The sequence below is a fragment of the Nelumbo lutea genome, chromosome 1 (genome assembly GCF_056320005.1).
Source record: "Nelumbo lutea isolate HS-2025 chromosome 1, American lotus-T2T, whole genome shotgun sequence".
Lineage (NCBI taxonomy): Eukaryota > Viridiplantae > Streptophyta > Magnoliopsida > Proteales > Nelumbonaceae > Nelumbo > Nelumbo lutea.
The window spans coordinates 207,502,360-207,790,717 of NC_142684.1; the positions used below are offsets into that span (position 1 = coordinate 207,502,360).

At 38.9% G+C, this 288,358-nt stretch overlaps 8 protein-coding genes, 1 long non-coding RNA gene, 1 other non-coding gene and 2 pseudogenes across 15 annotated transcripts; 5 read left to right on the forward strand and 7 right to left on the reverse strand.

The window, feature by feature from the left end:
- Window positions 1–1,110: 1,110 nt before the first annotated feature.
- Window positions 1,111–4,222, reverse strand: LOC148880640 (uncharacterized). Its single transcript, XM_088962615.1, has one exon. It carries the CDS (start codon window positions 3,891–3,893, stop codon window positions 1,206–1,208), a length of 2,688 nt encoding a protein of 895 aa, XP_088818741.1. The 5' UTR covers window positions 3,894–4,222; the 3' UTR covers window positions 1,111–1,205.
- Window positions 4,223–11,563: 7,341 nt separating this feature from the next.
- LOC148880641 (heat shock 70 kDa protein-like) lies at window positions 11,564–21,083 on the forward strand (annotated as a pseudogene).
- Window positions 21,084–23,696: 2,613 nt separating this feature from the next.
- On the forward strand, window positions 23,697–27,993 carry LOC148880642 (Putative membrane lipoprotein). Of its 2 annotated transcripts, none has more exons than XM_088962618.1 (3): window positions 23,697–23,976; window positions 24,074–24,201; window positions 27,644–27,993. In XM_088962618.1, exons 1-2 carry the CDS (start codon window positions 23,909–23,911, stop codon window positions 24,174–24,176), a joined length of 171 nt encoding a protein of 56 aa, XP_088818744.1. In that variant the 5' UTR covers window positions 23,697–23,908; the 3' UTR covers window positions 24,177–24,201; window positions 27,644–27,993. The 2 variants fall into 2 exon arrangements, with proteins under 2 accessions (XP_088818744.1, XP_088818743.1); XM_088962617.1 differs by lacking the exon at window positions 27,644–27,993 and adding an exon at window positions 24,437–24,723 and having other exon boundaries at window positions 23,725–23,976.
- Window positions 27,994–28,292: 299 nt separating this feature from the next.
- CT-BMY (chloroplast beta-amylase) lies at window positions 28,293–31,744 on the reverse strand. Its single transcript, XM_088962616.1, has 4 exons — window positions 30,826–31,744; window positions 30,333–30,543; window positions 29,508–29,618; window positions 28,293–29,294 (listed from the first exon to the last, which is right to left on the reverse strand). Exons 1-4 carry the CDS (start codon window positions 31,356–31,358, stop codon window positions 28,443–28,445), a joined length of 1,707 nt encoding a protein of 568 aa, XP_088818742.1. The 5' UTR covers window positions 31,359–31,744; the 3' UTR covers window positions 28,293–28,442.
- A 13,773-nt stretch (window positions 31,745–45,517) lies between these two features.
- On the reverse strand, window positions 45,518–46,209 carry LOC148880644 (uncharacterized). Its single transcript, XR_016104618.1, has 2 exons — window positions 46,141–46,209; window positions 45,518–46,043 (listed from the first exon to the last, which is right to left on the reverse strand). It is a non-coding gene; the product is annotated as an uncharacterized LOC148880644 (long non-coding RNA).
- A 699-nt stretch (window positions 46,210–46,908) lies between these two features.
- Window positions 46,909–55,820, reverse strand: LOC148880645 (poly(U)-specific endoribonuclease-B protein). Its single transcript, XM_088962619.1, has 8 exons — window positions 55,359–55,820; window positions 55,200–55,280; window positions 55,057–55,128; window positions 54,718–54,792; window positions 54,561–54,629; window positions 52,687–53,295; window positions 51,534–51,605; window positions 46,909–47,332 (listed from the first exon to the last, which is right to left on the reverse strand). Exons 1-8 carry the CDS (start codon window positions 55,467–55,469, stop codon window positions 47,096–47,098), a joined length of 1,326 nt encoding a protein of 441 aa, XP_088818745.1. The 5' UTR covers window positions 55,470–55,820; the 3' UTR covers window positions 46,909–47,095.
- Window positions 55,821–67,666: 11,846 nt separating this feature from the next.
- Window positions 67,667–239,986, reverse strand: LOC148880646 (pleckstrin homology (PH) domain-containing protein). Of its 4 annotated transcripts, XM_088962620.1 has the most exons (65): window positions 239,576–239,986; window positions 237,550–237,653; window positions 232,181–232,315; window positions 232,043–232,093; window positions 230,645–230,739; window positions 230,457–230,574; window positions 228,924–229,025; window positions 228,638–228,826; window positions 228,393–228,553; window positions 209,994–210,164; window positions 209,344–209,436; window positions 208,924–209,248; window positions 208,691–208,795; window positions 208,517–208,612; window positions 208,356–208,423; window positions 207,673–207,793; window positions 207,385–207,588; window positions 207,089–207,292; window positions 206,886–206,995; window positions 203,400–203,496; window positions 203,217–203,315; window positions 197,463–197,627; window positions 197,192–197,266; window positions 196,616–197,095; window positions 196,186–196,533; window positions 195,975–196,106; window positions 195,499–195,612; window positions 195,235–195,419; window positions 195,032–195,140; window positions 187,458–187,601; window positions 187,029–187,316; window positions 167,187–167,312; window positions 161,261–161,917; window positions 160,977–161,168; window positions 153,671–153,774; window positions 136,664–136,953; window positions 136,485–136,569; window positions 136,093–136,392; window positions 135,344–135,706; window positions 134,760–135,246; window positions 133,647–133,813; window positions 131,598–131,757; window positions 131,139–131,408; window positions 130,558–130,752; window positions 129,319–129,361; window positions 121,600–121,724; window positions 120,939–121,451; window positions 111,252–112,013; window positions 111,077–111,150; window positions 110,642–110,990; window positions 110,435–110,533; window positions 110,208–110,363; window positions 108,373–108,554; window positions 107,755–108,264; window positions 101,327–101,504; window positions 101,086–101,222; window positions 100,660–100,786; window positions 99,466–99,687; window positions 99,021–99,380; window positions 80,580–80,738; window positions 80,187–80,471; window positions 79,899–80,111; window positions 79,749–79,801; window positions 72,007–72,115; window positions 67,667–68,166 (listed from the first exon to the last, which is right to left on the reverse strand). In XM_088962620.1, the coding sequence occupies exons 1-65, from the start codon at window positions 239,670–239,672 to the stop codon at window positions 67,834–67,836; spliced, it is 13,170 nt and encodes a 4,389-aa protein (XP_088818746.1). In that variant the 5' UTR covers window positions 239,673–239,986; the 3' UTR covers window positions 67,667–67,833. The 4 variants fall into 4 exon arrangements, 3 of the variants coding, with proteins under 3 accessions (XP_088818746.1, XP_088818747.1, XP_088818748.1); XR_016104620.1 differs by lacking the exon at window positions 101,086–101,222; XM_088962621.1 differs by lacking the exon at window positions 167,187–167,312.
- A 10,081-nt stretch (window positions 239,987–250,067) lies between these two features.
- LOC148880647 (zinc finger BED domain-containing protein DAYSLEEPER-like) lies at window positions 250,068–251,753 on the forward strand. The gene is made up of 2 exons (XM_088976774.1): window positions 250,068–250,151; window positions 251,307–251,753. The coding sequence occupies exons 1-2, from the start codon at window positions 250,068–250,070 to the stop codon at window positions 251,751–251,753; spliced, it is 531 nt and encodes a 176-aa protein (XP_088832900.1).
- A 3,158-nt stretch (window positions 251,754–254,911) lies between these two features.
- LOC148880648 (uncharacterized) lies at window positions 254,912–257,385 on the forward strand. Of its 2 annotated transcripts, none has more exons than XM_088962624.1 (3): window positions 254,912–255,879; window positions 255,964–256,061; window positions 257,183–257,385. In XM_088962624.1, exons 1-3 carry the CDS (start codon window positions 255,229–255,231, stop codon window positions 257,214–257,216), a joined length of 783 nt encoding a protein of 260 aa, XP_088818750.1. In that variant the 5' UTR covers window positions 254,912–255,228; the 3' UTR covers window positions 257,217–257,385. The 2 variants fall into 2 exon arrangements, with proteins under 2 accessions (XP_088818750.1, XP_088818749.1); XM_088962623.1 differs by having other exon boundaries at window positions 257,193–257,385.
- Window positions 257,386–262,111: 4,726 nt separating this feature from the next.
- On the reverse strand, window positions 262,112–264,233 carry LOC148880649 (acyltransferase GLAUCE-like; annotated as a pseudogene).
- A 634-nt stretch (window positions 264,234–264,867) lies between these two features.
- On the forward strand, window positions 264,868–264,974 carry LOC148880650 (small nucleolar RNA R71). The gene has a single exon (XR_016106352.1). It is a non-coding gene; the product is annotated as a small nucleolar RNA R71 (small nucleolar RNA).
- A 20,854-nt stretch (window positions 264,975–285,828) lies between these two features.
- On the reverse strand, window positions 285,829–287,113 carry LOC148880651 (FCS-Like Zinc finger 3-like). Its single transcript, XM_088962625.1, has 2 exons — window positions 286,386–287,113; window positions 285,829–286,280 (listed from the first exon to the last, which is right to left on the reverse strand). Exons 1-2 carry the CDS (start codon window positions 286,664–286,666, stop codon window positions 286,100–286,102), a joined length of 462 nt encoding a protein of 153 aa, XP_088818751.1. The 5' UTR covers window positions 286,667–287,113; the 3' UTR covers window positions 285,829–286,099.
- Window positions 287,114–288,358: the final 1,245 nt, after the last annotated feature.

Consider the following 288,358-nt stretch of genomic DNA (forward strand, 5'->3'; position numbering starts at 1 on the left):
AGCTGACTCAAACATGCCAAAGACTTGTTCTTCACTGGTTTTTCTTATTTATGTACAACAACCAACCCAACTGACCCCCTAACATGTGGCCCCACCAATGGGCACATAAAACAAACATATTGAAATGCATCATAGCATCATGACTTGATTTTCTTTCAAGCTATATGAACTGACTAACTCTCTCGCTAACAGATTGATGGTTGGAGGAATTGCACCCCTCCAAACATGAGGTATTTAATTCCATCTTGATCAATATCATCAACATTGCAGAGTTCCAACAACAAGAACTTTTAGAAGCCACATTGAACCCTTGATACTTAGTACTCTTCTCCACTTAAACATAATGACGCATCACTTTCCAATCAAGATATAAAATTTTAACTGTGAGCTTACAATGCCTAAGCCATGGAAACCCACAGAGAAATGAGGTTAGAACAAAAAACATCAACTATACTTCATTAACTCGTACAGGAAAAGGAAACCTATTGTTTCATGAAATAATCCAGTAAACTGTGTGGGAGCCTAAAAGGGAAAAAAAGGAACCCAAGGAATTGTATCCCAACCTAGCAATATAGACAATTCTGTAGCTTGACAAAAAGCACACATTTCACATAGGAAGCAAATATGCCAACCAACTTAGCCATGGACGTCCAATACATTTTACTAAACTGGGCATCTCTCAATGATAAATTTGTCTGTCAACCCCTTTTGGACACCACAAACATCTTTAACAAAGAAATCCTTAGGATCTGTGACATCCAATTACCTTTAGAAATAGTGAACTAATTCAGTCAGAAAATTGTTCTTTGTTACAAACTTCATCCCTGATATTCCACAGGATGCAAATTTGCATGCATTAATCAGTTTCAGTAACTAAGTGATAATTGTGTTGTCCAATAATAGCACAGGAAAGAGCAAACCAATTTTGGGATGATCACCTGTGCTCAAAATATTTCCAATGGGCCCTGGTAATCCCGAGCAAGTTGAGGTCTATTTCTGTACAGATATTTATATGTAATATATACAAGTCCAGAAAGAGGCTGATTCCTGGCACCTCTTATGAATTTTCAGATGAAATTCGTTTCTTTGTGAGCAGATATCAGATCAACATTAGATTAAGCTTATTTTCCATTTCCATTGATAATATTACCCAACTTGAGTACATTCTTCTTCTTCTTTTACCCCTTCTGGATGAGGGTGGGGAACTAAGAGCGAACCAATCTGGGACAAGAAAGCACAGACTGGGAGGGCAGCAGTTGGTCAAATATTTCCAGTGAGAACTGATGCTCCTCATCAAATTGGGGTCTATTTCGACATAGATAATCATATGTAATGTACATGAGAAAATCTAGAAAAAGACTACTCCCTGATGTCTCTTCTGTATTTTCCGAACCATCCTGCATGTCATGGGCCTGTTTTAGTATCTTACATGTAACATCATCAAAATTAAAGGATACTTGACTCAATTTCTGCCCCCATATCAATGCTCTCCCAGGAAGCCCTTGCTTGCAGAAGTGGGAAAGCAATAAATTAACAGTGACAACATTTGGAACAAATCCCATCTTAAGCAATTTTGTAGTTAAGATCAAAGCATGATCTAGTACATCATTGCAAACACCATTCATCAGGGTGTTGTATGTAACTGTGTTAGGAATAATACCCACAGAAACAAGCTCATCCAATAACATCACAGCACGACTCATCTTATAACTACTACAAAAGCCATGAATACGAATGTTGTAGGTTGTAATATCAGGGTCCCATCCACTGGCACACATCTTATTCACAAAGTCCTCTGCATTAACCATGTCAAAAACCTTGCAATACCCACTGATCAAAGTATTATAAGTAACAATATCTGGTGTCAACCCATCCCTGAACATCTCCATAAAAACATTGTTTGCTGCCTTCATCCTGCCTACTTTGCAAAACCCATTAATAACCATATTGGTAGTGAATATATCAGGGACAAGTCCTCTTTGCCTCATTTCTTTCTCCAACTTTAATGCTTCACTCAACTCCCCACGGTTACAAAACCCGCCTATCAAAGAGTTATACGTTAGGTTGTTTGGCACAAATCCTCTACTTTTCATTTCTACAAAGGCCTGACAGGCCTCATCCATATAACCAGCTTTAGAAAGCCCATCTATGAAGGCTGAGAATGCAACAGAATCAGGGGATATCCCTCTTCTTTCCATCTTCTCCCATAAAATCTGGGCCTCTGTAGTATCACCTAGACTAAAATAACTATCTAGGAGGATTGTGTAAGCAATCCTATTGGTGGGAAAACCATTCTCTACCATTTTCTCAAGAAGCTCTTTTGCCTCTTGCAGCCTACCATTCTTGCACAAACCCATAAGCAGAAGATTACATGTGGAAGATGAGGGGGTCAGACCAAACTCCAACATAACCTGATAGGATTCAAAGGCTTTATGTTCCTGCCCTGCTTTACTATAACCTGCAACGATGGAGTTGAATGCAACTACACTTGGACGTATACCCTTCTCAAGCATATCTAGGAGGTGTTTCATGGCATCATCCAACCGACCAGCCCAACATAGACATGCAATTGAAATATCTGACCATGAATGGTATCGGAGAGATTCTGACATCAGTACATCACCTAACAACCTGTCCCCATCCTCCTCTTTGCTGAACTTGTAGTGCCCAGCAACCAAGATGTTAAATGTTGCACCATCAGGAGCTAAGCCTTTCTCTTTCATTTCTTCATAAAGCAATTTAGCGTGGCCAATCTCTTTGGCCTTCACATACCCATCAATGAGGATGTTGTATGTTCTGGTGTTTGGAAGGATACCTAGATCTTGGATTGCATCAAAGTTTATCCTTGCTTCCTCCATTTTTCCATCCTTACACAAAGCACCAATGACTGTATTGAAAGTAACAATGTTTGGATTGACACCCATTCCTATCATAAAATGAACCCATGCAAGAGCATCTGAAGATCGACCATTTGTACAACAACCATTAATCACAATGTTATATGTAAAAACATCAGGTTCACATTGGAATTTATGCATCACATGCAATAGACTCTCCCCAATTTGAAGATTCCCTCTTCTACAAAAGCCAAGAACCATAACATTGAAAGTAAAATTAGAAGGACAAGGTCCTTTCCTGACCAAATCCCTGAACAACTTCCAAACATTATCATAATCACCTCTCCGAAGCAACAGCTTTAAAAGAATATCTATAGCAGACAGACTGGGAATCAATCCTCTTTCCCGCATTCCGCCCAAAATTTCCAATGCATTCGAAACCATACCAACATTCAAAAAAGCCCTCATAAGCGAATCAAGAACTGAGAAATCTGATTCGTAAGAACAATGAGTTCTCCACATAAAATCGATCAAATCCCTACTACGATGAGCTCCAATTCTAGCAAGTACACAAGAAAGAACATCTTGCGCTAGGTATCTGAGGTTTTTCGCCGCAAGAAGATGGGCAACAAGACAACAAGATTGAACCGAGCTCTCTGAATCGTTTCGAAACACAAATTTAAAGAAGGCAAGAGCGGATGGGCGATTGCCCAAAAACTGCATGATCTTGACAAGAAAGGAAGCGCAAAAGACTAGAGAAAAACCCTGGAGGTAGAACCCTTCCCCATGTTTGATCATTTTTGACAACCCAACAATGATTTGTCGCCTCTCATTTGAATTAACAACATTGGGAGAACTTGAATCCCTAAAAGGCGAGAACTGATCGAGAAAATCGAAGCTGGTAGAGGTAGACGAAAAGGAGCAGTTTCTTGTTTGGGAAGAAACTAAAGTTGTCGGAGGTCCTCCAAATCTAAACAATGTAAGGGTTTTTGAGAAGTTGGGGGAGACGTCACATACCTTCACAAAGAGGTACGCACGGCGCACCGTAGCAGACATCCGGAGTGGAGAACTGGCTGTTGTACGTCATATTCCGACTGGAGTAGATTGAGTTTCTGCTACAGAGGTCGCCGGCGTTGGCGCCCCTCTTAACAGGCACCACTTGCGCATTGGAGAAGGGTTCCGAAATCCCAAGAACAAAATCGCCAAAATCTATCTCATTGGCGGGAGCGGTTCGACGGTCTGGTTCAGAAAGAGGCTGAAGCCTACAGCCCCTTCAAACGACGGTCTCTTTCGGGGGCTGAACCGTAGACTCAGCTAAACTGGTTCAGCTGCTTTGAAGTCCTCGGTCGGATTAAGCCATTCAAGGAACTGAAGCAGACAGATCCCTATTTGGACTCTCTGGATTTGAAACTGCCTCCTAAAAGTAAGCCCATTGCAAAGGGTCTAAAGTCTAAACATAAATCTGTAATAATTGTGGTGAGAGGGCAATGCAAATTGATGCAAAATTATGGCAGTGCAAATGATTTGAATGTAAATTTGACCTATTTTACCTTATTTTGTTTTACTATTAGATATGTATGTGCATTTTCATGCAGCATTTCTAAGATAAAACTATTTATAATTTATGGACAGTTTCTCAATAGTTATAAATAGGCAGTTTCTAAAATCTATTTATACTACTTTTAAAAAATAAGAATGGCCTCAAGAATATTTCTGGAATTTTCTAAGGACAAAATTTACCCTCTATTTAAATTTGTTGATAAAAAATGAGGGCATATAGGGTAATCGGTTCTTGATATTAAATGAGTTGAAAAGAGGTATTTTAAAGATATTCAATGCATTCACAGTTCTCTCTCACTAAATCCAACATTTAAGTTATTAACTTGCATTCATGTTCATTGAATCATATATTTAAGTCATTTTTATTTCTTCTCATCATCAAGTTCTATTAATTAAATCCAAACTTAATAAATTAATAATTCCAATAAAATAAAAGCTTATACTTTTAAAATCTACCTAGCAAACATAGTGTTTTCATCTAAGTGGTGGTAATAAATTAAAGCATTTTGGGTAAATGGGTTAATCCATGTAGCCATGATTAAATAATAAAACTAAAACATACATAAAATGAAAAAATAGAAATTAAAAAAAATTGGGAACATTTTTAACATACATATTAAACAATAATAAGTATGATAAATAAGAAATGTTTTTATTAATGATGAAAATAGAATGTAAAATTTAAAATCAATTGGAAATAAAAATATTTTTCTATTCACTCTCATTAAATCCTATATTTAAGATATATTTTTCTCATAATTAAATTCTTGTAATTAAATCCACAATATTAATTTTAATAGTATAAAAATAAATATTTTAAAAATTAGTTTGAAAACAAAATAATTTTCTTCTCTCCCAGTGGTGGGCAAGCAATTCGACCATTTGGGGTCAAATGGATTAATAAATAATGTCATAATGTCATAATAAAAATTTAAATAAATAATTATGAAATGTAAGAAGTATTTTTATTAATGATGAAAATGGAATGCCAAATTCAAAATCCACTTAGAAATTAAATAATGCCATAGTCAAATAATAAAATTTTTAATATTAGAAAATACAAAGAATAACAAAAATTAAAAAAAAAAAAGATAGAGAAAATTTTGACACATACCTAATGTTATATATTTATAAAAATAAAATATTGGGTACATATTTAATACTATACATTCATTATATTGAACAAAAATAAGTTTTATACATAAGAAATAATTTTATCAATGATTGTAATACACAATTTAATGACAACATAGAAATCAAACAATTTTTATCTTTAGATGGTGGGTTAATAGTTTGAATAAAATGATACCATAGACAAACACAAATTAAGTGTGATAAGTAAAAAATATTTTATATAATATAAGTAAAATATATAATTTAAAACAGAAATTATAGTCAAAGTTGGTTGTACATTTTAAATTAGGTTGCAAGTTGGTTCAGAAACCAACAAAACTCTGGCAACTGGCTCTACATTTCAAATTATAAAAACCCCTACCATGTCATCGGAGTCTTATGTGACTGTTGCCAACATGGGATTCTTTTTTTCATGTTGGACATAGCAAAAGACCAATATTGAAAATAGGATTTCAGTTTTCTCCCACTCCCTCTATCTCTCGATCTCCCTCCCTTCTCTCTCACTCTCACAGTTATCTCTCGATTTCCTGCTCCCTCTATCTCTCCCACTCTTTCAGCTTTGGACTATAGCCAAATCAAAACTCTCTCTCTCTCTCTATTGTTATCCCTCAATCTTTTTCATTCTTGTCCCTCACTCTCCCTCTTGGTCAATATCTCCTTCTCCCTCAATCTATATCGTTCTCTAGTTGGTGTAAATTTCATATGTAATAATTTTTGAACCATACCAAGTTGGTCTCATGTTTTTTTATACGATCTGATTAATACCTCATAAGTGTGTAAGTAAATAAAAAATGAGAGAGGGAGTAGGAGAGAAATCGAGGGAGAACGATAGAAATTAAGGGAGAAGGAGAAAGAGAGAGATTGAGGGAGAACAATAGGTAGAGAGAGAGAGAATGAGAGAAATTGAAATAAAGAACATAAATACAAAAACCAAAAACCATTTTTATTTATTTTCAAATCACATGGTCGTTGAGCAAATAAAGATGACTGTGAGTGTGAGAGAGTGTGAGGGAGGTTGAGAGAGAGAGAGAGAGAGAGAGAGAGAAACTAAAAACTCTTTTTTTTTTCTAATCAACCAACATTAAGGGGCAATTTCAGTATAAGCTTTTTGTTGTGTTCAATATAGATTAAGAGTTTCATGCTGGCAATAGCCACATAACCCTTCGATTACATGGCGAGGGCTTTTATAATTTGAAATGTAGAGCTAGTTGTTAGAGTTTTGTTGGTTTATAAACCAACTTGTAGCCTGCTTTTAAATGTATAGCTGGCTCTAACTATAATTTTCCCTAATTTAAAACTAGTCCAAAAGCAATGCTATTTTCTTATATAAATGGTAGGTCAATTATCAAACTTTTCAAATAAACCCATGTTGTCATAATTGAAAAATAAATATTTAAGTTTATTTTTAATCGTATTGTTACTTTTGTTAATTTTCAATTTCTATCTTAACTATGATATATCTAAAATTCATGTAATTAATATGAAGAAAAATTTCTCACGTGCAATGCATGTGCTTAATTACTAGTGAGAGTAAAGAACATAAATGCCCTTTTATGCCAATTGTATGTTTAGAAAAGAGAGATAGAAAGCACCCAATGAAAATTCCAGAAAGAATGGGCATTCACTCTTTTATAAGTAGTATAGATTAAAGTACAAATGAAATAAATTAAGACATGAAGCAGAATAAAGTAAAACTTAAAACAAGATTAAACAAAAGTTTGCAATACAGATTTATGTACATTGATACAAAACTATGATAGTGCAAATGATTTTGATGTAAATTATGATTTATTTTTATTTCAAATTTTATTTTATTTTGTTTCATTACAATAAAACAAGACTTGAATTGTGTTGCTCACTAAGATTGATTTTTCTATAATATTATTAATTTGATATTGAAACATATGAGGGGGTGATTTTTCTATGAATGTTGGTCCTCTACTTTCTTATTTAGTACTAGATAATCACTCCCTAGTTATCATAAAAAAATAGGAGAGGTGATTTCATTATGGCTTAGGTAGTTAATCTAGAAGTGGATACCCCTGAAATAATTGAAGGAAGGAATTCACTTTGTGCTGGAATTAGGAATCTTGGCTATACTCTCGATGAAGATGTGCAAAAGATTGAGGATATCCTGTTGAAACTCCCGTGGTTCATTAGCAAATTCATCGCCGACTATAGGAGTCTCATGCAATAACTAACTCTCCTCAACATCTCATTCATTTACTATATAGGTAATGAAGCCTACACATATTGTAGCAAGAAATTCCTATATGTTATCTCAACCGTTTACTTGGCTAGTGATACCAAATTTTTTGATACTTGTACTATTGAATGATTATGGCAATGAAGCGCCTCCAATTTTCAAAGAGAGAGAGAAGTTGTTATTAATGTTTATCTTGAATATGGCCCAATTTTCAATGTTTTCAAAAACATTGAACATGGCCCAACTTTCAATTATGCTGTAGACCTTGGAGATATATGGGCAAAACTGAAAAGTTGCACTTAACCCTAGGGTTATTCACGATTCGGTTAATTGAACTGTGGGCCTTTTTTTGTAACCGAATTGGTACTACCAGTTTTTGGAAAGCTAGTAACCAAAACCAATCAGTTAATAGGTTGACCATTTCGGTTCGTTGGTTTTCGATTTTTTAGTTTTTATAATATGTACTATAAAATTATATATAAATATATAATAAAAAATTATAAATATATATAAATATTATATTTTAAATAATAAATAATGTCATATATTATAAATATATATTTATATATAATATATAAAAATATAAAAAATATATAATATAATATACATAAATATATATAAAATATATAGAAATATATGTATACTATTCGGTTCAGTTAATCGATTTTTTGGTTTGGTTTCAATCAGTTTTTTTGGTTGGTTCAATTTTTCAATTTTTTTTTTTTTGCTCACCCCTACTTAACCCCATACTAGATAATGATATGGCACTAATTTTTGAATTATGTTGCTTTTGATATGCTAGCCGATAGGATCCCCTAAATGTCAAATATTTGGGTATGTTTAAGTAATTTGGAACATTACTTTAGTGGGTGATCGTTGTGATAAGATTAACTACTTTGTTAGACAAAGAAAATATTCAAGTTTAAACTCCCTCTAATGGAAACCTAAAATTGTCAATAGTGGATTTCAACATGTTTTTGAAATAATTTTATAAAATGTATTTATATTTATAGTAAGCTATTTTATGAAAAAATATTTGTAAAAGTTTTAATCTTATGATCCATTTACATATAAAGTGTGAGATTACATTTAGTAGTCATGAAATAGGCCATTCCTTGTAAGTAGTTGATGAAGCACAAAATATGCCCACCAATAGATAAAGCACAGAATCTATTCACTCCCTCATGTCAGGTAAGGTGGCTCGGACTGGGTTCAATCTTCGGTAAGCCGAGCTGAGAGTTGCGAAAATGAAAGAGAGGTTAGAGTGCCTGGGTAAATTTTACCCAGGAGGACACTCCGATGCTTAAGTTTGTGGGTAGTTCTCCTAGAGAAATTGAAAGAGAGTGAGAGCTTATGTGCGTATACCTTTTAGAGTGTCCCTGGGTTCTTTTTATAGTTATTAGGTGTCCAGGTGTCATTGATCAACGTCTTTGAGTTTTCTGCGGAGTTGTTTCCATAGTTTAAGGGAGTGTTGGGCCGTTAGTTGCTAAATTCGTGCAGCAGTTACAAGTTGCCTGCTAGTCCCATGGCACGCGGTTCAGCGAGTTGTCCCTGTAGTTTCAATAACGGTACTAAACTGGATATGGCACGCGAGACGGTTTTGGGCGAGCTATCGTTGTCGGTGGGCCAAGCTTGCTTCAGCTTGGCCACACACCTGTTATAAACTGCCATGTGTTGAACTGGTGAGCTGTCTTATTGAGTTAGACGTTGTGTTGCTAACAGTGTCTACGTGTCCTCCATCAAGTGGGTTGACCAAAATGCCTCTCACCAATTGCCCCCCACTCTCGAGTCACTACCTAGTAGGCAAAGAGAGTAGAAGTTCCTGGGGCATTTTTGGTTCACCTTTTCAGTCGGTTCGGTTCAGCTCGCGATTGTTAGTTCTACTCAGTCGGTTCAACTCATCCGGTTTGGCGCAGTTGATGAGGTCTACTGCTACGGGACGACAAGATTTTTTAAGTTTCGAAAATGTGCACCATTTTTTCAAACTTCCGTGATTGGTGCGTTGACAGGTTCGGCGCACGTGTCTGCTTGCATTTGTCAACAACTTGTCAGGCGTAGGCACCACTCGATCGTGAGAGACATGCTCTTGTCACGTTGTTTCCAAATCTGGGCCGTTGACTCTTTTCCTGCGAACTTTAAATATGGGGGCCCTCGAGGTCCCCACCTTGTCACTATTCTTTGGATTTTTCTGAGGATAGGTGTGTGGTGAGAGTTTGGAGTTTCCTGTTGAGGCGAGCTCTGTTTTTCGTGGGTGAGTTACTTTTCTTCCTTTGCCAAGTTTGGCGGCTATCGTTCCGAGTCCCTCCTAGCGTTTTCCTGGTGAGTACTTCATTCTCGACATGTCTCACAGTTCCACTGAGAATAGAGTCCATTGTAGTGGGTCAGGGGAGGAGTCTAGCTCCTCAGATGAAGAGTCTTCCAAGGTTTTCTATGATGGGGGTGCTGATAGGAAAAAGGGAGGAGGTTGAGGCTGTGACAAGTTCATTTGGGGGGACCGAGTTGTCGAGAAATGAGATCATAGAACCGTGTCATAGGTATGAGATCCCAGACGAGTACCAGTGGATCATGCCTAATCCTGGTAGCTATCCTTGGGAGCATGGCCCAAAAGGGCCATGTGTCTACGAGGAGTCCTTAGCAGCTGGTCTTTGTTTTCTCCTTCATCCTTTCATTGTTGCAGTCTTGATGCGCTACCGGGTGTCTTTGGGCCAACTCGCCGCTAACGGGGTTAGGACATTGATTGGGTTGATTAGATTGTTCCATCATCGCGGCTTTCCTCTAAGCATTGAAGCCTTCTTGGCTTTGGTGCACATGAAGCAGGTTTCGGGTCCCTTTTGTTTCTATCTTCCCTTTCGTAGTGGGAAGAAGATTTTTAACTTCCCGAACAAGGTAAGGAATTAGAGGCAGCGATTCTTTTTCCTTGAGAAGGCAGGTGGCTGGGGCTGTAGTACTGCTTGGTTCAGCAGTCCTCAAAAGGTTCCTAAGTGCAAAGATGATAAGTTGCGGGCCGTTGTTCAGCAACTCATCCGAGAACATGTTAGAATTGAGGATTTTCTGGCCGAGCTGATGCTCGTGCAAGTGGGCCTGAGCCAGATAGGTGGGTCGGATGTCTGGCCACTTATTGCACATTCAATTCAAGTCACTTGTCAATTTATTTATTTCGTTTGATTTGGCAACTAATACTTTTTGCTTTTTCCAGGTATGGCGAGCTTAGCTTCCATGATGTCTACTGATGCTAAGCAGAGGTCTTCTTGCAAGAAGCGTCGAGTTGAGTGCAAGCTGTCAAGGGTTAGAGCTTCTTCTTTCGGGACTCCTCCTAATGTCGACCTGGAAGGGGAGGGGGATCCGATGTTGATAGAGCAACATTCTTCTGGCCTTCAGCCTACATGAGAGGCGGGCCCTTATCTCTTTGACGTCCCTCCTTTTGTTCCTTGTATTCCTGATGTGAAAGTGATTGATTGGTCAAGTGATGCCCGGGTGGCGCTTCAAATTGGTAGGGGTATTCTTCTTCCAGTGGACATGCAACAAATTGCTGAGATGGATCTCGTGGATACTAGGGCTCGGCTGACCCAATGCATTATACATGTGCCTTCTCTCTTTCCCCCTCTCCTCTCTTCTCCTTTTTTTTGGTGCCTTACTTCCGTTCTTTCTTTTTGTTGGCGGACTCTTATGTCTAGGCCTTGCTGGATTGTGCTTACTCTAGCCAGAAGGAGCGAGCTAACTTGCAAACCAATGTTGGTTTGCTTAATCCGAGGTGCAAAAGCTCAGGCTGGACTCGAAAGGGAAGCGTGTGGAGCATCAAAGTTTGCAGCACGAGCTGCCAGAAGCGATGTCGAAGTGTTCCCAGAAGGAGTGCCCAGGGGCTGAGCAGGCTAGGGCGGAGGCAATTGCTTCTTACTTGAAGTCCCCCACGTACGAGAACCAGTGAGCATTAGACAATATCCCTTCGATGAAAAGGGGTTTCAAGCTATGTCGTCACTATCTTAAGTCTCTTTTTCCCGATCTCGACGTCAGCTCTGTTACTTCTCGAAAGGTTCCGCTCAAGTTCATCACTTAGGTGGACAAGGAGCCACTGACCTCGTCCAAGGAAGAGGAAGACGAAGAAGAGGGGTTTGAAGGGGGAGATGGCGAGGAGGCTCAGGATGATGCTAGTGGTGAAGAGTAGCCAGCTTCTCAACTCGACCGAGGAATCTATGGTGGTCTTTGGTGTTTCTTCTCAGTTGTTTTGGGGGCTTTATGCTCCTATTAAGATCTTTGGGCCTGTGTGCCCTATATATTGTCCGAACTCATGAAACCATTTTTTTAGACGGTCATTTGGCCAGCCTCTTGTAGGGGGGAGTTCTGGTTCCCCTTTTTTCTCTCTTCAGTAAAGGACTTTTGTTTCTTCCCATCGTTCCATGCTTGTTTATTCTACATGACTTAGTTGTGTGGTGTTGTTGCGGGCTTACCTACTGTCGAGCGAGCTAATTTCTAGTGTTGGCGAGCTGTTCGAGTCCCTATTTTAGGCGTAATACCGACACATGTTGTCTATGTTCCATGCTCGGGGAACCATTTTCCCTTTAAATATCTCAAGTTCATATGCATTCCCATTGAAAATTTTAGAGACTTTATAGGGACCTTTCCAGTTTAGACCGAGTTTCCCTACTCCAAGCTTAGGCATCATGATTTTCCTGAGTACTAGGTTGCCAACTTTGAAATTACATTATCTAACTTTAGCATTATAGTATTGCGCAACACGCTATTGGTATGTTGCAGTCCGAATGTGAGCGAGTTCTCTGGTTTCTTCTAGTAGGTCGAGGTTAGCTCGTAGCTCTTCTTTGTTTGATTCTCTGGTGTATGCCTTAGATCGCAAGGTTGGAATTGTTAGACAGTTTTGTATGCCCTTAGCTTCAATCAAAATGATGTACTTTATGAGTTTATTGTAAATGAATAAAAGTGCATATTTGATTCATGTTCCCTTGGTATGTTTCTGTATAATACCCTTAAACTGGACACTTAATGAGACTCGTGTTAGTTTAGAATGTTCACAGCCAGTGGGTCGGTCTAGGGAGACCTATCCTGACAAGACTGACACTATGGTACCATCAAGTCGGTTGGGATGGCTTGTCTCAGCTATTAGGCACATATAGTGTGGGATTAATTGAAACTTTGAACTGGACCAGATTTCCAGTATTGTTCTGGACCTTGGAGATTGATGGGCAAAACTGGAAAGTTACACCCAACCCCTAGACTCGATTATGATACTGCACTAGGTGCCAGATTAGGCTGTCTTTGATATACCAATCAGTGAGATCCTTAGCGGGGGTCAAAACCTGGGTATGTTGGGACAGTTTGAGAATTCATCTGAGTGGGTGAACATAGTGATAGGATCAGCCCCTTTGTCGGACAAAGGTAATGATTGGGGATGCACTCTCACTGATGGAAACCAAGACTGTCGGCAGTCGATTTCAATCGTTGAGATTTGTTTTGCAAAATATATTTTATATGAGATATAAAAGTATATATATTATGGTTTCGAAATGTTTGCAAATAGGTTTTAATTCCCGGGATCCATACTTGAGAGAGTGCAACACCATTCCTTGCAGCCGAGGGAGAGGTCCTCTCTTGTCGGCAGTGTATGATCATTATGGGCTGAGAGGTTAAGTGTAAGGCCATTGAGGATAATACCTGATGGGCTAATCTTGCATCTGCCCACAGTCCCTGGGTGTTACAAGGTGGCTTGGCCCAGGGACCACTTAGGGTAAGTGTTTGGCCCATAGAGCCCATCTGATGGGTTTCAGGGGGTGCACTGTCCATAACAGTGTATTCGGCTAGGCCTTGTAATAAAGGCTGGGCTGAACCCATGTGGCTGATGTGTAGATCAATGTTTGGGTCCCACGCCATACAAGGAAGCCCAATTGGGCACCAGTTTGGAAGGCTTGATGAATACATAACCCTAAATGGGCCTTAAGCCCATTTTGAACTGGGCTAATTTGATTAGTCTTTAAGGGGCGAATTCTGAGATAAGATCAGATGATAGGATTGGGCCCACACCCTATCCACTCAGAGAGTCCAAGATGTAAATGAGATTTAGATTTGGAAACTTCCTAATTAGATTAGGAGCTGACTGATCTAATCTGCAGATAAGATAAGGTTTATCCCTTATCTTAAAGGGACTTCTAATCCAGATATGATTTGGGTTAGCAGCTCCTAATGGGATTAGGAGCTGATCCCTTTAAGTCTATAAAAGGAAGAAGGGGGCGGCAGCCTTTAGACACACAATCACCAGCAACAGTCTTGTCTTCAGAGTTGAGATCACAGAGGAGAGAATTCTGCACCCTGCAAATTCTCTCTAGCCGCCTCCTTCCTACAGCCGCCACCTATAGCAGTTCGATCGCCATTCCTTGGGAGAAATCAAGATTGGATCTTGATTCCAATCTTTTGGAGAAAAGATTGGTAGGAGTTGTATTCACAAGCCGTCCCGATGATTCTTGGGAAGAATCAGGTTCTTAGAAAAGGACACTCCTGATTCTGCTCCACCTTGCACTGCGCCATCTTCAATGGGAGTAGATTTTGGCTTCTACCTTGGGCGTGAACACCTCCATTGAGAGATTATTTCTCTGTATCAGGTAATGTCTCTCTCTCCTCCTTTTGGTTCAGATCTGGTTCAGTTTATGGTTTAAGAATGATCCTTGAAAATATGATTTTCTAAATAGGGAATTCGATTCCCAGTTGAAGGGAAAGAAAAAGTTTTTGAAATTCGCCCCCTTTATTCCGCAATCTTGGGCGTCCATATGATGGATTTCCTATCCCTTCAGGAATTTCTATTTCTGTCGGTATCAAAGCTTCGGTTCCATAGGTTAGATTGAATGGCGTTTCACTAGTTGTAGTTTTGGCAGTGGTCCTGTAGGCTCATAGCACGCTAGGTAGCTCGTCCACCCAAAATCCATTGGCTCAAGATAGCCGAGCTTTGAGTCCTCGTAATATTGCTCTATTGGTGACTTCAGCTTGCCCATTGACTTGGGATGTGCTACCAATGTGAATTTTTGCGTTATTCCCCTTTGACCGCATCAATTTTAAAATTTGATATCTTCAAACTGTTTTTCATTATCGGATACTAGTACTCTTGGTAAGCTAAATCTGCACACTATTCTTTGCCAGAAAAAATTTTGAACGTTGCGAGTTGTTATTGTTACTAAAGGTTCCGCTTCCACCCATTTGGTGAAGTAATCCACATCTACTACCAGAAACTTCTTCTGTCCTTTAGGTGGTGGAAAGGGTCCTAGTAAGTCTATGCCCCATTGCGCAAATGGCCACGGGTTGGTCAGGTATCTTAGGTCAGCAAAGGGCTGATGTAGGATGTTCACATGTCATTGACATTTATCACCGTTGGACCAGCTCAGTTGCATTTGCTTTTATGGTGAGCTAGTAGTATCCTTGTTGTAAGGCTTTCTAGGTGAGGGCCCTGCTTCCCATGTGTCCTCCGTAAAGGCCCTCATAGATCTTGTAAAGAACTTGGCTTTCTTCATCTCGCCTTAGGCATCATAAGTAGGGCAATGTGAAGGATCTCCTGTAGAGTAGCTCGCCTACTATCATTTAACAAGCTGCCTGTTGCTCTATCTGCCGAGTTGCAATTCTTTCTATTGGTAGCATTCTGTGTTTTAGGTAGTTGTAGATTGGGTCAATCCAGCTCGGCTCTACGTCTGCGATGCTGGTGATTTCCTTGCATGTCCTTTATATCGAAGGGCGAGGTAATTCTTCTATGTAGATAGTCTGTTTTGTCTAGTCAATCATGCTCGCAAGTTTATAAAGGGCATCGACCTCTGTGCTTTCTGATCTCGGAATTTGTTGGAGATACCAAGAGTCGAAACCGGGGAGTAGCTCTCCTACTTTGGTGAGGTATGCTGCCATGGAGTGTTCCCATTCTTCGTAATCTCCGTTTACCTAGTTTACGACAAGTTGCGAATCAGTACATATAATTATGTTTCTAGCTCCCACTTCTTTTGCCAGAGCTAAGCCTGCTAGTAGGGCCCCATATTTAGCCTCATTATTCGATGCTCAGAATTGAAACCGGAGTGTGTATTCTAGCTTTGTCTTGCAAGGTCCATATAGCATTAACCCAGCTTCACTTCTGCCCTGGTTAAACGAGATGTCCACATGAAGTATCCAGGGCTCCTCGTCCCAGCCTGCTATTTCGCGAGCTAGAGGAGGTGCCACACTGGATGAAGCTTCTGCTTCCTGCTCTGGCGATTCAGGTGATGACGAGCGGATGGTACACTCGGCAATAAAATCAGCTAGGACATGTGCTTTTATGGCAGCTCACAGTTCGAACCGGATATCATATGACCATTTAGCGAGCCTTCCTAAGACCTCAGGCTTTAGGACTTGCTTCATAGGTTGATCAGTTTGCACCACTATGGTGTGGGCTTGGAAATAGGGCCTTAACTTTCGTACGACTAATACCAATGCACTATGTTGGGGTATCTTGTCTCAGCAACATGGAGAACCTTGCTGACATAATGCACAGGTCATTGTACTTTGTTTACCTCCCTCACAAGGACTGAGCTTATCATCTCGTCACTTGTAAAGAGGTAGAGCTTAAGCTCGTCTCCTTTCTCTAGCTAATTCAAATCGCAATGGTTCCTTCAGGTGGATTCTTATTTGGAGTACTTTTTCAGGTTCGACTTTGGAGACATGTATTGTTGTCGTTTCTTCGATTGGACGAGCTCTTTCTTTCGTCTTCTTTGTTGGTGGCTCCAAGTTTATATCAACTGTCGCTTTGCCTTTGGCTTTTAATGAAGCCACATAACATTTTTGCGATTCTAATTGGTCGCTTTTTAACACTCCTACCCCCATATTTGTTGGAAATTTTAGTGCGAGGTGGTATGTTAAGACCACAACTTGCAGCACATATAGTATTGGTCATCCCAGGATTGCATTGTATGGTGACACGACAGCCACTACCAGAAAATCATGTTCAAAACGTATCGTATGGGGTGGCGAGCCTGCCTCAACAGGCAACTTGATTCTGCCAATTGGGCGAAATACCTTGCCATTGAATCCTACTAAGGGTACATCGACAAACTGTAGGTCGCCTTTGCTAAGTTCCATCCTGTTAAAAGCTTCTGCAAACAAAACATCTGCCGAGCTGCCTGAGTTCACCAAGATCCTCTTCACCTTGAAATCATTGATGAGTAGTTTCACCACAAGGGCATCATCATGGGGGTACTGGACCCCATGCATATCATCTTTTGTAAAATAAATGTCTTCCTCCTTTCGTGGGCACTTACATGACTAGTTGTCTTCTTGCTTCAATTCTCGCACTGCGTTCTTTCTGGGTGATGTGGTACAACCTGCTATTGTTGAGGCCCCAGCAATTACATGTATGGTCCCTCGGACCTACCTTTCTCGTGTTTACATACTCTGCATAGTTTGATCCTGCTACCTGGTGTCCTGAGGTGCCTCCTTATTGGTTCCTGCTTCGAGTTGTCATTCATCCTTGATGAAATGTTTCAAGTAACCTCATTTGATGAGGTCTTCTATCTCATTCTTTAAATTCCAACAATGCTCAGTGTCATGTCCGAAATCCTTGTGAAAATGGCAATATTTATTTGGGTTCTGGGTGTTGGGGTCTCCCCTCACCTTGGGAGGGCACTTTACATAATCATTGGACTAAATTTGCATTAGGATCTCCTTCCTTTTGGTGTTCAGCGGGGTAAGCACTCTCGTGTATGCCAGCAGCGTTGTTGTTCGTTGTGCTGCCCTCCTAACCGACGACCTGCTTTTTTGATGTGGCGAGCTACTACGTCTCCTCCTTGGGAACTTGCTCTTTCTGGGCAACCCGCTCCTTCGCCTGGTTCTGCTGGTGCTTACTTCTTCATCAGCTCGCTTCCTTTTGGTTGTCTTAGACTCTATGCCCATTCATTCTTCTGCTATAATGAAATCATTGGCTACTTTGAGGAATTTCTCCATGGTAGTTAGGGGATGCAATTCAATTTCCCACTTCAACTCTCGGTGTTTTACTCCTTTCTTGGCCGCAATGAGCTATACAAAGGGATCCAGGTCCGAAATTTGCAGTCGTTTCATGTTGAATCGTTGAATGTTGTCCCTAAGTGTCTGATTGGACTTTTGTACGATGTTGAATAGACATGTAGCTGCTTTCAAATGCCGCTTGCTAGTAACAAACTAATTGATCAAGAGTTTGGCGAACTTGTCCCAATTCTTTATAGACCCCGGGGCCAACCCTGAATACCATAGACATGCTTCTTCCTTCAAAGTGTTAGAAAACACAATGCACATAATGGTGTCATTCGCTCCATGGAGGAGCATAAGGGCCTCAAAGCTATTTGCATGTTCTATGAGGTCTATTTTTCCTTGGTAGGATTCAAGGGTGGGGGCCTAGATGTTTTTGGGTTGTGGTGCTTTAAGGATTTCGGGTGCCAAGGGAGTCTCGCGGGTCAAGCTATGTTGTTCTGAGAGGGAGACCAATTTACTAGTTGCAATGTTGCCTTCTCTAGGTGGTATCATACTTTTGGCCCGGATGAGCTGTACTTTCTTTCCCGCTCAATGTATCTGCCTTTTCTTCTTGATATACTTGATGGAACTAGCTACATTGGACCTGGCCGGTGCATCTGCTTGACTCTCTGGTGGGACTTGTTCATTTCGAACTGCCGCTTCTTCTTTATTTGTGACCTAAATTTGTCTTCACACTCGCTGAGGGGGTGGATTTTCACGATTGGAGTTATGACAAGGAGGTTGTTGGCTATTGCAAGGTTGACTTCCTCGCGGTATTTTCTGATTGTCCTGTTGAACCGGTTGATCTGGTACCACAGTATGTGGTTGTCGATACTACTACTACTGTTGGTGCTGTTGTTGCTATTGTTGCCCATAAATGAATACATATCTATTTTCCCACATTTGCATTTGTTCTATCATGTTGTGTACGCATCATACCAAATCATTAAGCTGTTGTACGTCCATAGCTACGGGAAGTGCCACTGAAGTTGGGGGTGGCATGTTCACATTGTTTTGAGCATTGACTGGTGGTAAGGAACGTTGATTTGGCCTATCGTGATGGTTGGCATTTGGCCGTTGACATTGTTGGCAAAAGGGTTGTCAGAAGATGCCATTGAAAGGTTTCTTTGAGGAAAATGAAAGAGATAAAGAAATGAATGAAAGGAAACATAGGCTTTTTGTTGCGTTTTTCATAGACGACGCTATTTGATGAAGCACAAAATTTGCCCACCAATAGATAAAGCATAGAATCTATTCACTCCCTCGTGTTTGGTGAGGTGGCTCGGACTGGGTTCAATCTTCGGTAAGCTGAGTTGAGGGTCCGAGCTGAGAGTTGCTGAAATGAAAGAGAGGTTAGAGTGTCTGGGTAAATTTTACCCAAGAGGACACTCTGATGCTTAAGTTAGTGGGTAGTTCACCTAGAGAAATTGAAAGAGAGTGAGAGCTTATGTGCACATACCTTTCAGAGTGTCCCTGGGTTCTTTTTATAGTTATTAGGTGTCCAGGTGTCATTGATCAACGTCTTTGAGTTTTCTATGGAGTTGTTTTCGCAATTTGAGGGAGTGTTGGGCCGTTAGTTGCTAAATTCGTGTAGTAGTTACAGGTCACCTACTGGTCAAGTGGCGTGCGGTTCAACGAGCTGTCCCTATAGTTTTGGTAACGGTACTAAACCGGATATGGTGCATGAGACGGTTTCGGGTGAGCTGTCGTTGTTGGTGGGCCGAGCTTGCTTCAGCTTGGCCACGCACTTGTTATAAATTGCCACGTGTTGAACTAGTGAGTTGTCTTGCTGAGTTGGACGCTGTGTTGCTGACAGTGTTCACGTGTCCTCCATCAAGTGGGTTGACCAAAATGCCCCTCATCAGTAGTGTTTGAATATTTTAGGTCGAGAGGTTAAGAGCAAAAGACTATTTAGGGCTAAAACCTAATGGGCTTATATCTTGTATTAATCCATTATATTTGGGCTTCATAGGACCATAGATTACTCATTCTTAAGTGTTGGGCTTGTACTAAGCCCAATTCAATTGGCTTAGGGATTAGTGGATGAATCCAACCCATGTGTTTTCATGCATGAGATGAACCCATATGGACTGATGTGAGAGCTTTGTGAGTCCCACACCATATAATATTCAGGCCTAATTGACTTGCAACTAAAGTAATTAATTAAGTAACCACTTATGTTAAGGGCCTAGTCCATTAACTAGTTAGACTGGTCATATTGTCGCTTAAGTTGTTATGTGTATATGGGTTGATATTAAAATTGACAATTCTATAAAAAATATAAGGGAAATTGTCCAAAATCCATTGAATTCTCTTAAACTCACCATAACTTTTCAAAACGTCCAGGAACCCCATGTCAATGAGTTTTATTTTGGGTTAATAGCAGATTTTTGCTCTTAATATCAATAAAAAATAATATTTTTATATAATAACTAAAATCGGATATCATTTTTAGAAAAATATCAAACAAGGGCAGTGCCACTATTGATCGTCTTCCTCTGCCTCTGTGTAAGTCCTCCTACGAGGCAGTTGCATACGGTGCTGCTGTGCAAGCTGCAATTCTGACCGGTGAAGGCGACCATAAGGTCCAAGACCTGCTACTACTGGATGTCACACCTCTCTGCGTTGGCATCGAGACTGTCGGAGGTGTCATGACTACTTTGATTCCAAGGAACACCACGATTTTGACCAAGAAAGAGCAGATTTTCTCAATCTATTCAGATAACCAGCCTGGTGTACTTATTCAGGTCTACGAAGCTGAGCGTACTCTAACCAAGGACAACGACTTCCTAGGCAAATCCGAGCTCACCAGCATTCCACCGGCACCGAGAGGAGTTCCACAAATCAACGTGTGCTTCGATATTGACACAATGGAATTTTGAATGTCTCGACTGAGGACAGGACTGCAGGGGTGAAGAACAAGATCACAATGACCAATGACAAGGGAAGGCTGAGCAAGGAGGAGATTGAGAAGATGGTGAATGATGCAGAGCGGTACAAGGCTGAAGACGAGCAAGTAAAGAAGAAGGTGGAGGCCAAGAATTCACTGGAGAATTATGCGCATAACATGAGGAATACAATGAAGGGTGAGAAGTTTTCTGGGAAATTGGATTCGATAGACAAGCAGAGGATTGAGAAGGCAATCGATGAGGCTCTTGAGTGGCTGGACAAGAATCCGTTGGCGGAGGTGGATGAGTTGGAAGACAAGCAGAAGGAATTGGAGGGTATATGCAATCCAATCATCGCCAAGAGGTATGGGTAGTGGTGCTGAAGACATGCTGGAAGGAGAGTATGGCCGGAAAAGCCAAGGTGGGTCTGGTGGAGGAGCAAGGCCAAAGATTGAGGAGGTAGATTGAAGCAAGATGGTTTGAGCAGGGCCAAAGATTCCGTCTTAACTTCAATCACTTCTTAAAACTCCTACTTTCTGTTCCTATCCCAGGAACAAAAAGTATGCAGACAATCGTGGTATACGGACCTCCCGCGTTGAATATACGACAAATATTTACAAAGAAGCCACCTGAGTAGAGAGGAGGAAGGCGAATAGTACTGATGCCCTAATTTGATATTTTTCAAAAAAAGTTATCTTATTCCGTTATTATATGAAAAATGTTATTTTGATTGATATTAAGGGCAAAAATACGCCCTTATCCAAAACTCACATCCTCTTGTTGGTTAATGTTTCTGAACATAAATGGCTATCTTAGCATAAATAACACTTTTCATAACCAATTTACCTTTGAATACTGAGTTAGGGGAAAATGAGCATTTAGGTTAGGGTTAGAAAGAAATTCTCTCTCTTTCTCTCGTTCGCTCAGATCTGGTCGCCACACCACCTTCTCTCGCTTAGATCTTGAAGGTAGTCACTGCATCACCCTCTGCCTCGCTCAAATCTTGCTGCTGCCATGATACTTTATCTCTTTTTCTTGAAGGTAGCTGCACCACCCTCTTCAGATCTCGTCGCTGCACCACCCTCTCTCTTGCTCAGATCTTGCTGCTGCCACACTACCCTCTTCAGATCTTGTTGCAACCATAGCACTTTCTCTCTCACTTAGATCTTGGAGATAGCCATTGCACCACCCCCTTCTCTCTCTCGTTTGAAGTTTGTTGCCACACATATTTATTGTTTGAAGATCTACTGATTTGAAGATTTGAAAGAAGACGATCATAAATTTCAAAGATTTTTGATGTTTTGAAACATTTGCAATGTGTTCTTTTGAATCTGGAATATAAATCCCCATCGAGGGTTCAACAAATTTATGTAAAAAAAAGTACTGTAATTGTTTATCTGATTGTTTGAAATATTTTTTGAAATTTTGTTGCAACAATCTTCGGATTCAATGTCTAATTTTTGTTTATTTTTTGAAAAATTGTATCATTTGATTAGTTTGCTTGTAATTTTTTATTTTTTTCTAAAATATATATTTTTATTTTTTTTCTTTTTTTAGTTGATATTTTTTAAAATTTTATCATTTTATGTATTTGTGTGTAGGTTTTTACCATCTTTTTGAAAATTTTATCACTTTCTTGTGTTTTTACAATTTTTTTACTTTTTTTTCTATAATATATAATTTTTTTATCATTTTATGTATATTTGCAATTTTTGTTTTTATCCAATCTTTATATTTTTCGAGTTTCTTTTGTATTTTTTGGTTTTGAATTTTCTTTTTTCTTTTTTGTATTTTTAGTGTTTTGTTATAATTTACAATGTTTTTTTTTTCTAATTTCTGTTTTTTACAATCTTTTATTTTCTACAATCTATAAATTTTCTGTATTTTTTGTTATTTATTTGCAATTTCTGTGTTTTTTATAATTTTAGGTGTTTTTCTACAATTTTTATTTTCTGATTTTGTTTTCAATTTATATAGTTTTTTATTTTTTATTTTTATAATTTCTGTGTTTTTATGTATTTTATATTTGAAAATATTTTTTGAACATTTTCCTTTTTTCATGTTTTTGTAGTTAAAATATTAAAACATATAGGTATATATTTTATATTTTTCTATGAAGGGTAGAATGGTAATGTGTTAACTCCCGTTAGTTTGTTTAGCGTCAAGTTAGTAACATGGTGAGTTTTGGATGTTTTGAAAAGTTGTGGTGAGTTTAAGAGAATTCATCAAAAGTGATGGTTGGTTTTAGACAATTTCCCAAAATACAATAGGAGAAATCTAGGAAGATTTTCTCTTGGGCTCAGTTTTGAAGAAGTACAAATACAAATATGTAGATACAAAATATGTAAGGTTTTGCACTCTACATATTTGTATTTGTACTCCTTCCAAACTGAGCCTTGGTTTTAGACATTTATGCATTGACAAATGACAGTCCAATGCATATTTACATTGATAATAAGATGTAGAAGTACATCAATAAAGAAGAAGTAAATTTGCATTCAAGTGGGCTTTTGATAAAAAAAAAGAGCATATGCTTTATTGGAATTCATGTTTGTATCCATTACAGTTAAAAGTCTGTTTGATGAAAAGGTAAATTTGTTAGTGCAAAACTAACCCAATTTTGCATTTTATATGAACCATTTTACACTCTACATATTTTCATTCACACTTATTTGCATCGTTTCCCAACACAGCCTTGAGGCTTTGCCCTTTTTCTTTTTATAGATCTTTAATTTACCCTTTTTCTTTTTTTATCAAAAGGATTTGGTTGTTAAGGGTAGAAGCATGAATACCAAAATTGGATCTAGCTTTTCTACATTTATCATCTTTGAGTGCAAAAATTTGATTGTATTCTTTTAATACAAAACTTTGCTCTCAAAACCATTTTGAATACCAAAATTGGATCTAGCTTTACTGTCAATTACAGTACACAATTGTATGTAACTATGTGCATAGAACTGAACCGGAGTGCAAATTCGCTTGGGTTCAGCAATTGCACTGCAGTTGATGCAAATATCTTCCATGTAAACGCTAAGGTCTGATACTGATTCAGTGCATGCGGCAGGATTAAGATACGAGCAGCGGTGTCAAATGTCGCGTCATTATGTGCTTATCTAACAATCAGCATTTAGCATTGTATTATATTAACCTGTGTACGGGATCATGACATCAGCACGTTTAAACCACCCGCCTTTCTCCACTCCATTGCCTTGTCAAGATCTGTTGCTCGCTCGCTGGTTGCTGCCACTAACGGTTCAAATTTCAGACTCTCGGTAATTTTTACGTCTCGTTTGATGGAGAAAACGTTCACTCTACTCCAAACGGTTGCTGCAGCCGGAGTGTTTTCTGCCGTTTCCTTCTGGTAAGCGTCCCTGATTCATATTGTGTTTTAGGGTTAGGGTTAAGGTTTTTGGTTTTTGTTGATTTGTTCCTCGTTCTCTTGTTTTCGAATTTTGCAGGTATGGGTTCATGTTCGGAAGGGAATCTGCCAGGAAAGAGCTTGGAGACTTGATTGAAGACCTCCGACGCAGAAATCTGAATACCAGTTCACCCCATGATTGATGACCAGCTTCTCTTGACGGTGCAGGTAATCTTCGGGAATGCATTTGAAATGGGTCGAGTCATATTGGTTCAATTAGTTTTCCCATAAAAATGAAGGTTTTCTTAGCTCGAAGGAACTCTATGGAAACCAGATTCAATAAAATCTATTTTATCGAGTTTTGTAATTAATTATAATTTTTAGGTCACGTTTCCAGAGTCTTGAATTTTACTGAGTTCTATGTATGCAGGTTCAGAAATTTTACTGAGTTCTATGTATGCAGGTTCAGAAGTACCCATAGGCAATGGACACACAAGGAATAGAGGATTCTCTTTGTTAATGCACTACAGCTTAGGATCCTTCTTGATGTAGTTTCTACTCTGAATCATTGTTACAAAATGATCTGAGCCAGGTCGAGGATTGTCAGAGTCAAGTAAATTTTATTTTTTGAGTTGTAACATAAGGAACAATTAGAGCTACCGTCCTAAGCCAAGTTTTATAAACAAGGTTTCTGAAACTTGTACTAAGAAATATTAACTGCAATTGAAATTGCATTTGCTTTGGTCTGTACTTTTTTCTTGGGAATTCTACTAATTGAATTCGAGCCCTTATATGCCTATTTGCCAGAATTGACCATGCTCATCATTCTAATTATCAAGACTTAGGCCTTCCTGGTCCAACCCAAAACTAGTGAACATTACCAAGCTTCCTTACCTCAAAATTCCAGCCCTTTTCTTTATCAGAGCTTGCTTTATCTTTGTTTAGCCTTAACATTGTGATCCTAGAAATTTACGTCTACATTTCCTACATCTCTGTGGTACCGAGTTTCTAGCTTATTCACCATGCTTACTTAAGTGGCTGGTCTTACGTGCCTAGAGGCTGAATAGCCAGATGGATGATGTGGCATTCTGTATAGTTGATATTGGATCACTATATGTTATTTGTAATTTGGATGACAAAGAAATAACAACTTGATAGAAAATATGGCCACATTGGATAGGATTGTCAATGGATCAGTTCCACCCGACTGATTATATTGGTTTTAGTTCTGTGATTTTGTCCCTATTAATAATTGATTTTATTTTTTGTTGGGAATTACATTTATTTTACTTGGTACAGCATCATTCCTAGGAAGTAGGAACATTAGTCGTATCCTTCTGCAATGACAGCATGATAATAACGTGAATACATGTGCTTCTATGTACATTTATTGTGATGCCATTTTAAAACTAATAAAAGATGAAGACTGAAGAAAAAAGTCAAGCTGAAAGAAATTCTATAGGTGTTGAGCATGTGGCAGTTTGGAAAAGATGGCGAGAATAGTCTTTATGACTTAATTGTAGAGCGGACCATGCTGAAGCAGAGCTTAAAGGAGTAAGGCTGATGTCTATAATGGAAGGCATCTTACTAGATTTTTCAAAATTTAACATCCAATGCAGCAAATATAAGCCACTATTGATTTAGTATTTCCATTTGTTTTTTTATGCAACCAAGGATGCCTGAAGCCTGATTAGATTATCATATAAAATTAATTGTGACATAAAGGATATTTATCAAAAAAAAATTGTGACATAAAGGATTCATATGAAAAGTTCTTATCCAATTTGCAATTATAGCTGTTTTGATGCAAAAAGAAGTCATAATTCATAAATTAAAGGATGTATTAAATACAAAGAATAAATGACATGCTAGATATTATTGCAAGAGTGATTATCTCTTCAAAGATTAATCCCTAGGAGTAGCTATCATCAAATAAGGATCAGGTCAGGCAATGAAAAGAAAACAATGTCAAGAATAAATATCATGTGCATTGCTCAATCATTCTCTGGACTGATCAGTGCACTAAATACCTTAATGTGAGTTTATTAATATCTAATTTTAGGTGTAGGAGTAGCTATCATCAAATAAGGATCAGGTCAGGCAATGAAAAGAAAACAATGTCAAGAATAAATATCATGTGCATTGCTCAATCATTCTCTGGACTGATCAGTGCACTAAATACCTTAATGTGAGTTTATTAATATCTAATTTTAGGTGCTACATTAGTAAATCTTCATTCAGACATTTAGAAGGATTTGGAACTTAATACATAGATTCTTTTTTGCCATCACTTCATATAGTCTCCTGTGATTTAATTGCAATTTTGTTAGTGAGGTTATTCTTTGACACTGCTCTGTTCATTTTAGATTCCAAAGGAATGTTCAAACTTTAGTTATTCTCCAACTAGCTTGGAATGTGGATTGGCATGATGATCCCTTCAATGAGGTGTCTCTTGTACAATATGATGTTGCTTTGAAATGGTCTTCATAATGATTGACTTTTGCTGCTTGAAATAGTTTGTAGCTCCCTTCTACTTGAACTTTGGGTTTATCATGCTCTCTTCTGTTTGCATGCTAATAAACCACTTCTGCCATCTCTGTTGCGATACCTGGAGTCCTGGATACCTGTACAAAGGTGCTGTATCATGTCTGGTACTTCAATTTTTGGTGTAAATTTTGTATGTGGTACCAAATCCAGACGTGTCCTTGCTGTATCCAGGTATCATAACATTTCTATTGATTATTCTCTCCCAATGCTTTTGTTCACATGGTGGAGATCATTTTTCCACTCATAAATCTTTATGCCAACTCTATATAAATCCTGTTTCTGCATCCCTCTCCAGAGCTTGAAATGATTATTCAAAATTTGTTTTATTTAGCTGTTTGGTAGTAGTTTTATACCAGACACCAACCTGATGCAACACTCCTTATCCGGAGTCGGGACTGTAGATGAAAAGAATTAACAAGGTAGTGTACATCATGAACAATGGTAATGGGGCTCCACCGAAGAAAATTTCTGGTTCATAGACATTCTCAAAGTTGGACCTCTGTTGTGGATGTGGACTCTGCTTACCTTCTACTTGACTGAGAAGAGAATTGCTTGTTATGTTGTTTATGTAATATAACCGAAGTTAAGAAGTGCTACAGTTTCCTTGACCTGATTTAGCCTTTATTGTGTTGATGTTTTGCACCCCTTGTTCATGAGATTGGTTTGAATGTGGTTCTGTATTCTGATTCATAATGATTAGATGTTTTTTCCTAGGAAATTTGACTCCATTAATAAATGCTTATATATTTTGCATATCTGCTGCCTTTTAACCCATTTCATATTTTCTTTGTCCCTCGTTTTAATCTAAAACATAGGTAGAACTGCACAAGAACCGATAATAATGAGTATTTCCTGTAATTATTTGTTTGAGAACTTCATCTAAACGATGGCATGAGCATCTCTTCACTGGTTCCTGGTTACATCAATTGAGAATTGTGAAGAGTGGACTTTTGGTATTACAGATTGTAATGACTATAGGTTTGAGGCTTAAAGGTTATTCATGTCAAGACTTGATGGGAACATCGATGATATACCTGAATCATCCATCACTAGTATGGTAGCACAGGGGAAGTTTCATGTTATCTTGGAACTCTGACGGTGGAAATTTCCTTTGCGTGAGCAGAATTCTAAATCTACCCTACCTTTAAACACTTGGCTGCATGGACGACATGGAGATGGGAATCAGAATCTGGTGCATTTCTGGGAACCTGACTGGGCAAGATGAAGAAGCAAGATTGATCCATCATTCTATTGAAAAGTATATTGTTAAAATAGTCTATAATTTGTTGAATATTAACATCATGAGCTTATTAAAGAAAATGACTATTTATAGGAAAAATGTCATTCATTGTGTATTTTGGAAAGAACGGCTGGATAACAGAAGTAGCAAACTCAAGCAATGACAATGTGGTCTGGCTGAGTGAATTGATATAGAACTCAAAGAAGAAACCTTTTTTAGGGGTATCATTAAAACGTGGGCTTGACTGCTATTCTAGGTTAATAATTACTCAATGTTGTTGGTCTTGGCTATTAGGGTTCTTAGGATGGGGTGGACTCCTGATTAAAACTTGCATCCTCACACTGTTAGTCTGAGATTTTACCTCATGTCAAGCAATAGAGATCGGATCTACTGGAAACAAGCTGGTACACCAATTCAGAGATTAATACATAAGTTTTTTTCCTTACATTCAATCAGACTCCAAATCCAAATCTCTGATTTGGTGTATCAGCAACTATTACACATCTAGACCCACAGAAACTTCAGAGCTTGATTGTATAAATGAAATTGATGGCACCAAATTACTCTTTCAGCTAAAAGCTACTCAGTTACACTAATAAATACAAATACTATCTCCTTTCATGGTTTGGAGAAGTAGATACATTTTTTTTTTTCTGTTGATTTTATGTATGTTCAATGTTAACTACAGTATATGTGTTCTTTTCTTCTTCATCTCTCTCTTCAGGTTGGCGCAAGTGCGTAACAGCCCAATTTGTGTACCGTCTGAGAACTCTGTGTTCCTTTTATTAATAAAACCCACATAAAGCTTTGTATGACCAGAATCATACTCTGAGTGTTTGTCATTCCGACCACCTTCCGACATGTTCTTCACAAATGCCACTAGATTTCGCCAATTTCCCTCTTCAAACAATCTCTTATTCATCCTCAGATGTGTGAACGCAGACAACCCGTTGCCTGCATCTGACCTACTCGTCGCTAACACTTGTGCAAATGCTTCCTCGTCGTACCTCTCCAACGCATTCTCACCGGCGAGCTCTGTCCCCGCTGTCTTGGATGCCATCTTGACTTGTCGGACTAATCCTTCAGGCGAGCAATTTGCATAGTCTGGCTGTTCCCAGTCCTTCATTTCCATGCACGTGAAGTTCAATACAACACCTCGCTTGGCCATCATTCGTGCAATTGGAAGGTAGCCATCTCGGTGCCGGGTGTTATAGTACCCGGCGGTTAATTCAGCTGCGTGAGACCTAGTTCTATAATGCCAGTGAATTCCGGCAACCTTGCTGGATAACTTAGCTCCGGTGCCCTTGAATATCCCTTCTGCCGCTGCTAGAACTCGATCACCGTGTTCAAACAGCATCCCCGAGTACCACTCTAAAAAAAACTGGCCGTACTCGGAGTTCCATGTTCCACCCCTTCGGAAGAATCCGGTTTCCTCCGGGAACTGGTTGTAGTGTCCGGCATCATGGGGCCCGCTTCTGCCCCATTCTTTCTTCCCAATTGCCTCAGCCGATGCTTCCAAGGATGCTCTCATGTACTGTAATTCACAAATTACAGAGATATAATTAATAGGGAAAACTAAACATGGGAATTGCCCCAACATTGCATTGGAGGCCCACTGATTGACTTTGTGGATGTTGGCTCTTTTGGGCCCGAATGCACGTGGCCCAATAGAAAAAATTCAATTAGTGGGCCCTGGGCTTCTATTTATAAGAAAATAATTTACACCCTATTTTTTGAATTTATTTACCTTGTCATAACACTGGAACTCTCCAATTCCAGGGTATCTCCAGGTGCCATTGGTTTGTGGATAGGATGGATATCTGAGTTCTCCACAAGGGCCCATTCCGACTTGGATATCCTGCAAATTATATAATTATAAGCAAGTTGCAAAAGCCAAAAAGTGAACGTCTTTTCCACATATTTGGGAGTGAAGATAGCCCATAAAGTGGATGGCCCACTTCTTGGATTTGGCCCATCTGGCCCAAATCATATGAATTTGACTACTGAATGAAACCACGTCATCATCATATTTTCGTGGCTCTCTTTACAGGTGATGTGGCGTGTTGACAACGGCATCAATTTCCTCTTAACCACCATCACTGTTATCAATTAATAATAATAATAACAACAAGCTAAACCAAACCAAAAGACCAAAACGAGGACCGATTCCCAGATTTACTGGTTCAAACTAACAATTTCAGTCCGGTTTGTATAACTATGATATGCATGTTGACCATATTCTACAGAGTTGTATCTCGTGTATAACAGTTTTTGAATCGAACACGATTAGCTATGAATTTTCTTTCACGAAACGCAATTGTGAGAGTTTAGGTATCCATGAGTGTCACATAAAATTGCTTATATACCATTTTCAGTATTTTTTTTTTATAAAAAATAAAATTCTGCTTAAAAATCTGCCTAGTATTGAGTTTATACAAAGGAATGTCTGAATTCATTATCTGTTCAAATTTTGAGAACTTATTCTGATATCGACTGAGTAATGTTTACTTTAGACCGGGCATTGTGCTCTTCTCATCTATATAGCATAGTAATATAGTTAACAGATGCTCACCACAATAACTCCTCCGAGATAATCTCTGAACGTTTCCCGGAAACTCCTCATATAGTCGGAGTAGACCTGGATGGGTGTTCTTCCCCGGAGCACCGGCAAGGAATCACAGCCCAATGAGATGTACTCTGGGTTTCTTCGGCCGGACCGGTCTGTGTAGACAATATCGGGATTCTTGCTGATTTCTTCAATCACCCATGGAGGTAGAGGTATGCTGAAAATTCAATGAAAAGAAGAAACAGGGAGAGAAACTATTTTAGATGGTTTCCATTAATCTTATGGAATAGAACCCACGAACTAAATGAAACTGAACCAGAAATTTGAGGGGGAAGTTCTCAAGGAATTTCTCTGTTTCTCTCTTATTTCCTGTCAACCCAAACACAGGATCATGTTCATGGCAGACAAATCAGAAAGCAGAACTAAAACCCAAAAGTACTGTCTACATCTATATCTAACTATCTATACATGGCAAACATTTCATTTGACCCTTGGATACCTGCAAGAGTCCCCAACATTCCCTCCACACTGATGAAAGGACATGACAACTTGAAGCTTCAAGCCATGCTTCTGAACCATCTGCACAAGCTCAGCATAAGGTCTCCAGTTGTAACTCAGAGGCCCATCTTTCTCCACCAATCCCCACCAAGCATCCACCATCACTCCTTCCACCCCAGCGCTCTTCAAGGCCATCAAGCTGGCATTCAGCGCTCGTGGCCGGTTCAGGCTGCCTCCTGGAGATACTGCGTCAAGGGGTAACATAACAAACACAGCAACTCTGTTACTCTTCTTGCTATGACCTCCTACCAATGCATGGAGCCTCTCCCACTTCTCGTCCTTTCTTCCATCACAGACTGAAGCCTTCTCGCGCGAGTGCTGCCCATCATGGCTCGAATTCCTTGCTCGGAGACGGCACGACGGCTTGAGATGATGAGCGAAAGAAACTGAGCTCGGGGAGTCGTCGACGGGCTTGAGGCTCTTGGTGTCGTTTAGATTGATGAAAGAAGGAGAAGATCGCAGCATCAAGGCCATGATTGGTGTTGTTTAATTGTAGATTTGTAGGAGAGAGATTGAATTGAAGAAGAGGAGATAATGAGAAATGAGAATGAATGGAGGTTGGGTAGATCTGAGTATTTATAGAGGAATATCAACATCTGAATTAGTGAATAAGACAAACATGGTGGGCTCAACTTAGCAGGGAAAAAGCGCTAAAAATCAAATGCAGTCAGCTTATATACCTTGTCAACTTTTCGCAGTCGCATAAGTAGCCTAGACTTTTTCCTTCTCTTATGTAATAATTCACGTTTTCTGTCAAAACCCAAACGCGTTTTCCCTTGGGTTTTACACTTTTTGCTTTGAAACATTATCACCTGGAATAAGGAAATTTTCTCAAGAAATAGTTTATTGTTTTCTTATGTAAGGACTAATTTGTCCCTAACATGGTTTTATATGAGTTTTCTTCAGGGTCTACCTTATCACCATTAGGCCCAGAAAAGTTTATTTATCAAAAAAAGAAAAAAGAAAAAAGAAAAAACCTAATTTTAGGGTGATTAATTTGGATATAAATATGATATTTAACATGTTTTTTTTTTTCCCTTTTTGCAAAAGATGACTAATTATTATCATGCTTGGTCAGCCTAAAGATTTTACCATTCCACCAAACAATTGCCCATTATCTTTAATTGAGGGCAATCTCATAAACATTATTATAAATATTTAGCACATGACACTATGAGGTTTTTAAAATTTTATAGACATATAATTATAGATTTACTAGATGGTTTATCATCATTATGATCATCCAAATCTTATTTTCCCAACCTATTTAATACCATAACCATTATTATCTTGTTATAGATGCCTATGACAAGATTATTATTAGATGCAAAGGTGAAGTCAAGTGTCTTGGTAGAGGATCCTTGGCCCTCCCAAAATTTGTTAAAACTATTATTTATATAGGTGGAGGCAGGGTCAGAAACGTAATTAAATGCATCCCTCCCCCAAATTCCCATTAAAATGTTAAGGATCTCTCTGTAACACTCCACTCCAACTCCTAAAATAAAAAAAAAAAAAAAAAATCTGTAATAGCCCCAGTTCTCTTCAAGCCCTACCTCATCTACTCCCTATTTCATTTTCTTGTTTAATTTATTCCTCCCCGTCTCAAAACAAAATTCCTCACTCCTCCACTGATTAGATTAGATGGGTGATGGCTGATGTACAAAAGCATATTGTTTTCCTTTTTTTTCGCTAGAAGTGGGCAAGCCAGCCCCACAAACGTAATCTCATTTGGTATCTATGTTCTCATGTGGACAATAATTAAAAGCTGAAGAAATAAAGCATGTATATGTACACGTTTGGTTTTGGATGGTTTAGGATAAGAAGAAAGACGGGGCTCTCTTCTTTGCATGAAAAAGCTTGTAGCTGTAAATGATTTCATGCTCCTCCTCTATATTCTCCATCTCTTCATGTCGTCTTTCGACCCTCCTGGATCTGTCCACATTTGATTTACCCAACAGTGTTTGATAGCAAGCTTTGGGCTCCAGCTGATTTGGATTTGCAGTTCTGTGGCCGGCTTCAAACACTACTACCTTGTGGATTAGTATGGAAAACCATGTGTTGTAGTTCATCATCACTTGAGACCTTTTGCAATTTTCCTAGTCACAATTTGCCCAATTCAGCAAGTTAGAGTCCTATACATGGTTTTCAAAACTGGATCGTACGGGACGGCCAGACCAAAAAAACAGGGAACCGGTTAAGCGACCGGTTCCGGTTTTTCTCAAAACCTGATTTTCCATAAAAACCATTGATTTTGGTCAGCAAACCACTGACCCGGGTGGTTAATTATTCGAACGGTTTTGACCGGTTTTTATTTTTTTATTCTTTTGTCAAAACAGGTTGACCGTTCGACTCGATAATCAGACCCCTGACCAGTTCGGTCTCCAAGTTGGTTTTAAAAACCATGGTCCTGTAGGATTAATAATTTAGGGTCCATTTTGCTTATAATTGGAATCGAAATTGGAATTGGAATGACTTATTCTCATAGTCTATTTGATTTAGATAAGAATCAAAATGAAAATTTGAATAAGTTTGGAATGGGATTTCATTTCTAGGGAGGGGGAGGGCATTCCACCAAGAATGGGAATGGGATAGAAAATTTCTATTCTTATTGACAAGGACAAAATGAACAATCATGCAGCAATTCTTGTTTATATATATATATGGACTGTTAATTGTAATGGGATAGGGATGAAGAAACAATTGGGGTGGGGACAGTGGTGGGGATGGGGAGTGGTTTCCTCCCTACCCGGTTGCCATTACTAGGGATCTTGACTTTGAGTTCAATTGGATATTGGATAGCTTGTGAGGAGTTCAGATCTGCGCCCCCACAACGTCCCACAGTACATCCCCATCCTGTATTGGGAACATCTCTTAATGATGACATCATCATCTTTAGTACTATCATCGGGAGATGTTCCCAATACACAGAAGGGATGTGTTGTGCGACGTTGTGGGGGCGCAGATCATCATCTTTAGTCCAATTGAACCGACCAGACCACGTTAACGTTCAAAGGGATGTTAATGTTGGCTTAATCGACGTGTCACTTTCTCATTCGCAGGTTCACACGTGCACAGAACGTGGCCTCCTGCTCGTCACGCTGTGTAAAACCCTATATAATTAATCCTGAGTGAACATGTGTTTAGCATACATGGGATCCACACTCGTGTATATGAAATATTGGCGTGTTCATGCACAACATAGAAAACAGTAGATCCTGAGTCATTTTGCACCCATATGACCAAATAATTTTTAATAATATATTGATCTCCAATTATGGTAAGTGGTCATTTCTTCATTTAATGGTAAAATCTCATGCTCGCAAGTGTGGGAATGTAATAAGTTTGAGTATGATGGTGGCCACTTACTGCTAAAAAAATTCCATCTAGAGGTTTAGTAATATGCATCCGTAGCGGTGTAAATGGATCGAATTTGAATTAGACAAGGAAATATCTGAATTCAAATCCAATTACAAAATCTGATATCCGATGAATATTGAAAATTAATATTTAAATTCGAAGTTGATTAAATATTTAAATATTCGATTCGATTAATTAATTATTTTAGATAATTAAAAAATATATAAAATAATTATTTTATTGATATAAAGTATATAAATATATAAATTATTTATATAACTTTGATATTATATATAATTTATATAAAATATTTTATATATTATATGTAAAAATTAAAAAATCAATCGAATTCAGATATTTATTGAATCGAATCAGGTTATATTCAAATTCGACCGATTAGATATTCGAATTATTCGAATTCGATTCGATTATGTTGAATATCGAATTCAAAATTGGATTTTTGAATACTGTTTACACCCCTATGCATTAGCAACCAATTACCTTAAGGGGGCACTTTTTTTTTTGATTTTGAGAGGGGGGAAGTTGGTCAATGAGATTTTGGTTCCTATTCACCAAGTATCCCATGTTCTTTTTTCATATTAATGTGGGGATCAAGGAAAGTTTATTACTTTATTTTCTTAGGTATCATTTACCTAGGTAAGTGATACCCATCTCCTATGTGGGTAAATAACTTTTCCACCCTAGAAAGTTTCCAATACTTGAATGGGACAAAAATCCCCTTTTAATAATGGATTTTTATGGTTAAAATGGTTATTTACTTTTTTTTACTTGGGAAATAAAAGAACATGGATAAATACAGGTAGTTGTATTTACCCAAGTAAATAACTTATAAAAAAAAGCAAACATGGCGTAAAAGTTGAAACTGGGAAGCAATTTAGTGCAGGTGGAAGAATGTAACATTGAGAATATGTTTGGTTTGAAAGAAAAATAAGAGAGAAATTAACAAAAAAAATCTAGGGAAAGTTCTTAACAAAGAGAATGTGATTTGTAGTAGTTAAAAGTGAGTCAATGATTCTTGTGATCTGATTTTTGATTTCCTTTGTTAGCATGTCATGTTTGTCGTGCATCAACCTTCAAACGAGGTTTTCGAACCATAGTTGACTCAAATAGTTGGACTGTTCAGCCCGAGAACCATCCAAGCAACTGGTTTCGTCTTACCCCAAACTTGGTCTTTGGCCAAAAATCATTGAAAAAGTCAACAACCTGTTGACCCGGCAATCAAACTGTTGACCCGTTGATCCATTCAACGGTTTTGATTGTTTTTTATTTTTTAATTTTTATTTGTCAGAATGGGCCATCCGTTCGAATCGGATGGTCAGACCATCAACCCCAAAACCAGTGGCCAAAATAGTTTCATTTCCAGATCGTTTTTTAAAACGTTGCTTTCAAGTAATAATCACAGTAAATGTAATCTCAAGTAGTCGGGGTTAGGACCAATGTTCATTATAATTAGATCACTTGAATCTTGAACTTACTTGGCCATGAATTGGGATTTATTCCTCACACCGATTTCAAAGCCACATCCCACTATGTATCAAAAACATCTCCCATAAATAATAAATACAAAGAAATATTCCCAATGTGTGAGCAGAACATGTTGTAAGGTCCGTGTGAGTAGCAGCAGATCCGGACTCCTTGGCCATAACGTGTACGGATGAATGAAAGTATTTGTCATGGGGCAATAAAAACTAAAAAGGATACGTTGGTCATGGTGGGTCATTAAAGAGCCAAAACTGTTGAATTGAATGATTTATTGTCTTATCTTTCAGCTTCAGCCATTAAAGAGCCAAAATAGCCCACAGCCTGCTTAAAAATAAGTTTTCACTAAAATACAAAAATAATAAATTTTCTAGTTCATCCACTTAATCAAACGGCAGTCCCTCTTATTAGCTGAGCAGGTTTTCTTTTTGTCGAGTCAAGGGTGCCTCCGATTTTAATGGGGAAAATGCAATCTTATTATCGGAAAAATTGGGAACCGGTTACGTTTTCCCCAAAAACCGGAATTTCCTCAAAATCGGTGATTTTGGTCAGTAAACTGTTGAATCAAATGATTAATCGTTCGAATGGTTTTGATCTTTTTTTTTTTTACTTTTTTATCGGAAAGGGCCAAGCGTTTGATTCGAACGATTGAACCGTTTGACCCAATAACTGGACCCTTGACCAATTCGGCCACCGAGCCGGTTTTAAAAGCCATGCTTCTAACACACTTAAGTCTATGAAACCTTTTAGTAAACATATAACATTTGAATCAACTTTATTAATAGATTTTAATATATATAATATATATATATATATATATATATATATTCAAATATTATGGAATAAAATTGGTGTAATGGATTTTCATTTGTATTAGATTTGAATTCAAATTCAGACGAATAGATACAACTTTCAGCTCTCTGTTTCTTATTTTTCTTTGAAACTTGCATTTACTGCATTTTTCTCTCTCCTCTCCAACATTGATTTATTTATTTTTTCTACTTTACTAATAGGGTCCGTGCAATGCACGGGAAAAGCCACTATCCAATAAGATGATGGAGGGAATTAAAATTAAAGAACAATCTAAGTAATGTTTTAGTTAAGAGAAATTGAATTAAGGGACCCATTTGTTTATCAGACAAAAAAAAGGTAGTTCAAAAACAAAGATTCAATTTCTCTGGTTGGGGGGGGGGGGGAGATGTGCTGTGGGATGTTGTGGGGCGCAGATTTGAACTCCCCATGAACTATATGGTTCCTTTTTACCCAATTTCTCTGGAATTAAATGATACCTCAAAATTTTCTCATTCCACATAAAATCCGACTTTGTTCTTGTTGAATTCAGATCTACCCACAAGAATTCTATCCACACCTATCCACATGACATTAGAGTTGTGCATTGGAAATATAACATGCAAATAAGAAATATATTCTCAAAGTAGTAGTGGGTATATCCGAACTCACTCTTGTTTCATTGCACCCAGATCCCCTAATTATTAGGCAAACATCTCTTTCTCACACTCACAGAGTCACACACAGAGAGAGGGATGGTGGGAATGGTACCTGTTTGTTCACTGATAGAGATAGAGATTAGCTTCTCTTTCATTCTGTTTGAGTGGAATAGTTAGGTCAGCCTCTGTCATTTGTGTAGGAAAAGCCCTGAATTGGGCATTGGATAGGACAAAAAATCTGAATTGCTGGTTATGTGTACCTGTCCAGCAACATGGTAGGAAAGACTCTTATTCAAATCTCGATATATGGAACTTGTGGCTTCTTGGCACCACACACATCACCTCACTGCATAGAAACCTAAGTTTCCACATAGAGCTTAAAAAGACAAACCGAATGAAATGTCTATTTAAATAAATTCCAAAAACAAAATTAGGTCTTAATACTCTATAACAAGGTTCAAAGTATATATTGGTGCACTCTTATATGTCAGAAGGGATGTATCAACGTTTTGAATCCTGTGCATGTATTTTTTTTAAGCTTTTCTTTAAAAATAGGTCAGGGGTTGGTATTAGGCATGCCTACTACTGAATAACCAAAATTGCAAAATGCCTTTATTTAGAGTATTGACCCCTGACTGATACGATACGATACAATATGTCCGATATTAATGAAAATATGAATCTTCTTTATCTACAAATAGGATGGGTTCATGACAAAACATCCAATTTTCAGAAAATGCTAGTAGCTTTGCTGTGTGTGTGGGCTTTTTTTTTCTTGCCATATTTGTAGTGTGAAAAATCCAATAGTTGCTGATATAGGGATACTTGGCGGGCCTTAGGTTGCGCCATTTGGTATCAGTCATATCAAATCCTGGCCGCACATCACCAACTGCTTCCAATCATTTCAAGGCAAGTTCAGCTATAAAAGGGGGTGTTCATCTTAAGGTAAAGACACTTAGCAACTTAGGTGGTGCTTGATAAATCTGAAATTTCAGATTTGAAAAGTTAAAAAAATATTTTTTTGTATCTGAAATCTGAAAAGAAGCATATGTGATTTTCTACTTTTTAGAGGCTCTGAGTCCATAAATTTGTTTGTGTTGGATCAACCCTTTATCATATGAAATTTATTGATTTTATTATTTTACCCCTAGAACATACTATTTGGAAATATTGAGTTCAATTTGCATTATCTCATAAAAAATAATTTTCAACCTCAAAATAATATTGAAACAATACAAGTAAAAAATAATAAATTAATAATTAATAATTAATAATTACTATTTAATAAATGACATGATTAAAATTAAAAAATAATTAATAACTATAAAAATATTAAAACAATTAATAATTTACATAAATAAAAATTAAAATAATTTTTAAAAATTAATGAAATAATTAAAAGTTACTAGTTAATAAAAATAAATAATAAATAATAAATAACACAAGTAAAATTAATAAAAAATAATTAATGTTTAACAAAAAATATTAAAATACTTAATAATTAGTAAAAATAATTAATAATTAATAATAATAATAACAATTATTATTATTATTATTCATTATTATTATTATTATTATTATTATTACTCACCGAATCGCCATTGTTGCAAGTTACAACGGTGGTGGCGGGAAGACAGGGAAGAGAGAGAGAGAGAGAGAGAACTGCTGCTGATTGCTCAGGTCGCAGAGAGGGTTCGAAGAGAGTTTGACGGTGGTGGAGCTTGTTTAGGTCGTAGAGACGGTTCAAATGACCTAATTTTTGAGTTATATAAGGGAAAAACCATGTCATTAAAATTTCTTTGAGGATACTAATGTATTTTACACACCTCTGAATTACATCTAAGCGCATTAAGGACCCGCCCCACTTCTTACCAATCAAGATTTGAAATTGGATTTAAGATCAAGTAATAAGAGGGCATACCAAACGAAGGTGGCGTTTGAAAAGCAACATTTTCATATTCAGACGTCTAAAAAGTGCAATCAAATGCCACATTACTCTCTTACATTCAGAATCCCAAGAGAATCATTCTTGGCTATTAAGGACTAAGCTTTGAGCCCTCATCTCTAGCCTAGTCCGATCCCTCTTAAGCACTCGACTAACTTGACCATCGGAGTCTCCGCCCCTGGGATAACATCTAGGGCCTCTGACGTGTACTGTTCTCCTATTTACTGGTCAGACCCGTCGACCTCAGACACCAGCGAAATTCCCTTATTACCCTTAGCCTCATATTTAGCAACAACAATTGGCATCATTTGTGGGAATGGTTTTAAAACTTCCCTTTAAGAAATAACTTACCTTAATTAATCAAGTTTCCAACATGGCCGATAAGCAAGACTACACAACCTAGACCAGAGGTTGGACGAGGTGGGGCATCTAACGGGGGTGGCTGCCCCGTCGGAAGCCAGGGGCAATATAGTGGACGATCCACCAATGCGCCACTAGGCCAATGCCCCATCGACCCAGGGAAAGCCAACCCCTCAACGTCCAACAACAGCAGCCGACAAGTCAACAAGCCCTTGTCAAAGACCTCTTGGATCCCAGTTGGAGAGGCGAACCAGTGGGGTCCTATGACAACTATAGGGACCATGATTGTCATCATCGCCACGTTGAGAGCAACCGGGATGATGGTGGGTGCTTTGGCCACTATAGTCCTCCTCTGAGGGCTGGAGGCTGACGCTATGCCTCTCCCCCCATTAGTATCTGATCTTCACAATCTCCTTAACAACCGTCGAGCTTGGAAGGCTCAGGATGTGCCGGCATCTGAGCACTCCGAGAATAGGGCCAACCCGTTCCACGTGAAAGAGAACCTAGACAAGGTCCAAACCCCCATTGATTGATGCCTTGATGACCTCTAAGCGCAGATAGGCACCATCCAATATAATATTCGACAAGTGAAGGAGGGCCGAGGTGATGCCTCCACCAATCATAACCCCTCATCCACTTGAATGGATGCCTTCACTGACTCCATCACCTCAGAGCCTTGGTTCTTGGGTGGTTGGTAGGATGGGTGTGGGCGTTGACTTTGATTTCGGAAGGTGTCTTGGCTGTCGGCATGGTAGGGTTTGAGTTGGCTTACGTGAAAGACAGGGTGTACCTTTAGCCAGGGGGTAATTTGAGCCTATAGGCTGAAGTTCCTACTTTGGCTATTATTTTGCAGGGTCCCTCATATTTTCTCACCAGCCTGGGCTGTACTCTTCGAAAGAACCTAAGGCAATGGGTATGGAGTTTTACTAAGGCCACCACCTCACTTCAAGGCTCACACTTTGGAGACCTACAATGGGAGCACATATCTAGATGAACATTTAGAAAGCTCCAAGGCACTCATGCTCCTTTACGGGTACTCTGACACCCTGATGTGCCAATCCTTCCAAGCCACCTTTAAGGGAGCAGCACATAGATGGTTCTCCATGCTCTTCCTTTGGTCCTCCAACTCCTAGGACCAATTTGCCGATCTCTTCTTTCCATGCATGTGGCCATCAACGACCTCCGGCCCGGACCCCTCAAATGGTCCATCTTCAAGACTCCACCCGAGAACAAGGTCGAGTTCTTGAAGAAGGCACACAAATACATTGCCGCCAAGGAGGCCAAGGCTAGCGAGCGCCTCCAAGAACCAGAGGCCGAGTCCAACCGAGGGACCACAGACAAGAAGAGGAAGGAAAGGAAAGGTCGCGACTACGGCCAGACCAACAAAGACAACAAGAAGAAGCCATCAGTCCCTTCCTAACAGATATATACCACTAAACTCTACCCGAACACATATACTCGTGCAAGTAAGGAAGGAGGAATACATGAAGTGGCCAACCAAATTGAAGAGAAACCCCAAAAGAGATAACCCCAAGAAGAATTGCAAGTACCGCCATGGCATCAGCCATGACACCGAGGATTGCCACAAACTCAAGAATGAGATTGAGTCCCTCATCTGCCGTGGGCACTTGAAGGAGTATGTTGAGGGCAATGCCGGCACCTTGTCCTTACAGCAACAACAATAGGTCGGTCCCCAAGCCTATCACCCCCTAGCTGGAGTCATTGATGTTATCGCTGGGTGCTTAGCCTCAGACGGAGCATCAACCTTGGATCGGAAGGCATATGCCAAACAATATAACATACAAAGCCTGGCGCCTAAAAGGCCGAGGCTGGAATACATCATCTCCTTCTTCGATGATGACCTGCAAGGGGGCTCATTTCCCCACAATGGCGCCAGGCAAACTAAGGCAATTGCTTCCCTTCCTTTTTGCTAAGGAAGAGGGTCTCGAGATCTCGGTGACAAGGGTCGGCCTCGACTTAACTGCCTTAATGAGAAAAGCCTTCGCGGGTAGCTAAGTAGAGAATCACGAGTTTCTTTGCAAAATATGCCTCTTTGGGGGAGGCATCAACGCCTTGCATAAAGGAAAAGAAAAAGAAAGAAAAGGGCACAAGTTTGACAAAAAAACTCAGTATATTCATTCAATATTCACTCAATCTTTACAAAAAGAGCCCTCAGATGGGGGAGGTTGAGCCCCTTACAAAAAATTAAGCCAAAACAAGAAGGAAAGAAGCAAAGCAAAAGAGATATCCCAAAAGGAGCCTCGGCCCTACGCGAGCATCTTTACTTAGCCTCAATGTCAACATGCTCGTCGGCTGCCTCTTGCTACGTAGGCTACCCTATCCCTTGGTTGGCCCCACCACATCAACCGCCTGCTAGCTCGGAAGATGAGGGCCTAGCTGGCTGACATCAAAGTTCGGGAAGAAAGCTAGTACTTGAGACCGAGTGTCTTCAACCCCCTCCAAGTAAGAAGAGGTGCTGAACTCAACCAGCTTCTCCTTACGGGCCTTCGAGGCCTCGTGCTCCTCCATGGCTTGGGCGGACACTTCTAGAAGCTTTTGTTCTGCCTCGTCCAATGAGGCCTTGACGGCCCTCAGTTGCTCCCTTTTAGTCGCCACCTCAGCCTTGGGCTTCTTACAATGCTCGTGCTCCCCACGATTCGTCTTGGCAGCGGCCTCTCGGTTGGCCCGCTCCTTGGCCAACTGACGCTTCAACTACTTCTCCTCCTACAACGTCCGAAGCTACTATAGCATCATCTCCATCTTGTCGTAAAGGCCAACAACGTAGAAAGACGTCTAAAGACATAAGGAATCTACGCTAGTTGAAAACTTCCAAGTAACAAAGGACTAGCACAAAGTAAGTGAAAATTCAGCCTTACCTTGGCCAACTTATTGAGCACCGTATCTCGAATAGACTGGAGGGAGACCTGGGTTCACAAGTATTAATCCCTAGTAGGAAGCATGCCGGTGATCAGGTCGCGGCCGACGCCTACATTGCTCAAGGAGTTGCCCTTTCTCACATTCTAGTTTGGGCAGAACACCTGACGCATCGCTAGCGGGATATAATCTCGCGACTTTGAATAATGGGGCCCCGACTATCGATATCCTCCTATAGCCCCCTCGGCTCAATGGTCCCTCACCACCACCTTCTTCGCCCTCAGATCTTGAGGGGCATCGGTCGGCTGCTTGGGTGTGGCCGCCTTCCTCTTCTCGGCCTCAATAGTTCCCTTTGCTCGACACAGTTCCTTCTCATTCTCACTCAGCCTCCTCGAAGGTCCCTCAACTGGGCCCTTCGTAGACTTGGCCATTGCTACATACAAGAGCCTCTCCTTCAAGTTGTCATTCATTGCTATCATCAAGAAAGATAATCAACATTAGAAGAAAGACAATGAAGGTTAAGCAAATGACACAACCAGCCGATACCAAGAGTGCCCATACCAAGGGGGGCAGGGTTGAGGCCAGCCCACACCAAGACTTCCTCGATTATTAAGGGCCCAAGGTGAATCGTTCCAATCAGCCGAATTCGATTCATCATGGTCGAATCCTCCTCACTGTTGTATAGTCTGATCCTCTTAGCTAATGAGTTCGGCGCCCCCCAATTAGACCGAAAGGACTATCCCTATCGACATTGAACGAAGAGAAACTTCTTCTATTTGTGAACGGACGATGGGTTGTCCACTACCCTACCCTGTCGGCCTTGGAAGACTTTCAGGGTCACGAACACACCTCGGAGGCGAGCCATCACCAACACAGCCACTATGGTCCTAACAATGCTCGAAACAAGCTAACTGAGGGAAATGTTGTAATAGTTGAGGATTTCAGGGATGAGAGGAGGCAAGGGAAAACAAAGGTTGAAGTGTAGTGCTCATACACATACACCTCCCCCTCGGCAAGCTGCCACAGCTGGTCACCTACGCAGTGGACTCTAACCCTATAGCCCCCTAGGATATGGTACATCTTGGATAGAACCCTCACTTGCTCTTTACCGAGCTCACTATCGAAGTCGGAGCGGGGATAACGCATCAATGTCACACCTCGGCATTCGGCCTCAGCTCGCTCCTTGAGTGTAGGCTCTTCAGCCTTCTCCAGCTCCACCACATCAGGAAGCACAGGGGCATTCCCTATGGCATCAACCCTCAGCCTTATGGAACTAGTACTTTCCTTGGGAGGGTTTATGTCCTGCTGGTCGTGCTCGGCTCCCTGAAGGATGGTCCTCTCCCTTAATACCCGGACACTGGATGCTCAAGAGGAGCTCTCGGAGTCACTACTGTTGCTCCCACTACTGGTTGAGGTGGAAGAGGAGTTGTTAGGGTCACTCCAATCAGGAAGTTCATAGCACTCATGCCCAGTGTTTGTGGGTGACATGTTGAAGACAAGAGTCCTTTACCTAGTTCTATGTGAGAGAAGAATGCTTAAGGAATCGGCTAATTGGTAGCCAAGGTCTCTGAGATCACAAGCAAAGACTCAAGGATCGAGTGAATGGTGAAAACTCGCTCGACTAGCGTTCCTATTTAAAGGAAAACGTATGACTCAGATCTCTTTGATCCAATGGTCACAGACTAGCTGATCTGATAGCCCGAACCAACTAGCTACACGTGGCATCGACCTTGGGAAGATGAAATGATGCCAAAGGAATGAACCGATTCACCTATCAGCTTTGGGTCAAGAGCGACCCAAACCGGAGACCCCTCCCCACCGTTTTGCGCATTTCCGTGACCAGTCAACACCAACACCCGTTTCGCGTACGAACTTGCACCGAATGACATTGACACCTGTATGGGGCATGACCGATGAACATGGACGTCCCACACTCGTGCCGACCAAGGCTGCATGTTCTTGGTCCATCACGATCCTCCACTGAGGCGGGGAGCGAACAGGAAAGCAGTTGCCACACAATGCCTCCACATAACTACATGGTACTCTCTTCGGCCGAAGTCGAGGTCTCCGCTCAACATGCCATCTGACGCCTCCGCACAACTACATGGTACTCTCTTCGGCCCAAGCCAAGGTCTCCACTTAACACACCATTCGACCTTGACTACTACGGCCTCGAGAGTGGGGGGCAAGTGATGTAGGGATACTTGGTGGCCTCGAATCATGCCACGTTGAATCGTCCTGATTAAATCCTAGCCACACATCAGCAAATGCTTACAACCACTCCAAGGCAAGATCATCTATAAAAGGGGGTGCTCATCTCAAGGTAAAGACACTCTCTTTCATTCAGAATCCCAAGACGATCATTCTTGGTTATTAAGGACTAAGCTCTGAGCTCTCGTCTCTAACCTAGTCTGACCCCTCTTAAGCACTCGACTAACTTGACCGCCGGAATCTCTACCCCTAGGATAACACCTGGTTATGTGTACTCTTCTCCTATTTACAAGTCGGACCCATCGGCCTTGGACACCGGCAAAATTCTCTTGTTGCCCTTGGCTTCATATTTGGCAGCAATAGTTGCAAAAACTTGTTTTTTACTACCATTCCTCAAGTTTCTAGCAGACTTGTTTACTAGTAGTATTCATTAATTTTTTAGTCTAATTTACACTCTCTCTCTCTCTCTCTCTCTAAAGTTTTCAAAACTAAAGCTGTAAGTAAAAGTTTGTAATACAATGCATGCATTGAGTTTGGCTTTAGTCAGCGCAAAGCCCGTTCAAATAGCCTTTATTGCCTTGCATTGAGAATGTCTCCGTACTTATGTGTTTTATTTCGTGGGAAAATATTTCCAATGCAAGGTTGCAAAAGGCTGTGGGAACGATGTAAAGATGGGTTTGCCTTGACAGAAGCCGATCTCGCATGCATCAGGGGAAAGAAAGACACATAAAAAAATTCCAATGATCAAACATGAATGCTATGTTCCAGACTCCTGTGTAGAAGTTAATTTTTTTCATTGGTTTTGTTCTTCTTCCACCTTATTGACGACGCAGACACAATTATGATTAGCCATTCAAACATGAATGCTATGTTCCAGACTCCTGTGTAGAATTTGTGGATTCTGTGGATAATGGGAATGAGTAGCCATTCAAATGCAGACACAATTATGATTCATAGAACTCAACGTGTCCCATACTGAAAATATCTTGGAACTGTCCATGATAGATTTTTATCATTTCCCTTTCTCATTAATGTCCCCGAAAGGGGCAACAATCGACGCAGGAATCTCGATTGATGCTTCTGTATCATCCTTTCCGCTGGTTCTTTTCATATTTCCACTGTTCAAACTTACCCAATTGACTTACCGTTGTGGAAGATCAACACCCCGCCTGCATGACCTACCTATATGAACATATTTGAGACCCTTACCTGGTTTTATGCAAAAGTTTTAAATATCACAACGTATCGGTGAGTACCAGTTTCGGTTTTTGAACACATATGGAAATGTCAAGCCAAATATAAGTACCCGTTTGGGAGGAATCTCAATTGATGCTTCTGTATCATCCTTTCCGCTGGTTCTTTTCATATTTCCACTGTTCAAACTTACCCAATTGACTTACCGATGTGGAAGATCAACACCCCACCTGCATGACCTACCTATATGAACATATTTGAGACCCTTACCTGGTTTTATGCAAAAGTTTTAAATATCACAACGTATCGGTGAGTACCAGTTTCGGTTTTTGAACACATATGGAAATGTCAAGCCAAATATAAGTACCCGTTTGGGAGGTGGCTTCTCACGACGCAAGAGTCAACAACCCTGGAAAGTCCGGCTCAAACCTGCAAGAGCCAATAACAGTGGTCTGTCTTCCAAGGAACTTGTTAGGGAATTAACATTTGCAAACCAATGACTACTATATTAAGTATCAGTTCCATTACCACATTGGTTAATTGAAACAGTCTAAAATAAAAATTTCCTTTATTTTCGTGTTTCCTTGTACCTCATCAACTACAGGGTAACGTTAGGCTCCTGGGAGATCAACCTGGTAAGTGCCAGAGTTGCTCCAATTCTTTGTTTAATGTCAACGATATCCGATTCTCAAGAACTGCTGCAACTTAACAACCCCCAAAATGCTTGGTGAGATGAAGTTTCTGAAATAGGTGGGGTTCTCAACCAGAAAAGATTAGTAGGTTTACTGATGTTTCATTTTGGGCAATATAACTGCAAATTTCATCTTAACATTTTTTTTATCTAAGCTGAAAATTCCATCTTACTGGAGTTTCTGTAATCACTGTGTAGCAGTCAGACTCTTGCTATGATTACTACACCACGTGGGAATGCTCCTAACCCAACACATAATCTATTTTAACCTAGCAGCATTGCCTATTTGGTAAAACATGATCAATATCAAATATGTATAACATGATCTATGCCTATTTGGTAAGACTTACCACCACAATAAGCAGCAATGCTTCATAAGAAACCAGCAGAATAACCTAGGAGGATTTTGAAATACAATGTACAGTTTAATCAAAACTTTTATCATTTATAATAAGTATCTATACCTTCATTAATTAAAAAAAAAGTGGTTACATCCTAAATACCATCGAAACTCGTATACTTATTGTACAGGCCCAAGACAATAAGTAGTCTTTAATTTATTATATATTCTAGTAATCTTTTTATTAAGAAGAACATAAAATAGAACTGAGAGTGGAACACTTAAAGATGTTCAACATTCAGCTATTGGAAACACAGATCCAATTTTGTCATTTCCATGGCGATAGCATTTGATATTAACAGGATAAGGGCCCAACTGAACGTGGTTATCCTCTCCACCTGCATAGAAACAGAGGGTATACAGGGCAATTTCAAACTCTGGGCTAACTCCAACCAGACTGCTTGAGACAGACTTGAGAACTCCGTTCCACTCAAACTGAATTGTAAGTAGCTGGGTTTCAGAATCTGGCTGCAAGTGTTCGTACAAGGAAAGTTATAAATCTGTGCTTGCACTTTGAATACAACCACATAATTTTAACCTTAATATGTTACAAACAAAAATATATTCTCAGTCTGACAGAGGGTGGAATTGAGCACAATTCAGATCATAATAGGAAACTAAGAGAAAATAAGAGAGAGTTTTGATTTCCTCTTGGTTTAGGTTTAGTAATTTTCTGAGGACTCTAATTAGATTTTTTTCATAGTAGGTTTCTGTCATTGATAGAATTAAGAGTCCATAGAAACCCATGATGGGGTTCATTGTAATTGACTACAAAGTCAACAATTATTAAATAAAGATCTCTTTCCCTAATTTTCTAGAAATTGGATGCTAGCCCAAAATTGGAAAGGAAAGCTTAAGATATCTGCAGTAGAGCCCACCAACCATATACAAGTAGATGTTTGTGCAGATGGTGGGAGTGGGGGGAGATGGAATCTTGACTTGTTATATGTTATCCACCTATGACATATTGTAGGTGAAAATACACCAATGGCATATTCTAGGTGAAAATATACCCTATTTGATGATGAAAGCCAATGGATTTATTGACTTTTTTTCTACATTAAAAGGATATTTTATGAATCTTCAAGGGGCTAGGAGCTGCATGGATTGAACTCATTTCATTTTAATCTTTTCTGGCATTCTTTTTTTCCAAATCCTAAAATAACCTCATTTTTTTATATTATCCCCACATTCCCCAAATTGGCTCCTTTTGGAATTAAAGGTAAAAAAACTTAAGTCTCTTGTGGGTTTTATTGGAAAAGGTCTCTGGTAGAGTAACTTATGTGTAGGCATTTATTTTGATTGGCAATCTACTTCTAAAGTAATTTAGTAATGTTAACCATTAAAATTGATTAATCTTTTTGTTGAACCTGTCTACACATGGTAAGAGAAACTGAAATAAATTATATCAGTCCACATGGAGAAATATCATATTTGGAAGAAAAGAAAGTTGTTGTTAATGATGTTAAGACTAGAATGTGTAGATTGATCTATCCACATTATGTCAATCCTTAAAATAATTCCCCACAAGGATATATAGTTTCTTAGCAGTGCCACAATAATTTGACATGTCTCTCAAACGGATACAATCAGACCAAACTTGAGATCCTATTATTTAGAACAGTAGGATATATAGGTTATCACCAACCTTTGGTAATCTCATTTTGGATAAAAGAAAGTGTATTGATATTGCTAGAATTAGTGTATATTACATATGCTTTATCTTATTACTATATCCCCTTGTAGCACTTAAGCCTATCAAGGTCAACTTTCTAATTTCTGTTATTATTAGTTGCTCATTAATAAAAGGTCTGTGTGAGGTGTGGATCTCATACTCTTTCCCAGTTCTTTCTTCCTTTTTTTATTTCATGCCTATTCATCTCTATCTTTCCTCTTCATAAACCCTTACAAGTTCACAACTTGGCATTAGAGCAAGTTATTGGGTACAACTATTGGACTGTTGATGTTTTTCTATTTCTTCAAACCTTTCGAAGAACAAATTTGACATCGCCATGCCTTAAGGTTTTCAAAGACTACATACATATCAGTTTTCATGAAAAATTCCCTGAGAAAATAGAAGAAATATCAGTTAATGTTCCTGGACTCGATCATCATAGACTGTCTTTGGAAGAGTTGTCTGAATTTTGATCCATAGCATATTTGTGAAGGTGCAGGAAGTGCTTGCATGCTGATTAGTGTAATATTGAATATTTTGGAAATTTTTTATTGTCCTTTTCTCTTCATATATTACCACCAGTCATAAGAAAAGCCTATTCTTTGACTGTTATGGAGGTACAAAGTGAAATGTATAGTTTCTAGGATGCTGTCAAAACTTTCAGAAGGTACACCAAAAAGCAAACCAGCAGTGGCCTTGTATTATTATAGCCCCTTGTAGCACTTAAAGCTACCAAGGGAAACCTTGTAATTTTTGTTATTAATCTCCTATTAATAAATGTATGTGTAAAGCATGCTAATTGATCCTTCTATTTTCATCTAGCCCAAAAAAAAGAGGAATTATGTGGAGGTGTACAAGAGCAACATTGGTTTGGACCATTTAAGAAGAAAGGAATCAAAGAATATTCTAAGAGGAGAAAAGCAGACAAGGAATCAAGGAGTGTGTAGGCAATACGTTGGTTAAAAAGCATGGACTCTTTCCACCAATTTTCACTTGATGATATTTGGAGGAACTGGTCTGTAGTGGAAAGTATCACTTCCAAAAAGGATAAAATGTACTTAGTATTGACCATTCTCTTGAATGATATTTGAAGCTGAATTTTGATGGGATCAGTCAAGGTAATCCAGGATTGTCTGGAATAGGACAGGTCTAGAGAAGCAAGGAGAGTAATTTTTTAGGATTATATTTTCAGGTCTGGTGGGAGTAGGAGATTCTATTAGGGCTGAATTGCTAGTTGCAATACAAGGAATCCAGATTGAAAATCAGCCAAGTTTGGAGAATCTATTGATTGAAGGAGATTCTAAGGTGGTAGTAGGGTGGTTGTCTTGTTGAAGAATCTGGAGTCTGTCATTTGGTGCTATAGGAATGAGATCAAGAAATTCAAGTGGCTAACGATGAATATGAACATGAGAATACAATGGGTGGAGATTGGAAAATGCAATGGCTAATTATCTAGCCAAGAAAGGGGCAAATAAGGATCAATTGTATTGGGCTCAGCTGTAACCTGTATCTTTAGTATTATGTATTTTACGGGAGAGGTCATACAGCTCGTGTCTCTCCATGGGATGCTTGTACTAGCTTGAATCTTTAAAGTTAATAAATTATTCATTTATCAGAAAAAGGAGTTTGTGAAGCATTGACCTCATATTCTTCCCCCAATTCTTTCCTTCTTCTTTATGCCAATTCATCTGTCTTTTCTTGATAAACACCAGCGAGTTTATGACTAATATTATTGAAGAAACCACAAAAAGATGATGCACAAGATGGACATCAGACCCAAAACATGAGTCTATCACAAGCAATGAGGACTCAGTTCACATGCTTTCCTTGTTAACACCCTACCTAATCAACTCATAACTAATGAAATTTAGTTCCCTAGAATTCATTTCAAAATAGGAAACAAATTCATAAGAATTCTAATCTAACTTATATTGAAAAATCCCCTTAAATTAAAAGAGAAGAGAATGATGCTTTTTCCTAGGCAAACAGGATACACAGCCCAGGGAAGTATCCTGTCCCCCAAACCCCAATCTCCCCTTCCGCCAAAAGATAAAAAAGAAAAAGAAAGATATAAAGAAAGAAGAAAAAAGAAAAGAAAATTTTGGATGAAGGAAACCCAGGTCTTTGCTACAACCAGCAGGATATTTTACCAGACGAGCCAGCTTAACACCTTTAGACATACTGAGTGGCAATCTTAAAGTGAAATTAAAAGGCCATGACTTGAGATACAGTAGGCTCTGCTTCACCGGGAAATTGTATTTCTCTTCACTAGTGAAGAGATGCAGCAGAGTAATTGTATTTCTCTCCTAATTACTCTGCTGCATCTCTTCACTATTGGTGCCCTATATTCATTTTTTCTAAAGCCTGTGAAATTTACAGAAAAATAACTCTTTCATGGATAAGTGGGCCGCTAGAGGGTTTCTTGAAAATTATTCTATACGTCTCCTCCCAAAAATCACACAAAACTGCGTGGGTCACTCCCCACCATAAGAAAAAGGAGCAAATGTGAAAGAAAATTGTAAACTAATGCCATCAGAATGAACATGATGAATCTTTTTCACAGGTAGAAGTTGATGCGGCCCAACTCTATGAGTGGAGCCACTGTATGAAGGATCTACCAAGTCTTTAAGGGGATCAGAAGCATGACATGAATAATATCAGAGGCTGTCAGAATCTCCATCAATCCATTTAGTGTTTGTACACAGACATGTTCTAGTCTTGTTCTGTGTGTGTGTCCACTTATATGAACATGATATCCACACCCTCAAATTCTAGATCTAACATTTGTGTTGGTCTGATTTTCACTTTGTTGTTTACTTCAAAATGAGATGAGAAAATGAAAAAAAAAAACGTTTCTAGAGTTCAAGCCAAAGTAAAAATGAAAAAAAAAAAAAAAAAACAAGGTATACAGTCAAGAATCATTGCAATTGAAATCCCTATCACCAAGTACCAACCATGATGAAGAGGGTTGATATGTATAGTTACATCACTTACAATTTGTCCATATCTTCCGGGAAAAATATAACCTTGATAATCAACACTTCCTTTTGCCTCTTCAAGGTAAAACTACAAAATGAAAATGAAGAGTTTGTTACTTCTATAATTCTATGAAGGATTAGCAAAGAAAAATGTCTTAGTCCAGGTAAAATGTTGTTAAAATCAAGGTATAAAAAAAAAGGAGTAATATAGTCTTATAATTAACTTTCTAGGTGATTGCAGAACCATCTATGTAAGAGGTCATGGGTTCAAATTCATGTATATCCATGTGCCATAACAACTCTCCATGTAGCATACTGGAGCTATAGGCAAACACAACCACACGATACCAGCTTCTGCTTGCTTGTGAGGTGAACACATCTGCCAGAGTCCCCTAATGGGCCTAACAGGGTTACACTTACTCCCATCATCAGTGCTATATCTCATGTAGACCTTATTACAATATTACAATGACAATTTTTAACTATTCACACTACTTCCATTAAGTTCATGATGAAAGTTTGTATACTTCCTGGTCCTTCTAATGCCTCTTGCTTCATCATTGAAATGAATGCAGTAACAATAGAAAGCTGAGATTGGACTTGGACCCTTTCAATCGTAGTTCCCAATCTCTGAATATGAGATTGATTAAAAGTTATTGGAGGCACCAACCTTAATCTATGTGTCTGTTAGTACCAACCTTAGATGTTACCTTTTGCAACTTGTAAAGTTAAGAATGATAAATACACTATTTTTTTTGGAAAGAAATGATAAATGCACTCTGATGAAGGAGAATGATGCTCAGAAACCTTTGCACAATAATAGCTGCCTATTTCACATTATAAATATGACAATACGATACAATAAAACATTTTGTTATTTTGTTTATTCATTAACTCATATTTCTGTCTTATATTTAAGTTATATCATAAAATACAGTTCTTAAGAGATACACCTACACATTTTATGCAGAAAATGGGCAAAAATGCATGCAGGTTAACTACAAGAACAGTTCAAGAAGGAGAGTAGGTAAATGGTGGGAAAAAATCCCATGCATTTAATTGTCACAGGTAAGCATTATCCAATGATTTCACTTGTCAGGCTATACTTGGGTGTAAGATCAAGGTGGACTTAAGAATGAAATATCGACAAACAGCATCAAGATACAGACCTGAATCCAGTTGTGGAAGCCAGAAACTTCTTGTTCCCCACGTTGCTTGATTTCCCCAACAAAAACATGTTCAAAAGCAGAGGAGCAACTAGATGTACCACCTCGGCCATAAAGGTCAAACCAGAGACCTATCAACACTCTTTTAAAATCTTGATAATCCTCAGACAGAATGCCTTTGGATGAAAGATACTTGTGAAGATATTTAATGGGTGCAGTTCTACTGATCTCTTCGATGAACGCAATCTGCTCCTGCCTCTCCTCAGAAGTAACAACTTCTTTACACCCTTCATTTGGGTTGTAATTATCTAAAAGAGAACAGAAACGAGAATAAGTGGGCTTCCTGAATACATCCTCACTTAGCCAGTAAAACAGGCTGCCTTGGGCCATATCTTCCTTTTGGTAAGCTTTCTTTCCTTCACCACAGTCAATCTGATAGTCCTTTCCAGGTACCAAACGATTTGAATCAAGTTCCCATAGCTTGTTGCAAGCTTGTGAAAGGTCAGCAAGCTCCTCTTCTGAAGGTTGTAGACGAGCACCACAATTGATGTCGTCAGAGTATATCTGCTCAGTTGGAGGCTTTTTATATCCATGCCATTGATCCTTTGCTACCTGTCAATGTTATGATGAAATACTGCTGCTTGAGAAAGAGAGATACATAAACAGAACCATCTAAAACTTGTTCCCACTGATGCATATTCCAAGTCTATATTTAACTGCGAATGCTCAAAGCTTAGAAACCTATATTGAACAACAGACCAGTATAGTGACCATCAAAAATTGGAAGCAAGTTAAAGTTACTTGGAAGGTTCAATAGGGATGGTGTATTTAGAATAGATTTTAATATTTTTGTAACTGAAATTTGCTTCCTAGGCTAGTTGGCTTATTGGTATCAATATTATGAGTCAATCTGGTCTAGGAACCCCGTTTGAATACAACTTTCTTCATCTTAACAAATGGTATGAGGCCAATATTTTTTTTTATTTTTTATCTTTTTGCAGTATCCTCATTCAGTCTAAAATCCTACTCTCAATCAAACTAAGCTACTTTATAGGAGTGCTGCATTAAACTGCACTATATAGGACAGATACTTCGAACATTAAGGCCATTGCCCGGTGTTAGTCGTGGTCATCCAGGGTCTTGGGAACAGTGGGCCGGATAAGGACCTATGGCATTTTCTTGCATGAAGTGGCCACTCTCAGACCCGAACCCACATTCTTACACTCACCAAACTGAGATTTTAGTCATTTTAGCATTATGCTGAGCAATAGTCCCTATATACTAAAAACATTCATATTTGACCATGTAGGAATGAGCTTTTCAGTTTCTCTCAAAATAGTGATGTAAAGAACCATCTATTGCATAAGACATCAATGAATATTAATTAAAATGAGTAAGTCTTCTATGCCACTCTTTTTTCTTCCTTTTCCTTTTTGCTGTTACAGGGAATTTTTGTGGCTTTGGGCCATAAATGACTTCAAAACAGAATCTATATTTTTATATTAATTTTCTGTAATGTTGGGAATGCTAAATTCAGATAATGTCTGGAAGATCTCTTTCCCCACAATTAAAATGATGAATTAGATATCTAAGAACTGTCATAAGAGAACTTATCTCCTCATTAGAATTCTATAAATGGAGGACCTCCATTTAGATATTGATATCCTTTGGATATTTTAATGATAACATCTAGTGGTTTCTTTTTCTTTTTCCTTTCTTGTTTTTAGATGACATGGTTGTGTTATTTCTAAGGAGATTGCAATGTACATTCTATTTCCATTATACTATACCATTTACTCATATTTTCCATTATACTATACCATTTACTATACTATACCTTAGATAGATAGAATTATAACAAGCAAAAGGAAGAAGACCTTATGAGGATGCTTTGGAGGCCTTTTATTGACAGATTCCCAACCATCATTGTTACCCTCATTCTCCGTCTGTAAAATATGATCCAAAACACTCAACATTTTCATGGATAGCTTTTAGATAAGTCATCGCAAATGAACAAAGTGAAATCAAATCAACCTTTCTATTCCATGGGCTATGGCTGTATCCATGTTCATCACCCTCTTTGTACATGTGATGGTCCTCGTAAACAACCTGCATTTGCAATATAGCCAAGCACTTGCTTAATTATGACAGAAGAGGTTACAGAAGATTAAAGAAGTTTGACTCAAATCCAATTCTCAACCGGTTGACACCCAACTTTCAAATTTCATAACTACTCATTAATTTTGTTTTTTTAGGCAAGTTCAAGCAAATTGGGTGTTAATTTTTGAGGTCGTGTGATGTAACTAAGAACACTTGAATCACTAATGAAAAAGAGAAGATCTCAGATCGATAAGTAAAGAAGAGAAAAATAACCTTTTGGGGTCGCCTAGAAGGCATCTCTTCAACGTTTTCCCATTTGTCTTCGTTGCTATCATCTCTTTCTTCCTGCAAAATCATTATCCAAATCGTTGATGTGTTTATACATTCATCAAAATTCACTAAAAGTCGAAACTAACCTTTCTGTTCCACCGGTTCCGGCTATAGTCGTTGGCATCCAAACTGCTCTCTTCGTCCTTATCGTTCTCTCCCGTCACCACCTGTATGTAAACTTTACACTCTCTTAGCACCCAGAACAAAGACAGAATAAAGGCAAATAGCACAAGAGTGGTACTCACCTGTGCCCAAGTGGATCGGGATCGCTCTTCTCGAAACTGAGAGTTCGTTTCCTCGTCGTTGTCGCCTTGGCCGAGGGCTACTTCGATCAAGCCCTTTATCAGACCATCCATCTCTTTCCTACCTCTGGATCACAGTAGAGATAGAGAGAGAGAGAGAGAGAGAGAGAGAGAGAGAGGGTTTAGTGGAGGTGGGGGAGTTGAAATGGAAAATAATAATTATTGAGCGCAGAAGTCGTTGAAATGGAAGTTGTGGATGGCGGGTAATGGCAATTTTGGTAATTTAATGAAAGTTGAGGGAGGTGGTTGGCCGACATATCCTAATATCTACACGGCACACGGGCGTGCAGGGTTAACGGAGTCTGGATCTGCTACTCACAGTGCACGCCTCACATATAGAGTGGGATGTGGCTGTGAGGTCGGTGTGAGGCGCACTATATGAGGAATAGATCTCAATTTGTGTTTACGAGCACGGATATATGCTTAGGAGGGTGTGTATATAACCAATTACAGGAACGGGATCTTTTTTTTTGCTTCATGGGGCTACACAACAGGGGTAGCCCATCCCCTTTCCCTTAACCCCCCCAACACTTGGTGGCAGCGGGATTTGATCCTAGGTCTCTACTCCGATAAGTCAGATAACCTACCAACTGAGCCACATTACAGGAACGGGATCTGCTCCTATACATGGTGCCTCACAAACAAATCTCCTGTGAATTACACCTCAACGTTACATGATCAAAGGCTGTTGAGCATGATTGGACAGGGCAGTTTTAGTTTTTTTTAAGAAATGTGAATATCCCACCAAGTAATTTGCAGAAGAGCTGTCAATCTACTCGGGAGGGTAACTGGTGAGGCCAAAAAAAAAAAAAAAAAGGAAAGGGAAGAAGAAGAAGAAGAAAAAAGAGGAGAAAAAATGTGACTGTATTCCCTTGTTGTAGTAGGATATAGGATCTCAAATTGTGCTTTTGAATTTTTGTCATTTATAATTTAGATTTATATCTATTGGGTTTTGGTCTATTGGATCATTTTATAGTTTTGTTATTAAGGAATTATTTGCAAGTAAGGTTGCAAGTCAGGCTGGGTTAGGTTGCATTGAGGCCAATCCTAACCCAACCCAACCTTCAAACCATCAACCGAACCCTAACCCTAACCTTAACTAAATTTCTTTTACCCTAGCCCAACCCAAAGTCAATTTCGGGTTGGGTTGGGCCCAACACAACATTCTTTTCATCTCTTAAAACCTAATAGAATTTCTCGAATTTAGATATTAACTCAATTTTCACTGCATATTTTAATCCTATGTTTCATTAGGATTTGTTTAGTGATGTGTTCTTTTTTTTTGTTATGTTGGCTACGTTTGGAAATGATGCAAATGGAGTGTAAATCCTAGTTTATGGTAAATTTGCACTCTGCTTCACTTTTGCCTGTGTTTGGCAACATTAAGCTTATGCATTGACAAATGACAGACCAATGCATATTTACATTGATAATAAGATGTAAAAGTACATCAATAAAAAAAGAAGCTTTTGATAAAAAAAAAAGCATATGCTTTATTAGAATTCATATTTGCATCCATTACAGCTAAAAGTTTGTTTGACAAGAAGGTAAATTTGTCAATGCAAAATTAACCCAATCTTGCAATTTATTTGAATCCTTTTACAATCTATATATTTGCTTTCACACTTAATTGCATCATTCCCAAACGGAACCTTTGGTACAAAATTCAAAAAAACAAGTGTTAGAAATGACTATAGCTTATTATGAGTTATGTCTTATGATGGGCAGCAAACAACATAGAGGAAATGAAGAATAAAATTTTCAAAAAAAAAAAAACTTAAAAATTAATGTTATTAAGGTTTTAGTCTTTCTAATTAGGATTAAGTGAAGTAATTATCTTAAAAGAAATACATAATACTATGTGGTGGGGGCTATACAAATATCATGCATCTAAACAAATCAATGAATATTATATATTATATATAACATATATTTATATATGACATGTACTATAGAGTTGGGTTCAGGTTGGCTAAGGGGTCAACCTTAATCCAACCCGAAGTAAAGTCGGGTTCCTGAATTTCAACCCTAACCCTAATCTGAACATCAATCTGATCCAACCCAATTCAACTTTTTCGGGTTGGGTTCAAACCAACCCGGCCCAAGTTGCAGCCTTACTTGTAAGAGGTAAATATTTTAGGGGCTTGTGAGAAGGGGACTGTTTTTTTAAGGGTCATTTGATTCTTTCTCTTTTGTTTGAGTTGTAGCTCAACCCCTGGGTTTTCAAGTATTAGGAACTGAGGTTTTGAGGAGTCAACCCATTTTGGCACCTTCCAATCCCTTTAACGCTGTGTATTCACGGGGGGAGGCCAACTTGCCAACTTGATGCCATTGCTATTGACTGTTTCATGAGGAATTTCACTTCAACTTTAAGTCTAAAATCCTGCTTGATATTTCTTTTGCTTATTGTTATACATTTGGAGTGTTGCATGTAATTTATTTTTTTATCCACATCAGCTACACTTACAAATGCATTAAATGGGTCATTCTCCATATGGTCTACTTTAATGTAGGGATATTGCGTTGTAAGGCATATATTTGCCGTTATAAAACGTTATTCAAGCTATGGATGCAAATAGGTCAGATAAGATCCTATTTGAAATCCGATAAGAAACAGATTTGGATAACTTCCTTATTCTAAAAATCTGAGGGAATGAGAAAAGCCAGTCCATTTAGTTATTGGATTGAAGTCAAATATACTCCGATCTTATCCATTAGTTATGAAATATTATATATACTATAATATATTATTATATTATATAAATAATATATTATTTATTGTTTTTATTGCAATTCAAATCCAATCGGATATCTGAGAAGATATTCAAATTTGAATCATAATCTTGGAAATTTGATGAATTCTTATTATATTTGGATTGGGTGGATTTAAGGATGACAACAATTGTAGGTTTAGGGAGGGTTTTGTATATTCTAGACCCGACCAGCCTCCCTAAACCTCTCAACCCATTCCAATCCCAAAACTTATAGTGGATTGGATTTTGAGAATCTAAACCCTTCACAACCCTACCCTCCTTACATTCAAGGGTAGGGGTGGGCTGGGTTTTTAAACCCACATCTAATTTCCTACTATTTCTTGTATTATATCAGCAATAAATACAAAAATAATACAAACAAATAACAAAATTTCTAGTAATTTTATTAAGACATGTAAAAAACACAAACTATCAATTATCCTTCATATACAATTCAAAATATTATTAAATTTAACACCTATTATATAAAATTTATATGCTTTCCAACAATGTGAGGGTTGGGGAGGGTCAGGTTTAGCCTAATACTATATGCTACCCGTATTCATACGGGTTATAGAATCTCAAAATCCATCTCCTAAAACCCATCCTTAGAACACTAAATCTGCCCCATTAGGGCGAATACCCATCAAATAGGATAAAAATTGCCATCCCTAGATGGATTCTTATTGAATCGGATTAGATATACCCTTTATCAAATTCAATCCGATCCATTTTCAACCCTAATCCAAGGCCTACAACAGAAGATGTTGACTGTTGATTCTTAGTTTAGATAACAAAACATGTTACAACACTCTTCCACAATCTTCCAACGTGATCTGACACCACTCATCTCACCATCAGACTCAGCCTAATCAATAAACATGTAGTATTAGATGATGTTAGAAGGGTGTTGGAATGTGTTTTGTTGACAGACGATATAGACTCCGTCACGACTATATAGTTGGAAATCAGGATTGAATTGATATTAGACGCTTCCATATTTGGGTTGGGTGAGGGTGAGGGTGGGGTTGTCTGTCAATGGGCACCTAAACTTTGACACCTGATTCAATGTCCCTCTTATTATTTCAGATTTAGATGCATCCGATTAATAATTAAATTTGATGCAAATTTATAATTAATAAATTAAAGGGTTTATGATTGTGGTTCAATTGGATTATTTCTCACTACCAAACCAAATTGGACTATTTCTTTTATACTTGTAAAACAAGAAAATAAAAAAAGACAAGAAAATTAAGAAAGAAATAAAAATTTTGGAAGAAACTTGGAAGCCTATTAGGCCCGAGAACTTTTTAATAGAACTACTAGTAGGGCCCATGTAATGCACGGAAAAAGCCGCTACCCAATATGATGATGAAGGGGATTAAAATTGAAGCAAAAGAGCAATTTAAGTATTGTTTTTGTTAAAAGAAATTGAAGCAAAAGGAGCCTTGTGACATTTTCAATTAGGTTGTGTTGGTTCAAGTCCAATCCAAGTATTATTTTTTGGTCAAATGAGCTTTGTTAATTTTTATTAATTAATCAAAATATAATTAAAAATAATCTAAATTTACCCAAATTATATTTAATTATGATTGTTATAATATTATTAAGTGAATTTTGTTAATGTAATATATGCTAAGGTTTTGTTACTTAATTTTGCTTTTTTATTAATGAATTTGTAAATTACTAATTATGATAAAAATTATTTGGTGCCTAACAAAAGAATAGAAAAGAGACTCACATCCATATACCATATGGATAATTGAGTATTGTATAATAAATTAAGTTGTTACATTTAATTAGTTAATTAGGTGATTAAATAATTTTGCTTTGCTTAAACAAAAATTAGTCTTCAAAACTTAATTCACATGCTTGGTATTGTTGAAGAAATACCAACCTAAATAATAATGGCTATTGCATTCAATACTTTTAGATATAGCAACAACAAACAAAAAAAAAAAAAAAGAGATTTTGATTGACAAAGACCTCATCTTTTCCCTTCACCACCACCATGCTTTGGACATTTTGAGTCTTGGTCATCAACTTAGCCTTCCTTTCATCCTTAATTTGTCTTCTTCACATGGTATAAAAACATATAAAAATAGTAGTATTTGGCATTCGTAATCAATAAAAATAAACATTATATGAAACAAAAATAAAATTTACCATCAAAGAAATCAATTTGACTTCTTGATGATGGCACAAAACTTAAGGTAGACAAAAACCTGTATGGAAAAAAAGCAAAAAAAAAAAAAACATCACTTAGCTAATATATTTAGGGTAAAATACAAAAACCTCCCCTATAGTTTAATTTTAGCAAAAACCTCCTTCAATTTTCAAAAGAATTGATAAAAACCACCCTTCTGTCAACAACCAAGATGAAAAATGTTAAATCAATGACAATTTTTTTTCAAAATACCTATTTTACCTCTTCGGCTGCGATGCATGGCACAACCATGAGTTCTCTATGCGGTAGCAATCCCTTCGTTTCTAGTTCCAGTTGGCTCAATCATTTCTCCGGTGAGATCCCAACATCACTTGGGAGATTGCCGGTGACGGTGAGCTTCGATCTGAAGCATAACAACCTCATAGGAGAAATCCCTCAGATTGGAACACAGACAATTGGGATTAAAAACATAAGAATCAATCAAAGAAACCATGACTAACCTCCTAAATAAACAAATTGATCAAAGAAACAATGGATTTGGGCGGCTAGAGAGTGAAACCCCACCATAACGGCATCGTATGCGCACTAGAAAAATGGTACCTCTCTGCCTTTTGCATCCTAACACACCTCGCAGATGACTAATAGTGAACTATTTGTCGGGATATGCTCTGCAGTGCTTCCGTGCTCTGTATACGGATGTGGGTTCATCTACGTATTCGTCGTAGACATAATGAACTTCTCTCTCATTTCTAGCAACTTCCATATCTGGTTCTCATAATCCACGTGCCCCAACCGTAGCATCTCTTGTCCCGCAGTCTGTAGACAAACACTTTGGCATTGCAGTTTGACTATAGAATGGCAATAACATGCTGGAATCCTGTTGGAGAATAAATTTCTTTGGTGGAGGTATTTTCTCATGCAGGAAATCAACCATAACAAAAATAGAGTCATTACCCCTAGTTGTTCTTGGCAACTCCAACACAAAATCCATAATAATATTAGTCCATGGTGCTTTTGGTATAGGTAAGGGAAGACACAAACTTGTATTTTGATGTTGCCCCTTAGATGTTTGGCACTTGTGACATCTATCAACATAATAAAATACATCCCTTTGTACCTTTGGCCAAAAGTACTTTTTGGAGACCATTTCAAGTGTCTTCTTGCGATCAAAATGTCCCTTGCAATGCAAATCAGCAATGAGTAATGCCCTCAAGGATCTTGATGGAATACATAACCTATTGCCCATGAATAAGTAACCATCATTCCACACAAACTGGGCTCGAATATCCTTGTCACTTACTATATAGCTTCTACAAATAAGACCAAAATAAGGGTCATCTTGGTATTGATCTTTGATGGAGTTGAATCCCAAAACATTAGTAGACATTGTTGGCACCAAGTGAACTCTCCTACTAAGAGCATCAACTACCCAATTTTGCTGTCCAACCTTATGCTTCAAAAAAAATTATGTTCTTGTAAAAAATCAACCCATTTAGCATGTCTTCCTTTTATCTTTTGTTGAGAGTTAAGGTGCTTCAATGCTTCATGGTTTGAATACAACACAAATTCCCATTAGATAAGATAATGCCTCCAAAACTTCAGCGCTTATACAATGGCATAAAACTCAATATCACACGTGGAATACATCCTTCTAGCATCATTGAGTTTCTCACTAAAGTAAGCAACTAGACAACCTTTTTGGCTAAGGACAACTCCAATCCCAACATGGGATGCATCACATTCAACTTCAAAGAGCTTGTTAAAATTAGGAAAAACTAATACCGGGGCCTTTATCATCCTCATCTTTAGCTCTTGAAAGCTTTTCTCAATTGTGGGGGTCCAAATAAACTCACCTCCTTTCAAGCATTAAGTTATGGGTAGCACAAATAGTGTTGAAATTCTTTATAAACCATTGATAAAAAGTCACTAGTCCATGGAAACTATGAACTTCAGTCAAGATCTTTGGTGTTGGCCACTCTTGAATAGCTTGAACTTTTTCTTGATCCACGTCAATTCCTTTGGCTAAAACAACATACCCCAAAACACCAATCGATTTGTCATAAAATTACACTTCTTCAAATTTATATATAATTGATTTTGTCTCAAGATTTCTAGGATGACTCTTAAGTGCCCTAAATGACTGTCATGATCTTTGTTGTGGATGGAGTTGTCATCAAAATAAACTACCACAAACTTCCCCATGAATAGCCTTAAAACTTGACTCATGAACCTCATAAAGGTGCTAAGAGCATTAGACAATCCAAACGGCATAACCAACCATTCATAAAGACCTTCCTTAATCTTGAATGCAGTTTTCCATTCATCTCCCTCCCGGATACGAATTTGATGGTATCCACTCTTCAGATCTATCTTTGAAAAGACTTGTGAATCAGCCAATGTGTCTAACATGCCATCAAGGCGGGGTATGGGAAACCTAAATTTAACTGTAATCTTGTTAATGGCACAACTGTCAACACACATACGCCAACTACCTTCTTTCTTTGGTGTGAGCAAAGCTAGTACAATACATGGGCTTAAGTTCTCATGGATCAGCCCCTTCAACAACTCCGTTACTTCTCTTTGGAGCTCCTCATGCTCCTTAGGACTCATTCTATAATGGGGTAGGTTAGGCAATGCTGCTCCCAACATTAAATCTATATGATATTGTACATCTCTTAGGCTGCGTTTGGAGACAATGCAAATAAGTGTAAATGCAAATATGTAGAGTGTAAAACGATTCATATAAATTGCAAAATTGGGTTAGTTTTGCACTAACAAATTTACCTTCTTACCAAACAGACTTTTAGTTGTAATGGATGCAAACATGAATTCCAATAAAGCATTTTTTTTTATCAAAAGGCCACTTTCCCATCCTCAACATGGCCTATATCATCTTGTTGTTCATCAATTTCCATCAACTAGATGTATTTGCCCTTCAATCCTTCTCTTAGGACATTCATTTGAACGATGTCCCAATTCCATACACCTGAAACATCTAAGAGTAGGCTGCCCTTGACTGCTCTTTGTTGCATTTGAAGTCCTTTGGATTGTAGGTTTTGGTTGATCATATGACCCCTACTAGCCCCAACACTTCAACCTATTGATGAAGGTGTACCTTGGACAACACTTAGCCTCCACCCTGAGGTTCAACCTTTAGAGCTAATTGATATGCATCCTTTACCTTACACGGGAAATGTAGGTTAATTTGATCTTATATTGGCAACCTCATACCATTGATATATCTACTAACTTTTTGTTGTTCAGTTTCTAACATATTACTCCAAAGAGTTAATATATTAAACTCTTTTGTGTACTCATTCACACTCTTTTCGTATTGCCTTAAATTCTACACCATTTGGTAAAGAGTTTGCTCATAGTCTGGTGGTAAGAATTGGGATTTCAGCTTCTCTTTCATTCTTCCCCAAGAACTAACATTTCTTTTCCCCTTCCTTTCTTTGTCCCTTTGGTAATTTTTCCATCAATCTAAGACTGTCCCATGCATCTTGGTTGTTACAAGCTTCACTCTTCTTTTTTCACTAATTTCTTTCCAATCAAAATAATTTTCAATACTGTTCAACCATTCTAGAAGCTCTTCAAATTCTAACTCACCATCAAACTGAAAAATATGAAGTAGAACACCATGACCCTAATTGGATTGTAAAGCTTGCACTATTCAGTCTTCCCATCGTTTGTTGTTATTCCTTCCATGCTGATCACCCTTTGGTTGGTCAATATCTTCACTTGATTCTTCATTAATAATGGCAGTGAGCTGTTTATCAATTCTAGGAGTTTGTCTTCTTCTTCCTAGCGCTAAATCGTTTACATTACCATCCCTAGCAGCATTTTGAGCTATAAGTTGAGCAAGATGTTCAATATGTTATTGAAATCCTCTTATAGCCTATTGGAAAACCTCTACAGTAACATGTTGTGGTATTCTACCACCCCTACCATGTCTACCCCTTGCAGCCATGATAATATAGAAAACACAAGGAGATGAACTTTGAAACAAACCCAAGGAAAGAACTTGTTCTAATACCACTTGATGTATACAGAAAGACAATTACATGCATTACCTCAAGTATATAACAGGAAGCAAAAGAAATACCAAGCTGAAAACAACAAAATAAGTTAAGATTTTTTAGGGATTTCAGACCTGAACTTGAAGTAAAACTCCTTCTGGAACAGTTCCACTACAGTTACAATGGCAACAGGTTAGCCTCCCGTGCAGACACTTAGCAGTGATGGAGGGATTGGAAGGTGCCAAGATGGGTTGATTCTTCAAACCCAAGCTCCTAATACTTGAAAACTGGGACTGAGCTACAATTCAAACAAGAGAGAAAGAACCAAAAAGACTCCCTTCTCTTTTATAAGACTCACTAGGTTGTTGGACAAATTAGTTAAAATATTTACACATAAGCCCTAGAATGTCTTCCCTCTCACCAACCATTCCTTAAGAACAAAATTAAGTTCAAATAAACTCCTAAAAGATAACTTTTGTTACAAAAAGATCCAAGAGACCAAAATAATGGAAAACACCCATGGTTCATTCACACTTTTTTTTTTTTTTAAGATAGAGAGAGATATGGGGTGGAAAACAGGTGTTAGAATTAAATAGTTTATTGTAAGATAAATTATGATATATTTTAGGAGGAAGTTTTAGGTGGGATAGGTAGTTATCCACTGACGAACAGTATCGTTCAACACAGGTGAGGAAGACCGACCTTGGGGTGAGTTCTTCGGTGATTGTTTCTATCCTGTTCACCCCAAGAACATGTTGATATTATGTAGTGAGTTTTCCAGTAACTCCTGGTTCTGGGTTGCCTAGTTTATCGTTTTTATAATTATCTTCTTCTGATTCACTTTCTTCTCTCGGCTGCTTCGTATTGTCGTCCGAGATCTTCTTGGACGATTGATCTCCATTAAATGTTGCCTTTTTGTCTCTGCCCATCAGCTCTTGTTTGGAAATGTTAAAGAGTTTTGATTGATTGCTTTGATTTCCAGATGATGTCAGAAAAATGACCAATCTAGTCGGTGTTTTTGATGTTATGAGGGTAAAAATTTCCCCTATTTTGGTTCATTTTGGATGGCGAAAAGGGTGATTCCTCGCTCGACCTTGCTGTAACGATATTGTTGGCTAGTGGTTTCTCGGTGTACATTCCTTTCCAGCGAGAACTCCATTATCAAAAATATCTGGTGGTTCTGGATTGAGCGGTAGGGAACGAGGGTTGATGACGTGGCTTAATGGGTGGGCTGGGTAGGGGAAGAAGAGTAAAGAGAGTGAATGGGAGAGCTTAGATGGATAGGAGAGAGAGAGTTCAACGAAAAATGAATAGTAGAGAGCATCTGACGTGGCCTTTTAACACTAATATATATAATGTGCAAGAAATGAGAGTTCTTATTATCCTCGATTGATAATTCAATTCGAAGAACATAAACATAAAGAAATCACAATGACTTAAAATTGAATTCTGTTGCTTTACCTTCACCTTGACTGCCAACATCCCCAAGTTTGCCTTAGATATAGAGAAATTAATAATTATAATACCATTATATGGTACATAGATGCACCATGTTTCAAAAAATCCATAGTATAGCAAAAATGATATATCTAAATAATGGATGAGTGGTAAAACTAGAAAAAGATATGGTCAGAAATGAAATTATATAAAGTAACCTAAGTGTAACCCTGATAGGAGATTAATAAGAGAAAGTGGATTGTGATGAGACAGGCATAGGAAACCATCTACAACACCTATTAGAAAAAGTGATCTATTACAAGGGGTTAAAAGAACTAAGGGAAAACTGAAATGATTTGGATGGAAATGATAAGAAATGATTTAATCACCCATAATTTGATTTTGATGATAGGTATGACATTCAACAAAATAACATGGCAAAAATGGGATTCATGTAGCTAACTCATACAGTTGAGACAAAGGCTTAGACAAAAAAGTTGATAATAATAAAAAGGATTTGGCAGAAATTCATCAATGTTGGCTTGTGATGGGCCAGTGAACTGTATCTACTCCTCACACAGGGCACCTCACACGCACATCCTACCATGCATTGGGAACATCTCCCATATTTATAAGTTACTAATCATGGGAGATGTTCCCAATGCATGGTGGATGTGCCTGTCAGGCACCCATTTGTGAGGAGCAGATCCCATTCCAACCATTGGGTAGGGATGCAGTCTCACATCAGGAACATATTCCTTGCAATTCGTGGGAGATATTTTCTATGTATGGCTGCAATGGATGATTGGAATGCTGTTGTGTGTCTTGGTGTATTCATCATTTCAGCCTATATGGATAAGGGAAAATCTATGAAGCAGTAAAGATATGGTATGGAAAGTGTTTTGACCAATCAAAACCCATCCATCAATTTTGATAAATAACACCATGTTCACTATCACGTTTATGATTCTGGTTTATTGGTCAGTTGTTTTTTTGGATACCATATCTTTTCCATATCATAGTGGAACCCGAAGATAACTTTGAGGAGTCTCTATCCCACCTCATCAGGTCAGGGAGGCTGGGATCCAATGGGGATGGGGAAAAATACCATCCTCACCCATGTGTAATTATTCTAGGATCAATTGACAACATTAAGCCACTGTTTATGTAATTTTAAATTATGAGAAGAGTATAGATTATCAATTGGGAATCCTCCTGAAATAAGTTAGCATTTTCTATGTGAAGATAAAAAGCTTTGGAAAGTCTAGGGCTCCTTCGCTAATTTCATTTAAAGATCTATCCTGACCAATAAAATAATAAAACTGGACGGACAAAGCAATTCGCACAAATGAAGATGTTAATTCACCCTTACTGCTATTTGATTAAAATATATTGATAATGGTCCAGATTATTTTTTGACGCCTGACAATGGTTCAGATGTTCACATTTAGATTGGTTGCAAGACATACACTGATCTAGTATTTTGACTTCTAAAACAATGTTGTTAGGAATGACTAATTGTAAAAGAATGCTGGTTTTTACATGCAGTACACACGCATCCATTGCCATTGATGCGTCACATATGGTCTAAGTCTAACCCAAAATTGGATGGCTGATAACCCTTGGATTTATGATTGCATTTTGTGAAACCTATTTGGCTTCTCGGTGTCATTTCTTCACTGAAATGATGGAAAAAACAAGGTTGTGTGGATAAGCTTTTGCTTTTGAGTTTTGGGCCATGGAAAACAAGAGTAAAAAAGTGTTAAGAATTTGGTAAGAGTTTGCTTTTAAAAGAACATCATAATCTGATGGCAAATTGGCAAAACACTTTTAACCCCTGAAGCACAAGACCTAAAGTTGGGACTCCTTCTGGGCTTTGAAAGCATAAATTCTGAAACTTATCAAAACACAACCTTAGATACTTCAACATAATCACAAATAGATAGACAAACCAAAAATAGTTCCATCTTGCGGAATTTTTTTTTTATGTATATAACATGGGAGATGGTCATTATAATTGTTCACACAATTTATTGAGCTTCTTATTCTTCGGATAATTGATGGTCATCAACAACTCTCATGGGTATCCAATCAGATTCTTCCTTTGGCTGTCGCAGAGCTATAAAATGTAGAGCTTCACTTTGGACCTGATAAGCATGACATGCCCATGGGTATGAATCTGGTGCCTCCCAGACCTTTAACTCTTCAAACACAGACTCCACAGCTAGAGTCCCTATTACACAGTATACAGAATTGGGTTGTGGCTCTGTGAAGCCTTCTACAGCAACACATCCTAGTGATACAAATCCTTCTGGTGCTCGTGGATACCAAATTGAGACGGGAGTTGTGTAGTCATCTAAGCAGTTCCTCCACACCTGCACAATGGAGAGAAGCATACTCTCTTTCAAAACAGGTAACTGTAATGACAGATCTCACCACACTTGAATAGTCTCTCACCAAATCATGCTTCTAATATCTAAATGATGCAATACATGTGAGATTACCACACCATCTGAAGTTTAGGAAGTGTCAGATGCCATTTAATATTTTGATGAAAGACATGGATCTTGATTTATAATTTCATGCTCACGCTAGGGTGTTCCCTACAGGAGTGGAATGGTAGAAGATGATTCATGTGGCGAACCCAATATGGTTGGGACAAGGCTTGGTTGAATTGAGTATGCATTGCTTGTTTCCAACTATTAGTTATATATATTTACATGAGCCTCTATTTACATTATCTGTTCTGGGCACATTCCTTTTACATGACATGCTTATGTGAGGTATGGAAACATTTAACAGTTGTTAGAATACATGTTATTCACATTCTTGTAATTTCACTTCACATTGATATAAATATTTCACCCCTTTGGGTTGACTGAATAATGATGTTAACATTCAACCTCTCTTCTTTATTCTTTTCTTATTCTGTACTTTCTCAAAGGATATTTGAACCAATATCAATGCATTGGAGATCTAAAAGACCATGGCCATCTCTCTTACTAGTTCTTGTTGATGCCAGCATGGCATCAGATGACATCAGCAAATGTTGTACATATGATGGAGGCTATGAAGGTGATGCAGATGCAGAATCAAGGAAAGAATTCATGGGGAAACAAACCAATTTTCCAATTCCTATGCCAATTTCAGAATTTTTGGGTTATAGGATATTGGTACTGTTTCAGTTATTTATTTATTTTCTAGTTGTCAGTGTCTTAAGAATTGGGTTTTAATACTTAGATTTTTATTACTATTTCGAAATTTCTATTTATGTTAACTTTCAGACTTACTATTTATAATAATTCTTGTATTACCATTTTTAGTAATTTCTGATGTCTTTAAATTAAGTTAGTTTTATTAGGACTAGGAAAGTATTATTAGAGTTGTTTAGGACTTGGTCCTTATAAGTGTCATTGTTGTTGTCAGAAACCTCTCTCTTTCTCTCTCTCTCTTTCTTTCTCTCTCTCCTAAGCAATCAGTCTTTTTGCTGTTTACCCTAAAGAGCTCACCTCTTTTTGATTCCTTACTCGTTATTTGGTGGACAGCAAACATTCTACTTGCTTTTTCATCTATATTCTTCATCTCTAATCACCCACAGCACCTCATTCACCACACAAAGCCCACCACCAAAATTTTAAGGAGAGAATCATACCATTAAGTGAGGATGATGATGCTCTAGTATATAACCTCTTTTTTTTGTGTGAAAGGAAAATTGCAAATCTAAATGTTTTTTGAGTGATGCCATGTTTGGTTGTAAGATCTTTTTGATTTGATCCATATGATATTTCTAAGCATATCAGAAGTGGTGGTACCTTTTTTTATGGTGCTATCACATGGTCCTGTTTTACTGCCAGCCTGCAATTTCTCCTCTTTTCAGACTGCCACGTTTTGCAACCTTTGTGGATGGGTTTTCAATGGTTGACAGTAAATTTATGAGGTCTATTGGGCTGTTTTTGGTTGTTGGGAGTGATAAGGACAGTTGAAAAGGTCTTTTATTTTCAGTTTAGAATTTTATGAAGATTACTGTGCAGCGTCTATTGACATAATGCCTTCTTTTTGAAGTGATAATGAATAAATAGTAGTTAACGGACTGGTTCCTTATCTATAAACAGTTAAAAATTGTGATAGTCCAAAAATGCTAATAACTACTCTGAAATTGAATGGGATCAATTTTCCAGAGTGGTCCTCAAGCAGCTACATTATATTAAAGTGTTGTGTTAAATACCCCCCAAAAAAATCAGCTACATACTTTGGGAGGAGTGGGGTAGGGGAAGTTTTCTAATATTAACTGTGTGATGTGTATTAGGCTATGTTTGGTTGTTGGAAGTGATTGGGAGAGTTGAAAGTGTCTTATTTTCAGTTTAGAGTGTTGAGAAGATTACTGGACAGCATCTATTTGGCATAATGTCTTCTCTTGGAACTGATAATGAGATCAAGATTAGTTCAGGGACTGGTTCTGTGTCTGTAATCAATCATGATAGTCCAAAAAACAAATAACTACAGTGAAATTGAATGGGATCATTCTGGAGTGGTCCCAATTAGGGGTGAGCAAATGGGTAGGTTCTACCCGGAACAGAATGGAACTGACCTTGAACCAGCCTTGAACCGATCCTACCTGATATGTTACAGGGTAGAAATCTTGGAACCAACCCTACCGGAACCAAATGGTTCTGAATTCTTGGAACTGACCCCCACCCAGGTCGGTTCCAGGGTCTAGGGGTTTACCCTACCCAAACCGACCTTGGTTGGCCTTGGTGGAACCGTCTTTTGGAACTGGACTTGCCTTGAAATAAACCACAAAAAAAATTTTAAGGATGTGAAGATTTGAGCCCAAGCACTCATGGTTACAAAATCCATGGTATCACTTGACCATCGGGTTACTTGAGTGATTTGATAATTTGTTTTCATTTTAATATTTGTATGTGTATAATAAATAATGTAAAAGGTAATGCTTACAAAATTAAAATTATAATGACAAATTTTCAACCATATATTAATATATTATGATAATCTACATATTAAATTACTTAGTTTAATCGGTAAAAGATAATATGAGTTTTAAACAATATAATATCATTATTGAAAATCAAGTTTTGAATGACATGTTTCATTTTTATTTCTTGAAGGGGGAGGTAAAGAAAGAACAGGTTCCATGGGTAGACCCTGGAACCGACCCTGGAATCACCAAGGCCAGAACCGGCCTTCACAAGGTAGGTTTCGGTTCCAAATTCTGCCATGAAACTAAACCGAACTGACCCATACTCACCCCTAGTCCCAATCAGATAAGTTCTACATTGAGGGTAGGGGAAGTTGGGCTACATTAATGGCTGGATAAAACAGACCAAAGTAGAAGATGCAGTAAATACAAGATGGGAGCAAGAAAATCTTGTAGTAATATTCTGGTTGGTCAGTTTCATGGAGCCCTAGATTAGCAGAAAGGTGATGGGAACTTATTCGAAAGACCAAAATACAGTTTGTATATATTATTTGAAGTGTGAGTCTTCAGTCTATGACTCTTTGTCCATGCATTTCTCTTATAAGCATTGTGGGAAGAAATTTATCATTATGAAATTGTGGGAGGACTGGTACTATTATCATATTCTAGTTGTTGTATGTGCTGTATACGTTGTATATGAGTCATACAATACAAACCATGCAAAACATGTGCATGGGAATTGCCCAAGAAGTTTTCTAGGTGTAAGGATCAGGAAAGTAACATAGATCTCCCAACCTTTACAGTTTACATCTTGTCCTGGAAAAATAATAAAAATAATATTGCTTTAGAAGGTTAAGTGAGGCCAGCAAAATATGAGAATAATAAGAAAAACAACATGAAATTGTGTACTAAAAGAATAAGTCTGGTCAGCACATTACAATGAACGTTACTTATTTTTATGATGGATATAATGAATGTCATTTATCTTTCACTGATTTTGCTGTATGGGTGCTGGAAGAAGAGAGAAGTTAGCTCACATTCCATTACTAGAGAAGAAAGCCGTAAATCCTAGATATTACTAACACACAATGAAAATGAATATTAGGCATAGTATATAGTCAAGAACATCGACTATTTCAGTATTATTTGATTTTTCTTTTATAATTGATTTTTCTTTTTTTTTTCATCACTAACCTCAACAACGCATAGGAAGAAATACTCCTAAGGCTCAAAACTATTGCTAGTAAATTACACATTTGACTGTGAGTTTAGGACTTACCAGATCAAATCCCATCGGAATAGAGAACAGACCATCAATGTTATGATAAACAGAAGCAACATTTGGAGGATGGGAGCCAAGACGGGCTATATCCCCAATGGAAACATACCTGCTAGAAAGCAATCACAGTTATGTACAAAAGTGCATGCATTATTGTAAGATATTAGCAGTGCTTGTTGGTTGGAAAAGAAACCATAAAAAAGAATAATAAATTGAATTATCCCTTCCCCCCACCCCCCCACCCCCCCACCCCCCCCCCCCCCCCAAAAAAAACAATAATGAATAAAATAAAAAGGCTCTGGTCTAGACGTAGGGCTTATAGGTATTCGACCATATATATATATATATATATATATATATATATATATCATGGTTTAAAAGTCTTAAATCTTGAGACAAGGCTTTCAAATTTTGCCTCAAGGTTTTAAGACTCATAACTTTGGTTTGAAGCTAAAGACTTTTGTTAGAAAGAGGTGTAAGCCCTAAGCCTCAAGGTGTGAGGCATAAAGGTATAAGCCACTAAAACCTACGACAATTGAGTTATTTGATACAAAAAAGTATTTATATTTTTTAAGTTTAAAACATTTGGGAAGGGCACTTTGGTAATTATGGTTCAAATAAAAAGATTAAAATGAAAAGCTAATTGAGCAAATAGAAGTCCTAGTTTCCCTAAGGGTTTTAGAAGAATTCAATGCAACAAAGGTGACAAAGAACCATCATCATTTTCTCTTCATCCTTTGTCAAATCAAGTGGGATTTTTTTTTTCATATTATTCTCCAATTTTGGGTGACTAGAAATCTAGCACCCTAAGTTTGTCATTTTTTTTTCTATTTTCTCAACTAAAAATACTATCTACCCAGTTTCCTTCTCAATTCTCTTCCTAAGGCTCAGTTTGGAAGGAGTACGAATACAAATATCTAGAGTGCAAAACCTTGTATTTTGTGAAAGCTAAACCACTGTAGTCGAAGTAGCAGAAAAGAGGAGAAGAAGAGATGCTGAAAATGTCGAACTGTACTTGCAATCAACCATGCCTTTATTTATATATAAGTGAAGTACAAGTACAAGAATTTACTGGGATACCCTTGATTAGTGATGGGACACCTAGAAGACTTAAGACATAAACAAGATTAGGCCCATTAGCAAAGGCCCAGTTACAAGATAAGTTTAACATAAGAATGGGCTAATAGGAATTCTTATCAGCCGAACACACTCAAGCCTTCTAACATATCATTCTAACACTCCCCCTCAAGCTAATCATGTTTAGCTTGCCAAGTATGTCCTTGAACTTTGTAGTTGCCAGCCCTTTTGTTAATACATCTGCAATCTGCATTTCTGATGGAGTATAAGGCACATAGAGTTCCCCTGAAACAATTCTCTCTCTTACAAAGTGTCGATCAATTTCAATATGTTTTGTCCTGTCATGTTGTACTGGATTATTGGCAATGTTGATAGCAGCTTTATTATCACAATACAACTTGAGAGGACCTTCAGTCTTGATAGCAAGCTCATTAAGGAGAGTTTTGAGCCATAAGAGTTCAGCAACCCCGTGTGCCATAGCTCGGTATTGTGTTTCTGCACTTGATCTAGCCACAACATTCTGCTTCTTACTGCGCCATGTGACTAGGTTTCCTCCCAAGAATGTACAATAACTTGAGGTTGACTTTCTGTCTCCAACAGACCCAGCCCAATCAGCATCAGTGTAGGCTTCAATTCCAAGTCTGTTGTTCTTCCTGAATAGAATTCCTTTCCCTGGGCAAGTTTTCAAGTATCTTAGAATTCTTTCCACTGCTCTCATATGAGGAGTCTTTGGAGAGTGCATGAATTGACTGACAACATGCATTGCATAGGCAATGTCTGGCTGAGTGAGGGATAGGTATATCAGTTTTCCTACCAATTTTTGGTACCTTTCCTTATCACAGTATTCCTCACCCATTGATTCTTGTAATCCATGGTTCGGTTCTATTGGTGTGTCTGCTGGCCTGCACCTCATCATGCCTATTTCTTCTAGGAGATCTAGCACATATTTTCGTTGACATATGTAGATTCCTTCTCTTGATCTAGCAACTTCAATCCTGGGAAAATATCTCAGATTTCCCAGGTCCTTGATCTCAAATTCTGAAGCTAAGAACTCCTTCAGCCTCTTCATCTCTTTCACATCATTTCCAGTAATCACCATATCATCCACATAAACAATGAGAGTTGTAAGTTTTTCATCCTGTCTCCTTGTAAACAATGTATGATCCGCACTGCTCTGAGTGTACCCCACTTTCTTTATGGCTGTACAAAGTCTCTCAAACCATGCCCGGGGAGATTGCTTCAAGCCATACAAAGCTTTCCTTAGTTTACACACCTTCTTTCCAACATTATATCCAGGTGGGGGTTCCATGAATACCTCTTCATGTAGATCACCATTAAGGAAAGCATTCTTCACATCCAGTTGATGAAGTTCCCAAGAGAATTTTGTAGCTAATGACAGTAGAACCCTGATTGTGTTGAGCTTTGCTACCGGGGAAAAGGTTTCCTTGTAGTCAATTCCTTCCTTTTGTGTATATCCCTTTGCCACAAGTCTAGCCTTGTATCTTTCAATTGACCCATCTTCCCTGTGCTTTACTGTGAATACTCACTTGCACCCAACAGTGCCTTTCCCTTCTGGCAGGTCCACCAATTCCCATGTTCTTGCTTTCATTAGGGCTTTCATCTCTTCATTCATGGCTTCTTTCCATCTTGGATCAGATACCGCCTTTGAATATCTGGAAGGGACACATACAGAGGAAAGAGCAGACACAAAGGAATGATAGGTAGGTGATAAATGTGAGTAAGAGACATAATCAGCTATGGAATGCCGAGTGGTGCAAGAACGAACAGGCTTATGGAGAGCAATGGTAAGATCCAAATCTGAATTGAGAGAGTCAAAATTACCTTGGATTGTAGAGACAGATTGATCTGAGTCCAACTAGTTGCAATCATGAGGTTGAGGGCCCTTCTTCCTTCTACTGTATGTAAGTATCTCTTTCTCTTGCCTGCTGGGATCATCAGGAGCATCAACTGAAGCTGGAGATGTAACTGGCACAGCGGGAGTCTCACTAGGTCGACCCGGAATGTTACAGTTAGGAGTAGTGGAAGGTGATGAAAGAGGAAGAAAAAAGAAGGGAGAATGAGAATGAGAATGAGAATGAGAATCCTCTTCCATCCCACTAGTCTCCCCCTGAAGAGGATTCTGAGAAGATTGGAAATAGGGTTGAGACTCAAAAAAGACTACATCTCTAGTGACATATTTTTTCTTGGAGACAGGATCATAACACTTATACCCCTTTTGCGTAGGAGAGTAACCCAAAAAAATTCCCTTTGTAGCCTTAGGATCCAGCTTGGTTTTCTTTGGATCCTTCACATGCATGAAGCATGTACATCCAAAAACTCGTGGGGGAAGAGGATATTCTAGAAGAGTGGGACACAACACAGAGAAAGGGGTCTTCATACCCAGTACCTTAGATGGCATCTGATTTATTAGGTATGATGCAGTGAGAACAGCTTGAGACCAATATTGCTTGGGCACATTGTGTTGGAAAAGTAGAGCTCGAGCTGTCTCCATTAGGTGCTTGTTCTTGCGCTCAACAACTCCATTTTGCTGAGGGGTGTAAGCACATGATGATTGATGTAACATGCCTTCATCTTCCATGAATGAGTTCAGGGATCTTTCAAAATATTCAGCTGCATTGTCTGAACGGAATTGTTTAATCTTCTTATCAAATTGTGTTTCAACCATCTTGCAAAACATCATAGTTATCCATGGAACTTCTTCACGTCCTTTTAACAGATAGATCCAAGTGCACCGAGAATAATGGTCAATAAAACTGATAAAATAACGGAAGCCATCAATGGAGACAATGGGTGAAGGACCCCAAACATCAGAATGGACCAAATCAAAAGGGGCTTGAATTTCATTACTAGAAATTGGATACATTGATCTGCATTGTTTTGACATTTGACACACATCACAAACTAAACTTTGACTTGGAATGCCCTTACATAAATCAGGAAACAACATTGCTAAAGAAGAAAAAGACAAATGACCTAGCCTAGCATGCCACAAGTGTAGCCTAGCTCTTGACTCCACACTTTCTAGACTAGTAGTAGCAGAAGCTTGCAGTGCTGAACTGACATCTACATCAAAATAGTAGAGGCCCTCATACTCATGACCATTCCCAATCGTTCTCCTCATCAATCTGTCCTGGAAAACACAATGAGAGGGAAAAAAGTTATATTACAGTTCAAATTTCTTGTAAGCTTTGAAACAGACAACATGATGTAAGACTAGGAACATGTAAGACTGATTTAAGAGAGAGATCCTTGCTTAGGTCAACCACTCCCTTTCCTGAGATGGTGGAGAGGGACCCATCAACTACTCTCATCTTATCTTGGCCAGACAATAAATGATATGAGGAGAATAATGAGGGCATATGTGTCATATGGTCAGTGGCTCCTGAGTCAATCACCCAAGAGCTAGAATTAATGGAACTAGTTGCACTAAATGTAGAGGCTGTACCTGATTTGGCAAGAGAGGTGGAAGCTAAAGGATTGTTCTTCAGACGAGCAAATGCCCGGCTGAGAACCTCTACCTCACTAGCTATAAAGCCCAAGTTACTTGGTCCAGATGAATCAGCAACCTGCTTTGTGGTGGAAGAGGACATTGGCTGAGTACTCTGTGAGATGTCACTACTGCTGTTGGTGGCAAGATTCCCACTTGCTGTGTGGCCCTTATGTTGCCCTTTTTCCTTTCTCAGAGCAGCTGGCTTCAAATGAGGGTACAAGACCCAACATTTATCCTTTGTGTGTTTCTCACCACCACAATGGGTACACTTGAGGGACTTCTTGTCTGAAAATCTGCTTCCCTTAGTGGAGACTAAGGCTGAATGTTCTCTAGATAGTTCTGTTGCTTGTGTCTGGGAGTCAACCTGCATCTCCTTTCTCCTTACTTCTTCATTCCTCACCTGGTAGTAAACATGATGAAGCTCAGGTAATTCATCTCTCCCTGGAATCTGTGACCTTAAACCTTCATATATAGGGTCTAAGCCTACTAGGAACTTGAAGGCTCTGCCCTCCTCAATCTGCTTGTCATGCCTCTCCTTATCCCTAGCATTTTCCCAATCCAAAATCATGTGATGGTCAAGCTCTTCCCAGAGACCTTCCAGTGTTGCAAAGTATGTTGCCACAGACATGTCTCCTTGCCTTAGGGCTGCAATGTCATGGTTCAGCCTGTAGATTCTAACATTATTCTTCTTTTGGTCATATGTCTTAGATACTTTCTCCCAGATTTTAGTGGCTGTAGGAAAATGATGAACAGTTCTGGCCACCCGAGGAGTCATGGAGGCCAGCAACCAAGACATAACTGTGGCATTTTCCTTGCGCCACACAGTGTATTCAGGACTGCTGATTTCTGGTTCCTTTTTATCTCCATCCAAATAGCCAGTGAGTTCACGAGAGGTAATGAACAGTCTTGCTGAGATAGATCACTCTCTAAAGTTATACTCATCCAATAGCACACTTGTAATCTGCAAGCTATGCAGATTTGCAGATTAGGGTTCTCCAGGTTTGAGGACCTTATAACAGGTCTGTTATCTTTAGAAGAAACTTCACCGGATAGTGATGACATCCTAACTTCGGTCAAGGAGTTGTTCACAGAGTTCACAGTGTTGATAGCACACAAGATAGGCTTCACTTGGACTAAACCAGTTCGGGTACAGCAGCAAGGAAAAAATCTGTAACTGAACCAGTTCACAGAGATGGAGTAGGGCTAGTAACCGACCTGGAAATGATTTGTAACTGAAGTCGCCACAGTTCTGTAAAGGTCTTTCTGAACCAGTTCCGATGCAGGTTCTGATTAGCCGAAGTAACCTCAGCAGGTCCTGACAGCTCGCAACACAGATTCAGACTTGCCGAGACTGTCACAGTTCTGATGCAGTTCTGTTACAGCAGCAAAAAGGTGTTCTGGGCTGGTAACCGACCTGTGCTATGCAGACTCCACTTGAACTTCGAGTACTGCAACTGTAAAGGGAGTTCCCCTCCTTACAGACAACACTAGGACTGCTGAAATCAGTCTCAACTAGGTCTGTCCTATACAGACCTCTTCTTAGCAGCTGAATAGCTGCTAACTACTAGATACTAGTAGGACTCCAGCTTCAGGGTCTTACCTCCCTTGTGCCCTACAACCAAGGGAAACCCTAGGTCGAACCTTGTGTTGTTCTCCTGCAACCCTAGGAAGGTGCTCAATGCTCTGATACCATGAAAGCTGAACCACTGTAGTCGAAGCAGCAGAAAAAAGGAGAAGAAGAAGAGATGCTGAAAATGTCGAACTGTACTTGCAGTCGACCATGCCTTTATTTATATATAAGTGAAGTATGAAGTACAAGAATTTACTGGGATACCCCTGATTAGTGATGGGGCACCCAGAAGACTTGAAACATAAACAAGATTAGGCCCATTAGCAAAGGCCCAGTTACAAGATAAGTTTAACATAAGAATGGGCTAATAGGAATTCTTATCAGCCGAACACACTCAAGCCTTCTAACATATCATTCTAACATTTTGTATGTATTTGTACCGTACATATTTGCATTTGTACTCTTTCCAAACTGAGCCTAATGTATTTCTTTTCTTTTTGCATTGATTAAACCAACTACATTGTTTACTTTCTTCTAAAATGCTGGGTAACCAAAGTCTATTATCAATTATAGGGATGATTCATTAGAAGATCTCATTAGTGATGGAAACTGTCTTATATTTGATTACTATAAACACCCAAGCAAGATCAACCCTTCCAAAGTGAACTTTCTTGATAACAACAGGAGTGGAAATCTGGGTTTGATTAGGATTTGAGACCAAGAGATATCTCAGTGTGATCTCTTTTGTACCTTGGTTTGGTAATCCATAACAAGGGAGAGATTGAGAAGGATGTCATCCATAGAATTAGAGCAAACTTGGAAAAATGGATGGGTGCATTTGAGTCCTATGTGATAAGAGAATACAATGGACCAAATGAAACTAATAAATATTAAGGCCAGAAATGTTGCATGGAGCAGAGTGTTGGGCATCCAAGAAACAACATATCCAAAAAATAACTGTAACAAAAGTTTGAATGTTGAGATGGATGAGTGGGAAAACAATAGGGAATGGGATAAAAAATTAAATTATTTGAAAGAACCTAGGAGTAGCCTTATAGGTGAAAAAATTTGAGTAAGTGAACTAAAATAGTTTGGTCAATGCAGAGAAGGCCATCTGCATCACCAGTTAGAAGTGATCTATTACAAGTTGAAGGGTATAACAGAACTAGGAGCAGACCAAAAATAAAATAGGTTGAAGTAGTGAGAAACCATTTCAGAACCCATAATTTAAGAATGGATTTAGCACTGAACAAAGCATAATGCCAGAACAGGATTCATGAAGCAGATCCCTTATAATTGGGAAAAGGCTTAGTGGAGTTGAACTGAAAACTAAATTTGGTTTCAATTTCTATAATGTTCTTATAGTAAAAGTAAAAATAAAAGTATAGTTAGAGATTAATGGAATGACCCTATTATCAGAAAAAAGATGGTTGTACCATGCGAGTGGTCATCCAGTAACTAGTACTAATATCAGCACCATATGTTGTGTATCTTTAACTAAGGAATGGTAAGTAAAATAAGAGGAGTCCAAAATTTGATGAAATGAAAGAAGTTTGAGTAACAGAACCACTGAAATTTAATTACCCATCTGGACAAATTGGTCTCCAAATGCTACATATTCCATCGTTATCCGGAACCTAAAGAAATCAAGACATATTCCTATTAAGATTTTACCTATCATATGAGATAAAAAATGTATTTTAAAAAGTCAGAGTGCAGTAACTAGACATGCACCTGCTTTCGGCATAATGTGCATCGTCCTTTTGACTCTTGCTCACTGCTCCAGATCTTCTGAAAATTGATGCTATGTTTTACAAATTTCTTCTCGCCAGAAAGAGAACTGACTGAAGATATCTTTCTTGACTTGATCATGGGTTTAATCTGCATACGTGAATCCCTTTCATCTTCACCCCAAGCAAAATATACATGCTTCTGGCTTGATGGAACCTGCATATGGGGAATTAGATAGCACAAGAAACAAGCTAGCTATTGGTTGGATCATGTTAGTCCACGAGTACTGACCTTTAAAACTAGGCTTCTGATGTCTGACTGGTGTGCCTTCCACACCTTGTACACTACTGAACAGATTCTAACAGCTTGGGGTTCTCTTTGCTCAGATTCTTCTTCAACATTGCACTTGATCAGTTGGATAAAGTTCTCTGATCTATTGAAATTTTTGAGATGAAGAATCAAGTGAGAGGGTCTTGGATAGCCTGCTTTTGCCAGCTCCAGTGCCATTAGCTCTTCCCAGGGTACATCCCACATGATCTTGCAAGGTTTCTTATCCATCTTGTCCGGAGCCAGACACTGGACCAGAAAAAGAGGAATAGATGGTAAAGTCCAGGCATGTATTATTGCTATAGGAATAAATAGACAAACTAGAAAATAAACTGTCCAAACTCATTGTTTTTTAACCTGCAACAACATGACACGCTTGTTTGTCACAAGAACAATCCTTTGGTAGGGCACAGTGAAATGGTCTTCATAGTAATCTGACAAAGCAAATTTTGAAGGCTCCTTGAAAATTTCTGTGCAACCAAAATGCCTACTTTCTTCTGCTAGGAACATGATCATCTGAAAATGAAAAGTAGAAAGTACATCAATAAATTGGGAAGCAAGTACAAACCAACCAAGCCTTTAGATTCAGTTTTCATTGAAAAAGAACCTAATAATATAACCAAGAAATCTGATAGAACTTATTTTGAGCATCTAAATTTCTTTTATGTACTTCTAATAAGCCTTCAATTTAACTAACAAATTAGTTGGGACCTGTGTGATGCACAAACTTTGTTAAGAAAAATTGAAGTAGGAGCCCTGGACATTCTAAATTAGGCAGGCCAAGCTGTTTGAATTAATACCCAAGCATTTTGTGTGAGGCAGAATTTGTTAAGTTGTATTAACTATTAATAAAACTTAAAAAATTATTAATTTCTATTAATTAATTATAACTTTTATTAATGCAATTTAAATGGGTTTTAAATTAATAAAATTTAAGTTTTTATCATTAAGCTTAAAGATAAGGAAAAATATATGCTGATGGAAAGACATGATACTGGAAGAGCTCTGACCAATAAAAACACCCATAATTTTGATACATACTACTTGATATTGGTTACCACTTGATTGGTTATAAGTTTTTCCCGTATCATTGTTGAACCCTAAAGATAATTGCAATCATATATTAATTCTAATTTCATTTTTAAATGGAATTTACTTCAAATAATTAAAGGGAATTTAATTTGAATTTATCAAAATTAATAAATAATTACAATTATTATAACGTTATTATTATTATTATTATTATAATATTATTGGTTTTTGTTAATTTGACTTCTGTTAAAATTAATTTTAAAATCATTAATTATAATAATATTATTTGGTACCCATATAGAACATGGTTTAACTTGCACTTGTATACCATATTGGATAATCAAGTATTGTATACTACATAGGTCATTCAAAAATGGGTTAATTAATTAGTATTAATTATAATTAAGTATAATGATTAATGATTAATTATTTGACACCTGCATACTATATGAATAAGTGAGTACCATGTACTATACGAGTCACCTGTCACTTTAAAACAAGATTAAAATAACCATCAAAACTATGGGTCTAAGGAAACCCTTTTCACTCATGAATCTTGAATCACACAGGTTGCATTAGCAAATTCATTGAGCTGAAAATGGTTGGAATTCTTTTTGAGCCAATGAACATCTATGTTTAATGGAATCTTGACCACCTATTAGCAAGTAATGGATGGTTCTTTAATGGTTTATGTGAATTTGAACTTTGGATAAATGAGAAGAAAACAATTCATATGAATGAGAACTCGAAGAGTTGCTCATTAAGCAAGGCATGTTCATCCTATTTAATGTGAATCGAATCTTAAACAAGCATTCCTGATATGTTGTTTGTTCAATTTTTAAGGCAACAAAAAATGTTGAAAAACTCACTAAGTTCAGAGTATTAGAAATGCAAGGACTATGAAAAAAAAAAAATTAAAAGATGTATTGGGATATGCATGGTTACATTTTGAAAGCTCAGATGAGTTTTAAAAGTTACATAGGTGACACTGAATCTAGGTCATAGATGACTATAAATGATGTATATAAACACAAAAACACATACCTTTAATAGTTTGTGAAGTATGGACTACCAATATAATTATTGTAAATATTTATAAATATATAAATATACAATAATTATTAATATTTATAAATATACAAATTTTAATAAGCAGTTGTTGGTTTCAACTATGATGCTAGAAAGACATGATACCAGAAAAACTTATTATTGATCAACTGGCATCATCATAGTGGTAACCAATCAAGTGGGTTTTCAACAAATTCACAAAGGGTTTTGATTGGTCAAAGTATTTCTGATATCATGTCTTTCTGGCATCATAGATTTTTCCTCAATTGTTTCTTAAAATTTGTTGATGGCATGCATAGAGAAAAATGTAAGGTGGAATGTATGAACTCATAAATGTAACAGGTGGTTGAAGCATGGTGTTGTGGTAGATTTGTCACCTCTCAACTTAAATATTTAGGCTTGAGTCTCTTGGGTCATTTACTTAAATATCCTCCCTATAGGGGATTGCAAACTATAGTGGACGCTTTAGTAATACACAAACTATAGGATTGGTTTTAGTAAATACATGACAAGATATGGAGGTGTCTAAGTAAATAACCCTAAGATTTATTGGGTATAATATAGAGTTAAGGAATTTTAGGTTTAATTGAGAGAGAAATTAGGGGATGAGGGACAATGGGAGAGAATTAATGAGGATAGATAATGGAAAAAGTCTTAAAAAGTGATTCACTACTTGAGTTTTTGTTCAATTTTTACAGCAGTGAAAAATCGAAAAAACCAAAAAATAGAGGAGTTGGATGAGGAAGTAGAGTGCTGCTGACAATGGACATCCTTGTTTCAGTGTATAGAAGATTGAATATGAACCATCACCCCCTTCCCCTGAAACATCATATTTATTTTATCAAAACCTAATCTTCTATATTTTCCCAAATTCTTACCTTCCATTATCCCTTTAGTGGCTAATTTACAAAGTATATTCTGTTTTCCAGTCAATATATAGTGATGTTCATTCAGTGTCCTTCATTGACATTCTGATGTAATGCTGTGTACTTACACAGTTACACAGTTATGATTTAGAAACAAGGAAGAATGACCATTTAGGTGGTGAAGTAGGATTTCTTGAAGGTTTTGATGTGAAAGAGAGAACCATCCAGTTGTAAGAGTGTGAGAGGAAGAAAAGAAAAGAAGAAGAAGAGGGTGTGTTACTGTTCATACCCAAAACATTTTCATTTTATATTAAAGATGGCAATTACAATTATGCCCCTAAGCCAAATACATATTCTCAACACTCCCCTTCAATCTGAGCATAGATATCGATCATGCCTAGCTTGCTTAGATTTCTGTTAAGTTTTGGCTTGTTGAGACCCTTAGTGAGGCAATCAGCAAGTTGATCTTTAGACTTGACAGAAGGCACACATATTTCTCCATTGGCTCTCTTTTCTCTAATGAAATGCCAGTCAACCTCAATATGCTTTGTGCGATCATGTTGAACAAGGCTATGAGCAATGCTTATAGCAGCTTGATTATCACAGTATAGTTTCATTGGGGCTTCGGCTTGAATCCCAATCTCTGATAAGAAGGTCCTCAACCATAGCAATTCTGATACACCATGAGACATAGCCCTATATTCGGCTTCAGCACTAGATCGGGCAACAATGGATTGTTTTTTTGCTTCTCCAAGACACAACATTACCTCCTACCAAGGTGCAACAACTGAAGGTGGATCTTCTATCATCCACAGAACTTGCCCAATCAACATCAGTATAAGCCTCGACCTTGAGAAGTCCCTGGTTGGAGTACAACATTCTTTTTCCTAGATACCCTTTAGGTAGGCAAGAATCCTGTTGACAGCCTATATATGTGAAGTTCTGGAACTGTGCATATATTGACTCACCATGCTTACAACATAGAATTATTAGGTCGAGATAGGCAAAAGGAAAGAAGCTAACCAATAAGTCTTTGGTAGACACCCTTGTCTAGAAGAATATCACTACCATCAGCACTTAGCTTATGAATTGGGGTCAATAGGAGTTTCAATTGGCTTGCACCCCAATTTCCCAACCTTACAAAGGAGATCAAGGACATACTTCCTTTGTGACTTTAACTGGTTTATATGTAAACCTGATGAAATTTCAGGAGAACTCTACATTCCTTATACTCCTTCTGAGATGCAGATTGCAGATGTGTTAACTAAAGGACTAGCTTCAACGAAGTTCTCAGACTTACTTGGCAAGCTAAACATGACTGACATCCATACTTAGATTGAGGGGGAGTGTTGGTTCGGCTGTTTTTAGTGTTTATGATAGTCATATTTGTGTCTTAAGTTCTTAGTTATTGGGCCTAAACTTGTTTAATGTTTTATTTGTTTTATTTGTCTAGGTGTCCCATCACTAATCAGGGGCATTCTAGTCTATTCATGTAACATTATTTTATAATCATCTATATAAGATTGTAGGGTCGGCTGAAGTGAGTATGCTGCCTTTCTCAAAACTTCTTCTCTTCTTCTTTCTCTTCTTCTTCTTCTTCTTCTTCTTCGGCTGCTGTGTTCCAGCAAACACATGGCTTCTTGCCATTGAGGGCAGCTAATAGCCTACTGGTAAGAACGGGGAATATCTGTAGAGGTCAAAACAGCAAAGGAGCTATAGTTTGAAGTAAAACCATAGCGATTAGGTGGTCTAGAGAGATGAGCAGAACAACGTAAAGGTATAAGAGGAATAATTGAGGAATCTAAAACTGGGGCATCACTTACAGAGTTGTCATGATGGGCAAGGGATCCTGACCAGGAGGAAGAGGGGTCATAGGCATAGGAGCTGGACCACAAACCTGCTTGCGGGAGAAGATGATAAGTTCCTTCTCAGTAGTGGATGATGGTGTATCCTGTGGTTCAAGATCATGCAAAACTGAAATAGAAGGTGCATATAACTTGGCAATTCCTAAAAAAAAAGGAGATATTCTCAAGAAAAATCACATTTTGAGAAATACGAATATGATGTGCTAAGGGATCATAACAAAGGAATCCCTTGTGGTTAGGGCATACCCTACAAAAGCGCACATGACAGATTGAGCTGAAAGCTTTGAATGTTCACGAGGAAGATGAACAAAGCATAGACACCCAAAGACATGAAGATGAGAAAGATCTGGGGGGGGAACCAAACATCATTTGATGAGGAGAAATATCAGCAAGCACAGAAGATGGGATACAATTGATCAGATATATTGTAGTGCTAGTGGTCTCAACCCAGAATGTGGGAGGTGCATGTGATTCTTGTAGGAGAGTCCTTATAACACTGAGAATGTGACCATTCTTTCTTTCTGCCATACCATTTTGCGGAGGACTGTCTAGGCAACATCGTTGGACTAGAATGCCATGATGTTTCAGGTAAGCCAAAATTCTCTGTCACTGTATTCTCCCCCTGAGTCTGAAAGTAAGGTTTGCACATTTGCTTCGAAACGAACTCAAATCATGTTATGAAATAGCTTAAAGGTTGGAAAACTTCTGATTTGTGTTTAAGAAAGTAGATCCAAGTGTACCTGGTACAGTCATCAATGAATAGCACAAAATACTTGTATCCCATCCGAGAAACAATAGAAGAAGTCTAAACATCACTATGAATAATTTCAAAAGGCAAAGTAGCTTATTCAGTATAGGCCCCAGTCATATGATTTGTAGCATCAAAATCAATTATCTAAACATGAGAGGGAGAAGAACAATAATTGGAGAACTCACCAAATAGGCCTATAGCAAAAAAGGCAGATGAGATGGTAGAGGATACCAATTGTTGTATCTCTTCCTTATTCATGGAAGTAGAGGATTCTCCCTTGGCAATAGGGGTATTGGATATTGTAGAGAAGATGGGCCGAATGGCCCATAGATTGTCATTTCATGTTATGTTATGTTTCTCTCTGTTGTGGGCCTTATTCTGGGCCCATACTCTGTAATGTTCTGTTTTTGTATTTTCCTGCCCACTCAAGGGCCTCTCTGTAATTTGTCAAAGATTAACTTATTAATAAGATGTTTAGAGTGTTAGAGAGAGGTAATGTTCGAACCTCTTACCCTCTAACACTCATTGCCGCCAACTCTCTCTTCTCTTCCTTTCTTGTTTGTATTTCCGGTTTGCATCTAATCTCAAACAGTTCCATACATCAAGTGGGCTGTTTTTCAACTTGGTATCAGAGTGGGCCATTACTTGGCGTGTCCCTCATGTGGTTCTAGTTCAGCCCACTACATGAGGAGGTTCTAGGGCTGAAAGTTTATAGTCATCCACTTGGTTCTTGGAGGTCATTGGAGGGTGCCCAAGTTTCTATACACTTGGAGAAGGGTTTGGTGACCAAGAAGAACCAGAGAACAAGTTGTTTGGCCTGATTTGACATCAGAGAAAAAGAATTTCGAAGTTATCTCAGAGAACAAGTGTTCGGCCTGGTTTATAGTTCAAACCAGAGACTCTCTTACTGTAAGTCTTTTCTCAGTCCTTTGCTGGGTTATTTTTTGTTGTTTGGGAGGACTGTTAAAGCATTTAAAGCCCACCTCCATTTGGCCCACTGTTGCTGGACTGATTCTACACAGAAATTTCTAGGTTGTTTTGGAAGTGCTATTCGGCTGATTATTGGACTGGCAAGCTGCTGAAACTGATCTAAAACTAAGTGGTACTAGTCTCATCTTCATCCCAACCTCTTCTTGACAGTAGGCTGTTAAGTACTGCACACTGAGTGTTCGACAAAAAGGTCTCTTAAGGACTGTGGCCCTTTTTTCTTCTCTTTGGGACAACGGCTGTTGGGAACCTGAAATACCTTGTGATTGGAGGTTTGCTGGGTGTCCTTTGAAGGCTGAAACAGTAAAGAAAGAACTACCACCGAACTGAACCGTCACAGTTATCAAGATTGAACTGATTCTGTGAGCTAGTTGTTGTTGCCTATTCAGCTCAAACTAAACTCATCAAGACCCCAGTACCTTGGGAAACCTTTTGAAAATCCTAATTGGAGCCTTTACAAGATGGATTTCTCAAGCCTTGAAAACAAGAATGCTACTGAATATGGACAGATTTTGGGAACCCCAACCGATTCTATGCTGGCTGTAACTACAGTCAAGCTTGATGGGACCAACTACTTGGCTTGGTCACAATCAGTGAAAATCCATATTTGTAGCAAAGGAAAATGGGGTTTTATTTTTGGGAGCAAGAAAGCTCCTCCAGAGGATGATCCATCTTATGAGAGATGGGTGCAAGAAAACTACACAGTGATTGGGTGGCTTGTGAACTCAATGCAGCCACAGATTAGTCAACATTATCTGTGGATGAACTCGGCTAAAGAAATCTGGGATAGTGTTGTAGAAACTTACTACCAGAAGTTGAATGTTGCCAGAGCTTACAAACTGAGAAGTGATGTGAAGAATCTAAGGCAGGGGGAGAAGTCACTTGCAACATACTTCTCAACCCTGAAATCTCTATGGCAAGAGATTGATTTGATTAAGGCTGTGACATGGGATATCCTCAAGGATGCTGAAACATACAGGAAACTGGTTGAAAGGAATGGGGTCTTTGAGTTCTTAACAGGGCTGAACTCTAAATATGACATTACAAAGCAAAACATCTTGTCCAAGGAAGATGTTTCATTGTCACAAGCATATGCTTTGGTTAGTAGTGAAGAAAGTAGGAGGCAAGTGCAGGTTCAAGGAGTCAGTATCAATGATCATTTTGCAAATATGGGAATTAAACCCAAAGGGGTTACAGGAGCTCACAGTGGCATAGGAAAGAAGGCGGTGGTGTGTGAATACTGTAAGAAGCCGAAACACACAAAGGACAAGTGCTGGAAATTGCATCCCAATCTTGTTCCTGTAAGATTCCAGAAGAAGAATGATAGAAGAAAGACAGGAAGTGCACATGCAGCCACAAGCACAGATACAGAGGTTGAGTCTACCAGTGCACATTTGACAGCCATGAAAGCTGAATATGAGAAGTTTGGAAAGATAATCAGCTAGCTTGATGGTGTAACTTCATCATCCAACCCTTCTGGAAGTCCAGCCACCACCGCATTTGCTCACTCAGGTATAAGGGCTTCTGCTAACCATGCATCTAACTTAGGTACTCTCAAGACCCCTTGGATCATTGACTCAGGTGCTTCTAATCACAAGACCAACCTTTCCACTTTGTTTGTGTCATATGATTTGTTTCCTGGTCGTGACAAAATCACCTTAGCTGATGGTTCTCTTGCCCCTATTTCTGGCAAGGGAACTGTCAAGCCTACAAACTCTTTACTCTTATCTTCCACTCTTCATGTACCTAAGTTAAATACCAACTTGTTATCTATAAGTAGCTTGACCAAGTCATTGAATTGTTGTGTAACTTTTTTCCCTTCTCACTGTGTGTTTCAGGACCTGAAGTCTCGGAAGGTGATTGGGAGTGGCCATGAAGCGAATAGAATATACTTGCTCAACACCCCTGGCCAATGCTTTGATCATCCCAAGAATGTTGCTTTTGGTTCTACTTCTTCAGAGTTTGTCAGTCAAATTATGTTGAGTCGTTGTCAGTTGGGTCATTTACCTTTTTCTGCTTTAAGTCATTTGTTTCCCAAACTGTTTAAGGGAGTCAATGTGTCCAATCTCAATTGTGAGTCATGTCGGTTGTCAAAGCATTGTAAAAGAAATTACCTTGTGAGCAATAAAAGATCTTCTTTTCTTTTTCATATTGTACACTCTGATGTGTGAGGGCCTTACCACTTATCCTCTATGGGGGGTTACAGATACTTTATCCTGTTTATTGATGACTTTTCTAGATTCACTTGGATATACTTAATGAAATCCCGAGACTTGTGAGGCAATTTCATGAGTTTGTTTTAACTCAATTTGATACCAGAATTAAGGTTTTCAGATCTGACAATGCAAAAGAGTATTTTGAGAAGAGTTTATCCTTGCATCTCTCTGACATGGGGGTTATTCACCAAAGCTCCTGTGTTAGAACCCCTGAACAAAATGAAGTTGCTGAGAGGAAAAATAGACATATTGTTGAAGTTGCAAGGAGCCTTTTATTTGTCTCACATGTTCCCACAAGATTTTGGGGTGATGCTATACTTACTGTTACCTATCTCATAAACTGTATGCCATCCAGGGTTTTAGGGTTTAAATCCCCCTTCAGTCTTCTTCATCTAGACAAGGATCTCTTCCCAATTCCTCTTCGTGTGTTTGGCTGCACCTGTTATGTTCACATTCCAAGTGTGCATAGACACAAGTTTGAACCAAAAGCCCACAGATGCATCTTCCTTGGTTACTCCCCCACACAAAAGGGTTATTGTTGTTTTGATCCAAAGACCAGCACCGGACATGTCTCTATGGATGTTACCTTTGATGAACTTTCTCCTTTTTATGGTTCCTCTCAGGAAGGACATTGTCAACAGGGGGAGAGTCTGTCACAAGTTTTTGCTCTTCCCCTTCCTGTCCCAAATGAGTCTCTTGACAAATCTGTATCCTCACCAAATGAATCAAAGGAGGATCAACCACTTCATTCCTCTTGTCCTAGTGCTCCTATTTCTTTACCTCCTCGTCCTACCCATAATCCCAAAGTGTATCAAAGGCAGAGATCTAGGAATGAGCAAGTGGTTTCCCTTACAACAGATGAGGCTCATACACTCTCAATCACAGATGAGATAACAGGTACTGCTTCAGCTTCCTTAGAATCATCCTTCCCAGATCTTGATGTCCCCATTGCTGTTAGGAAAGGAAAGCGGAAGTGTACTGCACACTGCATTTCCAAACACCTTTCTTATGACCTACTTTCCCCCTCATATTGTGCCTACCACTCTTCAATTGCTTCTAACCCCATTCCTAGGTCTGTATCAGAAGCTCTTGGGATTCCAGAATGGAGAGATGCCATGTAGACTGAAATGGATGCTCTACATGAAAATGGTACTTGGGAGGTGGTGGATTTGCTTGAAGGGAAGGATCCAGTTGCGTGCAAGTGGGTTTTTACCATTAAATACAGGGCATATGAGACTATTGAGAGGTACAAGGCCAGATTTGTTGCAAAAGGCTACACACAGACATATGGGATTGATTATCTGGAGACTTTTGCCCCTGTTGCTGAGATGACATCTGTGAGGGTTCTTTTATCTCTGGCAGCTTACTTTGATTGGCCTCTCTATCCGTTAGATGTAAAGAATGCATTTCTGAATGGTGACTTACATGAGGAGGTCTACATGTGTCTTCCTCTAGGAATGTATGGGAAAGATATGCAAGGAAAGGTATGTAAACTGAAGAAATCTCTTTATGGCCTCAAACAATCTCCTAGAGCCTGGTTTGAGAGATTTACAGTTGCACTTGTGAAATTCGGCTATGTTTAGACACAATCAGATCATACTCTCTTTGTGAAAAAAAGTGGATCTCTAGCAGTGTATCTCATTGTGTATGTTGATGACATTATAGTGATTGGTGATGATGCCTCAGGCATTCTGGCCCTTAAGTCTTTCCTCAGTACAGAATTTGAGATTAAGGATCTGGGGGAGTTGAGATATTTCCTTGGCATAGAAGTTGCCAGATCCAGGAATGGGATTCTTATTTCCCAGAGGAAATATGTCCTTGATTTGTTGTCTGAAACTGGAAAATTGGGTGCAAGACCAGCTGCAACTCCTCTTTATATGAGTCACAAACTTTCAGCTTCGGATGGAACTTTGTTGGAAGACAAAGGGGTCTTTCAGAGACTTCTTGGGAAGCTTCTATACCTATGCATGACTAGGCCAGATATTGCGTATGCTGTCAGTTGCATTAGCCAGTTCATGCATGCTCCTAGAGATACCCATATGGCAGCAGTAGAACGGATTTTGTGCTATCTGAAAGGCTCTCCAAGAAAAGGAATTCTATTTGCCAAACATGGTCATCTGAAACTTGAAGCCTATACTGATGCTGATTGGGCTGGAAATATCGATGATAGAAGATCTACTTCAGGGTATTGCAGTATAGTGGCTGGTAATATTGTCTCTTGGAGGAGTAAGAAACAAACAGTTGTGGCTCGATCCTCCATAGAAGCAGAATATAGAGCCATGGCACATGGAGCCTCGGAATTGTTGTGGCTAAGGTCCTTAATGAAAGAACTTGGGATTGATCATGAAAAACCCATGATGTTGTACTGTGATAATCAGGCTACCATCAACATTGCTCACAACCCGGTATAACATGATAGAACCAAACATATTAAAGTTGATAGACACTTTATTCGTGAAAGAGTCTTCTCCGGTGAAGTGTGTTTTCCATTCATTACTTCTGAAGGACAATTGACAGATTTCCTCACCAAGGGCATTTCCAAGGCAAAGCTTCAACATGACACTAGCAAGCTGGGCATGATTAACTTCTATGCTCAGCTTGAGGGGGAGTGTAGAGAAGATGGGCCGAATGGCCCATAGACTGTCATTTCATGTTATGTTATGTTTCTCTTTGTTGTGGGCCTTATTCTTGTCCCATACTCTGTAATGTTCTGTTTTTGTATTTTCCTACCCACTCAAGGGCCTCTATAATTTGTCAAAGATTGACTTATTAATAAGATGTTTAGAGTGTTAGAGAGAGGTAATAGTTGAAAAACAACCCACTTGATGTATGGAACTGTTTGAGATTAGATGCAAACCAGAAAATGAACAAACAAGAGAGGAAGAGAAGAGAGAGCTGGCGGCAATGAGTGTTAGAGAGTAAGATGTTCGAACATAACCTCTATCTAACACTCTAAACATCTTATTAATAAGTTAATCTTTGACAAATTACAGAGAGGCCCTTGAGTGAGCAGGAAAATACAAAAAACAGAATATTACAGAGTATGGGCCCAGAATAAGGCCCACAACAGAGAGAAACATAACATAACATGAAATGACAGTCTATGGGCCATTCGGCCCATCTTCTCTACACTCCCCCTCAAGCTGAGCATAGATGTTAATCATGCCCAGCTTGCCAGTGTCATGTTGAAGCCTTGCCTTGGAAATGCCCTTGGTGAGAAAATCTGCAAGTTGTCCTTCAGAAGTAATGAATGGAAGACACACTTCATCGGAGGAGACTCTTTCACGAATAAAGTGTCTATCAACCTCAATATGTTTGGTTCTATCATGTTGTACCGGGTTGTGAGCAATGTTGATGGCAGCCTGATTATCACAGTACAACATCATGGGTTTTCCATGATCTACCCCAAGTTCTTCCATTAAGGACCTTAGCAACAATAATTCCGAGACTCCATGTGCCATGGCTCTATATTCTGCTTCTGCGGAGGATCGAGCCACAACTGTTTGTTTCTTACTCCTCCAAGAGACAACATTACCAGCCACCAGACTGCAATACCCTGAAGTAGATCTTCTATCATCAATATTTACAGCCCAATCAGCATCAGTATAGGCTTCAAGTTTCAGATGACCATGTTCGGCAAATATAATTCCTTTTCCTGGAGAGCCTTTCAGATAGCACAAAATCCGTTCTACTGCTGCCATATGGGTATCTCTAGGAGCATGCATGAACTGGCTAATGCAACTGACAGCATACGCGATATCTGGCCTAGTCATGCACAGGTACAAAAGCTTCCCAAGAAGTCTCTGAAAGACCCCTTTGTCTTCCAACAAAGTTCCATCCGAAGCTGAAAGTTTGTGACTCATATAAATAGGAGTTGCAGCTGGTCTTGCACCCAATTTTCCAGTTTCAGACAACAAATCAAGGACATATTTCCTCTGGGAAATAAGAATCCCATCCCTGGATCTGGCAACTTCTATAAAAAGGAAATATCTCAACTCCCCCAGATCCTTAATCTCAAATTCTATACGGAGGAAAGACTTAAGGCCCAGAATGCCAGAGGCATCATCACCAGTCACTATAATGTCATCAACATACACAATGAGATACACTGCTAGAGACCCACTTTTCTTCACAAAAAGAGTATGATCTGACTGTGTCTGAACATAGCCGAATTTAACAAGTGCAGCTCTAAATCTCTCAAACTAGGCTCTAGGAGATTGTTTGAGGCCATAAAGAGATTTCTTCAGTTTACATACCTTTCCTTGCATATCTTTCCCATACATTCCTGGAGGAAGACACATGTAGACCTCCTCATGTAAGTCACCATTCAGAAATGCATTCTTTACATCTAACTGATAGAGAGGCCAATCAAAGTGAGCTGCCAGGGATAAAAGAACCCTCACAGATGTCATCTTAGCAACAGGGGCAAAAGTCTCCAGATAGTAAATCCCATATGTTTGTGTGTAGCCCTTTGCAACAAGTCTGGCCTTGTACCTCTCAATAGTCCCATCTGCCCTGTATTTAATGGTAAAAACCCACTTGCATCCAACTGGATCCTTCCCTTCAGGCAAATCCACCACCTGCCAAGTACCATTTTCATGTAGAGCATCCATTTCAGCCTGCATGGCATCTCTCCATTCTGGAATCCCAAGAGCTTCTGATACAGACCTAGGAATGGGGTTAGAAGCAACTGAAGAGAGGTAGGCACAATATGAAGGGGAAAGTAGGTCATAAGAAAGGTGTTTGGAAATGCAGTGTGCAATACACTTCCGCTTTCCTTTCCTAACAGCAATGGGGACATCAAGATCTGGGAAGGGGGATTCCAAGGGAGCTGAAGCAATACCTGTTATCTCATCTGTGATTGGGAGGGTATGAGCCTCATCTGTTGTAAGGGAAACCACTTGCTCATTCCTGGATCTCTGCCTTTGATACACTTTGGGATTATGGGTAGGACGAGGAGGTAAAGAAATAGGAGCACTAGGACAAGAGGAATGAAGTGGTTGATCCTCCTTTGATTCATTTTGTGAGGATACAGATTTGTCAAGAGACTGAACTGGGACAGGAAGGGGAAGAGCAAAAACTTGTGACAGACTCTCCCCCTGTTGACAATGTCCTTCCTGAGAGGAACCATAAAAAGGAGAAAGTTCATCAAAGGTAACGTCCATAGAGACATGTCTGGTGCCAGTCTTTGGATCAAAACAACAATAACCCTTTTGTGTGAGGGAGTAACCGAGGAAGATGCATTTGTGGGCTTTTGGTTCAAACTTGTGTCTCTGCACACTTGGAATGTGAACATAATAGGTACAACCAAACACACGAAGAGGAATTGGGAAGAGATCCTTATCTGGATGAAGAAGATTGAAGGGGGATTTAAACCCTAAAACCCTGGATGGCATACGGTTTATGAGATAGATAGCAGTAAGTACAGCATCACCCCAAAATCTTGTGGGAACATGTGAGGCAAATAAAAGGCTCTTTGCAACTTCAACAACATGTCTATTTTTTCTCTCAGCGACTCCATTTTGTTCAGGGGTTCTAACACGGGAGCTTTGGTGAATAACCCCCATGTCAGAGAGAGTCAAGGATAAGCTATTCTCAAAATACTCTTTTGCATTGTCAGATCTGAAAACCTTAATTCTGGTACCAAATTGAGTCAGAACAAGCTCATGAAATTGCCTCACAAGTTTCGGGACTTCGTCTCGGGATTTCATTAAGTATATCCAAGTGAATCTAGAAAAGTCATCAATGAACAGGATAAAGTATTTGTAGCCCCCCATAGAGGATAAGTGGTAAGGCCCCCACACATCAGAGTGTACAATATGAAAACGAAAAGAGGATCTTTTATTGCTCACAGGGTAATTTTTTCTACAATGCTTTGACAACTGACATGACTCACAATTGAGACTGGACACACTGTCTCCCTTAAACAGTTTGGGAAGCAAATGACTTAAAGCAGAAAAAGGTAAATGACCCAACTGACAATGACTCAACATAATTTGACTGACTGACTCTGAAGAAGTAGAACCAAAAGCAGCATTCTTGGGATGATCAAAGCATTGGCCAGGGGTGTCGAGCAAGTATATTCCATTCGCTTCATGGTCAAGCTACTTACAGATAACAAGTTGGTATTTAACTTAGGTACATGAAGAGTGGAAGATAAAAGTAAAGAGCCTGTAGGCTTGACAGTTCCCTTGCCAGAAATGGGGGCAAGAGAACCATCAGTTAAGGTGATTTTGTCACGACCAGGAAGCAAATCATATGACACAAACAAAGTGGAAAGGTTGGTCATGTGATCAGAAGCACCTGAGTCAATGATCCAAGGGGTCTTGGGATTACCTGAGGTAGATGCATGGTTAGCAGAAGCCCTTATACCTGAGTGAGCAAATGCAGAGGTGGCTGGACTTCCAGAAGGGTTGGATGATGAAGTTACACCTTCAAGCTGGCTGATCATCCTTCCAAACCTCTGATAATCAGCTTTTATGGCTTCCAATTGTGCACTTGCAGACTCAAACTCTGTATCTGTACAGCCCACTTGATGTATGGAACTGTTTGAGATTAGATGCAAACCAGAAAATGAACAAACAAGAGAGGAAGAGAAGAGAGAGCTGGCGGCAATGAGTGTTAGAGAGTAAGAGGTTCGAACATAACCTCTCTCTAACACTCTAAACATCTTATTAATAAGTTAATCTTTGACAAATTACAGAGAGGCCCTTGAGTGAGCAGGAAAATACAAAAAACAGAATATTACAGAGTATGGGCCCAAAATAAGGCCCACAACAGAGAGAAACATAACATAACATGAAATGACAGTCTATGGGCCATTCGACCCATCTCTCTTCTCTTCCTTTTTTGTTTGTTTTTCTGGTTTGCATCTAATCTCAAACAGTTCCATACATCAAGTGGGCTGTTTTTCAACTGATACTCGTCTTTGGGTGGATGAATTGGGCAATTTGGAATGATATGTCCAGGTTGTTTGCATTATGTGCAAATATTATTCTTTTTGCAATGAGAGGCTATATGTCCATATCCTTTACTTTCATAGCATCAAGTTTTAGAAGGGTCTTTTCCACCAGATTTCTAACCCCACGTGCATGAAAAATAGTATCAATCCCTAAATCTGGATGCTTCCCTTCTATGTTTGCAGCAGCTAGGAGTCTAGTTTCTTCCCTCAACAACACTCCCATCACAGAGTCTAAGTCTGGAAGAGTTTCTCTACTCAAAATATTTGACTTGATTATTTCATATTCGGGTCTATGCCTCATGAGAAATTGGTTAATTTTCCTATTTTCAAAATGTTTCTGCAAATACTTGATACATTCAACGGGATCAGAAGGTTCAGTATGAACAAGTTCAAATTCAGCCTAGAGATCAATAAAGCCTGAATAGTATTCTTGTATCCTTTTGTCCCCTGGCAATAGGAAAAGATTTCAGATTCAATTTGGTATTGCCTGACATATTGGACTGATGATATACCTTTTTCAAATAGGCATACATATCATAGGCAGTCCTCAGTCTTCTCATGGGAACACTAATGTGAGGCGCAATGGAGCTCAAAATCCAGGAGACTAACTTTCCGTTGTCTAGTTTCCATTGTGTATAGGCTTTACTATCAGCCTCAGCCTCAGTCTCATCAGGTTTACATATAGTCCCATTCAAGCAACCTTCAAGACCCTTTCCTTCAACATAGAAATCGAAATGGAACTTCCACATATTGTAGTTAGTTCCATCAAATTTTACAAGGAGAAAGTCAACCTTTTCAGCCATCATAAATGAGGAAAAAAAAAAAAACAACCCAGGATAGCAGCACTGATGTTGGTAATGCACTCAAATCAGCAATGAACAAGGCAGAAAATTACTTCATCCGAACACAGTATTCTTAAGAAAAGTAAAATGAGGGCTGAAGCATGAAATGCAGATAAATCCAAGGCAACTTCAGCAAGAACCTTTATATAAGAATAAAAAATCCTCCAATAAACACCACAGAATTAAAGCAGCACAAACTAGGGTTCCAAAGACTGATAACCAAGAGAAGAAATACCCTATGGCAGCACAAAACTAGGGTTCCAAGGACTGATAACAGTCGATTATGACAATAGTATGATGCACCAACCTGAAATGAGAAGTTTTCCGAATCAGCTTGAAGAGAGAACCTGATGTCTGTTGAAGTTACTCAGTTAGAAACATGAAAAAACCAAAGAAGACAGGTCCAAAACTGCTGCTGTTGAGGGAGGAAGAAGCCAGACTGTTGAGATTCCTTAATCTGTGACTGTTCAAAACTGAACCAGAAGGAGCAAAGCTGCTGCCGTCCTGGAGAAATCAGTACACAGACGGAGGAAGAAAAAAAAAATCTGCTGCTGCCCAGGAGAGAAGACCATAACTCCTCCAAGACTTGTCAGTTCCAACTGGCTATTCAGAAATCCTTCCAGAGAGAATCTTCCAAGAGGAACTAGGGTTAGGACTGAAGAGAACAGCCCTAACACCAGCCAAAACACCCTGAGAACAAAAGCCCCTAATATGCCCAATGAACGAGCAAGAGAAGAGTAGAGATTACAGAGCATCCTGCTCTGGTACCATGTCAACAGACCTAGAGTAGAATACATAATTCTGGGGATGAAGAATGGATGATTCAACCCTACATCAAGGGTCCTTTAATATAGAAAGTAAAATTAAAGAAATTACAGAGAGGCTCTTGTAGGGCAACACAATTTAGAGAATTTATAAAGAGGCCCTTGCAGGGCTGAAGTGAAAATAATAATAAATAAGAGAAATTAATACAATAAGGACTACAATAAAATGGTACATCAGGGAGTTTCTTCACAAAGATCACTAAATGATAGGAAGTTTACCAGCGGCTACTATACCTTTGTGGGAGGTAACCTAGTCACATGGAGAAGCTAAAAGAAGAATTTGGTGGCTAGGTCTAGTGCTGAAGCTGAGTATAGAGCAATGTCTCATGGAGTGGTTGAAATAATGTGGCTAAAAAAATTGTTGAGTGAGCTGGGGTTTACAGTTAATGGACCTATGACTATATTGTGATAACAAGGCAGCCATAAACATTGCTGCTAACCAAATGCTGCATGATAGAACCAAGCACATTGAGGTAGACAAGCATTTTATCAAAGAAAAGGTTGTCGAAGGGGAAGTGTGCACCCTCTATGTCAGGTCCGAAGACCAACTTGTGGACATCTTCACAAAAGGGTTACATCACTTGTGGCATAATGATTTATGTGACAAGTTGGGCATGATAGACATCTAAGTCCCAACTTGAGGGGGAGTGTTAAAAGGCTGTTTTTTTTTTTTTTTTCTGTTATTTCTTTCTGTTTAAGTACCGCAGGGGTATATTGTAATTCCTCCTCCCTTTTTGTTATGTTATGATTGCTCTAACATAAATACCAAAAGCTGGTGCCGCCAGCTATGAGTTTTGCTCTCAGATCTCTCTTCTCTCCTCTCTCTTCTCTCTTCTCTCTTCTCTTCTCCTTCTCTTATGGATAATAGAGGGTAATAAAAGATAATGTACATCGCCCTTTTGACTCTTGCTCACTGCTCCATCATAGTGGAGTATAATTATCAACTTCTCAACTTGTCATTTTCTTTCTCATCCACGTAGGCAGCCTCTATGTTGAGGATACCCGATTAAGATTTGAAATTTCTAAAATTAATATCTAGTTGAATCAAAGGGCCTTACTTGATGTAATGGTAAAATGTCAGGCTGGCAAACATGAGAATGCTTATTCAATTTTGAAAAAGAGTGGCCACTTTGTGCAAAAAAGGACAAAGGTTAGGGCTGTATCCTTTTTAAGACCCTAGATAGCTAGGACCAATAGGTAGCCTTTTTTAATTTGTAATTGAATCAAGTTTACATGCTTAGCAATTATATGGATGTCTTCAGTTATGCTTATTTATTTTACTCATGAGAGATGGTCTGCATTTGAACATTAAAATAGTAGAACCCTAAATGCTTGAAGTACATATTGAGCTACAATATGGAACTGGGGAAGGGATTTGACATATACCTGTCCGGTTGCTTCTCGCTCACAATACTCCCTAATTATACCATCTGTATGTATGGCCCGAGGATTTCTAATTCTTTCAAAGGTGGCCTTATTACTTAAGACCTCTAAACATCTGGAACAACTTGCACCAATTCCGTCAACTGTCAATGAGAAAAAATCTAATGCCCCACTCACTGGCTGTACTACAAATCCTACAAAAGCTCGTCCAAGACCACGGGCAAGCCCTAGAAGACCATACTGTCGGGCACTCTCCACAGGTTTTGTCACAACCCCAGACACTCCAAAAGCTACACCTTGTGCAAGAGCTTCAGTTCCTTGAAGAATTCCATCACTTACCCCAGTGATTCTCCTTGATGACACCTGGTTGCATATTCAAATTATATCCTCTTTAGATCCACAGTATATAATTTTCAGCCAGGATTGGTAAATAAGAATAAATATATACCTGCTTTGAACGTAACTGCAGGAATTGTCCATCTGTCGAGAGTTCAGCAAATCCTTTACTAAGAGAAGCCAATGTTGAACTTGTCATACCAAGGACATCTACTGAGAATATCAAATGTAAAGGATTATGAATCAAATCTCTCCAGATACGGTTCACAATAGCAGGAATAACAGCACTTTTCCTCATAAATCTGTTCCTGTGCATGACCTTCCTCAGATGAACCTGAGATGCAGGCATTGCAATGTTATCTAGAGCACCATATAAAGAATACTATTACAGTGAGAATCAGAATGGTGTTGTAATTTATCAAAAAAAAAAAAAAACAATCAAAATGATGCAGATATTGAAGGAAAGAATCCATGGAGGTGTCTTAAGAATAGGGATTTAAAATTATATTCTGTACCAATTTTACAATTTTTGGGTGATATGGATATTGGTATTTTTGAGTTTTTAAAATTATATTCTAGTTGTAGGTGTCTTAAGAATAGGGATTTAATTTTCTAGAATTTTCTGTTATTTCAAAAGTACCATTTATGGTAAACTTTGGGCTTACATTTATACCAATTTCCAATATTACCATTTATAGTAAAATAATGATTTACTGTTTTTAGTAATTTCTGATGTGTTAACATTTAGTTAGTTTTAGTACGATTAATAACAAGTCATTAGAGTTGTTTTAGGAGTTATGATTAGTGAAAAACATAGCTGCATGCATTGCTTAAATGATAAGATTGCATGGTTAATACTCAGTAAAGCGAATATTTTGTTCATACATACATACATACACACACACATACATGGAAATCATAAGGATTATCCATGGAAAACTGCATTTCCGGTGATCTTATGAGTATCCATGGAAAACTAACATATCCAACTCAAGGTTTGCTACTGAGGGTGCCATTGAGAAAGTATTTAATGACACTTCACAATAGATTCATTTGTGCCCTAAAAAGCATAATGAGTTGAAATTTCACAAGCTCTTTTAAAGTAATAAGAAAATTAAGAGAAGAAATTCATATTATTTAAACAAGTTCATGCCTTTTCTACAGATACAATTTCCTTTTTTCTTAAATTTATAAGTTTAAATCTGGAAGGATTTGTTTAAAAGCATCCCATCACTTCCACCTAATATTAATACAATGGAAGACTGGCCTCGTTATGAAATCAATGCAAGTAGCTTAGCAGCCTGACCTGGATTTTGAATGCATTTCCGACAGCAGACAATATGGGGCTCCAAACACCTAGAACCCCGTGGGGCCTCTGAGTTGGTGCTGTCTCCAGTGACAACTTTAACCTTACTTCTGAAACATCTATTAGGCTGAACAAATAAGGAAAAATTATTAGCGTATCTTTGTCTTTTTTGCATTAAAGCACCATCTAACCACTGGTGTCTGCAAATAATGATAGAGAACAAAATCTCCTGATACCCAAGTTTTACCAAAGATAATAACCATATGAAATAAAACTACATTCAAGTGATCAATCATCTTGAATCATTGTGCTATACACTACTGCTATTACATTTTTAGCATAATCAACAACTTCAACTGATTTTTCTTGTAACCTCTTAAAAAAAAGAAAAAATGAAAAAAAGCCAGATTTAAATGAGATTCTTACTCTACTCTTATCTCTGGATCAATTCCAGTGATGCTAGAGCTTTTGGGGATCCGATCCATCCGAAGATTATTATAGAAATCCACAAAGGCCCAAATAATTGGTTCATGAATGCTAACCTTCCAACACTTTTCAGTTACCTAGTATTATACCTTTGGGTGAGACAATGAATACATGAAAATACAGCTTTTTAGTCTCTACATATAGAGTTATTATCAAAGCAGTACTCTTGATGAAGCATTACCCGTATATAAACATATGGGTAGACTTGGGTGCCATCACTGCTCTGGTTCCTCATTGTAATAGTTGTTTTGAAAACTGGATGGTGCGTTTCAGTTGCCTGTTCAGGTGCCAAAAGTACAGGCATCAATGTTAGAGGGAGCTGGTTGTCAAGCTGCAAATGACCAAGAATGATCTTGAACCTGGCATAGGTGAAAGGTGTAAAAAAGGTCAGTCGGTCCAACTTAATGTAATAAGGAACAAATAAAAGGTAATAGTGGTCTGTTCATAATTTATTGATAAATATTCATATAATGGGCTTGGGCATCATGGAGTCCTTAAATCACAGAAGAACAAGATCTAACAACTCATAACCCCTTGTGGTGCTACTAGCATTGTTTTAATATTTTCGTCTGCAAAATTTAAACCACATAGAAGAAAGATATCGTGATTAAAATTAATCTTGTACTTTGGATGACATACTAAAGAGTTTGCTGCAGTGGCATCCTCGACGGAGAGGAAAAATACTCCTATTCAACAGTGATTATCTCTCCTTCCTGAAAACATCAAATTAAATTTTAATGGGTGCTCTATTGGCAGTCTAGTATATATGGTATTGGAAGAATTTTCAGGAATCGTGGAGGTGAAATCCTCCATGTGTACTCAGGTCCAGTTGGGCATGGAGGCTCCATAAGATCTGAACTGTTCTCTTTATTGCAAGGATTCAGGTTAGCAAAGTCTCTTGGAGTTGAGAGGATAGAAACTGAACAAGACTCACAGGTAATAGGTTGAATGGACAGAACACAAGGCAGGGCCCTAGGAAATGTTGCAAAATCTTAAGGGAGGTCAGATTATTAGAAACTGTGGAGAATTCCTTATTCTGATGTGTTAGAAGATCAAGCTAATGCTCTAGCGGATTTGTTAGCTAGGAATGGAGTCCAAAGGGACGTGAAGATTTTGGGTTCTACATTCTCAAAATAGACTATTAATGGGTGTGCAGGGAGGGACTGAATGCAGTCCAAGGTTTTCCTGTTTTTGTTTCCTGCTATATATCCTCTATACTTTAACTTCTTTTTCTGTGATCCAAGAGACAGGAAATACGAGGCCATATCCCTAAAAAAGTTGAAAACAGTTCACTTGATGTATGGAACTGTTTGAGATTAGATGCAAAACAGAAACTAAACAAACAAGAGAGTAAGAGAAGAGAGAGAGCTGGCGGCAATGAGTGTTAGATAGTGAGAGTTTCGAACTTAACCTCGCTCTAACACTCTAAACATTTTATTAAGGTGTTAATCTTTGATAAATTACAGAGAGGCCCTTGAGTGGGCAGAAAAATACAAAAAACAAAACATTACAGAGTGGCCCAGAATAAGGCCCATAACAAAGAGAAACATAACATAACATGAAATGACGGTCTAGGACAAGAGGTATAAAGTGATTAATCCTCCTTTGATTCAATTGGTGAGGATACAGGCTTGTCAAGAGGCTCAACTGGGATAGGAAAAGGAAGAGCAAAAACTTGTGACAGACTCTCCCCCTGTGGACAATGTCCTTCCTGAGAGGAACCATAAAAAGTAGAAAGTTCATCAAAGGTAACATCCATAGAGACATGTCGGGTGCTTTCGGTTCAAAACAACAATAACCCTTTTGTGTGGGGGAGTAACCAAGGAAAATACATTTGTGGGCTTTCGGTTCAAACATATGTCTCTGCACACTTGGAATATGAACATAACAAGTACAGCCAAACACACGAAGAGGAATTGGGAAGAGATCCTTGTCTAGATGAAAAAGACAGAAGGTGGATTTAAACCCTAAAACCCTGGATGGCATATGGTTTATGAGATAGGTAGCAGTAAGTACAGCATCACCCCAAAATCTTGTGGGAACATGTGAGGCAAACAAAAGGCTCCTTGCAACTTCAACACTATGTCTATTTTTCCTCTCAGCAACTCCATTTTGTTCAGGGGTTCTAACACAGTAGCTTTGATGAATAACCTCCATGTCAGAGAGATACAAGGATAAACTTTTCTCAAAATACTCTTTTGCATTGTCAGATCTGAAAACCTGGATTTTGGTAACAAATTGAGTTAAAACAAGCTCATGAAATTGCCTCACAAGTCTTGGGTCTTCATCTCGGGATTTCATTAAGTATATCCAAGTGAATCTAGAAAAGACATCAATAAACAGGATAAAATATCTATAACCCCCCATAGAGGATAAGTGGCAAGGCCCCCACACATCAAAGTGCACAATATGAAAAGGAAAAGAGGATCTTTTATTGCTCACAGGATAATTTTTTCTACAATGCTTTGACAACTGATAGGACTCGCAATTGAGACTGGACACACTGACTCCCTTAAACAGTTTGGGAAACAAATGACTTAAAGCAGAAAAAGGTAAATGATCCAATCGACAATGACTCAACATAATTTGACTGATTGACTGGAAAAGTAGAACCAAAAGCAACATTCTTGGAATAATCAAAGCATTGGCCAGGGGTGTCGAGCAAGTATATTCCATTCGCTTCATGGCCACTCCCAATCACCTTCTGAGACTTCAGGTCCTGAAACACATAGTGATAAGGGAAAAATGTTACACAACAATTCAATGACTTGGTCAAGCTACTTACAGATAATAAGTTGGTATTTAATTTAGGTACATGAAGAGTGGAAGATAAGAGTAAGGAGTCTGTAGCCTTGACAGTTCCCTTGCCAGAAATAGGGGAAGAGAACCATCGTTAAGGTGATTTTGTCACGACCAGAAAGTAAATCATATGAAACAAACAAAGTGGAAAGGTTGGTCATGTGATCAGAAGCACCTGAGTCAATGATCCATGGGGTTTTGAGATTACCTGAGGTGGATGCATGGTTAGCAGAAGCCCTTATACCTGAGTGAGCAAATGCGATGGTGGCTGGACTTCCAAAAGGGTTGGATGATGAAGTTACACCTTCAAGCTGGCTGATCATCTTTCCAAACTTTTCATATTCAGCTTTCATGGCTGCCAAATGTGCACTGGTAGACTCAACCTCTGTATCTGTGCTTGTGGCTGCATGTGCACTTCCTGTCTTTCTACTATCATTCTTCTTCTGGAATCTGACAGGAACAAGATTGGGATGCAATTTCCAGCACTTGTCCTTTGTGTGTTTCGGCTTCTTACAGTATTCACACACCACCGCCTTCTTTCCTATGCCACTGTGAGCTCCTGTAACCCCTTTGGGTTTAATTCTCATATTTGCAAAATGATCATTGATACTGACTCCTTGAACCTGCACTTGCCTCCTACTTTCTTCACTACTAACCAAAGCATATGCTTGTGACAATGAAACATCTTCCTTGGACAAGATGTTTTGCTTTGTAATGTCATATTTAGAATTCAGCCCTGTTAAGAACTCAAAGACCCCATTCCTTTCAACCAGTTTCCTGTATGTTTCAGCATCCTTGAGGGTATCCCATGTCACAGCCTTAATCAAATCAATCTCTTGCCATAGAGATTTCAGGGTTGAGAAGTATGTTGCAAGTGACTTCTCCCCCTGCCTTAGATTCTTCACATCACTTCTCAGTTTGTAGGCTCTAGCAACATTCAACTTCTGGGAGTAAGTTTCTACAACACTATCCCAGATTTCTTTAGCCGAGTTCATCCACAGATAATGCTGGCTAATCTGTGGCTGCATTGAGTTCACAAGCCACCCAACCACTGTTTAATTCTCCTGCACCCATTTCTCATAAGAGGGATCCTCCTCTGGGGGAGCTTTCTTGCTCCCAGAGATAAACCCCCACTTTCCTCTACTGCAAATATGAATTTTTACGGATTGTGACCAGGCCAAATAATTGGTTCCATCCAGTTTAACTGTAGTTATAGCCAACAAGGAATCAGTTGTAGTTCCCAAATTATGTCCATATTCAGCAGTGCTCTTGTCCTCAATTTCTGGGAAGTCCATTATGTAACAACTTCAATTAGGGTTTCGGCAAGCCTTCCAAAAGTGACCTGATTTCAAAGAACTCAGATTGGGTTGAAACAATAGCAAACACAGCCATACACAAACTCAGTTTAGATCTAACAGCCGTGAGAACCAAGTTCAGTGGCAGCACTTTCAAGGAGAAGAAACCCTGATTCAGCCTTCAAGGAACAATCAACAGGCCTCCAAACAATATGTATCCTTGGTTCCCAACAATAATTTCCCAAGGAGAACAAAAAATACAGTCCACAGTACCTAAGAGGACTTTTTACAAACAATATGTATGCAACAGTCAACACTTCACTGTTAACCCAGCAGAAATCACTTCAAGAACACTCCGTCTAGGTCCAAGAAGTAGCTGAACTAAAGTAGAGGCTTGTACCACTTAGTTTAGATCAGTTTTCAGCAGTTTTGGAAGTCCAATAACAACCGAACCACACTTCCAAAATAACCCAGAAATTTCTGAGTAGAATCAGTCCAGCAACAGTGGGCCGAATGGAGGTGTGCTTTGAATGCTTTAACAGTCCTCCCAAATAACAAAATAACTCAGCAAAGAACTGAGAAAACAACTTACAGTATCTCTGGTTTGAACTTCAAACCAGGCCGAACACTTTGCTCTCTGAGCTAGCTTCGAAATCCCCTTTTTTCTGATTTCAAATCAGGCTGGAAAACTTGCTCTCTGATTCTTCCTGGTCACCGAACCCTTCTCCAAATGTATAGAAACTTGGGCACCCTCCAATGACCTCCAAGAACTAGGCGAATGACTGTAAACATTCAGCCCTAGAACCTCCTCATGCAGTTGGCTGAACTAGAACCACATGAGGGACATGCCAAGCAATGACCCGCTCTGATACCAAGTTGAAAACAGTTCACTTGATGTATGGAACTGTTTTAGATTAGATGCAAAACAGAAACTAAACAAACAAGAGAGGAAGAGAAGAGAGAGAGCTGGCGGCAATGAGTGTTAGAGAGTGAGAGTTTCGAACTTAACCTCACTCTAACACTCTAAACATTTTATTAAGGTGTTAATCTTTGATAAATTATAGAGAGGCCCTTGAGTGGGCAGAAAAATACAAAAAACAGAACATTACAGAGTATGGGCCCAGAATAAGGCCCATAACAAAGAGAAACATAACATAACATGGAATGACAGTCTATGGGCCATTCGGCCTATCTCCTCTACAATATGGTATTGGAAGAATTTTCAGGAATCATGGAGGTGAAATCCTCCATGTGTACTCAGGTCCAGTTGGGCATGGAGGCTCCATAAGATCTGAACTGTTCTCTTTATTGCAAGGATTCAGGTTAGCAAAGTCTCTTGGAGTTGAGAGGATAGAAACTGAACAAGACTCACAGGTAATAGGTTGAATGGACAGAACACAAGGCAGGGCCCTAGGAAATGTTGCAAAATCTTAAGGGAGGTCAGATTATTAGAAGCTGTGGAGAATTCCTTATTCTGATGTTTTAGAAGATCAAACTAATGTTCTAGCGGATTTGTTAACTAGGAATGGAGTCCGAAGGGACGTGAAGATTTTGGGTTCTACATTCTCAAAATAGACTATTAATGGGTGTGCAGGGAGGGACTGAATGCAGTCCAAGGTTTTTCTGTTTTTGTTTCCTGATATATATCCTCTATACTTTAACTTCATTTTCTGTTATCCAAGAGACAGGAAATACGAGGCCATATCCCTAAAAAATTGTGCACCACAATACTGTTCCCAATTGGAATCAATATTCTAATTGAAAGATAAAAATCTGTATATTTTATATATATATAATATATATATATATATATATATATATATATATATATATATATATATATATATATACTATCAATCAGTATAATTGACCTAATGGGACTAACTTAATGTATATTAACAGGAGTGTAGATTGACTTGCAACGTTTGCTAGAGCAAATTACTCTCCTTTCTCCTCTTTTTCATCTCAGTAATGTTGCATCTGGATAAATTTTAATCAAGTCAATATTTTAACAAAAATTTAAAAAATTGGAAAAAATTTTCACATCTATCAGAATAAAGTAATGCCATGATCATGAATTCCTGGTCGTCCATAGTGGCATTATGATTTGAAAGTGTTCTAAGGGTCTGCGCTTCTTTTATTTTTTATTACTTCTACATATAAGCTAAAGTTTCCTGCATATTTGCAATTTGACATTTCCATGAACAGTCATATTTCAGACAGGAGTTGGGTTACTGGTTTAGCTACTGAGTTTGTCAATGAAATTAACATTGCACTTTAAGAAAGACATTGTCCAAAATTACATAGAACAAATGTTGAAATTCTTGATAATCATCACTAATTGCCATTATGTTCTGCAGAAGAAAGTAAGGATTAAACCATGAATAACTTTTATGATAAGGCAGTTTTTAGGTAAATTTATTGGCAGAAGTTCAAGAAATCATGGAGGCACAATAATGAAGTTAATCAGAATTTTGACCAGTTCATGGAGTCACCATCCCTAAAACAGTCTTACCTGCTGGTAGTCCCACCATCATAACCAGTTGAATATGAAATAAAAACTCTCTCCAAGTATAGATACGAAAGCTCTCGTGGTCGGTGGTCTATTACAGAAACCCCAACAGTTCCCAATTCAATTATAAGCTCTATAGGTGCAACATTGCTCTCCTCGGTTCTCTGAGTACCCCAATTTCCAGAGGATGCTAAGGTTTTACTTTCGTCAGGTGAACTTGATGATGACCTGTCATCATTGAACCTAACAACCTTGATATTACCTATTTCCAAGATCTGAAACTTTAATCCTAGTGTTGTTTCATCTATGGAATATTCAACAATCTTATCCAAATTGAACTTGTGGACAGTAATGTTATTCCCACTGTTAATTTCAGCATCAATAAATCTTTGACCATATGGATCCTCCCAAGAGAAGTTTGTAGTTGACAGAGGTTCTAACTGGATCCAGGCATCATCATCAAAGCCAGATTGCCGAATTCTGATCATCTTGCTCATTGTTCGGTTCTCAATCCTGCAAAGTTTTCATTAGAGAGTAGTAAATTACATAATATGGTGTGGACCATTCTTGCAATAGTGTTATCCTGAAGTAATTTGCAAATGATAGGAAGCAGAAATGTACCTGATAAGGCCACTTGTGGATCCTAAACGGAATACAACTACAAATCGTGATCCCTCCTCATAGCCTCGAATTTCAGTCCTTAAGAATATCCTTGCACCATTGTTTTTCCTCAATACCAAAGAGATGGTGTCTTCTTTCATGATTTCAACAGGAAAACACCATTCAGTATCTTCCAACCGAACCTAAGAACCAAAGTCAGCTGTTAAAGAATAAATAAAAAATTCTTAAACCTTGAAATGAACATTCAAATTTGTCCAGCTAGATGTTGTCCTGTTTGTAAAGTTTACTAATAGACCTGTTCACGGGCCATGCTTCTTGGCTTGACTTTACATTGTTTTAAGCTCGGGCTTCGAGCCGGGCCCATTCAAATTTTGATAAAAGTTAAGCCCGAGCCCAGCTTATGAACATGTCTATTTACTAATGATCATATGACCAGAAATAGGGATTATCAGTGCAATGAGCATATCTCAGATCATAGTCAATAAGTTAAAGTTTCGCCTTCACCCAAGCCTGTATAATTTGTAGTCTCACTCTCAACATCATAAGCCTTGAAGAAGCGCATGTGCCTGTAATCTGTATTTTGTTCTGGTTGAATTTGTGTATACTTGAGTCACTTATTTAAAGATCGCAAATATTCCATAGCTATTCACAGTTTTGACCTATCTTGCTTTTATCATTAATTGCCTTACTACCAAATTATAATTAGGAAATGATTATTAGATTTTGGGGCTGGTCATAAGAAACATACAGAGATGATTTGGTTCACTTGGATAAAAATAAATCAGAAACTGATTGTTTCTGATACAAATTCAGTAGAAAAAGAAGAGAAAGCAAGGTCACGAATAGTAGAAAAAGAGAAGAGAAGAAGAAGGAGAGAAAGAAAGGGTGCGGTTCAATCACATTAGCCACACCACTTAATCTTATTTATATTTATAACTTTACAAGGAGTAGAGTTACTCTAATACCTGTTGAACAGGAGAAGAAGAAGATTGACCTGCACTTTGTTAGAGAAAGAATTGTCTCAGGAGAACTCTGCATTCCTTATACTCCTTCCGAGATGCAGATTACAGACGTGTTAACTAAAGGACTAGCTTCAACGAAGTTCTCAGACTTACTTGGCAAGCTAAACATGATTGACATCCATGCTTAGCTTGAGGAGGAGTGTTGGTTCGGCTGTTATTAGTGTTTATGTTGGTCTTATTTGTGTCTTATGTTCTTAGTTATTGGGCCTAAACCTGTTTAATGTTTTAATTGTTTATTTGTCTAGGTGTCCCATCACTAATCAGGGGCACTCTAGTCTGTTCATGTAATATTATTTTATAATCATCTATACAAACTTGTTAGGTCGGCTGAAGAGTTTAAGTTGCCTCTCTCATATCTTCTTCTTCTTCTCCCTCTCCCTCTTCTTCGACTGCTGTAATCCAGCAAACATAGCAATCACCACTACCACAGTAAGTGCTAATATGGTTGAAATACAAACCTAGTAGTCAGAGAGCATAGAAGAATTTCAGAACATTTATTTGGAACAAGCATTATTCACTACATTATAGCCCACAAAATATATGATCAATATGTTCTACATTTCTTATACCTTATTTCTAATAATTAAACATTTAAATTGTTAGTCTTTATTTGTTTATAACATTCACAGTGTATTTCCTAAGAGTATCCATGCATATTTAAAAATTTTCCAGTGTTCCCACATGTATCCATGTCTATGAACGTGTATCCATGCATCCTCTAAAATTGACGTAGGAATAGTATACTGATTTTATATGACTCTGAACGTTGTAAATTCTCTTAATAAATAAAACACACAAGAAGAGTTTATTTACCTGAAGTTTATCTGATCCCCCTGTTTCATGAGAAACAAATGAGACTCTTGTTTCATATGCAGGTAGAACTTTTGGCTCATCTTGACTGCTATGCTTTATAAAAATATCTTCGCCTATTCTGTTTGTAAATGTCATAAATGGTCGGACAGAGATTACCTAAAGAGGAAAAAAATCAAATATGAATCTCCATATAGGAATTCCTCAAATCCTTAAAGTTTTGTAGCTACCTTTGTAGGAATGGATTGATAAGGACATGGTTTAGAGGAAATAAAAAGCCGGATATAATTTCCATCACCATCATAAGCATAAAGATCCATTGATCCATCCTAAGGAGGAAAAACAAAAATAAATAAATAAATAAAATGAAATTATTACTCCTTAAATCCACCATATAAAAAGAATTGATGTGATCTGCAATTTAGGATAATACCAACCATGTCACCAAGAGGAGAAAGGTCTCTAACAGGTCCAAATTGTTCCTTGCCAGACTGACTGATAGATACTGAGAGGCCGACAAGTTTAAAGTTCACGACAGAATCAATCGTATAACCCTCAAATATCTCCTCTTCAGTGATTTCCTCAAGTATTCCTTCATTGTTCTGCTTTGACTGAAATGGGAGAGAGAAATTTCGCTTTTGCCTACTTCCTCCTCTATCAAGAAGTCTATATTTTAGCGGTGGGCATCTGGCACTTGAAATCCAGTAAGGAGCATAGACTCTAACAGCTTTGGACACCATTAGCTGTTGTTTGTCCTGGTTTTGTTCAAGAATGATTTGAACAATCCTGCATAACATAAAGGTTATGAGATTAAAGAAGAGAGAGAGATGGAAGGAGACTTTTTCAACATGTATGTGCTGGTTATGACAAACCTTCCAGAAAATGTACTTCTTAAACTTATTGTTTTAGATGGAGCCCCACTAGGATGTGATATAAGGACAGCTTCCTGGAAAGAAAAACATGGATGGAAAATTCCAAATAAAAAAAGAACAAGATTGTATTAAAGCAGCAAGAATCAATGAGGGCATATTAAATTTCAAAACTTACTTGTACTGGCCGCCATCCTCTCTGTGGAAGAAGGGAAAAATACAAAGGATTCCTCATATCAGCATTATAAACCTTTACAGTATTTCCTGGTAAAAATATTCCTTGAGAGGAAGCAACAAACTGACCATTTCCATGCACCTCAAGAACAGAAAACTCTGCTGGCAGTGGGAGAAAATTAGTAATAGATAATGGAGATTTAATTACGAGGTTCCAATCGTGAATAGGATTTGAATGGATATCTTTTCCTATCTCTGTGGATTGTATGCTCAAACAAAACCAAAGTCCCTGAGAATTATTTGAAGAAGTTCCACTTATTTGGGTGCAATGCAGTAGTTCCTCAGACTCAGCTAGAGTTGATACACAAATTTCTGAAACTTCTTTTGGTTGGCTAGAAAACTCTTTATCCACAACTGAACTCCAAGAATAGTCATTAGGATTATCAGTGTTCCATGGCCTTAATTGCATGATGTACCGTCCTGGATGTGTCAGGCATGACAGAGGAAGAGACATTGTATCTCCAGGTTTTAATAACCCGACAGATATCTGGTGCTTTGCATCACCTGAGATGCGTGTCCTGTTCCGGATCCATCTCCTTTGCCTTGCATAATTGACAAACTTTAAATGACTATATGAATCAGGCCATTTCAGATGTTCAAGGTCTGGAGCATAAACCCATCCCTCGGCATTATTTACTGATGAATTGTCAACATGCCATTCATCAATCCATTCCCAACCTGGTGGTAAATCAACTTCCGAAATCCCCTGTATTACAAGAGTTGGAACAAATAATGTGCTCATTAAACCAGAGGCAGTTGGAATTTGGAAACAAATTAAGGGTAAATTTCTTAAGTAAATCACTGGACCAAAAGGGTTCTTGGCCAGCATAATGGAGTTATTATTAATTTATAAGTGATGTTTTCATTCATATCAAGAATTTAACTAAGATTAATTCTGGTCTGATGAGTAAAAAGAATGATTGATATGAAGAAAATAACAGTTCATCTAGGGCTTGTCCTCAAAGGGAAGGCATCAAAATGACACAGAAAAAACCTATCTGATGTAGTTCTCAACTTGGAGGTAGAGCTTTAGAGGAAGAGAAGCAGAACAGATGGTAGATTAAAAAGGGAGAAGTTAAGACAGAAGAAGAGAATAACAAACCAACTAAAATAGGGCCATTTGTTCCCTTCAATTCTACTTATAATAAAATAAACAAAACTACAATACCACCCATGTGGTTGGGTGGTGTCTGTGAATACTGCCTCCCACTTCCACTTGTTCTGATGATTGGGTGGGGTCTGTGATTGCTTAAGCAGAAAAGGGAGCTCAAGGAATGATGAAAGATTGAAGGATGGCAGCCTTAGGAGTGGTTGTACAGGATTTTGGAGAGTTGTAAGGGAAATTAAAAGTTCTAGATGCGTGATTAGTAGGTAGATTTCTCGACTCAGATCTGAATGAAAGAGATGTTTGAGAAAGGAAGATGTCTGAGGTTAGGTCAGAATGTCTGCAGAGTTTTTGCTTGTAGGGAATCTCATCACATTTCTGGGATAGCACTTCATGCATGTTGTACCAGACTTTCAAAGCAATAGGAGAGACTTGCAGAAAGTTCAGGAGATATGACTTCCAAAATTGAAGGTGGGATGAACTCCAGTTTGCTCAATTTCTGGTTGAGACGTAGGAATTTCAGTTGATCCTGTCAAAGTTAGATTTGTTCTTTGCTAGATTTGTTCTTTGCTAGGTTAGCAATTGAAGGAGAAGAGCCTACATTTCGCATTAGAACGACAGTGATGGAAGAGGAGTTGTAGGGAGGCGATGGGGGAATGAGGATGTGGAGAAGATTATTGTACTGGAAAAATTAGAAGGAAGAGAAGAGGGAAGAGAGGAGAAGAGAGAAGAAGAGAAGAAAGAAAGAATGATAGGCCAAAGTTCTGCTGCGGTGCCAGCAGTAGTTTATAAACTAGTGTTAAATATAGTGTTCAGAATAGGGTTATTTTAGTCTTTTCCCTCACTGTTTTTGGTTCTGTTTTGTCTCTGTTCTTAAGTTACATTATCAGGGGTAGTTCTGTAATTTTCATTTCATTATGAATAAAAACAAAGAGGGGCATCAGTTGAGTTTCTCTCGATTCTCTTCATATTTCTCTTCTTCTCTCCTTCTCCATTGCTTCTCTTCCTGGGTTTGTACCAGGTCTTTTTCTTTATTTATTTTACTAAATACAGGTCTGATCACATGGTATCAGAGCCTGGTTGATCGACCTGCTCGACTGCATCTGTGAAGGACGCCTGAGACAGCATCGGTTGAGGATTTCTTCCAATAAAAGGTGAAAGGAAGAGGAAGGACCAAAACGGACTGATCACCCAGAGGGTTAGGAGGTTTCTGTGCCTCAAGTTGCAATGTGTATTGGTTTTTCGATGATGTATTAGACTCCCTCTATTTGGCAGTTTGAAGAGGGACTATGAATGGTGCAGATCGGATGATCATTGTCTGTGTTTGGTGGGTTTGTTTTCTGTGAATGGTGAGGTCGGTTGACTTGTAGAAGAATTTCTTGTGTTACTCTTCTTTTTTAAGGGGTTGTGGCTATGCTGTTGGTGTTTCCAGATTAGCGGTTGAGTGTTTTTGTTGACTCTGGAAGGTGTTCGACTTGGGAGTAAGTTGCAGAAATAATTTATTTGTGATTGGATATGAGAGAATGTGCAAATCATGACATGCCTTTGGAACAGTATGGAACCTCATATTAGTGTGAACTTGATGTTCTTTGATACTACGAAAGAAATCTGGGAACATGCCAAACAGCTGTATTCTGGACAAGATAATGTAACTAGAATATATCAATTACACTAGGAATATTTTCAACTATGACAAGGTGATAGGAGTGTGGAGTACTATGTTAGTTTAAGAGTTTGCACAATGAGTTGGATTCATACTAGCCCCTTTCAATTGATCTCAAGGTGCAGGAACAATAACAGATCAGTTGGATGTGGCAAGATTTCTTTGTAGGTTGAGGTCTGAATTTGAACCAGATCACAGAAAGCTCTTCATTCTTACAGTACACCGCTGCAGTGGCTCTGTCAGTTAGGTCATCCCTCTCTTCTAGCTCTCAAGAGTCTTGTTCCAGATGTTGTGTTTGTTCATGAGTTACAGTGTGAAGTCTGTCAGCTTAGTAAACATCATCATGTTTCTTTTGTTCCAAGGGAATCTACTAGAGTCTCAAGTCTTTTTGAACTGGTTCGTTGAGATGTTTGGGGTCCTTGTCCAGTTGAGTCTTATAATGATTTTAAGTATTTTTGTTTCCTTTGTTGATTTTTTAAGAATGATTTGAATTTTTTTAATGAAATCTCGTACAGAAGTGTTTGACATTTTCTCTCTTGTTATGCTGAAATCAAGAATCAACTTGGTATCTCCATTAAATATTCTCATTCTAACAATACAAAAGAACATTTCCAGTGCCTGTTTCATATATTCTTTGAATCTCATGGCATTATGCATCAATCATTTTGCTCCTCTACTCCACAACAAAATGGAGTGGCTGAGTGGAAGAGTAAACATTTGATACTGCTTGGGCACTTTTGATTCAGATGTCAGTTCCAAAAAATATAGGAGTGATGCTTTCCTTACCTCTTGTTTCCTCATTAATCGTATGCTTTCAAAATTGTTACGTGGTTCCTCCCCACTCTCTATCATCTTTCCTTCTCAGTCTCCTTTTCCCTTGCCTCCATGCGTCTTTGGTTGTGTTTGCTTTGTTCATCACTTGGGTTTGGGTTTGGATAAGTTGGACTCTCATGCTCTTAAATGAGTACTTTTGGGATGCTCTTAGGCCCAAAAAGGGTATAAGTGCTACAACCCTTCTCTTTGTCGCTCCTTTGTTCTTCTTGATGTGACCTTCTTTGAGAATGTTCTTTCTTTTCATCAAAGGAGCGTACTTCTCTTTGTCCTGGGATAAATCATCCCCACCTCCCCTCCCTTTGCTTGTGGAGGAGGTGTTTGTGACTACTACTATTGTTCAAGAGCCCGTGCGACCACCAATCAATAGAGTATATGCTCATGATCCTCCTAGTGTCATGTTTTAACCTTCTCCCACTCCGCCTCAGCCATCACCGACTCCCCACTCGACGGATCATTCTCTGGGAGCAAGAAAGCTCCCCCAGAGGAGGATCCATCCTATGAGAAATGGGTGCAGGAGAATTACACAGTGATTTGGTGGCTTGTGAACTCAATGCAGCCACAGATTAGCCAACATTACCTGTGGTTGAACTCGGTTAAAGAAATCTGTGATAGTGTTGTAGAAACTTACTCCCAGAAGTTGAATGTTGCCAGAGCCTACAAACTGAGAAGTGATGTGAAGAATCTAAGATAGGGGGAGAAGTCACTTGCAGCATACTTCTCAACCCTGAAATCTCTATGGCAAGAGATTGATTTGATGGAGGTTGTGACATGGGATACCCCCAAAGATGCTGAAACATACAGGAAATTGGTTGAAAGGAATAGGGTCCTTGAGTTCTTGACAGGGCTGAACTCTGAATACGACATTACAAAACAAAACATCTTGTCCAAGGAAGATGTTTCATTGTCACAAGCATATACTTTGGTCAGCAGTGAAGAAAGTAGGAAGCAAGTGCAGGTTCAAGGAGTCGGTATCAATGATCATTTTGCAAATATGGGAATTAAACCCAAAGGGGTTACAGGAGCTCACAATGGCACAGGAAGGAAGGACGTGGTGTGTGAATATTGTAAGAGGCCGAAACACACAAAGGACAAGTGCTGGAAATTGCATCCCAATCTTGTACCTATCAGATTCCAGAAGAAGAATGATAGTAGAAAGACAAGAAGTGCACATGCAGCCACAAGCACAGATACAGAGGTTTAGTCTACCAGTGCACAGTTGGCAGCCATGAAAGCTAAATATGAGAAGTTTGGAAAGATGATCAACCAGCTTGAAGGGGTAACTTCATCATCCATCCCTTCTGGAAGTCCAGCCACCATTGCATTTGCTCACTCAGGTATAAAGGCTTCAACTAACCATGCATCCACCTCAGGTAATCACAAAACCCCTTGGATCATAGACTTAGGTGCTTCTGATCACATGACCAACCTTTCCACTTTGTTTGTTTCATATGATTTACTTCCTGGTCGTGACAAAATCACCTTAGCTGATGGTTCTCTTCCCCTATTTCTGGCAAGGGAACTGTCAAGGCTATCGACTCCTTACTCTTATCTTCCACTCTTCATGTGCCTAAATTAAATACCAACTTATTATCTGTAAGTAGCCTGACCAAGTCATTCAATTGTTGTGTAACATTTTTCCCTTCTCACTGTGTGTTTCAGGACCTGAAGTCTTAAAAGGTGATTGGGAGTGGCCATGAAGCGAATGAAATATACTTGCTCGACACCCCTGGTCAATGCTTTGGTCATCCCAAGAATATTGCTTTTGGTTCTACTTTTCAGAGTCTGTTAGTCAAATTATGTTGAATCATTGTTGGTTGGGTCATTTACCTTTTTCTGTTTTAAGCCATTTGTTTCCAAAACTGTTTAAGGGAGTCAGTGTGTCCAGTCTCAATTGTGAGACCTATCAGTTGTCAAAGCATTGTAGAAAAAATTACCCTTTGAGCAATAAAAGAACCTCTTTTCCTTTTCATATTGTGCACTCTGATGTGTGGGGGCCTTACAACTTATCCTCTATAGGGGGTTACAGATATTTTATCTTGTTTATTGATGACTTTTCTAGATTCACTTGGATATACTTAATGAAATCCCAAGATGAAGACCCAAGACTTGTGAGGCAATTTCATGAGCTTGTTTTAACTCAATTTGATACCAGAATTAAGGTTTTCAGATCCGACAATGCAAAAGAGTATTTTGAGAAGAGTTTATCCTTGTATCTCTCTGACATGGGGGTTATTCATCAAAGCTCCTGTGTTAGAACCCCTGAACAAAATGGAGTTGCTGAGAGGAAAAATAGACATATTGTTGAAGTTGCAAGGAGCCTTTTGTTTGCCTCACATGTTCCCACAAGATTTTGGGGTGATGCTGTACTTACTGCTACCTATCTCATAAACCGTATGCCATACAGGGTTTTAGGGTTTAAATCCCCCTTTTGTCTTCTTCATCCAGACAAGGATCTCTTCCCAATTCCTCTTCGTGTGTTTGGCTGTACCTGCTATGTTCACATTCCAAGTGTGCAGAGACATAGGTTTGAACCGAAAGCCCACAAATGCATCTTCCTTGGTTACTCCCCCACACAAAAGGGTTATTGTTGTTTTGATCCAAAGACTGGCACCCGACATGTCTCTATGGATATTACCTTTGATGAACTTTCTCCTTTTTATGGTTCCTCTCAGGAAGGACATTGTTCACAGGGGGAGAGTCTGTCACAAGTTTTTCCTCTTCCTGTCCCAGTTGAGTCTCTCGACAAACCTGTATCCTCACCAATTCCTCTTCGTGTGTTTGGCTGTACCTGCTATGTTCACATTCCAAGTGTGCAGAGACATAGGTTTGAACCGAAAGCCCACAAATGCATCTTCCTTGGTTACTCCCCCACACAAAAGGGTTATTGTTGTTTTGATCCAAAGACTGGCACCCGACATGTCTCTATGGATGTTACCTTTGATGAACTTTCTCCTTTTTATGGTTCCTCTCAGGAAGGACATTGTTCACAGGGGGAGAGTCTGTCACAAGTTTTTCCTCTTCCTGTCCCAGTTGAGTCTCTCGACAAACCTGTATCCTCACCAAATGAATCAAAAGAGGATCAATCACTTCATACCTCTTGTCCTAGTGCCCCTATTTCTTTACCTCCTCGTCCTATCCATAATCCCAAAGTGTATCAAAGGCAGAGATCCAGGAATGAGCAAGTAGTTTCCCTTACAACAGATGAGGCTCATACATTCCCAATCAGCTCCTTTGGAATCATCCTTCCCAGACCTTGATGTCCCCATTGCTGTTAGGAAAAGGAAGCGGAAGTGTACCGCACACTGCATTTCCAAACACCTTTCTTATGACCTTCTTTCTCCTTCATGCAAATGATACTAGGGAGGTGGTGGATTTGCCTGAAGGGAATGATCCAATTGGGTGCAAGTGGGTTTTTACCATTAAATACAGGGCTGATGGAACTATTGAGAGGTACAAGGCCAGACTTGTTGCAAAAGGCTACACACAGACATATGGGATTGACTACCTGGAGACTTTTGCCCCTATTGCCAAGATGACATCTGTGAGGGTTCTTTTATCTCTGGCAACTCACTTTGATTGGCCTCTCTATCAGTTAGATGTAAAGAATGCATTTCTGAATAGTGATTTACATGAGGAGGTCTACATGTGTCTTCCCCCAGGGATGTATGGGAATGATATGCAAGGAAAGGTATGTAAATGGAAGAAATCACTTTATGGTCTCAAACAATCTCCTAGAGCCTGGTTTGAGAGATTTAGAGCTGCACTTGTTAAATTCGGCTATGTTCAGACACAGTCAGATCATACTCTATTTGTGAAGAAAAGTAGATCTCTAGCAATGTATCTCATTGTGTATGTTGATGACATTATAGTGACTGGTGATGATGCCTCAGGCATTCAGGCCCTTAAGTCTTTCCTCCATACAGAATTTGAGATTAAGGATCTGGGGGAGTTGAGATACTTCCTTGGCATAGAAGTTGCCAGATCCAAGGATGAGATTCTTATTTCCCAAAGGAAATATGTTCTTGATTTGTTGTCTTAAACTGGAAAACTAGGTGCAATACCAACTGCAACTCCCATTGATATGAGTCACAAACTTTCAGCTTCGGATGGAACTTTGTTGGAAGACAAAGGGGTCTTTCAGAGACTTCTTGGGAAGGTTCTGTACCTATGCATCACTAGGCCAGATATTGCGTATGCTGTCAGTTGCATTAGCCAGTTCATGCAATACTTCAGGGTATTGCAGTCTGGTGGCTGGTAATGTTGTGGCCCGATCCTCCGCAGAAGCAGAGTATAGAGCCATGGCACATGGAGTCTCGGAATTGTTGTGGCTAAGGTCCTTAATGGTAGAACTTGGGATTGATCATGACAAACCCATGATGTTGTACTGTGATAATCAGGCTGCCATCAACATTGCTCAAATCCGGTACAGCATGATCGAACCAAACATATTGAAGTTGATTGACACTTTATTCGAGAAAGAGTCTCCTCCGAAGAAGTGTGTCTTCCATTCATTACTTCTGAAGGACAATTGGCAGACTTTCTCACCAAGGGCATTTCCAAGGCAAGGCTTCATCATGACACTAGCAAGTTGGGCATGATTAACATCTATGCTCAGATTGAGGGGGAGTGTAGAGGAGATGGGCCGAATGGCCCATAGACTGTCACTTCATGTTATGTTATGTTTCTCTCTGTTATGGGCCTTATTCTGGGCCCATACTCTGTAGTGTTCTGTTTTTTTGTATTTTTCTGCCCACTCAAGGGCCTCTCTATAATTTATCAAAGATTAACTTAATAAAAGAGTATTAGAGTGTTAGAGGGAGATTAAGTTCGATCTCCTCATCCTCTAACTCTCCTTGCCACAGTTCTCTCTCTCTCTCTTCTTCTCTGATCTTCTCTAATCTTCTCTTGTTAGTTTTTTCTGGTTTTCTAGCACAGTCCCATACTTCTAGGACTGTTTTCAACTATTTCCTCCCACAAAGGTACAACAACCACTAGTGGATTTCTTGTCATCAACAAATCCAGCCTAATCAACATCTCTATATACCTAAACCTTCAAATGCCCATGCTTTTGGAACAACAAACCAGCACCTGGAAACTTCTTAAGATATCTAAGGATCCTCTCAGCTGCTTTTAAGCTAGTAGCCTTAGAAGCATGCATGAACTGGCTAAGAGCACTTTCAACATAAGAAACATCTAATCATGTCATGGATAGATACAAAAGTCTTCCTACAAGTCTCTACAATTGCTTCACACCTTTGATGGTCTCAGCTTGACAATCACCTAGCTTATGATTTGGATTAATGGGAGAGTCAGCTGGTTTCACCCCTAACTTACTAGAATCTTGCAACAAATCTAGGATGTATTTCCTCTGTCAAATGAAGATCCCCTTTTATGAACGGGCAACTTCAATTCCAAGAAAATACCATGAGGGACCTAAATCTTCTACCTTAAATTGAGTGGCAAGGAACTCTTTAAACTTTTGAATTTTAGTTTTCCAATCACCACTGATTACTATGTCGCCAACAAATACTATTAAAGCTGCAATTTTTCCTTTCCTTCACAAACAGTGTATGGTTGGATTGACATTGCCTGTAGCCTATCCACTAAACAACTAAGTGAAACTTGTTGAACCAAGCTCTTGGTGACTGTTTTAGGCCATATAAGGATTTCTTCAGCTTGAACACTTTTCTATATATGACTGTACACCTCAACCTATATATGACTGTGATTAGAAAATAAAAATCACTTTTCTACGGGAAACTTGATATGATCTGGGCATCCACCCTTTTATTTACATGTGCATATATTATTTAAAGAATCTAGACTGAATTTGACAGATATACCACCACCACCATATCAAAAAGAAAATGAGAAATAATTAATAGAAATCAGAAGTAAAAGAAAGCCTTGTATGAGCTCAGAAATAAATTTAAAGCATGATCTAATGTACCACTACAGTAAAGGCAATGACTTAGCCAGTATAAATGAGAGCTATCCTTAGAGACTACATGATTAGATTCACAAATCACCTGATGAGAGCATCCACCTCCAGAGTGATCATGTTTAGATTGAGTGAAACACCCAACCCAGCCAATGTCTGGGTTGTACTTTTCAGTTTCAAAGAACACATCTGTTATGATGTTATTATTATTGATTTCTTTGTCTTCACCTTTGCAGCCATCACTAGTTGACCTTTTGCTTTCAGAAGATGCTTTAACTTTGAGACACAGATCAAGTACAAAATCTGTGTTGTTGCTAACAGAAACCAGAGAACGAATATTTACATATCTGTTGCCGTCTTTGACTCTTACTTCACTTGCAACAACATCATTGCCAAACCGGCAACAAGCTGCAGGTGCAGCATAGTTTAGTTTCATGGTAGTCCAAGGCCCTTCTTGGGTAGGACTGATTTGAATGAATCCAGGTTTCCTTCCATTACTTAACATTTGCATATCATTTTCAACTTCTGACCTCTGTGAAAGTATTACACCACATCTTATTCTCCCATGAGACTCCTTACTTTTATCTTCTTCGGTCATATTCTGCACAACCAATGCAATGTTATTTTGTTTGCCCAATAATGCTTCTAAAATAAATATATCTACATAGAATGCAGCCAATAGGACTATCAAACCCTAAAGGATGGGAACATAAAGAAAAGCACAAGTAATATGAAAAAAAAACATTTACCAATGCTTGTGGTGAGGATAGTTCTATCCAAGACAGTTCACTTATACAATCATAAGAATCTGAATTGTCATCAACCTTACTTGCCATCTGCTTCAAAGAAGCTGAATAAAATCCAACAGGTGCACCTGGAAAATGAAACTCCATGTTATTTAGAAAATGTCAAAATTTGTTACTTTAATATTTATATTATATCCTGTGACTTCATATCTATCTAGGTTTCTTCCTCTTTGCTCTTTTATACATCACAGTACAACTCTCTAATTTTAGTTCATACAATCAAGGCAGTCAGATTTTAAAGTTTCTTTTAAATTTCTCCAAATAATCTCAGTACCTGAGATATGAATGTAGTGGGCAGAATTATCAATTATCATCATCAATATGCACATTTCATCTTGTCTTTTGGCCGTAATGTCTATCAGGCAGCTGACTCTTTGTTCCCCTAGTTCCTCCAATTTTCTGGTGTTGCAAAAGATCTCTTTCTAGCAAAGAGAGGTCTAAGGCAAGGTGACTCCCCTAACCTCTTTCTGGTTTACCATAATTGCAAATATTCTTAGCTGTCTCATTTCTAGATTTTCTAGGTGCAGAGTAATTAGGGGGTGGAGGATGGGAAGAGAAAGGATAATTGTCTCTCACTTGCAGTTTGTAGATCTTGTCCAGAAGCTGAAGTGAAGAGAAGAGAGAAGAGAGAAAGAGAGGAGAAAAGAGAGATCTGAGAGCAAGAAGAGTTGCTGGCAGCACCAGCTTTTTTGGTATTTATATTAGGGCGACCAAACATAACATAAAGAGAGGGGAATTACTATAGTACCCCTACAACACTAACAGAAATAAAAAAGCAAAGAAAAGAACTTATAAACAGCCTTTTAATACTCCCCCTAAAGTTGGGACATAGATGTCAATCAAGCCCAACTTGTCACAAAGATCATTATGCCGCAAATGATGTAACCCTTTTGTGAAATTCGCCCACCCATTCCGCAATCTTTATAGCGTCTATTAGATGGATCCTACCATTCTTTTAGTGGTATCAGAGCCACAGGTTCTAGTCTTGAACCAAAAGAAAATCAGATTTGAACCTGTGCAGATGGACAGAAGTTGTTTTGCCAAGATTTGCGTAGATTATTTTCTTTATTTCAAGAAACTATTTCTTATTAAGGGCGATTGATCTGAAATTAATTTCTTTTCAATCCAAATTTTATTTAGAACTGTTCTTTATTTATTTTGATTTAATGGACTGTTCGAACCTGGAGATCGTAGTGCAGATTTGGCGCAGATGGTCTGCGCACCCTTTTTATTATTTATTCATTCAACTCGGTCTGTAAATAATTTTTTTTCTTTTTTTTTCTTTTTCTAGACTGAATGTATAGGATTTGATCAAGAATGTAATTAATTAATAGAAATAGGATTTCTGTAATTTTTATTTTCTTGATTGAAGAAGAAAATAGAAGAAGGCGGTGCTGGAGATTTGCAGATGGAGAAATCGCTTTCTGCGATTTGTAGTTTGTGAAACTACAACCCTACTGATTAACCTCTGTTTTGCAGGTGGTGCGAACAGTCCATATTTGATTTGTGATTGCTTAAAATCAAAATTATTAATTTCAGATCTTTCATGGATTAATTCTTGAATTGAAAATCAGTTTCGAACAATTTCGGACTAGATTGGACCAAAACTGTTTGGACCGAATCTGGAGTTTGAAGGGGACTATTTTCAGTCCATTTTTCTCCCTCTTGCAGTTCCAAATCTGATGTACCTGTAAAGCCCAGTTTTAAAAGGATAAAACTGCAAAAGCACACTCTAGTGAGAAAAGTTGTATGGGTCGAACTACTAACTACGATTCAGCCCATATACCTAGTTGACATTAATTGTTAATGTTATGGATTTTAAATGGGCTGTTCAATGGGCTTTACAACAATTAATTAATTGGATCAATTCTTCCTTTACCAGTGATGTTTGGATGTTTGATGTGTTGGGACCATGGGTCATAAGGACTTGGCCCATGATGACTCGTTAGTGGCTCTTGTGCACACCATGGCTGAATGCACATCATTTCCATGGTGTCCCTTAAGGTCATTGGATGACCCCTCCTTACTTCGTGGGCCCCACAACCCTGAAAAGGGATGCGTGCAGAAACCACAGCTGATTAAGGCCCACCAGAAATCTGACTTTATGAAAGTCAGTGGGAGCCACTCTAGTTTGACCTAAAATTAGAACTAGGGCGTAATTTTGTTCCCTCCAGCAAATATGAGTGCATGTGATAGGGAGATCCATATGATGGACTCTCTAAAGGCCTTCTGTCAATAGCACAATGATGGGTCCTTCAGTAATGAGGAAACGCACCATAAAATTGGGCTATCCATTTGCTGTTGGATTAGTTAGAGTGTTTAATAAGATGATAGGGGCATCATAGACCGATGTGGGAGGGGCTTCACTAGAAAATGGGAACTCTCACGGTACCTTGGCGTAACCTGAATATGATGGGTGAGCACTCACTGGACAGAAAGGTTTACATGAAAACAGCTCTGAACCTTGTCTAACAGAGGCCAAAGGAAACTCATTTGATGAGTGGATATGATCTGTCACAGAAAAGTGGTGGGGTTATGCAGCTGAAACAGTTAGCTTCACGCACCCTATGTGATTTCCCACATTTCCAGAGACATTTCGTTGTCTCCGTCACTGAGAAAGGAGGGAAATCTTAGAGATGAACAAATGGGAATGGAACATAGATTAAAAACCATATTCATGTAGGTAACATGAATCGAACTAAGGTTGTGGACTTAACGTCTTTGTTGTTTTATTAGGAAATGGCAAACGGTCAATTCGCAAAGCTTCTAGACGATAACAAGCTTAAGGGCCCAAACTATGCCGACTGGTACAGAAATCTTATGCTGGTCCTAACTTCCAAAAAGTTAGAAGGTGGTGAAAAATCCTGCCCCGGAGCATCCAGGTGATAGGGCTTCTGAGGCCCGTAGGAGGGACTACCAAGATTGGGAGGATAAGAACTCTCTAGCCCGCTGCTTTGTCATTGCCTCATTAGACAACTCAATACAGAGGCAGTTCGATCAGATCGAACTAGCCAAGGACATATTGGACAGTCTAAAGACAATGTATGAAGAGCAGAACTGTTCTACTCGACAGAAGGTCCTGAAACTGTTCATGACCGCGCAGATGTCCAAAGGGCAGAAAGTTCATGACCATTGTCTTCAGATTATGGGCTACATTAATGAACTCGAAGCCCTTGGATCCGGGCTAGATCTTGGCACGCAAGTGGATGCCATCCTGAATTCTTTGCCCTCTTCCTTCAATGCGTTCACAATGAACTACAACATGAACAAGCTGAATGTCAGCGTCCAGGAATGTTGTACGTGGGGATAAGATCACCTTTTTTTGGTGTTGTACGTGGACGATATCCTACTCATTGGGAATGATGTAGGAATGTTGAATTCGGTCAAGGTATGGCTATCACAACAGTTCTCCAGGAAAGATCATGGAGAAGCTTCATATATACTGGATCTTCGACTCTATAGAGATAGATCGAAGCGGATAATTGGATTATCCCAGGCTGCTTACATTGACAAAATTGTCAAAAGATACAGCATGGAGAACTCCAAGAAAGGAAACGTTCCTTTCAGGCACGGAGTCACTCTCTCCAAGAAGATGTCTCCCAAGACTTCTGAGGAGATTGAGGGCATCATGTATGCCATGCTGTGCACTCGCCCGGACATTGCTCAGGCGATGAGTGTGGTAAGAAGATTCCGAGCCAACCCAAGGCAGGAGCATTGGAATGCTGTGAAGAACATAATCAAATGCCTTCGAAGGACAAAAGAGTTTTGTCTGGTATTCAATGGTAGTTTACTACAAGTTCTAGGGTATACTAATGCTGATTTCCAATCAGATCCAGATGATAGAAAGTCTACATCTGGGTATATTTTCACGATAGGATCGTGTGTTGTTTGCTGGAAAAGCAGCAAACAGGGGTCCACTATAGATTCCACAACCGAGGCCGAGTACATTGCCGCAAGTGAAACTGCCAAGGAAGCCGTGGGGATGAAGAAATTCATACACGAATTGGGAGTGATTTCGTCCAGCACATCACCCATCCCGTTGTTGTGTGACAACAATGGAGCGATCGCTTAGGCTAAAGAGCCTCAGGCCCACTCGAAGTCAAAGCACATCGAGAGGAAGTACCGCGTATTGCAGGAGATCATTGGTAGAGGGGATGTCCTAATTCAGAAGGTAGCATCAGCGGATAATGTGGCAGACCCATTGACTAAGCCATTGACACAGAAGGTGTTTGAGAAACACGTGGAAAGTATGGGACTCCAGCTTGTATCAGATTGGACCTAAGTGCAAGTGGGAGTTGTTAGACAGTTTTGTATGCCCTTAGCTTCAATCCGATTTGATGTACTTTTGATATTTAGTGTAAATAAATAAAGTGCATGTATGATTCATGTTGTCTGGTATAATTCTGTGTAAGACCCTAAAACTGGACACTTATTGAGACTCGTGTTAATTTTAAATGTTCATAGCCATTGGATAAGTCTGGGGAGATTTATCCTACCAAGGCTGATGCTGGTGTGCCACCAAGTGTTGGGATGGCCTGTCTCAGCCACCAGGGTAAGACCTAAGGCACATGTAGTATGGGATTACTCAAATCCTTGAACCAGACCAGATTTCCAGTATTGCCCTGGACCTTGGAGACAGATGGGCAAAACTGGAAAGTTACACCTGACCCCTAGACTCGACTATAACACTTCACTAGGTGTCGGATCGGGCTATCTTTGATATGCCAATCAGTGAGATCCTTAGCAGGGATCAAAACCTAGGCATGTTGGGGCAGTCTGAGAATTCATCTGAGTGGGTGATCATAGTGACAGGTTCAGCCCCTTTATCGGACAAAGGTAATGATCAGGAATGCACTCTCTCTGATGGAAACCAAACTGCCGGAAGTTGATTTCAATTGTTGGAATTTTGTTTTGCAAAATTTATATATGATATATCTATATATATATATATATATATACATACGGTTTTGAAATGTTTGCAAATGGTTTTAACTCATGGGATCCATGTGAGTAGAGAGCGGCACTGTTCCTTGCAGCTGAGGGAGAGGTCCTCTTTATCGGGCAGTGCTTGATCATTATGGGCTAAGAGGTTAAGTGTAAGACCATTTAGGATAGTACCTAATGGGCTAATCTTGCACCTGCCCACAGTTCTTGGGTTTTTACAAGATGGCTTGGTCCAGGGACCACTTAACACTGAACACTTAATGGGCCAAAAGCCCATTTCAAGCTGGGCTGATATGATCACCCATCTATGGGGCGGATCTGGGATTAAAGTTAGCAAAAGAATTGGGCCTTTAACCTTATCCACTCTGGGAGACCAAATTCAAATCAAATTTGAATATGGTAACCTCCTGATAATATTAGGAATAAGCTAACTTAATCTGTAGATAGGATTAAGATCATCCCCTATCCAAATACTGATTTGGATTGGGATAACTCCTAATTAGGAGGTTTCTTAATCAAAAAGAAAAGAGGAGAAACCCTAAGAGATGATAATCAGATTTCAAACCTAGGGTTTTTGCAAGAAAAACATCCTGCGAATTGAGATTGGATCTCACACTCCAGAAAGAAGAGAAGCAATTTCATCCATCTTCACTTCAGGAGTTCTCCTCCAGCTGCCGCCATTCTTTCTTACAAGATTCGATCTTTATAGAAGAAAGAAATCAAGAAATCGGTTCTTGACATCAGTTTTGCAGAAAAGACAGAAAAGATTCGGTGCTCAGAGTTTCCAGTGGATTCTTGCGAAGGATTCAGTGTGTAGGATGCACTCTGCTGGTTCCGTTCTACATACAACTATGTCATCTTCAGCAAGAGCGGATCTTGGTGTCCTCTTTGGGCGTGAACACCAACTTTGGGAGATATTGCTTCTCTGGATCAGGTATAATTCCTCCCTTCCCTTTTGGTTCAGATCTGGTTCAATTATGGTACAAGTAGGATCCTTAAATATTGTATTCTAAACTTAGGGAATATGATTCCCAATTGGAAGAAGGTAGGAAATTTTTTTTTTGAAATTCGCCCACTCATTCTGCAATCTTTATGGCATCCATTAGATGGATCCTACCATTCTTTCACACATAACCAACATGTCATCTTTATTCACTTTGCCCCAATTGTCTTTTGGTCAAGACAAAGTTAGAGTTGGAGATGGGCGCCTTTCAACCATATATGGAAAAGGAAACATTTCTCATACCAAAAAGCTCTCGCTTGAATCTGTTTTAATGTTTCCCAGTTTTACAAAAAGAAAAATTGTTATCTATTTCTAAACTCACAAAACAGTTGGATTGCAATGTAATCTTTTTTCCCACTAAATGTGTTATCTAGAACACGGCGATGAGGCTTATGTGAATGGGGGATATTCAAGGGGCTTATGTGTAATTATCTTAGTTGGCTTCTCTAGCAAGCCACTGAATCTTATAAAGAGAAGAGGTTTGTTTCTGTGGGGGTCTTTTGGTTCTTTCTCCCTTATTTTAATTGTAACTCAATCCTAGCTAAGGTTTTCAAGTATTGGGAGATTGGGTTTTGAAAAGTCAAGTCAACCCATTGGGCACCTTCCAATCCCTCTATCGTTGTGTGCTTGTGTAAGAGGCCAGCTTGACGATTCTGTTACTGTAGTAAAACCGGTGATTTAAAAGGCACAGCTAGGCCTAAAGCGAGGCACATTATAAGGTATGTGCCTTTCCTAGGCTCTATGCACAACACTTTCAAAAGGGAAGCGTGTGGTACACCAAGGCATGCACCTTGCACTTCATCCCAAGCATGTGCCTTTTCTATAATTTGCGTTTTTTGTTCTTTTCTAAACCTAGCGGCTAGGCTAGGGGCTCCGTCCCTAGACCCCAGCCAGGCCCTCGAGACAAGCCCAAAGAAATCCATGTTAGGGTCTTAAATTCAAAATCCTTAAACAAAAAATAATGATTTTATAATTTTAATTGCCTTTTAATAAGATATTTTATTACGATTTTTAAGAAAAAAAGAGATTGTGGATTTGACATGCTTGAAAACGTTTTATATATTTGACTTTATTTTTAAATTTTAAATTGAATACACTTTACATGTTATGTTTGTCCATTTTAATTTTAGATAATAGGCTTTTTACAACATTTATTTTAAAATTTAAGTTTATACTTGTTCTAATATTATGTTTAGTATTTTTAATATATATATTTTTTAAACTTTTTTTAAATTTTAGGCTTTTTTTTTTTGTATTTTTGCACCTTGCTTCAAAAAGGTGTGTGCCATGCCTTGTGCCTTGGCCGCAAATTGCCCCTTGCACTTTCAAGACATTGAGTAGAACAGTTCCAAAAGGAGTTCTACTTCAAGCTCAATTTTGAAATCTATAAGAATCGAGTTTGTTTTTGTGTTTTCAGCTTTGTATTACTGTGCTTATTGTGGTTCACTTAAAGTATTGCATACATCATGCTTGACTGACCACAATTCCGCATCTTGAGACAACTTAAAATTGGAAATAAAAATAAAGAGAACATAATTACAATATTTTTGTGCATGAAGACCAAATCATTATATCCATATAACTAGGAATCAAGAAATATTTGAAACAAGATCAGGCATGTATCAAGCATGCCAAAGAAATGTTGGAAAAAGTATATAATGGTAGAAGAGTATTGAAAAAAAAAAACAAAAGTTACACAAGAAATGAACAAGTACCTTTCCCCATGTCAGTAACTACCAATTCCATCATGTAGGAGTCCTGGAGAGATTGAAAATTCCATTAGAAGGCAAAGAAGAAAATTAAAGAGTAGAACAACTTCGAACAAAAATGGTATGTTGAACACAAACAATGACATAGTTTAACAATGAAAGAAAACTCAAGTTTTTTATTGAATTCAACATGGGATGCAGTACCACAGCATGAGCATTTGGTTTACTGATTGACACCTCATATAGATTAGGATGAGGTATTTGCAATAGCTGGTGGAAGGTTGACTTTGAGAGGTCCTACATATCAGTATTTGCTAAGTGACAGAGTGGTTGTATTTTGTTTAGTTGTCAAGCCTTTTATGTAGCTTTTGGATTGATTTTGTGTTTATTTTTTGATTCATTAGGAGGATGGGTCTCAGAATGCCCAATTGGTGCTGTTTTCTCCTTTTATGGGTTTATCAGATCCTCCCATACAAATCTCTTATACTTTCTTTTTTTTCTACAATTGAAATATAAAATATATCATCACTAGGCAAAGGAGAATTAGGGATTCCCATTCAAGTATACAATCAATGTTCTTGGAAGACATTATATCCCTGTTAACAAAAATCATCACCGATTGACACTAATAAATATACTTCTGAATAAGCATCACAAAATGCATTAGATTACCAAAACATAACCAAATTTTGTAGTAATAACGAAGTTGAAGCTAACTCTTCTGGGTCCTTTTAACCAGCTGCTCCAATATCAATTTGTATTTTTATCAGTAAAAATCACTCAAAAAAGTGAAGAATTGTAGAAAAGTGGCAGAGACAAGACACAAAAAAAGGAGAGAAAGTGAGAAGGAAAAAAAGAGATATTGGGAGAGAATAATTGGTTGTGGTGGTTAGAGAATTCTCCTACTTGTATTGTATTAGTCATCCAACTCATTATAAAGGTTAGTTTACCAATCTTCCATTGATTAGTAGCAGAAAAAGAAAGAAAATAATAATAAGGCCCCAAAACCTGTGCCCCATAAACACAACAGGGAAAATAAAGGCTTAATAAAAAATAATGACAGCTTCTACAAAGAAACAATAAATGGCCCAAGTAAGAACTGAGCAAAAAGAATGGCTGGCTGTCAATAGTTCTAAAGTGAAACTAATTCAGAATCAATGAAGTAGAGCACATGTATCACTTTCAAAATACCAATGCATTGATAGATAGACCTTATGGGTCTAAAGGTTAAAATTGCTTACATACCACAGAATCAACCTTGAAGAAAAATGTTTCATTCCAATTCACCAAGTCAAGTCCAGAAGATACAGAATTATCTGAACTGCTGCCACAGGTTCGTGCACTTTGTTGGTTCAATAATGAACCAGGAAGGCATTCATTTGGAACAAGGCGGACTGCCACTGTATATTGGTGATTTGATAATCCTTCAACACTAGGAAACTGTCTCACAAAATATACAGGTATTTGGATAAAATTGAGAAGACCATTTTCACAATTGATGTAAATGAATGATTATATTTCAAAAAAAGAAATCAAGATAAATAATGAAAAGAGTTGTTTGAATTAAAGTTCAAGCAGAGAGATTGTGTTAAAAGAAGTTGACCCAATATTTTGAAAACCCAACCAGATTGTAAGGTTGAACGAGATACAGGTTGGGTGAGGCTGTTTAGAAGTTTCCGGACAGTCAAACGAGAAAAACTGGAACTGCGCCCCTTTCTGGTTCAATGCCCCATCCAGTTATCAAGGTACTGGTAAAGCCATGGCAACATGGGGACTGGGGGAGGAGAAAAAGGTAAAAACAAATCTTTCTGTCATAACTATCATACCTGTGCATCAGCTATGATGACCATCACCATCACCCTAAGTTTCATGCCAAATTTTCCTTTCAAGTGAGAGTGTAACATATTTTGTGAAACAGGAACCTTTACAGGCTTCATATCCCCAGATGGCATCCTAACTATATTTGGGAGTCCCCTGACTTCAGTAGCTCGTATAAATATGTCCTGGCCAAGTTTGTTTTGTGGCATAATATGATAATTCCTCCAGTCATGGATGTTAATGATAGATCTTCCATCATAAGTAGGATGCCATATCCCCTGTTAAAAGGAAAGAAAAAATTTTTAGAGCTTCTAAATATATAAGCTAGCTTATTCATATGGTGCTTAGCCAGAAAAGAAGAAAAACAACTTAATAAAACATTGAAAGTTAATAGGTGAAAGTGCATTTACTAACTAGAAATGATGAAATATCTGACTTATTTATGAAAAAGAACAGTCAGAACTTACTTCTGTAATATAAGATTTGTGGACATTGCTAAGATTATTCCAACTTGCATATGCTTGAAAAATCATATTTGCATTAGATACTGAAATATTCAAGTTTAGATCTCTTGTAGAAGTCAAGCGTAACTGAGAAGCAGCTGGGGCATTCAGATCATACAGGTACCTGTATATGGATTCAACAAACATAGAAAGAGCTTGATCAATACAAGGTGCCATCCACATATAGATGTCCTAGTTATGCATGAAAAGTATAGCATTTTCATTTACTTGATATGATAGAAATCTGATTTCCTGGAGGTTATGCCATAAATGACAAATAGATTTAACCAGATCCTGATAATAGGGCCAAAGATGTCAGCATGCCACCATGACCCTTTCTCATTTTCCAGTTTCCAGCTCAAAAAGCTCTTCCATGTAGAAAAAGAAACCAGTCAACTAGTCCACTTTTTCCATTTCTATGGGACTTACCCATATGGGTTTGGGCCTGTTATTTTCTATTATGTACTAGTTCTTATTTGGGTGTAATGGGTCTGGGCTTATATTGGTTTGTTTTATGTTTTGCTCTTATGTATAATGCTGCCATCTCAGCAGGCATACCTGTCCATGCATGTATTATTGTAAAACCCTCATTTAAATATCAATAAGCCGCCCATTCTCTCTTTCAAACTCTCTTCTCTTCTCTTCTTTTCCTTTCTTTAAAATAGGGTTTGAATCTTCAAAATAAAAAGGGAATCTGATCAACCCCAACTTCATTTTACACACCAAACATCCACTAACCAGGTAGGACTGGATTCTGTACAACTTACTCCTTCCTACCCTGCTTTTATCCACAGAGAAGGTTTGCTAATTGACAAACATCCTAATTTTTCATCTACAAGTTTTGAAATCAATTGGTCATGATTTGCAAAAAAAAAGTCCAAATTATGAGTGAATGAGGATGTGGTATAACCAAAAGAACAACTATAGGCCATGAACAGATTAATTCCACCTCATAATCATTAACCTGTACGTCATGGGCACCAACAATAAAACCATCTTCTATACAGAAAATCTTCTCCTTCATTCTCTTAGCCTTCTTCTTCTGAGACTTGGTAAACCATCTTCTTTACAGAAAATTATTTAGAATTGCATGTTTACAATGTCCAGGATTTAAGATCTTTCAATTTATTCTGTATCCTTATAAATTTATATGTCAATTAGTTGTACCATCTCTTAGTTTGGTCAGTTGTCGCTTTAAATTATGAAATATTAAACTACTGTAAGGAACATAGTTTGCAATTTTAATATCAATGGACATTTTGCCATGCAGAAATGGGGAAATTTCGGGAATATTTCGCTAACTTCACCAAGATACTTGCAAACTATAAAAAACCAAAGAAACCATAGCAAACAACTTATGAATGAAATAGAAAGGATTAAAAAGTATTCTGTCTCCCCATTAGCTTTAGTATCTATCTTATCTTTGTTATGTATGTCATTTACATTCCATTTTGACTTTTGTTTTCTTTTTTATTTTCATTTCTATATGCTTTGGTTAGATTAAGAATTCTCTTTTGTAGTTGTGTGATATTTATTTTTCTTTTGAATTATGTAGACTTAGTAACTGAATTGTATCAAAATAGCAAACCGATCATTCAATTACTCAATCCCCACTTGTTCTTTTAGAAATGGGTTTTGAAAAAAATGATGATAATATTAGGGAAATATCAGAAAGTTTCTAATATTCTAAAAATTTAAAACTTAAATGTATAGTCTATCAATAACCAGAAATATTACCAACATATCAACAATATCCGGTATTAGGAAAAAAGGTTCCTGGATAATTTTGCATCACCCCTAGCAAAAGGGGGATATTTTGATAAATATCACCTATATTGCGAACCATGGCAAGGGAAAGGAAATAGAACACATAATATGATTTGAAAGAACTACTAACTAAATATTATATAGCAGAGCAAAATATCGCCATATAAATCTAAGTAATGGCTCAACAATTTTTTTTATGACACCTAACCAAATATTATTGACTACAAAATAGAAAAGTTATATCACCTTACAAATCCATCCACAGGCTCAACAAGAGGCTCCCAAGAATCATACTTATCATTATATGATCGTGCAGCCAAAGAGAAGCTCACAGTGGAATTTAGATAGCCAGGTATTCTTCCATGTAAACTAAATGCAATACCACTCAAAGAGATGTTACATAAAGGAACCATCTGCAAAATACCAGAAGAATAGATAGATATATAGCAGTTAAATTTGGTGCTATAGCATAACTTAGAGATGCGGTGTTCTTTCAGAAACCATAATTACAAAAGACTTTCATGGATAAACTAGAACAAATGCTTTTTAATCAGATAGATTTAATTATCTCAAATTGATAAGTTTATGCAGCCTGTAGTTCAGGCAAGCCAGAATAAAGGGTGTCTCATGTTCTGAAACCTCGGTCTATGAAAAAGCAGGAACTGTACAAAAAAGGCTAGAATAGCATTAAAATATGTGGGTTAAAAAGTCAAGGAAGTTCAAGGAACCAAAAGCTTAATTTAAAAAGGTGTTCTGAAACTTAAGGTTTGTCAAAGACTTTATGAAGATGCTTGAAGTTAAGAACCTAGCTTAGGAAGTCTTGAAGTCTTTTTTAAAGGCTTTAAAATGCACTGAAGCTTCAGAGTTTCTAGGGGTATGGCTCAAAGTCATTTAGGTCTAGAACATCTTTTAGCTATATAAAACAGTCATTTGGGGTTAGTTGAAGTAACCGGTTTTGGAATTTTTCCCTTTATTTTTGGTTTTGCTCAAGGCAGTGTACTGGAGTTGTATATTTGAGGATTAACTGCAAGCAAGCTTACAACAAGCTCTCCATATGGAGTTGGAGCCCCTCGGTTCAGTCATTCTCTAATAGGTATAACATGAACTGTGGAGGACACTACCTGTATGTTGCATTTTATGATATTCAAATTAAACTATGATTACAGCATTTATCTTCAGATTGGTCTACCAGTTGCATATATCTACATGAGAACTTCAGATAGATAGCAGGATCCATCTAGCCAACCCCAAAATAGATGGGATTAGGGTTAAGTTGAGTTCAGTTGAGACTGATAGCAGGGAGGGATGATACCATTCAGAAGGAAAAAAAGACAATTCAAATGGATTCAATGTTCTTACCAAACCTCCATAATCATCAAAAAGCGCTGCAGAAAATGTTCCAATTTCTGCATCAATTACAGTATCATCTGAATCACTAGAAAAATTTGGATCTGCAAGCTTTAAAGCAAGTCTTTTGGGAGGCTTTCTGAAACCACTGCGGACCAGAAAGGTACCCAACACATTACCAACAGTCCATATGCTAAAAGGTTCTGTAGTGATCTTGACATCAGATGTATCCCATATACTTTCTTCTGAAAATTGATCCCCTGTTACCATATCACTACGTATACATCTTAATGAATTGAAATCATCTTGTTTTGGTCTTCCTTTACATGCAATGCATCCCAAGGAAAGAAAACCTGGAGGCGCCTGGGGCAACCAGAAAGAAACATTTTCAATTCCCTTTTGTTTCTTAATTTGTCCAACAAGTTGAAAATCTAGAGGGACTCTGAGAAACTCATCTCCAGTATCATGAAGAACAATGGATGTGTTTGGAGGCTCATACCTATGTTTCAAATAACAAATCAAGGAATTAATATAAAAGTTAGAAATACAACTATGAAACTCTCAAAAGCATAGAAATGAGACATTCCATTACATACCCTTGAACTGAAATATCCCCAAGATATACCATACTTTGTGGGACAGCTGGACGCCATATGGATAATTTCTTCCTAGAGCCTGAACCCTGGTTCCACCATACCAATCTAAAACTAGCTATAGCTTCAAAACGCCTCCCAGAGTTTACCGCTGAAGATCTTTCTGACTGAATAGTGTGACCCTGACCAAGAGGTACATTTTGGATATTTGAATTCCAAGATTCTTTTGGAGATCCTTCCAAGCACTTAAAAATCATATGACGCAATTCATATGCTTTTGCAGTTAAAACCCTAGTTTTGGGATCTGCTGGAAGGAAAGATCCTACAGAGTTATCAACTCGCCAGAATTCAAAGCTTGATGGGTATCTGCCAAAAACAAGAAAATGAAAACAGTGTAAACATGAACTTAGTGTGCAAACAGGGAGACATGCAATAGCATTAAAAGAGATCAAATATTATCTATGCCATGAAACATCCAGTTGAACAATCATAGCCATCAGATCTGCACTCTTTTTCCAGAGTACCCAAATAATCAAGTTATTAAGTATTTCCAAAGGAGAATGTATCCCATATGGAACATATAAAAGGCACGTTCAATTAGCTCTATGCCAGGGAGATTGGTAAAGCAGTTTTCAACTGTCATATAATACATTGGTTTTCCTTCAGTTCTCATTAACAAATTAAAAGAAATGCATATAAAAATATGCACTGAAATTGGAAGCAGAAAATGGAAGCTAACAATCCACACATACAGATCAGTACAATTCATTGCAATGCAATCTCTCAAGGCGCAAGGAGAAACTAAAGATGCCAAGATGCATAGAACAGAAGATGGTGGTGGTTGCATTCTTCCAGTTGACACTACACATCCAAGTGAAACATAACCTTCAGGTGCAACAGGCAACCAGACAGAACAGCCAGCATCTTTTCCATTGCCATCAGGAATCTCCTCAGATGCTAAAGATGGCCAAATTAGCTTGAAAGATACAGGCTTCTTGACTCTGGCAAAGCTGGTATTTACAGCAATAACTCCTTTTGTAGGAGGCTTATCCCTGTTATGTGAAAAAGATCAATAACTACATTGTTGAAGGCACAAAACTATAGGTAACAAGATCATGAAGATAACGTTGGAACTTTTACTGACAATGGTGTCAAGTAGTCCCCAAGAACAGCAAAGCCAGGTGGTGCACGTGGCCTCCAAAAGGCATAAGTTTGGTTAGTGTGAGGATCTGCAAGTTACGAAAGGCAGTCAAGAAGTTCATCTCATCAAACATTAGAAAATGCTTATCATGAAACAACAAGACAATTTTCTGTACTACATACTTTCAATTGTACCAACTTTGTCAAACTGAGAGCAGACCACTGTTAGTTTCTTTGATGTCATCCTTATAAATGTCAGAATATCTTCCTGAACTGCCAAGAACAGTCTCAAGATGCTGAAGGAGAAATTCATGAATATATCTGAAACAGCTACATGTATATTGGTTTTCCCAGAGGCATTAGAAAATCTTATGGAGGTATCGAAAGGCTCTAAAATCCTAACTCCATTGCTCTCAAGTGTTAATCCCAGTGCATTTGAACTCATTTCAACAATATCCCCTTTCAAAACAAGCCTGCCAGCACCATATACATGTCAGGATGTAGCTTTGGCTGTCATAACTTTTGCTAAAATATATGTAATTTCCATTTATGGAAAGTATATAAACTCATTTTATCCATGACAGAGAAGTAGAATAAATAAATTAAATAGTACTTGATCATTGGTACACGAGTTATGTCCTACTTATGTTCCATCATAATTAAGACAATCTATAAGATAATTCAAGTCGTGGATGTAAAAGTGAAGCGATCATCATTTCCAAACACAACTAACAGGATTGTTCTTAAGTCAAAGAAGCATAAGTGAAAAGAAGATTGATGTTCAACTGGTTTCTTAAGTAATAACCAGTTCCATATTTTCAGCAATGCTCCATTGATTGTATCTCATCATCCAATCATTGGATTGGCCTCAATTATTCAATCAATCCACTACCTATGTTTGAAATTTCTAATTAACCAGAAAAGTATAAGGTACAATCTGAGCATCATACAAAAGTTGGTTTCTTCAAAGTGGTTAAAACAGGTAATATGGTCACAAGAAAATATTTGACCATTGACCAGGACCTATAAAAGGTGAATAACAGAACTTAAATGGGTAATTCAACAAGCTCACCCATAGTTGTCAAGGCATGTAGGCAATAATGGAGAGCTTGCCTAGCTAATAGAACTCTACAAAGAAAAAAATTCAAATCATAGAATAATAATAAGATACATCAATAGTGTGTTTGTGTGTTGGGGCAGTCCATCCCCATGCCATTAACCCCCCAACCCTTGGTCTCAGAAAATTACATGGGGTAGTCCATGTAATTAATTGACATAACAATAACAGCAGAGGTGAAGTACTGGAAACCAGAAGTACAGTGGGGTGTCTTTGTCACAAAACAAAGTTCAGAGGGCTAAGTGTCACAACCCCTTGGTACAGGGTGGGTTCTGTAATTTACACTTTGTTTTAATATGGCTATTTGCTCTTTAAAACTGTTGTGAGGATTATTTAATTGTTACTTTACAGTTTCTGTTAGAGTGCTGTCAGCCTAAGACGATGTCAGCCAGTTAGTTTCTTTCTTTTTTATTAGTTTGTTACTAGGGAGTGCCACCAGGGGCATACTTGTAATCTCCCATTCCTTTTATATTAAGTTAATATAAATAACTAAACTAGCGGCAGACAGAATAGTTTTTTGTTCGTGTCTCTCAATCATATCTTCCTCTTCTCTTTTCTCTCTTCTCTTCTCTTCTCTTTCTCTCTCTCGTCTCTCTATCCATGAATGATTACATGGTATCAGAGCAAGGTTCTAGGCTATAAAAACCTGTTTCTCCCATCTGAACCTGCTTTGTCCTCTTTCTTCTTTGATTTCTTAGATGTGGAGGACAGAGAAACCCTAGCAGGCCACTTGCGGCTCTTCCTTTGGGTTCTTCCTTGGTCGTAACATCAAGGAGACCCTAGCAGAAGAAGGGCGATGCAGTAAAGACTCCTTCCTTATCTGGTCGATGCTGTGAGGTTAATTTCTGGGTTGGCACCTTCGTACAGGTGCTGGACAGGGTATGTGTTCTTGTGTTTTTCTATGGCCAATGGTGTTAAGGCCTTACTTTTTTGGTTTTATGCCTTCGTTTAGATGCTGGACTGTTAGATTGCATGTGCTGTAGTCGAACTGCTAGTATACTAATCAAACAGCTGGTGCTGAACTGATTACTGGGCTGCTTTAATGGCTGAACCATCACTGAGTTGATTTCAGCAGTTCTTTGTTTTAACACATTCCAGAAGTAAATTTCTTGGGGGATGGTATTCTGATTGTGGCTGTTGTGTAGTTGTGTGGGATTTGGTCTAATTCAACAGTACTCTATGGCAAACTATGATTCAACTCCATCGGGGGTTACAGCAACCCGCAGCACAGCTGGTATGGGAAGTGAAAACATGATGTTTCCCATGCCCATTACCCCTCTAAATGGTCTAAACTACCTGGAGTGGGCTAAAAGTGTAAAACTATATGTAACAGCAAGGAGAAAAGCTGGTTACATAAATGGAAGGGTGAAAGAACCCAAGAGTGAGACAGTTGAACATGATAGGTGGGACCAAGAAAACAGTATGGTGATGTCTTGGCTCCTTGCAGCCATGGAACCTGATGTGAAGAACTTTAAGTGGGCAAACACCGCTAGTGAGATTTGGGAAGATGCCAAAATCACCTATTCTGAACAAAGGCATTATGCCAAGGTTTACTGTAGAGAAGATGGGCCGAAAGGCCCATAGGCTGTTACTGTCTGTTATCTTTATGTTCTTCTCTGTAATGGGCCTTATTCTGGGCCCATACTTTTTTATGTTCCTCTTTTTGTAATTTCTTGTCCAACTAAGGACCTCTCTTGTAATTACTAAAAGATTAACTTAATAAAAGTGTATTAGAGAGTTAGAGGGAGGTTATGTTCGAATCTCTCATCCACTAACTCTTCTTGCCGCAGCTCTCTCTTCTTCTCTAATCTTCTCTTGCTAGTTTTCTTTGTTTCAAACACAGTCCCTACTTCTAGGACTATTTTTCAACTTGGTATCAGAGCAGGCCACTGCGTGGCGTGTCCCTCATGTGGTTCTAGTCCAGCCAACTACATGAGGAGGTTCTAGGGCTGAGAGTTTACAGTCATCCGCCTGATTCTTGGAGGTCATTGGAGGGTTCCCAAGCTTCTACACACTTGGAGAAGGGTTCGGTGACCAGGAAGAATCAGAGAACAAGTTGCTTTGCCTGATTTAAAATCAGAGAAAAGGGTTTTTCGAAGTCATCCTAGAGGATAAGTGTTCGGCCTGGTTTATTTTACAAACCAGAGACTCTCTTACTGTAAGTCTTTGCTCAGTTGTTTCTGGGTTAATTTTTCACTGTTCTGGACTGTTAAAAGGGTCGAAGTTTCCTTGGAAACAGTGCTACTATTCGGCTATCCTCTGGTCTGACTTAATCCAGAGATTTCTGGGTTGTTTTTATCTCTTTTCTGGACTGTCAAGTAGCCGAAATACCCCTGGAATCACTGCTGCTGAGACTGCTTCATTCGGCCACTGTTGCTGGATTGCTCCTACCCAGAAATTTCTGGGTTGTTTTTGGAGGTCCTATTCGGCTGATTATTGGGTTGGGAAGTTGCTGAGACTGTTAAAACTAAGTGGTACTAGTCTCATCTTCATTCCAGCCCCTTGTTGAAGGCTGAAACAGTAAACAGTGCCCTATACTTTGAAGGCTGAAACAGTAAACAGTGGGCTGTTAAGTATTGCACACTGAATGTTCGACAGAAGGTCTCTCAAGGACTGTATTTCTTTTGTCTTCCTCTTGGGACATCAGCTGTTAAAATCAGAAATATCTTGCATCTGGAGGTTGCTGGGTGTCTTTTGGAGGCTGAAACAGAAAAAAAAAGAACTATCACCGAACTTTGCATGATGGATTTCTCCTTTGAAAACAAGAATACTGCTGAATATGGGCAGATGTTGGGAACCCCAACCGATTCTATGCTAGTTGTAATTACAGTCAAGCTTGATGGGACCAATTACTTAGCTTGGTCACAATCAGTGAAAATCCATATTTTTGTAGCAAAGGAAAATGGGGTTTTATTTCTAGGAGCGAGAAAGCTCCTCCAGAGGATGATCCATCTTATGAGAGATGGGTACAAGAAAACTACACTGTGATTGGGTGGCTTGTGAACTCAATGCAGCCACAGATCAATCAACATTATCGGTGGATGAATTCGGCTAAAGAGATCTGGGATAGTGTTGCAGAGACTTATTCCCAAAAGTTGAATGTTGCTAGATCTTACAAACTGAGAAATGAGGTGAAAAATCTAAGACAGGGGGAGAAGTCACTTGCAGCATACTTCTCAATCTTAAAATCTATATGGCAAGAGATTGATTTGATAGAGGTTGTGACTTGGGATACCCCTAAGGATGCTGAAACATACAGGAAATTGGTTGAACGGAATAGGGAGTTTGAGTTCTTGACAGGGCTGAATTCTGAATATGATATTACAAAGCAAAACATCTTGTCCAAGGAAGATGTTTCATTGTCACAAGCATATACTCTAGTCAGCAGTGAAGAAAATAGAAGGCAAGTGCAGGTTCAAGGAGTTGGTATTAATGATCATTTTGCAAATATGGGAATTAAACCCAAAGGGGTTACAGAAGCTCACAGTGGCTTAGGAAGGAAAGAAGTGGTGTGTGAATATTGTAAGAAGCCGAAACATTCAAAGGACAAGTGCTGGAAGCTGCATCTCAATCTTGTACCTACCAGATTCCAGAAGAAGAATGATAGTAGAAAGACAGGAAGTGCACATGCAGCCACAGGCACAGATACAGAGGTTGAATCTACCAGTGCACAATTGGCAGCCATGAAAGCTGAATATGAGAAGTTTGGAAAGATGATTAGTCAGTTGGGTCATTTACCTTTTTCTGCTTTAAGCCATTTGTTTCCAAAACAGTTTAAGGAAATCAATGTGTCCAGTCTCAATTGTGAGTCCTGTCAGTTGTCAAAGCATTGTAGAAAAAATTACCGTGTGAGCAATAAAAGATCCTCCTTTCTTTTTCATATTGTGCACTCTGATGTGTGGGGGCCATACCATTTATCCTCTATGGGGGGTTATAGATATTTTATCTTGTTCATTGATGACTTCTCTAGATTCAACTGGATATACTTAATGAAATCCCGGGATGAAGTCCCAAGACTTGTGAGGCAATTTCATGAGCTTGTTTTAACTCAATTTGGTACCAGAATTAAGGTAATCAGATTTGACAATGCAAAAGAGTATTTTGAGAAGAATTTATCCTTCTATCTTTCAGACATGGGGGTTATTCATCAAAGCTCATGTGTTAGAACCCCTGAACAAAATGGAGTTGCTGAGAGGAAAAATAGACATATTGTTGAAGTTGCAAGGAGCCTTTTGTTTGCCTCACATGTTCCCACAAGATTTTGGGGTGATGTTGTACTTACTGTTACCTATCTCATAAACCGTATGCCATACAGAGTTCTAGGGTTTAAATCCCCCTTCAATCTTCTTCATCCAGACAAGGATCTCTTCCCAATTCCTCTTCGTGTGTTTGGCTGTACCTGCTATGTTCACATTCCAAGTGTGCAAAGACACAAGTTTGAACCAAAAGCCCACAAATGTATCTTCCTTGGTTACTCCCCCACACAAAAGGGTTATTGCTGTTTTGATCCAAAGACTGGCACCCGACATGTCTCTATGGATGTTACCTTTAATGAACTTTCTCCCTTTTATAGTTCCTCTCAGGATGGACTTTGTCCACAGGGGGAGAGTCTGTCACAAGTTTTTGCTCTTCCTCTTCCTGTCCCAGTTGAGTCTCTTGACAAACATGTATCCTCATCAAATGAGTCAAAGGAGGATCAATCACTTCATACCTCTTGTCCAGGGGACCCTATTTCTTTACCCCCTCACTCTATCCATAATCCCAAAGTGTATCAAAGGCAGAGATCCAGGAATGAGCAAGTGGTTTCCTTTACAACAGATGAAGCTCATACATTCCCAATCACAGATGAGATAACAGGTACTGCTTCAACTCCTTTGGAATCATATTTTCCAGACCTTGATGTCCCCATTGCTGTTAGGAAAAGGAAGCGGAAATGTACTGCACATTGCATTTCCAAACACCTTTCTTATGACCTGCTTTCTCCTTCATACTTTTCCTATCTCTCTTCTGTTGCTTCTAACCCCATTCCTAGGTCTGTCTCAGAAGCTCTTGGGATTCCAGAATGGAGAGATGCCATGGAAACCGAAATGGATGCTCTACATGCAAATGGTACTTGGGAGGTGGTGGATTTGCCTGAAGGGAAGGATCCGGTTGGGTGCAAGTGGGTTTTTACCATTAAATACAGGGCTGATGGAACTATTGAGAGGTACAAGGCTAGGCTTGTTACAGAAGGGTATACACAGACATATAGGATTGACTACCAGGAGACTTTTGCCCCTGTTGCCAAGATGACATCTGTGAGGGTTCTTTTATCTCTAGCAACTCACTTTGATTGGCCTCTCTATCAGTTGGATGTAAAGAATGCATTCCTGAATGGTGACTTACATGAGAAAGTCTACATGTGCATTCCCCCAGGGATGTATGGGAAAGATATGCAAGGAAAGGTATGCAGATTGAAGAAATCTCTTTATGGTCTCAAACAATCTCCTAGAGCCTTGTTTGAGTGATTTAGAGCTGCACTTGTTAAATTCGGCTATGTTCAGACACAGTCGGATCATACTCTGTTTGTGAAGAAAAGTATATCTTTGGCAGTGTATCTCATTGTGTATGTTGATGACATTATAGTGACTGGTGATGATGCCTCAGGCATTCTGGCTCTTAAGTCTTTCCTCCATACAGAATTTGAGATTAAGGGTCTGGGGGAGTTGAGATACTTCCTTGGCATAGAAGTTGCCAGATCCAAAGATGGGATCCTTATTTCCCAAAGGAAATATGTTCTTGATTTATTGTCTGAAACTAGAAAATTGGGTGCAAGACCAACTGCAACTCCCATTGATATGAGTCACAAACTTTGAACTACAGATGGAACTCTGTTGGAAGACAAAGGGGTTTTTCAGAGACTTCTTGGGAAGCTCTTGTACCTGTGCATGACTAGACCAGATATTGCGTATGCTGTCAGTTGCATTAGCCAATTCATGCATGCTCCTAGAGATACTCATATGGCAACAGCAGAACGGATTTTGTGCTATCTAAAAGGCTCTCCAGGGAAAGGAATCCTATTTACCAAGCATGACCACTTGAAACTTGAAGCCTATACTGATGCTGATTGGGCTGGAAATATGGATGACAGAAGATCTACTTCAGGATATTGCAGTCTGGTGGCTAGTAATGTTGTCTCTTGGAGGAGTAAGAAACAACCTGTTGTGGCCAGATCTTCTATAGAAGCAGAGTATAGGGCCATGGTACATGGGGTCTCGGAATTATTGTGGCTAAGGTCCTTATTGGAAGAACTTGGGATTGATCATGACAGACCCATGATGTTGTACTATGATAATCAGGCTGCCATCAGCATTGCTCACAACCCAGTACAACATGATCGAACCAAACATATTGAAGTTGATAGACATTTTATCAGAGAAAGAGTCTCCTCTGGAGAAGTGTGCCTTCCATTCGTTACCTCTGAAGGCCAATTGGCAGACTTTCTCACCAAAGGCATCTCCAAGCCAAGACTTCATCATGACACTAGCAAGCTAGGCATGATTGACATCTATGCTCAACTTGAGGGGGAGTGTAGAGAAGATGGACCAAATGGCCCATAGGCTGTTACTGTATGTTATCTTTATGTTCTTCTCTGTAATGGGCCTTATTCTGGGCCCATACTCTTTTATGTTCCTCTTTTTGTAATTTCTTGTCCAACTAAGGACCTCTCTTGTAATTACTAAAAGATTAACTTAATAAAAGTGTATTAGAGAGTTAGAGGGAGGTTATGTTCGAATCTCTCATCCTCTAACTCTTCTTGCCGCAGCTCGCTCTTCTTCTCTAATCTTCTCTTGCTAGTTTTCTTTGTTTCAAACACTGTCCCTACTTCTGGGACTGTTTTTCAACTTTTACCAATTGCAAGCTGAATCCTCAACCTGTAAACAGGGAAATCGTAGTTTGTCTACCTATTATTCAGCCCTTACTTCCGTATGGAAAGAATTGGATCACTATCAGGCTATAGAGTGGAAACATGATGATGATGCTAAGGCCTACAGGAAGCTGGTTTCTCAGCAGCGTGTGTTTGCCTTCTTGTTGGGATTGAACCCTGTCTATGAACCCTTGAGAGTTCAGATCTTAGGAAGTAAAGAGTTGTCGTCGGTTCACGACGTATATGACCTTATTCAATTTGAAGAAAGTAAGCAGAGTGTGATGGTTACAACCGAGGGGGAGCAACAAGTTGCATTGGCTGCAATGAGTAATAACATGGGGAAGAAAAGTGACACCGAGAAGGCAGATGATAAAGACAAGTAGTTTTGTACTCACTGTCGGCGCTCACGACATACACGTGACACATGTTGGGACATTCACGAGAAACCCAAGTGGGCAGTGAAGCCAAGAAGAGGGTAAAGGGCAAGGTCAGAAGAAGACGAACACAACACATAATGCAGCACATGTGAAAACCCAAGATACTCAGGTTGCTGGTACTACCTGGGACCACCTTACTAATTCTGACCCCAAGGAAGATATCATGAATTCCTTTAGAGACCACTGGGAGTCATATGGTAGGGCTTTGCAACAGATGGATAGTTCAGTCACTAGTACTCCTACTTCATTTGCATCTACATCAGGTAATGCGGCTTCTGCATTCCATGTCAGTACTACCACTGGTTCCCCTTGGATCACTGACTCAAGGGCCTCTAACCACATGACCGGTAAGCCGAACTTGTTTCAGACTTATAGCCTTTTGTCAGGAAGGGATAAAGTGAGACTTGCAGATGGATCATTCTCCTCCATTGCAGGCCAAGGATCAATATCTCTTCCCCATGGCCTTAACCTGAATTGTGTATTGCATGTCCCTCAATTTCCTATAAATTTTCTTTCAATCAATAGTATCACAAACTATTTAAACTGTAATGTAACCTTTTTTCCTGGTTCATGTGTTTTTTAGGATCTAACTTCTAAGAGGACAATTGGTAGAGGGAGGCCAGTGGATGGTCTCTACATTCTCGACAACAAAGCAGGTCTCTCGATGTCATCCTCAAATTCATATAGTCAATCAAATAAGAGTCAAATTTTTTGTGGCATAGTCGGTTAGGTCATGTTTCTTTTGAAATAGTAAAGTCTTCATTTCCAATTTTATTTAAGTCATGTTTAGTGTCAGAGTTCCAGTGTCAAATGTGTTAGTTGAGCAAACAATGTAGAACAACTTTTCACTCAAATAATAAAAGATCAAGTGTTCATTTTCATGTTGTGTATTCTGATGTATGGGGGCCTACTACTATAATCTCTGAGGGCGGATATAAGTACTTGATCACATTGATCGATGACTTCTCTTGCTATACATAGGTATTCCCTATGCATAGTAGAGACGAAGTTCCAAAGATTGTGAAAGACTTCCAGAGGTTGGCATTTATGCAATTCCATGTTGAAATACAGATCTTCCAATTAGACAATGCAAAAGAATATTTCCATGGTGAGCTCAATGAGATCTTTGCCTCCCACTGCCTTGAGGTAGCTCGCGGGATGATGTTACACATGAATGTTCCAAAAAGGTTTTGGATGGATGCTATACTTGTAGCTGCTTATGTCATCAATCGCATGCCCTCCAAAGTGTTGAACTACATGGCCCCTCATCAGTTTTTGTTCCCTTAGTCCCCTTTATTTTCCATTCCCATGAGAGTTTTTGGTTGTTGTGCCTTTGTCCATGATTTGTCTCCGTCTCGAGGTAAGTTAGACCCTTGGTCCATTCCTTGTATCTTTTTGGGGTATCCCTCCTCTCAAAAGGGGTATTGGTGCTTTGATCCCGTTAGTCATAAGTTTTTTGTGTCTATGGATGTGTCCTTTGAGTATGAACCGTTCTTCCCTGCTTCTCCTCAAGGGGAGAGTAGTAGTGTGGAAGAGGAGAAGCATGTTCAGGTCCACCAAGTCTCTCTTCGTTCTATTCCGGTCCTTGCTCCCTTTAGTGTCTTCCAACGTACACGCCATAGAGATCAACAATGTGATAGAGATGTGGAGCAGCCAAACATTGAGCAACTGACACTGTTAGACTCCCAGGAGGTAAGTCCAAACCCTATTGCATCTACTGATACTCCTACTCCTACTATGGATGACCTTTTGACATTCCTATTGCTCAAAGAAAGGGAGTCAGATCATTGACTACCAAACACCCCATTACCTAGTATGTCTCCTATGATCACATTTCCCCGGTTGAAATCAACTACCAGCAGTTTTGGTTTCCATCAAAGAGAGTGCATCCCCGATCATTCACTTTGTCCGACAAAGGGGCTGATCCTATCACTATGATCACCCACTCAAATGAATTCTCGGACTGTACCAACTTGTTAAAGATTGCTGCATCCTTATTACTCTCCTACTCAATTGTTTCAAGATGATCTATCTCGTGCCATAGGGATTTTAGAGTACAGTAATAAATTGATACGGGTCTCTCCCCCTGCTTCATATTGTTTCTTCAATTTTCAAATCATAAGCCATAGCCACATCAAATGGCTAGGAATAAGTCTCTTTCATATTGTCCCAAATATCCTTGACTGTCTTTATCCAAAGGTAATTTCTGCTAATATGGGGCTGCATCGAGTTGCACAACCATGTCATTACAAGATAATTTTCTTGAACCCAATTGGCATAGGAAGGGCCATCCTTGGTTGGTTCTTTTAGTGTCTCCAGTCACATAGCCTAACTTTCCCCTTCCTCCAATTGCCATCATGGCAGATTGAGCCCACTCCAAACAGTTAGAACCATCAAACCTGATTGTGGTAATCTGAAAAGGGTTGTTATCAGTCATACTAACAGCCCTTTCAGAACCCTCTCCAGCAGGTTTCTGTTCACCCCCAAAGAACACCATGCTGAGTCCAACACAAAGAAGTACGAGAACACACTCAGCTCCCTTTTGAATAAAAAAATGAGAGAATAGAGGAGAAGCAACTACCTGCTCCAGAAATTTTCAGAAAATAATAGCCGCCAGTAAACTGCAAAAAGTATCCGAACCCCTCAAAGGTTTCAGAAAAACCTACTTTCAGTTATAAAATTCTGGAGAATTAAAAAACTACCCAGAAATTTCTGGGCGGCACCTTCAATCTGAGATTTAAACCCTAAATCTCACTTCAAAAAAAGTTTTCACTGATACTTCCTGACTGCTGGGCAAACTCCAAGAACAGAAACGTCCTGGGCAAGGCTTCAAACTCCACCAATCTCCAAGAATCAGGCCACGAACAGAACTAAAACTCCAGCCCTATTAAAATCTCATGTAGCCGGCTGGGAAGAGCCTACGTGAGATTAACGAGCAGACTCAAACCTGCTCTGATACCAACTTGAAGTTACTGCTGTTAGCAGAACATCTAGGTAGAAGAAAAAACAGAAATCAATAGGAAGAGGAAGAGAGAAGAAGAGAAAAAGGAGGTAGAAGAAGAGAAAGGAGAATAGAGCAAGAGCAAGAGAGGAATGGGCGAAAATCACTTACTGCCGCCCAAGGCAGTGTTATTTATATGTTTAACATAACATTATGTAAAAGGACAAAAATGCCCTGCAACCTATAACAGTACAAGAAAGCAAGCATAAATAAGAAATAAAAGAATAAAAAGACTGAACCTATGGGATCACACATAAAGAATATCAGGTCTGGTCCACTGTACCACTACAATCACCTATTGGAGTTTTTTTTTTTTTTTGAATAAGAAGCATATTCACATTTAAATCACAACTTGTATATTAAATAAAACCTAATAAAATAATAATATAACAAAAATGTATACAGTGGGTACTATTACAAAAATTTTTAGAGCCGAGAATTTACTCTAAGTGGAGAAAAAATCCATCTTGAAATAATCTATTCATTACCAAAGCATCCTTTCTCGTATCTAGCATTTGATGAATCTGAAATCTGAAAAGCAAAAGAAGCTCTTTTTAACCATCTAAAGCCTAAAAAAGCAAAAAATATGCTTTTTTGTTTTCCAAAACCTCTATCATATTAAAAAGGAGGGCATTTTAGTCATTATGAGCCATTTAAAACACATCTGAAACCATTCTATGCTTGAGCCACCGCTGCTTACAAATCTGACCTTTTATTAATTTTCAGAGATTTAGTTCAGATGTTAGTTAACACAAACAGGACCCAACCTCTGAAAAGAAAGTTTTTTCAGATTTCAAACCTGATTCAGAGCAATCAAATACCACCTTATACCTCCAAGAACGGAGACTTACACTTGGTTGGCTTCTTTGGATAGCATACTCAAAATCACATCAAAATAAAAGGAATGCAGCTGGCTAGCAGGTCTGTTCCTTGTGAATCAAAAGTGAAAGCTGAAATGCTGTAGCCAAAGCAGTAGAAGAGAGGAGAAGACAAAGAGATGCTGAGAATGTCGAACTGAATGACCCAGTCGATAGTACTATTATTTATATTAGAGTACAGTACAATGTTACAGGAAATGAATGGAATGCGCCTGATTAGTAATGGGACACCCAGACAACTTAAAACAGTAAACAAACTTAGGCCCATTAACACACGCCCAGTACATAACAACTTAAACTCAAATACAGGCTAATAAGAACTCTTATCAGCCGAACCATCAATACATAAAAACCTTCAACCTAACAAAAAGAAGAGGTTGTGTTTCATCTTAACTACAGATGCAGTTTCTCACAATTCATGTGGAGTTTCTTCTTCCATCTTTTTGACATAATGATGTGGGCTCCAAGTTCATCTAAAGAGATCTTTACTTGCTGGCCACCAGTACAAGGAAGTAAGAAGGCTAAAATTTTCTGTAGTTGCATTCCTTTTGCTGTTTGCTGGGAACTTTAGATAGAAAAAAACAGAAGAATATTCTAAGGAAAAGCAAATAATAGGATGAAGGCATGCTTGAGGGTTGGCTCAAAGTTGCTGGACTAGGTGCTAAAACTTACAGAATTCAGAGGCATCCCAAGAGAATCATTTGGAGTTAACTTTTGGGTATCACTAGAATTGGGTGGGAAATGTAGGAATATCATTTATTATAATAATTTAATGTACAAGTATAAGTTTGGTTGCACTTTTACTTTTGTTTCTGTGACATCTCATCACCATTTTAAAGTTTTTAAAGTAACTCCTAATGTACTTTCTTCTATTAATAATTTTTCTTTTTTATTTACTACCAAAAAGACATTTCTACCCAAACAAACACTTCAAGCCTTGTTTGATATCCTTGACTGTTGAGTTGTCCTATTGTAACAAGTGTTCTCTTCGCTGCGCCTTCAAGTGCCAATCACCATGCCTACAGCCGCCACTCCAGCGTCCAAGTGTGTGCCATGGGTCATCTACGCATGTACTTTTGTATGGGGGATTTCCAATGGCACTATTGTAATATTGTAGTATTCTTTTTCACCTTTTTTATGTTTCTTATTGTCACTCCCCCAAAAGCTTAACGTACTCTTTGAGGGGAGGTAGGTAGTCGAGTGAGTTCATAAGCATGTAAAGGTTAAGCACGAGATCCCCTCGACACTGTATTGTGTGCTTGTGCTTGCCACTGATTAATGCAATACAAATAGCCTTTTGCTAATTCGCGTTCCATCTTGTTGCCTTTTTGTGTGTGTTTGCTTTGTTGCGTAGGCTTACTCGCCCCTTTCGAGTGCCGCACGGGGCCATAACAATTATCCCCGTGATAGTTGGTATCAGAGCAGGAGCTCCTCTTAAGCCATTCGGCCCACGACGTGAGTGATAGCATGAAGCATAACAAGGACATCGTGGTGGAGATCGAGCATGGACTCTCCACAACACATGAGGCCAATGATGTGCCCGCCGATGACATCGGCAAGGACAAGGAACCGAAGCCCAGCAAACGTGAGAAATCTTCCAACAAGCATGCAGTCGTTGAGTTGCACATGCTTCGTTGTGAAGCCACCGTAGGTGAGATGCGAGACTCGATAGATGAGCTGCATCAAAACATGGAAGCCATGGACAACACACTGGTCGAGATTGAAGGTCGCTTGAGTGGAGTCGTGGACGAGGTCCGAGACATAATCAATGGCACGCTCAAGCACATTTGCAGCACTGCGCGCCAACAAGAAGCAAGCTCCTCCAACTCGCAGGTCCAAGACAGGCTTGATAGTTTTCAAGCCCAACTCGATGAGATGAAGAACGAGTGGGCAACGTGGAGAAGAAGCACTTCCACATCAATGGCCATCCAGGCCTAGCTAGATGAGATGAAAGCGGAGTGGGCCTCAATGAAGTCCGCCGCATGTTCCTCCTCCGACACCCAAGCTCAATTAGAGGAGCTTAAAGCAGAATGTGCAATCCTGAAGCGGGCCATCGCTAATCCAACCAGCACTTCCTTTACACATACTCCCTCCCACATCAAGATTAGGGAGCCAACCCCATATTCGGGAACCCGCAATGCAAGAGAGCTTGACAACTTTCTGTGGCAAATGGAACAGTACCTCGCCGCCGCCAATGTGACTGATGAAATGACTCAGGTATGTACCGCTACTATGTATTTGACTGATGTCACTATGTTGTGGTGGCACAGAAGGTGTGTTGATATAGAATGTGGTACGTGTGTTATCCGTACCTGGACTGACTTTAAAAGAGAGCTGAAGAGACAATTCTACCTAAAGAATGTGGAATACCTCGCTCGTCGCAAGATGAAGACTCTCAAGCACGACGACTCCCTCCATGACTATGTCAAAGAGTTTTCAGCCCTCACTTTAGAAGTCACTGATATGTCAGACAAGGACTTATTGTTCAACTTCATGGATGGTCTAAAGCCCTGGGCCGAGATCGAGCTCCAATGACGCAATGTTCAGGACCTTGCCTCCGCCATGGCCGTGGCCGAACAACTTAGTGAACAAAGATTGTCGGATGACGAAGGAAGCGGACCAGCCAGCCCGCGTACCACACATTTGAGTGGGGGAGATAGACAACCCAGTCCCCCAAAAGAGAAGCCACCCTTCAACCACAAACCAGTCGAGCACCACAAGGGGAAGCACCCACAAGGAAGTCAAAGCTACTACAACAACAGATATCAAGGGAGACCTAGCCGTCCTCCCATTTGCTACATTTGTGGGGAGGAGAACTTCACCAGGAATTGCCCAAAGCGAGCAAAGCTGAATGCCCTCATTGCCAAGCTAAGTGATGATGAGTAGGGGAACAGAGTACCCAAGTGCCAAGAGTGGGCGCCCTCCAACTTTTCAATGCCATGAAGAAGAAAGGGGCTACCTCTAAACAGCCCTCCTCAGTCAAAAGAGGACTGAGGTATGTTGATGTAACCATTGGCGGGAGGCCAACCAGGGCCCTAGTTGACACAGGGGCCACTCACAACTTCATATCCATTGCAGAGGCCAAGAGACTAAACTTGGCCATTTCCAAAGAGCCTGGCTGGCTCAAAGCAGTTAACACAGGTGCCAAACCTATTGAAGGCATGGCCCGCCGAGTAAGACTACAACTCGGTACCTGGGATGGAGAGATTGACCTCTCTGTCGTCCACATAGATGATTTCAATATTGTCCTTGGAATGGACTTCATGATACAGGCCAAAGCTGCACCGACGCCTCACCTCGACACCCTGATGATCTTGGACGAGCAGTCACCTTGCATGGTTAACATGATCGGCACCGCCAACACCAAGAAGAAGCACGTCTCTGCCTTACAACTCCAACACCACCCTTCACCATTGTTGGCCGAGAGATCTACAACTACCACCAATGCAACAGGAAGTGGTCGCAGCAACTCTGGGAAGAAGTCAGTGTCAATGCCAGTGCCGCCACAACAACAGCAGTGGAAGCCACCGTTGCAGCCGAAGCCGCACACACCCACAACTAGTGGGCCCAACAGAAGACCCAAGGCCGCATCAAACTTTGCCCACGCCTACTACCACAACCACCGGGGAGAACGAGTGCCACCCAAGCCATCTAGGGACCTCATTCACATCATCCCTCAAGATAAATTCTGTAGTAGCCTTGTGAGTCACCCTTGGGGAAAAATGCATGGGAACCAATGCCCTAACAATCCAAAATACCATTTTGACCCAGCCTTGGCCACCAACTTTCCTACCACCATTAGGAACAAGTCAAAATCCTACCTTGAAGCAGCCAAGCAGGGACATAACTTAGGGACTGGCCATAGGTTTTCCCACCATCAAGAACATCCATTAGCAATCTACCCGACCTACTATCAGGGCCTTGGAAGAAACCCGGTTCGTAGAGCAGTCGAAGAGCCTTCTTTCACCAACAACAAGTTCAAGCCTCAAACAGAAGATAGTCTTCGAGGACGAAGACTAAATTGAGTGGGGGAGACTGTAACAAGTGTTCTCTTCGCCGCGCCTTCAAGTGCCAATCACCATGCCTACAGCCGCCACTCCAACGTCCAAGTGTGTGCCATGGGTGGTCTATTCATGTAATTTTGTATGGGGGATTTCCAATGGCACTATTGTAATATTGTAGTATTCTTTTTCACCTTTTTGATGTTTCTTATTGTCACTCCCCCAAAAGCTTAACGTACTCTTTGAGGGGAGGTAGGTAGTCGAGTGAGTTCATAAGCGTGTAAAGGTTAAGCACGAGATCCCCTCGACACTGTATTGTGTGCTTGTGCTTGCCACTGATTAATGCAATACAAATAGCCTTTTGCTAATTCGCGTTCCATCTTGTTGCCTTTTTGTGTGTGTTTGCTTTGTTGCATAGGCTTACTCGCCCCTTTCGAGTGCCGCACGGGGCCATAACAATTATCCCCGTGAAACTATGCCACCAGATTAGGAACATGTAACAAGTTTGTACTCTTAATTGTCTTACATTACAACCAACTAGTTAATCAAAATATTTGGTATACCCTTGATTGATTCATCAATCAGTTGGCAATTAGTAAAGTTCTTGAATAACAATGTTCTTGACTTATCCCCACAAACTTAAATAAATAAATAAATGTAAGTGTCGAATAGATAAATTGGCTCTTTAAAAAAACTATGTAAATCAAAAATATGCAATTATATCAAGCAAATGAAGCAATAAAGGCATGAAGTAAAATCAATTAAAGAGAAAATGACCTGCAGCAAACAAGGTAACACTAAGACATCATGATTTTCATCGAAGGCAAACACAATTAAAGAGAAAATGACCTGCAGAATGCATCCAACTGTGCATGTAGAAGTTTGTTTGAGAGTGTTAATGATTCACTAACATCTTTTGATGTGTCATAAAATGTAAGTTCTGGACCAATAGCCTGCATAGAAGTTTGCCATTGCGACTGTTAAACAAGAAATGACCGTAATACTACAACAAATATAAAATAACTATGAATCAAAACATCATTGCACCAACTTCTCCCATAAGGGCATCATATCCTGGCTCCTTGGATTCAAAACTCCAGAAGTTGCTATAAATTTTACAGAAAAGTACGGATTTGCCCAATGCAGATTTCTGATTTACACTGCAGGGCTATAAACATTCAAATGGACTGATACCCACACTCTATGCACCCACGCCCGCCCGTGAATTGGCATCAATTCCGAGCTGGCACCAACCCCGACTGTACATTGAACCTACAAATTCTGACACTGGGGATATCGGTCATTCTCCCTAAATTTTATTTAAAACAAAGAAGGCAAAAAGAAAGGTAGAAACATATGTCTAGTTTAATTTAAAGCCTTTGCATTTCTTCCAAATACCCAATATCATTTCTTCAACAAAACAGGACTGTCTTAGATATTACACCCTTCTACAAATGCCCTTTGCTCCTTTGAGATGAGTTGAGAAAAAAATTTTCCCATTCTGTTGCTTAAGAGTTTCTGTAAAAATTTTAAACAATTGCAAAGACTGATCGGTGTTAACTCATTTGAGGTCTCGGGATTACTCACGTTTGGTATCACAACAATTGGTGATGTTGTAATAGATTTCCTTCAAAATGAAGATCCAACCTGCCTTCCTGTACAATCTACTTGTATGTTCTTTACCACATAGAGAGCCCCTTCTTAATTCGGTTTCTGAATAAGTGATAAATTATTTGGAAGACTCTAGTGGATCCTTGTTATCTTGATGAAGCAGAAACTAAAAATTAAAGAATCTTCCAAGATCAAGCCCATGGTGGTGCACAAAACCCTAATTGTGACACAAAACTGCATACCCATTATGCAGATTCAATTTGATGAAGCAGATCCTCAGAAATTTGATCTCAACTGCAACCACGCAAGTGTTTGGTCTCCAAGATTGATCCACAGGAAGCAGCAACAGTCAAAGTTCCCAATTCTCTATGTAGATCATGATCCAATAGAAGAGGAGAGGGAGAAAGAGGGTTGGGTGGCTCCAAGATTGTGCTAGCAATCTTTTGGTAGCTAGGGTTTAGCAGGTAGAGTGTATTTTTTAACCATAGGGAAGCCCCCTTCTATATCTTATGTAGTTTTCATTCCTTTTCTAGTTAGGAAAGGATTTATCCAATAAATCTTCCTAACTACAATCAGGTCCCGAATTATTACAATTAGGTCCCTCTACTAAGAACCCTCTTAGTGAGCACACCCTCCTCCATACTTTGTCTGCATTTTGTCCCTTAATGTGTGTGACCTCTTAGGATCAACACTATCAGGCAGTGGCAAATGACGCCAAACTCCTTTGAGATAGATACCCTTCTAGCTGAATTGAACTAAAACTCTTCTATTTCTCCCTTGAATGTGAATAATCAACCATTATTCACAAGGGTTCCACAAACCATTAGTGACACCTAGTCGTATGTCACGGCTACCCTAAAAGCTTGAATTTAGCAGTTTGAACCTTTGCATCTCCAGTTTCCGTACAGTCGAATCCTTCTAACATACAATGTCTTGAGAGAGAAAAGGGTCATGGTGAATAAGATGAACCCTAATGGCTCATTCATATGTCCCACTTAATTGATGATGACTCATATGGTGATAGTTGGAACTCTTTTCCTATGCCATCTTGCCTTGGCCAAGGTCTAAGTCTCATCAACTTCAATCACATAGGACATTCTCTGTCCTCATAGAGAGTGACAGACTTCTGCGCCATTCATTCACATACCTCCATGTATGAGAAACTATACCCAATATGTGCATACTTAAATCCCTTGGTTAGGACATTAGTATTTGCACCATCAAACCATAATGCCCCATGCACAACATATCCATGATGCCTTAGTTTTGAGGATTATCTGTATGACTAGGAGATAGAACAATTATTGACCAATGACTCCATGTAACTATTCTATTATAGATCATGTTTAGTGAACCTATAAACATGCACCCGCAAATTTTCTTTAGTGTATCTACACAAGTGACTTCAGATTCATTACCCCATAAGGAAAGCATAATATGTGCTAGTCTATCTGGACTATTGAAGCCCTCTTGATAGTCCTATGACCAGGAACCATTTTAGGATCTTTGTGTCAGTTAAAACATATCTCAAAAGTTCTAACATGCTTAGGAATATGTTTGCTTAACAAAGAAACTGCGTGCTATTCATATGAAACTAAAGGTTGCAAATATGAATGACATAAATGCCATAAATGTGAATGGTACAAAATTGGCCCTCTACAATGTCACACAATTGGTTTTAGGACATACAACTAACACTAGCATTCTTCTCTTCCTCTTTACCTGAAAAGAAGAGTTTTTTTTTCTTTTCAGTTATCCCTTGTTCTCATCTGGATTCCTTCTTGGTTCAACTTGTAAACCTTTTTCTTCTACTTCTTAGTTGTCTAGGATTGCCCTCCAATCCCTCCTAAAATTGTCTAGATTGCTAGACTCTGCTTCTCCAAGTCATTGAACCCTCATCTCTCCATGCTTCTAGCAAACCCTGTACAAATTCACTCCTTTCATTCCGTCAAAGGATTTTTTTTTTTTCAGGATGATCTTCCTCCCACCTCAAAACTGCACAACATCATCCATTCTGATCTACTTTGTCTTAGGCTGCATTTGGCATTCCTTATTTTAAGGACTTATCTTTCCCTTTTACTGTTAAAATGCCTCTATGAACATTGAGGTTTTAATTGCAGAAAGGAGATAAGTCCTTCAAATAAGGAATGCCAAATGCAGTGTTAATATATAGTTATTGTTGAGAACGTTTACGCAAGGGTGTTTTTAGTCTTTACCTCTTCCCTTTGTACTCTTTTTGTATTTGGGTGCCCAAGTAGAGGGGTCTCTTTGTAATTTCTTGTTTCAAAATATAAAGTGTCTTTTGAGGGTGTGAACAATAACAAAAAAATCACACCACTCGACACATTCCTCTTCTTCTCCTTTCTCTCTTCCTTTCTTTCTTTCTCATACAAACCCTAGATTTACAACACTAGTTTCCAAATTGGTATCAGAGTGGGTAAAGGCACTTGGGAATACCTTTCTTGCTGACTCTCTTTCACAAGATGAACTGCTGATGTCAGATCGCCGCCAGATGACATCAACAATTCGTATAGGTGTCAGTGGCAATACATGAATCATATATGGTTTGATTCGCCCTGATATTAGAAGACTTTTAGTAGATTTTTCAAGCAGAAAATAGCAAAATATCCAGATCTGATGTTCCTGACTCCTCTGATGCAATGGACAGACTCAATAATATAATGCTACAGCTGGAAAAGGGTGGTACATCCTCCTCATCTAGTTCTGGACTTAGTAATCCATCTAGTTCATATGCCAAGATAAGTACTGCACTTGCTTGTTCCACATCTTTTAGTCCTTGGATTGTAGACTCCGGGGCCAATGCCCATATGACTGGTATGCCTTCACCTTTTACCTCATATAAGTTAACCTCAGGGAAGGGCAAGATTATTGTTGCTAATGGATCTCAAACCCCTATTTCGGGTCAGGGTGAAGTCAAACTCACTCATAGCCTTTCTCTTGAATCGGTTCTTCATGTGCTCCAATTACATAAAAGTTTGTTGTTTATTAGTTCTCTTACAAATCCCATAATTGCTCAGTAACATTTTTTCCCACCCATTGTGTTTTTCAAGACCTAAGCACAGGGAAGATGATTGGAAGTGAGCATGTAGCTAATTGAGTCTACCTTTTTGATGGACCTTTAGAGCATGGATTATCGAGCCAGATTGAGTCTTGTTCAAATGAGAAAATGAGTCTTTTGAAATTATGGCATTGTCGTTTTGGTCATATGTATTTCAATTCTATAAAACTTTTGTTTCCAAACTTATTTGACTTAGTGTCAAAGTTGAACTTTGAATGTGAAGTCTGTCATCTGTCAAAACAATGTAGAACCACATATTTTGCGAGTAGTAAAAGAAGTAATGTTGCTTTTCATTTTATTCATACTAATGTTTGGAGCCCATATGCTATCCCTTACATGGGTGGGTATAAATACTTCATCCTCTTCATCGATGACTACAGTTAGTATACATGGCCCTACTTGATGAAAAGTTGAGATGAAGTTCCTATGGTGGTTCAAAACTTCATGAATATGGTAGAGACACAGTTTGAGAAAAGAGTTAAGATAATAAGATCTGACAATGCCAAGGAATACTTTGAACATCATTTGCATAGATTTCATGAAGATTGGGGCATTATTCACCAGAGTTCATGTAGTCATACTCCACAATAAAATGGGGTAGTTGAAAGGAAGAATAGGCATGTGGTTGAAGTTGCTTGAGGTTTATTGTTCCAGACTCGTGTTCCCACCTGTTTCTGGGGTAATGCTTTTGAGACGACTCTGTATCTCATCAACAAACTTCCTTCAAGGACCCTTAATCTTCATTCTCCTAATCAACTTCTCTTTCCTAACAAACCTTTTTCAATCTCCCCCTTAAAATCTTTGGTTGTGTTTGTTTTGTTCGTGATATGAGTCCTCTTCTCGACATACGTTTGATCCTAAATTAGTTAAATGCATCTTACTCAGTTACTCTCTTGTCCAGAAAGGCTATAGATGCTTTGATGCTCTTTTTGGAGTGAGATATGTCTCTAAGGATGTTACCTTTTTGGAGTCCTCTTTTTTCCAGTCATCTCGTCCTTCTCTTCAAGGGGAGAATGCAAGTGAAGATCAGACTCCCTTCTGCCTTCTTGTCCCTGTCTCTTTTGCTCCTCCTTCTCCTCCCTATCTTCCCTGTAACGATGGTATTCCTTCTCCTCCTCCTCCTCCTAGTAAAGGGATGTTGTATTCCAACCACAACCATCTAAAGATTGAGGCTTACAAAGATGCAGATTGGGCAGGGTCCATTGATGATAGAAGATCAACATCTGGTTATTGTGCATTAGTCGGAGGCAATGTGGTTTCATGGAAAAGTAAGAAACAATCTGTGGTTGCTCGTTCTAGTGTTGAGGCAGAATATAGGTCAATGGCTCATGGAGTGTTTAAACTACTTTAGCTGAAGACCTTATTGGCTAAGATTGGCATCCAAGCGGATATCCCAATGACACTATATTGTGACAATCAAACAGTCATAAACATTGCTCACAATCCTGCTCAACATAATCGTACAAAGCATATTGAGGTGGACAGACACTTTATTAGAGAAAAAAACTGCTAGTGGAGAGATTTGCCTTTCTTTTGTAAGATTGGAAGAACAACTAGCCAATCGCCTCACTAAAGGTGTTCACCACCCAAAGTTTGCTAAGAACCTTGCCAAGTTGGGCATGATTGACATATATGCTCAGCTTGCGGGGGAGTGTTGACAAAGATTAGACAAGGGTGTTTTTAGTCTTTACCTCTTCCCTTTGTACTCTTTTTGTATTTAGGCACCCAAGTAGGGGCCTCTTTGTAATTTCTTGTTTCAAAATATAAAGTTCCTTTTGAGGGTGTGAACAGTAATAAAAAGAAAGCACACCACTCGACACATTCCTCTTCTTCTTCTCCTTTCTCTCTTTCTTTCTCATACAAACCTTAGATTTACAACACTAGTTTCCAACTGTTATCATTGTTTCAATAGTCTTCAACACCAGTTCTTTTGTTCACCACCACATCTTCCCCTTATAAATTCTCTTGACCATTTCAATTCTTTAATAGTACACTCTCCCCTTCTTCATGTGAGATGACATTTCATGATTGGCATTATCATCATCTACCTATTGCTGTTTGATCTGTTGTTGAAGGTCTTTAACAGAATCATTGAGATCTTTCTCATCCCCTGATCATCATAGAATGTCTCCTTACCCACATTGCAGTGTCCTTGATCATATGGTCTCCCTCTTCCTCATGATTCTTTGTCTTTCTTGTTCTTTCTGCTACTAATGCTCTTAAACCACAAGTACTCAATAACCTAGAAATTTGCCACTATTACAATCATGCAGAACATTTTCATATTGAATGGATTGTCAAAATCCCTACCTTCCGAGTCTAAATCCTTACTAATAAAATTTCACAAACCAGTGCTGTTTTTCTAAGTAGTTTCATTAACAAGATTATATGGTAGAAGAGGAAAACCCATCTACACCAGCACACACAAGGTTCAAGAGACACCTGAAAGTGAGGCAACCAACAAAAATTCTTGTAAACTCCACCTCCAAATATCTTGGATTCTTCCATGATTTCCTTAAAAGTCGCTCCTATGAATCAAAATGCATCATCAGATGATAACCCTCCTGTACAGGCCTGCCTTGTGGAAATTGCTTAAAGAAATTGACGAGCCACCAAAATTATCTTCCTCTCACAATTCCCTCATCTGGGATCTGACTGAACTTTTTCCTTCTAATGAGCTACTGTAGCACAAGTTTTTTGGCCCTCCCCAAGAGGAAAAAAATCACATTGCTAGAATTCGTAGGTTTTAAGGTTTGTACAACATATCCTAGTGGATCCCTTTAGTCAAAATCAACAATTGATTTTGACTCAAGTTTGACAATATTTCTGGATTAACGGGATCACCTAGAACTCTCCTTGTAAAGCACCTTATCAGCATCCAATTGACCTGGGACTTAAGGGGTTATTAATAGACCCACTGGCCTAAAGGCAATTTTGTTTAAATAAGATGGCTGAAATTCATTTTGCAACTGATTGAATTGGCTATTCATCATGCATAGATTGCACACTTTTAGATATGTTTCTGATCTTGGGCCTTTTGCACTATTTTCCCCTATAGTTTTGATTCCCCCAAATGCAAGTATTACAATATGCATCACATTTCTAACCATTAGTCCAGCTAGGGTGCATTTCAAATATTTGTTGCACTTTAAATCAAAATTTCAACTAATTAATTAAAAGATATGGTCTATTTACTTTTCATTGATTCACACAAGGTGTACTTACCATTAAGGACTTCATCACTGCTTCAAGTTTTTTGCTTCACAGTGCAGTTCATGCACCACAGATTTTGCCCTAACCATATAATGCCCATCCTAAACTATGAAGAAAAGTTCCGACATGTTGCCAAAAAATAACAATATGTTCAAGCTACTTACCACTCAGTAACATATAGAATATGGAAACAAAGTGAGAGAAGGAATTCACCTAAGAGACGTCTACTATGCTTAGAAGTCATAACTTCACCTGTAACTCAATAATAAACTCTGTAGAGTCATCTGCTACAATGCTCTGAGCTGATACACCATTTGTCCTTCCCTCTGAAGAGTTTTCAGAAGAACTATCTTTCCATCTCTCCAAGAATACTTGATCATCCTCAGAAGCTGAATAGCTACTATTGGACCCCAGAACAATACAAGAATCCAAAAACTGCCCATTCTGCAAAAACATTATAGCAGAACATAAATATGATATTCATTTGATGATCATTAAAATTTCTAGATAAAAGCCAGAGAGATACAAAATAATACCTTGATAAAGACATTTTTAAATTGCAATTTTTTTCCATTGCCCACATAAATTAAAGCTGCTGTGCTAGGACTTGAGAGATTGAATCCCCGGTTATCCTGTAAATATAAATTTCCACCTTTCCCATCATATATAAAATGGTCAAATTTTTCATCATCAATAATCAGTGGCCTCCGAGGTGACAGAGAGAAATCAGCAGATGGCTGCCTAAAAGTTGGTTGATTCAAAATAATTGCACTAAGTACATTTAGAGGATTCTCATCCTTTTCATTTGATAGCATACCACGGACTGTTGGAACAAAAAACTCAACAACGGCAAGTAAGAAATCAAGCGCAACAAGCAACTGTGGTCTTTGGACACATACAGAGACATAGGTCCCCAACTGACTAAACTTGGCATCAAGAATAAGCATGGTAGGAATAGGTTTTACATCATCAGATTTTAAGGCATGCTTATCAGAATCAACCACGTTTCTTTTCTTGTCATCACTAGAATATTGAAGAGGACTATACCCAGTAATCTTGGGTCTGTCAATTGCGAGCCTAAATTCTTGCTTAGTTCCCATTCGATCATCAACTACAGTGAAACCCTTAAGTGTTGCTGAAAGAAATCCATCTTCCATTGTATTTGACTTGTAAAGAAGCCATGCACCACTCACCTGCAGAAAGACACGAATGTGAAACATGGAAGTTTGTGACATTTTCACAATAAGTTAAAAAAGAAAGGACACTATGTGATTCAAAAGCTGTATTCTAATCACAAAGTTACAAAATGAGTTGAGCTAGAGACTTTCATAACTTTATAACATCTCATAAAAGCTTTACAGTATTTGTCTACACAAAATGAAAAGCAATCTGATTTATACGTATTGTAGCAGAAGAAAGACAAAGGAAAAGATGCTAAGAGAAACAAGAAGAGAGAAAACTTGGAGAGAAGAGACAATATGGTGTCATCTGTTTCCCCCTTCTTTCATTTATTGTGTCAGTTACAAAGAAGAAAAAATGACAAACATACCCCTGGCCAACACAACACGTGGCTAGACATAATAAAAGATAAAAAATGGAAAACATAACTCCTTAAGCTATGCATATACATCGGTCATGCCCAAATAGCTTACACTAGTAATCAATGTGGACTTGATAAAACCCTTTTTATAATAAAATAATAATTAATTAAACAGAAAAAGAGAACACTAGACAAGGTGAAAAGATATAACCTTGGAAAGAAGAGTTACTATCAAATAGAAAAAAACTTCTACAACACACATAATTCCTTTAAAGAGAAAAACCCATCACAATGACCATGCAATTCAACATAAAAAACAGTGAGAAGACCAACAACTATAAAAACAGCTCAAAATCTGTGTTAGTGTCGAGTATATAGGGGTATTTCTGTCTTTATGCTTATGTTTAAGTTGCTGATGTGTAAGATTATGTTAGATCTAGTGCCCTCACTTAAGTAGGGGCACATGTGTCTTTCCCACAGTATTAGTAATAAAAAACAAATCTGGCCGAATGGGAGAGGTGATTTTTCTCTCATTCGAACCAGAACTTTCTCTCCCTTTCTTCTCTTTTCTTCTTCTCCTTTCTCTCTCTCTCTTTCTCTCTTCCTTCTTATTGACTGTTATCAGCCTAACAGGATTCAAGGGCAGGCCGAATCCTAATATGGTATCGGAGCTAAACTGAGCAAATCGGACCTGCCCAGAATTCTGTTCTCTGCGCACCCAATCTAGGGTTTGCTCTTGGTTTCTTCGCCATCAGTTGGAGATAAGGGAAAGGGCTGAAAAGGAGTGGTCACCCTCTTCCCTTGGAGGTTTCTATGCCTCCAGTTGTTCTGTTCATGGTCAGTTGTTGTGGCTTCTAAGAAGCCCTCCCCTAATCGATGAAGAGAAGAGGGCTGATTCGTGTGGTGCTGTGGGTGTCTTGTGTGGTCTGATTTTCGGGTGATGAGGTAAGAGATTTCTATGCAATTCCTTGTTATGAATCAAATGATAAGTCTGCTTCAGATTGTATGGTGGGATTTCAGATTGTAGTGTGCTAGGGTTTATGCTTTTTTCAGTGTGATTCGAAGGGGGAGTGATCCTCAAACAGTGTGGTGAGTTTTCAGGTAGTCGTGGGGTAGGGTTTGTCGTGTAAAGAATGCAACTTTCAGCAATAATAAGTGCTGAAACCAGTGTGTTCAGTGTGTAGTGTGGTCTAGTGTGCAGTGTGCCGAATTCAGCAATAACAGAATTCAGCAATGGGAGACAGCAGTGATAGCAAGACTAATGTGATGGCCAAATGACCATCAAAATGAATGGAGAAAATTATGTACCCTGAGCTAAATCTGTAAAAGTTTTTCTTAAGGCAAAAAAGAAGGTGAAACACATAAGGGAAGAAAAACCCTCAACTGATTCTCATGAGTATGATGACTGGGAACAAGAAGATGCACAGATTATCACATGGTTATGGAATAGTATGGAACCCAAGATTACTGTAAATTTCATGTTTCTTGACACTACCAAAGAAGTGTGGGACCACGCTAAGAAGTTGTATTCAGGTCAAGACAATACAACCAGAGTCCTTGCCTCTTGTTCCAGCTGTAACCAAGTCCTTGCCTCCGGTGCCACCACCTATTGATTGGCCACCTATCCATTTGGTGTATACACATTGCCCACATGTATCGGCTCCTCCTCCAGCTCCATCATCGTCAACAGATCCGGCAGTTGTCCCCACACCAGCCCCACCCCTAGTATCTGACCTTGATCTTCCCATTGCCTTGCGGAAAGTTAAACATAGTTGTACCCTTCATCCTATTTCTAATTATGTTTCTCTCACTCACCTTTCTGCTTCCCATCACTAGGTTATCTCCTTGTTATCCTCTGTTGTTGGCCCTAAGGATGTCCAGGAAGCCATTGCCTCTCCAGGGTGGCGCCATGCAATGGAAGAAGAACCCTCAGCTCTATCTCATAATCATACATGGGACCTCACCACTCTTCCTCCTGGTAAGCAGGTTGTCGATTGTAAGTGGGTTTATACTATTAAGTACTTACCTGATGGTAGTGAAAAGCGGCTGAAAGCTAGACTGGTTGCCAAAGGGTACTCCAAAACCTATGGTATTGATTACACAAAGACCTTCTCCCCGGTTGCTAAGATTGGTTCAGTTCGTGTTGCGATCTCTCTTGCTGTTATGTATGATTGACCCCTCTATCAGCTTGATATCAAGAATGCTTTCTTGCATGGTGATCTGCTCGAGGAGCTTTATATGGAACAACCACCAGGGTTTGTAGCTCAAGGAGAGGATGGTAAGGTGTGCAAACTAAAGAAGGCCATTTATGGGCTTAAACAATCTCCTCGAGCATGGTTTGGTAGGTTAAGTGAGGTGGTAAAGAAGTTTGGTATGAAACAGTACCAAGTTGACCATTCAGTCTTCAGTCATGACACTCAGGCAAGGAAAATCCTATTGGTGGTGTATGTAGATGATATTGTTATTACCGGAAATGATAAAATGGGCATTAATAGGTTGAAGACTTTTCTGCAGGAACATTTTCAAATAAAGGACCTTGGTAAATTGAAATATTTCTTGGGGATAGAAGTAGTAAGGTCTAAGCATGGTATTAACTTGTGTCAGAGGAAATATGTCCTTGATTTTCTGGAAGAAATAGGTTTGTTAGGTGCTAAACCAGCTGAAACACCTATGGAAACAAACACTAAGTTGAGTAGTGATATGGAAGAAGTGTTTGAAGACCCTGGCAGATACCGGCGGCTTGTAGGTAAACTGAACTACCTAACCATTACTCGGCTAGACATTTCATTTGCAGTTAGTGTGGTAAGTCGGTTCATGCAAAAACCTCTGGTTCCACATTGGGATGCGGTTCTAAGGATTGTGAGGTATTTAAAGGGGGCTCCTGGTCGTGGTTTGATATATAGAAGTGGCGGAAAACTTGAAATAAAAGGGTATACTAATGCTGCTTGGGCCGGTTCTGTGTCTAATAAAAGATCTACCATAGGCTATTGCACTTTTTTTAGGGGTAATTTGGTGACATGGAAAAGTAAGAAGCAGATAGTTGTGGCAAGAAGCAATGCAGAGTTAGAATATAGAGCTATGGCACATACTACTTGTGAATTAGTGTGGCTAAGGAACCTTCTACAGGAGATGGGATACACTGTTGACACTCCAATGAAGCTTTACTGTGACAATCAAGCTGCATTTCATATTTCTTCTAATCTAGTGTTTCATGAGAGAACCAAGCACATAGAGGTTGATTGTCACTTTGTGAGAGAGAAGGTGCTAAGTGGAGTGATAGACACTACATATGTTAGCACAGGGAACCAGTGGGCAAACTTGTTTACTAAAGGGTTGAGTCGGGGAAGAGTGGACTACATATGTAACAAGCTAGGATTATATGATATATATTCACCAGCTTGAGGGGGAGTGTTAGTGTTGAGTATGTAGGGGTATTTCTATCTTTATGCTTATGTTCAAGTTGCTGATGTGTAAGATTATGTTAGATCTAGTGCCCGTCACTTAAGTAGGGGCACGTGCGTCATTTCCATAGTATTAATAATATAAAACAAATCTGGCCAAATGGGAGAGGTGATTTTTCTCTCATTCAAACCAGAACTCTCTCCCTTTCTTCTCTTCTCTTCTCCTCTCTCTCTCTCTCTCTCTCTCTCTCTCTCTCTCTCTTCCTTCTTATTGACTGATATCAGCCTAATAGGATTCAAGGGCAGGCTGAATCCTAATAATCTGTTTCAACTCTTTTTTTGGTAACAGAAAAAAAAAATGTAATTAAACCGTTACTTGCTATCTCTCCCCATTTGATCAAATTACAAAACTTGATTACTATCTACTCCTTTTCTTGCAAGAGAATCACCCAAACTACTGCAAGAGTTTGTCTTGCAGGTCAATCACCCAAATCTATTACAATTCTTTCTGGCGGTTCAAACAGCAGCACCTCCACTTCTCTCAAGGTTACCAGCAGCCAGCCAAAGATCCCATCTACACTATAAGAGTTGTTCCTCCTACCATCCTCCAACTCCAAGAGCATTTTTTTAGACAAGTTCTTTCTCCCTAGAAAAGCAACCCCAATTTCTTGCTTACCTTAACCTCCTTTTCAACCACTCTATTCAAATCTACTTTCTTATCAATTGTGTAACTTTTTTTTTATAAGTATCAATTGTGGTAACTTCATCAATTGCTATCATATCCCCTTCACTTTCTTTTCCTTCAACAATCTCCTAAATTGTCATGTTTTCACCATCCTCTTTTTTCCCTAACATCCATATCATCTGTAATTAGCCTAGTTCTATATTTTTTCTTCTTCTTAGTAAAAATTGTAGAGAACACTGATGTGGACCCCACTGATGTGGTCCCCATAGTGTTCGTATGGAAGCAGAATTTCTGTTAGATATGACAGTGTTAGTTGGTAGTTATTTTAGTTAGTAATTTCAGCTTTATTATTAGTTATTTCTTATTCTATTTGTCATGTAAGCAATAAGGGCAATTCAGCCCTTTTACAGTTATATAAATACTAAGAGTGGGTTGGCAGAGTATTCTTTCACATTATCGGATTTGAAGATTTTGATTTTGATCCCAAATTGGGTTAAAATCATCTGATGAAAGATCTGGGTCAAAGCAGGAACCTCATCTCGAGAATGCATAAGGTAAACCCAAGAAAAACAGGTATAGCCATCAACAAACAACAAGAAATATCTGTACCCCCCCATAGCAATGATGTGGTAAGGACCCCAAACATCGGTATGCACAATATCAAAAGGATTATTACTTCTTTTATTACTCAATGAATAAGATGTTCTACAATGATTTGCAAGCTCACAACTCTCACATCTTAAACTAGACATCTGAATAGACTCAAATAAATCAAGAAACAAACTCTTCAAAGATCGAAAAGATAAATGACCCAACCGAATATGCCAAAGCATAACCTGACTAACAGACTGAGAAACAAAAGACTTCCTGTCTTCACTATCTTCCCAATGTAAACTCTCTCCAAGCAAATAGATCCCATTCGTCTCACGGCCAATCGCAATCACCTTCCTTGTCTCCAAGTCCTGAAAAACACATCAGTCGGGGAAAAAGGTTACTGAACAATTCTGATGTTTTGTAATGCTACTGATTGAAAGCAAGCTAGTATTTAGCTTAAACATGCAGAACCAAAGATAAGGAGATGGCATTAGACAACTTGATGTCTCCCTTGTCAGAAATTGGAACAAGGGAACCATCAGCAATGGACACTTTATCTCTGCCAGAAGATAAGCGATAAGTAGTGAATAGTGATGGCAAGCCAGTCATATGGTCAGATGCACCCAAGTCTATTACCCAACAATGTTCAGTGTTACCTGGAGCTGAAGCATGATAAGCTGAGGCCCGAGTACCTGAATGAGCAAAAGTTGATGTGGGAGCTGAAGCTTATGGCGGCTGAGATGATTGAGCTAAATTGCCAACTTCCTTTTCTAACTGAGTCAAGGCAGAGTGTGCCTTTTGTGCCCGATGAGGTACAATTAGTATTAACAGCCATATTAGCATTACCCCTTTTGTTCCTGAGTTTTGCTGGGACTAAATGAGGGTGCAGCTTCCAACAGGTGTCTTTAGTATGCTTGGGTTTCTTGCAATGTTCACATACTAGATCCCGCTTGTCTTCCTTCTTTATATCCCTCTCCGTATCACCGCCAGACTTAGGTTTGACTGCTGCCAAGGCTGGTGGGAAGGGTTGATGCTGCATCATAACCTTTCTCCTAGTCTCTTCACTATGCACTAAGGAGTAGGCTTGTGATAGGGTCACACTGTCTCTTGTCAGTAGTTGCTGTCTCACAATATCATACTCAGGATTCAGACCATAGGAACTCAAAAACCCTATTAGTCTCAACCTGCTTTCTATGAGTTTGTGCATCCTTCTGGCTTTCCCGCTCAAGTGTTTCCAGGTGGTCAATTTCATGCCACAAAGATTTCAATGTAGAGAAGTAAACCGAGACTGGTTTCTCTCCTTGCTTAAGGTTGTTAACCTCACATTTCAATTCATCAGCCCTAGCAACATTAAGGGGTTGGGAGTAGGTCTCTTTCATGACATCCCATATTTTCTTAGCTATTTTCGCCCACAAATAATTCCAACTGATATGTGGCTGCATAGAGTTGCACAGCCATGTCATAACCAAATAGTTCTCTTGAACCCATTTGGTACAAGTTTGGTCCTCCTTAGTTGGTTCTTTCACATCTCCCAACAAGTAGCTCAGTTTTCCCCTACCCCCAATGGCCAACATGGCCGATTGAGTCCATTCTAGGTAGTTTGATCCATCAAACTTAACTACTATAATCTGAAAGGCATTCTCAGATATGTTACCAGAATTTCTAGTCCCCAAAACACCTTCCCCTTGACTCTTGAACTCCATTCTTGATCAAGAATTAATAAAAAACCCTTTTTTAATTACTGTAATAGGAGAAACAACACCCAAACAACTGATAACAACCGGCCTAGGTCTTCCAAAGAACACAGAAAACAGAATTCTGAATGAAACCAGTTCAAATTCTGATCTGAAACAAATAATAGTTCTGAATTTTAGGGTTTTCCCTCAAAACCCTAAAGAAACACAAAGATTTTCCAGCCGCACCTCTCAGACTAAACCAAGATGATCTTTTCTAAAGTCAATCACAAGAAAAAAGCTTACTTTATGAAAAAATCTCTAGCCGCCACCTTCTGGTTGATGTAAAACCCTAATCTTAAGGATCCGAAGCTTCTTCTGATTCTTCCTTACTATTGGAACTTTCCCAGACTTCTACAATCCCTTTAGTAGCAGCCGCACACTACCAGTAACCTCCAAGAATCAGCCGATCCTCCTTCCATGTTGAAAAACTTCCAAACCTAGGAGGTTCTCATGCAGTCGGCCTAATCAGACTAGCATAAGAGATCCTATGTCGGCTCTAATACCAAGTAGTCGATCTAGACTACAATCAGTCTTGAATTTAAAAGAAAAAATGATGAAAAAATTGATGAGAAGAAGAAGAGAAGAGAGGAAGAGAAGGAGTACACGAAGAGAGTTTCAGAAAAAGAGAGGGAAGGTTATGATTTCTGCCGACCCACTCTTAGTATTTATATAACTGTAAAAGGGCTGAATTGCCCTTATTGCTTACATGGCAAATAGAATAAGAAATAACTAATAATAAAGCTGAAATAACTAACTGAAATAACTCCAACTAACACTGTCATATCTAACAGAAACATTGCTGCCATACGAACACTATGGGGACCACATCAGTGGGGTCCACAGCAGTGTTCACTACAAAAATATCATTTGTAGTTATCTCCAATTCCTCCACCTCTTTCATCTTGTCTCTGAAATCTTTTGATGAAGGAGAGAAAGCCAATAAACTCTCATATTGGTCATATTCAAACCTTGAGAACTCTTTGTTCCTCCTTAAATTTCTTCCTTTTATAATCCTCTTAAACCATTTGCTAGGCTAAACTCCACATAAACCACCTTTTAATCAGAACAAAACCTCTAAAATAAGCACCATAATTCTGTTATTTCCAGCCCCGAATAATGTTGCCTCACACTAACACTCTTATCCCTACCAAATAGGTACTTTGACCAATGAATTCTGTAACTCAACTTGATTATTTTCTGAAATAACTCGAAATTATTTTTACAACCCAAATCACCAATTGTAATTGCACGAATGACTTCCCCACTAGGTCGTCCTATGCAAACAAACAAATAAAGATATAAAATGATTTTGTGGTTGAGTACGTTGACAAATCATTAATTGACTGATCAACCTAATCAGTGGTTAGTCGTCAAAGGCAAATGCAACACGAGTATAGTTGTAGATCCCACATGAAGATGGTTAGTCGTCAAAGGCAAATGCAACACGAGAGTAGTTCGACCCTCTCTCCAGCCCCTAAAGATATCTTTTATCCTTTAGTTGTAATCTGAGTACAATTACATGAATACCCTTAAAAGGGCGGACAACACTAAAACAATAATAAAAAAAGCAAAAAACAGGCCCATAACTAAGGCCACTACTCAAAAAACAAAAAACATAAATATAACTAAATAAAAAAGAAATAAGGCCCATTCATGATTCATCCCATCATCTCCACACTCCCCCTCAATATGAGCAGAGTCAATCATGCCCAACTTGCTTACATAGTGCTTAACTTTTCTTAGAGACACCCTTGGTCAAAACATCTGCTAATTGTTGCTCCAAGGCAATGGAAAGAAAACAGAGTTCTCTAGAAGCCATCCTTTCTCTTATAAAATCCCTGTCAACTTTAATATGCTTTGTCCTACCATGATGAACTGGATTATGAATTGTGCTAATTGCAGCCTGGTTATCATAGTACAACATAAAGGGCTTATCATGTGCAATGCCCATCTCCTCTAGAAGTGACCTAAGCCATAAAAACCCTAAAACTCCATGTACCATTGCCTTATGTTCTGCCTCAGTTGAAGATCTGGCTACTACTAACTGCTTCTTACTTCTCCAAGACACAATGTTCCCTGCAACCAAAGCACAATAACCCAATGTAGATCCTCTATCATCAATACTACCAGCCTAATCAGGAACAACTTGGAATCTTTAACCTGTCCCAATCCAAATAAGCCACGGTAGCCTCTAGCCTCAACCCCTCACCCTCAAGAACAACTTGGATCCTAAACCTCAAAAGGCCTTTAAGAGAAATAGAAATTGCTGATATAGCTAGTTTGCTAAACTCTGTAAATGAGGTTTACATCTCTTTTGCTACCCCTGACCAAAGAATCTGGAAACCTAATCCTGCTGGCAAGTTCTCCTCTAACTCCTTTTTCAAGGATCTAGTGTCAGAAGATCAAAGGTCTCCTTTTCCGGCTAAGAAAGTCTAGATATCACACATCCCCCATAGAATCTCTTTCTTTGTGTGGGAAGCTTGTTTAAAAAGAATAAGCACCTACTAGTTGCTTCAGAAAAAGTTTAAAGGCAGATTATGCATCTCCCCTCATGTCTGTCCTCTTTGTCTTGGCAACGGGGAGACAACTGATCACATCCTTCTCCACTGCCCAGGCACTAGAAAGATTTGGTACTTCTTCCTAAACCTAGTTGGTTACAGCTGGATGTTCCCTGAGAGGGCGGTGGACATCTTGTGGCAATGTCAAGGCAAAAGGCTAGGAAAAAGAGGAAGATTCCACTGGAATACAGTGACCCATGCAGTCTTGTGAGGCATTTGGGAAGAAAGGAACAATAGAATCTTTGAAAATAAAGCTAGAAATGTTGAAGACCTAACTTCCTACATCACACATCTCTGCAACCTTTGGTAATCAACTCTAAAGTGTTCAAAGGTCTCTCCCTAAATGATCTCTAGAGAAACCTTCCAGAAATCCTACACTCCTCTCCAAGATCTGAGTGGACTATGAGACAGGATCTTAGAGAAGGAGAAATGACTCTAAACTTTGATGGTAGCGCCCGATCCACAGGTCAAGCAGGAATTGGGGGTGTAATCCGAGGAGAAAGGGGGAATGTTTGTTGGGCTTACAATGGTCCGATTGGAAGGGTTGATGCCACAAAGGCAGAGATTTTGGCTGCACTCACAGGAAATCGCCTTGCCAAATGGCTAGGTTTATCCTCCTTAACCATTAAAGGGGATTCTGCAAACACTAGCTTGGTTACAGGATAAGGGAGGGCCCTGGAGACTCACCCATTTCTTAGTTGAAGCCAGGGATATCTTAGGCTCTATGAATGTGAAGTCGGTTTGGATTCCTAGGGAGCAAAATTTTGTTGCTGATATCCTAGCAAAAGTTGGTTTGGATTTCTTGTTTAGTGACAGTTGTTTGCCTTTGTAATCCTGCCAAGCCATTATTGGCTTCAGTACATTCCCTCATGTACTTCTGTTTGTTTCTTCTTCAATAAAAAGTTACCTTTGCTTCAAAAAATATATATATATACTACCAGCCTAGTTGGCTATAAGCCTCTAGCTTCATGTGTCCATGCCTAGAGAAGAGGATACCCTTTCCTGGAGTTCCCTTCAAGTAACACAACCCGTTATGCAGCAGCCATATGTGTGTCTCTAGGGGCATGCATAAATTGACTAATTACACTGACAACATAAGAAAAATCTGGCTATGTGATGCGGAGGTATAGTAACTTCCCCAAAAGTCTCTAGAACACTCCCATGTCTGCCAAGAGCTCACCATCATCAACTGAGAGCTTATGGCTGGTAATCAATGGGTGTAGAAGCAGATTTGGCACCAAGTTTCCCAGTCTCCATAAGAAGATCTAATACATACTTCCATTAGGAGATGAAGATGCCATCTTTACACCTAGAACTTTGATTCCCAAGAAAAATCTAAACTCCCGATCTGCCCTAAATTTCCTTACCTTACATACCTTGCCCTACATTTCCTTACCATACATACCTAGGGGAAGTGACATCTAAACCTCTTTAGTCAAATCTCCATTTAAGAAAGCATTTTTAACATCAAACTAATATAATGGCCAGGTATAACTCACTACCAAGGACAATAGAATTCTCACTAAGGTCATTTTTGCAACTAGTGAGAAGGTCTATATAATCAAATCCATACACCTAAGTATACCCCTGGCTACTAGCCAAGCCTTATACCTCTCAATGGTTCCATCAACATGATACTTGATTGTACTAGAAGTTCAGGACTGTTATCAGTCTTGAACCCTAATGAATCTCAGGATCGAAGATAAGCAAAAAGAAAGAGGAGAGAAGAGAAAGAGGGAGAAGAAGTAGTAGAACACAAGGGTTGAAAGGAGGAGCAGAAGCATCATATTCTGCCGCCGCCACTTTAATTAATATTTATAGGTTATGCTCATTACATGGAAAGGACAGATCTGCCCTTAGTCTTTCCATAACAAATAGAGTAAAACAAAAGATTGAAATAAATAACAACTGAAACAACTAAATGACCAATAGCTAACCCTAGGCAGACTAGAATATCTTCTACCCTACGAACACAGTGGGACCGTAGCTGTGGGGCCCACTTCAGTGTTCTCTACACTCCCCCTCAAGTTGGGAATAAATGTTTATCATTCCCAACTTCGATAGATCTGCCTCTAGCTTCTTTCGTGATACAGCTTTAGTGAGGATATCAGCCAGTTGCATATTGGAGGTGATGTATGGGAGACATACTTCTTGTGATGAGACCCTCTCTCGTACAAAGTGTCGATCAACTTCAATATGTTTAGTCCTGTCATGCTGCACTGGGTTGTGTGCTATATTAATAGCCACTTGATTATCACAATACAGCATCAAGGGCTTCTCATACTCAACGCCCAACTCCTCAAGTAGTGATCTCAGCCAAAGAATTTCAGCCACTCCATTAGCCATTGACCTATACTCAGCTTCAGCACTGGATCGAGAGACAACACTTTGTTTCTTACTCCGCCAAGAAACCAGGTTACCTCCCACAAGAGCACAATATCCAGAGGTAGACCTTCTGTCATCAACACTCCCAGCCCAATCGGCATCTGTATAGACTTCCACCTTCATGTGGTCATTGTTCTTGAACAGTATGCCTCTACCCAGGCATCTCTTCAAATATGCTAGTATTCTTTCTGCTGCTAGAAGGTGTGTGGTTCTAGGAGAATGCATGTACTGACTGATAACACTAACGGCATAACTGATGTCTGGTCGGGTAAGGCACAGATATAGGAGTTTTCCCACTAACCGCTGGAACATAACTTTGTCTTCAAGCAGCTCCCCACTCTCTGCATTAATCCTGTGGTTCTGTTCAATAGGTGTATCTGCAGGTTTGACACCTAGCTTTCCAGTTTCAGCCAAGAGATCTAACACATATTTCCTTTGAGAGACAAAGATCCCCTGCTTAGATCTAACAACCTCAATACCCAAAAAATACCGTAGTGTACCCAGATCTTTCACCTCAAACTCTTGATGAAGAAGCTGTTTGAGGGACTCAATCTCATGGTTGTCGTTTCCTGTGACCACAATATCATCAACATAAACTGCAAGTAATGTCAGTGACGACTCCACCCTCTTGATGAATAATGTATGATCTGACTGGGCCTGTACATAACCGAACTTCCCAAGGGCTAGTCTGAATCTGTCGAACCAAGCTCTAGGTGACTGCTTCAAACCATACAAAGCCTTATTGAGCCGACAAACTTTCTTACCTGCCTCTGTATCATAGAACCCAGGAGGCAACTGCATGTAGACCTCTTCCTACAAGTCCCCGTTCAGGAAAGCATTCTTAACATCCATTTGGTACAAAGGCCAAGTGTAGCTTGCTGCAAGAGATAATAGAACCCGAATGGTGGTCATCTTGGCTACCGGGGCAAATGTCTCCAAGTAATCTATACCATAAGTTTGAGTGAACCCCTTTGCAACTAGCCGAGCTTTGCACCTCTCAATGGAACCATCCGCATTATGCTTCACAGTAAATACCCACCTGCATCCAACTGGTTTCTTTCCTTTGGACAAGTCAACTAGCTCCCAGGTATTATTTTTCAACAGGGCATCCATTTCAACTTGCATTGCACCTCTCCACTCCGGGACTGATAGGGCTTCTTGCACTGTTCTCGGAATAGGGACATCAGCAACAGAGGTGAGATAGGACCTGTAGGAGGGAGATAGGCGATCATAGGACAAAAACTGGGAGATGCAGTGGGCTGTAGATGTGGTGCAATGTCGTTTTCCTTTACGGAGGGCAATGGGAAGGTCAATGTCATCTGCAGAGGGTGAGGTAGCAACAATGGAAGGAGTCTCTGTGGGCCCTGGGACTGTAATATCTGGACTTGGAGCCGTAGAAGAGATTGTAGCTGGCTGGGACTGCTGATGACCAGGATCAATCTGCCTGCATCGCCTATGATAAACTCTCAACTCCCGATCCCTTTGGCCACCCTCGCTACTACAGCCCTCATCATCAACAGGAATAGGTAAGGGAACAGCCCCAAAGGTATTAACCCTGTCCTCACTGCACTCCTCCCCCTGAAGAAAAAGACCCAAATCTCCACGCTCACTACTCTCCCCCTAAGGAGAGACCCGAGAATAGTAGGGTGTTTCCTCAAAGAAAGTGACATCCATGGATACAAACTTCTTCCCTGAGACAGGATCATAACAACAATAACCCTTTTGAGTTTGTGCATAACCAAGAAAAATGCATTTGGAGGCCTTGGGTTGAAACATGGAGTGATTGGGACCAAGAAGCTGAACAAAACAGGTACAACCAAATGTCTTGAGGGGAATAGTGAACAACTCCTCATTAGGGTATAGAAGGGAAAAAGGAAGTTTCATATCAAGAACCCGAGAAGGAATCCGATTAATAATATATACCGCCGTAAGGATAGCATCACCCCAAAAGCGAATAGGGACATTGGAGGTAAACATAATACTTCTAGCCACCTCCAAGATGTGCCTATTCTTCCTCTCTGCAACCCCATTCTGCTGAGGTGTATGAGGACACGTGCTCTGGTGGATAACCCCATGATTAAGGAGGTACGATGCCAATGGCTTAGCAAAGTATTCCTTTGCATTATCAGATCTAAGTACTTTTATCCTGGCATCAAATTGTGTTAGGATCATTTGGTGGAAGTTTTGGGTCAGGACAGGCACCTCATCTCGTGATCGCATAAGATAAACCCATGAAAAACGGGTGTGGTCATCAACAAATAGTAAAAAATACTTGTACCCCCCCATAGAAGGAATGTGATATGGCCCCCAAACATCAGTATGCACAATATCAAAAGAACTATTACTCCTTTTATTACTCAATGAATAAGAGTTTCTAAAATGTTTAGCCAACTCACAACTTTCACACTTCAACTGAGATAACTCAACAGACTCAAACAAAGTAGGAAACAGACTCTTCAAGGACCGAAAAGATAAATGACCCAATCGGTTATGCCACAACACAACCGGACTCACAACTTGAGAAGCCAGTAACTTCTTATCCACTGACTCTTCCCGACGAGAACTCTCCCCGAGTAGATAGATCCCATTCGTCTCACAGCCAGTCCCAATCACCTTCTTCGTCTCCATGTCCTGAAAAACACATCGGTCAGGAAAGAAGGTTACGAGCAGTTCAAATGTTTGGTAATGCTACTGACGGAAAGGAAGTTAGTATCCAATTTAGGAACATGCAAGACAGAGGACAAGGATATAGTATCTGACAGTTTGATGTCACCCTTGCCAGAAATAGGAACAAGAGAGCCATCAGCTATAGATACTTTATCCCTACCAGAAGATAAGTGATAAGTAGTAAACAGAGAGGGCAAGTTGGTCATATGGTTAGATGCACCTGAATCTATTACCCAATACGGTTCAGTAGTACCTGGAGCGGAGGCATGGTAGGCTGAGGCTCGAGTACCTGAGTGTGCAAAGGCCGATGTAGCTGGAGCTGATGATGACTGAGGTAACTGAGCTGAACTGCCAACTTCCTTTTCCAATTGTATTAGAGCTGCCCGAACTGCAACTAAGGTCTCTAATGGTGTGCCTCTCGTGCCAGATGAGGATGCTGAATCAGTAGTCGTAGCCACATGAGCATTACTCCTTTTATTTCTCAACTTTGCCGGGACCAAATGTGGATGCAGCTTCCAACATGTTTCTTTTGTGTGTTTAGGTTTCTTGCAATGCTCACAAACCACATCCCTTTTATCTTCCTTCTTTTTGTCCCTCTCTGAATCACCCTCTGTTTTGGGTTTGACAGCTACCAAGGCAGGTGTAAGCGGCTGAGGTTGCATCATGACTTTCCTCCTCGTCTCTTCACTGTGCACTAAGGAGTATGCCTGAGAGAGGGTCACACTATCTCTGGTCAAGATCTGTTGCCTCACAATATCATATTCTGAATTCAGTCCTGCCAGAAACTCAAACACTCTGTTTGTCTCAATGTGCTTTCTATGTATCTGAGCATCTTTGGGACTCTCCCACTCAAGAGTCTCTAAGTGATCAATCTCATGCCACAGGGACTGCAAGTTAGAGAAATAGACCGACACTGGTTTCTCTCCTTGTTTAAGGGCATTCACCTCACATTTCAACTCATATGCTCTGGCAACATTAAGGGGTTGGGAGTAAGTCTCTTTCATCACATTCCATATCTCCTTGGTTGTCTTTGCCCATAAGTAATTTCGGCTGATATGGGGCTGCATTGAATTACAGAGCCATGTCATAACCAAGTAGTTTTCTTGGACCCACTTGGTATACGTAGGGTCTCCCTTGGAAGGTTCTGCTACATCTCCCAAGAGATACCCTACTTTGCCCCTTCCCCCAATAGCCATCATGGCTGATTGGGCCCATTCCAAGTAGTTTGATCCATCAAACTTTACGGTTGTAATCTGAAAACTTGTCTCGGAACCACCACCATAACTGTTGTTCCCAAAACTGCCTTTTGCCTGATTCTTAAGCTCCATTTCAGTCAAGAACCAGAAGTATCAAAAATTAGGGTTACTACAGTCAAAACCAGCACTAGAAATCCCAACAACAGTCACAAAATCAGTAGAGAACCAAAAGTGTCTGAAATCAATAACCACACACAACAGCAACAGTCCGAACTGTTTTCACCCCTTCAAAAGTGTTTGAAACCCCAAAAAAAAGACTGAAACACAGTTTGAAGGGCAATCTGATATGCTGAAGCAAATTTGAGGTTTTAATCAGTCCTAAGAGCCTTACGGATAAGGTTTGTATTAGGGTTAATATGAAACCCTAAAACTGATCAATGTTGAGCAGAATTCTAGGGTTTGCCGTAGGGATAGGACAAAACCCTAGGGTTTGCCGTAGGGATAGGACAAAACCCTAGAGAAACCCTAGAGAATAGAGAGATAAAACCCTAGAGTAGTTCAGCCACCCTTACTGGATAGGTCCAACCTATCTTTTCTGATGTTACTTCTCTCAGAAAGTAAAAAACTTACAGTAGAATGCAGTTCGCTGCCTACCAAGGTTACCCGAACCCTAGCCTTCTCTGATTCTTCCTGATCACCAACTTGCTACAACTGTGATACTTCTTCAAACAGCTGCTAATCCTCTGGAGATCTCCAAGAACCAATCAACGAACTCTGCTTTCTTAGTCTTCCAGCCTTAGATGGTTCTCATGTGGTCGGCTGGACTAGGCTCACATGAGAGAACTTAGCTCTGATACCAACTAGAAGTTCAGGACTGTTATCAGTCTTGAACCCTAATGAATCTCAGGATCGAAGATAAGCAGAAAGAAAGAGGAGAGAAGAGAAAGAGGGAGAAGAAGTAGTAGAACACAAGGGTTGAAAGGAGGAGCAAAAGCATCATATTCTGCCGCCGCCACTTTAATTAATATTTATAGGTTATGCTCATTACATGGAAAGGACAGATCTGCCCTAAGTCTTTACATAACAAATAGAGTAAAACAAAAGACTGAAATAAATAACAACTGAAACAACTAAATGACCAATAGCTAACCCTAGGTAGACTAGAATATCTTCTACCCTACGAACACAGTGGGACCGTAGCTGTGGGGCCCACTTCAGTGTTCTCTACAATTGTTAACACCCTCTTACATGCCATTGGTTTCTTCCAGGCAAATCCACAATATCCCAGATATTATTGTTGCGAAATGCTTCTACTTTAGTTCTCATAGCCTTCCTCAATCCAAGTCTATAAAGGAAGGTTCCGGAGTAGGTGGAAATGACTTGTCCTCTCTTTAGGAGTTGGGAGTGTTTAGGGTCCAACCTGTTCATGTCGTAACTTTTGTCTTTGTACCACCTCTGAACAAGAGGATGAGTAGTGAAAACTAGAGGACTAGCAAGTGGAGGAGGAGTAGGAATGGAAGAACCGAGGGATCCGAGGGATCCGAAGGATGAGGACTTTACCAATGAGACAAAAGAAACCATAGGGGATTCAATCTGAAGATCGACAGGAAAAGGTAGAGGAAGTGGCTAAGCAAACAAGTCAATGGAATGCTCCCCCTTAAAGAATGACCACAAAAAGGAACTGACTCTACAAAGGTGGCACCAATGGAGACAAAATGAATGTCACTAGTGGAATCAAAACAACAATAACCCTTTTGTGTGGAGGCAAACCCTAGAAAAATACACTTTGGACCCTTGTGTTCAAACTTATGTCTTTGAGAGCTAGGAACATGAACATAACATGTGCAACTACAGATATGCAAAGGAATAGGAAACATTTCACCCTCAGGGAACAAGACAATAAAGGGAGATTTGAACTCCAAGATTCAAGACGGCATGCGATTAATATGATAGTTAGTTGTCATAACTGCATCACCCCTGTTTTGGAGCAGCTACAGTAGTCCGAACCAGTGAAGAAGGAAGAAGAAGATGAGGAAGAAGACAAGAGAAAGAGAGAACAGGAGGGTTTAGTCGAACTGATTAGTCTTCCATTCAGTCGACCCCCTTGTGTTTATTAGGTTCTAATTACACTTACAAAGACTAAACTGCCCTCACTTAAGTGTGGGGCAGAGTACTCTAATAAAACAGCCACATAAGCAAAGTACTTAACTGACATAAGATTACTAAATTACCCTTATTCGGCTCACTCTAACACTCCCCCTCAAGCTGGAGAATATATGTCATATAATCCCAACTTGTTACATAGATGATTCACTTTCCCTGAGTTTAGAGCTTTTGTAAACAAATCTGCCCATTGATCATTCGAGCCCACATGTTCTGTGTTTATCTCTCCAGCAAGGACCTTCTCCCTCACAAAGTGGCAATCAACCTCTATGTGCTTTGTTCTCTCATGAAATACAGGATTGGATGAGATATGGAGTGCAGCCTGGTTGTCACAATACAGTCTCATAGGTTTATCCATGTGAAACCCAATTTCTTGTAGAAGATTCCTCAACCACACTAACTCACAGGTAGTATGTGCCATGGCCCTATACTCAGCTTCAGCACTACTTCTGGCCACAACCGTCTGCTTTTTACTCTTCCACATCACAAGATTTCCTCCAAGAAATGTGCAATAGCCCGTAGTAGATCTTCTATCATTCACTGAGCCTGCCCAGTCTGCATCTGTATACCCCACTACTTCAAGTTTTCCTCCTGGTTTATACAATAGTCCACGGCCTGGAGCTCCTTTCAGATACCTCACAATTCTAAGAATTGCATCCCAGTGAGGTATACGAGGGTCCTACATGAATTGGCTCACCACACTGACTGCAAAGGATATGTCGGGTCTCGTGATAGTTAGATAGTTCAGCTTCCCCACTAGTCGTCTATACCTTCCAGGATCTTCAAATACTTCTCCTGTATCACTGCTCAACTTAACATTTGGTTCCATAGGGGTCTCAGCCGGTTTTGCACCTAACAGTCCTGTTTCTTCCAATAGATCAAGAACATATTTTCTTTGGCACAGATTTACACCTTGTTTTGACCTGGCAACCTCTATTCCCAAGAAATATTTCAATGTTCCAAGATCTTTTGTTTGGAAATGGTTTTGCAAAAATACCTTTAATTTGCCAATCCCCAATTTATCACTGCCAGTAATGACAATATCATCCACATAGACCACTAATAGAATCTTCCCAGCTTCTGAGTCATAGCTGAACACTGAGTGATCTACCTGGCACTGCTTCATTCCAAAACTCTTCACCATTTCACTGAACTTCCCAAACCAAGCACGCGGGGATTGTTTCAACCCATAAATTGCCTTTTTCAATCTGCATACCTTACCATCCTCCCCCTGAGCAACAAACCCAGGTGGTTGCTCCATATATACCTCCTCCACAAGATCACCATGGAGAAAGGCATTCTTGATATCAAGCTGAAACAGAGGCCAATCATACATAACTGCCAGGGAAATTAGTACACGAACAGAACCAATCTTAGCCACCGGAGAGAATGTCTCCATGTAGTCTACTCCATACAACTGGGAGTAACCTTTAGCAACAAGTCTGGCCTTCAGACACTCTACACTACCATTTGGCAAGTATTTCACAGTATACACCCATTTACATCCCACAGCATGCTTACCAGGTGGGAGAGTAGTAAGTTCCCACGTTTGAGTATGTTGAAGAGCAGAAAGTTCCTCTTCCATTGCCTGCCGCCAATCAGGTGAACTGAGAGCTTCTTGGACATTGTTAGGTATGGAAATAGAGGATAAAAGGGAAACAAACTGGCGATGTGATGTAGAAAGACGAGATAATGAAACGAAATTGGAAATGGGATGGAGGGTAGAACTGCGTTTACCTTTCCGTAAGGCAATGGGTAGATCAAGGTTTAAGGGTTCAACAATAGGAGCCATGAGAGGATCCGCAGATGAGGTAGAAGCTGGAGGAGGGGCCGGTGCCGTTCGACGTGTATACACTTGCCGGATTGGTGGACGTTCGGTGGTGATCTGCATGGGATGAGGTGATGAGTCTACTCCAACAACAACATCTGGAACTGGATCACTGACAGGGAGAGGAAGAGGAAGTGCGGGTGGAGACGAGGGTGCTTCAGGACTTGAGAAGAAGGGGACTGACTCAAAAAATGTGACATCAGGACAGACATAGCACTTCCGGGTAATGGGATTATAACACTTGTACCCTTTCTGAGTCCGTGAGTAGCCAAGGAAGACACATTTAATTGAGCGTGCATCTAGCTTGTCTTCCAGGGCTCAGATTGTGGACAAAGCACACACAACCAAAGACACGAGGAATTAATGGGAATGGAGATAAAGTGGGAAACAAGATAGAGAAGGGGGACCGACCATGAAGAATGAAGGAGGGCATCCGATTAATGAGAAAACATGCAGTGAGTACAGCATCACTCCAAAAACGTTTAGGAACATTCATGTGGTGAAGAATAGACCGAGCAGTTTCAAGAAGCTGACGGTTCTTCCGTTCAGCTACCCCATTTTGTTGAGGGGTGTATGCACATGATGTCTGATGAATAATGCCATGCTGTTCTAAATACTGTTGAAATGAAGTAAGAAAGTATTCACGACCATTATCTGAACGGAGAATTTTGATTGGAACACCAAATTGTGTGCGTATTTCAGCATGGAATTTTTGAAAAATAGAAAACAATTCACTTCTTTCTTTCATTAAGTAAATCCATGTCATTCTTGAACAATCATCAATAAAGGAGACAAAATACTTGTACCCATTATAAGACTCTATTTTGATTGGACCCCAAACATCTGAATGAACCAAAGAAAAAGGACTCAACATACGACTCTCAACTCTTGGACTGAAGGACACACGATGATGTTTCCCAAACTGACATGACTCACATTGCAAAACTCACAAATGACTCAATGACGGGACCAAAATCTTGAGAGCCTTGAGAGATGGATGTCCCAGTCGGAAATGCCATTGTAGAGGAGGCCGTGGCAATTCCATGATTAGTCGGGGTGGTCGTGACTCAGGGGGAGGTCGTGGCAGTTCCATGATTAGTCTGGGTGGTCGTGACTCAGGGGGAGGTCGTGGCAGAGGGAAAAATAACTCTACAAGGAAATGCACTCATTGTGGTAGAGAGGGGCACACAGTGAATTTCTGTTATGATCTACATGGCCCTCCCTCTAAATGGGCTAATCATGCTATAGCGGGTGAGGTTGATATCAGTGACAGTAAACCGGCAGACCGAACTCATCCCACATCTACATCTACCTCTGGGAGGGAAATGGTGAGCGTACCGCGTGATGAGTATGAACGGTTCCTTCAAACTACTTCACAGCATACCACTGCCACACTTGCCCAATCAGGTATTGCTTGCATGTCATCTAAAACCTCTCCCTGGATTATTGACTCTGGAGCCTTAGATCATATGACCGGGACTCCAGGTGTGTTCTCTTCTCTCTTTGAAACCTCCACATCACAAACTATTACACTTGCCAATGGGTCCTCATCTCCCATATGTGGTGTTGGTAATATTGACATGGCTCCTGTGCCCTTATCATCTGTTTTATATGTCCCTAAGTTTCCATTCAATCTTATGTCTGTTATTAAAATAACCAAAGATCTTAACTGTTCCGTTACCTTCTTTCCTTCCACCTGTGTTTTTCAGGATCTCAAGACGGGGAAGAAGATTGGTGGGGGGCATGAAGCTGGTGGACTGTACTATCTTGACGGTGGTGGATCTTCAATTGCTCTTCAGACTTCGCTTACTCCTCTACAATGGCATTGCCGACTGGGGCATCCATCTCTCAAGGCTCCAGACTTGTGCTGAAGTACCCAAACTTGTGAAGCAATTTTGAACTCCAAGATTCAAGACGGCATGCGATTAATATGATAGTTAGTTGTCATAACTGCATCACCCCTGTTTTGGAGCAGCTACAGTAGTCCGAACCAGTGAAGAAGGAAGAAGAAGATGAGGAAGAAGACAAGAGAAAGAGAGAACAGGAGGGTTTAGTCGAACTGATTAGTCTTCCACTCAGTCGACCCCCTTGTGTTTATTAGGTTCTAATTACACTTACAAAGACTAAACTGCCCTCACTTAAGTGTGGGGCAGAGTACTCTAATAAAACAGCCACATAAGCAAAGTACTTAACTGACACAAGATTACTAAATTACCCTTATTCGGCTCACTCTAACAACCCCAAAATCTCAAAAAGGATGCTCTTGGCTACTTCAAGAACATGTCAATTCTTTCTCTCTACCACTCCATTCTACTCTAGAGTGTGGGGATAGGAACTCTAATGTATAACCCCAAACCTCTCAAAATATGAAACAAGATCTTTCTCAAAATATTCCTTAGCTTGTCTGATCGGGATATCTTGATGCAGATATCAAATTGGGTAAGTACAAATTCACAAAATTGCTTCACAAGTTTGGGTACTTCAGCACAAGAACGCATAAGGAAAAGCTAGGTATAACATGAAAAATTATCAATAAACAAAATAAAGAATTTAACCTCACATGCAAGGTAAATGGTATGACCCACACTCATCAAAGTGAACAATATGAAAAGGAATTGTGGGTATTTTATTACTTGCAAGATAAGAGTTTCTACAATACTTTGACAACTTACATGACTCACAATGTAGGCTTGACAACTTAATTTCCTTAAACAAAGCTAGAAACAAAAGACTCAATAAAAAAAAAAAAAAGAAATATGAGCTAAACGATAATGACATAACATAATATGACTGATTGACTCAGGCACATTTGAACCAGAAGCAACTTCCTGAGGTGATACTTGATTTTGTCCAGGCATATTCAATGGGTATATCCCATTCGCCTCATGGCCACTCTCAATCACCTTCAGAGATTTCATGTCCTGAAAAACATAGAAGGGAAAAAGGCTACACTATAGTTCAATATTTTTGTCAAATTACTAATTGAAAGCAAGTTAGTATTTAGTTTAGGAACATGAAGGACTAAAAATAAGGTAAGGGTATCTAAAGCTCTGATATTTCCCTTTCTCGAGATAGGGGCAAGGGAGATCTTGTCTCAGATAGATAAAATATAATAAGTAGAAAATAAATGGGACACACTAGTCATATGGTCAAAGGCACCAGAATCGATTATCCAAGGGATCCTACAATTACCTGAGATAAAAGCATGGTTCGTAGTAGCACGAATACTTGAATCGTCATAGGTATTCCTCATTTCCTGAAAAGATATTAGTTGCAATAGTAGACTCTAAGTGGTTGATGAGTTGTCCATACTTCTCATACTATGCTCTAGCAACAGCAAGTTGTTCCTCCACTGATTTCTTATCACTAGAACCCTTTTTAACCTCAGAAGATGTGGCTACATTGGCATTTCCATTCTTCACAGTCCCACTCTTATTACTATTATTATTGTTCTTGAATCTAGGAAGTATAACCTCTGGATGTAGCTTCCAATAGATATCCTTTGTGTGCTTAGGTTTCTTGCAATACTCACATACTACATCTTTCTTCATCCAACATTGGCAAAGTGATCTTTTGAAACTTCCATAACCTGCACTGGTCTCTGACTCTCCACACTATTAACCATGGCATAGGCTTGGGATAAGGTCATTTTGTCTTTCATTAGAATATTTTGTCTAACGATATCATACTTGGGATTGAGTCCAACGAGGAACTTGAAGTCCCGATTTCTCTCCACTAAATTCTTATGAGTCTCGGCATCTTTAGTACACCCTTATATAACAGTCCCCATCAAGTCAATCTCTTATCAAAGAGATTTCAACACAAGGAAGTAAACATCTAAAGGTTTCTCCCTCTATTTAAACTGTTCACATTATTCTTTAGTTTGTAGTCCCCGGTGACATTCAACTTCTGGGAATACGTCTCTGTAACACTATCCCACACCTCTTTTGTAGTCTCCATCCACGATACTGTTGACTGATATGAAGTTGCATGGAATTCACTAACTAGCTTACTATAGTGTAGTTTTCTTACATCCACCTTTCATAGGTAGGGTCATCCTCCGCAGGTTTCTTCTTGGTCCTGGTGATGTATCCCCATTTCCCTCTACTACATACATGGATCTTTATAGACTGAGACCATGCTAAAAAATTGATCCTATCCAACTTCACTGAGGTTATTGCCCCCAACAAAGTCTCCACAAACCCTCACAAACCAAACCTGAAATTGTGGAGTGCTTCATCTCACCTCTAGTTTGCTCCATTGGCCAAATGGAGACTAAACAAAAATCAAAATAGGGTGTTAATAGTCAATATGTATTGCCCTAATGCCAAAACTACTCTTCAAACAGCCAAATTAGGAATTTCACCAGACCCGACAAAATGGGAGAAAGAGAGAAAGCCTAGTTGCTCCTACCAGAGGCACCAAAAATCTTTCCAACTTGGATCGATCTCAAAGACAATCTAAGTGCTTCTATTCCCCAAGCACCACTTACATACTACCTCTATATCCCTCAATCTAAAACCTCTCTAGTTAACTAGGGTTTTGGGAAACTCTCCAAGAACCTGCCTTGGGCCCAAACATCACTGCAATCTTCTCCAAAAACCTCCACTAATTGGGCTGAATACTTGCTGCTCAATTAACCAATCAACTCTCCTTACTGTGTATGGGATTAAAGAGAAGAGAAAGAAAGAAGGTAGGACCACCATATATATATATATATATAACAAAATTTTATTAATTTTTTATTTTATTAACTAATTAAGTTATTACGCTTAAGTAACTAAGTTATACTTGATTAATATTTTATTTTTGAACAAATAAATACTTTATATATGAGTAAAAAATTAATGCCAGCATGGCCCACTAAAGTGCAGGCAGCACAAAACATTACACCTATTGACCTATACCCTCATCTATAAATTTGTCTTAGTTTTAAAGTAGTTAGAATTTGCTTTATTTCAGTTATTGAGCCCCAAGAGAGATCTAAGCCCCTAAATTTAGTCTATAAAAAAGTCATTGTAATTGAGTTATTGAGATCTGAGAGTCCTCTTATTCTATTGTTTCTTTTCTGGTTTTCTAAACAAAAGTTGAACTTTCTCTATTGTCTATCATAGCCTAACATCTATAGTATAGTTTTATATTTTTTTTTCCATTTTTGCCTGTTAATACTTGCGGCTGAAGCCTATGACTGTGTATGAGGAGTTTTCTGCTTCAGATTTGAGCCAGAAAAGGCTTAGAAGAAGAGATAAGAAGAAAATAGGTTTGCAGGCCAAAAACCTAAGGCTACACCTTATTAGGTTTAACATGATTAAGTTAAAAATTCAACCCTGCTAGAAAAAGACTAAATTGACTCTACAAGACATGCTAAAGACCTGTCAACAGATTTTAGCAATCTACTTCTTTGTTTATAAAACAGCACTGCTCTTCCGTGAAAGAGAATATCTATTTTCCAGTACTAAAAATATAAATGTAGAAGTAATTTCTAAAAGGTTATAAACCCCGACTAAAGTGGAGTTTGAATGGGATGAATATACAAAATATAACCAAATACCTGCACTGTAGCCAGAGCAGTATCTCTTGTTACCCCTGAATACAGGCACAATTTAACCAAATTAATAGCAACAGAAACCTTTATGGTAACCCATGTTTCCCTTTCCTGAGTAACACCTTCAACAACATCTAAAGGAAGAGTTACAGGTCGCACCAAATCCCCAGAAGGTGTCTCAAGATGTTGGTTCAGTGGCGGAATGGTCTTTGGACTTTCTGAGAAATTAGAAAGGGCACATTCTGTAATTATCTGATATTCCCTTGTAGATAAAGCTGCTTGCAGGTCCTCTATCTGAAGATCAAAAAATTGCCAAGGTCAGGAATGAAGCCACAACTTCAATGAACATACAACCTAGCAACATCATAGATAGAGCAAATGGAAAGGTTAAAACAACCAAGCCACTAACAGCACTTTTGGCATGCATCAGGTTACCTTGATTGTAGATTCAGTAACTGGCATTTGATGCAGCAAGTCCCGAAGTGACCTCTGAACAACAATGGAAATTCCCTTGACGTCTTGAATTATACTTTCACCTGATTCCTTTCCACTACCAACAGTTAGGTTGATGTCTTCAACCTGTATCAAATCTAAAGTTCAGAATATCACAAAAATATACATGCAGATGGAAGTGTGGTGAGAAGTACAATTCCAGTGTTGTTAAGATGCCTCGAAATTAATGAGTATGGCCATAGAAAATAGGCACCAGGACAACACTTTTTGCAACAGGACAATGACATAGTTTTGGATAATGTATCATGAGAAGGATACATGAAGTTCCAGCACTTCACATTTCCAAGCTTTTCTAATTTTCTTATTTTTACAACATTTCTGAATTATTATGTAACCTTATGCCTACTTACAGCCATTTTCCCATGTTATGATATCTGGAGTTGACATGTTGAACACTTGTGGACATCTGAATGCTTAGCACATCTGCCATATGGCAACATGATGTGCCCCTTCAAGAAACCTTTTTGATTAAATAATAAAAGTAAAAAAGAAGAGGAAAGGGAAGCCTTCGCTAAAAAACTAAAATAAATCTACCACTTGATGTGCCTTTCCAGTTATGGGGCAATGGGTATAAAAAAGTGCCTAAATGGAAGTATTGGAACGTAAATAAATCATAGTGAATGCATCATAGACAGATTTTGGAGAATGAACTGCCCTTGCTAAAGAGGGGTGTAGAGACAGCGATAGTGAGGGATGAATTGTACTTTTGCTTTCTTGTTGTACCATTCGTTTTCTATTCTTTTTACCTTGTATTATAAGGACAGAAGTGTCCTTTTACATCTTTTAATATAAATAGCCTCTTCCAAGGATCAAAATTTTGATACGTATCGGCCTGTATTGGCCAATACGTATCATATCCGAGCCTTCCCAATACGCCCCTACAGGGGGTGTTTCAGGTCAGCGAGTGGTTCAGGGGGTAGACCGGCCTTAAACCGGCCCCTCTGAACCAAATTCGAAAAAAAAAACACACATAAAAAACAGTACCGATACAGGCCGATATGCCCTACCAGCGTATTGCCCTGTATTGATATTTTGAACCTTGGACCTCTTGGTGTGAGCAACACATTAAACACACCCCAAATCTGCAGTGTTCTCTCTTGTACGAACTATGACATGGTATCAGAGCAGGTTTAGTGTGGGAGTTAGTTTGGTGAACCAAGGAAAGCTAACAATCGAGTTACTGTTCATGGCTACTATTCGCGCGAGGTTCATTCTATTTGACTTTGATTTCAGACTTTGTTCTCTTATATTCAGCATCAAGTTGGGTCTATTTTTCAACCTTTTCGGACTAGCATATCCTTTTTTTCATGGACCATTCTGATCAAGACAAGAAATCTGGATTTTCTGGACTGGGACACCACTTGGGTTAGTTTTTCAGTGTTTCCTTTCAAATAACTGATCCATTTGATCTAAAAATTTACATCTTGTGTCGCCCTAGGCTGTTCTTACAGCCCTAGAAATTTGGTGAAGATTGGAGTTGGTTTGCTAGAGTTTTGATTCCTCCCTTTGTTTGGTTCATCTCTGAACCTGTTTTGGACAGTGAACATATTTCTTGCTTTTTTGGCTTGTTAGAGACTATTTTCTTCATCTTTCCCTGACTATGGCATCTAAAAGAGGTGATGTTCTTCCTATTAAGTTCAATGGAACCAACTATGCCTTATGGTAGTTCCATTTTTAGTTTTATGTTGAAGGCAAGGGGTTGTGGGGCTATATTGATGGATCCACCATTGTGCCTAAAGTGGTTGATTCAAAAGGAATGCAGACTTGGATGATTAATAATGCCCAGATTGCATCCTGGATTCTGAGTTGAGTCATTACTGATGTTGCTATCCCTGTGAGGGGTCTTCAGACAACCAAGGAGATGTATGAATATCTAGAAAAGATTTATCAGCAGTCCAACATCTCATGATAGTATCAGGCAATCAGCTTGAAACTGAGATATTTTCCTACAGACAGGGTGAAAGAAAAATTCATGAATACTATGTGGGGTTCATCAACCCTTGCAAACAGTTTGAGCTTATTCACATGGGTGAAATGTCCTCAACATGCTGTACTCAAAACTTTGAAGGAACATTTAATAGAAGGAAAGTAATGCACTTTTTGATACATCTCCGACTTGAGTGAGGTAATAAGATCAAACATTTTATGTAGAGACACTGCACCTGGTTGTCGGGGAGAAAGAGAGAAGATGCAGCCGCTCCTACCAGAGCTTCCCAATCTCTTCCAAAACTGAACCACCCTCTTTTAGAAGTAAAAAGGCACCTCCAAGCACAGAGAGTCACACCCAATGCTTCACTTTTATCTGTAACTTCGAAAATCTCAAATCGGCTAGGGTTTTGGGCAGAAACAGTACGGCATCACTTCGTGGCAGTTTCCGGCCAGAATACAACTCTCCAAACCCTCTACCAACTAGACAAAAGGTCGTCTGAACTATAGAGAACCTATCTCTCCATACACTCTCTTAATTGAAGGGTGTATGGGAAAAAGAGAAAGAAAAAGAAACCTGCTCTGATACCAAGATGTAAATCAGTCCTGTAAAACTGATATAAACTTGGTAAAATTTAGAGAGAAAAAAGAAAGAAAAATAGAGAACAACAGCACAAAGGAAGAAGAAAAAGAGTTTGAATGTCTCTTCCCTCCCTTCTCTAATGCTTTTATTAAACTTCAATCTTAGGTTAATTACAAGTATGCCCTTAAGTGGGCGGCCAGCTAGCCAGTAACATAAAGAGAACTAACAAAAAAGAAATAACAGGCCCATAAAGATAGGCCCATTAGCTAACAAATAAATAAATAACATATTACAAGAAAAGATACTAGGGCCCATTCAGCCCAATCTCTCTACACACTTGATACTATTTTGGGTGAATAACACAGAGGAAACTAGGATAATCACTCAACCAGTCATGAATGCCAAGAATGATACAGTAGAGTCTATATTTCTAGCAAAAGATAAGTCCAAACCAAAGGACTTATCTAGGGTGCAGTGTTACAAGTGCACAGAATTTGGTCATGTGATAGCCCATTATAGGAAGAAAAATACTTGTACTTGCTACAAGAAATTTGGTCACATTATTACTGAATGCCCCACAAGACCACCTAAAGGAAATCAATCTGGTGGAACAAAGAGTCATCACAAGGCATATCAGATTTCGGTTAAGGGATCAAATGATACATCATCCTCCACACCTCATACCAAGAATGACAGTGCAAATGTCATTACTGAAGAAAATATTTGACAGTTGATGTCCTTGACAATTTCCTCTGCATTTTCAGCTTTCGGCTTGTCTAGTAAGTGTGCCTACTATTGTGCTTCTCCTATTCATCTCTGGATAATAGATTCGAGTGCTTCCAATCATATGACGGGAGCTACATGTGGTCAATCATCCTATCCATGGTTTAAAATGTCGCGACATTTCGCTAATGTCACCCAACATATGTCGACGTCGAGACATACCAACGTGAACCCTCACTTGAATTAAAAAAATACAAAATGTCGGTCGATGTTTCGACCATTACGGTAATACCGCATATGTCATTTAAAAAACAAAAAAAAATGCAATATTTCAAAACATCTCATCCAAACGTCAACAAATCAGCATATATTCAAAGTGAAGGCAATCAAATTTCATCATAAACAAAGAAAAAGAGAGAGATTAAATGGGAAAAAATAAGTATTCAGTTTACTTACCTGAAGCTGGAAGAACTACAACTTCAGGCTCGAATAGGCACAGGAGTGGCTTCTAGCCTCAGTCTTGCGCTGAAATATACCTTATTGGAACAAGGCGCAGTACACTGGACATCTAAAACTCCAAAAGAAATTGCTGTCATCTCACTCTCAAGTCTCATCTTTATTCAGGTATGCAATACTATCCCTATTTCCCTCTCACAGTGAATAACCAGGAAAAATAATGGGAAAAAATGAAAAAAAAAATAGAAGATGAGGAGTTTTTCTTCATCTTCATCTACAGATTCCTCAAATCCTCACACAGTCACATTACGTCTTTGCGTCTTTGTAGAGTCTTCAAAATTTCGGGTTGAGGATTTGAATGACTAATGAACCCTTAAGCCTAAATGTTTAAGTTTATGTTATAAAAGACATGTCACAGTACATGATGATCTATTTATGCCTATAGACCATCACAAAAGCAAGCCTTTAAATAAAATCTTTAAAACATAATTACAAGTATGTTATAGTGCAATAGGGTCTATTGTAATACTATAGACCTCCTAATAGAAAACTTATAAAAAGAATCTTTAATATATTCTTATAGTCTTGTTACAAGTATATGAAGGTCTATAGTAATATCGTAGGCCCTCATTATAAAATCCAAAACAATGAATAAATAATAAGAAAATTAATATTTAAGACAAAATATAAAATATTCATGAAAACAAAGGATTAAACTAACTACTTATTAAAATAAAATAAAATGCATGAATAAAATGTTTTTATAATAATAAAATATTAAATGGTTTGCTTAATTTATATGATTTAATAGTTTATATAGTGATATTATATACCCTCATTATATAAGTAAAAAAATTAAATAATAGTAAGAAAGTTTAAATTTGAGATAAAATATTCATAAAAACCAAAATAGTGAGATATTTTATACAATAGTAAAAATATTACTTAAACTAATTACTTATTAGAATAAAACAAAATAATTTTCTTAATAATAAAAATATTAAATGGTTTATATTGTTTATATGATTTAATTCTAATTATTTATTAAAACAAAAAATATGCACCATAGAAAATAATAGTCTAGAAAGGTGCATTAATGTTTATTTATTAAAACAAAGTTTTGTCTAGAAAATAATAGTCTACCTCTTGCTCTTCCCCTTTCAAGTTACCAAAAACGTTATTCGTTCCTAGACTTGCAACAAATTTAATATCAATTGGTTAACTTCTCAAACATGGTCATACTATCACCTTCTCACCTAATGGTTGTTTGATACAAGACCAGCGCATTGGGGAGGTGAAGGGGAAGGGTTGTAGATTGGGACAACTATTCACCCTAGAATTTGAGAAGAGACCTACTTCTCCAACAACTAATTCTTCTTGTTTATTTTCTACTACTTCCTTATCTTGTAATAATGATTGGAATATTAGGCATCACCAGTTAGGCCATCCTTTTGCAAAGAAACTCGATTTACTTATTTCATCTGGATCTTTATCATTATCTTCTTCTGTTTCCATGAGTATGGACAAAACTTGCAAGTCTTGCTGTTTAAGTAAAAAACATACTTTACCATTTCCTGTTTCTTCTACTCAAGTTATTGCACCATTTCAGTTAGTGCACAATGATGTTTGGTCGTCTCCAGTAATTTCCAGGATGGATTTTATATCATACCCATTATACATGGATATACTTTCTTCAAAAGAAATCAGACACATTTGCCATATTTAAATTATTCCATGCCAGAGAGACCACACAATTTAATACCACTATTAGTACTCTCTGTTCAAATTCAGGGGGAGAGTATATTGATAGGGAGTTTCAGGCCTACCTACAACACCATGGTATACAGTCTCAAAAGTCCTATCCTGGCACTCCTCAACAAAATGGAGTTGCTGAAAGCAAAAATGGCCATATTCCGAGTGTTATTAGAACCCTCCTTGAGACTCATGCTCCTGCAACCTTTTGGGTGGAGGTGGCTAGCACTGTTTTTACATCTTATCAACCTTCCATCATCTGTTCTTGATAGCATATCCCCACATCAGTCTCTATTTAATACTCCTCCCAACTTATCCATGCTCCATGTGTTTGGTTACATCTGTTTTGTTTATCTTCCTCCACATGAGCGCACTAAGTTGTTTGCACAGTTTGTTTTATGTGCCTTCTTGGGATATAGTCCTAACAATAAGGGATTCATATGTTATGATCCTTAGTCTCATCACATTAGAATCTCTCGAAATGTGATGTTTCTCAAAAATCTTTCGTTTTTTCTACATATCACAAAGTTCTCGCCCCTTCAATTTTTGTTCTTCAACACTTTCCTACAGGTACTTCAAAAACATCATCTTGTTCTTTCTTGTTGCACCAACTCTTTTCAGGAAGCAGCTAGCAACTCCAGCCCCTATGCTCCCAACCTCTCCTCCTCCAAAGCATGGTACTACATCCACTCATACCCCTGTAAGTACACCATCTCCTCCAGTTTACACTGATATTCCTAACTTGCGCCACTCCACTAGAGTTTCTAGACCACCTAACCGCTATGGTTTTCCTTTAGACGATAGCTCTTTCTTTGTTGTTCTATCCACTATAAATATCCCCAGGTCTTACTAGTAAGTTGTAGTTCACACTCATTGGAGGGATACCATGGATGTTGAAATAGTTGCTCTTCTCAAGAAAGACACTTGGGAATTAGTTCACCCTCCTCCCAATGCCTTGGTTATAGGGAACAGGTAGGTGTACTCTGTAAAGTTGAAGTTTGATGGCAATCTAGGCAGATATAAGGCTAGACTAGTTGCACAGGAATTCAAGCAAGAATATGGGATAGACTATGAGGAGACATTTTCCCCAGTAGCCAAGATGACAACAATTTGTCTCCTTTTGCTCACCAAATGGATGTAAAGAATGCTTTCTTGCAGGGGGATTTGAAGGAGTCATGTACATGAAACCTCCTACTGGTTACTGTGATGAGCCCCACCTAGTTTGTAGACTCAAGAAATCCCTCTATGGCCTTAAACAAGCCCCTTTGTCGGGTTTGAGGTTTAGATCTATGATCACTAATGCTGGATTCATTCAGAGCTCCTCAGACTATTCTCTCTTTACATCACAGCATGACAGGAAAAAACACATTCAAGTTTATAGACACTTCATAAATGAAAGGGTGATAGCAAGAGAAGTTTTATTGCCTCTTATATCACCACTAAGTAACAGTTGGCCGATGTCTTCACCAAAGGGATCGCAAAAAACAACCTTGAACATGACGTAAGCAAGTTTGGAATGTGTGACATTTACTCCCAACTTGAGGGGGAGTGTTGAGGAGTTTGTGCGGATTTATTGGTTATTTTTTGTAGATTTATTGGTTAATTTGTTTATTATCTTTAGTTAGGGAGTGGGGACCACAACACACTTGTTGGGACCCTTTAGAGTGGTGTTTTTAAGTCTTTTAGTGAGTTTTTTATGTAAGACGCCATATTAGTCATTGTACATAATTTTTACTTGAATAAAAATATCAATAATAGGGGGTGGCCAGATCTAATAGCTCTCTCATTCTTTTCTCCATTCTCTCTCCTCTCTTCTCACAAAAACTTGCTTTCTTCTTCTTTCTCTACGGTTTTTTATTTCTGCAGATTTCTACTAAGCACTCATAATTTAACAATGATATGGCATTAAACAGAACAGAATGGTGAGACAGGAGTCATATAACCGGTCCCATATAATTGACATAAAGATTGGATGATAATGATTTCATTTATTTCTTTTTACACTATACTTTTTTTGGGGGGAGTAGGAAGGAGAGATCTGTCACACAAGGTTTACCTGGACAGTTAATACTTCCAAATGAACAGCACCCATTTCACTTTTGTCACCACCGAGCCACTGAAAAGTATTCTGAACAGTAATATGAACGACATCTAGCTCTAGATAGCTGCAATTGAAAAGCTCATTATAATAAATGGAAATTATTCAGCAATAGAAAAGGAACCGATCTTACAACATGTAGACCATGTACAAAAACTTACTCAGAGCTGTCTGTTCTGCGAGGCATCAATATTATAGGCTTTCTAAGTGAAAGATCCAACTTAAGAGCAGGTGATCCTTGAATTTCACTTGTAGTAAACCATTTCTCTGAGTTGGTTCCTTGATCCTTCAACTTTACAATACCAGTTGAATTGTTGGGAACAAGGCCCATGAAATAACTGATGACCTAAAATATTAATTTTGAATAAACATGAGAATCTGAATAATATATGCAAGAGAGAATAGTGCACCTTGATGTGAGTTACCTCTTGCACAAAGCGGTTCAAATATATAACCCGTACTTCTGAAAGCTGTCCGCAAAGGCTATAATCAAAGCCTTCGTAGTCATCATCATCAACATTGAATGAACTGAAGAGTAACTGCAAATGCATGGTTAATATTACATCATTTAGAATGGAAGTCAACAAACAACATAGCTTACAACATAATAGAGTGGTCCATTTTGGTTGCAGGTGATGTTGTCAATGTGTATCTTCTCTTGGTCAGTGGATTTTGAAGTGGTAAGCAGGAAGAACTATTTATTTTCTCTTCTTTATTTGCTTGTTAATATTTCTGGCTAAAATTTGTTATTGCATGTTAGAAATTTTCTGCTTCAAAGAATGTCACTAGTATAAAGAGGAAAACAAAATATACAAAGTTTGACAAACTACATATAGATAAAATTAGTTGGGTTAACTCAGAACATACAATGCAGCATCAATGAATTTAAGAATACGCCTACCTCAACAAATGAACTGCCCCCAGGATTTCTCATATCACAAACCCAGAAATATGAATGAGTGCTAGGAAGACTGCCATCACTTATCTTTAGATTTCCCAGAGAGGCTTTTATGCTAAAAGAAGATGGGAAGACCTTGTAAACAAGATAGAAGCAAATAAGTATCATGTATAAACAATTTTTGCAAAGCAATAGAAAAGATAACCCAGTAAACCTTAATATCAGTGAGCAAATTATCTTGTGATAGAGTAGCAAGTATAGATCCATTTTCATTCATCAACAGAATCTGTGCACGATCCATGTTCAATGTTAAATAGAACATGACTCTAGATTTCCCTTTCCCAAGCAAGCCTTTAACAACAGGTTCTTGGGTTGTAACTGAATGCTGATCTTCAATCATAACTTCCCTTGAGGTATCTTTTTGTGTCATAGCTTCTAAAGGCTTATCAGTGGAAGAATAAGAACCCCCATCCTCAATGTTGATAGCATTCACAAATTCCATAATTGCAATAATTGTTGGCCTATTACAGAAAAATGATAAGGTTGCTAATGTCACTGTAACCTGCAAGGTGCCATAAGATGATATAGTTAGCAGATAATTTACAGCATGATCAAGTGCCACAATTTTTAGGTACAGTACTTACCCACTTATCTACATTGTCATATAGAGGAGAATTATGGTCAAAGATCACTATCTGGGCTTTCACAAAACTGTCCAAGTTATCAGTTATTTCCATTCCCTCAGTTACTTTTTGAGGCCCAGCATTAGGAAGTAAACCGCGAATACAACTAAAACTAGGAGGGTTTATTGACAGCTTTATTGATGGAATTGAGTTCCCAGATGGTTGCTCAGGATAGTCAACTAAGTCAACCAGCTCTTCAGAAGCTTCAAAAAAGCCGTCATCTCCATCACCTTGATTTTGGTCATTGCTGCTACAGCTCCAGCATACAGCATTTTCAATGGACAAGGGCTCATCAAAAGTAGAGCTATCTGTGCTCCTGATGAAGGACCTTGCCAGAAAATGAGGTCGATTCATACCCTTAGAGCATACCAAATCTTCAATTTCTAAAGACTTCAAGACTGTGCCAATAAACATGTCATTTGCCCTAATTGAAAGTTCCACCTGTTTTTTGTAGATTCAACAATCAAAAAAAGAAAGAAGGAAAGGAAAAACATCAAAACATCTATAAACTAAACTGCAATTCAAGAGCAGAATTACCTGACCACCTATTGCACGAAACTCAAATAGACGACTCTCTTCTGCTAGAAGAACTTTCATTAAACTTTGGCTATCCTGGAAAAAAAAAATCAGAAGAGTTAGGTATTTTAATCAAAATTTCATTTCAGTATCACCATACCATGAGGAATATAACATTTAGCAGGCACCATTGATCATCAAAATCAGTGATAGCAGTAATATATACACTAGTGTTGCCTGGTAATAAAATATTATTCACAAATTGAGTTGAGTATAAAGGAAACAAGCTCACCAAGTGACTATAACTGAAACAGATTTTCAGTTCATCAAGAACACCAATCATGAACATTTTTTCCACATTTAACAAATCTAATACATTGCTGTCATCTACAAATTCGGTTTCCATGTCTCCAGGATCAGATGATGTTTCAGATAAATTAATGATAGGAGCAGAACCCTGCATACAAAATTTTGATGAGTAGGTAACATTATTAAGTGGACATAACCATGTTCTACTAGACTGATACAGTCAAAAGTATACTTTGGGACACGAAAAAGTACTAAATTGTGAGAACTACCATAATTTTGACAAGCTAATGCATTCTTAAAACAAAATCTAATAAGATAATTGTTGTAACAAGTGACGGTGTGGGCCTTTTCAAGTTGGACTTTTCTTCTTTATATTTTATATTCAGTTTTGTATCCGAAGTGGGACTGGAGTTATTGGGCCTAAGTCAGCTCTTTTATTTTTATTATTTTTGTCTGAATGCCCCATTACTAATCAGGGGAAAATCAGTCCTTTTATGTATTATTTAACATCTAATATAAATCCTTTTCCATGGCCAGCCGAGAACAGGCTTGCCACCCATTCACTTTTCTCTCTTCTCTTTGTTCACTCTTCTTTCTATTCCAATCTCCATTGCAGGTCTGATTACATGGTATCAGTTCCAAACATTTTTTTTCTTCTCCCCTTTCTCCTGTCTTCCTTTTTTATTTCTTGTTACTGATTAAAGAGCCCTAGTTCTGACTGTTGTGTCCAAGGGATTCTGTAACTAGGGTTTCTCTTTGGGAGTAGGGACCAAAGAGGAGGTTTCAACCTAGTCTATGCCCTAATAGGTTGTGGTGACAGCCAGTAGCCATTTGGCTACTAGAGTTTCAGACAGATCTAGAAGAAGACTGAGTAGACAGTGGATACCATACATCTGAGTATGCTTCTAAATGTGTATCAGTTCCAAGCATCAGTGTATGCTTCTAGCTTCATGTGTCCATGCTTAGCAAACAAGATACATTTCCCTGGAGTCCCTTTTAGATAGCACAAAACCCTCTCAGCTGCTGCTAAATGTGTATCTCTGGGAGAATGCATAAACAAGCTAATTACACTAACTGCATAGGAAATATCTGGCCGAGTCATGCAAAGGTATAATAACTTCCCAACCAGTCTCTAGAACATTCCCTTAGCAGGCAACAGTTCACCTTCAGTAGCTAACAGCTTATGATTTAGGTCTACAAGAGTAGAAGCAGGTCGAGCACCCAGTTTATTAGTCTCTGCAAGGAGATCAAGAACATACTTCCGTTGAGAAATGAAGATACTATCCTTAGGTCTAGCAACTTCAATTCCCAAGAAATATCTGAGTTCTCCCAAGTCTTCAATTTCAAACTCAATGTTAAGAGAACTTTTGAGATGAACAACTTCCTAAGTATCATTACCAGTAACCACAATATCATCAACATAAACAAACAGAAGGGTCACTAAGGAATCTCTCCTCTTAACAAACAAGGTATGATCCGACTGAGTCTATGTGTACCCAAAAGCAACAAGGGCAGCCCAAAATCTGTCAAACCAGGCTCTAGGAGATTACTTAAGGCCATAAAGGGACTTCTTCAGTTTATAGACCTTTCCTTGCATCTCCTTCCCATACACCCCTAGAGGTAAAGACATATAGACCTCTTCATGTAGGTCCCCATTCAAGAAAGCATTCTTTACATCAGACTGATGAAGAGGCCAATCAAAAGCAATAGCTAAAGATAGCAAAACTCGAACTGAAGTCATCTTGGCTACTGGGGAAAAAGTTTCCAAGTAGTCAATAACATACATCTGAGTATATCCTTTAGCAACCAAATGGGCCTTATATCTCTCAACAGTACCATCAAAATGATACTTAACAGTGAACACCCACTCATAGCCAACTGGTTCCTTTCCCTCAAGCAAACCCACAATTTCCCAAGTATTGTTCTTATACAAAGCATCTAGTTCAGTCATCATAGCATCCCTCCATTCTGTTTTGGAAAAGGCTTCTGGTATAGATATATGAGTCACATGTGTAGAAACAGAGGCAAGGAAGGAATAGTAGGAAGGGGAAAGAAGGTTATAGGACAGGTGTTTGGAAATGCAATGAGCTATACATTTCCGTTTGCCTTTGCGAAGGGCAATAAGGTGATCATGGTCAGGGAAGGTATCTGAAGTGGTAGAAGAAGATTGACCTATTACCTCAGTAGTGATGGAAAGAGAAAGAGGCACATCTGAAGGCATGGAAACAACTTGCATGTCTCTGAATCTTTGCCTCTGGTATCACCTTTGGATAATAGGATGGGAAGGAAATGTGGGAGCATGAGCAGGAGGAGGGGGAGTAGGAACATGAGAAGAAGAACCAATAGAGGACTCAATTGGAGGAGACTCCATAGAAGATTCAATAAGAATTGGAAGAGAAACAGATGGTGACAATGCAAACTCCTCTGAATGCTCCCTCTCAGAAGTACCAAAGAAAGGAACGGACTATGCAAATGTGACATTTCTGGAAACAAAGCAAGTGCCCCAAACCGGATCAAAACAGCAATATCCCTTCTATGTGGAGCATATCCCAAAAAGACACACTTGTGTGTTTTAGGCTCAAACTTATGTCTTTGATGACTGTGAGCATGAACATAGCAAGTGCACCTAAACACTCTAAGAGGAAGAGAGAAGAGATCCTCATTTGGGAAAAGCAAGCTAAAGGGAGTTTTAAACCCCTGAACCCAGGAAGGCATTCAATTTATCAAGTATGTAGCTATAAGGACAGCAACCCCCAAAACTTAACAGGAACATGGGAAGCAAAAAGGAGGCTCCTTGCAACCACAACCACATGTCTGTTCTTCCTTTCCACCACTCCATTTTGTTGAGAAGTGTAGGAACAGGAACTCTAATGAATAACTCCAAAGGTGTCAAAGTAGGAGGAAAGGCTCTTCTCAAAATATTCCTTTACATTATCAGATCGGAATATTTTGATCCGAGTGTTAAACTAGGTAAGTATAAGTTCATGAAATTTTTGTACAATATTTGGTACTTCATCCCAAGATTTCATAAGGTAAATCCAGGTGTAACGAGAAAAATCATCAATGAAAAGAATGAAATATTTGTAACCCCCCATAGCAAGTAAATGGTACGGCTCCTACACATTAGAGTGCACAATATGGAAAGGAGAAATAGATCTTTTATTACTCACTGAAAAAGGATTATCTACAATGTTTTGCAAGTTCACATAACTCACAATGAAAACTCGATAGGGATATTCCCTTAAACATTTATGGAAACAAACGACTCAAAGCTGAAAAAGACAAATGACATATCATGACTCTATCAACCGACTCTAATAAAACAGACTCCAAAGCTACTCCACTAGGTAATACAGAACTTTGATCAGAGACATCTAGCAAGTGTATCCCATTCGCTTCATGGCCACTCCCAATTGTCCTTTGAGACTTCAGGTCCTGAAAAACACAATACGTAGGAAAGAAGGTTATGATGCAGTTCATTGATTTGTTAAACTACCAACAGATAAAAGGTCAGTGCTAAGTTTAAGAACATGAAAGACAAAAGATAATACAAGTGAGTCAAAGGATCTAATATCCCCCTTGTTAGAGATGGGAGCAAGAAGCTCATCAGCAAGAGAAATCTTCTCTCTACCCAAGAGGAGTTTGTATGAACAAAAGAGGTTGGGTATGCTAGTCATATGGTCTAATGCACCAGAATCTGTGATCTAAGGAATTCTACAATTACCTGAGGTTGTAGCATGATTTGTAGAAGCACGAATACCTGAATGGGCAAAAGCAGATGTAGAGGGGGTGCCTAAGGAGGAAGATGCAACAGCAGACTCCAAGTGATTTATTAACTTCCCATATTTCTCAAATTCTGCCTACACTGTTGCCAACTGTTCCACAACAGATTTTTCTTCACTTTCAGATACTATAGCAACATTTGCATTCTTGGGCTTTCTAAACTGACCACCCTTCTTAAAGTTGTTGTTCTGAAACCTCTTTGGAAGAAGATCTAGATGAAGTTTCCAACAAGAACCCTTCGTATGTTTCGGCTTCTTGCAATATTCACATACCACCTCCTTTTTTTCATCTACCCCCTTTGGTTTTAATCTAGCATGTGCAAAATATTCTGGGGGAGGTGGGTCAGTAGTTGTACCTGTCGCCTGCTCTCTTCACTACTCACCATAGAGTATGCCTGAGCAAGTGACGCTTCATCCTTGGCCAGAATATTTTGCCTTGTAATATCAAATTCAGGATTGAGTCCTATAAGGAATTCAAACACTATGTTTCTTTCCACAAATTTCCTGAAAGTTGTTGCATCTTTGGTGCTTTCCCATACAACTGCTTCCATAACATCTATCTCCTACCATAATGACTTCAACATCGAATAGTAGACAACCACACTCTTCTCCCCCTATTTTAAATTCTTCACATCATTCTTCAGTTTGTAGGCCCTTGCAACATTTAATTTCTAAGAGTATGTTTCTATAACACTATCCCAAATCTCCTTGGCTGAAACAGATATTGTTGACTTATGTGGGGTTGCATAGAATTTACTAATCACCCAATAACTGTGTAGTTATCCTGCATCGATTTCTCATATGCAGGATCAATCTCTTCTGGCATCACCTTACTACCTGTGAGAAACCCTAGTTTACCTCTACTACAGACATGGATCTTAATAGATTGTGCCCAAGCGATGTAATTTGTTCCGTCAAGTTTAATTGTAGTCACTCCTATCATAATGGAATCTACAGGACCAACCCCCAACACCGGGATCTGCTTCATCTCACTCCAGATTGCTCCATCAATCAAACGAAAATAAAAAAAAAAAAACAATGTTTTCAACCTTTATAGACCTAACTAAGGTCAATCAAGCACTCAAAAAGTCCCAAAACTAGGGTTTCACCATACCTGGCCTCTGGGGAGAAAGAGATAAGAGGTAGCCGCTCAAACCAGAGCTATCCAAACCACTTCCCACTACAGCCACCCACTTTTGGAGATAAAAAGGAACCCTCCAAGCCTTGAGCGCCACACCCAAACAATCTCTTCAACCCGTAACTAGAAACTCTCTAATCGGCTAGGGTTTTGGGAAAAATCTGCAGTCCCACTTTCTTGGCAATCTTCGAATAGAAAGTCTTTCCCAAATATACATATAAATTTACCAAAATACCCTCCAAAGGCCATTACCCAATGTTTATTCCATCTATCTGAGGTCTTAGGGGGTGGACTGGGTACAGTCCTAACCTTTGGCACTTTTCACACAAAATAGAAAAATACATAAAAATTAAAAACAAAAATCCAGTTTTGGCTTCTTTGCTCTTGCATCAATGCTTTCTTCTCTCTTCTAAAACATTCAGACCACTCATCATATGCACATGTCTTCATAAGGTCTTCCCCTTGTCATACAGAACTCAATCAGATATGCATGTTCTGAACTTAAAGACAAACAAAAGTAGGACCCTTTCCCCATCCCCCAAAACAATCCTCTTAGTCAGTGCTATAATCCCTAAAATTGAAGCAATCTAGTCTATCTTATTTACAGTATTTGCACCTTCAAATAAATGAAATTGGAAAAAGCATTGAAAGAAAAACAATAAAGGACATAAATGAAATAGTATAGAGAATATATCATCCCCACATTGATATATACACATAATAATATAGCTCTCAACATATTAAACCAAGCTCAAATGGAATCAAACAAAGCAACCACAAGAGGATATATGATTTCAATAAAATAATCATTATGTACCGATGCGCGATATATAGCCCCTTGAAAACAGCTTTGCCATGTTCTCCTGGAATCATCAGAATCACAACGTAATACTAGTGAATTCACATCTTCCACAACCTGCATATGAAAAAAAGAAAGCTAAAATCATAGCCATGATTAAAAGGAACTTGGTCCAAACTCAAACTAAGATAACAATCAAACCTTCATGTTAGATTGTCCAGCATCACAAATAGCTAATACGTGTTCTACATTGCCAATCAATTCTTTTGGAACATGATATATTTGTTTTCCCCGTAAGCTGCAAGAAGGAAAAAAGAAGAAAAAAACGACATGACATTAACTAATAAAAAACAAAGCCAATATAAATTCTTTAAAAAAATGTATATTTTCTTTGACACTTTTAGGTAATTGCTTTATTTGAGGCATTGATAGAGGCAGGACCTTTCCCCCCCTTCTTTTTTCTCCTTTTTTTTTCATTTTTATCACTTTACCAGACCAAAAGAGCTTTATTAACAATAAATCTAAGAAAGTGCAAACATCCAGTTTCCAAGAGATGGAAACTGGGAGGTGTGGAATAAAAGGGATTTTGAAGGGAAAAGTTCAACCTTAGAAGATCTGAAAGGGAAAATACACCTTTTAGTCAACTCTTGGATGAGATCCAATAACATGTTTGGAGGCATTTCTCTTGGAGACTTGGAGAGAAATCTGATGCATGTCCTGAGTTCTTGTATGGCACCAACTACTAGAACCAACCTATCACATAGACCTCCTGTGGAGTATACCTTTCGGTTCAATGGTAGCTGCAGAAGTTTGATGAGCCACAGCAGTCAGGCTGGTATTGGGGATCAAGTTATTAAATCTAATAGTGATCTGATCTAGGTCTTTTGTGGGTCAATTGGTGTGGCAGATGCTGCTGAAGCAGAAATCCATGTTTTGTTGGTGCCTTGAAGACTGATGGCTCTTAACCATACAGAGGAGGAGATCAGATTAGCTGAACGCGGTAGCTGTGCAGTGGGTTGTGGAACCAATAATAATGCCCCACACCAGTCATTAAATGCAGATGGCCCACAACCACTCACCCTCTCACTTAGTAGGAGAGACTTCAGATTTTATAGTTACAATGGGTCTTCACCAAGGTTTGGCACTTAGCCCTTATCTATATCCACTGATCATAGACAAACTGTCTAAACATATTCAAGAAGTTCCATGGTGCATGGACAAATGCCCTAGAAACAAGAGACTTTAAAATAAGTAGAACCAAAACAGAGTATATGACATGTAAATTTAGTAATAATAGGAGTGTAAATCAGGATACACTTGGGATTGGAAACCAAGAGATAATTCAATATGACCATTTCCAGTACCTTGGTTCAATAACAAGAGAGAGATTGAAGAGGATGTCAACCAGAGAATTAGTGCAGGTTGGGCAAAACGGAGGGGTGCATCTGAACTTTTGTGTGATAGGAGAATACCATTTTGATTAAAAGGAAAAATCTATAAAACAGTTGTAAGGCCAACTATGTTCTGTGGAGCAAAGTGTTGGGCAGTCAAGAAATAACATGTTCAGAATATGCGTGTGGCAGAAATGCGAATGCTAAGATGGATGAGTGGAAAAACTAAAAAGGATAGATCAGGAATGAATCTGTCCATAGAAACCTAGTAGTAGCTCTAATAAGTGATAAAATGAGAGAGAAGGCTCAGATGGTTTGGTCACGTGCATAGAAGACCACCAATAGCTCCAATTAGAAGAAGTGATTTTTTACAAGTGGAAGGGGCTAGAAGAGCTAGGAGTTAACCAAAAAGGACATGGCTGTTAGTAAGAAATGATTTAAGCATTAACCATAGTTCTCAAGGCACCAAGGTGAGGCTAGGCAACAGGGGGCGCCTTGTCGCCTAGTCACCTAGGCGATGGATTTTTTTAAGTAAAAAGAAAATATCCTAGGGCAGTTCCCTAAGTTCCACAACCATATTTCCTCAATAATTATCCATATTTTTCATAAGAAAAGTATAAACTTCATGTTAAAGTATAGAAAATCAACATATTCCAACATATTCATGAGAAGAAAAAGAAGAAAGAAAAGAAAATTCAAAAAATATAGGGGCTAAAACCCTATTTTTGTTATAGGAAAAGAAGAAAAGAAAAGGTGGAAGAAGAAGAAGAAGAAGATGTGGAAGAAGAAAATGTGTTGATTAGACAACATTTTAAGTTATTCCTTACTTATTGGTTCAGGTTTTGAAGTCTTTGAGGGTTCAATACAGCATTTAGCAATGTTTTCGTTGCTTAAACCCTAACAACTAAGAAAACAATTAAAAGAAATTAGTATATAAACACACAAAATGAATATTTTAGTTTAATAATGTCTATTTTATAATTATAACCTCAAAAAATTAAGAATATAAAAGCACTTTATAACACCCTGTACAAAACTGCTTGGTGATTAGGGGAGGTGATCCTCCAAGAGTGCCTTGTCGACTAGGCATTGCCTTCACAACTATGGCACTAATAATTTAACAGTGGATATGGTTTTAAATAGAACAGATTAGTGAAACAGGATGATGACGATGATGTTTTGGGTGGGTTTTTCTGCAATGAATGCTATCGTTCTCAGGAAAAAAACACTGAACATAAACCTTTCAGAGGAAAGTATATGTCCAAGGTCTCTTATTTCCTTCCCTGAGCCACTCAAAGCCCATCTCTTTTTCATTTTTTTTTCTTTTTTTGTCTCGCTATGGATATTTCTTCCTGTAGAACTTTCTTTCAGATATGGTGTTAGTTGCTGGTCACAACAGGTTTCCAGAAATAGATCTCCGGAGAAACCCTTTAAAGGCCAAATATGAAAGATCAAGGACTAGTGGAGTACTAGAAGCAGAGGAGTAGGATGGAGGGGCTTACCCTGATGGGTGCAGGTTGGGGATATGAGTGCTTGTAATGTAGTGGAGTTCTAAGTTGTTGATGGATGTTGACGCCATAGCCAAGCTATTTTGACTTGTTTTATGGTCTGGGTCTGTTATTCTGTTATTTCCACTATTTTGGGGCCTTGGGTGTTTCTGTATTGTGGTAGGTTTATAGATTTGGGTGATGTTGGGCTGGTTTTTTTGTCTACCTCTCTCTGCCCTCTCTGATCTCTTTTTTGTAATTTCTCACATACAGTTTTTACAAAATGGATTTTCTTTTGATTTTATGACTGCAAACATAGTTGCTAGAGTTAGCTATTGAGGGGTAATTCTATTGTTGAAATAATGTACTCTGTTGCTAGTCGTCAACTACTAGCAATATACTGTTCCTAGTAGTCAACCACTAGGCAGTAGTCAACTACTAGACAAAGGGTTTTCCTAGTAGTCAACAACTAGGCAGTAGTCAACTACTAGGGCACTGTTGTAATATAAATAGAAAGGATGGTGCCAGCAGCACTATCTTTTTGACTCCAAATCTTCTCATCTCTCTTTCTCTCTTCTCTTCCCTCTCTTCTATTCAGCAACTTTTCTACCAGGAAAATATTAGTATTTATCCTTCCACTGGAAACCTAGTGTAGCCAAATTAGCACCTTCTCCCTTTAATATTTTCTAAATGTCCTCCTTTAATTTTTCAATTTTCACATCGTCTGAGTCTCGATATACATTATATATACTTTGAAAAATATAACATTCCAAATATGTAACAAACTTTAAATGTAAGAAATGAGAAACCTGAGGTATTGCTTGTAAGTTCTGGAGACAGGACTCTCCAAAATATAAAGAAAAGGCCCAACTAAACAAAGATATCTATGCTGCCAAACAGCTTCCCTATTTCCAACACCCTGCCATATAAAATAGTGAATATAATATCAACAAACATAACCAAGAACAACATCATACTAGAATTTGAAATTAGTAAGAAAAAAGAGATAAACCTTCCAGGCAAGAAGAGACAACCATCCCTCAAAATCAGCTTGATTCCAGGGGCGAAGAAAATCTGAATCTGAACTTTCCTCATTCTGGAAGATCTTTGCAACTTGCATTAAACGATGGTATCGAGCCGGGGAAAAATGAAAACCTAGGGAAGGCAGCCGCACAGAAAGTCTTGTTGAAGGGTAGGATGGGTGTGGTGATCGGATCTGCAGATGGTAACAAAATAGTTATAGTATCAAAGATTGAGATGATGTTAGCTAGCAAGAAATGTAAACAGAACTAGAAGAACAATAATTACCTGTTGAAGCTTCAGTACTACTCCACACTTATCGATAACAGGTAAAAAACCAAAATACTTCGATTGGGAAGAACTAGAAGAAGCCCCCAGAGTTTGATTCCAATGATAGTCACCATCTACCAGAAAAGCAGATACATCACTGAGACCCAAATTGAACTGCAAGTACATATTTTTCTCCTCAGGCAAATCCAATTCAGAGTCTTCCTGCAGATATATAGGAAAAGTTACATTTGCATCTGATTAAAAACCTTTCAATTTAAATTCCTGAGGTGAAACTTATGAGAGAACCTGTGTATGAAGAACAAAATTTCCTAAATCAAGTAGCAACTTAGTAGTGTGAGAGTTGTCTGGACAGAAGTTAGTAGGAATTGTAATCTTGGGAGCTGCAATATCCAGGTCCAACAAAAACCTAGCAGCAAACATGAGATAAAAATGTAAAGCTGACCATAAGATGAGAAAGGAACTTTTAACATTAACTAATAATACTACAAACTAAAATGTTCTGGCAACAAGTAAAATACAAGTGCAAATACAAAATAGAACCAGATGACAAACAAGCGCAAGTCTCATGCATGAATTCAAAATATACTAGTGGTCAGATCAAAAACTGCAGCATTGAGATTCCCCATTTGCTTTTAGCCTGATTTTTTCCTTCTTTTCCCTGGGTGGATCTTGAGAAGGAAGAAAAGAAAATTGATGTATCTCATGTGCATTTAGATAACATTGTTCTACATTTTGTTCTTTTTTTTCTTTTCTTTGTATTTAATGTGATACAGAAATAAAACAAAAGGATAAGAAGATTCTTCATCTGAATGGTAAAATCTGACCACCAGCCTGTTAACTTCTCCCATTTGTTTCATTGATTGATTTGGCAAGTCACTTGGATTAGAATAATGATATGATAACTTAAGAAATGGTTAATCATTATTAAATGCTGAACTTCAGATCAGAAAATTATAAAAGTAAAAAACCTGGTGTGATCCTTCAATGCTCTATTCACTTGCTGTTGAGCACTACGTTTGACTCCATCAATAGTCATCTTCAAAGAAGAGGAACAACAATCAATATACCACTTGTAGAATAGCATAGCAACATTCAGAAGTCACAACGAACAAAAAGAACCAAAGAAGACCTGAACAGCAGCTGCAGTTTCCAAAGCTATGGTCTGGCTGACAGCTGTACTGCTTCCAAAGAAATTGACAATTTGGTCAATGGACTCCTTCCGATACTGTCCAAAAATGTCATAAGTAAGTGACCAAAAGCCTACACAAAGTAGCTATGAGAAGTAACTGGAAAAATAGCATACAGTCATATAGCATGGTGAAGCTCTTGCAACCAGACTCCAGTCTACTTTAACGTCAAAAGGTTTGTATGAAAAGATACCAACCAAGGAATTATCAGTTGCTGCACTCTGCATGGATACTACAAAAATTCAGATCCTTAATATAAGTACTAAACTACAGATTACAACCAGGTTTTTGTGAACAAATAACACCAGTAAATACATGGACAACATAAGTCAGTGCAGAAGATTCAAACCTCTGCCAAAAGCCCATTAGGTGATGACAAACGATATGATGCCAATTTCAGGTCAAAAACCTTAGTCTCAGAATAGAGCCTGACAGAGCAATCTAACCCTTCACAAGATAATTCAGCAAGACAATGTTGAGCCTCAGCAATAAGCTTCGAAGCATTATGTTTCATGTGAACCTCCAAGGAGGTATGGAGTATGTTCCCACTCTCTTGAGTTGTCAGCAATTGCACATCATCACCTTCCTTGTAACCTATGATTTTGTTTAATTGTTCCCAGTCTTCCTCACTGAAATTCCAAGGTTCACTCTCATCCTTGAAAGATTGCCCAGTCCTGATAATAAGATATTATATCATTAAAATCACAGCACATGTACTACAAAATATAATATGATGAGAACTGTAAAGAACTAGTATCAGGTTATCAACCATCCTAATGACCACCAAGGTCTCTTTGTTTTTGGCTTTCTCAAGTAAGGTTCTGATCCTATGGACTGTTCCACAAATTTGTGTGCCATCATCCTGCATAAATACCACAACAATGAGCATAGAAAAGAAGGTAAGCAATTTCAGGAACCCAACATTTTGACACCTGAAATTAATGTCATTCGTTACTATCATAGTCAATATTATGTATGCATCTTTATCATGCTAGCACCTGCATTTGTCTGGATCAAGATCGTAACAATATATAATAAGAGAGAGAGAGAGAGAGGTTGATGTCATGAAAGAATACAATGCCACACCTTTACCAATGACATCTTGCAGGTCTGTACTCTGAACCTGGCTATGGTACTTTTTCTTGCCTTTCCTTTTTATGTAGCTTACTAAACTACTTTAATAATTGTCCTCCTTTAGGAGAAAAAGGGACAGAAGTAAAGTAGTCGTACAAAAGGCACAACATGCAATTTAGAAAGCAAAGGCACTAAGTTCTAACAATGCAATTAGAAGCGCTAAGAATTTTTCCAAGGACACCTTCAATCATGAATAACTCCAATGCCCATCAGACTCATGACTCCTTCCAAATCAACTTATACTCCCAGACTGACAATGGTAATAATATTAGAATTAGTTCATACCTCCACTGAAGAATGACTTCAATATCAAGCCCACGATCTAGTTCTTCAATTTCTTTGTTATCATCAACCACCATCCGGTTGGCTTCAGATTTAAGCAAGGAGGCATAGAGGGATATATATCTCTTGCGTATCCTTGCATATCTCAGCACCTGTTCCCATGATAACCGCCCACTGCACACAGAAGAAGAAAAATAAAGTAATGTGTTATATAAGACAACTCCATAATTCACTTCATTAATATATGAATGAAACCAGAATAGATGTTTATTTTAGCACTGACTTGGCTATCTGAACCCAGAGTCAAAATAGGCAACAAATATGAGTAACATCAAAATTAAGAAGCGGTTCATGTAGAATCTTTATGGAGCAACTCTTAGATGCCTTATGTAAATATTAGGGGCGTAAATAGAGCATAAGTACAACTGCAATTCCAGAAAGGTGAATCTTTTTTTTTTTTTGAAGAATACAAAGGAAATCCATTAAATTGAAAAAGATGAAGTACATCTCAAAATACTGGTTGTCAAGATGACAAACCATCTGCTTAACAGAATTACTCTGAAAATGAATTAAAATTACATGGATTCAATTCCAAAATATTCCAGAAGTTCTCTAACAGATCTTCCTTGTGTACTTGGTCGAACTCTGGAAGTCTTAGGGCCCAGGCAGAAATCATATTGCCCACTCCTGCTATCAGATACTCTATGTTTTTTGACTTGTCTTCAAATACCCTTCTATTCCTTTCTTTCCAAATGGCCCAACACACTGCAAATGGAATACAGCTACACAAGATTTTGGCTTTCTTGCTTCCTCTGATTTTAGGCCACAGGGAAAATATTTCTGCTGATGTCACTGGATGGAAAGCAGCCACTCCAAACAGATGAGAGAAGAACTTCCACATAAAGTTTGCCACATTGCATGAGAGAAATAAGTGGAGAACTGTTTCCTACGCTTGACTGCACATATAACAACAATTTGCAAGCTGCCAGCCTCTGGATTTCAGATGATTGCTAGTTAGGATACTACCATGTGCCACCAGCCACGCATAAGCCTCTACCCTTGGGGGGGCACAGGATTGCCCCACACACCCTTTATCTGATTTGAATCCCTACCATCTCTCAGCAGAACCTTGTAAAAGGATTTAACTGAGAATTGCCCTTCTTTGCAATCTTTCCACCATAAACCATCTGTTGTATCTCTGGAAATGTTAGCCTCTTCCAATTTCTCCAATAGCTTAATGCATTCCTCCATTTCTTGGTCCAATAAAGGTCTTCTAAATTTTGGATTCCAGACCACTTGCTCCCCCCTCCATTTGTAACACTGCTCAATAGGCACTTGCTGTTCTGTCAATTTATAAAGTCTAGGACATACCTCAAATAATCTACCCACCTCCAACCATTCATCTTCCCAAAACCTTACCCTACAGCCTTCCCCCACTTTAAACTTAACTAAAGTTCTGAAATTTTGATTGAAGCTCATGATTCCTTTCCATACACTCACCCCATAGGAACTTCTTACCTCCCTAGATTCCCACCCAAACCTCATCACTCCATATTTCCCTACCACCCTTCTCCATAATGCCTCCCTTTCCCCCTCTTGCCCAAACCTCCACAGCCATTTCCCTAACAGAGCTTTATTAAATAGCTTTACCCTTCTTAGCCCTAAGCATCCCCCCTCCTTTGCTCTACACACCTTCTCCCACTTAACCAGGTGGAATTTTTTTGTCCCCCCCACCCCTTCCCATAGGAAGTGAATTTTTTCCACCCTTGCAGACTTCTTTAGGGACTTTCAAGAGGGAAAGGTAATATGTTGGCAGGCTTGAGAGAACACTCTTAATGAGTGTGATTCTCCCACCCAAAGAGAGGTACTTGGCTTTCCATCTGTCTAACCTCCTCTCCACCCTTTCTAATAAATATACTACTTGATGATGCCCTTGCTCCCACCAGTAACCCAAGATAAATGAAAGGCAGCTCCCCTACTGTACATTCCAGCACCTCTGCAAACTGTCTCACTTCCTCAAGTCTTAAGTCCCCAACTCCTATCAAAAAACTCTTCTCTAAGTTTACCTTTAGGCCAGTCAGCATCTCAAAATTGGCTAAAATAGCTTTTAGGTTTTGGACTTGGAATGCTGAAGCGTCTAGAAATATTAGGGTATCATCAGCGTATTGTAGATGAGTGATACTCAGGCCTTCATTTCCAACTTTGAATCCTTCTATCCATCCCCTCTGCACTCCTTTCTTCATGATCAAGTTAAGTGCCTCCATCACTATGACAAACAGGAAGGGGGAAAGTGGATCCCCTTGCCTCATCCCTCTAGAGGCTTGAAAAAATTCTGATGACACACCATTCATTAACAATGAGGAGGCTGAAGAAATGCACCCATATATCCAACTCCTCCAAACCTCCCCAAACCCCACCAACCCTTGCATTTCCTCCAAGAATCCCCATTCAACATGGTCATAAGCCTTTTCTATGTCTAGCTTACAGACAGGTGAATCTTATGTAGATGTACATGTTTAAAAATGAATTTAGATTTTCCAGGGTCAATATAATCATTGTGTGCTGTTAGAGTCAGCTAAGGGTATTTTAGTATCATGTTAATTACATGTCCTATACTTAAGTAGGGGCATATTTGACTTTGTACACTGCTTTTGATATATAAATATATGGTTGGCTGGGAGAGTCTCTTTGACTTCTCAGTTCGACACCTCTTTCTCCTCTCTTCTTCTTCTTCTTCTCTCTCTCTTTCTCTCTTCTCTATCTCTGAAACTAGTTCGACTGAACTATTCTTACATGGTATCAGAGCACCACTAAAAAAAAGGAGAAAGGAAGACTACAGCTTCATTCGATCAGCTCCTCTTTCCTCCCTTTTTTTATTTTTTTCTGGTCTGCGCAATCTGGCGTTAGTGGTGGAGAAGGCTGCGGCAATCCCCATAAAACTGCGGCAACCTATTCAGGTGTTCCTAGGGTTACGGTGGCTTAGTTACAGGTCAAGGGGTAGTGCAGCAGTCCTAGTGGAAAATTTCTGGACTGCTGTCACCATGCGTGACAGCCTTGGTGGTCGAGTGGTTGTAGTTGTGGTGGTCTAAACCCTCTATTGAGCAGTTTCAAGAGGGATTTTTTTTGGTGGTTATGAAATTGTATGTTCAAGAAGTGGCTGAATGTATGCTAGGGCAGGTTCGTGGTGATTGGATGAGTATGTTGGTGTAATATTCAAAGAACAATAGTCGAAGTGTTTGGGACAGATTTTTTTAGGATGGGTACAACCAGTTTTGTAGGTTGAAATGGCGTCAATGGGAGATGTTAGTGGTGACCAGAAATCAAGTGTGATGATCTCCTCTGATTTTTTAAATGTGCAGATGACATCCATCAAACTCAACGATGAAAACTATGTGCCATGGGCTAAGTGGGTAGAAGTGTTTCTTAAGGCTAAGAAGACTGAAACATGTACGGGAGGAGAAACCTACTACTGAATCTCCAGGTTTCAGTGATTGGGAGTAGGAGGATGCTCAAATCATGACGTGGTTGTGGAACAGTATGGAGCCTAAAATCAGTGTTAACTTCATGTTCTTAGACACAACAAAGGATATATGGGAGCACGCCAAGAAACTATATTCTGGACAAGACAATACTACATGAGTTTATCAGCTTTATCAGGAGCACTTCAGTTTGCAGCAGGGAAATCAGACCCTTGAAGAATATTATGCCAATATGAGAAATCTCTAGAATGAACTTAATGTTTATCATCCCTTAACTCCGGATGTCAAAATTCAACAACAACAAAGGGAACAACTAGATGTTACCTGGCTCTTAGTGGGGCTGAAATTAGAGTATGAACCTGTCAGAGCACAGATATTAGGAGGATCTGCCCTCCCTACTAGAGGAAGTGTTTGCCTATCTCCATACGATCTCTCTTAGTCCCACAGGAAGTGTCATACCTCCTGACAGATCAGCACTTGTTGGAACTCGAGGAGGAGCTTATGGGAACAAAGGAGGTGGCCGTACAGTTAGGGGAGGCCGTGGTAACCCTATGTTTGGTCGTAGCAATGGTGGAGATCGTGATTTAGGGGGAGGCCGTGGCAGAGGAATAGGAAGCACTACTAGGAAATGTACATATTGTGGAAGAGATGGACATACAGTTAACTTCTGTTATGATCTGCATAATCCACCCTCCACATGGGCTAATCATGCAGCTATTGGTGGTAGTGAAGCAAGTGATAATCAGCCAATTGATCCAACACCTTCTACAGTCACATCTACTTCTAGCAAGGAGATGATGAGTATTCATGAGTATGAGAGATTCCTTCAGGCTACTTCACATCAAAATATTGCCACCCTTGCTCATTCAGGTATGGCTTGCCTGGTATCAAATCCTTCCCCCTGGATAATTGACTCTAGAGCCTCTGATCACATGACTGGGACTCCAGGTGTGTTTTCCTCTCTTTCTCCGACCGCCACATCACATAATGTTACCCTAGCCAATGGTTCTACCTCCACCATGTATGGGGTCGGTAATGTTGATACTGCATCTCTTTCTTTGCCTTTTGTTTTATATGTACCCAAGTTTCCTTTTAAACTTATGTCTGTTAGTAAACTTACCCTTCTAGTGTTTTTCAAGATCTCAAGACAGGGAGGAAGATTGGTGGAGGGCACGAAGCAGATGGGTTGTATTACCTTGATGGTGGTGGTTCTACAGTTGCACTTCAAACTTCTTTGACTCCTCTCCAGTGGCATTGTAGACTCAGCCATCCATCTCTTAAAGCTCTCAAGCTACTTGTTCCATCATTGAGTTGTCTGTCTTCTTTGCAGTGTGAGTCGTGCCAGTATGGGAAACACCATCGGGTTTCCTTCAGTCCTAGAGTTGATAGTTGCATGTTGAGTCCTTTTGATTTGGTTCATTCAGATATTTGGGGTCCAATTAGAATTAAGTCTTATAATGGTTACAAGTACTTTGTTTTTTTTTTTTTATTACTGTTCAAGAATGACATGGATTTATTTAATGAAAGAATGAAGCGAATTATTTTCCATTTTCCAAAAGTTTCATACTGAACTGCATACACAATTTGATGTTTCAATTAAAATTCTTCGTTCAGACAATGGCAGAGAGTATTTTCTTACTTCATTTCAGCAATATTTGGAACAACATGGCATTAATCATCAGACATTATGTGCAAACACTCCTCAACAAAATGGGGTGGCAAAGAGGAAGAACTGACATCTACTTGAAATAGCTATGTCTCTTCTTCACCATATGAACGTTCCTAAATGTTTCTGGAGTGATGCAGTGCTTACTACTTGTTTTCTCATTAATCACATGCCCTCGTTCATTCTTGATGGTCATTCTCCGTTCTCTATCTTATTTCCCACTTTGTCTCCATATCCCTTGACTCCCAGGATCTTCAGGTGTGTGTGCTTTATTCAGAATCTTGGTCCTGGTCTAGACAAGTTGGATGCACGCTCTATTAAGTGTACTTCCTTGGCTACTCTTGGACTCAGAAAGGGTATAAATGCTACAATCCCATAACTCAGAAATCCTTTGTCTATCCTAATGTTACATTCTTTGAGTCTGTGTCGTACTTCTCAGGTCCTGATATTTCTCCTTCTTCCAAAGAGGTTCCTCTTCCTCTTCCGGTTGATAATCTCATTCCTGTTGTTCCCATTGTGACCGAGTCTCGACCTTCCCCAATATAGGAACTTACTGAAAGGCCACCAATCTGTCAAATGTATACTCACCGACAGAGACCAGCACCTCCTCCAGCTTCTACTCCGTCTGTAGATCCAGTTTCTTCCACACCCGAGTTGCCTTCTGACCTTGACCTTCCTATTGCATTGAGGAAAGGTAAACGTAGTTGCACTTTGCACCCCATATCCAATTATGTTTCTATCTCTCACCTTTCCGCTTCCCATCGCGAGTTTGTTTCTCTGTTATCCTCTGTATCTACACCTAAGGATGTTTAAGAGACTCTTACCTCGCCAGGGTGGCGTAAAGCTGTGGAAGAGGAACTCTCTGCCCTTAATCACAATCATATGTGGGAACTTACCAATCTTCCCCCAGGTAAGCATGTTGTTGGTTGTAAATGGCTGTATACTGTTAAATATCTACCAGATGGGAGAGTGGAACGGCTGAAAGCCCGTTTACTTGCCAAAGGGTATTCTCAACTTAATAGTGTAGATTATGTGGAAACTTTTTCCCTTGTTGCTAAGATTGGCTCAATACGTGTGTTGATTCCCTTAGCAGTCATGCATGGTTGGCCTCTATTTCAACTCAATATTAAAAATGCCTTCTTCCATGGTGATCTTCTAGAGGAAGTGTACATGGAGCAACCACCAGGGTTTGTTGCTCAGGGGAGGATGGTAAGGTGTGTAAGCTCAAGAAGGCAATCTATAGGCTCAAACAGTCTCCCCTTGCTTGGTTTGGCAAATTTAGTGAAGTAGTGAAGGAGTTTGGAATGAGACAATGTCAAGTTGACCACTTAGTATTTAGCTATGACTCTAAAGCCAGGAAGATATTGCTGGTAGTTTATGTGGACGACATAGTCATCACTAGCAATTTTAGACTTGGGATTGATAGACTGAAGGCCTTTCTACAAGATCACTTTCAGACAAAAGATCTTGGAAAGTTGAAGTATTTCTTCGGTATAGAAGTTGCTAGATCGAAGCAAGGCATAAGCCTATGTCAGAGGAAATATGTTACTGACCTATTGGAAGAAACAGGACTATTAGGTGCTAAACCAGCTAAAACTCCAATGGAACTGAATGTGAAGTTGGGTAGTGATATAGGTGAATTATTTGATGATTTTGGAAGGTATAGAAGGCTAGTGGGAAAACTGAATTACCTAACTATCACTAGACCTGATATTTCATTTGTTGTCAGTGTGGTAATCCAATTTATGCAAAGCACTCGAGTTCCTCACTGGGCACAGTTCTTATAATTGTGTGGTATTTGAAGGGGGCTCCAGGCCATGGGTTACTGTACAAGCAAAGAGGTGGTCTTGAAATAATTGGCTATACAAACGCAAATTGGGCAGGCTCGGTATCAGACAGGAGATCCACTACAGGCTATTGCACCTTTCTTGGAGGGGAAATCTAGTGACATGGAAGAGCAAGAAACAGACTGTTGTAGCAAGGAGTAGTGCAAAAGCAGAATACAGGGCCATGAAACACACTACATATGAACTAGTGTGGTTGAAAAATCTTTTGCAGGAAATTGGGTTCTCAATAAGCAAACCCATGAAGCTATACTGTGACAACCAAGCCACAATTCACATCTCATCCAATCCAGTTTTTCATGAGAGAACTAAGCACATAGAGGTAGATTGCAATTTTATAAGGGAAAATTCCTCAATGGTGTCATAAGCACAAAGCATGTGAGAACAAGTGATCAATGGGTAGATTTGTTCACAAAAGGGTCAAATTCAAGAAGAGTGAGCTATATATGTAACAAGCTGGGACTATATGATATATATTCTCCAACTTAAGGGGGAGTGTTATAGTCGGCTAGGGAAGGGTATTTCAGTCTTTTCTGTTTAAGTATTATGTTAATACATGTCCCATACTTAAGTAGGGGCATATTTGACTTTGTATGCTTTTTTATGCAGGCCCTTCCCTCCTTCCACGAGAAGCATTTATCAATCCAACCACCTGGGTAGGTCCCTTCTACCACTACTCTTAAATCGAAAGGTTTTCCACCATAGTGAAGCAACAAGGATGCTGGAAGAAGATGAATTTCCTCCACCTCAATTAAGATCCACGCACTCACTAAATTCTTCCACTCCAATTGAGTCGACGAACTAAACTTCCCACGTGCATCCCCAATGTCCCTAAATGTTTGGAAGCTCCAGGCATGTAGAGGAATGCCTGCATTGAGGAAACACCAAATGTGGCAAAATCTTCAATACTCATGATAACAACTTCAGGTCACACCTAAACATCAACAAAAAAGAGGGCAATAGCATCCAACACCACAACAGGTATTTTTCAGTCCACACAATTTCTTCCATTTCACACAATGTACTCCTGCTGAAAATTACAGTACTGCACCAAGGAACTGTGGAATAACCACCTTTTTTACCTAACAAAGCCCTACAATCACCAAATTTTTCACTTTACTGCTGTTACAGCACATACAGGTCATCACCGACCTACAAACACATCACAAGGATCACACAATCCACAAAAAGGATAGAAAACAGGTGCGGATCACCTCAAATCAGTCAACTGAACCTGTTACAGGTTCTGCTTTGGTACACAACCAAGATAAAAGAAAAAAGGTGAAAAAAAACTTTTCTTAGATCAGTCCGATGCTATTCTCTGGCTTCTCAAAAAAAAAAAGAAAAAACAGTAACTGGTGAAGAAAAAAAAATTGATCGATCTTCCTTTCAGGTCTAATAAACCTGCTCTAATACCATATTAACCACAAAATAGAAGGTTGAAGAGAGAAGGACAAGAGAAAAGAAAAAAAGAAGTTTGAGAGCCAAAAGATTGAGCTAGCGGCACCAGCTCTTGTATTTATATTAGGGTGACCATAAAATGAGAGGATATTACAACAGTACCCCTGCGGTATTAATACTGAAGTAAAACAGCCTTTTAACAAGTAGCAAATGAATTAAGTCCACACAGCTTCCACATCTGGTTCAGAGTTGACTAAACATCCAACCAAACTACTTTTGAGCAACTTAAGTCGATCGAGAGTTCCTCCAGTATCTCTAACTAACACCTTCCTCATTGTGCCCTCATTTAGGCATGACCAAGGTATTGAGCACCTTGTATCCTATGTCATTTTGGTTGTGGAATCACCCAACTATGTGATTGAAGAAATATGCATATCAAGAGTATACCAAAAATTAGATCCAAAGATCTATCCACACCTTAAAATTCCAGGTGAGGTGATGCATCGATATCAGCACATTTGGCTAAAATTTAGAATATGCTTTTGTAAAGAAGATGGGCCGAATGGCCCATAGGCTGTTTATCCTTTTTATCTTTTATGTTTTTTGCTGTAATGGGCCTTATCTGGGCTTTATTCTTTCTTAAGTTATGTCTTTTTAATTTTTTGCCCAACTAGGGGTTTATCTATAAATTACTAAAGTTTAACTTAACGAAATAGAATTAAGGGAGTAAGAGAAGAGATTATGTTCGAAAATCTCTCTCTGAACCCAAGTTGCCGCCACCTTCTTCTTCTTCTTCTCTCCTCTTGAACTCTGATTTCTACTACTTTCTTTTGAAATTTTGCAACTTTCTAAACAGTCATTTCTTCTCAAAAGGCTGTTTTTCTTCTTGGTATCAGAGCAGGCTTGTTTTTCCCCTTTTTTTCCCCATACACAGTGTGTATGGAGAACTGAATCATATGAATAGTTAAAGAAACCTATTTCAGCCTAATTGTTAGTGGTTTCTGGAGAGAAGGGGACTGTTTTTGTTGTCCTCTTGACAGATTCAAGTGTGTTGCCCAAAACCCTAATTTTTTGGAGAAATCTGATTGTGGGCCCCACAAGGACTTTGACCTAGGCGCTCAGTGATTGAAGGCCTTCTCATTCTTCTTCTTGAAGATCGAATCAAGTGGATTGGTGTTCTGTGAAGTCTACAAGGAGCGGCTGAGTTTTCTCTGTTTCTCCCAACTTCCGAGTGTGATGCAGGTTATTGGTACGGCTGCATAGAGGTTGGCTCACAACACAGTTTTTGTTTTATCTTCATTTGTTGTTATTCGAAGTTGTTTGAAGGTCATTTTTGAAGTATTTAAGAAGATGAACTCCTCAGAATTTGAAAACAAGCATGTTGCTGAATCTGGACAGGTTCCGAGAGCCTCTATAGACTCTCTATTGGTTGTGACCACAGTCAAGCTGGATGGAACTAATTATCTGGCTTGGTCACAATCAGTAAAGATTCATATTTGTAGTAGAGGCAAATGGGGTTTTATCTCCGGGAGCAAAAAGGCTCCTCCGGAAGATGATCCATCATATGAAAAGTGGATGCAAGAAAATTATACCGTTATTGGATGGCTTGCGAACTCAATGCAACAACAAATTAGTCAGTACTATTTGTGGATGAATTCAGCAAAGGAAATTTGGGATAGTGTTGCTGAAACCTATTCCCAAAAATTAAATGTGGCCAGGGTTTACAAGTTGAGAAGTGATGTGAAGAATTTGAGACAGGGGGAGAAACCATTAGTTGTATACTCCTCAACACTGAAGTCTTTATGGCAAGAAATAGATTTGATAGAAGTTGTAGCTTGGGACACCACTAATGATACTAAGACCTACAGAAAACTAATTGAGAGAAACAGGGTGTTTGAGTTCTTGACAGGGCTAAATCCAGAGTACGACATTACAAAGCAAAATATTTTATCCAAGGATAGTGTCTCCCTATCTCAAACATATAACTTGGTAAGTAGTGAAGAAAGCAAAAGACTTGTTCAAGTCCAAGGGGTTGGTCTAAATTATCACTTTGCTAATATGGGAGTGAAACCCAAGGGGGTTGCAGGGACTCAAAGTAGCTCAGGGAAGAAAGAGATTATCTGTGAGTACTGTAAAAAGCCAAAACACACTAAAGACAAGTGTTGGAAATTGCATACTGAGCTCCTACCACTTCAGTTTCAGAAGAAGTCTAATAATATAAAGGCAATGAGTGCCAATGTTGCTTCTAGTCCAAATAGTGACAGATACCAAACTGAAGAGATGACGACTAGTGAGCAGTTAGTAGCTATGAATGCAGAATATGAGAAGTTTGGGACGATGATCAGTCACCTAGAGGGTGTGACCGCTTCTTCCAACCCTCCAGGAAATTCAACATCTTCTGCATTTGCTAATTCAGGTATACGGGTTTCTACCAATCATGCAATCATTTCAGGTAATCATAGGATCCCTTGAATTATTGATTCTGGTGCTTCTGATCATATGACCAGCATTCTACTTTGTTTGTTTCATATGATTTACTTCCTGGACGTGACAAAATCACCCTAGCCGATGGCTCTCTTGCCCCTATCTCCAGCAAGGGAACCATCAAGGCTACAGACTCCTTGGTTCTTCCTTCTGCTCTTCATGTACCCAGACTAAATACACACTTGTTATCTATAAGTAGCCTAACTAAGTCACTAAATTGTTGTGTAACCTTCTTCCCTTCCTACTGTGTTTTTCAAGATCTGGAGTCTCAGAAGGTGATTAGGAGTGGCCGTGAGGCGAATGGAATATATCTGTTGGATACTTCTGGACAGTGCCATGAACAACCTGGAAAAGCTGCTTTTGGGTATACATCTACATGGTCCACTAGTCGAGTCATGTTATGTCATTTTCGTTTGGGTCATTTTTCTTTTTCTGCATTAAGTCATTTATTCCTAGAACTGTTTAAGGGAATTAGTTTATCCAGTCTTCATTGTGAGTCTTGTGAACTGTCAAAACATTGTAGAAACAGTTATCCTCTGAATAATAAAAGATCTTCTTCTCCTTTTAATATTGTGCACTCTAATGTGTGGGGACCTTACCACTTACCTTCTATGGGTGGCTACAAATATTTTATCTTGTTCATTGATGACTTTTCTCGGTTCACTTGGATATTTTTTATGAAGTCCCGTGATGAAGTTCCCAGACTTGTGAGGCAATTCCATGAATTTGTCCTAACCCAGTTTGATACTAGAATTAAAATTTTCAGATCCGACAATGCAAAAGAATATTTTGAGAAAAACCTGACCTACTATCTCATTGATTTAGGGGTTATTCATCAAAGCTCCTGTGTTCGGACCCCAGAACAGAATGGAGTTGTTGAAAGAAAAAATATAAGTATTCTATTTGCCTCACATGTCCCTACAAAATTTTTGGGGTGACGTTCTCACTGCTACCTACCTTATAAACCGTATGCCATCCAGGGTTTTAGGGTTTAAATCTCCCTTCAATATTTTTCATCCGGACAAGGATCTTTTTCCTATTCCTCTTCGTGTCTTTGGATGCACTTGTTATGTACATATCCCAAGTGTCCAAAGACAAGAATTTGAACAAAAAGCCCACAAGTGTATCTTCCTTGGTTATTTCTTCACACAAAAGGGTTACTGTTTTTTTATCCGAAGACTGGCACTCGATATGTCTCAATGGATGTCACATTTGATGAGCTTTCCTCCTTTTATCGTTCTTCTCTAGAGAGACATTGTCCAAAGGGGGAGGATTTATCACAGGTGTTTGCTCTTCCTCTTCCAGTCCCAGTTGAGTCTTTTGTTGAGTCTCTTCCTCCTTCAAATGAGTCAAGAGAGGATCAGTCATTTCACTCTCATTCCAGTGTTCCTATTCCTCCTCCTTTACCTCCTCGCCCTCTTTTTAATCCCAGGTTGTACCAACGGCAGAGAACCAGAAATGAGCAGATTGTTTTCCCTACAACAAATGAGCCTCATGCACTTCCAGTTACAGATGAGACAACAGGTACTGTTACAGCCCCTTTGGAACCATCATTCCCAGACCTTGATATCCCCGTTGCTATTAGGAAAGGAAAAGGGAATTGTACTGCACATTGCATTTCCAAACACCTTTCTTATAGTTTGATCTCTCCATATTTTGCCTACCTTTCTTTTATTGCTTCTCACCCAATTCTCAGGTCTGTGTCAGAAGCTCTTAATATTCCAGAATGGAAGGATGCTATGAAAACAGAAATCGATGCCCTGCACAAGAATGACACTTGGGAAGTGGTTGATTTGCCTGAAGGGAAGGATCCAATAGGCTATAAGTGGGTTTTTACTATCAAATATCATGATGATGGCACCATTGAAAGGTACAAGGCTAGGTTGGTTGCAGTTGGTTGCAAAAGGCTATACACAGACATATGGGACTGATTATCTGGAGACCTTTGCCCTTGTTGCCAAGAAGACTTCTGTGAGAGTTCTGTTATCTTTGGCTGCACACTCAGACTGACCACTTTATCAACTAGATGTAAAGAATGCATTTTTGAATGGAGAGTTACATGAGGAGGTCTATATGTCTCTTCCTCCAGGGATGTATGAAACAAATATGAAAGGAAAGGTCTACAGGCTGAAGAAATCTCTTTATGGACTCAAACAGTCCCCTCGAGTGGTTTGAAAGGTTTAGGGCTGCCCTTGTTAGCTTTGGCTATGTACAGACACAGTCTGATCATACCCTCCTTGTGAAGAGGAGAGGATCCTTGGCCGTTTACCTGATTGTGTATGTTGATGATATTGTTGTGACTGGTAATGATGTCTCAGGGATTAATGATCTCAAATCTTTCCTTCATACAGATTTTGAGATCAAAGATCTAGGGGAATTGAGATACTTTCTTGGCATAGAAGTTGTTAGATCCAAGGATGGGATACTTATCTCTCAGAGGAAGTATGTTCTTGATTTGCTCTCTGAAACAGGGAAGACGGGTGCTAGACCAGTTGCTACTCCTATCGATATGAGCCATAAACTCTCTGCTTCATATGGAATATTGTTAGGAGATAAGGGAGTCTTCCAGAGACTACTTGGAAAACTTCTTTATCTATGCATGACTCGGCCAGACATTGCATATGTTGTCAGTTGCATTGGTCAGTTCATGTAGCAGCAGAGTGGATTCTGTGTTATTTGAAGGGATCCCCTGGAAAGAGAATTCTATTTGTTAATCATGGCCATATGAAACTTGAAGCCTACACAGATGCCAACTGGGCCAGAAACATTGATAACAAAAGATTTACCTCTGGGTATTGTAGCTTGGTGGTAGGTAATATTTGTCTCTTGGAGAAGCAAGAAACAATCAGTTGTTGCTCGATCTTCAGTCGAAGCAGAATACAAAGCCACGGCTCATGGAATCTCTGAACTATTGTGGCTTAGATCCTTGATGGAGGAGCTGGGTATTGAGCATGATAAGCCAATGATGTTATACTGTGATAATCACGCCACCACCAACATTGCTCACAACTCAGTGCAACATGACAGAACTAAGCATATTGAAGTTGACAGACACTTCATTCGAGAAAGGGTGGCTTCTAGAGAAGTGTATCTACCTTTCATCACCTCTGAAGGACAGTTAGCTGATTTCCTCACCATGGGCATTCCCAAGGCTAAACTTCAGCATGATACTGGCAAGCTTGGCATGATTGACATCTATGCTCAGCTTGAGGGGGAGTTTAGAGAAGATGGGCCAAATTGCCCATAGGTTGTTTATCCTTTTTTTATCTTTTATGTTCTTTGGTGTAATGGGCCTTAATCTGGGCTTTATTCTTTCTTATGTTATGTCTTTTTAATTTTCTGCCCAACTAGAGGCTTCTCTGTAAATTACTAAAGTTTAACTTAATGAAATAGAATTAAGGGAGTAAGAAAAGAGATTATGTTCGAAAATCTCTCTCTAAACACAAGTTGCTGCCACCTTCTTCTTCTTCTTCTCTCCACTTGAACTCTGATTTCTGCTACTTTCTTTTGAATTTTTGCAGCTTTATAAACAGTCCTTTCTTCTCAAAAGGCTGCTTTTTTCTGCTTTAAATATGTAGGATGGGAAAGAGAAAAGTCCTATGCTCTCCATAGGGTGGAAAGAATAGGAAAATCAAATCTAAGATAATTCAGTGCAGCACGATCAAATTAAACATATAGAAATGGACAAACATTTTAAACAAGAACAAGTAGCCAGGGAAAAGTGTCCATGCCATTTGTGAAGTCTATAGATCAGCTAGCTAATTGTTTAACCAAAGGAATTCCAAAGCTTATGTTTGAAGAGAACCTTTCAAAGAATGCATATACAATATTTATGCTCAGCTTAATGGAGAGTATTGGCATGCCTGGGACTACTTTTGTCTTGATAAATTTTTTATCTAATCAGGGGCTCAATTGTAATTAAAAACCTATTGGTGTTGTTTCGACTGCAGCTATAGTAGTCCGAACCAATAAGGAAAAGAAGAAAGAGAAGGAGAAGAAGAAGAAGATGATGAAAGAATTGTTGAACCCGATAAACTAAACCCTATCAGTCGACCACTTAACAGTGATTAGGCTCTAATTAATTGTACAAAGACTAAACTGCCCCCACTTAAGTATGGGAAATCTCTAATAAGACTGCCACATAAGCACATAACTTAACAAAGATGAGTTGACTAATCTACCCTTATTCGGCTAACTCTAACACTCCCCCTCAAGCTGGAGAATATATGTCATATAATCTCAGCTTGTTACATATATAGTTCACTCTCCCTGAGCTTAAGGCTTTTGTAAACAAATCTGCCCACTGATCACCTGAGCCTACATGTTCTGTGCTTATCTCTCCAGTAAGAACCTTCTCCCTCACAAAGTGGCAATCAATCTCTATGTGCTTTGTTCTCTCATGAAAAACAGGGTTGGATGAGATATGGAGCGCAGCTTGATTGTCACAGTACAATTTCATAGGTTTATCCATGTGGAACCCGATTTCATGTAGGAGATTCCTCAACCATACTAATTCACATGTAGTGTGTGCCATGGCCCTATACTTGGCTTCAGCACTGCTTCTAGCCACAACCGTCTGCTTTTTACTCTTCCACATCACAAGATTTTCTCCAAGAAATGTGTAGTAACCTGTAGTAGATCTTCTATCTGACACAGAGCCTATCCAATCTGCATCCATGTACCCAACTACTTCAAGTTTTACACCTGGTTTATACAATAGCCCACGGCCCGGAGCTCCTTTTAAATATCTTACAATTCTAAGAACTGCATCCCAGTGAGATATACGAGGGTTCTGCATAAATTGGCTCACAACACTGACTACAAAGGAGATGTCTGGTCTCGTGATAGTCAAATAGTTCAGCTTCCCCACTAGTCGTCTATACTTTATGGTTTCAAACAATCTCCTAGAGCCTGGTTTAAGAGATTTAGAGCTGCACTTGTTAAATTTGGCTATGTTCAGACACAGTCAGATCATACTCTGTTTGTAAAGAAAAGTGGATCTTTAGCAGTGTATCTCATTGTGTATGTTGATGACATTATAGTGACTGGTGATGATGCCTCAGGCATTCTGCCCCTTAAGTCTTTCCTCCGTACAGAATTTGAGATTAAGGATCTGGGGGAGTTGAGATACTTCCTTGGCATAGAAGTTGCCAGATCCAATGATGGGATTCTTATTTCCCAAAGGAAATATGTCCTTGATTTGTTGTCTGAAACTGGAAAACTAGGTGCAAGACCAGCTGCAACTCCCATAGATATGAGTCACAAACTTTCAGCTTCGGATGGAACTTTGTTGGAAGACAAAGGGGTCTTTCAGAGACTTCTTGGGAAGCTTCTGTATCTATGCAAGACTAGGCCAGATATTGCGTATGCTGTCAGTTGCATTAGCCAGTTCATGTATGCTCCTAGAGATACTCATATGGCAGCAGCAGAACGGATTTTGTGCTATCTGAAAGGCTCTCCAGGAAAAGGAATTCTATTTACCAAGCATGGTCATCTGAAACTTGAAGCCTATACTGATGCTGATTGGGCTGGAAATATTGATGATAGAAGATCTACTTCAAGGTATTAAAGTCTGGTGGCTGGTAATGTTGTCTCTTGGAGGAGTAAGAAACAATCTGTTGTGGCTCGATCCTCCGCAGAAGCAGAGTATAGAGCCATGGCACATGGAGTCTCAAAATTGTTGTGGTTAAGGTCCTTAATGGAAGAACTTGGGATTGATCATGACAAACCCATGATGTTGTACTGTGATAATCAGGCTGCCATCAACATTGCTCACATCCCGGTACAACATGATCGAACCAAACATATTGAGGTTGATCGACACTTTATTCAAGAAAGAATCTCCTCCGGTGAAGTGTGTCTTCCATTCATTACTTCTGAAGGACAATTGGCAGATTTTCTCACCAAGGGCATTTCCAAGGCAAGGCTTCAACATGACACTGGCAAACTGGGCATGATTAACATCTATGCTCAGCTTGAGGGGGAGTGTAGAGGAGATGGGACGAATGGCCCATAGACTGTCATTTCATGTTATGTTATGTTTCTCTTTGTTATGGGCCTTATTCTGGGCCCATACTATGTAATGTTCTGTTTTTTGTATTTTTCTACCCACTCATAGGCCTCTCTGTAATTTATCAAAGATTAACACCTTAATAAAATGTTTAGAGTGTTAGAGTGAGGTTACGTTCAAAACTCTCACTCACTAACACTCATTTCCGCCAGCTCTCTCTCTCTCTTCTCTTCCTCTCTTGTTTGTTTAGTTTCTGTTTTGCATCTAATCTAAAACAGTTCCATATATCAAGTGAACTGTTTTCAACTGTCCCTAAACACAATGATAGATACACAAGCCTTTGTTCCTGTCCACACCACTACTGATTTCACAAAACCACGAACCACACCAACATTAATTCAGCACTTACTAACCACATGCAAGCCTCTTACAACTACTCAACAGAGATTGTGCATCACAAGCACCACCACACAGCCATAGCTGTCACACACGGTACAGACCTGTCTAACACTTTTAAGAGGGCACTACAAGACCAAAGAGAACTCAACTAGTGCCACTGCATTACACCTTGCACCATTTGGCCACCTACAGTAGCCCCTATATTCAGCCACCTGCAGCAGCCCTTACACCATTCGGTCACTATAAACACAGCCTGTTCTTAGAATTTTTTTCCAAGAACCAGGGCAACAACCAACCTAGTTCTCTAGGTTCTGATCAGTCCTCGCAGGTTCTTGAAGATTTTCAACCCAGAAACACCAACAGCACAAAGAGAAGAGATAACCAACCTTCTTTTGAGAGCTTCAGCCAACCATTCATTGCTGAAGTCTTTTTCTTAAGAAAGGAGGTTCAGCACACCAGAGAGAAAGAAGAACTAAGATGCTTCAGGCCTAGGACGAACCAGTTTTCTCCATTGACAACCCAGAAAAGAAAATGAGAGAACTGAAGCACGAACTGAAGTTGTCACGAACTGAAGCAGGTCACGAACCTTGCTCTGATACCATGTTTCGACTGCTGCTACAGTAGTCCGAACCAGTAAGGAGAAGAAGAAAGAGAAGGAGAAGAAGAAGAAGATGAAAGAACTGTCGAACCTGATAGACTAAACCCTATCAGTCGACCACTTAATAGTGATTAGGCTCTAATTAATTGTACAAAGACTAAACTGCCCCCACTTAAGTATGGGACAGAGAGTCTCTAATAAGACTGCCACATAAGCACATAACTTAACAAAGGTGAGTTGACTAATCTACCCTTATTTGGCTAACTCTAACAGGTATATATGTAAATGAACTGGCATGAGATCCAAGACAAATTGACACCTTTCATTTTTCTTCTTTTTCCTTTCACAATTCTTCTTCTACTTTCTCTTCCTTTTCTCTTATTTTTCTTTTCATAGTTAGCCACCGTAATCATCTAGAACTACAAATACGTAGATGGTTGGACCAAAAGCAACTTCACATGGATAAACTACTACGAGAAAAGAAAAAAAAAAAAAAGAGGGAAAAAAAAACAAGACTTTACCTTGCCTTCTTCATCTGGTCAGATACAGCTTTGTAGGCATATTTCCACCAAGAACTAGAATTTAATTTTACAGGGACAAGCGGACGATAATGAGCATATCTCAGGCGCTGATTGAAAGCAGCAAAATTATCAGCCAGTTTCAAGATATCCCTATATCCATCCTGCACCAAGAAACCTACAGCTTATTAAAGATCAATGACAAAGCCCCACCATAGAACTCATGACAGATAGATATTAACAAGAACCTTTGATAAACAGAGCGTAACATCATCCAAGTTAATAGCTGCTTTCTGCAGAGGTTCGACCATACTTGATGCTTCCTCTCGCTGCAGCTTAGAGTACTTTGCATTGCCCGTCACAGGTTCCAAAATATAACTATGATCTTTTGTAAGAGCATTAGTTGGTTTTCCATTCTTAGTACCAAATTCAAAGACCTGAAGCTCATTGAAGTTGACCGAAGTTCCAATTTAATCCCACTTACTATGAATAAAAGATGGAAATGGCTATAGCACCGGACTGAGAATTGCATACCTGACTCCATTCTGATGGAAGCATTTCTTCCCATGGTTTGTCAACTTGCCATGGGCATATATCAGAGTCAAAGTAAAGAGACAGGCTATCAAGTTCCACTGACTGTAAGTAAAAATATCATGAGCATTCATACATGTGGTCACAAAAAATAAACTTAAGAACTTCTTATGCAATATTTTTATTTAAGTGGATAAAATTACTAAAATGAAAAAAGGGAAAAATTAAATAACATAAGCCAAAGCCAAAGAAAATAAAACTGATGAATTAAAGAAGAGAACAGCACAAAAAAGAAGACTAGCTCTGCAAAGAAGATTAACAATACCGCAAAACACTCTACAACTTCCACTTAAAAAAAAAAAAGGGATGCAACGGATACTATCCAAAAGAAACAAAAACAAAACAACCCCAAAAAGGCCTATACTGCAAAAACAGGGAACCCACCAGCAACAACATACTCAACCACCTGAGTGGAATTTAGTAGACCCTCTCAAGAGTTTTGTCTATTTACTGCCTCAGATGCTTCATTTTCCAAAACATCCTATTGTGGCATTCCATTGTTTTCCCCTACCACCCCCTTCTCTCCAGTAATTTAGTAGACCCTCTCAAGAGTTTTCTCAACTTACTGCCTCAGATGCCTCATTTTCCAGCTTTGGACTCCTCCCTCTAACAATTCTTGTTTCCACCAAATCTCAACTATAAAGTTTCTGCACCTCCATAATCACATCATCAGAAATCACAAAATCATTGTTCAGTAAATGATTCATCCCTTGCAGCATCTTTCTTTTTTCCCATCTGTCTAGATCAACAAAATCCTCACCATCTAAAGAAAAAAAATAAACCTAGAAATCTAACTATGTGAACCTCCTATGCTACTGTTTAAGTGGTAAAAATGCACCTTGATCAAATGGGAGAAGGGAAACCATCATAAAGGTGGTCACCATCTCTACCAAACTCTCCACACCTTGGATTGACAAAGCATGCCAACCAAAATGGATGGTGAAAACCCCAAAGCAAAACACACTCCCTTCTGAAGTCTACTTGTATGCAGATCAAGATCCCACTTCCAAAACTGTTAGACAATGTATGCCCTCAGCTCCAATTGATGTAATGCATATTGACTTTATTTTGAATAAAAGATCATATATTTCATGTCTCATGGGTGTGTTCTGCTAATTATGTCCAAAACTGCATGGTTGTATCAATATGGACTTAAATGCTCACCGGTTGATAAACCCAGAGAGTTTATCCTGACAAGGTTGATTCATTTCTCTCCCTTGATTTCTTTCTCTTAAATTTTTTTTGCCACTCATGGTCAATGCTTGTTTATTCATTTCAGTTATTTCACATCCATCTTGAAGGAGTTTAAGATAGTTCAATGGACTATCATGAGGAACTCATTCCATAATCATTGAGCATGTAGAATCCTTGTACAACCTCTTTATCTATTTAAACATATAAAAAATAGAAAATAACTAACCAACGGACAATCAGGATCATTTCACCCAAGTCTACAACATATGAGACAGTAATTACCTTTTGAATACGCTCTAGTGCACCTCCAGTAATGAATGTTTCTGTCCCAGTATCATCAACCGTCACAGCCAAAAGTTTTGCCAGTGTCACACCAGATGCAAAAGGATGGCCAGGGTTGCTACATTTGGCAACCGTGAAGCTTCAGTACATGTTGAAAACTAAAAAAAAAAATGCCTAAAGTTCTTTACCTCTCAAGATCTTCATATCTAATGTGGATATTTGTAATTGAGAGCTTCAAGTTTCCAATAATTGTGTTGATCAAGGATCCAACCCATGATTTATTCTTTAGCAGCAAGAAAAAACCAAATAAATAAAAAGATAAAACCATGAGAGCTGCAAATATATTTAGAATAAACAAAAAATCAAAAAGGTCCGACTTCCATAAAATCATAACAGCTTATTAATTGAATAGAAAAAGAATTCAATTCCAATAAATTATCACAAAAAAAAGCTCCCCAGAAAAGAACCATTTTCACCAGTATAATGCGGGAAGAACAAATGTAGTAGTATCAAGTAGAAGATATTAGGGAACTGAATTTCAGTACCATACACTAGCAAAGTGTTTCCCCAAGCATTTTTTGGAAGCACAGAATTTGTGAGCATAAATAAAAAAATGGTGTGGAACTATAATGCAGCTCAAAAGTAAAACGTAATAAAAACAATAGTATACAAGTAGCAGATGGTCATAAAAATGCTAATAGCAAGTTGCAGTTCAAGAATGAAAGAAATGATGCAATACAGAGTAAATATGGTTGCACTAAATAAATGGCGATCTAAAGTGATGACATGTGGAATCAGTATAAAAGAATGTAACATTTTTACTATATATATAGTGTTGATACTTGCCTAGGCCTCATGTCAATACAACAACTATCAAAGTGTTAGTTCATTTATTTTTCTCTCTCCATATTACCCAAATCTCTCTCCTCTTGAACATGCCTCTCAACTACTAATAGTAAATCATGTCTTTTACCATGCATCAAAGATACAATTTACAGTTTTTTTGTCTTTTACCATGCATAGGCAACTGTATTTTTTTAATTATAATTATGATCTTTGTTGGCATCAACTTGGATGTAATATCCTGAACATTGTAAGTTCCTTCTACAGATAGAGAGAGACTGAGCGAGAGAGATAAAGACAAAGTTCATTATTGTCAATCAAATGAAGATCCATATTCAGCAATAACAAGAAAGCACAACAAATTCATTGTTGCCAATCAAATGAAGATTCATATTCAGCAATAACAAGCACAAACTCCAGTACAATAATCTAGCAAACATATATTAAAGCTTCCAAAGACACTGGAGTTCAGAAAACATGACAATACATACCATTTCCAATTTTCTAACAGCATGGCTGATGTTCTAACAAAGCAAGGGGTGAAGAGAGATCAAATGTTCTGGACACAGTTGTAAGAATAAAAACAGGGGGAGGGGGAGATAGGGGTCTTATCTCTATTTGACTGCATGTAATACGTGCACGTTGCTGTTTCATAACTAGTAAATATTTTTTCAGAGAAGGTAAAGTATAGTATTGATATTAAAAGGAAAAAAAGCATCATGTCGTTGCTGATAAAAAAATACCATTTCTGATTTTAGCTGATGCTGACACTCCAATAGCTTCATCTCCAATTCCTATTGCAAGGATAAATAGCAAGTCTCTTATTTAACCATCTACAATTGAATACATGTCAATCTATACAATGCAAGCCAGTATCTTACTCGTATTTTGTTCTTCTTAGCTTCTTGTACAGAATCCTCACTACATCCCTGAACCTGAGTTGCAGGCTCAGCCAATATGAATATACGATCTAGGTAGACCAAAACTGGCTCTTGACCTAACCTACTCCAAGGAACCTGAAATTGAGAAATGGTAAGAAAAAAAATACCCAAGTTTCACTTTAGCTTTCAGAAATATATTAATAATGTAAATAAGCAATGCCTCAGATTAGAGAGACCCAACAGTCATACCTTAAGCTACTTGCATACTTGTCACAAATATCAAATTTTAATCCTTAAGAGGCAAAATCATAATTCATAATACAACAAATATGTAATTTTCATTTATTGGTCATAGCTGACCATCAGAGCTTTTATTAATAGTAGAAAAGAAAAAAACAATAATCTGATTTGATAACAGTGAGAAAGAAGAGAGAAAGAGAGAGAGATCTTAGTGAGAAGAGAAAAAGAGATTGTGAGAAGCCAATAATGATCTGGCCGCCCCACTCATCGTCTTATATACTCATATAAAAGATTCATTACAAAGATTAAAATGCCCTTAATGGGGTGGTTACTGTTCATAACATAAAAACAGCTCAAAAAAACAACATTAACTAATGGGCCTTGAGCACAATAACACTAACTAACGACCCAATAATACTAACAAATGATTATAAACAAGAAAATCATAAGAAACTGCTGAATCTCAACACTCCCCCTCAAATTGGGAGTAGATGTCACACATTCTCAACTTGCGTAAATCATGTACAAGTTTATTTCTTGCAACTCCTTTTGTGAGAACATCAGCTAGCCGTAAATCAGATGCAACATATGGTAGGCATATTTCTCTGGATGTCACCCTTTCTCTTATGAAATATTTGTCCACCTCTATATGATTTGTTCTATCATGCTGAACTAGGTTATGAGCAATGTTGCTGCTTGATTATTACAGTACAACATCATAGGTTTTTTTGCATCAACTCTAATCTCTTCTAATAAGGTCCGTGTTGTGGGACTTATCAGTATGGGCTTTGACCCATTTAAGTTAAAACTTTCCTATTTCTTGTTGGGTTGTACTGCTATTAAGTGTTAATGGGCTTGGGCCTTTTTTATTTTAAGTTACATGTGTGTGCCACCCTATTTTATTTCAAGAATCTAAATACAAACATGGTATCAGAGCAATAACATACTCTTATACTGCTCGCCTACCTTCTTCACCTCCTCTTTCTTCTTAAGTTTTTTTTTTTTTATTGTTGGAGTAACAAGAAGGAGCTCTACTGCTGTTCATGGTTAGATGAAGCTGCTTCTAGGGTTCTTTACTTGGAAAAAAAAAAAAAAAAACTCCAATGAGGCCCAGAATAGTTGTTGATATACCCAGGTAGGGCAAGAAACTGTGGAGTAGTCGTATGGACTACTATAGAGACTAGTTAACAAGTCTAGCTGCTAGACTGCAAGTAGTATCAATCCAAGAGATCCATGTACACTCTAGCCCAGCTTATTTTTGGAGTTTGAGCAAGGAGAAGTGTTGTTTGACCTGTTCTACTAATTAAATATCAGTTTTGAGTGAGTTCAAGATGTCTTCCAGCACAAGTGAAGTCTCATCTAGAGGTTCTAGGACTGTAGACAAAGTTACTTAAAAATGTGTCTGTTGAAAGTCTATTTTGTGACGTGTGCTCGTTGGCAAAATATTGTAAGGCAAACTATCCAAGTTCTATCGGTAACGTCACTACCTTTCCTTTTTATTTAGTTCACTCTTATGTGTGGGGTCCTTCACCCATTGTTTCTATGGATGGCTATCGCTATTTTATCAGTTTCATTGATCACTTCTCAAGGTGTACATGGGTTTATCTTATAAAAGAACATGAAGAAGTTCAGGGTCTTATGGAGGTGTGTTAGGGCTGCTTTACTTTGGACAGTTTGGGACAAAAGGAATAACAAATTTTTTAATGGTAAAGAGAGAGGGATGAGGATTTTGTGTGGAAATGTTTACTGTTTAGGGCTATTAGCTAGGCTAAAGCTTTGGACCTTTGTCACTTTTCTCCTTTGATGGCATACGAAGAAATTGGGAATTAGTTGCTAAAGCTTCTTGGGTCAAGGACAAACCTATTATAACCTAGAAGCATCCGGAAGAAAGCTTCACAAAACTAAACTTTGATGGAAGCAGCCTCAGTAATCCTGGGCCCTCTGGGATTGGGGGAGTATTCAGGAATAGAGGGCCAGGTAGTGGCTTTATTCTCCGGTCCAATTGGAGTGGGAGATGCGGCAGTGCAGAGGTCCAAGCTGTTTTATAGGGGCTCAAATCGCTAAAGAGATGAACATAAGAAATCTGATCATAGAAGGTGAGTCTAAAGTGGTAATAGGGTGGCTAAAAGAACCGGAGACAGCAGCTTGGCCTTTCAGGGGAGCATTGAGAAGATTCAAATAGCTAACTTCTACTATAACAATCAGAGTTCGGTGGGAGAGAAGATCAGCAAATGGGCCAGCATACCTACTAGCTAAAGAAGGGGTGAATAGGGGTCAATTATTCTGGGCTACACTGTAATTTATATTGTTTTTGAGGCTGCATCTCACGGCTCTTGGGAAAACTAAATGCTGTATCAGCTGTAAAACCATCTTAAAAACCTAGATCAAAGCACTTGTATCCCTTTTGTATGGGGGAATAACCTAGAAAGACCCCCCAAATCACCCCTCGGATCCAACTTGTTCTTTTTGAATCCTTAACAAGAATGAAACAGACACGACCAAAGACTTTTGGTGGTAAAGAGAACATAGGATCATTAGGACAAAGAATAGAGAAAGGAGTTTTCAACCCAACCCTTGTACACCCATTCTCCCTTTCCTCTCTCTCAACCCGAAGAACAAAAACAAGAGAAAAACTCTACTCTTACTACAAGAAAAAGAGTAAACTTCTTTCTCACTTATCTAAAAACCTTAACCCTATATACAAAAGAAACCTTTTATACGTAAAACCCTCTTTAACCTAAAGAAAGACCACACCAACCATTAAATTAGAAACAATTCAGCAGTTGAAAAATAAGACACAACCCTAACAATCACGAACTAGATGGCATCCTATTTATCAAGTATGATGCAATAAACACTTCATGAAACCAATACTTCTTGGGAACCTTGTGCTGGAATAATAAAGCACGAGTTGTCTCTATAAGATGTCTGTTTTTCCTCTTTGCTACCCCATATCCAATTATGTTTCTATATCTCACCTTTTTGCTTCCTATCGCCAGTTCATTACCTTGTTGTCTTTTGTATCCACACCTAAGGATGTTCAGGAGGCTCTTACCTCGCCAGGGTGGCGAAAAGCTATGGAAGAGGAACTCTCTACCCTTCATCACAATCATACATGGGAACTCACCAATCTTCCCCCAAGTAAACATATTGTTGGTTGTAAATGGGTGTATGTTGTTAAGTATCTACCAGATGGGAGAGTGGAATGCCTAAAAGCCCGTTTAGTTGCAAAAGGGTACTCTCAACTTTATGGTGTAGACTATGTCAAAATCTTTTCTTCAGTTGCAAAGATTGGCTCCTTACGTTGTTGATTTCCTTAGCTGTCATGCATGATTGGCCTCTATTTCAGCTTGATATTAGAAATGCCTTTCTCCATGGTGATCTTCTAGAGGAGGTGTACATGGAGCAACCACCAGGGTTTGTTGCTTAAGGGGAGGATGGTAAGGTGTGTAAGCTCAAGAAGGCGATTTATGGGATCAAACAGTTTCCCCGTGCTTGGTTTGGCAAATTTAGTGAGGTGGTGAAGGAGTTTGGAATGAGACAATGACAAGTTGATCATTCAATATTTATCTATGACTCTGTGGCCGGGAATATCTTGCTAGTAGTTTATGTGGATGATATAGTCATAACTGGCAGTGGTAGAGTTGGGATTGATAGATTGAAGACTTTCCTACAAGATCACTTTTAGACAAAAGATCTTGGGAAGTTGAAGTATTTCCTGGGTATAGAAGTTGCTAGATCAAAGCAAGGCATAAACCTCTGTCAACGGAAATATGTCATTGACTTATTGGAAGAAACAGGGTTACTAGGTGCTAAACCAGCTGAAACTCCCATGGAACTGAATGTGAAGTTGGGGAGTGACACAGGTGAATTGTTTGATAACCCTAGAAGGGCCTGATATCTAATTTGTTGTCAGCATGGTAAGCCGGTTTATGCAAAGTCCTCGGGTACCTCAGTGGGATGCAGTTCTTAGAATTGTACGGTATTTGAAAGGGGCTCGAGGTCGTGGGTTACTGTACAAGCCAAGAGGTGATCTTGAAATAGTTGGATACATCGACGCAAACTGAACTAGATCTGTATCAGACAAAAGACCCACTACAGGTTATTGCACCTTTCTTGGAGGAAATCTTGTGACATGGAAGAGCATGAAGCAAACTGTGGTAGCAAGGAGCAGTGCAGAAGCAGAATATAAGGCCATGGCACACATTACATGTGAACTAGTGTGGTTGAACAATCAGGTTGCAATTCACATCTCATCCAACCCAGTTTTCCATGAGAGAACTAAACACAAAGAGGTAGATTGTCACTTTGTAAGGGAAAAGGTCATCAATGGCATGATAAGGACAGAGCATATGAGAACAAGTGATCAATGGGCAGATCTGTTCACAAAAGGGTTGAGTTCAGGAAGAGTGAGCTACATATGTAAGAAGCTGGGATTATATGATATATATTCTCCAGCTTGAGGGGGAGTGTTAGAGTTGACTAAACATGGGCATCTCAGTCTTTTCCATATCAGTAATGTATTAGTTATATGCCTTCTGTCTAGACAGGGGCATTTTTGTCTTTGTATACTTATTCACCAAGTTTAATATATGGTTGACTGGGTTAGACGGTTGGTCTTCTCAGTTTGACACTATTCTCCTTTCTCTCCTCTCTCTCTTCTTTCTCTCTCTTCTCAGTTCGGCCGAATACTAACACTCTTTTTTTATTGAATAAAAAAATAAAATAATTCTGTTTTCAAATTTCTGGTCAGGCTCAAGCTCGGGCCTGAATGTATTCTGTTGATACATAGACAAAGCCCGGCCCATGAACAGGTCTACTCATGTTGTAACCTTATTTGGTGTAGAGGAAGCTTGAAGTAGACTTCTACCATCTGATCTTAGCTCTTTCAGTGCTTTTTTTCCCCTCTTATATGCATCTTATATACTCTAATGATTTTTTCTTTCAATATCAATCAAGCGAACAATCTAACTTATTGGATCATCATATAAACATCTAAATCCTAGATTATGGGAGACGAAGAGTCATATCCACATTTTATGTATCAATATCCATGTTAGTTTCCCGAAGCAATAAAAAAAATATCCATCTTATTTTCAATTTCAACATCTTAGGTTGGAATCACAAACCTTAAGTCTAACCGATCCAAGAAAGCCTGCCTTGACTTTAACAGGCAACTTCAATGCATTAAGTGCTTCTGGCTTCAATTGCATATTTGTTAGTTCCACATCACCTGCAATGTTTTAAGCAGTAAGAACCAATGTGAACAACTAAAGATTGAAACATTTCAAAATAATAAAATTATAATTTACTGTTGTCCATCAACATACTAGTGCAAGATTTCAAGATATGTTTAAAAACCTAGCCAGGCATCAACCCAAAAAGAGGGCCTGGTGGCAGGTTTGGTGGTTCAACCAGGTGGTTTGATTGGTGAAACTATCAAAACCATCAAGAATTCAGAACCTGGTAAACTATCCATAGGGCTGCAAATGGATCAGATCCAATCAGATACTCCTAGATTTTTACATTTACTGTTAAAATTTTATTATTTGTAAAAAAAATAAGTAAAATACACTGCAAATCCTAGCAATTTGAAACGTTCATTAGGTGGTTGCCCCAAAAAGAATTGATCCATCCACCCCATGTATCCAAGAAATTTGTTGATCTTTGAACCCAACTGAAGGAGATTCCTAATTTACTGCTGGTCATGGTTAGCTGAAGCTGTTTCTAGGGTTCTTTCCTTGGAAAAAACTCCAATGAGGCCCAGAATAGTTGCTGATATGCCCAGGTAGGGCAAGAAACTATTGAGTAGTCGCATGGACTATCAGAGAGACCTAGTTAACAAGTCTAGTTGCTAGACTGCAAGTAGTATCAACCCAGGAGATCCATTTACACTCTAGCCCAGCTTATTTTTGGACTTTGAGCAAGGGAAAGTGTTGTTTGACCTGTTATACTAATTAAATATCAGTTTTTAGTGAGTTCACGATGTCTTCCAGCTCTAGTTAAGTCTCGTCTGGAGGTTCCAGGACTGTAGACAATGTTATTCATCTTGGAAATCTTATGTTACAGATTACTAATGTGAAACTGGATGAATACAATTATAGGGAATGGGTCATTTCAGCAAGATGTGGTCCATAGTGAAAGAGTCATGAAGTTTGATATCTCCCTTTCCAGAAATGGTGCAAATAGAACCATCAACAATTGTGACTTTATCCTTTCCCAGCATAATATAATTACAGGAAAACAAACATAGCATACCAATCATGTGATTGGAAGCACCTGAATCTATTATGCAAATGGGAGTAGATGAAATAAGATAGTGTGGTATGTAGAAGCATGGTTATTTGAATGTGCAAAAAATGTGGAAGTAGGGACACCTTCAATGGTTGTGCTTCAAGATGAGCAATAATTCAACTAAACCAGACCATCCCCCTTTAGCTTGAACCAATAAGTCAGCTGACAGTACAGGAATGGATTAGTTACTAGAATTTCCAATAGGTTTAGATCTATCTAGATCTCCAGTAGAAGCAGCAACATTTTCATTTGACTTTTGTTACTGGTTATCCTTCTTGAATCAAGGAGGAAATTCCATTCAACTTGGAGCAATTTTCCAAGTATGTCGGGGCTTTTTGCAATAATCAAAGACCATGTTATCTTTATCTTCCCCACTATTATTAGCGTTCTTAATGTTGGCTTTATTTTTAGAGTCAGTCGAAGATACGAAGGCAGAACCATCAATAGTAGGCTGCATGCCAAATGAGTCATCTAAACCAAGCACCGCCACATTCTGTAATTGCCATACAAACTCATGGTAAAGAAAACAAACAGTAGAACCTACTGAAGTTACTATACCGTGTGAGACAAATGAAATCGGTTTGGACTTTGGAATTGATTATTGCCTAGAAGAACTGATTAACTCACTCTTGTTTTTCTAAAATAAGTAAGCTTCAGTGCTTGATTGAATTATCGTGTCAATTCATCTTTCGAATACTCCCAACACAAAACAAAGTTCAAAATCCTCTTTTTTATGTCAAATGATATTGACAAAACGAACTGATCAACTAAGCAAATTTTACGAGCTTAAAGAAAGACCTATGCATAGAATTGATGGAGAGGGAAAGAAAACACAAGTAACAAGAGAAATGGAGAACGAACCTCGCCAAACGCTGATCTTCAGAGCTTCTTTGCTTAGACCTTGCACATAATTGCCAAGGTATTTCTGCAACAAGAATGCGACCTGATCCTCCAACATCCTTCTTCAGTTGGATCGAACTTTTTCGGTGATCGAAGAAGAACACCGATGGAAAGAGGAAAAGAGGGAAATGTCTCGACTCTCAATTTCTCGTTTGCAGAGAAAGCAGGATAAGTTTCCAAGAGAGAAGGGTGGAGGAGGGAGTTTCTCCGTTCAACAGCCACGTCTCAGTCCCAGTCCCAGAACACGTTATTCCGTCTCGGTCGAAAGATTTTTTTTCTTTTTTCTTTTTTTTGGTAATTGTCGAGAGAAATAGAAGATTCAAGCATTCAAGTATTCGACATGTAGAAAAAAGAAACCCATCGATTTTAAGAGAATTGCGAGGTCGTCATTTCCAACTGTTTTTAGACAAATCTTTATTGTTGAGAGAGGAATAGCAGCCAGTCTACGCAACGGCTTAGGATGCGTTTAGTTTTTTTTTTTTCTGAGCATTAACAGAGGGTATCCACCTAGTCTATTAGCTATTTTAATGATCAAATCAAACCCTGAGGCCGAAAAATAGCATTTGGTCGGGGCTGTTTTCATGAATTAATATTTTAAGGGAAAAAGACTGATCAATCCAAGTGAAAATTTTTTAGTCCTATCGTACAAAGAGATGAATCCTGACTGTAAATTAATGACAATTTCATAAATAGGATGTGCTTTACAAGTGGCTATTACTAGATTGAGCTCAAGTGTACTTAATCCAATGGCCATCTGTCACTTTCTTACATAACAATCAAACTGATTACAGCAAATTGAGTGTGGTACATTTTCTTTATCTTTATCCGCAAGCTACCCCTACCTTTTTCTTCGTATACTATTCATGGATTTGGTATCAATCAATGGTTAGGATTCATCCCACCTGTATAATGGGGTTAAGAATTTTGAGATGGGCTAAACAGTCAATCTCCCTTTTTTTTTATTCTTCTTTTAAAATTGTAAAGCCAAATACAACAAATTTAAAAAAAAAAAATGCAGGGTTATTACCTTAAAGGGTAGATTACCACCTGTATTTTGGGATAGTGGTAATTTCATTATACAGAAAGCCTCCCTGCAATAGCATTCATCAGTTACATTACATGTGACCTTTGAAACTTTGTTAAATCCCCAAATTACCTAATTTTAATGGCAATTTAGGCATTTTTTCGATTTTCATTTGTTATTAATTTAATTGATATTAATTGCATGTTGCATTTGTTATACTTCTAGGTTTCTTTATAAGTTTTTTGGTTTATTTGTTGCAATTTTTATTTATAGATGGTTTTCACGTGGGTATTTTGGTAAATTAACTTCTTCCCTCCCTCAACTTATAATATATTCTTATCAACTTTGAATGTTCATGTTTACCTTTTTTTTTCTTTTTTAGGGTCGTTTTGGTTTACAAATGTACAACTCCCAAGAAGGGAGGTCTTGGGAGTTGAACAGGAGACTTTAGCCATAGAGAATCACCTTTTGTCTATATGGGTGCCAACCTCTAAAGGTAGATTGAAATCCATCCATCTCTCAGGGCTGATAGAAAAGATTTACTCCAAATTAACTGAGTGGAAAAGCAAATGCTTATCAGCCAGGGGTAAGCTTGTTTTGATTAGGCGTGTGCTTAGTACTGTACCAATACATCTTGTGACAGCTATAGCTACACTGAAGGGTGTTCTTCATAGAATTGAAATGTTTTTTCTTTTATTTTTTTTTTAATTTTCTATGGTTGAATGGGCAATAGGAGAAGCACCACCACCAATCCTCTTGGAGAAAAAAAGTTATAGGAGGTTCATCACTCTCTAAGGTTAAAACCTCTTTTAAGGATTCCTTGTGGTTGGAATTTTTCAAATACACTAGTAAGCATGCACGTGGCAATTCTAGATGATGATGATGATGATGATGATGATATATTCAATTTTTTATAAATTCTATGTATTTTAAATTTTTTGTTTTTTATTATTAATGAGATGCAGATTGCAAAATCCAAAATCTGATTACATAAACAACTCATCCAAATATGTGATAATAGAATCGATGTGTAAAGTTTTAAGTATCATTAACATGCCTACCTACTTGTCTAGACTCTTCTTTTTGTAGTGTTTTCTCTTTTTTCGTGTATCTTTTTTTCTTTTGTTCATTTATCAAAACAAATGTAAGATTTAAATAGAGGGAATTGAATGAGGTAAAAAGTAATTGTACAATTTACAATTTAAACATTACAATTAAATAGGAATTAAACTCAATGAATATTTTAGTCAAGAGAAAGTTTCATAATTTTATATCGGATCTAGTATCCAATTGGATCATATTATCCAACCCGATCCAATTCGAAGATATGAACTTGGGATATCTGAATTCGACAAAAATGATTGGATCGGATCATGATCTAATCCATTTGCACCCCTACTGCTTGGCTAGATTCTTCATTTTGTAATGTTTTATTTTTTGCGTATCTTTTCTTGTTCATTTATTTATCAAAAAATGTAAGATTTAAAATAGAGTGAATTGAATGTGGTGAAAAGTAGTACTCTAATTTATAATTTAAACCTCACAATTAAATAGGGACTAAATTAAAAAATGAGTATTTTAGTTAAAATAAAATTCCATAATCTTATTCATATTTTTAATAGCATTGTAAATATAGAATTATAGATGTGCTCAATTTTTACTATAGTTTTTTTTTGTACTTTTGTGTGTAAAACTAATTCTGGTATTTTACACATACTTTTTGTTTAACATGATAAATATATGATAGTATACATGTGTCTAAATGTTTCATTTTTTTTTGCAAGATGTATGCATTTTTTTGTATTTTATTATTTATTTATGACGTTAAAGTTTAATACATTTAACCCAAAACTTGAACCATTTATTATCAATTTTTATATTTCATTTTGGCTAGTTCTAAATTATGTATTTCATTTTCATTATCAAAAAAAATAATTATTGTTTATTACACTTATTTTTTAATTTGATTACACTAATGTGTCTACTTTTTCTACAATTTTTGTAATTTTCTATGTTTATTTATATTTTAAAATTTTTATTACCTAACTATGACTTTGTAGATTGACCAATTTAATTCAAATGATTGAATTGCTTAACCACCACTTAGAAAAAGAATGGAATTATTTTTTAGTCAATTTTAAAATACACGGATTTATACTATCAAAAATATTGACATAGATCTAATTGGTAGCATTTATTAGTGAAAATGAACTTAAAAATATAGGATTTAATAGGAGAAAATGGGAGTCTACACTACATTCACATTTTTAAATACTAGTAAGTGTCACATGCTTTGCACATGGCAATTCTAGACGATAATAATAATAATAATAATAACATATCCATAATTTTCTACAAATCTTATATTCTTTTTGTTTTTCCCTTTCATATTTCTTGCTTTATTATTATTAATCAAATGCATATTGGAAAATCCAAACCTAAATATATAACCACCTCATCCAAATATATGATAACCAAATAGAACCGTGAAGTTTCAAGCAATGTTTTTAAAAAATGACTTAGAATCATAATCATTCAGGTCATTGGTTTTTGGGTTGATAGTTTGAGCATTTGGTTCGAATGAATAATCCATTATGACAACATAATTACAAAATAAAAAAAATGGCCAAAAACCGCAGAATGGGTTGACGGTTCAACTGCTTGGGTCAAATTCATTTACCAATTAAACAAGTTTTTGCCAAGGACTGGGTTTGGTGTAAAACAGATCAGGTTTCCTGGATAGTTCTCAAGCCAAACAATTTGATCGTCTAGGTAAACAACAGTTCGAAAACATTGTTTTCAAGTTTCAATAAAAGGCCTAACTACTTAGCTAAACTCTTTTTTTTTTAGTGTTTTCTCTTTTGGGTCTATCTTTTTTTTTCTTTTGTTTATTTATAAAAAAAATATATAAGATTTAAATAAAGAGAATTGAATGAGCTAAAAAATAGTAGTTCAATCCCAGCAAAGACACGGATTTAAATCCCGTTGTTATTGAAAAGTAGTGTTTGTTGTGTTAAGTATAAAAAAATACAATTTAACCTTACAATTAAATAAGGACTATATTAAAAAATGAGTAATTTAGTTAAATGTTAACATTATTGCAAAATTAATGTATTTTTTCATTTTTTTGTATTTTTACATGTTATTAATTATTTAGGACATTAAAGGTTAACACATTTAACCCAAAAATTAACCTATTTATTATTACTTTATATATTTCATTTTTGGTTAGTTTCAAATTATGTATTTCATTTTTATTATTAATACAAATAATTCTTTTATTACACTTATTTTTAAATTTTCTTAATAAAAATATCACAAATGTGTCTAATTTTTTTCTACATTTCTGTAATTTTTATTTTTATTTCTATTTTTAAAATTTTATTACCTAACTATGATTTCTTAATTTGATCAATTTGATTCGGATGGTTGAATTTCTTAGCCAACACTTTGATAAAAAAAATGATTTTTTTTTATTCATTTTTAAAATATACAAGTTTATATTATTAAAAATATTGACATAGATCTAACTATTAGCATTTATTAGTGAAAAATAGCTTAAATAATAGGATTTAGTAAGAGAAAATGGGATTTAATACCTTAAGTATAAGACTTAATGAGAGGGGAATAAATAATGTGGAAAGCAATAATCGAAGTAACATTTTTCAAATCTTACAAATAGAGAAGGATTAAATACACAAATATAGGCATTTTAGTATCATTCAAGTTACCATTAAAGTTATAATAAAACAACTTTTGTACCCTTTTTTAAACAAAAAAAGTATAGGGTAATTTTAGTCTAAAAAAAGTTTCACATTTCATTCACACTTTTATATATAGTACGGATATTATAAATATGTCTAAGGAATCTAACATTTTTAACTCTTACAATTGAAGTAGCATTTTCAACTCTTAATCAACTTTTATACCCTAAGTTTTGCATCATACTTGATATATAGGCTCTTGATCAGCTATCAACTACTTTTCCCACATCTACACCCACGAAACACTTTCACCGTGTAGTGGGAACATCTCCCTATGAATGAAAAGGGAGATATTCCCATGTGAACGAATAATGGATTGGCATTTATTTGGATCTTTGTGTCTCGCCCAAAATTATTACCCTTGGCTAAGCGGTTGTTGAAGTGCAGTTTTAGGTGTCGGATCCACATAGAAGCTGATTAAACCAACTAAAAGAGTTATCACTATGTGTAAATAACCTAAAAGAAAATGATTTTCTAAAAATAAGAATAAAAATCTTTGAATAAAAGTAACAATAATTAAAGGATGACAAGTAGTATTGTGATAAACAATGCTTCAAGATTCACTTGATCGATTTGTTCAATTGTTCTCAATTTTGATTCCTATTTATTACTCAATTGCAAGTTTCACATCCCAAACAAGATATTAGAAAATATAACTTTAAAAGCCAAAGTTAAGAACAAAAGTATTTGCTCTGAGAAAATTAATTTTCAATGAAGAACATAATGACATATTCTTACAAGCTATCCAAAAACGACAATATATTCAACTGACAGTATTGCAGTAAATGATCAACCCATAAAATAAATTCATCCAATCAATAACTTTCTAGCAAATTGCACATAAAAAGAGCATAGCTAATCTTATATGAAAATTGAAGAATATAACTTCTGGGTTTTTAAAATAAAAAAAAATTAATAAAAGAAACCTCTCAATAACAAAATTAAATAAAGGAATCAAAGTAAAATACAAGTAAAACTCATCGGTAAAGATTCTCTCTAGCCTTGTTGAAGTTTTAGTCGCACTTAGACGTCATTCTCCCCTCTTCTCTTTTGCGAAAGACTGAGAAAATAATGCCAAAATAACCTTTAGAAGTCGTCCCCCCTTTTTGTCAGATTTTTCCTTTTTATTGTGCAGTCAGACTTCTCAATCTGCTTAGCCCAGACCTGCATCTTATCCCCCAATTTTTGCCTTGATAGAGATTGATTTAGAAAAATTTATTAACATATGAATTGTAGCCCTATTTATTAAGTGTTCACATCTTCAAGAATCATTGAATTTTGACAAGTGTAGAGAAAGATATGCCCAAAATACCAAACCCTTTTCAAAGTAAAATGGGAAACGAATCAGCGCTCATACTTGGGTCATGAAACTTGGGCTTGGGTTTCTTGGACCTATGTTTAGGCTTTCCTCCATTCAATTATTAATTCTTCCAGCATAAAAATTGCACAAATAATAAAATTAACATTTATAAAATTATTATGAAAAAATATTACTTTTAAACTCTTAATTTTACAAATGTCAATTGTTGAGCACACTTTAGAAATACATTTTCATGCTTTCGTCACAACCCCCAACCAGCTTATTGCTAGTCCCTAGCAATTTAAGCACAAACGAAAAGACAAAGAATGGTGATTAACTTAAATGGGAATCTAGCAAAACCACCTAGGCATTTCAAGCAAAAAGGTCGAAAAAGGCCACAGATGCTATCAAGATTACTTCAGTTATAACTTCCAAAAGTGAATGTGTGTGAACTAAGCAAAAACTCCATACCACAAACCGCAACACATATAGCCTTGAGAATTAATCAAAGTAAAAGCCTCAACTCTATATCCTTACAGGTAAACTATTTTAAGGCAAGGAATTTCTCTCATGGAGTTGGAAATCAGATAATCTCTCAAAGAAAAAGCCAAATTTATGGACAAACAAACAAACGATCATTGATTAAAAGAAAGGAAAATTAGCTGTTTAGAGCTCCACCATTCTTACCATAAACCAGCTTCAATATTTCTATCTGTCAAATATGAGAGCAATACAAATAGAAATCGAGCCTAGTGGGAAAGACTATTCCCTAAGAAAAGAAGTTTGTCTTCTGAATTGATGGAAGACTTTATTCTACTGAGTCTTCTCCCCCCCCCCCCCCCCCTTTAACAAAAGTAGGGAAAGTGCAGAGTTTCTCACATAACTAATATTTATACTTGTTATTCCAAATGCTTCACATAACATAACACCAACTAGCTCTCCTTTTTTTTTCTTTTTCTTTTTTTTTTTTTTTTTGGAAATTGACTAATATCATCCTTCAGCTTATCATCCAAACACTCATCAAACCAAGTAATGCCACTCTAAACAATAACTAACCAATTCAACAGATTAATGAAAGTTCATAAGTTAATTCCTCAACTCTCCACTCACTCACAAAAGATATGTGAGTCTAGAAAAATGTGCGCTTAAACATAACAATTCTGTTAGCTATATATATTGAACATCCATCTAACCACAAAGCTTAGTATTGTGCGCCAAAAGTTTTCAGAAGTTATTCTTTGATAATCAAGAGAGAAAAAGTGACTTAAAACCAAACAATTTTGAAACCATACCTAGATAAAAAAGTAGAAAATCCAATCCAAGCTTCTCAGGCATACAATGTAAATTTATTCATACAAAAACTACTAGAATAAAAACAATAAGCAAAGTGTTGATTGTCTCTCTTTCACACAAGAAGAATATATATAAAAAATGTGCATGCAATGCTACCACCTCCAACCTAAATGAGACAGTATCATCACTAGCAAAAAAATAAAAGAAATAATAAAACAAAGGATAGAGGACACCTGAACGATGAACTGAGACTAGACCTACAAATTTATCAACTAGAAGAAAGAAACATAAAAACTAATAAAAGAAAAACTAAAACAAATAAAATAAAAGAAAAAATAAAATGGTAGTGTAGAAAGATAGAACTTGAATAAGCATTGTAGACTAGATCTACAAGAGTGATCTCCTCAGGTTGGTCTACCCTCTCCACATAATGCTTCAACCATTGTCCATTAACTTAGGAAAATCTCCCATTGGTTGGATACTCAATCTCAACAGTACCGTTGGGAAAGACTCACTTCACCACAAATGGACATGTCCATCTAGCTCTCAGCTTTCATGGGTAGAGATGCAAATGGGAATCATAAAGTTGGTTTGGCTCAAAGTTCTTCCTTAGGATTTGTTTATCATGAGCCACTATTAGTTTAGCTTTGTAGATCCTAGAATTATTATATGCATCGTTCCTCAGTTTTTCTATCTTTGACAACTGTAACTTCCTTTGAATACTTGAAGACACCATGAAATGGCATTTCTCTTAGTTAAGCACAAGTCTTTTTTCTTCACACATTGTCAAAACCGCTTTCTAGTTAAGTAAGCATGAATAAAAAGAATCGCGAAAAAGAGTCAAATCATCCATAAAAGCTTCTATGCATTTTTCAACCATATCAGAAAACACACTAAGCATGCAATGTTGAAAGGTAGCTTTTAAATTACATAAACCAAATGGCATCCTACGGAAAGCATAAGTACCAAAAAGGCATGTAAAAGTAGTCTTATCTTGGTCTTCTAAAGCTATCTCAATCTGATAATAACCTGAATAACCATCAAGAAAGCAATAGAAAGGATGACCAGCCACACATTCTAAGATTTGGTCAATAAATGGCAATGGAAAATAGTATTTCCGGGTGGTCGCGTTAAGTTTCCTATAGTCAATACACATGTGCCATCCAGTCACTACCCTAGTAGGAAAAAGAACTCCTTCCTCATTTTCAACTACTGTGACCCCTAATTTCTTTGGCACAACCTTTGTAGGACTAACCCATTTATAGTCAAATATAGGATATATTCCTGCGTCTAACAATTTTAAGACATCCTTTTTAACAACTTCTTTCATTACTGGGTTCAATATTCTTTGGGGGTCTCGATGTGGGGTAGTTCCTTCTTCTAAATGAATCCTATGGGAACATATCAGTAGCCTTATAACATTAATGCCAGCTATGGTACAACCTAGTGCAAATTTATATTCTCTTAACAGATTTATCAATTTCTCATCCTGCTCAGCACTAAGTTTAAAAGATATTATAACAGGAAAGGTATCACTTGGTCTCAAAAATGCATGTTTCAATCCTTCAAGGAGTGGGGATAACTCTACTTTTGGTGTCTCCATAGAAGATGGCTTCGCCTGGTTTCTCTTACGTGGCAACTCCTCAAAGCGTGATTGCCAAAACTTCTTCTGCTTATCTTGCATGTCAATTGAAAGAGAGGAAACATTAGAAACATCATTAACAGGATAAAACAAAAATTTAGAATTTGAATCAGAATCACAAAGGATATATTCTAAAGATTTAAAATTTTTCCTTTCATCTACTTCCTCTGCAATGAGAGAGTCTATCATGTATGTATGGTAGCACTCGTCCCAACATGAAAAATATTCACCTTAATAGGGGTGTCAATGGACCGGTTTCAGGTTGGACACCGTCCAAATCAAAAGTGATATGCATAAACTAGACAGTCCTAAAAATGATATGGATGCAGACCGGTCCAAATATGAATAGTCCATATATAGTACAAACCGAATATGGACAAAACCTTTGAATCAAATGGTTTGTTCATTCATTTGAAGTTCTCTCCCAAATTTTCTTTGTAGACCTAGTGCTCTATGTCAGTACACCTCCACCGCTCCCTCCAACAATCAAACAAAGAAGAAGGTTTCTCTCCGACAGTGGTATTCCTCGAACTCCAACAGTACTTCTGGCGATGGTTTCTCTTCGGCGGTGGTATCTCTCTAGTTCTTTTCTCTCGTCTCTCTTTAGCGAATAGTGATGGTGACCATCATTCCATTGTTCTAGTGTTATCTAGCGACCGACAACACTCTCCAGTCTCTCCGATGGTTATCTATCTCATCTCTTTCTCTCTCTTTATCCAGCGGTAGACTCCTTGCTCGTTTAGGAATTTCTTCTCTCCTCTGTCATTCCAATCTCTCCTCTATCATTTCAAACATTTTAGTTTTGTATTGTTTTTGGTTTAAGAGTAATCTATTTTTGGTTTTGGGTTTAGGAACTCTCCACTTGAGTCCCCCCCCCCCACACACACAAATTTTCTAAGATAAAATAAGAAATAGTTATTTTTCCACAATGGAATTTCTAAGTGCAAATGAATGCTTCCTAAGCCATACTTTTGGTATTTGATTATACATGCATTAAGTGTTTTTGAGTATTAAGTATTTTTTTGTTGATCTTATCATATTTTGCATATCTAGACATAGTAGTTATTTTTATTATTTTAAGGTGTTAGCAATAGCTGAAAGTTTGGAACCAGGCCTGCCATTTCATTCTTATTGTTTTGCATCTAATTCTTTTTTAGTTTCATTGATTAATTCAATGGAACCAAGCATGCCATTATGGGGTCCTACATGTATTGAAGAGGTTTAGAGCATATTTCATGATTTTTTTTACCATCCTCCCTATTTTGTTTGCTTTGTTTAATCAATTTCAAACTCATTGGAAATAGTTGATCTTATTTATATTTATTACTTATTAGTGATAAAGTCATAAGTGTTATCATATGAATCTCATTAGACTTTCTTGTTGTTCATGTTAGTGTGAAAATTATTATTTTTTTCTTAATGCATTAAGGATGGATGAAGCAAGTGCTGAAAATGCAAATGTGCCTGAAAACCTGAGTGAATCATCTATGGCATCTAGCTCTACTAGAAAGAGGGTTAGGTCCGAAGAATGGGAGCATTTCAAGAAAATGAAATTGGACTCTAGGGAGAAGAGAGCTATTTGTAAACATTGTGGAAAACAGTATATAGGTGAAAGTTCTATAGGAACGAGCCATCTTTTAGGACATGTACCAAAATGTCCTAAATTAAAACAAATGGGTACAAGTGAAAGAAGTTGTAGAAAACTTCAAATTTGACCAAGATAGGAGCCAAATGGACTTAGCAAAGATGATAATAAAGCATGGGCATCCTTTTAGTATAGTTGAAGAAGAGTTTTTTTTAGATATTTGCCGATAATCTTCAACCATTATTTAGGTTTGTTTCTCGAAATACAATAAAGAATGATGTTATGAAGATTTACTTGGATGAAAAGGAGAAGTTGTACAAATACTTTGATGGTTTAGATTGTAGGATTAGCTTAGCCACCGATATGTAGACTTCGGAACAAAATTTGGGGTATTGTTGTTTAACAAAATACTTTATAGATGATGGGTGAGAGCTAAAAAAGAAGATTATTGCATTTATGGCGGTTGAGTGTCTCCATGATGTAAACACTTTGTATGAAGTCATTATGGAGAGGTTGTTAACTTGGAACATTGATAAAAAAATGTTCTATAACAGTTGACAATGCCTCTAACAATGATGTTATGGTTAGGGAGCTCAGGAATTGGCTTTGTGTTAAAGGGCTCCCATTGCATGGTTATCTATTTCATGTGAGATGTGTTGCTCACATCTTAAACCTTATTGTGCAAAATGGGTTTAGAGAAATATCACCATTGTTACATAAGATTCGAGAAAGTGCTAAATGTATAAGGTTGACACCCTATAAAAAGCAAAAATTTGACAATGCAAGAAGCCAAGCAAAAGTACAACATAAGAGAGGGGTGGTTGTTGATTGTCCAACGCGATGGAACTCCACATATGACATGTTGGACATGACTTTAGAGTTGAAGGAAGCATTTTGTTGACTAGTTGAGCTTGACCATGACTACAAGAATCTATCATTTGATGAGGAATGGGAAATGGGGACAGTAGTACGGGATTGTTTGCAAGTTTTTTACATCTGCACAAAAAAATTCTCAAGTACTACTTCTCCAACCTCAAATGTATTTTTTCCCGATATTTGCACAATTAAGCTTTTGTTGCTTTAGTGGCTAAATGATGAATATGAATATGTTTGTTCAATGGCAAATAGAATGAAGCAAAATTTTGATAAATATTGGGATGAATGTTCTTTGGTGCTTGCAATTGCCGTTGTTCTTGATCCTACGTTTAAGATGGAGATTGTTACGTATTACTATAATCTCATTTATGGAGAGATTGTTGAGAGGCATGTTACAAGAGTTAGAGAGGCACTAAATGACCTATATTCAGAGTATGCGGGTTTTGATATAGAGGACAGGTCACTTGTAGACTCTAGTGTTGCATCTCAACTATTGAGGATTCATGGTGTTGTAGATTTTTTGAGATGTTTTGATCGGTGGTTGACTGAAGAGCATCCAAAATGTAATATAGGGACTCAAAATTCAGAGTTTGATCTTTATCTTGAAGAAAAACTATTTCCTAGAGGTGAAGAGCTTGATATTTTGAGATTTTAGCGAGTTGATGGTCTCAAGTTTCCAAAACTCTCTAGATTGGCATGAGATATTTTGGCAATTCCAGTATCCACTGTACCATCCGAGGGAACATTCAGTATTAGGGGCAGAATAGTGGATCAGTATCGTACTTCATTATTTCCAGAGATTGTGGAGGCTTTGGTTTGTGGGCAAGATTGGTTAGAAAACTCCAATTACAAAAAGTAAGTTAAAAATTGGATCTTAAAGAGTTGTTATATTTCCTACATGTTTCTATTTATTTATATGTTTTTTGTTTCTAATATGTGTTTTTAGTTGTGTATTATTATTTTTAGAATTGGATCTTGAAGCAGCCACTACCTCTCCTATATGTGTGGCTTCTACAACTGACACTAACCGAACATGTAAGTTATGGCAAATGGTCTATAATTAAATTATTGATTTGCAAAATGTTTGTCTTTATGTAATTTAACTAAGCAAATGTTTTTGTTTCAGGATATTGGAGCATATGCTATGCATCTAGTTTGGACATTTTTGCTTCATAGGTTTTTTTTTTCTTATATTTTTTCATAAAATTTGGATTCGACTGGACCTACTCTATTTGTAATGATTTATATTGATAGAAGATAAGTTTGGGGTTGTCAATGGACCATCCAACCATGATTGGGTTGGAATGTTGGACACAATCTGAATTGAATTAAAACCAATTTGAACATGTTGAACAATCCAGTAAGATAGTGGATTGGACTAGTCCAATCCGGTCTAGATTGAACAATCCCATAACACAGTGGATTGGCCAGTCCAATCCAGTCCAGATTGATCAATCCAATAAGACAGTGGATTGGACCAGTCCAATCTAATCCAGGTTGAACAGTCCAATAAGACAGTGGACTAAAACAATCTAATCTACTCCAATAAAACAGTGGATTGGACTAATCCAACCCAGTCCAGGTTGATCAGTCCAATAAGACAGTGGATTGGACCAGTTCAATCTAGTTCAAGTTAAACATGTTGAATAGTCCAATAAGACAGAGGATTGGAACAGTCCAATCCGGTCCAGGTTGATCAGTCCAATAAGACAATGGACTGGACCAATCCAATCTGGTCCAGGTTGATCAGTCCAATAAATTGTTGTGTCTCTCTTTTGCTTCTTAACAATGCAAGTTAAGAGCAGCAACAATATGACAGATCAGTAGGTTATGACTACCAGTTTCAAGCTCAACTACTCAAGGACCATTTTGTTTCCTGTGGATTGTTGCCCATCAGTAGGTTATGACTACCTATCTCTTAGTTGTCCATATCTTCAAGAATCATAAAATTTTGATATCTATAGAGAAAGATATGCCCAAAATACCGGACCCTTTTCAAAGTAAAATGAGAAACGATTCGACACTCATACTTGGGTCATGGAACTTGGGCTTGGGTTTCTTGAACCTATGTTTGGGCTTTCTTCCATTCAATTATTAATTCTTTCAGCATAAAAAATTGCATAAATGATAAAATTAACATTTATAAAATTATTATGGAAAAATATTACTTTTAAGCTCTTTATTTTACAAATGTCAATTGTTGAGCACACTTTAGATATACATTTTCATGCTTTCGTCACTTTGTAGTTTGGTTAAGCTTTAGGATAGCAAAGATTTTATATGCACAGATTATTGCGAGAAAACATTACCTGCAACCAAGGTCGCAGAACAACTCCAGTGATTATTGAACAAGCTAGTCTATAGTGAAAAAGACAAAGAGTTGTTCTATGACCTTGGTCGCAGGTAATGTTTGCTCAAGGTTAATCACTTAATTTCTAAAGCTAGAAATGAAACTTGACTCCAAGATTTTTAAAATTGGATCAGACAGGAAACCATTCTAGGGATCAATTCCCGGGTTGAACGGGTTGACCGCCTGATGCTGTTCAATCCAATGTGTTCCAAATCAAGATCGCAGTCAAATAGTCTGCCAATTGGTGAAGCCAAGATGCAAGAATGAAGTTGTGCACCAAGATCAAGATCTGAAACCAAGAAAGAGATCAAAGGCCCGAGGAGTTGTTCCCCGGGTAGGCACTCTAACACTCAAGTCAGTAATGGAAGAGATGGGCAGTTGGGCCGAGCAGTTGAGAAGAATGTCGGCCCGAACATAAGCATAATAACAGTACGAAGTTTGAAAGTCCCTTACCTTGAGCGGATGTTACCTATTCATAGCCAAAGATCTGTGTTCAATTTGGATGAGGCTTCTAGGGTTGTCCGTCGAGGTCTTTGAGATAAGTCTCAATCCCTAGCGAAGTTGTCCTCCTTATTCGTACGAGGCTCCTCTTCTTGGTTGCACTTATCTGTCCTACGTGATGCTAACATGGCCGAAGAGATAAGATGGCTAGGGAGGCGCCATGTGGCACCCGGGGCTAGCTTGACCATAACCGAAACACTGCCTAGTTCAAATGGGTGGCTTGTTTTGACTTTAAAATTGAAAAATAAAAAAAAAGGCCAAAAATCAATATTTAAATTAACTGTTTGATGGTTCAACCACCCGGGTCAGTGGGTCACTAACCAAATCAACAATTTTTTTGCCAAAAAGCAGTTTTGGGGTGAAACGAAACCTATTACCTAAATGGTTCTTGATTTTTCCGATCCAATCTAGTTTTGAAAACCATGCTTGAGTCATCCTGTTCTTCAACAATTTCTAGCAACTCTCTACCGAAACCCAAGGTTTGATTGTTAAAAGATGGGATGAGTATTCCTTTTATTTTTTGTAGATAGCCTTTTGGGTTTTGAGATCTCCTTGGGTTTCGAGTCTAGATCTTTTGCCCACAAGAACTCTGCCCACATCTACTCACATAACATTGCAGCCACACATGGGGAACATCTTATCCTCTTACATAGTATTATGCACGGGGGATGTTCTCAATTCACAGGGGTGGTGTGCTGTGAGTAGATGTGGACAGAGTTCTTGTGTGCAGGAGATCCAGAGTCCCAGGTTTCCACACGATTTTTGTATATTCTTAATGCATAGTGGGGGTTGATCTCCCTGTACTTGGACCCATCCGACCAAGATGGTTGAGCTGGTAATCCACAACCCGGAGACAAAACGGTTCAACCTCTTTATCGGTTTTCAAAACATTGCTTTTAGACCACAATATTTTTTTTTGGGGGGGGGGTTAAACTTTTTAGACCACAATTTGGTAATTCTCATTTGAATGTCTTGGGCAAATCCAACTTTTGCCTAAAGTTTTGGCAAAAATAGAAATTAACCATGAGAAATCCGTTACCTCCTTTTCAATCAAAGGATCGGATGTTTAAATTCCCACGCAACATCTAATTACTTTCAATTCAAACTAACATAAGATGCGGATTCAAGCCCATTTGCTTTCAGTATAAACTAAAGTGCAGAAGACAGCTGAGGCGCGAGAGCTAGAACATCTGTATTAATCTGAAAATCTCCTCTGGAGAGTTAAAAGAAGAAGGCGAGCGACAGACAGACAGATTCGTATTTCGATCTTCAAACCCAGATGGCAACCGAAATGAGCTTGAAGCTTCTGGTGGACATGAATTCCAAAAGGGTTCTATTTGCAGAAGCAGAGAAGGAGATTGTAGATTTCCTCTTCAGCCTCCTGATCATGCCCATGGGCACCATAGTGAGGCTGCTAAGCCCACATCACGCCAGCGCAGGATGCTTCGGCAACCTCTACAACAGCGTCCAGAATCTGGGTGACATGTACTTGCAGTCCAACACAGACAAGGCCCCTCTCTTGCAGCCCAAAATCGCATACTCGCCATTAACGACCGGCGTTCAGCGCCAGGACACTCTTCCTCTTCTTCTTCTTCAGGATGCTGAAAGTGAACAGAGCAAGTCTATCAGTCCTCCGCGGAGAGTGAAGTACTACAGAAATTCTGCTAGGATATGTGGGCATCTGTCTAATGTTGCGGGGACTCGGTGCCCATGTGGATGGGATATGAACATGGAGCTGCAACTGATTGAACCAAAGACTGTGGCCGCCGGAGCTAGAGGGTATGTAAAGGAGTTGGCGACATACATGATCACTGATGACTTGGTGGTAACGCCAATGTCTACCATCTCTAGCATTACTCTTCTTTCCAGGCTTGGTGTCAAGGGAATATGTAACTTGGAGGAGGTCTCTGTGAAGCTTGGCAAGGAACAGGTGAAGTGATCACTATGCATTCTCTCTCTCTCTCTCTCTCTCTCCTGCTAATTGACTCTTTCTTGTGTGTGTGGGCTTTACTAGGGTTTGGCTTTGTTAAGAGCTGCTTTACAGTCAAAGTCGGTTCTAACAGATGTTTTCCTTATGGAGGGAGCTCCTCAAACTCCAGCAGATTCAAAGAGGTCAGTTTTCAGTTAACCCCAAGAGAGGCTTGAACACAATTGAGAGAGAGGGAGATCTTAGTAAGGTGGTTAGCTTACTATTGTAGGTTTCATTTGCCTACTGATAAATTTATACTGACTTTAAATCGGAATTTGGTGTTAATAATTATTAGGAATTAATAGTAAATCTATTATAATTATTGAAGGAGATTAAATCTTATTATATAATATTATTCTAAAGTGCAATTTAGATTTCTCTAAATAATGATTTCTTTTTTTAAATTATTCAAATCTAAAACATGCTTGGCAATCATTTTGAACTCCACAAGAATATTTAGAGTATTCAGATATGATTGTATGCATTTTATTTATACAATTGGGCCATGGGGTTTCTATTTGATGAAGAAGCCATGACTTCAACAAGGAGCATCAGAAATAGCTAAGTGGCCATGAATTTATAAAAAGAAAAAAAAAAAAAAACTCCCTTTGACTGAGGCAATTAAATTTAGAGAAATTTATCCATTAAATTCTACTTCTGTAGTTCGATACTGTCCAAGGAATTTTTCTTGCTAGTTTCAGTTTCACTTTTACTAGTGTACAGTAAATAAAGATGAAAGGATAAATTATAAGTACCAAAACCAAGACATCTATTGTCATTATATGGTATAAATATGGATATAAATGTTGTAATTTTGACCTATTACTCTCAAGGCAATTGTGGTAACTGTATTGGCATTGATATCAGGGTCTGTTTGGTTTACAATTGGAATCAGAGTCAGAATGGTCTATTCCCATAATCTGTTTGGTTCAAATAGAAATCAGCTGGAATGGGATTTCATTCTCCCTTGAGAATGGCATTCCCTCAAATGGGAGGATGTCATTCCATCAATAACCGGCATGGGATTCTAAATTTCCGATTCCACCCAACCAAAAAGTTGGAATTAGAATGGTTCATTGAAATTCAGATTCCAAACCCCTAATTCTGCATACTGAATGGGCCCTCAGTTGTGTTGTTGCTCTACACTGTTAAATTTATGTGGTGCATCATCTGTGGGGTATTTCTACCGGAAGATTCCTAGATTAAAATGAAAAGATCTTATTGTTCTCTATGAAACCCAACTAATGTGATGTGATTTTGCAAGTGAACTCAAGAATGGAAGAGCCCATTGCAGCTGAGCCAAAGGAAAGCAAGCTGAAAGAAGAAAAATAACACTGAGAGGAGGAGAAGAACCTTTATGGTTGATTACAATGTTATGTTATCACGGTTATTGAGCTAATGATGTATAATTGTTGTATGAAGTAAAAGCAAGTGATTTGGAATATACTCAGAAAAGTTGCAAGTAAACTGGATATTATACAATATGACTTTATTTGGAACTCCAATTTAAGCAGGGAATAAGAAATGGAAAGTAGAACATTAGGCTGTGTTTGGTTTGAAGGAAAAAGGTAGGGAAAATAGGGAAACCTTTACAAATCTTGTATAGGTTTCCCTACATTTCCCTTCCTTTCCCTACCTTTTCCTTCAAACCAAACATAGTATAATGGTAACAAGTAATAGGTGTCCCAAATGCATCTATGGATATTGTGTGTGTAAATCCTAATATTTTACCATATGATAATTAATGGAAGAAACAAGTTGGTCAAGATCTATTAGTATATATTAAAACAAAGATAGTCATGTCAGATGGCCACCCCTTTCTCTCTTTACTCAACTGAGGCTTATACCATCCCTTATACTTTCAGCTCGTCATCTTATCATCTCTCTCTCTCTCTCTCTCTCTCTCTCTTCCCATTCATAAGCTAATCACAAATTCACAAATCTGAATTGTGATATTCTAGGAAAGGAGAAGCCTGCATATAAAAGACGAAAACAAAACGTTTCCTTCTTTTTGAACTAAATGTCTTCTTCTCAACTTAATCTCTTATCAACTTTACACCTAGGGTGTTCATTATATGGTCTAAACCATCAAACCCAACTGTAATTAGCGGTTTGGTCTGGTTTTTCCTTGCAATAATTTGGTTTGGTTTGAGAATTTCTCAAATCGTAGTTTTTTTTTGTTCGATTTGGTTTTCTATATTTTATAAACCAAACCAAATCATAAACTGTATTAAACTGAACTATTAATAATAGTATGTATGTATACATTCATTTAACATTTCATACATTATTATTGTTTATTTCAGTTTTTAACTTGTAATTTGATGCCCAAGAAAGTTGTTTATGTTTGAGAAAGTGTAAAAATAATATGTAGGTATGCATGTTATTTAAGCATTCTAATTGGGTTAAGCCCAATAGAATGGTCCAAATTGTATTAAAAACTGGATCAAACCTCAATTTACTGGTTTAGTCCAAAATTTTCTTCAAACCAAATCAAACCGGACTGTAAACACCCCCATTTATATCACTCTCTTCATCTAAGGTAATCAAGTTTTGCAACTGAAATCTTCTCGACAGGTCAACGGAAGTGATGCTATGTACATTTTCTTTTTTGAAAAGAGAAGTGATGCTACGTACATAATTTCACTTATTACATGGCCTATAGCTATATATGTTGTTTAATATGGCATTGGATGATTGGAATGCTTCACAACTCAAACTGTTCTACAGTTACGGGTGCATTGAGATTTTATCAAAATTTTAATGGGCCCAAAAGTCTGAGCCCAAATCAGTATAAACTGTTAATTCGGGCCAATCAAACTTAACACCCTTATCTTTCTGTGAAAAAGAAGCATAAAACGGATAATTAAGAGGGACGATCCAGACCAGTCTGTACATTAATACCCCTTCACAAATTGTCTATCTATCGAAATTGAGAACCAACTGTTATGGTCTGACATAGGCTTAGCCTTGTTTACGCTTGGTAGGTTTACGTTAAGGGACACTATTGTTATTTTCGCCTGTAAGATTTTTGGGAGAATTGATGTTATTTTCAGGCAGACCACCAAAAACTTAACGTACTCTTTGAGGAGGGGTGGTTGACCTCCTTGGGTGCCTAACCTTGGCACTCCTAGACCAACTTCCCTTGCGAGGTGGCCCTGGTTAATGGCTAGCATGGCTACTAGGGTTCCTCATGGGCGCACACAAGCTCATGGGGATAGTGCATGGACCGGCACTACGCTACCGAAACTCAAGGGAGGTTTGGCATGTGGGCCTGGCTCAAGCATGACCCTTCACCACGCCAGTCCATTGCCAAAGCTAAGTGAGCTACCCCATTGCCTCTAGCGCACGGGTGTGTTCCGGCCCAAGCGGTTATCTCTCAACATGGCACACAGGTGCCCATCATCATCTTTATATAGGAGACCCTTCACATCAGTGCCAAGCCACCTCTTCAGTGCACAGTCGCCTCTAGTTATAGTCGTCCCCCTTTAGCACGTAAGTGGCGCCTCCCGTGGACCGGCCAGAGCCAGCCAAGTGCTCCGGCTATGCGACTTGAGGTCATGATCCAGTGCTACTGACCTTGGTGGAGCCATCTCATCGGGCAACTCCTAGCCTCGAAGCACACAAAGGCTTGTCCTGACCTACTTTGGCCTAGATGCCGCACAGGTTTCTTCCGCTATAGAACTACCCCCATGACATAATTGCTTTGGTCAGGGAAACGTCAATACAGACAATAGTTTTTGTCGTTTGTCAAAATAGGCCATTTGTTCGGATTGAACAATCCGACCATTCGACCCAAGAACTGGCCCCCCTCAAACAGTTCTTTGCCTGGTTCAATTTTGAAAACCATGCCTAACAGTATGTTGTTCATAACCCTCGACCATCGGATTGGAAATCAGATTTGAAATATGAATTATATGATAATCTAATTTTTTTTCAAGGGGCTATAGAATGGGGGTAGCCATGGTTGTTAAAACCAACCTGGTGATCGAACTGGTTAGGGGTCTAGTTACCGGGTTGAATGGTCTAACCGTTCGAATCGAATGCTTGGGATATTTTTATAGAAAATTAAAAAAATAAAAAAGGTCAAAACCGTTCGAATGATTAACCACCCAGTTCAGCGGTTCGCTGACCAAAATCGACGGCTTTGGGGGGAAAATCTGGTTTTTTGGGAAAACGAAACCGATCAGGTGGCCAGTTTCCGGTTTTTCCGGTCCGATTTTGAAAACCATGGGGGTAGCCCATTCCCTTAACCACCCTCCCCCGCCCTTGTGGCAGTGGGATTTGATCCCAGTAACTAAGCCACCATCAACTGGTCTTAATTGGATGGTCAAGGGTGGGGAATACCCATGCTAGACCAATTAAAGGTGTTAGATGGGAGGAGCAAACAGGTTCACCTAACAATATGTTTCTCACCTTCAGGTGCCATTTGGCAAGTCTTTTTAAGAAGATCTATCGATAGTCTAGATGGCCAAAAGATATAATGAGCTCGTGGGGTCTTGTCTTTAAGATTTAGACCATCTAGTAAGTATTGTAGTCTATCTTAATCTACAGATTAAATTAAAGATTTTAGGTGTAGAAAGACATGAAGCTTCAAACCTTTCCATATTTTTGGCCATTTTGAGTTTCCATGAATTTTTTTGGTCTTTAGAACTTTGAAAGGTTCAAAAGACAACACAAAAAACTTGCCTAATGCTTCCTTAATCAAGAGCAAAGACTCAATTCCATGACCTTCTAAAGCCAATCCGCTATGACATTAGCTTCCCTACAGACATGTATATACTGAACATTGAAACTCCACCTTTTGTAGATTCCAAAAAGACTCTTCAATCTACAGAGGAATATCCTGACCCTTAGGCAATGTTTGTTTTGAAGGAAAAGGTAGGGAAAGGAAGGGAAAGACAGGGAAACCTATACAAGGTTTGTAAAGGTTTCACTACCTTTGCCTTCCTTTGCCTACCTTTTCCTTCAAACCAAACACAACCTTAAGGGAATATCCTGACCCTTAGGCAGGAAATCTCAATACCTAACTGCTTTTCTATCTTCCCCACTCAATTCGGAGCTTAAAGAACATAGTAGATCCAATTCGTTTAAAGTGCTAGTTGCATCAATAAAGGTATCCATGGAAAATTAGGACCAAGAAATATTTTTATCTTATGCTTTTTCTGTTCTTTCATTCAATCAATCCATCCGAGTTGAACATGCCAACTTGCTCAGTTGCAAAAGTATCCTAAATACACGGATTTGAAAATACTATGCCCTAAAATTTATCCAAGCGTAACCTTAATTTTTTATATACAAAAGTTCTGATTAAGGCAGTATTATTGCCAAGTTGTTTTATTTCAAATTGTCTAAGACTTCATGCTTGTTTCAGGTATTTTTCTTTTCTACTTTGTTGTTTACAGTCTTATACATCTCTATGAAACTTTTAAAATTGCAGCAAATACTCATAGAATGCTTGGACTACAAAAGAGCCACTTGTCCAAGCTTTCAGGTTACATCTAGAGTCTAAACCTTAACCAGATTCCATATGTATTTGGTTATTGCTCAAGCTGCTATAAAAGAAATTTGCTACTTGGTAAAAAATCCACCAAAACTTATCAAAGAAAGTTTCTTACATATATTGGAAGAAAACCAACTTCAAACAATTTTTGTTATGAACAAATGAAACAAAAGCTAGAATGCAGTAATAAGTCAAAACAAAACATGAGGATTTATGTTTTTCAACCTCAGAGTTGTAGATTATTTTATTGGGATATCTGATGAAATTTGTATCCACTCAATGGAATCAATAAATATTTCAGTTGCAGGTATCTAATTGTAATGATGCTAAGGGAACCTTTGTAGATGGAAACCATCATTCTTTGATTGGTTCCAAATTTCTGTACAATAAACACTTATTAAGGAGTTGAAGATGATACCTCATAACCCCACCATGTGAGTTGCATGTCATATGGGAAATTGTGGCCTTGTGAGTCCACCATCCATACAACATTTGATATGGACACACCTTCCCTCATTACTCCACTGCTCGTTTTGTTGGACCAATTAAATAGTGTATTTATTTATCCTATTTTTAGAATGCATTGTAATGTATTATTAGTAGGTTAATTTGCCTTTGGGTTCTCCCTTTCAATTTATGTTTTTATTGACTAGTAATCTTTCACATTGTTAGAATATTGTGGCAACCATCATGCCAGAAGATTATCAACACAAAAAGGTATTTCTATGCAACCCCCACTTCTTGACTTTTAAATTATTTATTGAATTCGACTTTTCCCAGCCCTTCATTCAGAACAGATGTCAAAGCAACCCCACGTTTCACATCTCATAGACATGAAGCATGAATCTCTACATCTTCTCTTTCTCAAGGCCCATCTGGACATTGGTCCCTCCCCCATTCCCCATGAAATCAGAAAGCAATAGCACAAACTCATCAGCCCCACTCACAATCGGCTCACAATGAATGAGTTTTCCTTAGCCGAAGTTGAGATCATGGAAAGGCAGTTTCCACCAAGCTGACAAATAGAAATTTCCATTTATGGTTGCAGGAATCCCTTTATGGATCTCTAACCAGTCTATCACTGACCTCACGTAGTCATTTGAAACTCTGTATATTGCTACTCCACACAAAAGGAGAATGGCTTCTCAACCAGATCCACCACCTTTGCACTGACAAAAGCTGTGACAAGAGCATTTCCTGTAAAACCATGTGGTAAAGGGGGAGGTATCTTGGACCTTATGTCCATTGCAAACAGAATGGTTGAAGTCTCATCTGGGTCATCAAACACTGCTTTGGATCTTGCTCTCCATAGGTGAGCTACAATGGCCTCAAATTTTGAACACTTGGCCATGGCCTTGCCTTTGAGGATGCTGAACATGCTAGAGGTAAAACAAAAGAGCTTGTGACTGTACTTGCTGGAGAACTGTAACAGTCGGGTGCGTTGGTTGGGAGAGGAGAATGAGGAAGTTACTGAAGCTATCTCTAACTTCTCTGTGTATTCAGTATCTGGGTATTTGATCTGAGGTGGATTTCCTGCTTTCAGGCATGTTCTGTCGTTGTAGATGGCTTGGGTATTCAGGCCTTCCCCACTGCAAATAGATGTTTTTGCCGTTGTGGTGATATCTTTCACTCAAAACCGATGGACTTGTGAATGGGCAGATTAATTGTCTTAAAACTGTTTAGTAATTGTACATATGCATTGACAACATTTTGTTTATTTTTTGAGAAATTAGGAAAATAATTTATTCTTTATTGAGTATTATTTTCTAAGGAAAACATTTTGTTTTTCTTCATTATTTTAGTTGAACCAAAATATTTTATAGAGAAAATGTTTTCTGAGGAAAACATTTAATTTGGACCAGATTGGGTCCAATCTGGTCCATTTGCATTTCATTTGGACCAGATTGGATCCAGTTTGTATGAGGTTTGGACCGAATTTGCTCCAGTCCATTTGTAAATGGTCTTCTTAAAATAAGCGGAATCTTCAACTCACTATTAACCATAGATTGAGTATTTAAAACCAGAAAATCAACAGGATAATAGAATTTATCAATCTAGAGCAAAACGTCTTCTACTATCCCCATTGGTTTCTGAATAGAACGGTCAGCCAGTTGTAACACCATGGATGTGGGTTTTATCTCTCCAAGACCTAACTGCAAGTAAACTGAATAATGCATTAAATTTACACTTGCTCCTAAGTCCAAGAGAGCTTGACCGAACTCTTGTGTCCCAATATGGCAAGCAATTGTGAGGCACTCAGGATCTTTGTACTTTGGCAGTGTTCTCTGCTCAATCACCGCACTTACCTGTTCTGTCAAAAATGCAGTTTTCTTAAAATGGTGCATAGATCCTTAATCACCTTGGCATAAGCCGATACCTGCTTAATCACATGCAACAAAGGTAGATTAATCTTAACTTCTTTCAAATGTTCCAAAATATCATCTTGGTTGTCTGAAAATTTTCCTCTAGAACTAAGAGTTTGGGGAAAAGGCTCTTTTGAGGGGGCATCTTCAATTCTACTTGGAGTGGTGACATTTGTGCGAGGGGGAGTTGACAAAGGCCCATCTAAAACCTTATCACTACGAGTAGTGATGGCGTGAACTCCCTTGATGTTCTCTAGATCAGAGGTGGATTCCCGTACCATATGTGACCCCTTTGGATTGGTTTGAGGCTGAGACGGGATTTTGCCTATCTCTTGTACAGTAAAAGCATTGGTTAGCTTAGTTATATGGCTCTTGATATCCTTGTTCTCTTCAACCACCTGGGCAAGAATAGATTCAAACTTTTGGTCAGTCTTATTTTGTGCCTCCATAAATGCTTGAAGTGTTTCCTCTAAAGGATTTCTATTCGGTCGAGCATTGTATTGAGGTATAGGATGAAGTCTGGATGGTTGCGCCTCTACACTCCAATTATTGTTGGATGAAGTAGGTTGATTCTAATCAGCCTTCCAACTAAAATTGGGATGGTTCCTCCAACTAGGATTATAGATCTCTGAATAGGGTGAGAAAGGTTCCTTATACAATTCGAATGCATTACACTGTTCTTCATAAACCTCTCTCATCTCACCATAGGTTGGGCAATCTTGAGCTAAGTGATCCAACCCCCACAGACAAAACATGAAGCTTGAGTTTCTACCCTGGCAACCATGTGGGTGACTTTATTATTTCTCATCTTTAAGGCCTCAAGTTCTCTAGTTACAACTTTAATTGGGCTTTGAGGTTGTCTTCCTCCTTAAGATGATAAATCCCGGTTGGACGTGACCTATTAGTACTATCAGTAGCACTAGGCCCAGTCCACATGTGGGCTTTCTCAACTAACTCATTCAGGAATCTATGGTTTCTTCAGGATCCTTTTGTAGAAACTCCCCATTACACATCATCTCTATAAATTGGCGCTCCCTGCTAGTTAAACTCATATAGAAATAGTTAACTAACATCCAAGTTTCGTACCCATGGTACAGACACAGGTTCTGTAGTTCTTTAAATCTCTCACAGGCTTGGTATAAGGTTTCATTATTCTTTTGAGAAAAGGTTTAGATCTATCTCTTAAGATTGTTGGTCTTATGGTAAGGGAAGTACTCGTTAAAGAAAAAGCTTGGGTCATCTCCACCCATGTACCTATGGATCTCGGTCTCAAAGAGTATAGCCAACTCTTAGCTCTCTCTTTCAGGGAAAAAGTAAAAATTTTCAGCCTAACAATGTCTGCAATATCAGCTCGGTTATGGAAGGTGGCCACTACCTCTTTAAATTCCCTAATATGCACATATGGATTCTCACTGTCTAAACCATGGAAATTAGGCAAGGGTTGGATCATTTCAGGTTTGAACTCAAATTGTAGTGTATTCGGAGGGAACATGATGCATGATGGTGTGGCTATCTGGGTGGGGTGCAGGTAGTCTTTTAAAAACCTAACAGGGTTGTCCTCATGTTGACTCATGGTTTCAAAATCAGAGGATGAACTAGATGCTACTTCTTCTTCAAAGAGTGGTGGCGGGTCTATTTGTATCTGTCTAGCGAATCTCCATCTTTTGTCCCTTGGTTTATTCATACACCCTAAGCTCCTATTTTTTTTTTAGCTTACAAAAAAAGAAAAGGAAAATGAGATCAAGAAAATAGAATGAAACTAAAGAAAATGAAACAGACAAAGGAAATAAAAGAGAAGTAAAGAATGTTCAGATTCAGTTGTTGGTTTGGATTCCTCGACAACGGTGCCAAATTTTGTGTCTCGCCCAAAATTATTACCCTTAGATAAGTGGTCGTTGAAGCGTAGCTTTAGGTGTCAAATCCACAGAGAAGCTAATTAAACCAACAAAAGGAGTTATCGCTAAGTGTAAATAACCTAAAATAAAATGATTTTCTAAAATAAGAATAAAAATATTTGAATAAAAGTAACAATGATTAAAAGATGAAAAGTAGTATTGTGATGAACAAGGCTTCAAGATTCACTTGATCGATTTGTTCAATTGTTCTCGACTTTGATTCCTATTTATTACTCAATTGCAAATTTCACATCACAAACAAGCAATCGTAAAATATAACTTTAAAAACCAACGACAAGAACAAAAGTATTTGTTCTGAGAAAATTAATTTTCAATGAAGAACAGAATGATCTATTCTTACAAGCTATCCAAGAACAACAATATATCCGTAAAGGATCAACTCATAAAATAAATCAACACAATCAATTATTTTCGAGCAAATTGCACATAAATAGAGCATGACTAATTTTATATGGAAATTGAAGAATATAACTTATAGGTTTATCAAATAAAAAATTTAATAAAAGAAATTTCTCAAGAACAAAATTAAACAATGAAATCTCTGAAGGAAGCAAAGTAAAATACAAGTAAAACTCATCGATCAAGATCCTCTCTAGCCTTGTTGAAGCTTTATCCACGCTTGATCATCATTCTCCCATCTTCTCTTCTGTGAAAGACTGAGAAAATAATGCAAAAATAACCTCTAAAAGTCGTCCCCCTTTTTGGTCAGATTTTTCCTTTTTATTGTGCCGCTAAGCTTCTCAATCTACTCAGCCCAGACCCACATCTTATCTCCCAATTTTTGCCTTGATAGAGATTGATTTAGAAAATCTTATATATAGATGAATTTTATCCCTATCTCTTAGTTGTCCATATCTTCAAGAATCATAAAATTTTGATATCTATAGAGAAAGATATGCCCAAAATACCGGACCCTTTTCAAAGTAAAATGAGAAACGATTCGACACTCATACTTGGGTCATGGAACTTGGGCTTGGGTTTCTTGAACCTATGTTTGGGCTTTCTTCCATTCAATTATTAATTCTTTCAGCATAAAAAATTGCATAAATGATAAAATTAACATTTATAAAATTATTATGGAAAAATATTACTTTTAAGCTCTTTATTTTACAAATGTCAATTGTTGAGCACACTTTAGATATACATTTTCATGCTTTCGTCACTTTGTAGTTTGGTTAAGCTTTAGGATAGCAAAGATTTTATATGCACAGATTATTGCGAGAAAACATTACCTGCAACCAAGGTCGCAGAACAACTCCAGTGATTATTGAACAAGCTAGTCTATAGTGAAAAAGACAAAGAGTTGTTCTATGACCTTGGTCGCAGGTAATGTTTGCTCAAGGTTAATCACTTAATTTCTAAAGCTAGAAATGAAACTTGACTCCAAGATTTTTAAAATTGGATCAGACAGGAAACCATTCTAGGGATCAATTCCCGGGTTGAACGGGTTGACCGCCTGATGCTGTTCAATCCAATGTGTTCCAAATCAAGATCGCAGTCAAATAGTCTGCCAATTGGTGAAGCCAAGATGCAAGAATGAAGTTGTGCACCAAGATCAAGATCTGAAACCAAGAAAGAGATCAAAGGCCCGAGGAGTTGTTCCCCGGGTAGGCACTCTAACACTCAAGTCAGTAATGGAAGAGATGGGCAGTTGGGCCGAGCAGTTGAGAAGAATGTCGGCCCGAACATAAGCATAATAACAGTACGAAGTTTGAAAGTCCCTTACCTTGAGCGGATGTTACCTATTCATAGCCAAAGATCTGTGTTCGATTTGGATGAGGCTTCTAGGGTTGTCCGTCGAGGTCTTTGAGATAAGTCTCAATCCCTAGCAAAGTTGTCCTCCTTATTCGTACGAGGCTCCTCTTCTTGGTTGCACTTATCTGTCCTACGTGATGCTAACATGGCCGAAGAGATAAGATGGCTAGGGAGGCGCCATGTGGCACCCGGGGCTAGCTTGACCATAACCGAAACACCGCCTAGTTCAAATGGGTGGCTTGTTTTGACTTTAAATTTGAAAAATAAAAAAAAGGCAAAAAATCAATATTTAAATTAACTGTTTGATGGTTCAACCACCCGGGTCAGTGGGTCACTAACCAAATCAACAATTTTTTTGCCAAAAAGCAGTTTTGGGGTGAAACGAAACCTATTACCTAAATGGTTCTTGATTTTTCCGATTCAATCTAGTTTTGAAAACCATGCTTGAGTCATCCTGTTCTTCAACAATTTCTAGCAACTCTCTACCGAAACCCAAGGTTTGATTGTTAAAAGATGAGATGAGTATTCCTTTTGTTTTTTGTAGATAGCCTTTTGGGTTTTGAGATCTCCTTGGGTTTCGAGTCTAGATCTTTTGCCCACAAGAACTCTGCCCACATCTACTCACATAACATTGCAGCCACACATGGGGAACATCTTATCCTCTTACATAGTATTATGCACGGGAACTGGTCACCTGACTGGTTCTGTTTTCCCCAAAAACCGGATTTCCCCCAAAACTGTTGATTTTGGTCAACAAACCGCTCAACTAGGAGGTTAACCGTTCGTACGGTTTTGACCTTTTTTTTTGGGGAAAAATTTTTATTTTTTTCTCCCAAAACGAGTCAAGTGTTCGGTTCGAACAACCGGACCATTAAAACCAATAACCGAACCCCTGACTGGTTCAGTCATTGGGTCGGTTTTAAAAACCATGATTTGACCCTTCTCAGCCATTGTAATACATCCTATAGGCGAGGAATATCCCTTGTGTATTATCTGAATTCAGAATTTCTGATGGAGAGTAGAGAAGATGGACCAACAAATGGAAAAGGAGTGTTGCTTATTAAAAAAATAAAAAGGGAAAAGGAGAGTTTAGCAAGTTAAAATCTGCCCCCACATAATACATCCCAATCGTATACTGGGAACATATTCCAATGACAAGTATGGGAGATGTTCTCAATGCACGCTGAGTTGTATATATGGGACATTTTTGGGGTGCATTCTGTGGGGGATAGATGTGAACTCCGGTGATAGGGATGCAACTTAAGCAGGCCAAACCCTAACCCAAATCAATTTATCCTGTAATTTTATCCGAATAACATTTTTTGTCCTTGGGCTAGTTAGGGGTGTTCACGGATTAGGTTGGGTTGGTTTGAGTTATTTTCTTCAACCAACCTGACCTAGTCGGTATATTTATTGACTAAACCGAAACTGATCGACCATAAAACAAAACTGACTTAAACATGAAGGGTCGGTTTGGATCAGTTTATCGGTTTAATCAATTTACATAACAATTAAAATAATTAGTTTTAAACAGTCCTATGTGAACACTCCTGGTTGGTACGGGCCATTCGGCTCCAAGACTCCAATAGGCAACATGCAACAGTTGAAGACTCCAACTCCAAGTAAGTATCCAATACTCACCTGTATTTATTTAACTTCTCTTTTTTTTTCTCTTTCCAAAGTTAAAGAGTGAAGATTCCAATAGTCTCAACTCCCAACGTGTCTGTCTATTCCAAGGAGTAGGGAGTAGGGAATGACTAAGGACTACCAAGTAGGGATTAATTAGTAATTACCTAAACATACACAATTGGGGCGGTTTGGTATGGTTATAAAAACTGAAAACAAACCAAGTTGTCAGTTTATTTTTTCACGCAAACCAAAACTGACTAGTAGTTTTAAAAAATTGACCAACTTAGATTGGGTTGGGTCGGTTTGGTCAGTTTGGCATTTAATGTGAACTCCCCCTAGGGCTAGTCTTGAACTCAAAATTTTAGGTTTATTTATTTATTTTATTTTCATTTTTGAGGTAGCTTGTAGCATGAAAAAAATAATCATATCCCATTTTACTCATTTTCATTCTTTAATAAAACTTTGTGCCAGCAATTATAAATTACAGGCCCTAGGTCTACAAAACTGCCACCATAGATGTCTACTAGTGGACTCCCATGGAAACTTACACTGACAGGCATTGACTGCACCCAAACATTTATGCTGATAGTTTTGGATTATTAGGGTCCAGATTTAATAATCAAAATCAATTTGGATGGTCCCTTCATAATAGATATATTTTGGATTGAGTCAAATTGAACCCATATTTGGTCCATTAAGAATGTAGGTGTCAATGGACCAGGTTTGGGTAATTAAAACTGATGAAGCGCGATCCGGCCGGTCTTAACTGTCAACGACCTTGCTTATGAACTGAATAGTAGGGAACCTGAAACAGAGGAGATGAGGAAGCTCCGGGGGGAATCCGGTGTAACGGCTCCGAAGCTTAAGTTAGAATCCTTCAAAACCAAGATAAAATCAGATAGCGCAAAGTTTGCATACATTGTTTGTTGGGGGCAGGGGGCTCTTATAATCAATTCGCACACTCGCTTCGAGGCCCTTGTCAGGTCGGGTATGATTACCCTTGCGTTTGTCAATTCGGTCAACGTCCTTTCTGCTGGGACAGAACCGTCACTGCCTAACCGTCTCTCTAACTGGAGATGGCGGTGTTAGTGGCGGTGGCAGGTGGCCGTTTAGAGTGCGGCCGCCAAGCGTTAGATCCCGTCAGTCAGGTGCGGCGCCCTCGGGCACGGACTTCCTCAGTGTCAGGCATGGTACGACTTATTTGGTTTTGGCGCCTAGAAGGTGATATCGAGTGGTGAGCGAGGCGAAGTCTTGAGTTCGAAGGTATCTATAGGGCAAGTCAGTTCGGCGAGGTGTATCCCGAAATGTTACAAGGCAGGCCAGTTCGGCGAGGTATATCCCGAGCTGTTACAAGGTTGGCCAGTTCGGCGAGGTATATCCCGAACTGTTACAAGGTTGGCCAGTTCGGTGAGGTATATCCCGAACTGAAGGTAGGCCAGTTCGGATTACTTTCTGGTTTTGGGCCAAGGGTGTGTTCGGGCCCCCAGTAGGGAGTTTGGTCCGCTGGTGTCTCCCCTTGGTGTTCACGCCTTAGGCTGGCCTTTTTGCGAGCTGTTGTTTCTGCCACGTGTCGCATAACTGTGATGTCGGGACAAATCTTCCTTCATCAATTACCCCCCACTCCTCGCGACAAGGGTCTTGCCATGGTGCGGGGAGTTTCGCGAGGTGGTAGGTGAATTTGTCCCGTCCTTCGAATCTTGACTACGTGAGTTGCTTTTGCCAGGGTTCTTCGGTTTCCGAGAAGGCGGAAAATGTGCCTACTAATAAATGTTCATAGTTGTGACAGCGTGCGTTTTAATTTTCAAAAATTCGCGCCACTAGGACGTGATAGTGGGTCATTCAAACCTGAAAAAAGCGTGCCACTGTTGTACGTGCGCGGGCGGCTGTCAGGGAGACGTGTCGGCACGACGCCGGTTTCTAGAAGGCGTGCGCTGACGTTTCGCTCTTTTCGGAAAGACGTGTGCCAATCACATCTCGATCTCATGGGACGTGCGGTCAGTGCAAATGTGGGCCGTCGGATCGTCTTTGATCTGCACGGTCGGTTCTTGGTTACTGTAGCTATAAATTGTGGGGGACCTTAGTCGATTTGCCACTTCTGTGGTTTGCCTACTGAGCTCGTGTCCAACTTTTCAGCTCGCGTCCAAGTTTTTTCAGCTCGCGTCTAGGCTGGTTACATACCCTCCAAGGTTTTTTGGCTTGTTCACATCTCCGGAGCCTTCAAAACTTTCTTCCGGTGAGTACCTTCTGGAATCCGCCTCTTTTCCTCAATGTTTAGCTTTGATAGCTCAGACGACTCTTCAAGTAGGACTAACGTAAGTTCTACAAACCGAGCCGTATCCCGCAGCTGCCTCAGTGATCCTGAGGTGGAACTCGAGGACTATGAACCAATAGGCCGAGCCGGTTCGGGCAATTTGGCGTCTACCTCTCGTCGAGGTCGGGTGCTAGACAGGTTTGGTCCCTCGACCATGACGCCTGAGGGGCTTCAATCTATACTTATGTCTTACAATCTTCCTGGGGGGTATACATATTTTATTCCTTTGGTCCCTCGACCATTCGCCATCATAAGGCACTGAATATGCCACATTCTTGTCCCCGAACTGATTTTTTGTCGAACTGAATATGCCACTTTCTTGTCCGGGTTATTATACTTCCATGACCTATTTTGCCGCAAAGGCTTTTTGCAGCGAACTGATTTTTTGCCGAGCTGATAATATGCCCGACTTCTTTGCTTGTTTACGCCGAGGTTCCTCTTGGCTCTGCACCGTGGCCCATAGGACCTAATTTCGTCCACTTCGCTTGGCGGTTTATAGGTAGTATCGCCTTAAGTTCACGATGTTCCACGCTCGAGGTACTTGTTTGCCTTCCAAGGTTTCGAGTTCATATGCCCCCCCGAGCGCTCTCTTTACTTTGTAGGGCCCTTCCTAGTTTGGTTCAAGTATGCCCATGCTGGGTTCGGGCACCATAATCTTACGAAGGACCAGGTCGCCGACTCGGAAACTTCGTTGCTTTACTCTGGCATTGTAGTAGCGAGCTACCTGCTGTTGGTATGCCGCTGTCCGGATGTGCGCGAGGTCCCTTACCTCGTCCAATAGGTCAAGGTTGGTACGTAACTCATCTTCGTTTGTCCGATCGTCGTATGTTTCTAGTCGCAATGTTGGTACTTCAATTTCAGCCAGGATCACTGCTTCAATGCCGTAGGTGAGGTTGAAGGGGTTTCTCCCATGGTGCTTTTTCTGTAGTTCGGTGAGCCCACAAGACACTTGGTAGCTCTTCGGCCCACAATCCCTTAGCTCGATCCAGACGTGCTTTTAGTCCGCACAGGATAGCTCTGTTCATTACTTCCGTTTGACCATTTGCCTGCGGGTGCGCGACTGATGTGAAGTTTTTCCGAATCCCCATGTTCTGGCACCACTCTTGGAACTTGATATCCTCGAACTGTTTGCCGTTGTCGGAAATTAGTACCCGAGGTAACCCGAAGTGACATACTATGTTCTTCCAAAAGAAATTCTGTATGTTTCGGGCCGTAATAGTTGCCAGAGGCTCGGCTTCTATCCACTTTGTAAAGTAATCTACTGCAACGACTAGGAATTTTCTTCCACCTGTTGCTGGTGGGAATGGCCCCAGGAGGTCAATGCCCCATTGTGCAAAGGGCCACGGGCTGGCGAGGTATTTGAGGTCGGAGGCTGGTTGATGGTGGATATTGGTGTGCTTCTAACACTTGTCGCATTTTCTGACGAGCTCGACAGCTTCTCCCTTCATCGTTGGCCAGTAGTATCCTTGTCGAAGTGCTTTTTGGGCGAGTGCTCTGCCCCCCAAGTGTCCGCTGCACAGGCCTTCATGAGTGTCGTGGAGTACGAACTCGGCTTCGGCAGGTCGCAGGCAACGCAAGTAGGGGAGCGTGTAGGACCATCGGTATAACCGTTCATCTATTATGAGGTATTTGGCTGCCTGGTGCTGCACCCTCTTGGCTGCATTGCATTCTGCAGGGAGGGTTCCGTCTATCAAGAAGCTCGCGAATGGGTCGATCCAGCTCGTCTCTGCTTCCAGGACAGGAGCGACCTCCTCTGTCCCCCCGAGAATACTAGGCCGAGGTAAGTCCTCTATGTACACGGTTCTCATGTTGTTGTGACTTGTGCTGGCTAACCGGGACAGAGCGTCGGCCTCGGTGTTTTCTGACCTCGGGATTTGCCTGATGAAGTGTGACTGAAAGTTGAGCAGGGACTCTTTTACTTTTGCCAAATATGCGATCATGGAGAGCTCGCGTGCTTCATACTCGCTCGTAAATTGGTTGACCACGAGCTGGGAATCGCTACAAATGACCAAGTGCTTTGCCTTTACCTTTCACGCTAGGTCCAGCCCAGCTATCAGTGCTTCGTACTCTGCCTCGTTGTTGGATGCCATGAACTCAAAGCATAGTGCGTATTCTAATTTTGTGTCGCTCGGGCCGTATAAGACTATTCCAACCCCGTTGCCTTGCTGGTTCGAGGAAACCATCCACGTGAAGGATCCAGGGATCCTCATCCCAGTTCGCGTTTCGCCTGACCAGGAGAGATGCCACACTGGCCGCTAGTTCACGGGGTTTACTCTATTGGCTTGGGAGCTCCGGGTTCGCCCGAACTGAGGACCTCGGGCTCGACCTGTAGGGCTTCGTGGCTGAAAGTGCACTCAGCGATAAAATCTGCCAAAGCTTGGGCCTTAATGGCAGTTCTTGGCTTGTACTGAAGGTCATACTCGCTGAGTTCGATGGCCCATTTCGTCAGTTGACCAGAAACCTCGGGTTTGAGTAAAACTTGTCTCAGAGGTTTGTTAGTCAGGATGATGACGGAGTGAGCCTGAAAGTATGGGCAGAGTTTTCGAGCTGTTGTCACCAATGCGTATGCTAGCTTTTCTATCTATGGGTCCCTTGTCTCTGCTCCCAGTTCAGTTTGTAGGGGTTCCGATGGAAGTTCCCATCTGAAGTGTGCGAGATGGGTCCGTAGCCGAAGTCGGGATTGTGACTGTTTCCTTTGTGGGCGAAGCTCATTCCTCACCTTGCTCCGCAAGCCGCTCTAGTTTGAGGTCGTCGGTCACCTTGGTTTTTCCCTTCAGGGCGGCAACATAACACTAGCAGGACTCGAGCTGGTCGCCCCGCGCTACCCCCACACCGAAGTCCGTAGGGAACATCATGACCAAATAGTAGGTGGACCACTGCCCGTAGGATATGCGTGATCAGCTGCCCTATTATGGCATTGTATGGGGAGGGGGTCGCGACCACCAGGAAATCATGGTTGAGTCTGACCGCACAAGGCCATGTGTGACTTCCATAGGTACTGTAATTTTTCCGAGGGGTCTGACTTCCTCTCCGCTGAAACCCACCAGGAGAGTGTTCACGGGCTTCAGCTCACTCCTCTGTAACTGTAGCTAGTCAAATGCTGATTTAAAGAGGATGTCCGCTGAGCTGTCCGAATCTATGAGTATGCGTCTGACCTCGAAGTCGCTAATCCTTAGTTTAATGACAAGCACGTCATCATGGGGGTAGCGGACCCCTCGCGCGTCATCCTCCGTGAAGAAGATTGGTTCTTCGGTCTTTGGTCTCTTTGGGGGTTTCCGTTGCTCGAGGGCCGCTTCGCAAACTGAAGTCCGGGCCGCTGCCGAGGTACACCCTGCTACAACCGAACCTCCCACAATTACATGGATGGTTCCCCGAACTGGCCTCTCTTCCGGATGTTGTCGCTGCAACAGTTCGGCAGGTCTGCTGCTAGACTCGGGGGCATCCTTTTCATACTCCCCTTGCCGATCTGCCTTATTATTATTGTTGCGCTATACAAAGTTTCTCAAGTATCCGCGACGGATGAGCCGCTCTATCTCGTCCCGGAGATTATTACACTGCTCAGTACTATGACCATGGTCTCTATGGAAACTACAATACAAATTCTTATTTCTCTCGTTCGGATTTCCCTTTAAGCGAGGTGGCCACTTCATGTATGGGGCGTCCTTGATTGTCATTAAGATCTCAGTCCGCCTTGTGTTTAGTGGCGTGTAATCCGTCTGAATTGCTAGGGGAGCTCGGAACGATTGGTTCAGCTTTGGCTCCCGGGCCGAGTTTTTCCTATCAACTGGGGTGGAGGGTTCGCCTTCCCTCTTTCTTTTCTCGTTCCCACCTTCGGTTCGTTGGTTGATTTCTTCCTCTGTCCTCATGAACTTGTCCGCGAGCTTGAGGAATTCGGCCACGGTTGCGGGTTGGTTAGCTACCATGTGCCATTTGAATTCTTTGTGCGTTACCCCTCTTTTGGCCTCCGCGAGCTGCACCGCAGGGTCCAACCGCGGTATCTGCAAGCATGCTTCATTGAATCGTTTGATGTAGCCCCGGATGGATTCTCCTTCCCTTTGGACTACTCCAAAGATGTTTTCCTCTGTTCTGGGGCACTGTTGGCTAGTGACAAAGTGTGCGGTGAAGACCTGCACGAACTGGGCCCAACACTTTATAACCCGGGGGCCAGGTTCCTATACCAAGTGCGGGCTACCCCCCTGAGGGTGGTGATGAAGGCCACGCACATGCACGATTCGCTGGCCCTGGCGATGTGCATTTGGGACTGGAAAGCGTCAACGTGGTCATTGGGGTAGAAGGACCCGTCGTACTTGTCCAGAGGTGGGAGCTTGAAATTTCTGGGTAAGGGGACCGCCAGGAGTTCTGATGTGAGGGGGGAAGGAACCGAGAGAATTGGGGTAGCTCCTACCTCGTCCGAGCTCGTCTCTTTGCCTATGAGCTCTGACAAGACACGGGTGGCGGTTCGGCGACTTCGCCAGCGCCTTCGTTGTTGAGTGGGCCTTGTACTGGCACTACTGGCCTCCGTGTTGCCGAGCTCGATGGGCCCAGAATGCTAGTGGTCTGCCGCCATGGCACCGAATCGGTTTTCCGTGAGCGAGAACTCGGGCTTGGAGCGCCGAGGTGCCGATCTCGCGGGCGAGGTTCCCGACCCGCCTGCGAGCTGCGAGGCGGGGATGATTTTTTTCTCTCTTCGGCCTAGGGACGAGGCTTGGCTGTTAGGGGGGTTCTGGGGCCGGGAGGCCTTTCCTTGGTGGGGGCGTCCATCCTGCGGGGAGGCCTTTCCTTGGTGGGGGCGTCCATCCTGCGGGGAGGCCTTGACCGGCCTCGGAGCGGGGTGGCGAGGTGGAAGTAGTGGTTGGTTCAGTGGCAGTTGGGGGAACTGCTGTTGATAGTGATACTGGGAGATGTTGTGTAGCACTTGGTGCTGGTGAAGCTGGTGCTGCTGGAACTGTTGCATTTGGGCTTGCATTGCCCGCATGCACTGCATCAAGTCGTCCAACCGGTTTTGGCTGGCTGCCAGGGGGACGACAGTCGGTTCAGTAAAGGTTGTCTCAATAGGGGGAGGAAAGGGGATGCTTGTGGCAGGAAGGTTTACAGGCGCCACTGCTTGTGGCGCATTCAAGCTGGGGATCCCATCCACCAAAAGGGGGATGGTAAACTGTCCAACACACACCACGGGGACTTGAAGTTGTTCCCGGTGGTGTTTGTCTCCGTGCCACGTCCGGCGTTGCTGGAGGAGCCCATGAGTGTTGGGTTTTTTGAAGAAAAGGGGATAAGGAAGTTTGGAGGGAGGCTTTTTGAAGCATTCCCACAGACGGCGCCAATTGATGAAGCGCGATCCGGCCGGTCTTAGCCATCAACGACCTTGCTTCTGAACTGAATAGCATGGAACCTGAAACGGAGGAGATAAGGAAGCTCCGAGGGGAACCCGATGTAACGGCTCCGAAGCTTAAGTTAGAATCCTTCAAAAGCAAGATAAAACCAGATAGCGCAAAGTTTGCATACATTGTTTGTTGGGGGCAGGGGGCTCTTATAATCACTTCGCACACTCGCTTCGAGGCCCTTGTCAGGTCGGGTATGATTACCCTTGCATTTGTCAATTCGGTCGTCGTCCTTTCTGCTGGGACAGAACCGTCATTGCCTAACCGTCTCTCTAACTGGAGATGGCGGTGTCAGTGGCGGTGGCAGGTGGCCGTTTAGAATGCGGCCGCCAAGCGTCAGATCCCAAGTCAGTCAGGTGCGGCGCCCTCGGGCACGGACTTCCTTAGTGTCAGGCATGGTACGACTTGTTTGGTTTTGGCGCCCAGAATGTGATGTGGAGTGGTGAGCGAGGCGAAGTCTTGAGTTCGAAGGTATCTATAGGGCAGGTCAGTTCGGCGAGGTGTATCCCGAACTATTACAAGGCAGGCCAGTTCAGCGAGGTATATCATGAACTCTTACAAGGCAGGCCAGTTCGGCGAGGTATATCCCGAGCTGTTACAAGGTTGGCCAGTTCGGCGAGGTATATCCCGAACTGTTACAAGGCTGGCCAGTTCGGCGAGGTATATCCCAAACTGAAGGTAGGTCAGTTCGGTTTACTTTCTGGTTTTGGGCCAAGGGTGAATTCGGGCCCCCAGTAGGGAGTTGGGTCCGCTGGTGTCTCCCCTTGGTGTTCACGCCTTAGGCTGGCCTTTTTGCCGAGCTGTTGTTTCTGCCACGTGTTGCATAGATGTGAGGTCGGGCCAAATCTTCCTTCATCAAAAACCAATATGAGCAGATTGGACAGTCCAGGCATTGAATTGGACTGGTCCAAAATCGTCTAAAGTATTCAATATCGGATTCAATTGGATTTGATCCATTTATAATGGACTCGTATTGGACCGAGTCAAGTTGGACCAAATCTTCGACAACCCTATATCTAGTAATTTGATTAAATGAGTTGGATATAAGCCCTTATCGGGATTCAATCAATTTATAAGAACATTTGATAGCCATCATGTGAAAAATCAATATTCGACAACCCTATATCTAGTAATTTGATTAAATGAGTTGGATATAAGCCCTTATCGGGATTCAATCAATTTATAAGAACATTTGATAGCCATCATGTGAAAAATCAATACACTAAGCATCCTTTGGTTCACTGTGGAATTGAATTTGGAATATAATTAGAATGGAAATCTCTTATTGATTGCAATAGTTGTACTAATGCAAAACCATGGTAATACAAATGATTTTATTGCACCTTATTTTGTTTGATTGCAGTACAAATGAAGTAAAATATGTTTTGAAACAGAATAAAGTAAAACCCAAAACAAAATTAAACCAGAATTTGCATTCTTTTCATTTCAACTCACTTCTCCTTTTCACTGTCAAAATCTCAACTTAGCTTTATCAATTCGAACTCAGCACTAGCTAACACAGTCACGCAAACTCAGCACCAGCGACCATCTTTCTGTTAGGTCGGACTTCAAGCTAGGGCCTGGGCTTCGGGCTTTCTATTAGGGCCAGGCTCGAGCCCAAGTTGTAGGCCTGTTGGTCGGGTTGGACTCGGGCTCAGGCCTAACAAAATCTTGTTTATGAAGACTAAAAGCTCGTCCCGGCCTGGCCCATGAACAGGTCTATTCATGGCTGAATTTAGGTTTGGATTTTTCTAAAGTTTAATTAAATGGGTCCGTCCCGAAACCCAAGCCTAAAACATTGTAAAGTCGGATAAGGATTGAAAGACAAGAGCATAGTTGTAGATAGGGTTGGATTCGAGTTGAGCTGAGCCGAATAGTATGAGGCTCAAGCTTGGCTTGCCAAGGTTGTATTGAGAAAAAAAGGTTTTATAAAATTAAAAAAATTATATATAAAAAATATTTTTATTTGTTATTTAAAAAATTAAGAATTATAATATTTTTATTATATATTATTTTCTATAATTTTATTGAGCTTGGCTCAAAGCTCGGTTGAAACCAAGACCAGTCAAGCTTTTCACGAGCCGAGCTCGAATAGCTCGTGAAGAGCTCGACTCGTGGCCACCTCTAGCTATAGAATTGAAATTAAGGGTTTTTTTTATTTGGGGGGGGGGGGGTTGAGAGGGGAAAGTTGGTCAATGGGATTTTCGTTTCCATTGACCAAGAAGTCTATATTCTTTTTTCAGGTTTATGTGGGGATCGGGGAAATTTATTTTCCTACAGGTGATTCTCAAATGAAAAATTTGCCAATACATTGGATGGGACAAAAATGCCTATTTTAATAATTGATTTTTATGACTAAAATGGTCATTGTTTTATTCGCCTAGAAAATAAAAGAATATGGATAAATGCATTTACCCAAATAAATAAGTATCCTGGTAAGTTGTAAGACTAACATCCTAATATGAAAAACTGAAAAGCAACCTCTTACCATAATTTTGATCCTGTATCCTTTGTAGCCTAAACTTTTCTGTACATTATAGTGTATAACTGGAATAACAGGAAATGAAACAAAGGTGTCAAGAGATTTTGGTCAAATAATTGTATATCACCCCTTGGATAGACTTCTACCCCTTCGATCATGAAGTGATGAAACCACTGAAGGAATTTGTCAAAGGAAGAGATGGATTTGAAACAGACGTAAGTACTCCACAAAGGTGGCATTAATGATAAGACAATTTATATGCTACTGGAAGGAAGGGTATGATACCGGAACAGTTTTGACGATTTAGAATCCCCTTTATTGGGTTATTGCTTATACCGGTTGGTTGGTTATCAGCATGGTTTTTAAAACTGGATTGGATTGGACGGTCAGATTGAAAAAACTGGGAATTGGTCATCCATTTTCCCCTAAAAACGTTTTTTCCCCAAAATTATTGATTTTGGTCAGCAAACCACTGAACTGGTTTATCGTTCGAACCGATAACTGGACCCCTGAAGGATTCGTTTTTAAAAACCATGGTTATCAGTATTTAATGTATCATGCCTTTTGTCTCAAGCAACTAGTCTAATCTTCCCCATCTGGGTCTCAACCAACCATTTTTTCATTGTGCATTCCTTTCATCTTCTTCTTCATTCTTCTTGTGAGATTCATACCATTTTTTATAAACCACAGGCAAGTAGGAAAAATCCAAAACTTAGGGTGAATTTCTGTTAATTGGTGCAATTTCTCTGTAACCAGGGTTCATTAATCAGAGTCTAGACCTCATGCTTAAGGCTTATAAGATCAAATGATATTGCAAGTTAGGCAGTGTTTGGTTGCAGTACAATTTTATTTGTATTAGTACAAATGTATAGGAGTGCAAATGAAAAAAAATGCAGATTTTCATTTAATTTTGTTTTGGGTTTTGCTTTATTCTACTTCATGTCTTAGTTTTACTTCATTTATAAGGAAATCAAACAAAATAAGCTAAAATTTTGAAACAGGTCAAAATTTACACTTAAATCATTTGCACTGCCACAACAAATTTATTTGCATTGCAACAAACACAGTCTTAAGGTGTTTTTGGTGTACTATTGTTTCTACCTCAAAACATTTTGGACTAATTGATACAAATATAATTGGAATACAACACCTATTGGAGGTTGTTTTGTCGACAAATTAATCTTTCATGTATTAATCATTCTAGTAAAAGTATTGTGATGTGACAATATATTGATCAACCCAAAAATTTCAAGTGAAACCAATAATGTATCAAATACAACCTAAATGACTTATAAAACACACGCATCGGGCTGTTATTCCCCCTGTACAATGGAAGTGACATTTGCCTTAAATGCCATTCATTGCGACAGAAATCATCAAGGGAAGTTTTTGTTTTTGTTAAGTGTCTTATCCTTATATTGTTTGTATTCTTCGTTTATCAATGACAGTTGACACTTTGAAAGGATCATTGCTTGGTGCATTCGTAGAATTTTGGGCTAAAGATAGTGAGAAAAAAGCCAAAGAGTAGGTCTTCATGGATGAGTACAAATTGTCGCTCCTTAAAATTTCTTCTCATGCAAAGTGTAAAAAAAAAAAGAATGAAAATAAAGAATCAATTTCCACCATTTTTGTGTGAAGGGTGAAAAGTGATTTGGAAAAGTACGGATAGGTCCAAAAGTGATTTAGAAAAGTACGGATAGGTCCAATGATTTCTGATTTTCACTTATTCATCTTATTCATGAATTTAGCACTAATTCATGGTCACAATGCATTCCACTTGTACTTTGGGGCTATAAAATCCTGATCTAAAATCTACCCAACAGTACTATGAGCTTATAAATTCTGACCCGCTGAACCGTTATTCTTCCAAAGTGATTTAGAATTAATTTCAAAATGACTCCATTTATTTTCAAGTGAAAAAGTGAATCAGAAGAAGTCATTTTGGATTTTCTTCACAAGAGAAATACCTATTGCTCTCTATTTATGCCAAAGAATTTTTAAGAAGTAATTTCTTTATCATTCCGATCGGGGCTATTCATTATTGGATCGGCTATGGATCCGTTATTAAATGCCCAAGTTCAGCTATGGGTCCGAAACTGGTTATGCACATTTGCTTATTGGTTTGGGACTGGATCTATTTGACTCGGATCTGACCTGACCCATTAGTTTGAATACAATACCATGGGACATGGAGATGTACCTGTGGAAAATCTGATTACTTTAGAATGGTTTGGGGATCAAGAAGGTGCTTAAGTGGGTGAGTTTAGAGATAAAAAAGCAAATTTTATGGGTATCCTACTCGTTATCATCCCTAATCTGTTCTGACCCAGAAGCCATTGATAGCTACGACTGTCAATAGGAGTGCAAATGGATCGGATCATCCGATCCGAGATCTAATCCTATTTGGTCAAATTTGGATCATCTCTGTTTGGATCTTTGAATCGAATATGATAATAGGATCCAATTAGAAATTGGATCGCCTCTCTTTGATTTGAGAAGATCTGATCCGATATATATTATATATTTATAAATATAAATATGTATAATACATATATATATATATATATGTTATTAATTTATTTATAAATATACTTTTATAAATTTGTTATATTATTTATTTATTTACAAAAAAATATGCATATATATGACAAAAATAATTAAAAATACTTGTATTTTTTGTTTTTTGTTTATTTAAATTAGTATATTTTAATTTTCTTTTAATAACTATTAATTTTTAAAGAAAACAAGTCGAATCGGATCAAATATGAAGATCGACTTACCGATAGGATTCGAATTCAAATCGAGTCCTATCATATCCAATCATGTCAGATCTGATTCAAATATACCCTAATTCAAACCCGATCCGATTCGTTTCATCCCTCGTTGTCAACGGTCCGAGTTTGGTTCAAGACAAGGTAGAACTGTTTTGAACTATATGTTAAAACCGATAGTATTGGAACCGAATTAGACATGATCAGTTCTGTTATTTCAAAACCAGATTTATGTGGGGATCAGGGAAATTTTATTTTCCTGGGCTCCCAGGTGGGCAAGTAACTTTCCCACCTTAGGGAAAGTTGACAATATTAGGATGGAACAATGTTGCCCCTTTAATAATGAATTTTTATGATTAAAACAGTCATTGTATTATTTATTTGGGAAATAAAAGAACATGAATAAATGCAGTTACTCGGGTAAATGTCCTACCTAAAAATATATGCAAAATACCTCTATTATATGTAAAATAACAAAATATATAAAATATAATAGGTATATATAATCAATTTAGAATAGCAAAAACCAGGTCTGAATCAATAATAATCAGGACAAAAAATTAAAACCAGAACCGACTCATTAGAATGATTCATATAACCAGAACCGTTATAAACGATGCAAATGGTTCGGATCTATCGGGTAGACCCAACTCATTGACATGCCTATTGATAGCACTAATGCCGCTACGTGCTTATACCCTCTATTCTACTGTCTTTCACGTGAAAATACAAGTGTTATATCCAACTAGTTTGAATACAATCAAAACATGATATCTTCTTACCCTGCATAACTGTGTTTGGAAACCATGCAAATGGAGTGTAAATCTCAGTTCAAGGTAAATTTGCAGGCTGATTCATTTTTGCCTGTATTTAGTAATATTACATTTATGCATTGATAAATGACCCAAACACATTTTTAAATGCATATTTACATTGATAATAAGATGTAAAAGTACATCAATAAAAAATAAATAAATTTGCAATTAAGTAGGCTTTTGATAAAAAAAAAAGACATATACTTTATTGGAATTTGTATTTGCATCCATTGCAGATAAAAGTCTGTTTAATAAAAATATTAATTTATCAGTACAAAACTAACCCAACTTTACAATTTATGAACTTTTTATACTTTATATATTTATATTCACACTTATTTGTATTGTTTCCAAAGGCAGCCTTAGATTGAAAAAAAATAGGCATCAACCGGAGGGTGAAGCCCAACCCAACTCATCATAAGTGTGATCTTTATTATAGGCTTTTTCTTGGGGACATCCAATGCTGAGTCAACGACAGGTTATGGTCCCAGCCCGGAAGACAGTCCTCTGGGCCAAAATTAACACGGCAACTCTAACTCTAGGGTGGTAGGCCTAGGTTACCATGCCAAAATCCCGGTTTATAAGCTATATTCGAGGCTTTTGAGTTGTCTATCTCCCTAACAAGTAACAACCCACTTGAAAACAAAGCTTCTAGGGTGTCCTTAGCTCATATTTGATAGGTTGCAACTTGCAAGGTATCATCGATCCTTACGAGCTTCCATGATCGATCCTAATACTCCACTTGTCTCTTTTTTTTGTTCTATTATGATCCTAATACTCCACTTGTCTCTTTTTTTTTTTTTTCCATTACTCCATATAATTACATAAATTTACTAAAAACTATCTTATAGTTTATGTTTTATTAAAACATCTTTTATAATTTTAATCAATTTATTTAATTGATCTTTTACTAAATAAAAGTGAAAAATGACAGTTTTAATCTTAACAGCCATTCAAATAAATTTAACCAAAAGAAACTAAAAACAAAAATACTAGTTTTACCCCTAATAAAACAAGGATAATCATTATGTATGTATATATATATATATATTCTATTTGGTCAATTTCATATTTTTATGCAAAAAAAAAGTGTTAGAGGCACTTTTGAAATAAACGATCATAGATCCATACACTTGAACATTTGTCACTCAATTTAGGGGCACTTTTTTGGAATAAACAACCATGATTTCATGCTCTTGAACATTTTACATTTTTCACTTAGTTTAGATGTTCATGTTACTATTTTTAGATGGAAAAACACATTGTAAAGTATAAAGTATAAAGCATGTTTTAGTAAAATGCAAATTATATGATAGGTTTAAATAAATCTGTAAAACTTAGGTTGTGTTTGAAAACGATGTAAATAAGATTGAATACAAATACGTAGTATAAAACGGTTTATATAAATTATAAAATTGGGTTAATTTTGCACTAATAAATTTACCTTCTTTTTTTGCTTAAAAAAATTGCTTAATTACTTAGAAAACTTTGAATACAAAGTGGTGAATTCGAAACCCATTCATCTTCAATGTTCGACCCATGGCACCATGCAGCCAAGGCATGGGCTAATTCATTAAATTGTCTCTTAACATGAGAGAAAGAAAGAAACATAATGTAAACCCGATACTATTTGTGGGGCATCCAAAAGATGTTTCCATCACCATGGAGCAATTGGATCTTTTGACTTCATAAGATTGATGACAGATAGACAATTGCCCTGAATAAGCATATTTCCTCATCAAATCCGAATGGCCACCTTCACAGCTAATAACATCCCTTCCATCTCCACCATCTCTGCATCCCCTCCAAGCACTAAACATGATTTGGCCATTACGAAACATATATCACCATCAACTGCTACACAAGCCGTTGATATCCTCACATCCGAATGTTGGCTAATTTACCTTCTTATCAAATAGACTTTTAGCTATAATGGATGTAAACATGAATTCCTCCGATAAAACAAATGCTTTTTTTTTTTATCAAAAGTCCACTTAAATACAAATTTACTTCTTTTTTATTTATTGATGTACTTTTATATCTTATTATTGATGTAAATATGTATTGATTGATTGTTTGTCAATGCATAAATGTAATGTTGCCAAACACAAGCAAAAATCAATTAGAGTGCAAATTTACCCTAAACTGGGAATTACTTCCAAACGCAACCAAATGACCCCTTTTTTTACAAACAGAGCACATCTCCTGCGAATTGATCGGAATGATGGAAAGTTAATAAACGGGGGTATTCTTGTCTCTTTTAAAGTCTGAAGCACCAACCACAAAGAGTGTAATTTCTCGACTTTTTTGCAAGTCGCTCTTTAGCATAAACTCTGAAGTAGATTCATCAGGGGGAAAATGAATAACTGGTCTGGAACAAAATGAACCAAGGAAACTCGATCACAACTCTTGGTTTCACATTTACAGACCGTCTTTGTGCGCAGATGAGAGAGGATGAGGACCCACACCACCAAAACCCAACCACCTTGTTTCATCTTCTTGTAGATCATTCCTCTGTGTCTGTTTCTCGACTCGATCAATCCCGTAGTAGTGGTCTGTTTGTTTTCTGGGTTCATCGTTTCTCTTGTCTAAATTCCAGAACAATGTCAAAAACCAGTAAGACAAGGCAAAGCTTAGAATTAGCTTCCTGACAAATCCGCCGTAGAAGCTCTTCAGAGCTCAGGGTTGAAATTAAGCTTGGTATTTGATTTAATTTTATCTGTGGGCCATGTTACTGTGACCGTTGTAGGAGCCACAACGGCTTGATTTTGGTGGTATGTTAGGTGTTTAATTGCTCTTCCCTTACAGTCAAGGAAGCCCAATGAATGCTCTTTACGCTTGGAGAAGTCATCAACCACCCATCCAACTCACACTTACGAGGGAATCCGGAATCATGATTTTTCAAACTTCAATAAAGGAGAGCTCAGAAAGGAGAAAGAAATTAAAAAGAGACCAAGAAACCAAAAAAAAAAAAAAGCAAACAGGAATTATAGAGGAACTTCCATTGATTTTCATTCTATTGAAGGTTTCGCCCAAGAGATTTTAAAAAAAAAAGGGCCATCAAATCTTACACAGTACAACCCAACACAGTCCTCTTATAAACATTCACAACTATATACCAGAAAAAGAAAAAAAATCTCGAAAAATGGGATCTTCTTTCTCTCTCGATCGACCCCTTCCCCTTTCTCAGATAGAGAAGCCGTGTTTTTATCTTTTATCTTTTTTTTTTTTTTGAGAGGTGTCCAACAGTCTAGGATTCTAAGCGGCAGCGACGGTGCCGGTCCGTACAGGGTAACTCTGGGCCTTGTTGGTTGAGGATTTCTTCTGATCTTTTCTAAGAGCCTTCATGGAGGAAGAGAGACTCCAGTTCTTCTCTTTTGCTTCATCTATTTCTATCTGTTCTTGTCTGCACTCTTCGCTACAGAATGGTGTATCACCCCTGCAATATTACCCAGATTACCCGTCAGAACGAGGAAAAAAGAAGAAAAATCAATCAAAATGAAATGGGTTGTTTGGAATCAGGCAGGGATGCCAAGATGCTAACCTGTACATGAAGATATCTTTGTTATCTCCGAGAGGTTTCTTGCATAGAAAACAAGCTTCGAGGAAATGGTGCTCTTCGCATCTGGCATCATAAAACCTCGGCGAAGAACACGAATAAGAAGAAAGAGCCCTGTAACTTCCCCTCCTCTTGAACCCACCATAGCGCGAAGATTTCATCGAGGGAGGGTGACTACCTGAGAACCCAGCTTCCATATCGACAATCGAAGCCAAACCATCGTCGTCGTCGAAGAAAGCAGGTCTTCTCATGCTGGACAAGTCCATTACTATTGATATTTGCCTGTTATGGTCTCTGTATCTCAAGAGTCGATCGCTGAGACGGGATGAAAGCGGAGGAGATGGAGAATGAGGAAAGAGGGTAGGAATGGCGGAGATTTATAAAGGGAGTTGGTGACTGAAACTCTGAAAGAGAAGGGGAGGGCCCCAAGGACTGGAGTCTGGAGTGGGTTTTTAGTTTTTTTTTTCTTCCTCTCAGTTGTTTTGAAGATGGGGGCTATAAACCACTGGCGGATTTCTGGATTCCTTCCTTTTGAATCCATTGGCTGCAAAATCTGCATTGCTTGTGTTAAAGATCAAATTACCCTTGTCTTTTTCGTAAATTACGAATATGCCACTCCCTGGCCTTGCAACTGTACCATGCAACACGGGCATTCTAGTGGTTTTGACGAAATCGAGGGTGTTAATGGAAGAATGAAAAAATAAATTAAGAATCCCAGAATCGAATGCTTCAAAGGCCCAAGCTGCCCTCTCCACTCACGACCTACCAAGTGTCAACACACGTGACCTGCCTTCCTACATTGACCAGCTCTTCCCGTTTCCACATCGTACGGATGCACTCCGATCAACCGGGATGCCCGGTAAAGTTTCAAAACATGTCGCCATCGCCCCCATCGCTTTTTTGCCGGACTCTTGTCGCTTTCCCCCCTCCCCAACTTGTAGCTCTCGCCGGGCCCCACACCTGACAAAAACCATCGAACCGTGGGCCCCACCCCCACACCACCGGTTTGGGGCTTATCATGCGCTCGCTTTTCGAGGTCATTGTTCCCCCTGCCCACAACCCCTGCCCGAGAATGGCGGGCACCTGGGGAGGCTGCCCGTTCTGCCTCTTTTGCCCTATACACTTGTATCCTAGTATTACACACCAACGAGGCACCCTATTTTTATGTCTCATTGGTACGTGGCTCGCAACGGACAAAAGCGATGACGTCTCGTTCCCTTCTGCGTTCTACGTTCTCGGAGCCGGATACTCTGGTGCTTCCACGAGGCACGGAAAGGGCCGAAAAAGGCAAAAAAAAAAGAGCCTCCCACTGCGTGCGCATACCAGGCGCGTTTTAGCACCATGTGGGGTCGTGTAATTATGATCCCACTCTGGTCTCTGGAGAAGAAAGAAAGAAAAAGGAATTATTATTATTAATAATTTGTATTGAAATGACAATCTCTGGACTGATGTTATGGTCTAAAAAAGTTGCCAAAGTGGGGGGTCTTTTTCTCGATTAACTTTTTTGGCCCACCTTTCAGTGTGTTGTCCCATTAACATTATTTGTATTTGATTCTGGTGAGTGGCAACCTGCTTGGGTTTTAGAGCCACATGATCCTGATCAAGTGGCTCGGCGCACTGGAGCTTTAATTATAATGTAACAGGTAATAATTTCCGTTGAAAACGTAATTATTGGTTACAAAGGAAACATCCAAATGGCGTCTTAAGTTGTGCCAGCTGGACGGCCCACGGAATTCATTCGGTTTGGACATGGTGTCTTGGACTGTTCGTTATGTGGGCTGTGGGCAAAGATTACAATCAAGCCAGTCTCTTGTACAAGATGCATTAGGTTGTGTGTCGTCCGGTTCCCTCCGACTGCGGTGAGGCCAAGTGTCCCGTCTTCACCGTGTCGAACACTGCAAGTGCCTCCAGAGCCAATTGGTCGAGCTATTCAGATTCAGGTGTTCTATATATTTCTA

Bases quoted from the DNA above. Each gene is read 5' to 3' on its own strand.
- LOC148880640 (XM_088962615.1), bottom strand. From the start codon at position 3,893: ATGTCTGCTACGGTGCGCCGTGCGTACCTCTTTGTGAAGGTATGTGAC.
- LOC148880642 (XM_088962618.1), top strand. From the start codon at position 23,909: ATGGAGAAAACGTTCACTCTACTCCAAACGGTTGCTGCAGCCGGAGTG. The intron at 23,977-24,073 runs GTAAGCGTCCCT...CGAATTTTGCAG, and splicing joins TTTTCTGCCGTTTCCTTCTG to GTATGGGTTCATGTTCGGAA.
- CT-BMY (XM_088962616.1), bottom strand. From the start codon at position 31,358: ATGGCCTTGATGCTGCGATCTTCTCCTTCTTTCATCAATCTAAACGAC. The intron at 30,544-30,825 runs GTATCCAAGGGT...TTGAATTTTCAG, and splicing joins AATGTTGGGGACTCTTGCAG to CATACCTCTACCTCCATGGG. The intron at 29,295-29,507 runs GTAAATAAATTC...TGTGAATTACAG, and splicing joins AGTTCCAGTGTTATGACAAG to TACATGAGAGCATCCTTGGA.
- LOC148880645 (XM_088962619.1), bottom strand. From the start codon at position 55,469: ATGGATGGTCTGATAAAGGGCTTGATCGAAGTAGCCCTCGGCCAAGGC. The intron at 55,281-55,358 runs GTGAGTACCACT...GTTTACATACAG, and splicing joins CCCGATCCACTTGGGCACAG to GTGGTGACGGGAGAGAACGA. The intron at 55,129-55,199 runs GTTAGTTTCGAC...ATGATTTTGCAG, and splicing joins GGAACCGGTGGAACAGAAAG to GAAGAAAGAGATGATAGCAA.
- LOC148880646 (XM_088962620.1), bottom strand. From the start codon at position 239,672: ATGTTGGAGGATCAGGTCGCATTCTTGTTGCAGAAATACCTTGGCAAT. The intron at 136,954-153,670 runs GTCATTTTCTCT...TGGTGCTGGCAG, and splicing joins CAGTTGGATGCATTCTGCAG to GCTTGTTTTGAAAGGGGATA. The intron at 136,570-136,663 runs GTATGTAGTACA...CGTAACTTGCAG, and splicing joins CAAAGTTGGTACAATTGAAA to ATCCTCACACTAACCAAACT.
- LOC148880647 (XM_088976774.1), top strand. From the start codon at position 250,068: ATGGATGAAGCAAGTGCTGAAAATGCAAATGTGCCTGAAAACCTGAGT. The intron at 250,152-251,306 runs GTTAGGTCCGAA...TTGTTGCTTTAG, and splicing joins CTAGCTCTACTAGAAAGAGG to TGGCTAAATGATGAATATGA.
- LOC148880648 (XM_088962623.1), top strand. From the start codon at position 255,229: ATGGCAACCGAAATGAGCTTGAAGCTTCTGGTGGACATGAATTCCAAA. The intron at 255,880-255,963 runs GTGAAGTGATCA...GGGCTTTACTAG, and splicing joins TGAAGCTTGGCAAGGAACAG to GGTTTGGCTTTGTTAAGAGC. The intron at 256,062-257,192 runs GTCAGTTTTCAG...AGTGAACTCAAG, and splicing joins ACTCCAGCAGATTCAAAGAG to AATGGAAGAGCCCATTGCAG.
- LOC148880651 (XM_088962625.1), bottom strand. From the start codon at position 286,666: ATGGACTTGTCCAGCATGAGAAGACCTGCTTTCTTCGACGACGACGAT. The intron at 286,281-286,385 runs GTTAGCATCTTG...GTAATATTGCAG, and splicing joins AAAGATATCTTCATGTACAG to GGGTGATACACCATTCTGTA.